At 38.0% G+C, this 288,358-nt stretch overlaps 4 protein-coding genes, 1 long non-coding RNA gene, 1 other non-coding gene and 3 pseudogenes across 31 annotated transcripts in view; 4 read left to right on the top strand and 5 right to left on the bottom strand.

Annotated features, from left to right (window-relative positions):
* The window catches only part of LOC147825813 (peroxisome biogenesis factor 2-like), a 19,903-nt pseudogene extending 10,413 nt beyond the window's left edge, over positions 1 to 9,490 (top strand). Inside the window, exon 1 of the transcript XR_015440152.1 lies at positions 1 to 9,490. This exon is cut by the window's left edge and continues 10,413 nt beyond it. The product of XR_015440152.1 is annotated as a peroxisome biogenesis factor 2-like (transcript).
* Positions 1 to 39,549, top strand: part of Invs (inversin) — a 174,671-nt gene extending 135,122 nt beyond the window's left edge. For 7 of the 13 annotated variants that reach the window (XM_021244616.2, XM_021244615.2, XM_087184238.1 and 4 more), the window contains 6 exons: positions 9,511 to 9,782; positions 18,412 to 19,114; positions 19,857 to 19,904; positions 22,041 to 22,270; positions 23,193 to 23,267; positions 26,150 to 39,549. In XM_021244616.2, the coding sequence (XP_021100275.1) occupies positions 9,511 to 9,782; positions 18,412 to 19,114; positions 19,857 to 19,904; positions 22,041 to 22,270; positions 23,193 to 23,267; positions 26,150 to 26,256 (1,435 nt within the window). In that variant the 3' untranslated portion in view covers positions 26,257 to 39,549. The other 6 variants (XM_021244621.2, XM_004864929.4, XR_002389442.2 and 3 more) reach the window with 6 other exon arrangements.
* Positions 27,557 to 87,736, bottom strand: Tex10 (testis expressed 10). Of its 4 annotated transcripts, XM_021244623.2 has the most exons (16): positions 87,542 to 87,733; positions 83,954 to 84,142; positions 81,652 to 81,891; positions 81,179 to 81,363; positions 80,551 to 80,794; positions 75,158 to 75,270; positions 64,276 to 64,514; positions 61,004 to 61,139; positions 59,485 to 59,660; positions 58,029 to 58,206; positions 52,097 to 52,185; positions 50,154 to 50,287; positions 37,911 to 37,991; positions 35,765 to 35,946; positions 29,052 to 29,262; positions 27,557 to 27,779 (listed from the first exon to the last, which is right to left on the bottom strand). In XM_021244623.2, exons 2-16 carry the CDS (start codon positions 84,131 to 84,133, stop codon positions 27,666 to 27,668), a joined length of 2,502 nt encoding a protein of 833 aa, XP_021100282.1. In that variant the 5' UTR covers positions 84,134 to 84,142; positions 87,542 to 87,733; the 3' UTR covers positions 27,557 to 27,665. The 4 variants fall into 4 exon arrangements, with proteins under 4 accessions (XP_021100282.1, XP_087040369.1, XP_004864988.1 ...); XM_087184243.1 differs by lacking the exon at positions 81,179 to 81,363 and having other exon boundaries at positions 87,542 to 87,736; XM_004864931.4 differs by having other exon boundaries at positions 81,179 to 81,891.
* Positions 46,602 to 46,703, bottom strand: LOC147825812 (U6 spliceosomal RNA). Its single transcript, XR_015440184.1, has one exon. It is a non-coding gene; the product is annotated as a U6 spliceosomal RNA (small nuclear RNA).
* On the bottom strand, positions 50,462 to 50,607 carry LOC147825811 (U2 spliceosomal RNA; annotated as a pseudogene).
* A 25,802-nt stretch (positions 87,737 to 113,538) lies between the features above and the next one.
* Positions 113,539 to 149,312, bottom strand: LOC101707685 (succinate dehydrogenase [ubiquinone] iron-sulfur subunit, mitochondrial-like; annotated as a pseudogene).
* LOC101710773 (myb/SANT-like DNA-binding domain-containing protein 3) lies at positions 149,186 to 276,841 on the top strand. Of its 7 annotated transcripts, none has more exons than XM_004864918.4 (10): positions 193,175 to 193,617; positions 214,899 to 215,008; positions 219,149 to 219,278; positions 226,514 to 226,540; positions 229,290 to 229,386; positions 250,705 to 250,853; positions 252,798 to 252,863; positions 263,090 to 263,213; positions 272,000 to 272,158; positions 275,726 to 276,841. In XM_004864918.4, the coding sequence occupies exons 1-10, from the start codon at positions 193,419 to 193,421 to the stop codon at positions 275,808 to 275,810; spliced, it is 1,146 nt and encodes a 381-aa protein (XP_004864975.1). In that variant the 5' UTR covers positions 193,175 to 193,418; the 3' UTR covers positions 275,811 to 276,841. The 7 variants fall into 7 exon arrangements, with proteins under 7 accessions (XP_087039734.1, XP_012921175.1, XP_021100174.1 ...); XM_021244514.2 differs by lacking the exon at positions 275,726 to 276,841 and adding an exon at positions 274,498 to 275,714; XM_087183610.1 differs by lacking the exons at positions 193,175 to 193,617; positions 214,899 to 215,008; positions 219,149 to 219,278; ... (5 more) ...; positions 272,000 to 272,158; positions 275,726 to 276,841 and adding exons at positions 149,840 to 149,943; positions 152,009 to 152,767; positions 155,583 to 155,662; positions 161,555 to 162,005; positions 169,677 to 170,734.
* On the bottom strand, positions 160,606 to 193,135 carry LOC110345788 (uncharacterized). 4 transcript variants are annotated; one of them, XR_002389391.2, is made up of 5 exons: positions 192,546 to 193,120; positions 192,298 to 192,390; positions 177,484 to 177,544; positions 162,865 to 162,948; positions 160,606 to 161,244 (listed from the first exon to the last, which is right to left on the bottom strand). It is a non-coding gene; the product is annotated as an uncharacterized LOC110345788 (long non-coding RNA). The 4 variants fall into 4 exon arrangements; XR_002389390.2 differs by lacking the exons at positions 160,606 to 161,244; positions 162,865 to 162,948; positions 177,484 to 177,544 and adding exons at positions 186,678 to 188,088; positions 189,723 to 190,113 and having other exon boundaries at positions 192,546 to 193,122; XR_015439975.1 differs by lacking the exons at positions 160,606 to 161,244; positions 162,865 to 162,948 and having other exon boundaries at positions 172,475 to 177,544; positions 192,546 to 193,117.
* Positions 275,983 to 285,891, top strand: Cavin4 (caveolae associated protein 4). Its single transcript, XM_004864917.3, has 3 exons — positions 275,983 to 276,164; positions 277,302 to 277,749; positions 284,613 to 285,891. The coding sequence occupies exons 2-3, from the start codon at positions 277,342 to 277,344 to the stop codon at positions 285,306 to 285,308; spliced, it is 1,104 nt and encodes a 367-aa protein (XP_004864974.2). The 5' UTR covers positions 275,983 to 276,164; positions 277,302 to 277,341; the 3' UTR covers positions 285,309 to 285,891.
* Positions 285,892 to 288,358: the final 2,467 nt, after the last annotated feature.

The raw sequence follows: 288,358 nt of genomic DNA, 5'->3' as shown, positions 1-288,358 counted from the left end.
TGATGATCCTCTGGATTTCTGCTGGATCTGTTGTGACTTCACCTTTTTCATTCCTAATTGCATGGATTTGAGCCTTTTCTTTCCTTTTTTTGATAAGGTTGGCTAAGAATTTATCAGTTTTATTTATTCTTTTGCAAAACCAACTCTTCATTTCGTTGATTTTTTGTATTGTTCTCTTAGTCTCCATTGCATTGATTTCTGCTCTGATCTTTATAATTTCCTCCCTTGTATGAGCTTGGGGTCTGTCTTACTCTTCTTTTTCTAGGAGCTTAAGATTCAGCATTAGGGCCGGGGATTTAGCTCAGTGGTTTTGCCACCTGCTATGCAAGGACAAGGACCCAAGTTCAATCCCCAGTACCAAAAAAAATAAATAAATAAAGATTCAGCATTAGATTGTTTATTTGAGCTCACTTTGTTTTCCTAGTGTGGGCATTCACTGCTATGAATTTCCCTCCCAGAACTGCTTTCACTGTGTCCCATAGATTCCTGTATGTTGTACTGGCATTATCATTTAATTGCAAAAACTGTCTAATTTCTTCTTTAATTTCCTCTGTGACCCATTGGTTGTTCAGGAGAGTGTTATTCAGTTTCCATGTGTTTGTGAAGTTCTTGTGGTTTCTTACACTATTGATCTCCAGTTTAATTGCACTATGGTCTGATAATATACAGGGGATAACTTCAATTCCTTTGCATTTACTTAAACATGTTCATGTTCTATGACTAGTATGTGGTCTGTTTTGGAAAATGACCCGTGTGCAGCTGAAAAGAATGTATATTCTGATTTTGTGGGGTGGAACACTCTGTAGACGTCTATTAAGTCCATTTCTTCAAAAGCTTGGTTCAGTTCTAGTATTTCATTGTTGATTTTTTGTTTAGATGATCTGTTTATTTGTGACAGTGGCATATTGAGGTCCCCCACTACAATTGTATTAGTGCTTACTTGGTTTTTCACATCCCTTAATATTTGTTTTGTATTGTTGAGGGCATTAGTATTTGGTGCATATATGTATTTATTTATTTATTTATGATTGCCATCTCTTCTTCTTGGATTGTTCCCTTTTTTATGTAGTGACCTTCTTTGTCTCTCTAAATTAGTTATGGTTTGAAATTTACTTTGTGTGTAAATAAGATAGCTACCCCTGTTTTTTTCCAGGTTCCTGTCATGGGGAAAACTGTTTTCCATTCTTTTACTTTCAGTCTATGAGTTTCTTTTTAAACTAGGTCCATTTCTTGTATACAGATATTGTTGGATTTTGCTTCTTAATCCATTCTGCCAGTCTGTTTCTTTTGATTGGTGAGTTGAGGCCATTAACATTGATGGTTATAATTGATATGTATTGACTTATCATTGTCATGTTATTTTCCTGTTGTAGGCTGGTTTTTCTTTTTCCCCCTCTCCTTTTAATTTCTTAACTTGCCTGATGGATTTGCTCTGTTGGGCCTCATGGAGTTGTGACCTTCATTGTCTTTTTTTAGGATATTTTTAAAAATTGCTTGGAGTGCTGGTTTGGTATTTATGAAGTTTCTCAGGTATTCTTTGTCATGGAAGTATTTTAATTCCCCATCAATTTTGAAAGATAGTTTTGCAGGATATATCAGTCTAGGTTGGAGTTTGTTTTCTTTTAGGGCTTGAAATACCTCACCTCAGGCCCTCCTTGATTTGAGGGTTTGTTTTGAAAAGTCTCCTGTGAGCAAATAAATATATGAAAAAATGTTCAACATCAGTGGTCAATCGAACAATGCAGATGAAAACAACACTAAGATTCCACCTCACCCCAGAAAGCATGGCTGCTATCAAGAAATCAATAACAAATGGTGGTGGGGGTGTGAGGAGAAAGGAACCCTTCTCCATTGTTGATGGGAGTGCAGACTGGTGCAACCTCTGTGGAAATCAGTATGGAGATACCTCAAAGAACTAGGGCTAGAGGTCCCATTTGACCCAGCTATTCCCCTGGTGGGGATCTTTCCTAAAGAATTAAAAGAATCATACCACAGTGATATATGTGCACACATGTTTATAGCAGCACAGTTTGTAATAGCTAAAGCTTGGAAACAGCCCAAGTACCCATCAACTGGAAACTGGATAAAAAAGATGTAGTTTTTAAAAAAATAAAATGGAGTACTACTCAGCCATAAAGAATGAGAAAGTAGAGACATTTATAGCTAAATGGATGCATATTGCAGCCATACTCATAAGTGAAATAAATAGGACACACATGTGTAAATACCAAATAGTTTCTCTAGTGTGAGAAACTGAAAGTGTAAGTAAGAATTAAAATGAATAATTGATAATTTGAAATAGGAAGAAAAGGTCCAAAGGGGTAGGGGTGGTGGGAGGGGAAGGGGAAAGGAAAAATTATAAGAAAAGGAAAAAAATGGAAACAAAGTCTTTGTAAATAGGGAAGGGTGGAGGGTGTGAAGGGTGCATAGGTAATGGGGAAAAAAATAAGAACCAAGATACATCATGTACAGGTACAAGCACCCAATGATAAATGTAAATGTATTGTTTACCTAAAATGTACCGATAAATAAATTGAAGGAAAAAAAAAAGTCTGCTGTGATTCTGATGTGCTTTCCTTTGTATGTGATTTGTTTCTTTTCTCTAACTGCTTGTAGTATTTTGTTCTTCTGTTGGGTTTCTGGGATCTTGATTATTACATGTCTAGGTGTAGATTTTTTTTTGATCAAGGCTAATTGGAGTCTTATATGCCTCATCTGGCTATATGCCAAATTCTTTTGCTCTATTTGGGAAGTTTTCTCTCCTTGATTCTGTGAACAGTTTTTTTATGTCATTTGTACTTTCTCATGCTTTTTTGTATACTCCTATCAGTCTTATACTTCTTTGCGTCATCTATGAGCTGTTGGATTGATTTCTCAGGTTTCCTTACTAGTTTTAAGAGATCTCTCTTTTCATGGTCACAGACCACCATCCTGTCTTCTATATCTTATATTCTGTCTTCAGATGGGCTCATTCTGCTGTGTATACTTTCAGTAGAGTTTTTAATCTCCTGGTTATATGTTTGAATCTGTTTCATGGATTCCATTTCTTTCCTATGTTGGATGTTCATGATTTCCATTTCTTTCCTATGCTGGGCATTCATGGCTTCCATCATGGTCCTGAACTCATCTATTTTTTTTTATCTGTTTCTGTTCTAGAGCCTCTAATCATGTCTTTTACTCTGCTCACCGTCTCTGTAGTTATCTGGGAAACTATTTCTGTTTTAAATTTTTCTAGAGCCTCATTCATCTGTTTTGTTACTTCCTGTGCTATCAGTTCAGGGTGTCCAGGTGGTTGAATATCAGACTTTTCCACCTTGTTTCCCCTAGAGTTTGCCTTTGGTGAGCTGGAAGTCTGGGATTGAGCCTTGCTTAAATGATGTCTCATTCCTATTTTTGTTGTTGGTACTGTCCTTGGTTTAGCTCCTGGGTTGATATTTCTATATTGGTTATTGTAGTTATCATTGTTGCTTGTATTTAGAACCCTTATGGAATGACTGCTTCTCAGAGGTGTCTTCCAAATATAGCTGGTCTTAAGGTTCTGAGTCTCTAATGACTCTGGGGCAATCTCATTTTCATTATACCAGAAGGATAACTGATTAGATCAATCACAGCACCTTAGCCCAAGTGATACAATCAGCAATAACAATAATATAAAGTACAGCTTAGAAAATAACAATTTGTGGTAGTTATTAATCTATCACCTTTAATGGTGTGAATAAATCAAAATCAAGGACCAGCCCAAAATATGTTTATAGTGAATAGAGTCTTCAAGATAGCAACTTTACCCTTCAGGATAGGGACTGAGAAGGAGTTGGGGAGGGAGGGATGGATAGGTAGAAGGAAAAGGAAAGGTTAGAAGTGAGGCCAGAGGACACAGGAAGATCACGCAAACTCTAGGGAACTGTTGAAGACAAGAGGAAAAGACAAGGACAGAACAACCTGTCAGCAATAGAGAAGCTAGCAACTGTATTCGCTTTCCTTTGAAACTAATGACAATTGAGAGAAGGAAAAAGCAAGAAGAAAAGAAAAAGAAAGAAGAAATCCCAATTAGGACAGGAACAAAAAGGGAGATGAAGAACAATGTGGGAGAGCAAGAGAGTGAGAGAAAGAGAGAAAAGAAAAAAATTTTTTAAAGAGTAGAAAAAAACATAAAAATTAAAAATTAAAAATGAGAGAAAAAAATAATTTTGAAAATAAAAAATGAAAATGAAGGGCCTCCTTCAGGGTATGTCTCTAGTGTCACAATAGACAACATGGGCCGAAGTATGCAAGTCTAAGTCAATTAGTCTCAGCAAGTCAGTACCAGACCCTTGAGATTCAGGCTGATTTCTCTCTGCAAGGCCCAAGTTGAGCTCCCTGACCTCCTGCAGGGTTGAACTCTGCAAGGTTCTATTGCAGGTTCCAGCTGCCCTTCCCCTGAAGATAGTCCAGGTTCCGATGGGAGGTGATTATCCTCCAACTTATCAAGTACAGTGGTCTGGTATGTCTTTATTGCGAAGATTCTCTTCACTTTTCCAGTGGGCTTCAATTTTCATCAAGGAGCCTGGGAGAGGCCCTCTTTCTGTTGTTCACTTCTGGTCTGTCTTCTGGAGCTCAGGACAATGGCCTTTATGACCCCCTGTGCCTCTAGGGTGTGGATCTAGGTACAGGCACAACTAGGAGGCCAGAGGTGGGGGTGGGTGGGGGGGTGATGGTGCTGCAGGTGCCTGTGTGGCTCAGCTCCTCACTGGTCTGCCCCCGGCTGGGAGGCCCGGAACGGGGTGGTGTAGCTTCAAGTATCTATATTTTTTTAAATCTCATTTTCAAAGGGGGTTTGTGAATCACAAAAAGTTAAAAACCACTGGACTACATGACCCCTTTCATCTCTAAGGTTGAATAAGCCAGAGGTCCTAAGGCACACATTTTCTTATTCCCTTGAGAGGAAGTTAAAGGCCAAATATTACTGTGCCTGTTATTCAGCAACAATGAAGAGATAGACTCTGACAGACCCCTAGATACTGTGCAACAGCAGCTAAAAAGGTTATAGCAAAACCTTTTCTGTCTCTTGAGGTAATCAGCCCCCCCTCACTGGAAATGTTCCAACAGGAGATGAATTATCATCTCTACAGGATATTTATAAGGAATTTTTTAAGTTACATGAAGAACTGGTTTTGAGATCTCTTGTGAGTCAAAGTGAGAGCTAAGTTCATGCTCTTCCTTTGCCTGGATAACCTCTCACTTCTCTCCTCTCACTTTGACATTCTTCATCTGGGGCCTTTCTTGCTCTTGGTTTAATTAGTGACTGTCTACCACATCCTTCCATAGCTCTGTGTAGATGTGTCTGTTTTAGCACTCAACACATCTAGAACTCTCTATCTGCAGAAGTGTATGGATCCAGTTTCCCCACGTGATCTTCACCTCCTTAAGACAAGGGATATGTTTCATGTCTTCCTATCTCCAGTACCTTGGAGTATTTGGTATATAGCCAGAATTTAGTAAACATTTAATAACTGCCCCTAAAATGGATCTAAAACCTTACATAAGTCATTAATCACTCTAGGCCTTAGTTTCCCCACCTATCACATGGAAGAGTTGGACTGCATATTCTGGGATCTCCTTCCTTTTTAATACTGTGGATCTCTGTGAGTACCACTTTAGTTTCTTTGCCTGACTCAAGGCAGAAAACACATCTATGTACCACTTATCTTCACAACATACTCTGGCCCTTATTTGCTTTTCCAATTCCCTGCATTTGATCATGAACAAATTAGCATTTGACAGCTTTATGACAGTTCCTGTCATAGACACAAGAGCAGAGAGCCTCACCTCTATAATATACTTGCACATGAAACTGCAATTCTCTTAACCTCTTAGACTCAAGGTGCTTACAAGTCTGACTCCTGACTATTGGTAAGAGCAAGCATTCAATACTGAGCCTTGAGACTTGGTGCCACCTGGAAGATTCTTTAGAGCAAAATACATCCTTTTTTTTTTTTTTTTTTGGTACCGGGGATTGAACTCAGGTCCTTGTGCTTGTGCAGCAGGTGGCGAAACCACTGAGCTAAATCCCCGGCCCCAAAATGCATCCTTTTTAAAAAATGAAATTAATTTCATATACTCAAGGTCTAACTACATATAATGATGATTACATTGTTTCTTCTAATTCTGCTTACTTTTACCAAAATGAAAAATCAGTCTCCTATAAACCTCCCCAAAGAGATCAGGAAGGCTGGGCCCCCATGCTTTCTGGACATCTTTATTACTCTTAAAAGCTGCATCCCCTGTTTGCCATGGGGCTGCCTTTGTTGGAAGCTCAGAAAGGCCTGCCGTGACAAAGTTTGCCCAGGTGCTGTTTGGACAATGGCTTCTTAGAATTAAGGATGGCTGTTTGGTTTTCCAAAAAGAAACAACTACTCAAATAACCAAGTCTAATTTATCACCTTAGAGCCCTTCCAGTGGCATTGAGATCCATGTAGATGCCAACCCAGAGCACCATACAGGGGTGTCTGTCTAAAGAGCTAGTATCATTTTCTTTCTTTTTTTTTTGTATAGGGGATCAAACTCTGGTCCTTGCGCTTGCGAGGCTAGTATCATTTTCTTAAAGCAGCTCTGTTCCTCGGGGCTGTATCCAGAGCAGCATCCCCTTACCCTGCCTAGAGCAAGCTGTTGGGTCAATTAGCAGCACACCAGCCTCCCAGAGCTTCCACCTTCTGAGAAGCAGCCTCTTCCCTGACAGATCACTGAAGAGCACCCGCTGGCATCTGTGTGAATCCCAGACACAGAGCCTGACAGGCCATCCAGCTCATCTACCGACTGCAGTGCAGCAACTCAAGGGTTAGCACTTGGCAAGGATGTAGCAAAACCAGAGGTGAATAAACATCAGAGCTCTACAGGAGTTAGTATAACCCATCTGGCCGTGTTCTCTGTGATGACTCCATAGAAAGCCATGAGATAAGTAAGCTTGGACTCAGGTCAGAGGCTTCTCCAAGTCACCTGGGTCTTCTCTGTCCCTTGAAATCTAAATAAGCTTTGCTTCCAATTCCAGTCTGGGGAAGTCTGAATTCTGCAACTGCTTGGTAGCTGAGAGTCTCTGACTCAGCTCTTGTAGCTGAGTCCTGTGTCTTAATTCTACAGCTTGTCAGTTTGCTCATTTAAAAAGCAAATATATACTAATAAAAATGAAAATTGAAAAAAAAAGTATGAGTGAACATGGTAGACCTTAAAGTTGATAGTGCTCGGACTGGGGATTTAGCTCAGTGGTTCCGCCACCTGTCTCGCAAGCACAAGGTTGGGAGTTCAATTCCCTGGTACCAAAACAAACAAACAAAAAAGACAACTGTCAAAGTTGATAGTGCTCAGGAGAATTGGGTTTCTTATCCCGTATGGTATAGTCAGTCCATATTAGGTGCTCCTGTTCTCTCTCTTTTTTTTTTGGTACCAGAAATTGAACTCAGAACCTTGCGCTTGCAAGGCAGGCGGCGGAACCACTGAGCCAAATCCCCGGCCCACTCTCCTGTTCTTTTTTTTTTGGTACCGGGGATCGAACTTGGGTCCTTGCACTTGCGCAGCAGGCGGTGAAACCACTGAGCTAAATCCCTGGCCCTCTCCTGTTTTCTTAAGGCTTGCTACTCAAGGTGGGCTCAGAGAACCAGCAATACCTATGTTACTGAGTACTTGTGGGAAACAGACTCTTCAGACTATCCCTAGACTTGCTGTATCAAACTTGTAACTAATAAGACCCAGATGATTCAGCCCATCAAGTGTGAGGAGTAAAGAGCCAAAGTCCTTTTCTAACACCTCATCATGGGAGGATTCGATTTCTCTCCCCTGGCCCTTGTTCTGACCAGTCTCTCATCTTCCCTGTCTCCTACCTGCCTTCCCTCTCCCTGTTCTTTCATCTTCTCCCTCATTGTCTGGAGCTACCAACAAATGTGTCTCCTGCAGAGCATCCTTTTGCTCTGGGACCTCATTGCTGGTCACCACATGGACCCTAAACATCTCCCCATCTACCAGCTCTCACTCTTCCCCCAAGCTTGTCAAAGTGTTTGTACCAACAGGGTTTCCCTGTAAGGGGATCCAGTATTACAGTAAAACAACCTCGATGTCTGAAAAATCCCCAAATTCTGCAAAGCAGCTTATTTCTAAACCAGCTGCTTTCTGAGCTATCATACAAGTATTAGACCCAGCAAAACTGGTTTCTGACAGGAAAGTGATTGACTCAGTCACTTGGCAGTTGTTGGCAGAAGCAGAACTAGAAAACTTCTTACACTTCCCACCACACATTCTCTCTAGCACATTCCAAATCAGAACTTTTAACCTCCTTGAGTAATAACTGGATTATCTGGGAAGCAGGTACATATCGGTGCCAGCTGTCTATCAAAAGCACTAATCAAAGATCAAAAGCAGCAAACCAGGATGTTTTCCCATACTTCCTCCCTTTGCCCAAATTCCTCCTTCAGTCTAAAATCCACCTTCCCACCTCTCTGTCTGGCAGACTCCTACATATTTTGGGGGACCAGTGACTGGAACCTTGATTTTCCAGACAAAATTCATTACTACCTCTTCTGTGCAGGCACACTGTCACATTTCTTCCATGACAGGTTAAGTCTCTGTTTTCCTAGCTGTCTCTTTCTCGATCGACATTTCCTCTGTGGGGGACCTGAACTCTATGGTGCCCATTCTGTACCAGTTCTCAGCAGAGACTCAGAAAATAGTAGATTTTTTTCTCCCTACTGTCTCTCCCTTGGCAATCCCTACAATTAGTGACATTGGTCAAACAAATCCTGCCCTTAGCCCCTTCATCCTCAAGCTCCTGACCCCTCCCTAGCCTGGTTACCCTTCTGAGCTGCCTTGTCACCTCTGCTACTCATTTCCAGCCAAGGCTTATTTCATGCTACTGCTTCTCAATGGTTGCAACTTGGCCCCCAGCTAATTGTGATGACTCTTTGAAAATTATCCTACCGGCTGGGCCTCATCTGCAGAGGGAGTGGGCCTGACTCCTTGGCTGGGCTCTCAGTGGCAGTATTACACTTCATAGATGTGTTGTGAGGTGCTTTGTAAGTTTTTCATATAATCATTAAGGTTTGCTGATGGTCTTTTTTTCAATAAGTGGAGCTGATTCAAAGTCATCCCCATGACTGCTGTCAGTTGCAGTCTGCTGTGCTTCCTGTAACAGGAGAAAAGGGGTAGAGTTTCAGGTAGCTCCAGGATCACACGCGTGTGGAGGACACACACCCTTGGCGAGGTGTTGACTCACATAAAGTAGCATGGCGACCTGTAAAGTGTGTCTCAACAGTGTGAAGATTAATCTGGAAGTTTCTTTTTGGCTCCATCACCCTTTGAGCTGTAAGGCTGGTGTAAAATGAGAGGACTTTTATTCTATCTGGAGAAAAGAATACTCCTGGAAAATGTGAATTTCCAAACCCCTTCTGTGGTATGGAAGCTTCTCCTAAAATTCAGTACAACTCAGAGACCCTTGAGCAGGTGGTATGCTTTTAACGTTTTCCTCCTCCTCTTTTGCTTGGCTTCCAGAAAGCGGGAAGAAGAAAACAAGCGGAAAGAGGCAGAGCAGCAGCAAGGACAGTTCAGCCCAAATTCCCACAAACCTCAAGCCCTTCCCTGTCTTCTCAGTCCCCATGATGAGCCCAGCAGGCAGAGCAGGGACCCAAGAGAGCAGCCACCTGCTGGCCACAAAGCCCAAGGCCCTGAGCCAAAAGACAACAGAAGGTCTCCAAGCAGACCCCCCCAGAAGGAGCAGAATGTCTTATCAGACCTGCAGGAAACAGACTCCAGGAAACCAAAGGGTAAGTGTGTGCACTTTGTTATTTGCTGCCAGCCCATGGACTATAGGCTCTTTTATTGGGTGTAGGTAGGCAGTTGCCTTTAAGGCAATTACTGGCACTTAAGTCTACCATTTTATGATTTGTTTTCTGTTTCCTATGGTTCTCAGTCCTCTGTTCCTCTTTTCTTCCCCTCATGTTGGTTATTAGAACATTTTTTAGGATTCCATCTTGATAGGTTTATTGTGTTTTTGAGTGTATCTGTTTCTATAGTTTCCAGAGCGGTGGCTGTGGAGACTACAATGTACATATGTGATTTGTTACAGTCTGCTAACACCAGCATTTTACCACTGAGTGAAATGTGGAAACCTCACTTCCATTTAGGTAGCCTTACTTTCCCTTGGGATCAGATGTTTTTATTATTTTTATTTCAATCAGCAAATATAATTTATAAAACTCATGAGAAAAAGAAGAGTCTATTTTATGTACTCATAAATCTACTCTTCTGTAGTTTCTTCCTCATTCCTGATGCTCCAGGATTCCTTCTTTTACCATTTCCTTTCTGACTGAAGAGCTTTTTTTAGCCAATCTTTAAAGTAGGTTTGCCAGCAAGAAATTCTTTTGAATTTCCTTTTGTCTAAATATGGTCTTTTCCCATTGTTGTTTTGGTGCATATTGGTTATACAAAATAGTGGGTTTAGTTTTGGCATATAACATGCTTTGATCATCCTCTCCCATTTAAGTATTCTTTTATTTCATTTCTAAAGAATTAAGCCAGACATAGAATTTATGGTTGACAGTTCTTTTCTTTTAGCACTTGAAAATTATTGTGCCTCCTCCTCCTGATTTCTGTGGTTTCAGATGAGTAATCCAGGTCATTGCAAATGGTCTTTCAAGGGAACATTCCTGCAAAACATGTTATATTTCTCGGCTTTCAGGATTCTTTTGTTATCTTTAGTTCTCAAAAGTTTAGTACGATATATCCTGGCCTAGGTTTTAGGGGATTATTCCATGGAGTTCATTTAGTGTGTCAGGGTCCCCAGCACCACCCTCAGGTTTGGTTATTTGCTGGGAAGACTCACAGGACTTACTGTATACTTGTACTCATGACTATGATTTATTATAATAAAAGCACACAAAGGAAAATCAGCAAAGGGAAAAGGTTTATGGAGCAAAAGAAAACAGGCACAATCTTTTAAGAGTCCTCTCCCAGTGGAGTCACACACAACATAATTCCTTCAGCAACAGTATTGATCAGTTAAACAACTTTTTGTCTACAAGAAAAGTTCACACAAACCTTGGACTCCAGGATTTTTATCATGAGTCATTCACAGAGGTACCCTCTGCCTAGTGTATGCCAACATTTCAGACTCCCAGAAGGAAAGCAGGTGTTCAGCATGAACCAGTGTTTTGGTAAGGGAATTTAAACACACTGAGCCACTCTTACAAGTTACGGAATGGTGGGAACCCGCCAAAATCTAATGCAAATGCTGATATAGTGAAAAAGGCAAATTATGTCAGTATAACTATGAAAATAGTTTCCACCCTGTAGATCCTCAGAAAGAGTCTCTGCAATCTCATGATTACTTAATTCAGGGTTTGGACATCTCAGTTTGTTTCTCTGGACTTCAGGTCCCTTAGCTGTGAAACAAGCTACTCTATCCTGCAAGGCAGTTATGGACAGAAACATTACTAATCTGGCCAAGAATTTCTCTGTAAAAGTAATGACCATAAAAATTCCTGGAAAATAGTTCCATAGTCTATTCTACTGTGACTGTATATCAGCGAGGCAGTCCTTAAAGACAGTGTGATTGTTTGTTACATGGGCATTCATGTGTCTCTTTAAATATCAGTTTTGCTGTCAATGATCTCTTGTGGCATAACAAACCACCCCCTAAAACAAAGTGGCTATAGGTTAAACATAGTTCTGTGGGTTAGCCAAGCAGTTCCTCTGCTGGTCACCTGGACTCTCTCATGTAGCTGCTGGTGAGCTGGCCGGGCAGCAAAGCCCAACATGGCATGGTGCTGGATGGTGACAGAGGTGACTCCATTCTCTTGCATGTGGCCTGTCTTCTCCAGTAAGTCAGACCATCTTCCTTACGTGCTCTTCTCAGAACAGTGCTCTGAGAGAAGGCAGAGAAGCTGCAAGGCCTAGACTTCAGAACTTTCACATCACTTCTACCACATTCTCTTCATCACAGTAAGTCACAATGCCAGCCCAGATTCAAGGGCGTGAAGAAACATGACCTCTGGATGGAAGATGTGCCAAAATTATATAATAGTGATATATACATATTACATTTGCTAGATGCTAGAGACTCAACAGGTCATTAAACATAGGACAAAAAGTATTTATGTAAGTTATATAACAGAATCCCACGTTGTGGCAAAGATTTGTTTCTTCTTCACTAAATCACTTATACGTGCATTCATTTAATTCATTCATTTTTGAAGCCACATTATGTGCCTGCTATATTGAATTCTCAAGACTAAGGATCACACCATGAAGTTTTTTCCTATAGCAATGGGTATAACATTGGTTACATGGGTTTACTGTCTATCCCCAGAATTACACTTAATCCCTTCAAATAGATAAATGTTAATAGTTCTTTAGTCCAGAGCCCTACAGAGCAGAGAGATCGGGGAGCACAGTAATTTCAGACTTACAACTACACAGGGTAGATGATTCACATTAGCCTTATTATGAAACATCCTGGAGTGGTTAACCTCAAGGCCAGTAAGGTCTACTGTGGACCTAGTCACAGTCTGATGAGGTGGCCTCACATCTGAAAACTCCATGTTGTTTCAGTTTCTAATAACCAATCTTTCTGTCTGTTCATTACAGTGATACTAGTTAGACTTTCTCAAGGTGATCTGGTATAGTTTTTCAATGACTTTTCAAGCCATGGGTGGCTCACAAAATGAATTTAGGGGATTAGACCAGACTCTAGCATTTCTATTCCTTCTACTGGAGCAGACTACAATAGAAAATACCAAAGTACGGTACACATTATAAAGGTAATAATTTCTCTTTCAGTGTTATCTACATATATGTATATATTATGTGAGTGTGTTTGTAGGTATATGCATGCGTATGAGTATATTAGGCCACAATAGAAGACTTAGTTCTTGGTTTATGCCATTGTCAAAAAAAAATTGAAGTTAGTGTTCTAGAACAACTCTGAGGTGGGGGAGATTCTTGCTCATTTGAGACCAGGAAGTGGCACCTACAGTAAGGGACTTTTGTGATGAGCCAGATTCAAATGTGCAGACAGGGTCTCAGAAAAGCCCAGCATCTAGACTTTGGGGAACAGCTAAAGGATAAGAGGCTGTGAGGCTGACTTGGATGTAAGGAAAAGGAACATGGGCAGTCTTTATTCCATTCATCTGCCCAAGAGACCACAGTACAAAGGAAAATAGATCCTTTCAGGAATCAAGAATGACCACTGACTCCAGCCTCTATGGCATAGTGTTTCCAGGAACCCCCCACATCATAGGCAACTCGAATCATGATTGGCCACGTAAAGAGGAGGCACAGCTGCTTCAGCTGACCAGGGTTCAAGCAGTCTACACCTTGACAGGTGAGCATCCCAGTAAGAACCTAGAGATGGGAAACATGTATCACCCCACTCTGTCCTTCACCCCATCTCATAGAGAATGTTACAGCATGTGGGTCTTTGCAGAACATCTAGTTCAGCCTTTTAAGAACCAGGAAGCTGAGGGCCCTGAAAGGGGGCAGATTTAAAGGTGTCTAGCAAGCAACTTCCTTCTCTCTCCAAGTTAATGGTTCCCTTCTGCTTGTTTATGATTTGTGCAAATCAAGCTTTGGAATTACACAGCCTGAGTTTACACTTAGACTCTGCCACTCTCTGGCAGTGTAAACTTGCACAAGTTACCTACCCTCACCAAGCCTCATTCTCTCTTTGGAAAAAAGGAAATAATACCTTCCTTAGAAAATTGAGAGCAGCAGAGATAGGCCATGTAAAGATGTAAAGACCGTGCCTAAAGAGCTCTGTGAATGTGTGCTTTTCTGGTAATTACCCTCATTATTTCAAATGGGGAAATAGAAAGAGGGCTAATCGTTAGAAAGATCGCTGTGGCTAAGTGGAGGGTGGACTGGAGGGACCAGATAGGTCTGTGCTAAACAGCAGCAGCCGGGTGAGGAACAGCAGGTGGCCTTTGGAGTGGAACTGAAACCGAGCATGAGGGCTACATCTGTAATCCAAGCACTGTGGGAGGCTGAGACAGGAGGATTGCAAGTTCAAGCACAGACAAGGCAATTTAATGAGACTCTGTATCAAAATAAGGTATGGGGGTGCTGGGCATGTAGCTCAGTGAGAAGGCCCTGGGTTCAATCCCGAGCACCACCACCACCACCAAAAAAAAAGTAGAATCAAGGGGACTTGGTGACAGATTGCTCACGTGAGGTGGGAAGATAAAGTTATCTTTGTGTCATTGTGGTTTTTCGAGTGTGTGAGGAGAAACTCATTGTTTCAAGGGCCAGCCTATTGTTTTCTTATTCTCACTCTGTACTGTCAGAGCTGGGAGCTGTGATTGGTGTGAGTAAAAGCAAGTCCTTACAGTGGACACATGCACAGTAGCTGGGGCAGCAAATTCACTTAGTTTCTTCATGCCAAAGGCTTCCTGACCTCTCTTCCTTGTTCCACTTACATATATTCAGTTATTTATATCCTCATTTGTATGTCTCAAATGGATCTTCTCCCCTCCTCCTGCTCCTCCTCCTCCTCCTCCTCCTTCTTCTTCTTCTTCTTCGGTACTCGGGATCGAATTCGAGTCCTTGTGCTTGCACAGCAGGCGGCAAGACCACTGAGCTAAATCCACGGCCCTCAAATAGATCTCATACTCAACCTACCCAAGACAGAACAAATTTGTAATTACATGGACTCACAACTATAGTATCATATAGTGTAGTTTCACTACCCAAAAAAATCTACTGTGTTCCACATATTCATCCCTCTCTCTCTCCTAGCCCCTGGCAACAACTTGTCTTTGTCATTGAGTCCCTAATTTTGCCTCTTACAGATTGTCATATAATTGGAATCATATACTGGGTGGCCTTTCTGGAAACTTCTGTCACTTGGTAATAAGCATCTAATGTTCCTCTATGTCTTTTCATGGCTTGATCATTTCCTTTTTAGTGCTATATAATATTCTGTTGCCTGGATGTACCACAGTTTATCAATTCATTTGTTGAAGAACATCTTGATCACCTCAAAGTTTGGCCTGTTATGAATAAAGGTGCTATAAATATCCATGTGCAAATTGTGCAGACTAAAGTTCTCAGCACCACTGGTGGGTAAATACCAAGGAATGTGATTGCTGGATCTTATGGAAAGAGTATATTAGTTTTGTGAGAAAGTACCAAACTATTTTTCAAATGGCTATAACATTTTGCATTCCGACCAGCAATAAATCAAAACACTCCACATCCCTACCAGCATTTGCTATTGTCAGTGTTTTGGGTTTCTGTCATTTTGGTAGGTATCTTCTTTTACTCCTTTCTATTTTCTACTCCTTTCCTACCCCATCCCCCTGAGGGTGCATTTTCTATAGCCCCGCCCTTTTCTTTACATGAAGAGAGCCAGTTTATTCTTTTTTATTGAGGTACTGGGAACTGAACCCAGGGGTACTCTACCACTGACCAAAACTCCTAGCCCTTTTTGTTTTTAGACAGGGTCTCCCTGAGTTGCCCAGGCAGAACTTGAACTTGCAATCTTCCTATTTCAGTCTCCCTTGGTGCTGGAACTACAGGAATGTGTCATCACACCTGGCTTAGATTATTTACACTTAAGGGTGCCAGGGGTTTAGCTCAGTGGTTCCGCCAACTGCCTTGAAAGCACAAGGATCCGAGTTTGATCCTTGGTACCAAAAAGAAAAAAAGGAATACATTTAAGAGTAAAGTCTGTTTCTGAAAACACATTATTTGGATAACCTGTGTATCTGTTTTATTATTCATTCTCTCTGTTGGCACCACCCACCTGCCACCTGCCTGTATATATTTGCTTAAATGCTGGGTATCTTCCCAAAAGAATTAAAAGAATCATACCACAGCGATACATGTGCACCCATGTTTATTGCAGCACAGTGTGAAATTGCTAAAGCTTGGAAACAACCCAAGTGCCCATCAACTGGAGACTGGATAAAGAAGATGTGTTTTTTTTTATAAAATGGAGTACTACTCAGCCATAAAGAATGAGAAACTAGAGTCATTTATAGGTAAATGGATGCATATTGAGGCCATACTCATAAGTGAAATAAATAAGACACACATGTGTAAATACCAAATAGTTTCTCTAGTGTAAGAAACTGAAAGTGTAAATAAGGGTTTAAATGATTAAAATGAATAATTGATAATTTGAAATAGGAAAAAAGGTCCAAAAAGGTAGGGGTGAAGGGAGAGGAAGGGGAAAGGAAAGAAGGGAAAGGAAAAATTATGAGAAAAGAAAAAAAAATGGAAATGATGTCTATGTCAATAGGGAAGGGTGGAGGGGGTGAAGGGCGCACAGGTAATGGGGAAAAAATAAGAACCAAGATATATCATGTACAGGTACAAACACCCAATGATAAATGTAAATGTATACCTAAAATGTACTAATAAAAAGAACTTAAGAATAATAATTAAAAAAACAGCATGGCCTCAATGTCTCTAGTTTCTCATTCTTTATGGCTGAGTGGTACTTCATTTTATTAAAAAATCACATCTTCTTTATCCAGTTTCCAGTTGATGGGCACTTGGGCTGTTTCCAAGCTTTAGCTATTACAAACTGTGCTGCTATAAACATGGGTGCACATGTATTGCTGTGGTATGATTCTTTTAATTCTTTTGGGAAGATACCCAGCAGCTGGGTCAAATGGGACCTCTAGTCCTAGTTCTTTGAGTATCTCTCCATACTGATTTCCACAGTGGTTGCACCAGTCTGCACTCCCATCAACAATGGAGAAGGGTTCCTTTCTGCCCACACCCCCGCCAGCATTTGTTATTGGTTGATTTCTCTTTTTGGGGGGGTACCAGGGATCAAACGTGGGTCCTTGCTCTTGCGAGGCAGACAGCAGAACCACTGAGCTAAATCCCCAGCCCCTGTTAATGGTTGATTTCTTGATAGCAGCCAGTCTTTCTGGGGTGAGGTGGAATCTCAGTGTTGTTTTCATCTGCATCCCTCGAATGACCAGTGATGTTGAATATTTTTTCATACGTTTATTTGCTGCTTTTACTTCTTTGTCTGAGAAATGTCTGTTCATTTCAGATGCCCATTTTTGAATTGGGTCTTTAAATTTGAGAGATCTGATTTTTTTCAGTTCTTCATATATTCTAGATAGTAGTCCTTTGTCTGAGGTACAGCTGCTAAAACTTTTTTTCCACATTGTAGGTTGTTAGCTCTGTTGGTGATTTCTCTTGCAGTGCAGAAGCTTTTTAATAAGACGAGATCCCGGTTGTTGATTCTTTCTGCTAGTTCCCGTGCTGCTGAGGTTTTGTTCATGAAGTCTTTTCCTATCCCATTGTCTTCAAGAGTTCTACCTAACTTATCTTCCAGCAAGTTTCATGTTTCTGTCTTAATATTTATATCTTTAATCCACCTCGATCTTAGTTCAGTGCATGATGATAGGTATGGGTCTAGTTTTAATCTTTGGCAGGTTGAAATCCAGTTTTTCCAACACCATTTATTAAAGAGGCTATCTTTCCTTCAGTGAGGGTGGTTGGCTCCTTTGTCAAAGATGAAGTGGCTGAGTGTGTCTGGCGTTGTTTCTGCATCTTCTAATCTATTCCACTGATCCTCAGGTCTGTTTCTTTGCCAGTACCATGCTGTTTTTATCAAAGTAGCTTTGTAGTATAATTTCAAGTTGGAGATTGTGATACCCACTGCCATGTCTCTGTTGCCTAGAATTGCTCTTGCTATTCTAGGTCTCTTCTGGTTCCAAGTGAATTTTTGGGTTGTTTTCTCTAGCTATGTGAAATATATTGTTGGAATTTCAATCGGCATTCCATTAAATCTATATAGCAGTTTTGGAAGTATGGCCATTTTTACTATATTGGTTATTCCTACCCAGGAGCAAGGGATGTCTTTCCATTTTCTTATATCCTCTTCGATCTCTTTTTTCAGAGTCCTGTAGTTTTCAGAGTAGGAGTCTTTTGCTTCCTTTGTTAGATTGATTCCTAGATTTTCACTTTTTTGGATGCTATTGTAAAAGGAATTGTTTCCCTAATTTCTCTCTGAGTCTGTTATTTGTGTACAAGAAGGCTATTGTTTTTTGAGGCAACCAGATATTTAATAAGACCATCTGTTGCCCACTCCACCACTACCACCTGCCTAGACAGTGGCTGGTTAAGCTTGTGTATTTAGCACTCTGATTTTAAATTTTCTCTTTGTTTTCAGCCTTCAGAGAGGTCCTTATTTTCTTGAAGGTATGATGGTGCTTTTAAAAGGATGTTCATTACATTTTGGTCGCCATTTCTAGGTACTTAGTAAAGGCCTTCAGGTTATCTACCATATTGCTGGAAAAAGAAGTTGAACAGTTCTTTTCCAGTCATAATTGTTATAGGACAAGTTTATTTAAAAAATGTGAACAAACCAGCATAATTGCCCTACTATGTAAGTTTTAAACCATAACTACTCTTCCCTTTTGTCTCCCCAAGAAACAGCCAGGAAACATTCTAAAGGCCACTCTGCCTGTGTCCACATCAGACCCAATGAAGGCAGTGGAGACTGGTGTCTGGGAGTCTCCTCTGTTGATAAGTCCAGAGGTGAGACAGCTGGCGAGCATCGGTGTGAGAAGGGGAAAGACATGTTGAAGCAGCCCTCCTCTGTCAGGGGGCCTGGGCCCAGTGACAAAGGAGAGGACCCTGGCTGTGCGGCTGCAGGCCTTCCACTGCAGGATGGGCACCGGAAGCCCAGCAGGCGGCATGACTCAGCACCCAAGGCCAGAAGTGCCCCCCAGAAAAGGCTCACTCAGGAACTCAGAGGAAGGTGCTCCCCAGCTGGGTCAAGCCGGCCTGGCAGTGCCAGGGCGGAGGTGGTCCACGCTGGGCGGACTCCTCTCCACCACTGCACACCAAGAAACAAAATGATACAAGACAAGCTCGCAGGAGGGGATTTACCAGAGAGCACAAAGGAAATGAGGTCAGGAGCCAGGAAGTTGGGGCCATCGACCCTAACTGAGAACATTCAGCTATCTAAGGAGACTGATCCAGCCCCTGGTCTCCTCTCTGGGCAGAGTGTGAATATTGACCTTCTCCCTGTAGAGCTCCGGCTGCAGATAATCCACAGAGAAAGAAGTAGGAAAGAGCTGTTTCGAAAGAAGAACAAGGCAGCAACAGTCATCCAGCGTGCCTGGCGAAGGTAGGAAGAGGTGCAATGGCATCTTTGGTTCTTTGGTTGTTAGATGCCCTTGTAGGCTTGTATGTCTTCCCAGTGAATTCCATGGCCAAATTTATGGAGCCAGCCCATGAAATCCACACCTGTACATCTTAGTGCTTTACACTATACAGTGAAAGTTATGTGTACAGTGTTTTTGCCCAGAAAGATGGGAACATACCCAGAAGAGTATGCAGTAAAGGAAAGAGCCCTGGTTTGTAACACGAAGCCTGGGATTCCAGTGTAGCTCTACCAGGTTGTCTGAATTGGGGCAAATCATTTGGCCCCCCTCACCCTCAGTTTCCTCATCAGTAAAACAGGATTTAACAATTGGCCACACATGTCCTGTTTAGATGATAGGTTGCTGGGATTAATTTATAATTCATAAACCCTAAGGTAAACACACATAAGACATTTTGTTTTTCTAATTTTTATGTCTTTACTCCCTACAAATTAGTCGTATTACAGTTACCTGAACCCAGCCTAGATATAGTGGATTGAATAGCTGAAATTTATCATGTAAATTGTCTGAGCATCTAATCAAGCTCAAAATATGGGTTAGACACTGGGAATTAAGGTGGTAGCTGTCCTAAAAGATTGGGTCAGTGTCCTAGGATGGTAGAGACAGACACCTCCATGATGGAGACAAACACCTCTTGGGAGGACTGGAAGGTTCTTTGCTCCAAGTTTTCGTGTATCTCATAATCTCCTTCACACTCCAAATCAGGCCTTACAGTGATGACTTCCCAAGGAAGAGTTGGACCCATCACCAAAGGTGGGAGTTCTATGGGTTCCATCTTGGGGAAAGGAAAATAGGGGATAAAGTGAGCAAATCATTACAAGGCCTGTGTCAGTAGAAACAAAAACAGGCCATGAGAACACTACCACTGGCAGAAAGAAGAAAGTAGATCAGTTCTTAGGAGGTCCAGAGTGAGAGCCCTGTGGGAATAGCATGCCAAAAACTGTCTCACTCACAGCCAGTGATCTAGCTTGTGCTTGTACAGCCTTTGAAAACTGTGCCCTCATGTCTGCTTGCACTCCTGTGATCTCCCAGTCACACTGGAAGCCATCATGATGGGGATCTGTGTTTCCATTCTCAGACAAGCAAACCACTCAGAGGAAAAATAACTTCTCTTTGAGGTACAGACCCAGCACTTGAACCTCAGACTCACATCTTGGGGACTTTCTTTTACATTATAAGTGGTTTTTTGCTGTGGTCAAGATAAAGGCAGTGGATGCAGCCTCCTGTGCCTTGTCTGAGAGTAGGATGAAGAAGGGCTGCCTGGAAAGTACACACACAAAGAACAATCTCAGTTTTGGGGATGCTGTTCTTACTACCATCATTCATGCTAGCAGTTGATAATTTATTGGGCACTTGTGCCAGGCACTGTGCAAAGTAGCTTTACAGAAATGAGTTCTTTTATTCCTCACAGTAATCTTTTAGGTTGGTGCTGAACCTATCCCTATTCCACGGAGGAGAAAACTGAAGCACAAAAAGGTGAAATCAGCTTCCTAACACCAGAGCTGGGAGGTGCCAGGTCCTGACTTTGAGCCAAGACAATGGGAATAGCCATTGCTCCCCTTCCCTGGGTCATTATGCAGGACATGCACTGGTTACCATCCAGAGAAACTTTTCAAGTTTTTAAGTTAAGTATTTTAGCTGAAACCTGGGATCTAAACAAGCCAGCAAGGTTACCTCTTGAGGCTCCACAGCTGCTTCCAAACTAAAATGCCTCCCTCTCAGGCTGTTATTTGACTCCTTTGAAGAGTCAGAAGCTGACAGATGCTGTCAGTAAGTGTCCAGAGTAGCAAATGAGCCTTCAGTCATTCCTACCAAGAACACTGGGCTCATAGTCAGGCACATCCATCTGGAAGGCTCCTCTGGCTGCCCCATTGTGCAGTTCTGAAGCCTGGGGACACTGACTCCCCCAAAGTCTTCTGGAATGCCACACATTGTGGTACACTGCACCTGGTGATGGTAAAAACACTTTCATTGATTTCTGTTATGTTTTAACTATATTCCCCATTTTATATTTTTCAGTACTGTCCTGGAAAAGTATGTCTGACATCAAACCTAAGGAACAGTGAGGGATGGGGAAGTGGACAGGGTTTTGGCATTTAAGTGCTCAATAAATACAGGCTATTTTTATAGGGGACACATCCAGGATGGGGAAAGGGAGCTGGAAAATAGGCAAGGATGGAGTGAGTGGTCTGAACCTTGGGCTTCAAGAAAAAGAAACTTAATCTTAAAATTGTGAGTTTTATTACCAATTAAGGTTTAACTTTTAAAACTTGAAACCAGACACTAGACAAACTAACCTGGAAAGCTGCTGCATAAAACACTTTGTTACCCAAACATGCGGAAACTACCTTCCTGTCATTTCTCTCCAGCTTTCTGAGATGAATAAGCAAGGATGAGCTGGGTCTTAAGAGCCCCAAGCCCATGGTTGGAAGGAACTAATGGGCATGTTGGGATTCCCCACAAACCGAGAATGTGTCCTCCTGGAGATGGGAGAATGGGGCCTGTTCCTCTGACCTGAAGACCACTGTGTTCCCTGGATGTACTGTCTCCATCCCACGGCTGGCTGGGTAAAAGCTGTGCCCACTGAACACTGAACCTTCCAGCAGCCTCAGCCAATGCCTTGACCAATGCCTGCTCCCCCACCCCTACCTCAGGTTCTCTACCCACAGAGCAGAGGGTAAGGGAAGACACTTGGCAGGTCAGGAAGTATTTTACAGTGGGAAAATACAAAACATTCCACATCCTGCCTCTGAAATTAGGAATGGGAGCTTGAATGAAGTTCCCAGGAGTTTGGTAAATACTATTCCTACAGTTTGTAGAAACTTGAACCAAATCTGGTGTTGTCAGTCCTGTTACCTGAAAGCCTCTCCTCTCCTCTGACCCCACCAGCTATCAGCTCAGGAAGCACCTGTCCCACCTTCTGCACCGGAAGCAGCTTGGAGCTAGAGACGTGGACAGATGGGAGCGAGAGTGCATGACACTGCTCCTCCAGGTTTGGAGGAAAGAACTGGCACATAAGCTCCCAAAGACCATCGCAGTAAGCAGGATTCCCAGGAGTTCATCCAAGGGCATCTCAAGCACAAAGTCCACCAAACACTCAGTGCTCAAGCAGATCTATGGTAAATGTTCTTCTGGGTACTTTGAGGTTCACAACAAGCACACCCATAAAGTAAGATTTGAAATAGGACCTAATTACATTGGGCAAACCTCCATTCAGATTAAACACAAAACTTTCTTACTGTACTTCTGAGAACCAGAATGATTCTCAGCACCCCGATTAGTACCTCCCAACAATTCTTGGTCACAGTTAGTTTGATGAGGCATTTTAGCATCTCACCCCAGGTAGCCTTCCAGCCAGGATTCTCCTCTGGGATCCATGGCTGAAAGCCTCACCATCTAAATCTCTCAAATCTTTACATGGGTGTCCCCTTCCTTATACCATCCACATGGATGACTAGCTTCAGACCTTCTCTGCCTCACTCTGACCCTTCCTGTGCTGGGAGAGCACAAGGTTGCTCATCTGTGAGAACGCTGCCAGTAAATACTTGTTCAGATCTATTGCTATAAACGGAAACATTTTCAGTTCTGGAAAGAACCAATGCAAATGCCCTCAAGCAAAGAACAAATCTGGCTAGCTCTCCAATAGCAAAATGTTCAGCCAAGACATCTTTAAAAGATCTCCAGTTCAGGTGGTAAACTATCAGGACTCTGTCCTGGATCTTAGAGTAAGCATCTCTAATCCAACCTGTTGGTGTTCAGAATGTTTCAGACTGTAGAGTACTTCAGATTTTTTGGATCAGGGTCAACCAGTAAAGTCTATGCAGCATCCCCAAATCCCCAAACAAAAATCTCCAAAATCTGAAACACTTCTGGTCCTGAGCATTTCAGATATGGGCTACTCAGCCCATTTCCACACCACACCTAATTTATCTTGGCAGACACCTGCAAACTCAAGCCCTTACCTCAATAAGGATTTCAGAACTTGGTCAGGCCACAGCTATCAAGGGTCAAAGACAGGTGACTTTTGTTGGTTGATTTCAGGTTGTTCTCAAGAAGGGAAAGTATATCACCCCACAAGATCCTCAAGATCCCCTGCTGTGCTGCGTCTCAATTCAGGTAAGGCAGCCACCGTTCTGGTAAACAGGTGGGAGTGAGAACAGGGAAAGGATTTTCTGATTTTGATTCACTGCCAGATGTGGAAGACAACAAAGATGGTCAGGGTCTTCAAATCCTCATGTGTGCATGCTTTTATCCCTCTTCCATAGGTTTATTTTTTAAAATTAACTTTATTGGTACACTTTAGGTATACATTATGATCATATTCATCATTGGGAATTTGTACCTGTACAAATATATATCTTTTTTCATATGTTTATTACTGCAAAGCCTGTCTCCGTAAGAGGCAAATTATTTTCCACAAGAACTATTAACATTACCTCTAGTAGAAGTAAATGGTAGCTAACTTTGAACACTTTTACATACTTGTTCACATAAAGAAATGAAAATGTTTCTTCAAAGGAGTACGTTGGGAACCCTTATCCCATTCTGGTGTCACAGAAGATATCCTGTCTCATTGCCAAAGATGGGAAGAGCACCATAAACAGAACATGGGCAGCACATTTCCCTCAGGCTCCGTGATACAGTGACTCACACTGTGATTCACACAGAAGCTCAGGGAACCTTCTTTTCAGCCACAAGACAAGAGTTTTACTTTGGGCCTTCTTCCTTCACACTGGCATTAAAAGTGGGTGATAAGTTCAATGCTGTCATCAGCTAATGCCAGGTCCAGTGTAGCTCACGGGTGGCTATGGCAACATGCTGCCCCAACCCTCCCTGATCCACACACTTATCTTGCAGGGACAGAGAGCAGCTGGCAAGGTGAACAAGGGCTGTCAGCATGAACTTTAACATTCATTTAGTTTTTGATGAGGGGAAAACCTGGATGTGGGAGACAGAGTAATTACTGCCAAATCTTTAATGAGAGTTGGGTAACTCATGTAACAGAGAGGTTAATCAGGGAGTGGTGGCTAAGGAAGTTACAAACTTTCAAAGGAATCCAGGCTGCTATGTAAAGACCTCCTTTGTACCTGAGTGAACTGAAGAGTATTTCAAAAACAGAACTGTCAGACATACCAGAGAAGTGTCACTGAGATAATTAAATATTAGTATAGACAATCAGATCATTCTCCAGTATGTTTTAAGAGAAAGACAAATCCAAGACTACCAGAGATCCTTAAAAATGAAGATGTTTACAAGCATAAAAGATCTTTAGAGAGAGGACAGAGTAAGCAAATTCAGAAATACTTAGTGGTTTCTTATGATTTCATACGAACAAGCAACCTCTTTGTCCTACACATTACTTTTGACTGGTTTGGAATAGGACAGGGATAAAAGATAATCTTCCCCAACCCTGAACTTGGGGGAGCACAGGTGTTGCTAGGACCAATCTCACCCTTATTAAGCATAAAGTTGGTCAGATAGACCTGCTAGCTACAGTTTAAGTCTGTTATGTTTCAGACAAAAATAAGTCTATAAATGAAGTAACTTCCAAGAAATGGGCCTGACTTGGATTTGTTAGGTTTCTGAAATATGGAATCACAGATGACAGTCTGAATGGAAAAGAAAAGAGCATTAACTTTTGTCTTTAACTTGAATTTTAAAAAGTTTTTTACCTTGAGATTCAGTGGGGCCACGGATTTTCTGACTTTGCTTACTGTTCTACTCCATTTTAGAAAATTGTGTGGTACCCTGTAGATGTTCAAATACTAGATGAGTACTGTTGTTCTTACCTTACAAACTGGGAAAGCCTTTAATAGTTTCTCTAACACGAAGGTTAAAATGAGAAAGGGCAACAGTATCCCTGGGCTATTGCTCTACAAACATTCAAAGGACAGATGAGCAATCTCTGCTATACCTACCCTGAAAAATATCCTCAAATAATATAAATATAGTCTTTTATTGACAGATACACACATATATCCTGGGCCTCTCTAAAAAGATAAGAACTCTTTGAAATTCCATTTTACTGAGTGGAATTAACTGTAGCTCAAGTGAGTACTGTTAATGGTCCACTCCCATGAATCCAGAATATTCCTGTCACCTGCACAGAGGTATGTAAACTTCAAGATACAGTGAAGGTACAGTGGAGGCACACAAGTGTAGCCCTAGCTACCCAAGAGGCTGTGGTTCAAAGCCCTCCTGGCATCTTGGCCAAGACATTGTCTCAAATAAAAATTACAAGGAGGTGGGGATGTAGCGCGTTGGTAAAGCACTTGCTTAGCATGGGCACAGTCCCACTTAGCCAAAAAAAATGTCCAAGTTCTAAAAGCAGTAATTATTTTAAGGCACAATTTCCTTACTTTTGAAACCACTCACCTGTCATATTTGTTTTTATGCTCCACGGGTTAGGAGCAAAATATAGCAATATGGCTTCAGCAAGATCTCCCAGCCATTTCAGACCTAAGTACCCTCATTTGTCAAAGTATATCACTAATGTTTTCTGGCTGTGGCATCCGATAAATTTATTTCAGGGTCTTAAAAAGGCCCCCAAATCTATTTTAAGTTTGCCACCAGTCTGTTAGCCTTCAGCACCTGAGTAATTCTCCAATATACCTATTTTCTGGAACAGACTAAATATGTGGCACAAGGGGAATTACAGTATGTGTTGTGTATACATTAAGTGTGTGTTGTTATGTGAGACACATCCAGAGAAGGGTGTATTGGTAATTCCATGTAGACTGAAGACATAGGGTCCACTCCCAGCTCCTCAAACACCTCCCCCTTCCCAATCCAGGTTCTTCTCTGAAGCGACATCCCTATCTTTGAAATGAGGAAAAATATAAAGCTAGTAAGCCATCCTGCCTCTAGAGCAAACTGGCTCATCTCATTTGGATACAGGAATAGCTCAAACCTAAACCTATACCCTTACCACCAAGGAACCTTTCTCTTCATATTAAAAGTAATAACCTGAATATCTATCTGGTATTTGTTTTTAACAGTGAGCAACTTGCAGTATATACATCTCCATGAGAACACTGGAAGATCAAAGAAATTTTCTTATAATCTGCAATCAGCTACTCAATCAAAAAACAAACCAAAGCTTTGACTGCCTGTGGAGAAAGACTGGAATAGCTAGTGCAGAGTTCTGATTCTTGGTGGAATGTCTTTTACATCTTGGGAAAACTAGTTGATCATGGCTAAGGTCTTATTACCCTGAAAATGTGGTAACAACTCAAACAAAATGTTCAGCTGTTTACACTCTGCTCTTACTCAGCACTGTTTTGTAAATTATGTAAGCCTGCACTGAAAGGACCATGATAGACTATGCCTCAGCAGACTGCCTGTGTGCCTTCACCTCAGCATGGCTGGAAATGAGATTTGGTAATTAAAGTAAGTGGAACTAAGAATGTGAGCACTAAAGGGTCTGCTAGGTTCAGATTTCTGACAGGCAGCTGACATGGGCCTGGTTTCTTGGCTCAAATGATAAGCCCAAATGTGTGATGAGGAGTCTGTCCCACAGCAGCCACCTTTATCCTTTTCCTGATTATCTACTGTAACAAACGTCATGACAGATACCACACCCTGACTCCAACATTATCAGTTTTGAATTTCAGATCAGAATCAGGACCCAATGTTTGCATTTAGAAACTGTCAGAAGACCATGGGTATATTCTCCTGATTCCCACATTAGCCTTTGAAGGCCACAGTCAGTGGCCAGGTCCCCTTCTGAATGGTGTTCTCACTGCTGAGCATACCAGGAGCACCACAGCATCAAGGAATTATGCAGGTCTTATAAGCCAAACCACTCACGCAGCAAGGTGCCAGCTCAGCTTCAACAGCCCACTTGTACTTTCTGACCAGACTGCAAGGTGAGCAATCTCAAGATGCCATTCTTACTGACAGGGAAAACTATATATATTCTAGCTAAGAAAACTTGTTTAAATAAAAATCCAGTGAGTATGGGCTCTTTCACATTTTTAAGGGTAAGGCTACGAAAGAAATGTAGACAATGGGATTAGGCTCATAAATACTTTCAGAGTCAGTTCCGTTTTTCTTAAGATTAGTTCCACCTCTGTATTAACAGTAACAGAAAACAATAAAGTGTTTACCTAATTTAATTACCTTGATTTTTAGTTTAATAATTAGTCATTATTTTCAAAATTATGAAAACACAAAGAATAGGTTTACCTAGATGGCATCACAAAGATTCAGCTAACTGGTTGATAAATACACAAGATGCCAAAGTATCACTGTTATTTTGTAAATATCTAGTTCCTATGAAATCCAAAGTGCTTTACTACTCATAACCATGTATCATGTACTAGTTCAGGAAGCCAGCCTGAGCACCAGTGGGGACTCCCAAGCATTATTTTCCTACTTTAGTGCCAAGGAAAGTTCACAAACAATTTCTTTAAAAGTTTAGCTTTAATGACAAACATCTATTACACCAGTTTCTCTTCAAAATAAGATAGATGTGAATAAACAATTTCAAACAGGAGGTACCACAGGGCCTCTTCAATACACTGTACTCAATGCACTAGGCCCCTGGGGATGCCCAGTGATATACACACTGAAGCAGTAATGTAAGTCTGTGAGCCACTGCTCTTGAACACCACCACTCTTCATTGTCTGCAGAGAAAAGAATAATTTCAAAATTATACTGAAATCATTATGCCACCCAGTAGCATTTTTCACACCTAACTGATTTTTCAAAGCCTAGACAAAAGTATCAGTATCTATAAATCACCACAGAAGTCTGTCAAGAAAAAGGGAACTATTAACTGGGCATCACCACAGCAGGGGAAGCCCTCAGAAATCCTAGTTATATTCTAAAGTATTACCAGTTTCTTTGTGAGTCTGTTCCTTCCTGCGCATGTTAGGCACTCATGAAATTTCACCATTAACCATCTCTACACCCCTGCTCCCCTCTCCTGGACATTCTAGTGTCTTATGAATTCTTTGCACTACCATCAACTTTGAATCATTCTACAGGGCCAAGTGACAATTTCTGTTAATCCCTTTACAGAGGTAGGCTGATTCTCCAATCTGGGAATCTAACCTTCTACTATTTCTGAATTATTCCACTGCTTTTCCAGCACTTCTACAAAGACTATTCAAAAAATTAAAATGAACATCTATGTTATAGGCATGTAACAGCTCCATTACTCCAAAGTATTATTATATATCTCAATGAAAACCCCCAAACACCTATACAAAACATTTAACTTTTCAAACCCAAAACACCAAGGAATCCAACAAAGCTTCCCCGCAAAAGACATAGCCGAAGACAGAAAGCCACTTAGTAGCCAAAGCTAGAGGCTGTTGCTCAACCGTGTGCTTCTAATTTTATCTTACTATCCAGTGAACTAATGATTACAAATTAGCCTGAAGTTGACTCCTTAATGATACTTAACAGCAAGCACTCAGTACGTGTCACATGCTTTAAACACTTTACTTGGATAATGCCATTTAATGGCTGCCAAAACCCAAAAGCATGCAAAAAATGGCATTATTCCCATTTGTATAGATAGAAAAACAGGCTTGACTAGGTAAGAAAACAAAGAAAAGAAAGAAACCTGCCAGGCTATCATAATTAATCAATAAAGTCTGATCAAAGTACAGGTAGGAACAACTTTGATGCCTGTACCTTTTCCAACCAAACTGCCTGGTACCACTTTCATTCAATTTAAATATTTTAAGACTTTTTTTTTCTTACAGGCTGTGGAATCATGAGGCAACCCCTTGGTTAAATCGGAGGCAGGACCTAGACAGTAGGGGAAGCTCTAAGAAATCACCACACTGCATGCACAGGAACCCTACTCTCCTAAAAGGAGCCCCACACCCTCCCATGAACCCACTCCTATACTAATAATACAAATGCCTTAGCAACATGCTTCTTACAGTGATATTCTTGATGATCTGCTGCACCAAGATGGCATTGGTCAACATGTGAGTCCTAAGGGGAGCATGCTGAAGCAGCAGGCGAAGCAGCTGGCCAATAACAGGCAACTCTTCAGGCCCAACTCTGTTCACACGCAGGCTCTGTAGCATCAGCCTGAGGACTCGAGGCAGGAGAGCCAGGATAGAGACACAGGCCCCCCACAGCTTGTCCCTACAACAATGGAGACAGACATGAGCCAGAGCCAAAACACATATATGAAAAGTATCCTTTTTACATTCTCCAAAATGGAAATGGCCTTTAAAAAAATACATTTCTTGATAAAACACAACAAACCATAATTAATAGGAATTCGGTTTCATTAGAACTAAGTACACAAATCCAATGAAGAATCAGACACTCTCCCCTGTTCTTTGGATTCCCAGAAGCCTAGCAACCAGCACTGTCCTGGGCTTAACAAAAACATTCTTAAACTCCTTCTGATCATATAAAACACAGAAATAGCAAGAGAACAGAATGATCTATGCATATAATTCCCCATTAACTAACATTGGACACTAAAAGATAACAGAATAAGGATATCCCACTGGTTAAAAAAAAAAAAAAGGAAGAATTCATGAAAAATTTAAATCTATGATGTGGAGAAGCCTATTTAATATCTTAAGAGTACAGGGCAGATCTGCAGAGATAGATACCTGGCTGGGGCCAAAGTTTTAGGAAGTAGCTAGTAAGAGGATCACTACTGCAACACTACTTCATGGGAAGCCAGAAATGGTAATCTAAAAGTCAATAAACATCATTCGCTTGGTATCTTTATAGAGCAGGAGCAAAACAATGTTAATAGTTGAGACAGATTAATTTGTATAGCTAGTCTAACCACATTCTGCAAGAGAAACAATTAAATAGGAGCAGTATACATCTGCAGTATCCCACAGACTGCTTAAAGCTCTGAACTTTGTTGCAGCTTCTGTACCAGAAATGCACAACCTTTCAGTCCTAAAATTTTCCAAAGGGAACATGATTACCTCTATGTCTAGATGGAGCAGCCCTTTCACCATATAACCAAGCTCCCTTATTTCACATAACAATTCCATCTAAGATGTATAATGAATCCAAATCCACTCTAGGCCAACTAGACCCTCTTATTAAAGTGCTTTTATTCAGCGTGTTGACTGATGCAGAACCAGGCTAGGATAGCCATGAGCAAGGAGAAAAGAGAAACTCAAACTTCAGAAATACCTCATAATGAGACAACAGCACAGAAGCAGAAACAATGCAATGTAGGTGAAAAAAAAGAATAGAGCTTCTCTGGTTCTGGCTGGATTTCTAATACCAGCCCTTGTGGGGTTTTGGGGGGGTTTTTTTGGTACCGGGGATCGAACTCGGGTCCTTGCGCAGCAGGCAGCGAAACCACTGAGCTAAATCTCTGGCCCCCCAGCCCTTGTGTTTTTACATGTGACTCCTGTAATAGTCCAATATACAGTCAAGAGTCACTTACTGATGGGGATATACTCTGAGAAATACATCATTATGCATGGCTTCTCGATGCAATGAAGAGATACAGTAAGGAAGCTGCTACTAGCATACTCTTATAGCAGATTTTTTTATGAGTAGGTATACACTATCGATTAATAACTATAGCCCATTAAATGCATAAATCAGCAACAGGGATTTATTACCAAGTATTATGTGCTGTACCTAATTGTATGTGCTGTATTTTTATATAATTAGTAGTAAGGAGGTTTGCTTACACCAACATTATCACAAACATGTGAGTAATGTGTTGCACTATGACTTTATGATAGCTTCAATGTCACTAGCTAACATGAACTTTTCAGCTCCATTAGTCTTTTTTTCCTGTTGCTGGGGATGGAACTCAAGCTTCACTCATGCTAGGCAAGTACTGTACTCTCCGCTACATTCCCAGCCCTCCATTATAATCTTCTGGGACCACCACTGTGGTCCCAGCTTAGGACTGAGGCCTCAAGTTTGAGAGAAAAGGAGCTTGAAACAGGCTCCTGCATAGACTAGGAAGACAGGAAAATGGAAATGTGAAATTGTCCCATAGTGAACATTCTATAAATTTCCAGAACTCCCACAAGAGATGCAATCTTGCTGACTACAACATCATCATGCAAAACACAAATATATTCATTTTCCACCCTTGCTAATTTAAGCAGTAGATGAATAAAACTTGGACATCCCAGAAACACTGGCAGAACTTGGTTTAGAGATACCCACCACAGTAAAGAACTTGATGTGGGATTTTAGGGTTGTAATTTTCAATCATCAATAATGCTGGAAGCTTAGGACTTAGGCCTCAAATTGGAGAGGTAAGGAGCTTGAAACAGGCTCCTGCATATACTGGGAGGCAAGGAAAATGCAATTGTGAAACTGTCCCATAGTGAACATTCCATAAATCTCCAGAACTCCCACAAGAGATACACTTTGAGAAAAGGTGTACAACCCACACACAGGACTTTGTTCAGCCATATGAAAGACAATCCTCGGAGTCCTACTTGCTCTCCAAAATAAGGAAGAATTCCCACACCAGAGGTAAAAAGAACAAACTGACTGGAATTTTAAAGCAATACCAATAAACCATGAACAGGCAAGAATGACAAACTGCCAAGTATATAAAAATCTAAAAAGAAAAGGAAACAATACTTGATGAAATAATCAATAGGTTTAGACAAAAGGATTAGTGAACTGGAAGATGTTAAAAGACAAAGAAGATGAATGAAAAACTCCCTATATTGAAAAAGAGGGGTTAGAAGTGAAAAGAAACAATTGGGGTGAAAGAGAATTGATAACGAAAACTTTCAAGAGGAAGGGGAAAAACTGAATTTTCAGGTTAAAGAAGCACACCAAGTCTCAAGCAGATACATAAGAAACCTATAAAAGGACCTTTGGATAAAGACCCAAGAAAGAAGAAAAAGAACAGTATCTTCAAGGTTCAGAGGACAATGTAAACCGGTTACACTGTTTTGGCTAGCATTTATAAAATCAACAGTTTCCAGAAATTTGGCATTCTCACCATTTATGATCTCAGAAATACCTTCTTCAGTGATGAAGGAGTAGCCCAAAAGAAAATTTAAGTATCTTGGATACTGGCTATCAACACTTCCTTGTGACTAATGCCATCTTGAAAAATATATACAATTCTGGTACTATCAAGTTTGCCATTACCCAGTATAAAACACCTCTAAAACTAGGTAATTTAAATAGTCAAACAAGTATTACACACACAATTTTATTAAATCAAGTTACAAAGTCAGAGCATGCTGTTTTTCTATAAGAAACTACAAACGGTATTTGAAACTTCAGAATAAAATGTTTAATAATGCAGTTGTATTTCAAGTGACAAGAAATGACAAATGGCAATACACATAATTCTTAAGTGGAGATTTATAAAAATTTTTAGAACCTTGAGTTCCTTGCAATTTATAAAGCTTTTTCTTTCCTACCAGAGATAGTTTGATGATACATAAGAAAAACACCATCAAATCTATATTCATTATCTGTCAAATCTATAATGTACTAGAGTAAAACATGTTTGATTTTTTTTGTATACATACACACTCCTGGTTAAAAAAAAAAAGTGAATTGAGCGTAGACATTAAAATGGATGTTATGGGGCTGGGGATTTAGCTCAATGGTTTCATGGCCTGCTGGGCAAGCGCAAGGACCCAGGTTCGATCCCCAGTACCCCCAAAAAAGAAAAAAAACAAAAAAAAACGGATGTTATGGTACATTCAAATAACAGAATCATATAGAGCAGAGTCAGAAAACTATGGCCACAGGCCAAAGCCAGCCCACCACCTGTATTTATAAATAAAAACTGTATTGGAACACTCATTTATGCGGCTATTATCTAGTTTTGTTTTCACACTACCACAGCAGTGTTGAGTAGTGGCAGACTTTTTAGCCCACAAAACCTAAAATACTTCCTTTTTTTTTCTTTCACAATTTTTTAAATTAACTTTATTGGTACATTTTAGGTGTACAATATGACATTCATCATTGGAAATTTGTACCTTTACATAATCTATCTTGGTTCTTATTTTTTTCCCCATTCCCTTGCCTTACTTTCTGACCCTTGTGAGAAAGAACTTTGCTAACCTCCAATATAGAAATAAGTGAATGAAATACAGATAAATGAATTTTTAAAATCTCACAAATGATGTTGAAAGAATCAAATCACAAAAACTATGTATACTTGGGGGGAAAAAAAAAAACTATGTATACTATGTTTATAAAGTCCACATACACTATGCACCAAACTCTGCCACACTCAACTTCATAAAACATACTACTGGACATAAAAAATCAGATACACACCAACACAATAATAATGAAAGACATCAATACCCCACTGTCACAGACAGACACATGAACAAAAAAATTAGACTTGAACCAAACCTTTGAACAAATGGACTTGATAGAAATCTACAAGAATACACATTTTTCTCAGTAGCACATGGAACTTTCTCCAAAACAGATCACCTGCCACATGCAAGCTTAAGTAAATGCTAAAGAACTGAAATTACACCATGCATATTATCATATCATAGTGCAATAAAACTAGAAATCAATGCCAAAAGGAACCACACCAATTATACAAATGCATGGAGACTAAAAACTCTCTTGAATAATCAAAAGGTCACAGAAGAAATCAAGAAATAAGACAGCTTACAGACTCAAATGACAATGCCAGTACAACATATCAGAACCTATAGTACACAATGAAAATGGACCCAAGAATGAAGTTTATAGCTGTGAATGCCCAGATCAGAAAAATAGTGAATCTTAACAAATAACCTAATGACACACCTCAAGGTCCTAGAAAAACAAGAACAATAAAAATCCAAAGCTTGTACAAAGAAGGAAATCATAAACATCAGAGCAGAAATTAATGATACTGAGACTAAAAAAAGAATGCAAAGAATCAACGAATGGTGGAGCTGATTCTTTGAAAACATAAAATAAACAAACTACTAGCCAACATTACCAAAAATGGGAAAGAAAAGACCCAAATAAATGTAATTACAAATGAAAAGGCAGAATCACAACAGATTCTGCTGAAATCCAAAAGATCACTAGTAATTACCTCAAGTATGTACTCTAATGTGTGTGCTAATAAAATAGAGAATTCAGAAGAAATGGATAGATTATCGTACCTACACATGAACTACCAAAACTGAAGAGGATATAAAAATCCTGGAAAATCCAGTATTAGGTAATGAAACTGAAGAAGTAAAAAAAAAAAAACAAAAACCTACCAACTAAAAAAACCCAGATCCCACTGAATTCACTGCCGAGTTCCACAAGAACTTTACAGACAATCTAATGCTAATATTCTTCAAACTCTAATGAAATTGAAAGGGAAGAAGTACTCTCAAAAGTTATTCCTGGAAGCAAGCATTCCCCTGATTTTCTTGTAGGAAAATGGATGCACCTTGAGACCATAATCCTAAGTGAAATAAATCAGACACATAAGCTTAAATATTGCATGGTTCTTCTTGGAACCAGGGATCGAACTCGGGACCTTGCGCTTGGCAAGGCTAAATCCCCGGCCCTGCATGGTTTTTCTTATATGAGAAACTCAAAATATTAATTAAGAGCAAAATAAAAAACAGAATAGGAAAAAAAAGTTCACATATATGTAAAACAAAAATTATATTGTTCATAAATGCCTAAAAAAATACTTTTTTGACAAGAAAGTTTAACAATACAAATGATGGATAGTAGGAAGAGAAGAGAAATAGCTGTGGAGGGTACAGAAACGTATATATGCTGATGATGTTCTATTTCTGAACCTGGGAGTTAGTTAAGTGAACATGCAGTTTATAATTACTCTTCTAAGCTATATAAATCTTTTACACAATCAGTATGTATGGTACATTTTCCTGACATTTAAAAGTTCAAAAGTCCAGAAAGGCATGTATCAAACTATTAGCAGTAGGTGAAGGGTTTTTATTTTTTCTTATTAGTTCACCTTGTTAGATTTTAAAAAGTCTTCTACAATCAATTTTTAATAAGCATACCAATAAGAATATAAACAATGAAAAACTTTTTACAAAATTCAAGTGGAATCTTCCAAAATATCCCAGAAATTCTGGTCCCAACGTTATATAGGAGCAGAGTTCTGACTCATTAAAATCACAAGCATCTTTACACAAGTTTTCTTTTTTTTTTTACACAAGTTTTCTTAAATCCAAGAATTTAAAATTCCTCTCTGGCAAGCTCTAATGAAGCCTAAAACAAAATACAAAGGCCTGTACTAAATAGCCCATCCTCCTACAGATAGAATTCTTTGTCCTGCTAGACCAATAGCAATGTTACTCAGGATAAGCTCCCAAGAAACTTTACAATGCATCTAACTTTTCAAAACTGTAGCTTAACGGGCCGGGGATTTAGCTCAGTTGTTCTGCCGCTTATCTCGCCAAGCGGAAGGTCCCAAGTTCAATCCCCAGTACCAAAAAAAAGAAAGAAAAAAATTGTAGCTTAACAAAAACCTAAAAACTTAGAATTCTCAATACAACACAAAAAGGTTTCATGCAGGAATGAAGGAAAAGCTAGCTAAGCTAACACAAAACTGATAGAGAATTTACAATATTTCAAAAGTAGAACTCTCACTGTTATTTAACTTATTTATCTGGAGAGAAAGGGAACAATAGGAAAAATATTAAGGTGAGAAAATTAAAATTATTACCTCTTTTTCAGATGTTCAGGTTCCCCTTTCTCTAGAGTAAGCAGAAAATAAAGAAGGGTGTAGCAACAAGAAGCCAGAAATGGCAGTAGACTTTCACTAACTACACACGTATGATCCAGGAGCTTACAGATAGCACCAAAAACACAGCCGGCTGTGCTGTCAGGAATTACAGTCAATGCAACCTGAGCGGAGAAAAATGAGATTAATTTCCTCTTCACAAAAGCCAAATTCCCCAAATAAAACCAAAACCTGTTAACTATAGAGTTAGCTTACTTCAATTTAAAGCTAGCATACACATATATTACCTGCCATACCTTAAGGTTTTACTTTCCTTTAAGAATTTAATTCCCAAATTAAAAGACACTGAAAACAAGCAAACTTTATTTTAAAAAAAAATTTTTAGCTGCACTGGGAATTGCACTCAAGGCCTCATGGATGCTAGACAAGTGCTCTGACACTAAGCTATACCCCCAACCCAAGAAATATTATTAACACAATTCACTACCTCCCTTTCATGATGAAACCTTCTAAAACTTTCCAGACATTACAATTCTACCACTGGTTGGAAATATTATTGTTTAAAAGGACTGCTTCATGCATCCAGAAAAAATCTTGACACCAACAATCACAAAAATTCTTGACTATTCAGACTAGAAAACATGTATCTAGTAACTACCTTGTATCACAGGTCATTAAATGTAAAGCTCATTTTACATTTAGCCTTTCTCTGCCCTTTGATTTAGTCATTTAAACTCAAATAAGGAAAACACATCTAGTAGAGCCAGGAAAAGGAATTGTTATATTGAACACTTGACTGCTTCCCTGCCAATAAGGCCTGCGAAGCCAGGTAAGAGTCTTACAGCATGCTCATTCATCTAAACTACACTGTACACACACACCATCATTAAGGTCCAAACTAACTTGTAACTGTGTAAAAACAATCTAAATCTGCTGTAAATTGCTGCTGAATAATCAAAAAGTCTACAAACTTTAAGGTCTGAACCTCTTCTATCAGGCTAAAAATGGTGGCCAAGATTAGCTAGCATGTTTATCTTTTTCTAGAATAATGAATGCAGTCAGAAGAAAGCATAAATCTCTGGGGCGGAGACAGGAAAAAAAAAAGGTAGCCATCTTTAATGACACAAATGATAAGGACTACAAGTTTGGCAAGGAGAAGAGATGACATGGAATGCAAAGAATTCCTTCCAACTCAAAAGACATAATATTTTAAAAAGAAAAAAATGGGTTGTGGATTTCTCTATAAAAATTATCCAAATGAGGGCTGGGGATTTTGCTCAGTGGTTCCGCAGCCTGCTTCAAAAGTGCAAGGTCCAAAGTTCAATCCCCACTACCAAAAAAAAATTATCCGTGGGCCAGGGATTTAGCTCAGTGGTTCCACTGCTTGCATCCAAGTGGAAGGACCTGAGTTTGATCCCCAGTACCAAAAAAAATCCTAATGACGGTGATGGTGAACCTTTTAGAGCTTTCAATGATACAAATAGGCTTCTGTAGCACGTGTACCACAGGTACATCACTGCCCTAGGAAGATAAAATTTGGAGCCCTCCCCTGAACTATATGTAAGACATTTTGAAAAGCCAAACTATAAACTCTAGAGCAAGTTTAAAAGCTACAATGGAGACACACTTAATGTGAATTTAATACCAATGGGAACAAGAGATACCCAATGGTCAGAAGATAAGTTAGTCTAAAGGACTAGCCCACTGCTTCCAGTGACAAAGTATCTGATTTCCCTACTTTGGACTTCCACCATCTATCTAGGTGGAACTGAAGCTCCAATCTGTATGCTGGACTCCCAAAATAATGGCACCAGACACATGTGAGTTATAAGAGCATTACAAGTCAGAAGGGACCTGAAATACAATTGTAAAGACCCTCATCCCACAGTTATAGAAACTAAGGTCCTAGGAAAAGAAAGGATTCTTCCTACCACTACAGAACAGATTGGTGATAATCAGGGAAAATACCAAGATCTCTCTGTTCTCACCACCACATGACACAGAGGCCAGAGTATCATTAAGGTTAGAAGTCTAGGCACATACTTGCATTGTGACTACAGCAAACTGAATCTTAATCAATGAATCTGGTTTTTTATTTTTTAAGAGGAAAAAAATTAAGGATATTTACCAGATGCTTACTGATGGCACTTTGCAGGATGTCAAAGCTTTGACTTCGGGCAGGGATAACCAAAAAACTGTGACAAACTGCCTGTCAGAAAAGGAAAGAACCAATTACCAAATCATGACATTTTAGGTAAGAAATAAGTTCAACGGATTTTTTAAAATTCTACTTGCTCTATATATTTAAAAAATGACTTTAAAGATGCAGATGTCAAAAATCACAGTAAGACCTGAAATACAGGCAAATTTTCCAAATCATCTATTAATTGAACCAGCTATTCCCCTGCTGGGTATGTTCCCAAAAGAATTAAAAGAATCATACCACAGAGATATCTGTGTACCCATGTTTACTGCAGCACAGTTTGTAACTGATGAAACTTGGAAACAGCCCAAGTGCCCATCAACTGGAAACTGGATAAAGAAGATGTGGTTTTTTTATAAAATGGAGTACTACTCAGCCATAAAGAACGAGAAACTAGAGTCATTTATAGCTAAATGGATGCATATTGAGGCCATACTCTTAAGTGAAATAAATAAGACACACATATGTAAATACTGAATAGTTTCTCTAGTGTGACAAACTGAGAGTGTAAATAAGGACTAAAAGGATTAATAACTAATAATCGATACTTTGAAACAGGAAAAGGTCCAAAGGGGTAGGGGTGGTGGGAGGAGATGGGAAAGAATGGAAAGGAAAAATTATGAGAAAAGAAAAAAAAATAGAAACGAAGTATGTAAATAGGGAAGGGTGGAGGGGTGAAGGGCGCACAGGAAATGGGGAAAAAATAAGAACCAAGATACAACATGTACAGGTACAAGCATCCAAAGATAAATGTAAATGTACTGTATAACTAAAATGTACCAATAAAAGAATTTAAGCAAAATAAATAAACAAATCATCTATTAATATGTACTCAGTATTGACCTAGCTTAAGATCATATACAAGAATGAAATGAGAAACTCCTCTCTTTTCTCTCACATCCTTCAAGAAGCTTACCAAGATGAAAACTATATTTCTTTTAAATAAATGAATGATCTGAATGATATGAACAAAGGGGTGACAAAAGCCTTCTTGCTGTTTGCGGAAAAAATGCATCACAGAAAAATGTTTATCATCCAGAAAATGCTAATATGGGCTGTATACTATCAAAATGTTTGGGACTGGAAATGTTTCAGATTTCTGAGTATTTTTGGATCCTGTAATGTTTGCATGGATTTTACCAGTTGGGCATCCGTAATCCAAAAATCTGAAATCCTGAATGTCCCCAAATCCAAAACTTTTGTTTGCATTACTGGGGATTGAATCCAGGGCCTCTGCACTGAGTTACATTCCCAGCCAGTTTTTACTTTTTATTTTGAAAGAAGGTCTCGTTAAGCTGTGCAGTCCATGTTTGAAATTGCAATCCTTTTACCTTTTATTAACGACAGTATTCACTATGGTAGTCAAGGACAGCAATAAGTCCCTTGGAGATGGCAGCCAAAATACAAACTCTTGAATCCAATGGAGTAAGTACCAAAAGTGAAATACGTAGAAAACTTCATGGAGCAACAATGGTTAATGAAAGAAGGAATATCCCTCCGGGAAGAGATTGGTAAAGCTAAGATTAAGAAAACCAAAAAAAAAAAAAAAAGAAAGAAAACTAAATCAACCTTCAAGGCATGTATGTGTATGTATGTTGGTGCTGGGGCTCAAACCTAGGACCTCATACGTGCTAGTTATACATTCTACCACCACTGACTGAACCCTATACCTATATTGTTATTAATTTTTGAGATGGGAGAATCATAATTCATTTCTTACAGAGTTATACTATCCAGAGTTTTTTAATGGCAATTTTTCTTGTCAATGGGAAAGAAAAATCGTATTTCCAATGTCATCTTTCTGCCACAGTGAATACTATCATTAATAAAAGGAAAATTATGTTTGGAAAAATGTCCATTCAATAATAAATGACCACTTTATGTCTTTTCTCTCTCTTTTTTTTTCCCCCATTAAGTTTACTGGTACATGTTCGGTATAAAATACAGTTACATTCATCATTGGGATCTTGTAGCATTACATGAGTATCTTGGTTCTTATTTTTTTCCCCTTCCCCTGCCCTCCCTTCACCTCCTCCAACATTCCCTATTTGCAAACACTTTGTTTCCATTTTTTTCCTTTTCTCATATTTTTTCTTTTCCCTTCTTTCCTTTCCCCTACCCCTCCCATTTCTCCTGTTCCTTCAGACGTTTTCTTCATATTACACAATATCAATTATACATTTTTAAAATTACAATATCAAGTTATAGGATTACCACATTATCAGATTTTACAGAATTTAAAAGGATATAGAAAGCATATTTCAAAAATCTTTTTTGAAGTAAATTTGAAAACTTCTAAGTACCTTGGAGGACAAATTAATGAAACTAACTCTGGAAGAAGTATAAAATTTGAATAGCACCTATTAAAGAAAAGTATATTCCTAGCTTGAAAACCTACCTATATGACAACAGGCTAGTATACATTTTAAATGATGAATTATATCAAACATTTAAAGCAGAAAAAAGAAGGAACACTTCTCCCCTCATTTTAGGAAATCAACATTCTGCTAATACTAAAACTGGACAAAGATAATAGAAGAAAAAAGTATGAACATAGACTGATATTTGTTTAACAAAATAAACTATTAGAAGTCAGATCTGGCAGGATGTAGAAAGTGGTTTTGTTATAGGGATGGCAGTGTTGGTTCAGCATTGGAAGATCCATCCCCAAAAGTCATCATTTAAACAGAGGAAAGGAAAAAGTCATATGATCCTGTCAGTAGTTGGAGAAAAAGTATTGGACTAAATTTTACAGCTGTTCATGGTAAAAGCTATCAGGAGACTAGAAGTAGAAGACAACCTTCTCAACAGATTAAAGACATGTACTCTATACTTCCAGCAAAAATGCCTTATATGAATGGAGAAGATACAATGCTTTCTCCCTAAGGTGGGGAACAAGGGCAGATATGCCTACTCTTCATCTGTCCATTAAACTTTGAAACCTAGGCCCAAACCAAAATAGTCTGGCAATAAAAATAAACAAATAGCATAGGATTGGCAAGGTAGAAGTAAAATCTTTATATGTAGATGAAATGATCACCTACAGAGAAAATACTAAGAAATCTCTAGGAGCCCCCAGAACTTGTATTTGAATTTAGCAGGATCAGAAAACACAAGGTATATATAAAAATTCAGGTCTATGTATACCTGCTACAAATGAAGAATTGGATATTGAAATTTAAAAGTTATGCAGGAGGACAAAGGACCCAGAAAAGTAAAAAGAAAAAAAAAAAGTGTCAGAAGACATTTAGTACCTAATTTTAAGACTTCCTCTAAAGCTATAGTAATCAAGGCAGTGTTGGTGTAAGGAAAGACATATAGATCATTGGAATAAAACAGAGAATCTAGAAATAGAACCACACATATATGGTCCATTGAGTTTTGAAAGATTCTTTAACATTAACATTTTATAGAACATAAACTCAATTTAAGAGCAGAGGAAAAGATAGTGTTTTCAGCAAATGAAACTAGAACACCTGGTATCCGTATATAAAAAATTAACCTCAACCCTTTATTTCCATACATAAAAATAACTTGAAAGGATCCATGAACCTAAATATGAAAGACTAAAACTATAGAACTTTAAGAAGAAATTATAAGGGAAAATGTTTATTTATTTAGGGTAGGCAAGAATCTCCTAGGATATAAAAAAACATGATGTATAAAAGAAAAAAACTGATAAATGAGATTCCATCAAAATTTAGAACTTTAAATGACATCGTTAAGAGAATGAAAAGTTGTCCTTAAACAGACCATATTTATAATGCATATAACCTATGACCAGAATATATAAAGAACTCTTACCGCTCATTAACAGACAACCCAATTAAAAAGTAGACACAAGACGACGGTAAATAGCCAGTACAGCACAAGGAAAGGTGTGCAACACTAGAATCAGAAAAATACTAATCAGTACAATAACAAGATTGAATTATACACTCATTAGGGAGATGAAGTTAAAAGTTTTAAAAGAATAAATGTCAGCTTAGGTGTGAACCATTTAGAACTTTCTAATACTGCTAATGTGAATGTAAAATGATAAAACCATTTTGGAAAACAATATAGAAATTTCTTGTATTACTGTTAAGAACCAACAGTCCTGTTCTTAAATTTTTACTTGAGAGGAATGAAAACACATGTTCACAATAGATTTGTACATACAAGTTCACTATCCCTTCTCTGAAATTCTCGGGACCAGAGTGTTTCAGATTTTGTTTGAAATCCACTTCATCTCCAAAGAGGATAGCTACTCCTGCTTTTTTTTCGGGTTCCTGTCACATGGAGTATTGTTTTCCACCCTTTAACTTTCAGTCTGTGAGTTTCTTTTTGGCTTAAATGTGTTTCTTGTATGCACCAAATTGTTGGTTCTTGCTTCTTGACCCATTCTGCCAATCTATTTGATTGGTGAATTGAGACAATTAACATTGATAGTTATAACTCATACATACTGACTTATCATTGTCATGTCTTTTTCTGTTTGTTGGATTCTCTCCCTTTGCGTTTAATTTGTCGCACCCGATGGATTCATCCTACTGGGTTTCCTGGGGTTGTGATCCTTGTTCTCTTTTCCTAGGATATTGTCTAAAATTTTTTGGACTGCTGGTTTGGTATTCATGAAATTACTAAGGTGCTCTTTGTCATGAACATATGTTATTTCTCTCCAATTTTGAAAGATAATTTTGCAGGGTACATCAATCTGGGTTGGAGGCTGTTTTCCTTTAGGGCTTGAAATACATCACTCCAAGCTCTTCTTGCCTTGAGGGTTTGCATTGAGAAGTCTGCTGTGATTCTGATGGGCTTTCCTTTGTATGTGATTTGTTTCTTTTCTCTAACTGCTTGTAGAACTTTGTTCTTCTGTTGGGTTTATGGAATCTTAACAATTATATGCCTGTGTGTACATTTTTTTTTTTTTTGATCAAAGCTAGTTGGAGTCCTATATGCCTTACTTATCTGTATGTCAAGTTCTTTTCCCCTGCTTGGGAAGTTTTCTGCCATTATTTCTCTGAAGAGTTTTTTATGTCTTCTGCACTCTCTCCTGTTTCTTCACTGTCTCCAATCAGTCTTATGTTATTCTTTTCACTGCCTAGCAGCTGCTGGATTGATTTCTCGTGGTCCCTTACCACTAACTGCAATCTTATCTTCTATATCTGACTTTCTGTCCTCACGATGGCTCATTCTGCTGTGTAGACTTTCAATGGATTTTTTAATCTCCTGGAAATCTGTTTGCATCTGTTTTATGGATTCCATTTGTTTCCTATGCTGGGATTCCATCGTGTTCCTGAGCTCCTCTCTAGATTCATTAATCATGTCTTGCACTATGAGAACAATCTCTGCTGTTATCTGAGAAATTATTTCTGATTTCATTTTTTTCCATATCCTCTTTTGTTGCCATTTTGGGGAGTCCAGGTGGTTGAGTATCAGTGTTCCATTTTGTTTCCCTTTGGGGTTGCAGTAGGTTATCTGGAAGTTTGCTTTTGAGACTTGTTTATGTGTCTTCTCATTTCAATGGGGGGGGGCAGCACCCTACAGGCACCCATGCAGCGTTATCCTGTGTGCTGGTGGGGGCGGTACAGCGGCCCAGAGGCCTCCTCTTGTGCGCTGGGAGCCTATCTTCTCTTCTTGAGCAATTCAGTTCTAAAGTCAGTAGGGGACCCAAGCCAGATAAACACTAAAATGAAGTGAGTGAAAGAACTGATGTAACCCAGAGCAAGCTAACCATGAATAGGCTGTCCCCTAAGAGCCAGAATCCAAATGGAGGTGAGAGGGGTACAGCAAAGAGAAACTGATTACAGACTGAAGAAATGAGGGCCAAGGTTTTTTGGGGTTTTTTTATTGAGACAGTGTCTCACTATATGGTTCAGGCTGGTCTTGAACTCATGGTGATCCTCCTGCCTCAGCCTCCCAAGTGCTAGGATTCCAGGTGTGTACCACCATGTCTGGCTCTGATGGCCAAGTTTTTCACTGTCAGCAAAAGCAGGTAGAAAAAAGGTACAGAAGACAACTAGAATGAACCCTGTGGTGTTGAATTCTTCTGTCCACCAAGTGGGATAGAAATCTAATAGTAATCTGCCTTGCAACCACAAGGTCCAAAGTTCGATCACCGGCACAAAAAAAAAAAAAAAAGAAAACTAATAGTAATGAGCAAAGATTCCACGTGTTGGTTTCTAAATACCATTTTCCATTCATAACGCTAGTTCACCATAAGCTACTCTAATATAATCTCTTTTGTTTGTAAACAGGAAAACATCTGAACTCTCCCAAGTAACTTACCTAAAAAGTTGCATGTGGTACCATAATTACAAGAATTTGAGCTTTCCCTGAGGATTTACAAGTCACCATATGGAACATGAGAGAAAAATAAAAGCAGAAAGCCTAAACTGAACCCATGCTTTCAAGATCCAAGGGTTGAGATTATGGCTAGTTAAGTATGGAGAAGCTAAAATTTTATCTAACAACTAGTAGAGGTTACATATTAAAATAAATAAAATCAAAATAGGCTTTTAAAAGTTTTAGGTCCATAATGCATTATTATTTTTTAAACAGCTTACAATGACATCAAGAGAATTACTGTCACCTTTCCATGCATAGGTCTAAATGGAAAAGGCCATGGTGCTACACACAAAAAAATCACTTATTTTTTTAGTGATCTGGAAGCCAACAGTCTTATCAGGAATGGTAACTTGAATCCATTAGTCACAACTTCATTCAAAGACTTACCTATACTAGAACACATGACAGACCAAGAATAAGTGATTTTGATATACTGACTTTATTAAAATGCAAGACCTACCTGCTCAATACAATCACATAAAAATGATGTTCTAAAGCAGTAGCTCTAGTCTTCAGCTGGTGCTAAACTTTAGCAACAGAAAAATTAACAAGATATGAATGAGTACTGCATCTAGGCTCCACAGAAAATGACACACAAGCTGTCTCTAAAAGTATGAGAGGCAATTTACTAGCTTTGGGAGGAAAACCAATTCTCAGACAAGTTGAAAACTGAAAGGAATGTAAGACAATATATGATTATGGAGAAAGATATGGCAAAATATAAAATCATAACATAAGAGGAAAGTTTCAGAAGTTCAGAATTCCTTCCTTAGTAAGAAGTTTGGATTTGATCTTGTTAGAAAAGTTTTCCCACTGGTGTGCTGACCAAAATGGGTGACATATTACTAAGTTACTGACCTTGGGGGATGAGAAGCCTCTGCTCTTTTGCCAGGAGATACTCACTTCTATTTATCAAATGTAAGATTTGTGAACATAAGATTTTTACTTCCAACCATGAAGGAACAACTTAGAAACAGACTTACAATCCCAGAGTGGACAAGTTGAAAACTGATCAAGTACAGAAAACTGTTTTCAAACATGCAATGGATAACAAAGTCCAAAGTCGCAAGCTCAGAGATTATCTTGGCTTTCTGCTGAAGGCCCTTAATAGATTATGGTGCAAGGAGAGGGAACCCAAGCAAAATACGGGAAGCTTCCTAATCAAAGTGAGACATAAACAGGCCTTTGAGAGCTGTGGCAACTAAAATTTGCACAGATAAGCACTGGAGTAAAGAGAAAAAACTCCATTTCCTCAGGTATGCTCTGAATACAAAGGTTAGATTCCAGGAGGCCAAGCAAAGAACAAGCAAGAGGTATGAAATGAACAATTCTCAAGGCTCAAATGGGCCTGAGAAACAAGAGGGTCTTTCCAGAGCACCTGGGTCATTCAGAAGATAGAAAGAGAACATACAGGGGACTAAATTAACCCTACAACAAAAGCTAGCAAACTTCTATAAAGGGCCAGATAGCAAACTTCTTCTATTAAAGGCCACATGTATAAATATGAGTATTTCCCTTTTTAAAAGTTCAGTAACATGCAACTGGGGAGCTCAGTGGGTCCGCTGGCACAAGGTTCCGAGTTCAATTCCCAGTACCAAAAAAAAAAAGTTCAGTAACATGTAAAACTAAATATAGCAGGGTTACATACATTTAGTATACATCCATAAGAAAGCAAAAATATGATTAAAACTTAAAATAGTATGTTACTCCAAAAGAGGGATAAAGGGATTTCAAAAATCCTGCAAATATTGTACAGTATTTCTTAAGCTGGATGTAAAATAATTACTTTTCAGAGCTTGTCTATGTTAATTTCTTTGGAGATTGAGACTGTAGCTCAGTGGTAGAGCATGTGCTTGGGTTTTGATCCTCAGCAACTCCCCCACACACAAACACTCAAATTCTTTTGCAAATATTGTATATCTTAGATACATGACAAACTGGACCTAGAAAGGGAACCTCTACTTGGAAAAGGTATTACTGTTCAGAAATAATGCATTCTTTCCTTTGAGATCTTTCCTGATTACTGTTTCTAAGAAATAAATCAAACAGCTATTCTCTGGTGGTCAGCGGAAAGATAACAAAGACACTACATGAAAACAGCAAAGTCCAGACCAGTGTTATACAGTGTATTATTTCTGTAAAAGGAGAAAAACCAAAAGAATATATGTAGTCTTTTAGAAAGGCACAGAAAACATCTGCAACTAACAGAAACTGGGTATTAGAAACTAGCAAAAACTTGGGGAGGGAAAATGAGTGGCTAAGACACCAAGGATAAAGAATGTTTTTAAAAATATGGAATGCCTCAAGAATTGTCATGTCTTGTGTAGGGGGCCATGCTAGTCTTCTGTTTATCATTCCAATTGTAGTATATGTGCTACTGAAGATTTCTTTTTAATATGCTCAGTCTGTCCCCAATTATATATATATATATTTTTCCTTTTCTCCTATTTATTCCTTTCCCTTGCCCTACCCCTCCCACTTTCCCCTTCCGCTTTGGGCCTTATCATCCTATTTCACATTATCAATTATACATTTTGATCCTCATTTACACTTTCAGTTTCTCACACCAGAGAAACTATTTAGTATTTACATGTGACCTATTTATTTCACTTAAAAGTATAGCCTCAATGTATAATACCTATTTCAACAAAGTCCGACTTTGGCCTAAGCAGACAATACTACCATAAACAACCAAGTAATCTCACTCTACTAACCTGTCCAAATAAAGTAATTATGTATATTTCAAATATTTTTCACATGAAAACTGAATTAAAAACAACAGTTTATGAGACTTTCCAATTTTTCCTAATTATGTTCTAACATTTCAAAGACAGCAACTTTGAAATTTAATATATAGCCTTGCCAAATGTTTACCTCAGAAATACAGTTGATCATACTTTCATGACAATTTTATCATGGTTTTACAGCAATGATACACTTTTAAACATTTAAACTGTCAGAAACTAGAGAGCTTTAGGAATCACCATTTAGTTCAAGACCTCATGAAAATAAAGCCTAAGTTGTCTAAATCATCAAAGTGTACACTGGTAAATGTATCCATACCTAGAATCTGGACCCACTAATTACCATTCAATGCTCTCTTTACAATATCACAGTATAGTTTACATCAGAATCAGCCTATCCTTTAAAACAACAATTACTACTATACTATTGGCAAACCCAACTCCTGGATCTTATATTTTAGATCTTAATCTCAACTTGTTATGGATGAAGTAAAAATTTCAGGTATTAAATAATTAGGTGGTTACCCAATTCATTTCTTTTCACTTTTTAAAAACTAGTATTTTTGGAGAACCTAATAAATAAACAAGTTCCAGGAATGATGTTAGTGCTATGACCAGAGTTAAAGCCACAACAGAAAGGTTAAATATCTATAAAAGACACAGCCCTGAGAGGAAGGATGTGAGGAGACTCCAGAATTGAATGCAGTGAACAGATCAGCTGAATAAAATCAGTTGGTATAGCAACAAAACAGAACAACTGGGTTATAACTACGACTGTGTTAGTAGTTTTAAGACCACTGTGTTAAGAACACTGACAAAGATGAGGGGAGGGGGCTTAGCAAATGGGTGTTACAGCAAAGAATGCAGTCAATATCCTGGTCAGAGGTTGCCTGAATCATGGTGGGGTAGGGGAGGATCCACCAACAAAGAACATAGCCTCAGATTTTGAGTCAAAGTTTCAAACTAAAACTACATGGAAGACATAATTACATTCTTACTGGATAAGCACCTTTAACTGCAAGTAAAGAAATTTAATTAAATAACTCATGATGGGCTGGTGGTATAGCAGTAGTAGTTAGCATAAACAAGGTCCCTGGGTTTAATCTCCAGTGCCATGCCAGAAAAAAACAGCACACAGAAAGACTGGGACACAGGGACACAGACTTAATCTTCATGTTTGTGATGTCTTTGTGGATTTAGTTTTAATGTTTGTAACATTTAAGAAAATTTTGCTTGTTGGGGTAAAAGATCAGCTTTGTAATGCCAATTTAACATGCTCCCACCATCCTGAACTACCATGGTACATGCACAACTCTCCCATCGGGTGGGTTGTACCATTGGTGGCACAAATAGATCTAATCATTTTTAGTGGTCTTTTTACTAATAAAATTAATAAAAACTCTATAAACACACAAAATATAGTTAGTTGCTTGAATCTGAATATACCCAAATATAAATATTAATACTATTCATACAAATTTAAAAATTATTACAATCAACAAATTTATTTCATTAGATTAAAAGAAATTTATTTATATTCATGAATAGTTTAGCAATAATTCAATGTTAACATTGAAATCTTACAAATGTGCCATTGCTGGTATATATAATATGCATTTACAAGTGCTATACCACAAATTAGCTGTATTATAATTTTATATTATTTTAATGTTTTCTTTAAGGAATTGTAATATGATGACATTTCTTCTGCTAAATCCATGACCATTTTTGCACTACTGTAATCAAAGACCCCCTGAGAAGTGGTACAAGCCACCTGATAGAACAGTTATGTATGTACCACTGGTAGTTCAAACTGGCAGTAACGATCGAATTCAAATCAACACTTCCCAGCAGCAAGATATACAGATTATGGCCCCATTGGGAACATGTTAAAGCATGTCAGAACTAGCTGTGGTGGTGGATGTCTGTAATCCCAGCACTTGCATGTCTGTGAGGCAGGATGATCACAAGTTCACGGGCTACACAGCAAGTTCCAGGTAAGCCTGGACTACATAGAAAGATGCTGTCTCAAAAGCCAAAACAAAACAAAAACACATGTCATAAGTTAATTTGGATGTGTGGTTTTGATTTGAAGATTCACTTAATGGTAATGAAATTAAATATTAAGATCATACTTATAGATTTAATAAATACCTGCAAGATTTGCTTTAATATTTGTGAAGGTTTGTCAGAAAACTAAAGGAGTTAATAAATACTGAACATATTGATGTTATTTCAACAGTTATTTTAACAGTTTAACAGTAACTACCATGGTTTGTAAAAGGAACAACATATAAATCAGTCTCCTTTTTAAAGAATTTTTTAAATTTACTGCTTTTACTTTTACACTTGTATGCTGACTTCAAAACTTACAAAAGAATTTAAACTTTGATAAACTACATATTAATTCTTAAAAGCAAAGATCTGGTGAATTTTTTTTTAATATTTTACTTTTGTGTGGTGCTGGAGATTGAACCCAGTACCTTAAGTGCACTGGGCAAGTTTTCAAATATTGAGCTACACTCCCAGTCTTTCAATATTTGTACATTTTCAGAGCTGGTAATTGTGGCAGATGCCTGAGGCAGGAAGACTGCAATGTTGAGTGCAGCCTGAGCAACTCAGTGACTTACCAAGACCCTGTCTCAAAATAAAAAATACAAAAGGGCTAGGAATGTAGGTCAGTGCAAAGGCCCTAGATTCAATCCCGATGACACGAAAAATAAAAAAAGAAGTCACCTTAAAAGACACCAAACGTTAAATTTTACTCCTTCTATAACAAAGTCAAATTCTTCTTTAAATAGATGGGTCTATATTATGCTAAATAGAAAAAGATAAAGATAAAGCAACTTTATCTCTATGATTCAAACAGCTGATTTGTTCTGCTCTAGTGAAATAACATAAGAAAACCACTCCTCTTTTACAAACGTACATTTCCTATCCAAGACAGTAAGCATTTTCAGAAGAGAAATCATTTCTTGTATTATTCTATCTGTAAAAGCATCTCACAAGAGACAACTCTTAATATACAGTAATTATCTGTGGTTCATGAGAAGACTTTCAGTAATTAACAGGTTGTTTTTAGATGCATTATTACCTCTGTTACATGCCAATGGTGCAAAAATTGATCCAAGTCTGTAAGGTAGAGAAGCACAGGAGAAAGCTGTGTCTGGACAACATGAGGAACTCCTCGAAGACTCTGAAGCCAAGTCAACTCCTCTTTCGAAAACCCTAATGTACATAAGAAAACCAACTAAAAATAAATCACAAAGCAGTAACATTCTTCATAATTTTTTAATACACAAATGATATGTACCTTCAAGCAAATCTTTAAGCTATCTTGTTTTCTCTGAGTTTCTGTATCTTCTGTAATATCTAAAGACTGAGATTCTAGCAATGGAGGCAGTTGAATTCATCTAATTACATACACAAAAAATGTGATCAAACCCAATCTAAAATAAAGCAAGAAATGTGTTTTATCCCCTTTTCCTGGGGCTTTACCATATTTACTTTTACTACACTTGATCTTAGCCAAAAGGCCGAGAAGCGATACCATATTTACTTTTAAAGAAAGTGGAAGGTATAATCTTTCCAATTAATGGACAGTAAAAAAAATCAAATAAACAAAGAGAACAGTACACTCTTTCATATATATGCCAAACATTACATGTTCTTATATAATAACCTTTAAGTTTTTAAAAATTGGTCTACCCTTTAAGTCTTTGTGCGTGCGTGTGTACACATGTGAAGGGACTGAAGTGACTGAAGTCAGGGCTTTGTGCTGGGACAATATATTTGTAGTTCCTTCAGTTGAACCTTACCCAACAAAATTTTGATTCCATTACCACCTATTATATTTAGCCATACTTATATAGACAACTTGTCCATGTCTCTCCTGACAGCTGCTCTCAGAATGAGCAAAATATCACTGATACAGCCAAATCTAACTATCTGCTTTGATGTTCAGATCACTTTAGTTACATGAGCATGGCCTAAAGAAGCATTTTCTATTTGGTAGCCATTTAACAGTACTAATTCCTAATGAGTTTTCTAAAACTACTAAAAACTTTCAGACAGATAACTAATTAAAACATAAATCTCTCCTATTTCAATGTACATCCAAAAATGCCAGATAAACGTATAGGAGTTCACATTTGTTTTTTAAAATATTGATCCTGGGGCTGGGGATTTAGCTCAGTGGTTTCACCGCCTGCTGCGCAAGCAACAAGGACCCGAGTTCAATCCCTGGTACCAAAAAATAAAAAATAAAATATTGATCCTGTTAGATTCAACTTCATGTCAGAATCTGTCAAGTCCACCCCTTTTTGTTTTTTTGGAGACAGGGTCTCAAACTTCTGAGTGCTAAGATTACAGATGTGCACCACCACACCAGGCTTGTCAAGTCTATTTTGAATTCTGGCAATATATTAACTAATTCTCCTATATCAAAGAACCTCATCATCATCTAAGTATAAAACAGAGATGTTGAAATACTATTGTACAATCATTTAAATTAACAGTAATAATACTCATCTAAATATTTCAACTCATTTTAGCAATTTTGTTCTGAGGACAAGCAGAATGTAGAAAACAGCTAATCAAAATCTGGTATTAGTAAATTAAGGTGAACATTTTAAACATGTTTAAAATGGATATTGTTAATCAATTTTTTAAAGCATGCAATAGGATTTTTATTTTCTATGGTTATTTTTTAAAGAGCCCATTAGGTACAACTCACTGCAAACAAGAATAAAGTTAAGAAATAAGATTGGAAAAAATAAAACTATAACACAACTTTCAAATAACCTTCAAGATTTTGGTACTTAAAATTATGAGAGATTTAAAGACAAATCATGTATCACCCTGCCTTAGAAATCAATTTAGGGTATAGATATTCCTTCAAAGATTACCACTTATTAATCACAGTAAAAAAACATTCCAAGATAGATTATTGAACATCTTCACAACTTCTAAGACAGCAGACATGATTCACACTAGGTTTTTTTTTTTCTTTGTAACCCAGTAAGTGAATATGGTTACCTGTAAGAGTAGAAAATAAGAAGCTCAAATAGTCCACATCACTCATCAACCAGTCTTTAACTGCATACTTCCATCCAGAAAATGATGATCTATAATAAACAACGGAAGAATTATTATCCAAAGTACATTTTTTTCTTTTCATTTTTTGAGGGAAAGGGGTACAGCTGGAGACTGAACCCAGGGCCTCCATATACTCTACCACTAAAATATAACCCTAGTCCTATTGTTTTTCTATAGTGAAAACAAGCCAATAGCTTAAAAAACCAGAGTATATACTGTTTAAGTATTATATAAGAGCTCAAGAACTATAATATTAAAATTAGAAATTCTAACATTTATATTTATGTAAAGTTTCATTTAAAACCAGAATTGATCCATATACATGAGATAATGAAAATTTCCACTCCATTTCAAAATTAAGCTTCCAGAGAGCCAAGATGGAAGCCTTACTTTTTGGTAGTAGGGTTTGCCACTATGTGCTTACTATTTGATTTTTATGAAGTCTTACTCTGAGCAAATGAGTTAAGTTTAATCAAATTCCAGCTTCCTACCTAAGCTAAAGAATCTTAATTAGGCAAAGAAAACTTATCTTTAAAGCCACTCTAAGATAACTATGCATTCCTATTCTTAGCAAAGTTATAACTAGGTCTGTTTCATGATAGCACAGCTAAGGTACTGGCAGAGGACCTAAAGGAACAGCTAAATGTAAAGTGACTTATTGAGGATTACATGGTTCCTGCTATAAGATCAGTTTCTAGCAACTCCTTTAAAAAATCCTTTCAAGGTAAAGCTAGAAAAAAAGCAAGCATCAACCATGGATATAAGAGTTGACCTGACTCAAGAAGTTGAAATTACAAATTTTTATCACAGATATCTGAGTAAATGTTGACACAAAATTAGGAGTTTCTAATTCTAACGACTTAAATTTTTTAAATCACTGTAATAGTTGCATTTGTATTGATTAATATTCTTAAGTGGAGATAAAATAATTGAAATATTCTTCAAAGTATCATTCCTAGGCAATAAATTAAGATCTATAGGGGAAATATCATAAACTAAGAGGTTATAAAAAGCCTACAGAAAGGAGTAAAGTGATTAGAAAATATCCTCTGGAACCCAGTAAATACAGGAAGCAATTGTGCCACCCAGTGGTTAAAAGGAACAGTAACTCTATTTAAGAGTCGTATTGGGGAGAAATGACAAGCAATACTACATCATCACACTGTTTTAACAAACTATGGTGACCATATATAATGTCCAAGTCAGAACACTTCTGAGAGAGGGTGCAATTACTATTTATGGAGGGGCAAATGAGGTAAACTGAAACTGTTCCTGGCAAAGTTTTATGTTTATTCTACTTAAAACACAGGCCAAATTTTATTAGTCCAAGCAATTTCTCTCTCTGAGATTTTATTTAATATCGTACATTACTTTCCCATATTTAGGCTTTATATCCCCCAATCCAGCTATAAATAAATCAAGGGCTGAAAGGTTAAGAACCAAGAAAAGGCCAATAGATATGATTATGGAACAACAAAGGTTAGGAATGAGAATTGGTGTTATGTATAGTCACCAAATTTTAAAGATTGTGTGATACAATGCTTCCCATCTGTCCCAAATAGACTCTTACAAAGATTTGTTACCTCTTGGTAGCCACTGGAGGGCACAAAGGATTACTGTTTTTACTGGGTTCAAAAGGATATTAATTTGTTTTCCAAGCTGTTCCCAACACCTTTCTAGTGAACCTGCAATATAGTATGGAAAAAATGTAAATTCTGAGAAGTCATTACTGGGTGGTAAAAAGGCAAGGTCAGCAAATCTAAACAGACTTTTAAAAATCTAAGAGAAAATAAACATGAATAATTTCTGGCTGATAAGATTTTTCACACATGGAATAACCCACTTAGGTAGTATCTTAATCATAAATTCTTCTGATAGAGGCAGCAAGGCACTAAAACTACAAAAATTGAGTTAAACTTGACCTCAGGGTCCAATTAATACAACAAGATAAAAATCAGAGGGGCAACCCATTTGCTGATCCCCTTTCTGTCTTAAACAGAGGTTATCTTTCTCTCAATAAATTTTTCCTACTCTTGGCCTCCATTGTTCCTGGAATTTGTTCTTTGATTTTAGAGAACATGAACTTGAGTTTTGGATATCTAGCAGGTTGGGAGTTATATTTTCCTTGTTTGGATTATTTTTGCTTATTTGGATTACTTGCTGCCCTATATCAAAAATTCTATGTGCTGCTGAGAAGAATGCATATTCTGTTGTTGGGTGGAACACTGTAGATAGCTACAGTATCGATAAAAGGGGAATAGATGTAACTCCCAAACCTTCTAGATACCCAAATGCAAGTTTGTGTTCTCTAGAAACAAAGAGTGAATTCTAGGAACAACACAGGTTGAGAGTGGGAAGAATTTATTGAGAAAGATAGCTTCTGTGTAAGACAGACAGAAAGGGGACCAGAAAGTGGGTTGCCTGCCCACCCTACTTCTCAAAGGTGTTTTATTAAGCAAAGCCACCAGGTGAGGCAGGTACAAGGTGGAACAAAACTACAGTCAACTAATAAGATTACAAGTATTGTCGCTTAGGTAATATTGATCCAATGGGAAATCATGAGGTGGGACAAAACTATGATCAGCCAATAAGATTATAAAAAGTATAATCACTTAGGTAATATTGATTAAATGGCAATCAAATGGGGAAGCTGGTCACTTATATGGAAGGAACCAGTACTTGCCCAGAAGAAATGGGGTAGGGAGGTTTTGATCCCCACCCAAGGTGAGTGATGCCTATATGGAATACCAATCATTGCGGTTCTATTCTAGGGGAAGTATATGATTGTAGTACTTTTTCTCTTTTTATACTCTTTTTACAATGCTGATCTTTGGTCAATGTATCTGGATTGTCTTTCATATTGACTCCTGGAGGGCCAGCCCTGTCTAAATGCCTACAAGATCTCTAAATAACTTAGCTTCCAGGCCAGGAATGTAGCTCAGTGGCACCACGCTGGCCTGGCAAGCGGCCTGGCAAATGCAAGGTCCTGAGTTCCATCCTGGTACTGCAAACAAAACAAACCAAAACAACAAAAAAAAAACAAGATAAAAATCAGAAACATTTCAGGAAAATTAATCCAGCAAGGATGCCCAGGTCAGATAAAAATCAAGAAGCAAAACCATTACAACACTAAGGAATGTAATAGTAGGAGAAATTAAAAGATTGGCTAGTGAATAGTCATGGTCAAAGAAGGGGATAATTCAAAGAGAAAACTGATGATATGAAGTAACTCAAAATACATCTGAAGAAATCAAACATTAGTCTTAAATTCTGACCCCATGAGAAGTCATAAAAAATGTCACTGGTCTACAAAAGTTGAATGGCCCTAATTTTGCATTTTGTTAAAAAAAAAAAAAATAGATTAATCTAAGTGAAAATAATACATCTAGAGAAAAATGTGACTCTATACAAATACTAAAAAGTAAAACTTAGCTTAATGAACCTTTAACTGCAGTAACAATCAAGTGTACGTGTGTGTACGCATGCTAAACATGTGCTTTCCACTGAACTACATCCCAGCCCAATTCCGCTTTTAATGATTATAAGCCCTTGTTTCCAATATCTGTAGATTACTGCTTTTTCCAGCTCTCACTACACATCTCCAATAAAGAAAAAAATTTTGAAAAAGCAAAACTTTTATAATTATCCTTAACTAAGCTACTAGGCACAAGGGAATCATAACTAATGTTGATAAAGATACTAAATACAGCTTCCAAAGAATTTCAAGAAATGTTCAAAAAGAGGTCTTAAATGAATGTTAAAAGTTATCTGTAAGAAACATAGTGCCCTCCACTGGAAGTTAGTAAATACAAAACCACTTCAGTTATAGAAAAAGTCGTAACATTGAATGTTTAAAAAGGCCTAGCACTAAGTAAATGCTTACACTACAGAAGATGCACTTTCTAAGAAGGAAAAAATGGGACATTAATCAGTTTATAAAATACTTAGAAATATGGCCAAATTTCTCTAGTGTACATACACAGAGATGAAGTAAATGTGGAATTTTCATATATATACAACACATTGTAAATAGCTCTCTCTTGCTAGAAGAAAAGGTATAATCAGTTAAGAAGCACACTTCCAGTTACAGTCAAATATTTTTCCTACACCAGTGCTGATGAACCTAGGGCATGCATGCCACATCCAGCTGTCTGTTATCACTGAAAGCTCTAAAAAGTCCACCATCACTGACCTTTACTATATGAAAAGATGAGGAAAGAATGTCTATCAAAAGAGTGAGCTACTTCTACTTACCTGGATAGAAGATCTATACAAGAGAAATAGTCTTCAATAAAATATTTCTTCTACAACCTAGCTTTCAATTTGTGCCTAGAACAACACCTGACCCTTCCCATCAACCACTAATAAACACTGATGAACACTGAAATACTGTGACAAAAGATACAAAGTGTTTGCTGACACTTTAAACGCTGGCAATATGAAACTGTTACAAAACCTTTCAGAGAAAAATGGTGCAGCCACTGTAGAAAACAGTATGACAGTTTCTCAAAAACTTAAACATGTGGGGCTGTGGATGTACTTTAGCAGAACACTTGCCTAGAATGTCCAAGGCCTTAGGTTTGATGCCCAGGCCCACAAAAGTAAATAAATACATATACAAATACAGCACTGTTGTATGATCCAGTAATTCCATTTTTGGGTACATAGCCAAAAAAATTGAAAGTCTTAAAAAGTTCATAAAAGTATTGCTTTTTCTTTTTTGGTACCAGGGATCAAACTCAGGACCTTGCGCTTGCGAGGCAGGTGCGGTGTCACTGAGTTAAATCCTCAGCACCTCATGAAAGTATTATTAAGAGTGGCCAAAAGATGGAAACAACCCCCATGTCTTTCAGCACATGAACAAAAATGTATACACACAATGGAATATTATCCTTAAAAAGGAATGAAATTCTGGTATACACTACATGATGAACCTTAGGGACAAGTTTTTGTTTTTTGAGACAAGTTCTCCCTACGTAGCTCAGGCTGGCCTTGATCTCACTATGTAGCCAAGGCTGGCATTGGATTGTTGTCGATCCTCCTGCCTCAGCCTCCTGAGGGCTGGGATTACAGGCATGCACCACCACGTCCTTAGGGACAAGGTTTTTGTTTTTTAAAGGCTAAGTGAAAAAGAGCGGACATAAAAGAAAACAAAAATAAAAACACACCAGAGCATGACTGCATTAAAATGCAGTATCTAAGATAGTCAAAATTGGGCCGGGGATTTAGCTCAGTGGTTCCGCCACCTGCCTTGCAAGCGCAAGGACCCGAGTTCAATCCCCAGTACCAAAAAAAAAAAAAAAAAAGACAGTCAAAACTTTAAAGACAGAACAGTGGTTACCAGAAACTAGGGAGGAGGAGGAATGGGAAGTAATTGTTTAATGCATACAAATTTCAGTTTGGAATACTGTAATGGAAAACTTCTGGAACATGCCATTAGAATCTTAAAACTGTTAGGATGCTAAATTTTGTTACGTACATTATAAGAACATATATAAACTACCAAAGATTTTAAGTGATTCTTCATCTGAGTCCGTAAGTTTATTTAGTTCTCCAGCTACATTAAATTCTGAGCTGAGTCTCTATAACAATTTCCTGAGATTAAAGTACTCTCAACTACATGCTTTTGATTATTCAATTTCAACTCTTATTCCAACTATCTACTTAAATATCTAAACAAGTAACTTCATATAGTCTTACTGTGGCAAATTTTCTCTAGCTAGTGAAGATATTAACAGAGCTGTAACTGTGGCACTAAGAATAAACAAAAGTAGTAGCACTGATTTTAAAAGCCTCTGTATTTTACAAATTTTCAGTTAGAGAAAGGGGGGAAATATTATACACTTAAATAAAGTTCACTTGAGCATGATACCTCATGTATACTATCCCAATAAGCGTGGTAGCCAAGCTTGAACTGAGTCTTCCCATAATACAGCAACGACTTAATCGAGAAAGCAAATCAACAGGCAGGCTGGGCAGAAAATACACAAGCTGAACCAATCGATGCTGAGACTCTGCAGGGAGAACTACCACAGCACCTTCCTGTGGATCTGTGGGTGATAAACACATTAAATTCAACAGTAAGAGAGGTATACAAACCAGAGAGTAAATACACAAGGGAGATTGATGACTTCCACTGAATTATATAGGCTGACAAATTATACTGAATTTCAATTACATGTAAAAAATTTTATGACAAAGCAAGTATGTATGGCTGGTCATGCTACTTTCTGAAGTAAAACCCTGAACATAATCATTTAAAGATTTAACACTATAATAATTTCATAATATTTAAGTGTCTTGTTAGAAATAAGAATTTTAATAAGGATAAAAAGGGAAGGGGATGGTGCATAAAGAAAAGTGAAAAGCAATTCTGCTAAACAGTGACAATTACAATATCAACCTCATGTAATCCAAAAGACTTGTTTGCGCTTTGCATAGTTATGTGCAATATTTAAAAATATAACCTTCTAAACACAGAAACCACTCATATGTCCATCACTTCATAAATGGATTAATATAAGTAGCATATCAATACAAGGGAACACATCTCAGCAATAAAAAACATTACAGTACTGGTGCTTGCTACACTGATGAACCTTGAAAATATGCTTATGGGAAAGAAGCGAGATGTGAAAGACCTCATATAATTTTATTTGTAAATGTCCAGAATAGGTAAATCCATAGAGACCAAAAGCAGATTAGTGGTTGCCAACGACTGTAGGAAGGAGGAACTTGAGGGGGAAACTAATGAGTACAAGGTTTCTTTATGGGTTGATGAATTAAATAGTGATGATAGCTGCAAAACTTTAGGAATATGTTTAAGAAATCACTGAATCTTACACTGTAAAATAGTGAATTTTTTACGAATTATACCTCAATAAATATAAACTATATATACATGTATCTATGCATTTCAGTATACTTTTATTGATATTTTGCTTAAAATGTAAGTTACTTACAGGGATGAACAAATATACAGACATATAAGATGTTCACTATGATTAAATGACAAAGGCATGATCTTGCCATCAAAGCTTCAAAGAAAAATTTTAAAGTACCTATCAGTTTTGAATTTATGAATAGCAGGTGGCTTCAAAGATAATTTTACAATGCAAAAAGCACCCAGAACCATTAATCTATAATTAGTCTAATAAATAATGCTACTGAAAATAAACTTATTTTTGATGTTTTGTTTGGGCAATGTACCCATGGCATAACTAATTGGGAAGAATGTAGCTTTAGAGACTCTGAAGGGCTTCCTTGTAATCTTCTTTCCTATTTTGGGCCAGATCAACAACTACCTTTACCACTAAACAAACTCTTACCATAAATTCGGAGCGAAGTAGCTTGTAAGCTTTTTAGTAATTCTTTATTTGCTCGTGCTGCAGCAGTATGAATGATATCAATCAGCTGTGTTGAGAGCTCAGGGTTCCGGGAGCCAAGATGAGCAAGTTGCAATGGTAAACCAGCCAGCCAACGGGATAACACTTTACTACGGTATCTTAGGAAGGTCAAGGAAGAACGTTGTGAAGTGTGATTTCAAAGGCCAGGAAAATGAAGTTAGACAGTGAAAAAATTTTCAACTTAAATATTACCAACAAGGTGTACCACTAACACTACATTTATGCCTTTAAACATCTGTCCCTGTAAAATGCCAGCACAATTTATCCAGTAGCAGCACAGCATTTTCCAAGGTCTCCACTAAAGTATGAAGTTATGTAATTTGGGGCCTATCTAAATTGCAGTTTTATATTAAAGGACATACACACTATTTAATGCTTGGTCAACTATTTAACCTAGTTATGTTAATTACCATACTGTACTAACAAACTGATGCATTTATGTTGCCTTTACACAAAGTGGCTTCAAACTTGGGTAATTTTTATCTTTAGCTAAAGCTCTAATGTCTTTCATAATGGTATTTTTGCTGTTCCAAGTAAGCTTAATGATTTATAACCATGGATCTGCACTTAAGTCTACACTGAAGTCTAAGCTCTATTATGTTATAGCATACCTGCCAACTTAACCTCCCATTAAATAAATAAGTTTTTGTTTGCTTCTGTAAAATAAGACTAACATTTCCATATGGTAGTAATATGAGATCACTGAGGCTATGAAAAACACCTGGCTTATACTAAAGATTAGACTATGTTCCAACTACCTACATATGTTGAGGTATCCTAAATCTGTATCTTCCACCTACACATCTTTCTCAATATTTTAAATAAAATCATACTCACCATATTAAAAAGTTAAATCCTTAGTTCCACTCTTGCTGTTATCATCTGGTACCACAAAATGAAGCCAAAATCTTTCTCATCTTCCACTGTCTTCACTCCTACCCACATTACCCTGTATATCATTAACAGCTAATGATTCAACCGCACTTTTTAATGGTACTGGGGATTTAAGCCCAGGGTCTTCACAGTGAACAACTCCAAGCCCCTTATTTTCTGAGACAGAGTCTTACTAAGTAGCCTAAGCTAGGCCCAAATTTATAATCCTATTGCCTCAGTCTTCCAGAGTGCTGAGTACAGGTGTGTACCATAATTTTTATGGGAAGGAAATGAAAAAGTTGTACCTGCTTAGGTTGTTCCAACTATCCTTTAGCTAAAAGTGGGCAAGTGTAAATAAATGCTGGAGAGACTTTCATCTGTTTAGATACACATAAAAAGTTCACTAGCACTACTAAATATACTTATTTATAATACTTTATACTATTTCTTAAATGTACCAAATGGAATAGAGAGTCCTTCTATAAAGATTTGATCACTCTACTGACTTATTTAAGTAGACTACAAAATAATATGACAAGAGAAAAAGAAAGGAAAAACAAAACTTTACCTGAGTCTGTAAGCTCTCAGTTCTTCCTTCTGGTAGATTTTACTGAAAAACTTTAGTAACAAAGTCCGAACTGGAAGGAGAAGGCGCCTCTGCTGATACAACGTATAAACTGCCTTAATGAGAGCCTCTGTAGCCTCTAAACACATAAAACAACTCTGTAAGTGAATTGAAGATATTTCTTCAATAGCCCCCAAATTCCTCTAAATCTACAGTACTTTTTCTTTGTTCTTATGGCAAAGCATAAACTAATGATTACTATAAAAGTCACATAGAAATATGCATAATTAGTAAAAAGTCAAATGAACCAGAAGTTACAGTATAAATTTTCTTAAAGGACAACAAACCTTAGTAAGGGTGACAAAAACTAGGACATCAGAAAATGAAGTAGATGGGAACAAAATGGGAAAGGTTTCATTTTTTTTCCATTAAGTTTATTGGTACATTTTAGGTATAAAATACAGTTACATTCATCATTGGGATCTTGCACCTTTACATGATGTATCTTGGTTCTTATTTTTTCCACATTCCCCTGCCCTCCCTTCATCCCATCCACCCCTCCCTATTTATAAAGACTGTTTCCCCTTTTAGGAAAGCTTTGATTCTGAATGAAAAGAATTAGTAGTAAATTACTTGAAAAACTGACAATGTAACTTGACCTCAATCTAGAAGATACAGACAAGAGTCATTCTATATTGATCAGAGAGGAAAATATTCTCAATTTCTAGTCAGACTAGATCAGAGAATCACAGAAATCTTTCATCAATCTACTTCAGAATGGACCTAGCCCCTGAAAAAGAATCATAAATTACTTCTGTGCTTAAACAGACAGTGCTTAAACAGTCAGTAGTCTAGTCCACTATCACCATTCCTGTTCAATATAGTTCTGGAAACATTAGCCACAGCAATTAGACAAGAGAAAGAAATAAAAGGAATAAAGATAGGAAAGGAAGAAGTTAAAATGTCATTATCTGTTGATGATATGATACTCTACATTGAAGACCCAAAAAACCCCTCCAACACTTCTAGATTTAATTGACAGATTCAGTAGAGTAGCTGGATGCAAGGTCAACACTAAAAAATCAGTAGCCTTCTTGTACACAAATAACAGACTCACTGAGACAGAAATTAGGGAAACAATTCCTTTCACAATAGCATCCAAAAAACTGAAATATCTAGGAATCAATCTAACAAAGGAAACAATAGACCTCTATTCTGGAAAAGTACAGCACTCTGAAAAAAAAGATCAAAGAGGATATAAAAAAAATGGAAAGACATCCCCTGTTCCTGGGTAGGAAGAACCAATATAGTGAAAATGGCCATACTTCCAAAACTGCTATCTAGATTCAATGCAATCCCAAATGAAATCTCAACAGTGTATTTCACAGAACTAGAGAAAACAATCCAAAAATTCATTTGGAACTAGAAGAGACCTAGAATAGCAAAAGCAATTCTAGGCAACAAAGACATGGCAGGAGGTATCACAATCCCCAACTTGATACTATACTACAAAGCCACTGTGATAAAAACAGCATGGTACTGGCAAAGATCAGTGAAATAGATCAGAAGATACAGAAACAACTGCAGACACACTCAGCTACCTCATCTTTGACAAAGAAGCCAGCCATCCTCACTGGAGGAAAGATAGCCTCTTTAATAAATGGTGCTGGAAAAACTGGATTTCCACCTGCCAAAGATTAAAACTAGACCCTTATCTTTCACCATACACTAAACTAAAATCGAAATGGATTAAAGATCTAAATATTAAAACAGAAACACTGAACTTGCTGGAAGGTAAGTTAGGTAGAACTCTCTAAGACATTGGCATAGGAAAAGACTATGAACAAAACTTCAATAGCATGGGAATTAGTACAAAGAAACAACAATTGGGATCTCATCTAAAAGCTTCTGCACTGCAAGAGAAACCACCAACAGAGCTAAGAGACAACCTACAATGTGGGAAAAAATTTTTACCAGCTGTACCTCAGACAAAGGACCACTACCTAGAATATATAAAAAACTCAGACCCCCCCAAATATCAAAACTGGGCATCTGAAATGAACAGACATTTCTCAAAGTAAAAGCAACAAATAAACTTATGAAAAAATGTTCAACATCACTGGTCATTCGAGAGATGCAGATGAAAACAATGCTGAGATTCCACCTCACCCCAGAAAAAATGGCTGCTATCAAGAAATCAACCAATAACAAATGCTGGTGGGGCTGTGGTGAGAAAGGAACCCTTCTCCATTGTTGGTGGGAGTACAGACTGGTGCAACCACTGTGGAAATCAATATGGAGATACCTCAAAGAAACAGGATTAGCTATTCCTCTGCTACCCTCAGGAAAAAAAAAAAGAATGGCTGCTATCATGAAATCAACCAATAACAAATGCTGGCGGGGCTGTGATGAAAGAGGAACCCGCCTCCACTGCTGGTGGGAGTGTAGACTGGTGCAACCACTGTGGAAATCAGTATGGAGATACCTCAAAGAACTAGGATTAGAGGTCCCATTTGACCCATCTATTCCCCTGCTGGGGACTGTTCCCAAAAGAATTAAAAGAATCATACCACAGTGATATATGCTCATCCATGTCTATAGCAGCACAGTATGTAATAGTTAAAGCTTGGAAACAGCCCAACTGCCCATCAACTGGAGACTGGATAAACAAGATGTGGTCTTTTAATAAAATGGAGTACTACTTAGCCATAAAGAACGAGAAACTAGAGTCATTTATAGCTAAATGGATGCACATTGAGGCAGTACTCTTAAGTGAAATAAATAGGACACACGTGTAAATACCAAAGAGTTTCTCTGGTGTGAAAAACTAAAAATGTAAATAAGGATCAAAATGTATAACTGATAATGTGAAAGAGGAACAAAAGATCTAAAGGAGTAGGGGAGGAGGAGGGGAGGAGGAGGGGAAAGGAACGAAGGGAAAAGAAAAAATATAAGAAAAGGAAAAAATGGAAACAAAGTCTTTGTAGGGAGGGGTGGAGGGGGTGAAGGGAGGGCAGGGGAATGAGGAAAAAATAAGAGCCGATATACATCATGTAAAGGTACAAGATCCCAATGATGAATGATTGTATACCTAAAATGTACCAATAAACTTAATGGATAAAAAGTACTCTGTAAGTACTTAGGCTAGTGACCTCGAATAGCTTGAATATAATCAACTACGTAAAATGTCTAGAAATCACCATTTGATAGCTAGATCCTAAATAGTATGCATTAAAAGTTCAACTCTTAGATAAGGGCAAAAGAGCATCATTTACCTCTATTTGGCTGTATCTGCATTAACCTCCACGATACTCCAAGCAATCTGTTCAGCTGCTTACTGTTTAGCCCAGAGCCATCTTCAAGAGTCTCTGTCACAAATTTCCTTATCATATCTATCCAACCGGAATCGTTCTGCAAAGTTGAGGTATTTGCCAAGGAGACCATGATATCAGACAGTGTTAAATTCAGTAAGAGATGATCTATGTTATTGGAGAGAATCGTGCAATTCTTGATGCTAAAAACAAACAAAACATACATACATATCTATAAAGTACTGTCACCCAGGCCTGATTCACTTAAAAGTACTCAAAACAGTCTGTAAGCGGATTTACAAATTTCCTTCTAGAATTAATAAGCTGCCAACATAGTATACAGGCAAAGTTTAGGTCATAATTCTGTAAATTATTCAATATGGAAAACAGGGTTATTAAAAAACCTGAATTATACAACCATGCTTTGATTTAGTATAATTGTCTTATATGTTTTATATTTTTTTGGCCTATTACTCTGGTTGTTAATCTGATTATGTTAATTTTATAAGGACTTAAGATAAATGAATCTGATACTGACAGAATAAAAGGGGATGGAAGTGGGGGAAGAAAAGAATTGAGGTATGTTAGTACACGTACCAATTCCCTATAAGGAATGTAATCATGTAATGCAAATGTACTAATTTTTTTTAAAAGCATGAATGGCTCAGTTCATTACTAAAGCTGCTATTCACACAGAAGGCAAACAGCATTATATTATCTGAGAATCTTAGAAGACTTGAGAGATAACAAGACCTGAAAACTCTTACACACTTGAGGATCTGTAAAAAGCAAGTATTTTTATTTGGACGACATCATAGTAGATAGATAGCTTTGCTTCTAACTAATCATTTGACTTGAAAGAATCAATTTCTCCTGACCATAAATTCCTCATACATGAAATAAGGAGACTGACCCAGGGAAGCATTGGTCTGAAATGACCTAATTTTAAATTCACATATTAAAATTGGTTTATTTATTCAGCCAAAACTACATGTCTTTTAAAGTCTGAAAGAAATTTCAAAATACCTCAAATAAAATATCTTAATGAAAACAAAATCTTCAACTTAGATCATACTCATTTAAGACTATTCAACATTAGAGACTATTTTCATGTAAAAAATGTAAAGCTGACTAAAATCATAAATATCTAAAAGTAATCCATTTTAAAAGAAAAGAGTAACCCTATAATTAGGCTTGAGCAAGAATGTAGTAGTGAAGAACCATATATATATGAGAAAGGAAGGAAAAGAAATTTGGTGCTACTGAACAACAAATCCAAGAAGGCTAGGGACAACAAATGGGAAAGGGAAAACAAGTCCAAATTACAGAGTCAGTAGATAAAGACATCAAAATTAATTCTGTAGGCAAAAGAGTAACATAGCTGCTAGCTTCCTTCAGATGGATGATTATGCAAATGGAAAAGGAAAAACTAAGTCACTGACTATAAACAAATAGTTGTGCAGCTATTCAAGCAATCCAGGCAAGAACCAGGGTCAACACTGGCAAATGAGGGTGGGCGGTGGTTAAAATTAGCTGGTTTTAAAATTTGCTTAAATGGATACATATACTGTATGTAAGTTTGGGGACAATGGAGATGGGAAGAATCAAGGATTCTAACACTGGTGAAAAGTTCATAGAGATGATGACAAAAAAGGAACAGACCCAGAGAAAAATTCTGTTAGATACATTCTACTAGAAGTATTGATTCAACAGACAATTCAATGTGCAATGGTACCTTGGTTCACAAACACTTTTGTTTGCAAACAATTTGGTTAGCAAACAGAAGCATTTGTCAAAATTTGGTTTTTGTTTGCAAACTCTGCATTGAGTGACAAACATGACTGCAGATATCTTTTCCAAAATCGTAAAACAAATTAAATTTGTGAACCAAGGTACCACTGTATAAGTTCTGACTCAAGTAGTAGTAGCTGAGCAACGCTATAGAAATTACCTATACAATCACTCCTTGGAAATTGCAAAGAAAGCCGGTAAATCTAGTATTTATTTTATATATCCATATCTCCAGCTAAAAATTGAGAATTCTATCAAAAGAGACAATGAAAGGGCTGGGAAGGTAGCCCGTGGTACAGCACTTGCCTACCATGCTTGATGTTTTGGGTTCAATCTCCAGCACAGGAGGAAAAAAATAGAAAAATGAAACAGGGAAGATATGTAACATTTCTTCCCCAAAGATAATGCTTTACAAGATCTACCCTACATATCTCATGCAGCATAATCTATTACTATCTGGAAGGTCTCAATGGACATTTGCAAATTTGAGAGTTCATTCTGCTCAGCTAACAATCTATACAGAAATTTTAAAAACTAAATATATCAACCATCAGTTCTACAAGGCAGATAAGTGGCTAGTATCTAGACATCCCTCCAAAGCCTCATGAGCTCATAGGTGGGGCTTTTGGGAAGAGGATGGATCATGGCTGTGTGATACTAGGATTAAGGATGTGTGGTACTGGATTAGTTTACTAATTGGTTTATCATAGTTCTGGGTGTGGATAATGGGAAGGTCCACCCCAGGTTCCAGTGGCACCACCCAAAAGGCTTGTAACATGTATAGGATAAATGAGAAAGGAAGACATGCTGCTGCCTGCTGCCTCCTGCCTGCTGCCTGCTCTGCCATGGACTGTTTCTACTCTGTGATGCCCTTCTGCCATGCCACTCTGCCTTGGAGCCAGCCAACTATGGACTGAACCCTCTACAAACAGTGAGCCAAAATAAAATTTTCCTCCTTTAACTTGTGGGTGTCAGGAATTTTGTCTCAACAATGAAAAAGAAACTAAGACAGGTAGTATAAATAATTAGAGCCAAATTCCTTTGCTGAAAATGCCTTTAAAAGTTGGATGAAATAATTTTTTAAAATCTCAAATGCATTAAAGAGCTAGTAAGATAATAAACATTTACTGGGCTCCAAAATCTAGGAAAAAGCAAAATCTCAACATTCAAGGTTCAATCCTGAGGACAACTTCCAGTTCTAAGGAAAAAGCTACAAAAGTCAACTAACCTAGTGGTCCTGCAGGGAAAAGAATGAAAAATTCAGAGCTGGGGTAGCTCGGCAGCACAGCACTCGCCTGGCAAGCATAAAGTCCTGAGTTCAATCCCCGGTACCAAAAGAAAAAAAAAAAAAGAATGAAAAGTTTAAAGCCACCTGGTAATATTAGCCCTACAGTAAGCCAGACCTGTAAGGATTCTCTCCCAGGGTGAAACAAAAATAAAGATAGCTCTTGCTCCTACCACTGAGCTACATTCCAAGTTTTTTCTTTTAACTTTGAGAGAGTATTGCTAGGTTCCCCCAGGATGGCCTCTAACTTGAAATTCTCCTACCTCAGTCTCCCAAGCAGCTATGATTACAGCCACAGGTCAAAGCCCTGCTCATCCTATTGTTTTAAAGAACAATTTTTCCCATAATCCCAATCAAAATACCAAGCTATTTTGTTATGGATAAAGCTAAATTCTATACAGAAAGGTCCAAACTAGAATACCCAAGAATAAAATAGAACCAAGCTGGAAGACTAACATTAAACCCATTTCAAGACTTTACAGCAATCAAGACAAAGCACTGGTGAAAGAATACACATATCTAAGTTAATTGAACAGAGGTTTCCCAAATAGATCCCCCAAATAGTTACGAGAACTTTGACAAAGAAGAAAAGGCAATTCAATAGATAGAAAATACTTTTTTTTCAATGGAACAACTGGTCAGAAACCCTACAACTAAAAAATAAAAATAGAAAATTAAAATTCAATACATTTGTGCCTGATTAAACTGAAGACAGCTAAACAATTAAAAACAGGAAGACAAGAAATGAAGACAGGAAAAATAACTACAGGATTCAATAAGATCTGACACACATTTGGAAAAGACAGAAAATGAGACAATAGCAATTCTTTTAAAGGTAACGAGAATTTTTCAGAACTGATTATTTTTCAGTCAAGTTTCAAGAGTTCAGGCTCATAAATCCTCTGAACCCAAGAAAAATAAGAAAATGACAGTTGTTGATACATTACTGTGAAACCGCAGAATATGAAGGGAAAAAATTTTAGGAAGAAAAAGAGTAACTCTTACATCAACATCATATAATAGAGTATTATTCATTCATAAAGAAGTATATAAAGTCATGTCACTTACAAGAATACAGATAGATCTGGAAAAAAATCATGTTAAGCAAAATAAGCCAAAGACAAGTATTCCATGTTTTCTCTTATATGTGGAAACTTAAAAAAATAAAAACTTTAATTTTAAAAACATGACCTGAAAGTAGGAGAATTATTAGGAAGGGACAATAGAGGGAGAGGGAGAAGAGAGGGTTGAAGGGAGAGATATGATCAAAGTACAGTATTGTGTATGCATGGAAACACCACACTAAAATCCATTAATTTGCACGCATTCATAGCTAAAATTTTTAAAACTGTAAAAACATAGCAACATTATTGTCAACTTGGGCGAGGGATTTAGCTCAATGGTACAACCACCTGCCTTGCAGCACAAGGTCGCCAGCACCAAATTAGTAATAATAACATTATTGTCAACTCATCAATAACTTTTTCACAAAGCAATGGAAACCAAGAGACAGCAAAATGTTTCTGCCAATATGCTCAAGGAAAATAATCACCAAACCTAGAATACTACACTCTGCTAAAACGTTCTTTAGAAATGAAGGGGGGCCGGAGATTTAGCTCAGTGGCACCACACCTATCGCACAAGCACAAGATCCTGAGTTCGACCCCTGGTACCGCAAAAAAAAAAAGAAAAGAAGGGGAAATGGTATTTTCATGCCCCCTCAAATCCAGAAGAGTCTGAATGATCCCAGAGGTAAAGGCAGAGATGAAAAAAAAAGAGAGAGTAAAAACAGAAAACTTAAGAGTAAAACTCACAGTGATAGATAGCTAGTTCTCCAAAATATCAACTGTAGCTTGAAATCTCAAATTTTCTCATTGGCAATAAATGTCCACTATTCTCCTTGGATTGATAGGTTCACTGTATTTTCATGAAAATGCCTGCCAAATACCTGAGTGTGAACAACCAATTTGCCTTGGATACATTCTAAGATACCCCCATGGATATCTAAAACCATGAGTATAGTTTTTGTATACACACATACCTATGATAAAGTTGAACTTACAAATTAAGCACAGTAACATTAAAAAATAACTAATGAAACAATAATTATAACTACATACTATAATAAAAGATAATGTGAATATGATCTCTCAAAATCTTACTGTACTGTACTCATTCTTCTTGTGATGACATGAAGTGACATAATGCCTACATTATGATGAAAAATGAGAATGATGTCAGCATTATGACATAGTCTAAAGGCTACTAGAACACAAGAACTGAGGTACTGTAACAGTGCATCTGATAACTGAAATAGTGACTAAGTGACAAGAAGGTAGTAGCACATATAAAAGGCAGTATCACATATAATGTGGATATGTTGGACAAAGAAATAATTCTCATTCCAGGCAAGACTGAATAAGATGATGTGAGACAGTACATGCTACTAAGAATATTGTGCAACTTAGAACAAGAATTATTTATTTCTGAAATTCTGTAATATTCTTGACTGCAGGTAACTAAAAGCACAGCAAGCAAGAACACTAAGGGAGAAACTAGTGTACATCCAATAAACTTTTTACCAGCTAACCTTTCATGCTGTTCCAGATGATCATCTCTTTTAAGCATTTACACATATTTCTCTTCAACTTACCAACCAGAAGCCCAGGTTTCTTCTGTAAAGGAAACTGCAAGCCAATTTCTTTTTGATATCTGCTCATGTACTCACTATTGTACTAGCTTTCTCTAAGGCTTATTACATCCCTAGGGTCTCACAAAGAAATCTGTTGAAATATTTGCATAAAATGTAATCATTCACATACTTAATGTTTAATACAGCTCTTACTTTAAAAGATATGTGTTCAGTTAAAAAAAACAGGAAAAAGGAACAAAGTAAATATTAGGATATTTTTATTCATAGAAAAAAGTGCTGGGAGGGCATGTTTAAAAGAAACTTTTCTCTTTTTTTTGGTACCAGGGATTGAACTCAGGACCTTGCGCATGGTGTGGCACCACTGAGCTACTCTCCCTGCCCTTCCATCACCAGCATCATCGGAAAAAATTGGCCCTTTTTAATTTACTTTGTAATAAATTCATGTCTCAAAGTCCGCTTGCTAAATTAATCAAAGTTCCCTATTCCCTCTGAAAAACTAAACCAATTTTCCTAGCACACTGGAAAATCTTTCTAACACATAGATGGCTTTAGCCAAAAAATGAATTACTCTCAAAAGTTGACTAGCAGGTGAAAGGCAAAGCTTACCTGTATCCGTTTCCTAACCTTCTCATGCTCATTGTACTTAACTGAAATTACCTCATTAAAACAATCACCATATAAGTCAATGAATTAAGAATGCAAAAAAGAAAGTGTTCTTAGAGACAACTCAACTACACTGAATTTTTAAATGTCAGTATTTTAATGTCAAAATTACATCCACTGATATACACAAAAGAACTGAAAACAAGGAATTGCCCAGGTATTTGGAGATAATGTTCATAATAGCATTATTCACAATAGCCAAAAGGTGGAAACAACTCAAATGCCTACTGATAAACAAATAAAACATGGTGCTCGTGTATTCTACATATAATGTAATATTATGAGCACTACAAAGAAATGATCTATTAAGCAAGCCATTAAATGATATGGAAGAACCTTAAATGAAAATCACTAAGTGAAAGAAACAAATCTGAAAAGGCTACATACTGAATAACTCCAACTGTATGACATTCTGGAGAAGACAAAGCTATGGAGACATTAAGATAAGTAGTTACCCAGAATTTGAGATGGATGAACAAGCTAGGCAGAGAACAGAGGAATTTTTGGGCACTGAAATGCTTCTGTATATTATAATGATGAACATAGCCATTATACATTTGTCAAAATTCACAGAATTGTGTAAGTAAAGTCCAGAGTAAACTTTAATAAAGTATCACTTTGGGTGATGATGAATCCATTTAACAACTGTGACACCTAGTACAGGGCAATCAGTTGGAAAGCCTATGCATGTGTTGGGGCAGAGAGTGTAAGCAAAATCTTCTGCTCAAATTTGATGTCAATCTAAACAGTAACTTAAAATTAAAAAGGAACGAAATTGTGATATATGCTACAGAAAGATAAGCTTTCAAAATTTCATGTCAGACACAAAAAGACAAACACTGTGTGATTCCACTTACATGAGGTACTTAGAATAAGCAAAATCATACCACAGAAAGCTGAGCTGTGGTTATCAGGGACAGGGGAAAGGAGTATAGGCAGTTACTGTTTATTAAATACTGTATAGAGCTTCAATTTGAGATGATGAAGAATTCTGGAGATGGATGATAATGAGGACTACACAACAACTATATTTACAAAGTATTTACAATGATTAATGCTATGTTATGTTTATGTATATCACTCATAACTGTACTGCAATCTGAATTGGAAAGATTTAGACATTAGGCTAAAAATATACTGGGGGTACACAGATAAGAAATGTAAAGACGAATGGCTTAACTTTGACTCATGTTGCCCTCCAAAGGCTACTCACTAAGTGTTTGATGCACACACACAGAGAAAAACAAGAGTAGCCCATCATCTCAAAAAAAATGAATCACTAAAAAAAAAAAGAATCACTAGAACATCACAAATAAATTGGTTAATATCAGCAACCTTTGGTAAAAATCTCACAATTTCACCACTTCAATCTTCTCATCAACTTAACTCCTTTACCTTTTCTATGTTGGCACAAATATACGTCATCAGGGCAGACTTCCACAGAACCTTCCTGCCCCCCATTAAAGAACAAGGCCAGCTCCTTAGTATGTACTTGGGGGGGGGGCGAGCATAGTGGTGATACTGTCAATAAACCCAGAGCCTTTGCACTGAGCTACATATTCATTCATACATTTATTTATTTAGATAGGTTCTCACTAAATTAAGTTGCCCAGGTGGGGCTTGAACTTGTGATCACCCTGCCTCAGCCTCCCAGAATAGTGGGATTCTATCTATTCACCACCACACTTGGCTTCAGATACATACTTTTATATTGCCCTAACTTCCTTCACAGGGGTAAGTGATTACAGAACAAGGAATCGAGTCTCACTCATTAAATTAAATTCTATGATAACTGGTATTATACCTATTTCCTTCCCACTAAATGCTCAGCATCTAATATATTAAGTGCCTTGTACATATTAAATGTCTAACAAATTTAATGAACGATGAAGCTACATTCATCTGGGGGGAGTTGATACAGGGTCTCACTATGTAGTTCAAGCTGGCCTTAAACTCAATATGTAGCCCTGGCTGGCCTCAAAACTTGTGCTGATCCTCCTGCCTTAGTCTCCCAAGTGCAGGGAGGGATTACAGACATGCACCACCACATCAGGCCTACACCCATACTCTTTTTAAGTTTCCTTTAAAAAAATTTTTTTTATTAGTACATGTTTACAGTACATAACATTTACATTTCTTGTGTGGAGTTTATACATGAACATAGCACATCTTAATCCATTTTTTCATCTTTCCTTCCTCGCCCGCTATCTCTTGATCCCCTTCTCATTTGAGAAAGATCTATTTCCCTAATTTCCATTATCTTTTATTTTGGTCTTTATTTATAATTTGAACTTCTCATATAAGAGATATCATACAATATTTAAGCCCATGTGTCTGATTTCACTTAACATTATGGTCTCAACCATATTTCCTACAAATGATTCAAGTTTATCCTTCTTTATAGCAGAAAGAAAGAAAAGAACTCAAGACAGAAAACACTTTCTGGCATCAATGCCTACAGCAGAAACCAGATCTGGCCAAGATCCCTGCTCTCCATTCTTGGCCTCATCCTATATATTTCTTATATGCTATCTCTTTCTGTTAGTGGTCTCTTTTCCCTTGTACTACTGCTCCTAAAATCATATCCATGTTCAAATCCATTTCATATACTCTCATCAATATAGCTTTGCTTCTTTATCCTGAAATATGGTCTGTCTCTTCCTATGAATTCTTATAGTACTTGTATATTCTAATGATACTTGTATACTGCTTCATGTTACATAAGTAAATTCACTTCTCTCAACAGTTGCTGAGTACTGCTTCTCAATTTCCAACTTACTCTCTATTCACTACTGGGAGTGGGAACTTTGAGTTATTTTTTTTCCTTCACACCTGGCCTCTTGTTGGGCTCAAAAAATAAAGAGGTGGTAGAGACTAGAAAGCTGTAGAAGGAAGACACAATAATGTTTCCTTCTTTGTCCTGTTTTTGCTTCCTAAGTGCTGCCAGTGTCAACCAGTAACTCTTCTGCAGAATATTAACAATTAGTTCCAATTTCGGTTTGCAGTTTTTGACATGGAATCAACATCACCCATGCCCCTAAGAAAACATCAGCACAAGTCAGCCAGAAACCCCTTTGCAGAATTCTGGGTCCAGTTCCAACTTCTCCTGAGGTCAAAATATGAGCACCAGTTGAGCACCACCCTTTTCTAGAGGTCAGAATTTTTACTCCCTTCCTCTAAACTTCTTTCCATCTTAATTTTCCGAGCTCTAAAGACAGTGGTTGCTTCCTGCAGTTGCTACTTCATAATACTGTATACCTTATTGCTCCCTTGTGTCTTTTCTGCTTTTCTTTTTTTTTAGTACCGGCAATCGAACTCAGGACCTTACACATTCGAGGCAGGTGCAGCACCACTGAGCATTTAAATCCCCAGCCCTTCTTTTCTGCTTTTTAATACCTAGTTAATAATTTTTATATTAAATTCTGTTAAATCACTGGTATGATTTTTATATCCTCACTGAACCCCACCACATATGCTTATGACTTAGAATGAAATCACTTAAGGGGGTAAAGAATATACCTAAAAACATCTGATTATCTATCACAGTACTTCACAGTTAGCAACCAAAACACGTAAGGAATGAAAAATTCATATGCCTAACAGTCTTATCAATCCTAAGCATATACCTCTTGAACTCTGTTCAAAAAGCTTCCATGTTTCTCTACCTAATTTCTTCCCTTGATATATTTAAGAACCTTCTGACAGACTTTTAAGTTCCCTTGAAACTTTTAAGTATCTTGTTTAGGCAACTACAGTTACAGAATTCTAGCTTATACATGCTTGTTAAATTTTATTACAAAATTTGATCTCACATTTATCTATTCTCACTTGGGGCATGTATTTTAAATATTTTCTAGGCTTACTTTATTTTTTTCTTAACTCTATTTTCTAATTTATCACATTTTCTTTGTAATTATTCTCCAATCATCCCTCTTCCTTCAAGATATTTGCTATCAGTTTCATTACTAGTTTCCTTGTGAACAAATGAGAGCAGAACAAGATAACCATAAATATATTCTTAATCAGATTCAGTAATTACATAGAGCCTCACCTAATTAAGCCATATACCTCAGCAACATTTATTCAATTTATATTCACGTAATTTGATATATTTATCTAGCACAAAATTCTTACTGTACCTACCTTTTTAAAATATCAAAACCTTGTTAGTCCTAACGCTTTTAGGTTTCTTTCTTTCTTTTTTTTTTTTTTTAAAGACAGTGTCTCACTATGGAGCCCAGGCTGGCCTCGAACTTTCAGTGATCCTCCTGCCTCAACCTCCCAAGTGCTGGGATTATAAGCTCTCAGTCCTGAGGCTTAAAGTGACATATTCAAGATCAACCATACTACTCCTTTGATTTTCACAAAAATCTAGATTATAAACACCTAATAGTATAAACAGTTTCAGATTACATATCTTTTCAAGTATAAACAGCGGGGAATAATCAAAATACCTTTTGTTTGTCTCTTTCCTTCTTTGCTTGGTTATTTCTTTTAAGGCATATGGAAAATGACTCATAAAATGGTGTTTGAAATCAATAAGATAATTCTTTCGAAGCCATGACTCCTATTGAAATAAAGATTAAGATTAGAAGATTTATAAACAAATTAAGTAAAAATCTGACAATTTGTCAGTATTCAACTATAAATGCTCCATTATGATCTACTTTCTGCTAGTGATAAAATGTAAATAAATCTAAAAAATCAGAATGAACTGTAGGGTATCCAATTTTCATACACAGATTTTTCTGGTGCTTAATTTGTCGCATTTACTATTTTTGAGAAAAAAAAGAGTGAGTGAGATTTAGGAAAATGCTGAATTCATACCATTAATGTAATGTTCATAAAATACACAACAAAAGCTTCCACTTCATGTTCTATTTATATCCTAACTCTATTCTTTAGTATTCCATTATTTCCCATTAAAGGTACAGTATTAACACTTTTAAAAAGCAACGTATCGGGCTGGGGATTTAGCTCAGTGGTTTTGCCGTCTGTTGTGCAAACGCAAGAACCCGAGTTCGATCCCCGGTACAAAAAAAAAAAAAAGCAATGTACTTCCCCAAAATGCTTTAGAATTTACATGAAAAACTACCTTTCTAACTCCAGATCAACACTCATCTCTTTTGATCCAGGGTGACCAATCATTCCGTTTTGCCAGAGACTGAGAGATTTTCTAAGATGTAGAATTTAAGGTCACCCTACACCTCAGCAATTCCTGCACAGTATCCAACACTTAACTCTCTTCTTCCTGACTTCTAAATGTTTAGATTTCCCTGGTGTTCAATTTTTTAATTAATTTTTTTGTTAGCACATTTGGAGTACATAATGATTACAATTATTGTGGGGAGTTTGTACTGTACATCACAGATCTTAATTTTTTTGTCCCCTCCCCCTCCCATCCCTCTCTGCTCCCTCCTACTCTTGTTCCTACTCCCATTTGCAAAAGCTCTATTTCCATCTTTTTCTTCAAATCCCATTTCCTTTCCTCTATCTCTCATTCCTCTTCTCATCTGAAAAAGATCTCCCTACTTCCTATTATCTATCCTTATCCTTTGCTCTTTATACTCTGGGGTTTTTTTGGTACCGGGGACCTTGTGCTTGCAAAGCAGATGGCGGAACCACTGAGCTAAATCCCCAGCCCTGCTCTTTATACTCTGGGTTGTCAGTTTTCAGCTCTTGGACTGTTTCTGCCCAAGCTCCAGATGCTATATATAAATATACACATGCCATCCTCTCTTGCACTTTTAACAGGCATCTCTTAACATGAACAAACTCAAACTTTACCTATCAAGTCACCTTGTCATTTGGACCACAATATGGACATTACTCCTTCACTCCTGTCCCCCTCACTTTTTTCTAGATTCAGCTACCTTTTATCACTTATATCACTATCTACATTCTACTCCAAACCACTACCACATCTTATCTGGATCAACTGGTCTCCCTGCTTCTCCTCTTATTCTCCCAAAATCAACTTTCCAAATACACAGCAACAAGGATAATCTTTTAAAGCATGTATCACTGCTTCAAAATTATACTGGAAGGGAGAAAGGAAATGGCTATGTAGGACTGGTTGTCCATTAGTGTGTTGCTAAAATGGATAGTGAACACATAGTTAATTAGGGTTCTATTTTCGTAAATTCCACAAGTTAAATAAACATAATGCAGATTATGCCACTCATCTGCTCAAAACCCTCCAGTCAGCATCTTTTTACCACACCAGTTAAAATCCAAACTTCTCTGTGGGACCCGAGTCCCACAAGATCTGACCACTGTTACTTTTTCTCCCTCAACTTCCCCCTCTCTCCTGTGCAATCACTTGCACAGGCCTTGCTGCCATTCCCCACATGCCAAACTTGTTCTCAACTATATGCCTTTGTACTTGCCGTTTCCTAAGAATTTTCTTGCTACAGATCTCTTCACAAGACTTTGTCATGTCAGTTACATTCAAATGTCTTATTTTCAGTAAGCATTTCTGACAACCTTTCACTCTTTTGTCTCCCATCTGTTTCCAGAACACGCTCTTTTTACACCCTGCTTTACTTTTTTCTTTACTCCCTAGTATTGACGCTATATTCTTGTTTACTATCTTTCAACTGCATCAGAAGGTAAGCACAAAATTAATGGTTATCTTTGTATCCTCAGAGTCTAGAAGAGCACTACAGTATTCCAAACCTTTCTGCATGATGGAACTATTGTGGATCTGTGCTATCCAATTCAAAAGTTACTACCTACATGAAGCTCCTGGGCTCTTGAAATCCAGTTAATATAATTGAGGAATTTAATTTTAAATTTTAATTAACCTAAGTAGCCCCATTTATAGTTGCTACCCAATAAATCTTTGAGCAAATGCTTCAAAAAGCTTGACTGCATCTGACTGGTTACAAATTCTACTTCTCAGGAAAAAAAGGGTAACAGCAACAGAATGTATTAAAAAAAAAGTATCAAGTCAGTCAACAGAATGTATTAAAAAAAAAGTATCAAGTCACTCAAACATTACAATACAAATCTAAGACACAACAAATTTTTGCTAAATAATACTAACCCTGATACTATTAATAAAATACAAGACCCTAAAAAACAAAGTAAATGTAAAAGTTAATGCTAAATTCTATTTTCATTCTTAAAGTATACATTAAGGACACACAGAGTATATCAGAAAAAAACCTCAGGAAGCATCAGAGTACTCAATCACCACAATTACTTAAGGTACCTTAAGATTCCTTTCCAAAGCAAAGATCAAACTTTCAAATTATGAAAAAGGCTAAAAAATTCGCATACAAATGAAAAATTTTTGACTATGTTGCAAACACTAGCAAATTAAATGTATTAAATAGCACCAATACTTAAAACCAAGAAGTCAGTACTCCTAAAGCTATACCTAACCCATAGGCCAATAGAAAAACCTTTCTGAGAAAAGTTACAATTCAGCCTGTGGCCTGTGATTTTCATTTGTGTGTAAAGGGCAAGAAATGTCATTTCATCCTTCCTAAAGATTAAGATATTATATAGATTATCCAATATCTTAAATATTAATCTAAAAATGAAGGTAAATGAGACAGAGGAACAATGGCAATGGTAAGAAATTAAAATGCCCTTTATTGCCATTATGCACAGCTAATATACATTTCTATACTTTGTCTCTAAGATAATAGTTCTTATAAAGTTATTACAGTTCAGCATACCAAATCTGTCAAGGAAATTAGAGAATTCTACCAATAGATGCTTTTATTTTATTTTTTTTATTTTTTATTTTTTGGTACTGGAGATCAAACTCAGATCCTTGTGTTTGCAAGGCAGGTGGCAGAACCACTGAGCTAAATCCTGGCCCACTGGATGCTTTTAAATATTGTCCCTAGGCTGGGGATATAGTTCAATGATAGTTATTTGCCTAGTATGCAGCAAGGGGCACACAGTGATCCCTAGCACTGTAAAATATATGTGCTTGTATAAGTACTTACACATATACTTCCTAAATACATTAACCATCCCCTTCATTCTTCATTTCAGTTTTATACTGTATATCAGCTTAGTATTCTGGTCTTCAATAATTTCTAGTCTTAAACTTCACACTGCGGGTTCATCCAGTACTAATGATCAGCTTTGTTATAATACAATAAAGTCCTGAAGCATTCGATTTTAAACACCCATCAACTTAAAGCACTATTTAGAACCTGTCAATGTGATAGCAGATTTATCAAAACAAGAATAAATCCGCAGATTTTGTATTTTGATCCTACTGTTCTATCTAAATACAATACTAACCAAATTAACAAAGGTTATTGGTATGCATATGTGACTAAACACCAAAGAAGCCTAAATTTTTCTCAGTTCTCTAAAAATGAAGACTAGTTAAGTCCATGTTGGTATCATTACTTTTATTTCTGCTTAGTCTTTCAGATGGATACAGATGCTTCAACTTAATGGAGTCCCATCCTGATAAATCTATTTTAAGTGGCAAACATCATAATTCAAAAATACACTTAATATACCTACCAAACATCATACCTTACCCTAGTCTACCTCAGATGTGCTCAGAATATTTGCACTAGCCTATGTTTGGGCAATGTTCTGCAACAAAGCCTATTTTATAGCAAGAAATACTGTATTGAAAGTGAAAAACAGAATGGTTGTACGGGTAAGCAGTTTTCACACCATTATAAAGTAGAAAAATTTTAAGTAAACATTCTTAAGTCAGGGACTGTTCCTCCATTCAAGACTGCAGATAATATATACATTCCTAAAAAGTTTTATAAATTATTACTGTCATTAGCCTATATAACAAAGTCATGCTTTGTTTTCTCAATAACACCATACCCCAACCATGATTTTTTTTGCCATTGTGTACAATAAATTCGTAACACACCAAAGCTCAAAACTATCATCAATAAAATGCCATCTTTGTTTTGTATTTAATTTTTTAAAAATTTATTAATACATTTGCAGTATCCTGTTCTTTTCTGAAAAAGCAATTCAAACCATCAGATATGTAATAGCTAAGTGATAGAACAAGCTATTAAAACACGTATTAGTATAATTCCTCGATGCTTTTCAAAATTATCAAATATTATATAATTTATTTCTAGACTTATTTTATGTAGCATACTACTTCATCCTAAGCGTTACCCTTAAATAAAAAGACTGAAACTTTCTGTTTTACATGTTCATAGGCAACTTCAAGAATTCACATCTGCCTGATCAAAAGTCCTTGCAAGAATTCCTCTGCAGACCAGATGGTTCAAACTTTAAAGTACTGCTCCTATAGCTGCCCTTTTTAAGTGTGCTACTATATCAATTTAGCACCAGTTTAATCTTACAGCTTGTTCTTCCTTAGCTGCACAGCAAAAGTGGATCATACACCATGTATTACATTCACTATAAGCTCTTCAATTTGGTCTTTATTTTGGCTAAACTTGGCAATGATATAAAATAGACGGGATACTTAATAAGCAGCTTTTGTATGCTGATAAAGAGACTGTTCAGGGGCTGGAGATTTAGCTAGTGGCACCGCACGTGTCTCACAAGGTCATGAGTTCAATCCCCAGTACCAAAAAAAAAAAAAAGACTGTTCAGAAACTAGAATGTTCCTACATATTAACACTACTGTGAATTAGACATAATAAAAATGGAGTTGTGCAAACTGTTAGGCATTTCACTAAAATTCCACTCACAGATAACAACCTCACAAAGCTATTTTCATTTGTGGTTTTGTGCAAAAGAAAGACATTTAGTTAAACCCTGGGTACTTTTTTGGAAAACACAATCAATTTATAGTAATAAGCTAGTTTCTAGTCTTCCCCTCTATGATAAAAAGTATGACTAATAAAAAACCATTAGTGCTCACCAATTTATGGGTTTCATCATGTTGTTTAGAGAGTTTCCACAGAAGAGAAATAATATTAAGGACTTGCTGCATAACCTGTAGTGGTTCTCGCTCTATAACATTTCCAACAGAAGCAGAGAGCTGTGGAGGCACAGCTTCAATCCAGCATTCAATTAGCAATGGAATTATTATCTCAATAAATCCTTTCAGGTTTTCAGGAGATGAGAGGCCTTCATCCACAACACCTAGTCCTCCAACCAAGTACCTATTAAGGAAACGTAAGAATGGAAAAAAAAGTTAATGATTAAAAAAATTATCCCTTATTTAATTTAAATCAATATAAAATACCAGTAAAATAAAGCACCATGAACTGATAATTACATTGATCAAGACTAGTAAGAAAAATGAAATTCTAAGATGACAAAGCCAACAGAGATTATCAAGTTTTATTTCTCATTAGGCTTTGCGAGAGATGAATAAATAAATATAATTTCAAATGACTCCTATCAAGAGTCATCAAATTAAATCATGAGTAAGTATATGAAAACTATGAAAGACAACTGCATGTCTTCCCACCATTAGCTACCAATGGTCAGTAGTTAGAATTCAATATAGGAAAACTGAGTGTGGACATAACTGAAATCCTTACCGTAGCCTGAACTGTGAACTGACATTTGGCTGTGAACCCCCATTTTCATAAACCTGGATGTGTTGCTGGTCGTTGGCATGTTCCTTCCAGTTGATAAAAATGAAGTTGCTAGTGGCATGGGGATTTTCTTTTTGTTCCTGAAGTCCTTCACTTTCTCTCAACCTACTGGATCCATCTGCCAAGGCCTGAAGGAATTTACTGAGTCTCACTAAGACTTTCAGCCTCCATTGCTGAGAAGTGAGTCTCCGATTAGGATTTACAGAAAGTATCCAGGACTGGGATCTGTCTTTATTTACCAGTCCTTTGGACAGCTGCTGATGAGAAATAAGTTCTACAAAATTCTTAAGCAATATACTGCTACGGCCAGTAATTAGAGCTGGGTACTGTTCCAGCAGAATGTCCAAAACTTTTAAAGAGTCCTCCTGAATTCCTTCAGTAATGTGAGTCATGGCACTAGAGAGATGGGCACTTACCAAAGGAAAAAATGGAGAAATTTGTTCAGCTCGTATTTTGGGGGCCAGGAATTGAAGAAGTTGAACTGCTGCTAATCGTACATTAGCATCTTTATCTGTAAACACAGCAGCCACTTCATTTAATATGTTTGAAAGGTGTGCATCAATTATAAATGGGTACTGAGACAAAAGGTCTTTAAGTCCAAGAAGAGCACTTTGTTTAACCCCAGCATTGTAATGATGCATCTGCGACAGCAAATCCTATAAATAAACATACAGATTTTAGGTGAATACATATATATATTATCATTTTCAAATAAATATGCTAAATACAATTACTCTAATAACTGCACTCCTAGTGCAAACTATATCAGTATTTTTAGTTGATATTTAGCTTTTATTAAGCTCAGGAATGTAGTTCTATCTTTGAAATATTTCAGCTTAATAAAAACATTACATAATTTCAGTTAGCTTTTCTTTTATATTAAATTTTGTATAGGCTTAGACACTCTATGATTTAAAGTGACAATAAACACCATTATTCACTGCAGATCTACCATGTACCAAACATTACAGTAGGTGTATTTATATACTCCTACCAAGCCCTTTCTGCCTATTTTAAAATCATCTTTCAAGGGATGTCTTTTATTCAGAAGCTCCTACTTGACAATTTTAAACACATAATACATTTTTGTTATTTGACCTTCAGAGCTGAAAATGCAAACTTCGAAAATGTATATTCTCATAAACACTTGTACACAGGTGTTCATAGAAGTATTATTCATTAAGAGCCAAAAGTGCAAACAAAGCAAATGTCCATGAATGATCACCAAAATGTGACATAACCATGCACTGGAATAATATTCAAACATACAAAGGAATAAAGTACCATGCTGATTAAACTGTAATATGGTTAAACCTGAAAATTATTATGCTATATAAAAAATCAATAACAAAAGACAAGTCTAGGGCTGGGGATTTAGCTCAGTGGTTTCACCACCTGCTGTGCAAGCCAAGGACCAGAGTTCAATTCCCAGTACCAAAAAAAAAAAGACAAGTCTACAGAAAAAAAAAAGCAAATTAGTGGTTGCCTAGAGCGGGTGAAAAGGAAAGGAGTGACTTCCAATGGGTACAGGGTTTTTCTCTGGTGTGATTAAAAGAAGAAGAAGAAAAATGTTCCAGAGCCGAGGATTTAGCTCAGTGGTTCCCCCACCTGCCTTGTAAGCACAAGGTCTCAAGTTCAATCCCCAGTACTAAAAAAAAAGTTCCAGTATTATAGTGATAGTAGCATAATTGTAAACATGTTTAAAACCACCGAATACATTAAATGAGTGAATTTTACTATGTAAACTTATATCTTTAAAAAGCTGTTAAAAATTTAAACAAAACTACTGCTCAAACTCCAATTGACATTAAGCACTTAAAAGACAGCATCCCTAATCTCAAAATCCATAATGCTCCAAAATCTGAAACTTTTCGAGTGCCATGACGCCACAAGCGGAAAATTTCACACCTGATCTAATGCAATGTGTCATGTCAAAATTAAAGACATTAAAAGTATTGTAAAAAATTTTTGACCATGTGTATAAGGTGTACATGACACATAAATACAATTTTCTGTCTAGACTTGAGTCCCATCCCCAAGATATCTCATAATGCATAGCAAATATTCAAAATCTGAAATCCAAAACAGTTCTGGTCCCAACCATTTTGGATAAGGTATAGTCAACCTGTAACATGAACCTACTATAACAACCTATATGCTATATGGGTTCAAAAATGAACAGTGTTAACAGGATCTTATTTATTAATCAGCTATAAAAATAGCTGAAGAACTGTTCATCAAAAACTTGACAGCTCAAACACAACAAAAAATTAAACACACCAGGTAGGATGGTGCACACCTGTAATCTCAGCTACTTTAGAGGGAGATGGGTCACAAATTTGAGGCCAGCCTCAACAACTTGGTGAGCCCTTGTCCTAAAATAAAAATTTAAAAAGCAGTAAGTGCTTGCCTAGCATGGGTTCAAGTCCAGCACCACTCCTCTGAAAAATAAATACAAAAATTATTTCCAGATGATATATATTACATCATGAAATAAGTACACTAGGGAAGAAGTCATGATAGGTTTAGTTTACCAAACCTTTCTGGAGGAGGTGGGAAAGATGCTGTGCAAGATAAGATACTCATAACAGATAAAACACAAATATCACGTAACAATAAACCCTACGAAAATGACTTAAAATCTAACTTTCATAAAAACAACACTCTACATGATTTCAAAGAAAATCTTATCTTATCAAAACAAGGTTTCTGATTTACCTTTATGTTAAGTTTTCTATTGTTTGTTGGAAGTGTTCCATCCTCTTTGAGTTGCTCAGGCACATATATACTCTTTGTTTTAAAGTTTGTAACAGTAGCATTTTCTAACCTGGGTTTCTTTTTACCAACTTTTAGTTTTACTTTTTGAAAATCATCTTGACGTTTCCTTTTTTTGGTCATTCTTGAGTGCTACATAGAAAAGAATAAATTTTAAAACAATACAAAAAGGATAACTGATGAAAGAAAAAAGATATTTTGCAACATTTACATTACATTAACATTTCAAATATAACCAACAATCATGGCCAACAGTGATTACGCCAAAGGATTAAAATATTAAATGAAAAATAGGAAGTGTAAAAAAATCAGTTTAGTTGCTGGCAATAAGGGAACACTTTTGTCACTGGCTCCGCAAGGTTTTTTGAGCCACGGAAGCCATGTGTTAAATGGAGACTTCCAAACTTTCTTTCTGCATAGTAAAGCAGCACATACTTGCTAGAGATGTAACTTGTATTGCTGGGAAGCTCCAAGTCCCTGGAAGGCCCTGAGAAAACTTTACAAAAAGTTTGAAAACAAATGTTATTGTTTAACACAATTAACAGTTTCATGAACCAAAGCTGAATGCTTAAAATAGGTAAGATTCAGATCTATAGCAAACAGAGCAATAATGGACATTTCATGATCAAAGAAAACAAGGAGATGATCACTAAGGGATAGACCTGGTATAAATAAAATGAAGACACTAACATTTTGAACACTATGCAAAATTCAGATCAAATATAAACAGAAAACAGTACAGTATCCTCTTAAAAAAGATTTGAAAAGTAGCACAGAGGGAAATACAATATAACAGAGGGGTAAAGAACAAAGACTACCTACTCTGCTATAATAAACAACTCAGGCAGAACCATGTCACCTTGCACCCTCCCCATCCACCTGATCATTCTTTCATCTTGCATCCAAACATTCCTACTTACACAGAAAATCTCTGATGTTTCTCCCACTCATTCCCAGGCTAATAATTTTTAAAGCTCTTTTTCTCCCTAACCTAGACTATTCTACAGCTTCCCTGTTGGAATTCATGCTTTCCAGCAGCCATTAGACAGCTCTTTTAAACATCAAGTCAGGCCAAGATTCAGGATCTTTCTGTTGTTCTTGCTGTTTACCAACAGTATAAACTCTTTATCATGACATACATACTAGGTCCTTCCTAATGTGATCCCAACCATTCTCTCCAGCTTGTCTTCCCACAAGCAAACTTTACCGTAAAAAATAGCCTCCCCTACCTAGAGCTCAACTCTTCTTGAAGCTTTTTCCATGTGCCTCAAAAATAATGTACCCTGCCCTCTATTTTATACCCAATTGAGTAGATTAAGTACCTCTGAAATAAAAGAACTTCTGATTTATCCTATCCCTAGCTATAAGAAGTCAAAATACACATGGCAGTACAAAAAACTCTGCAGTACTCCAAGATTAATAAAATGGCTGGTGCAAAACTGGGCAGCTCAAGTTCCAGCCTTAAGTTCAAGGAATTCAGAAGCCAAGAGGCCATTATATCCAAATTCATTCAACTGCAGGGTTGTACTATCTTAGATTCCCATGAACTAAGATCTGGCTACAAATATTAAGAGCTAATTCTAAAGCTAGGCACAGTGGCAGGCACTTGAGGTCCAAGCTACTAGGAAGACTGAGACAGAAGGATCACCTGAGCCCAGGATTTCCAAGCCAGCCTGGGAAATACAGCAAAACCCATTTTGGGGAAGAGGATAATTCTAGAGCTACACTGTTTCTTATCCAAACTTGGTCACTTTCTAGCTACATTAACCACAGTGTGTGTTTTTATCTACAGGATAGGAGTAAGGATATCTACCCCTATGGTTAAGACATGGGTTAAATGAGAAATGAGTTCATGTTAGTAAAACGCTCAGAACTATACCTGCCACACTGTTAAATATGTACGTATGTTAAAACCACAAACATACATGCGTTCTTAAAAGTCTCATGACCAGTACATACCAAGCTCAATATTAGATATACTGCATAAATTAGCATCCAATTTTCACAAAACCATGTGAAGGTAACATTAAACCAATTTTAATGATGGGGCTCAGAAAGGTTTGTAAGTCCTTTATTAAGGAATGGAAGAGGGATTACGACTCAGCTCTGCAAAATCAGCACTGTTATACATACTAGAATTAATGTAAGAACTGGGAGCATATGGCAAAACGGCTTGCCTTATTTCATTTACCCCAATTCCACATTTTCATTCCACCCACAACTTTAGTTATACTCATCCAAAGGGAGTAGGGGAAGAGCAATAAAATATGGTCTACAAATAAGTCCTTGATACTCATCTGGCCTCTTTTAATACAAAAATGGCTCTCATCAATTAAGCACATTTGGTGATATTTTCTTATAGCAATTTTATCACTGGCTAGTAGCAAAAATGAAAGCAAATGGTACAGACCATTGAGAAAACCCTGTGGCTTACACCAAATCCGCGGGCTCTCTTTAGCTATTCTGCCCAGTTTCCAACATACACTGTCTAGTTTATGCTATATTTTCCATCATTTTGTATCAGTTCACTCTATTTTCTCTCCATTAAGAAAACTGAGGGCCAACTGCCCTTGACGAACTTTTAGATCAGAAAAAGTTATACTTATGATACACAAAGAATATTTTTATACTAGGAACTTTAGAAGTTCTATGAATAATTGCTATTTTTTTCACTTAAAAATATTCCTAGCATAACAAAGCAGAGTTCTAAACTACTTTCACAGTAGTCCGTTTGGAAATGAGGGTAGCAACGCCAGTCTCAGGGATGAAACTCTCACACCCCCGGTCTTCTTCTGCATACGAGCCTCAAATAGCTTTTAAGTCTAATTTTACATAATCCTACCCAGGTCTTGACTGCAAACCCCAGCTTACTAAAATTTCAACAAAACCGAATTTCAACTTGTTTGCCTGCGGGGCACCTCATCGCCCCTCATTTCCAACTTTTTCTCCACTAAAATATCAAGGAGGGCTCAAACACTGGGCCGGTGATAATTTTCTCTCAGATCCCTTACATTCACGAGTTCCTTTAAACTCCACTGAGAGGCCCGAGAGAAAGCAAAAGCCCCGGGCAGGGGCGAACACGAACTGCAGGTCAGGATCAGCCCGGCGGACTGCTTAACCCTCCTCCCGCTTGGGAGGCGTGGGACGATCTGGGTACTGCTCACCCTTCTCGGTCCCGCATCCCTGAAGCGAAGACCCTGTGGGGCTCAGGAAGCTACTCTGGTTGCAACCGTGGTCAGGGACGTGGGGCCAGACCCACACTACTGGCCTGCAACTCTCCGGGAGCCGAAATCGCGCGAAACCGCGCGAACCCGCCGGGTCACTCGCAGCGCCTGAGACGGCCAGGGGCGCAGCGCCCCGCACAGATCGCTCGGCACCCGCCCGCTCCACAGAGGCGGCGCCGGGGGAACCTCGGGGCGCTCGACGTCACAGCCCACCCTGCCGCCTGGGCCGCGCGCGGACGGAGGCGGTGGTCCCACGCGACGTCCCGCGCTCTGGGAGGGCCTGGCATGACGGGAGGCGGCCGCTCACCTGAGGGCCCGGCCGGACCCTGGGCGCGGAGCTCAAGAGGAAGGGCGTGCGACCAGAAGTCCAAGGGGTGACAACGTGCGCCACCGGCCTGTGCTTCTAGCTCCCGGAGCGTGTTTTCAAACCGCCTGGTCCTCACGCGGCCGCGTCTCCTTCCGCCGCCCGGAAATAAGGGCCCCTCCCGCGTCGCACCACGCTCACGTGACCGCAGGCCGCCGCCGCGCGCAGCCCGCCGCCGCGCGCAGCCCGTAGGCGGGAGCGGCAGGCCACGCCCCCTGGAGGAGGGGGTCGCGCTGGAAGCCCCCTGGGGGCCGAGGTGGGGCTACGGTACACCGGAGGGCTGGTCCAGAGAACAAAGGTTGGCCTGCAGGTCCTCTCCTGGTCTTTCCTGCATCTCGGAGAGTTGCTGCTATTTGGGAACACGCCTTTTCTTTTTACTGGCACCACGGTTGTCCGGACCAGCGTTCTCCAGGTTTGGAGCTGCATTCGAAGAAGAGTATAAACTGAACTACAATGAGGAAGGCAAAAGTTTGGGACAGCAAGGATAGAATTTCGGGGGACTTTAACTTGGGCAAAAGTGAAGCTGATAAAGGAGGGGAAAATGCACCTAGCAACTGGACTTACTGTCGGATTTGTCTCTTATAAAGTACTGTAGTATATCTGAACATACAATTCCTTCTATAATTAAATGGGTCCAGAGACGTTACGGGAGAAATTAAAATTCCTAGAGAGGAGATAAAAAGGGAGGAAGTAAGAACCTTTTAAAGGTTAGATTGCCAAAGATTGGCATGATGGAGTGGAAGAAAGAGCTCCAGGTATGGAGTGTTGACTTGATTCAAATTTGTCTGTACAGCTCACCAGATAAAAGACTTGTATCATAATGAGCCTCAGTGTACTGGGTAGGGATAATGCAATGATATCTGAATCTGGGAGACTCAAGTGCTGGAACTAAGACTGTGTCCACTCTGTGATCAAAGACAAAGAGGCTGTTCCAGAAGCCCACTCCACCTTTTGCTGGCAACATAGCTACACCACCACAACCTGCTTTTGATCTACCATAAGCATAAAGAGCAGGGCATTGGCATTGTATGTCATTTAAGACTGAAATCAAATCTGAAGAGGAAAGCTTTGTCACCACCCAGACATGTCCACTAAACTCCAGAATCACATGTACCAATTTATCCAGCATTTCCTTCAGATAGCCAGTGTGTATATCAAGGCCAACATATCTAAAACCAAACAGTTGTTACCCCCTTGAAATCTACTCACCCTACAGTAGCTACTTATTTCAAATAGAAACCCCATCCTACCAGTTATGCAAAATCTTGTGGGTTTGTTCTCTTTGCTTTGTTCTTTTACACCTCACATGTAATCCACCAGAAGAGTCTGTTGACTCTGCTTCCAAACACATCATGACTTCTGCCACTTATCATTGTTCCCTTGCTATCCTCACCTCCTGATCAGTTCAAAAGGCTTCTGAACAAATCTCTGCTTTGACCCTTGCCCTTCTTCTCCTTATGGACTAGTATTACCAGAGCAGCTGTGTGACTTTCTTACACTCTACATCTTCTGGGATTCCTCATTTTATTAGGAACCTTGGTTACGATGATGACTGTTTTAACTCACTAACACAAGCTCTGTACAGTATGTTGTCTGGTTGAGAGCAGCACTTAGACTGAAGCATCACTCCTCTGTGAGATGGTCAAGACTTGTGTTGGTCATGCTTGTAGAATTTTTTTCAGGTTGGATTTTCAGTTCAACTCTACAGCAAAGTTACAAACACTGAGCAGATTTTTTTTTCAAACTTTGCTGTTCAAATAGTGGAAAGTTTGAGCTTGGAGCTGTTTGACAACCAATGTATCACTATAACTTGAATCAAGTCCTTTGATCCGTGCCAGAAAACAATGAACATATGTTCTGAAATGGTTAGGAAACTCCACTCCCCAAACTGTCCAATTAACCATATAGCCACTGTATTACTTTCCTGAGGCTACTGTAGGAAAGAGCTACAAGTTGAGTGGCTTAAATAGTAGAAATGCACTGGCTTTCAGTTCTGAAGTCCAAAATCAAGCTACTTGCAGGGTTGGTGCCTCTGAGAGTCCTGAAGGAGAATGGGTCCCATGCTTTTCTGTAAGCTTCTAGCTTGGATGTTCCTTGCAGATGCTGTTCCCTCTGTGACACATGATTTTCCCTCTGGCATATCTATGGCTCTTCCCTTTTTCTTCTTTTTATAAGGACACCAATCATATTGGTTTAATTATGCCCTAATGGACTCATTTTAACTTGATTATCTCCATAAAGGCCTTATTTCTGAATAAGACCACCTGAGATACTAGGGGTTAGAACTTCAGCATATCTTTCTGTGGGACACAGTTGAACCCATTATAACCACCAATGTCTATGTCTGTAAATCTCTACTATTTTGTCATCTGAACAGCTTTGTCCTTTTGTCTATGGTCAGAAGCATCACAAAATTCTAGGTTGAGGAACTTACTTCTATACAATTTGCCTAATCTTTGTAGCTTCTCATTAAGATGTTTTCTGTACTAAACTCCCAGTTAACATTTGCTTTGGGAATAAGGTACCACAACAACAAAAAGAAAAACTGAAACCATATTAACCTAATAAAATATCAAGGCATACAATAAAAGCATAAACATATTAAACTGGTTTTTATATTTTAGAGTGGCTGCAAACAGGAAAGATAGAGTCTCTTTGGAGAAAACTGAAAAGGATTATTTCGATTCTGATACTATATCAGGAGCAAAAATTCAAAGCACATCCTCTAGGAATTAATTGGTATGATATAGAGTATGCAGACAATTTGGCACAGTGCATGGCATACAGTAGGCCCTTAGTAGATGACACCAAGTGTCTCTATTGGTGCTGTGTCAGTGAGGGGTATTTGTGCAAAATGAACTATTCAGGCTTCTGAGATAAAGTAATAGGAAACCAGTTTTGACTTTTAAGTGAAAAAGGAACTTACTGAAAAGATACTGGGCATACAGAATAGTCAAAAAGGCTGTCTTTCCAGTCTTAGGAAACAAACACAAAGGAGAGAGACCAGCCAGATCAGAAATACAAACACTGGTACACTACAAAATCAGTTTAAGACACAAGAATTGGAAATGAGAAAGTGAAATAATCCCCTTTTGCAAACACAATTGTATATCAGAAAAAAAGTCACTAAATGTTACTATAAAAGGGCACAGAGGTTTAAATTTAATATTCAGAAATCAATAGTCTTCACATAATACAGACAATAATGAGTTAGGAGGTAAGATGAAAAGGAGGCCCCATTATAATAGCAATCAAAACAAAATTCTTTGGACTGGATTAGAATAATAAAAGATGCAAGTGTTAAATTAATTTGATCATCTATTCAGGGCAACTCTTCATTTCTTCAAGGTAAAGTATCTAGATTACATAAAATATATGTAAAATATGATAATATAGTATAGCCCTCTATATATAAGATATATGTGGAGAGGCAATATATAATGCCTGTACTGGAGATGCTAGGGGCAGAATGTTCCAGTTTGTATCTAGATGTCTCCAAAAGCCTCATGCACTCAGAGGTGGGGATTTTCGAAGGAGGCTGGATCTAGGGTGTGTGAATGTGGATTAAGGGTGTATGGTAATTAAATTAGTCTGCTGATTGGTTTAGCATAATTCTGGGTGTGGATAAAAGGAAGGCTCACCCTGGGTGTGGGTGGTACCAACCGATGGGCTTGTAGCCTGAATGGAATAAAAGGGGAAATGTCATGGCCTGCAACTAGATGTCCCCCCAAAGCCTCATGAAGCCATAGGTGGGACTTTCTTGAGGTGGCTGGATCTAGAGTATGTGATGGTGGGATCAAAGATATGATGTTAGGATTAAGGGTGTCAGTGCTACCCACCCTAAGGGTGAATAGTCTGGATGAAATATAAGGGACAGAAAGAGGATTGTCATTTGTTTGTCACTTGTAACTGGCTGCCTTCTGCCTACCATGAACTGTTTCTCTTCTGCAATGCCCCTCTGCCATGCCAGCCTGCCTTGGAGCTAACCAGCTATGAATTGAAGCCTCTACAAACTGAACTAAATAAACCTTTCCACCTAATTTCACTTTGGGCATCAGGTATTTTGTCTCAGCAACAAGAAAAGTAAGACAGAAAGTGAGTCTTGCTGCTAGCTGTCTCCTGCCTGCCACACCATCAACTCTTTCTCCTCTTTGATGCCCTTCTGCCATGCCACTCTGCCTTGGAGCCAGCCTACTATGTATGGACTGAAACCTCTACAAACTCTGAGCTAAAATAAACCTTTCCTCCTTTAACTTGTGGGTATCAGGTATTTTGTCCCAGCAATGAGAAAAGTAAATAAGACACTAGCAGATAAAATTCTGTGCACCACAATTAAAAGTTGTCTCAAGAAAAATTATTTCATATTTCTGCACTTTAGTTTCCTCATCAATAAAATTGGATTAATATAAGTACCTAGTTTATTGGATCATAAAACTTAAATTCACAAGTTCTGTTCAAGAATATTCATAGCATCTTTACTCATAACGAGAAATAACCCAAATGTCCATCATCATCAAAAACAACAATAAAAATAAACAAATTGTGGTTTGTTCACACAGTGGAATGCTACCCAACAATATAAAGGAACAAATAGTTGAAACATAAAACAACATGGGCAAACCTTACAGATGTTATTTTGGCCAAAAGTAGCCAAATACTAAAGAGTATGATTCCATTTCCATGAATTTCAAGAATAGGCAATCGCTTCTCAGCCTTTTGGCTAAGATCAAGTGAAGAATAGGCAAAACAATTTTTAGACTGAACAGTGGTTATCTACAGGGGTAGGAAGGAGTGACTTGAAAGGGGTGCCACATAACCTTTCTGGGGCTTTAGAAAAGGTCTACACTTTGAGTTACAAAGGAAGATGTTTGTCAAAGCTCATCAAACTATTTTCTTAAGATCTATGTATTTCATTGTTTTAAAGGCTAAAATGAGTTATGTATGGCTTTATGAAACAAGCAGCTGGTTCATCTTTATTTTTAAAAAATATTTACCTATTTACATGTATTGATCACTTACTTTATGTCAACAGTTTTTATACCAACTTGGTACATGTGCTCTTATATATTCTTGTACTGATGATATGATGTAAGTATTATTATTATTATAGAGCAATATATGATATATGGTTAGGAGAGGTTAAGTAACTTACCCAGGGTCACACGGCTAGTAAATAATATTGCTGGGGCTTGAGGTCTATCATTTACAATGCTTTCTAGTTTCTCTTACTTCAGACTGAGTTTATAATTCAATCTCACAACTAAAACAAATTATCTTAATTGGAGTTCACAGTCATGTGTACTTTAAAATTTTTTTTACACAATTCCAGACTTGTGAGCTATAGAATTGTAGGATAACAAATGAGTATTGTTTTAAGTCACTATGTCTGTGGCAACTTGTGTTACCAGCAATAGCAAAATAATCCAGATGTCTTGCTTTTCTTCTAATTGAGCCCCAATCACTGCCAAACCACTTTCCATGAAAAGGATGCTATGATAACTTTTAAATATGTAGTTCTCTCCAATGCCCGTATGGATGTTAAATACATCTTTAAAAAATGAAATCGTTGCTTTATAAAAGGATCTTTTGGAGAGTAGGAGCAGGAAGCTATTCAAACAACTCAAACTAAAAGGGATTTGTTGTAAAAAGACAAAAGGAAGTCCTACATACCACCAAGCATACATAATAAACTCAGTCAATTCACAAAGGAAAAGGGAAAAGCATTTCTGGAAAAAGTTTCCCTCACAGCCTCAAGCAGGAACAGAGTGAGAATAAACATAAAAATAGATAATGTCAACAAATTTGTTAAAATTAAATGCTCCATTTCCCCTTCACTCTGCACATTCACAGCCCATTTGATAAAGCCCCCTTTATATCTGGTTATGTAGAAGCTATGCCATTTTGGATTCTTTTTTTAATATCTCGAGCAGCTACACTGGTAAGAAAAAAGGAGGAAGGACACAGCATAGTTATTTGGATGGAAGGAGAATGCACAGAATGGATTGGTCATCAGAATGGATTGGGTATGAGAGAAAAGGAGGAATCATATAATACCCAGGAATCTAGTTACTCTGTAACATCCAAGAGGACAAATACAGAATCTTCCGTTTCCCTTTATTTCAACTACAGTGTTCACAACATAGTTGGTGTTCAAAAAATGTTTTTTTGTTCCATGATACAAAACCACTGATTTTTTTTTTTTTAAGCAGGGAAATGACATGGTCAGATACAGAATCAGATAGCCTCAATAGTAGCAAGCAAGATGAACAAGGTTGAGAAAATGAAAGCTATCAAAATACACATGTCTTGCTTCTCTCCAAACTGAGCACCAATCATTGCCAAAGCACTTTCCATAACCTCTTTCCAAAAGCTGAAATATGCTTATAATGACTCTGCCTCAATTATGCGAATGAGAAGAATGTTCTGCTGAATGGCAGAGACCAAACACAGAAAGAGATTGGATTCCTGGATCATTTCAAAGAGGAGAGCCCCTCTGGCCTGGAAATCTGCTCTGCAGTGAGATGGGAAATGAACTGAACTATTCTTTAAACTATTGAATTTTGAAGGTTTATTTTTTTCTATCAACATAGTCAACAGGGTGGGAGTTAGAAACTAACACTAAAAACGGCTATTCTAATAACCCCAGGTAAGTGGTAATAAACACCTGTGATGAGTAGACTGTATGAGAATAAAAGATATGGCGATATTTATAAAACAACATTCAACATGATTGTTCTACCTTCAAATGTCTTAAAATGATAACACTGACTTTAGCCCACTGCTTGATTTCTTGCAAGGATACTTTTATTCCCACCAGTTAACTAAAACTTTTCATTTAAAATTTAGTTGAGGATTCAAAACAGCAAATCCAATTGCCTTTTCCGTCTTTCTAGTTTTCTCCTGTTTATAGAGTATGACACTGTTCACCACTCCACAGTGCTTTACATATTGGTTCCAGTAATCTTTCACTCTTTGTCATTTCATTAGCTCATTCTTGTTCCAGTCTTTTAAACATAGGCATTCCTCAAGGTCTTGCCCTTAAATTCTCTTTTTTTTTTGTATAGACATGTGATCTCACCCGGTGTTAAATCTTCAGTTAAGCGGAGTGTGACCAATGGTCACACTTTTTCTTGCGGGGAGGAATGAATACCAATTGGTTTGGCATAAAAATATCCAACCTGGGAAGTGGGTTGGGGAAAGGAGGGCAAATGATCTCTCTCTTCCTAGTCCAGATATGAACAGGTCATTTCCACCAATGAAAACGTTTGTGGAAATTTTAATAAATAACAAGTTGCACTTTGGAGAGCTAAGTGGAATTGTCCAAGAAATGACCAGAGAACACTTTCAGTGCTGCTTGGCTATGAGTGTCTGTTTCCCGCTTTCTCAAGTGAAAGGGGTTGTGGCTAAACCCAACTTTCCATGGGACCTAGTAGTGCTAATGTTTCCCTAAATGTTAATGAACAGGTGGTATCTAACCTCAGATTTTCTAATGCTAAAGCTAGTCAGTCTCTCTCTCTCTCTCTCTCTCTCTCTCTCTCTCTCTCTCTCTCTCTCTCTCTCCTCTCTCTCTATCTTTTTATTTCAGTACTACTGGGGTTGAACCAACAGCCCTTGACATTGAGCTACATCCCCAGACCTTTTATTGTTTTTATTTTGAGACAGCTCTAAGTTGCCCAGGGGGGCTCAAACTCCCAGTCTTTCTGCCTCAGCTTCCCAGAGTGCTCTTGTTTCTTTGAATTAGTCATATGTATGGAGATTCACTGACTAGTAGGGGTATTGTCTCACTGGTAATAGTGCATTCCAGCTGCAGAACAACTATTCATTGCAAATTAAATTTATTGATAGATAGGTTTGTAACCAAAACCTATCCAGTAAATTGATGTCATACTTTGTAATTAAGAGGTGGATTTGGATAGAAGGAATGGCATCAAAGCCCTTGAAGATAATAAAATAATATTTTTTTCTTGTTGAGTTCTACTTAAAAATAAACTGCTATGCTGGTGTTGTAGCCCAGTGGTACAGCACTTGCTTAAGCCCTGGGTTTGAACATAAAAATAAATAAACAGATGTTTAACACTTAAAATATTTCAATGTTGAGCTGAGGATTTAGTTCAGTGGCACCATGCCTGCCTCTCAAGCACAAGATCCTGAGTTCAATCCCCAGTACCAACTAAATTAATTAATTAATTAAAATAAAATAAAAGATTTCTATGTCAAGATAGGCATCTCTATACTCCTGCATTCCAGGAGGCTGAGATGGGAGATCCCAGCCTGAGCACTTCAGCAATTTAGCAATTTATCAGGACCCTCTTTCAAAATAAAAAGGATTGGGATTGGAACTCAGTGCAAAGGCCCTGGGTTCAATCCCTAGTATGAAAAAGAAAGAACCACTGTCAAAGCATTAAGTTTTGGGCCAGGGATTTAGCTCAGTGGCACCATGCCTGCCTCGAAAGCACAAGGTCCGCAGTTCGATCCCCAGTACTGCAAGAAAGAAAGAGAGCCCGCCGCAGACAGGCAGGTCTGCAGACGCCCTACCGAGGTCATGAGTCGCGCAGAACACGCTGAATCAGCCCGCCACAGACAGGCAGCCACCTGGTTCGACACTACAAAGACACAGAGGACACCACTGGACCACCAGACCACAGTACTGGGTCCCACCGCTCTCGGCTATCCCACTGCTCCTGGTCCAGAGGAAGGGGCTTCCTGGCCAGGATCCTTCCCGCTGCTTCCAGCCCAGAGGAAGGGGCTTCCGGGCCACCATCCCTCCCGCTGCTCCCAGCCCAGAGGTAAGGGCTTCTGAGCCGCCGTCCTACTGCTCCCAGCCCAGAGGAAGGGGCTTCTGGGCCACCATCCCTACCGTCGTGATCCTCGCAGGTACCAACAGCACTACCCCTGCCCCCTCAATCGAAATGAGAAAACACGTAAATAAGTCTCAAAACCAGACTTCCAGATCACCTACAGCAACCTCAAAGGGAAATGAGATGGAACACTCTGATACTCAAACACCTGGACCCACTGAACTGGCAACAAAAGGGGATCTGGAAAAAATGAAGTCAGAAATAATTTCTCAGATAACAGGAGAAATTGTGCTCCTAGTGCAAGACCGGATTAATAAATATAGAGAGGAGCTGAGGAACATGATAGAATCCCAACATAGGAAACAAATGGAATCCATAAAACAAATGCAAATAGATTTCCAAGAGATTAAAAACTCCATGGAAAGTCTACACAGCAGAATGAGCCAATGTGAGGACAGAATTTCAGATATAGAAGATAAGATTGTAATTAATGACCAGGAAAAGAAAAATTGCTTCAAAATTATAAGGGAACATGAGAAATCAATCCAGCAGCTGCTAGACGATCCCAAGAAGAATAACATAAGACTGATTGGAGTCAATGAAGAAACAGGAGAGAGTGCACATGATATAAAAAAACTCTTCACAGAAGTAATGGCAGAAAACTTTCCAAGCAGGGGAAAAGAACTTGACATAAAGATAAGTGAGGCATATAGGACTCCAAATAGCCTTGATCAAAAAAAAAAATCTACACATAGGCATATAATTGTTAAGATTCCAGAAACACAACAGAAGAACAAAGTTCTACAAGCAGTTAGAGAAAAGAAACAAATCACATACAAAGGAAAACCCATCAGAATCACAGCAGACTTCTCAATGCAAACCATCAAGGGAAGAAGAGCTTGGAGTGACATATTCCAAGCCCTAAAAGAAAACAGCCTCCAACCCAGATTCATGTACCCTGCAAAACTATCTCTCAAAATTGATGGAGAAATAAGATACTTTCATGACAAAGAGCACCATAGGAACTTCGTGAATACCAAACCAGCACTACAAAAAATTTTACACAATAGCCTAGGAACAAACATTAAGGATCCCAACCCCAGGAAGCAAAGCAGAATGAACCCATCTGGGATGACAAGAAATTAAATGTAAAGGGGGAGAATCCAACAAAAAGAAAAAGTCATGGCAATGACAAGTCAATACGTTTCAGTTATAACCATCAACGTTAATGGTCTCAATTCACCAATCAAAAGAAACAGACTGGCAGAATGGGTCAAAAAGCAAAATTCAACAATATGCTGCATACAAGAAACACACTTGATTCAAAAGGAAATTCATAGACTGAAAGTTAAAGGGCGGAAAACAATACTCCATGAGACAGGAACCTGAAAAAAAGCAGGAGTAGCTATCCTCTTTGCAGATCAAGTAGATTTCAAACCAACACTGATTAAGAGAGATGAAGAAGGACACTACATCCTTGTAAAGGGAAAATCCAAGAGGAAGAGATGACAATCATAAATATATATGCACCAAACACTAGTGCACCCAACTATATAAAACAAATACTAATGGACATGAAAAGTCATATATGCACTAATACAATTGTAGTGGGGGACCTTAACACCCCACTGTCACAAATAGATAGATCAACTAGACTAAAAATAAGTAATGAAATACGAGAACTCAATCAAACTCTTAAACAAATAAACTTAACAGATATTTACAGAGTGTTCCAGTTCACAAAATCAGGATACACATTCTTTTCAGCTGCACATGGTCATTCTCCAAAATAGACCACATGCTCACTCATAGATCATGTTTAAGTAAGTCCAAAGGAATTGAAGTTATCCCCTGTATATTATCAGACCATAGTGGGATGAATTTGGAGATCCATAGCAAAAGAAACTCAAAAAATTGCATAAACATGTGGAAATTGAACAACACACTTCTGAATAACCAATGGGTCACAGAGGAAATTAAAGAAGAAATCAGACAGTTCCTTCAATTAAATGACAATGACAATACAACATATCGGAATCTATGGGACACAATGAAAGCAGTCTTATGAGGGAAATTCATAGCAGTGAATACTCATATTAGGAAAACAAAGCAAGCCCAATTAAACAACCTGGTGCTGAACCTCAAGCTTCTAGAAAAAGAAGAGCAGGACAAACGCAAAGCTCATACAAGGGAGGAAATGATAAAGATCAGAGGAGAAATCAATGCAATGGAGACTAAGAGAACAATACAAAAAAAATCAATGAAGCCAAGAGTTGGTTCTTCAAAAGAATCAAGAAAATTGACAAACTCTTATCCAACTTTATCAGAAAAAGGAAAGAAAAGGCCCAAATCCATGCAATTAGGAATGAAAAGAATGAAATTACAACAGACCTAGCAGAAATCCAGAGGATCATCAATACCGACTTCCAGAACCTATACACCAATAAGATGGACAACACAGAAGAAATGGACAGATTTCTAGATACATATGAATTACCAAAGTTGAACGAAGAAGACCTACAAATTCTAAACAACCCAATATCAGTCAATGAAATTGAAAACTTAATTAAAAATTTATCAACTAAGAAAAGCCTGGGCCCTGATGGCTTCACTGCTGAATTCTACAAGATTTTTAGAGAGGAACTACTGCCACTACTGTTTAAACTCTTCAATGAAATTGAAAGGGAAGCAATACTCCCAGATACATTCCTGGAAGCAAGCATCACCTTGATCCCCAAAGCAGAGAAAGACCCAACTGAAAAGGAGAACTATAGGCCCATCTCACTAATGAACACAGATGCAAAAATCCTTAATAAGATACTGGCAAATAGAATACAGAAGATCATCAAGAAGATCATACATCCTGATCAAGTGGGATTCATCCCAGGAATGCAGGGACGGTTCAACATATGCAAATCAATCAATGTAATACACTATATCAATAGAGCCAAGGACAAAAACCATATGATTATTTCCATAGATGCAGAAAAAGCATTTGACAAAATCCAACATGCATGTATGATAAAAACTCTACAAAATATTGGAATAGATGGTCTCTACCTCAAACTGATAAAAGCCATCTATGAAAAACCAACAGCCAATATCATACTAAATGGTCAAAAACTGAAATCCTTCACACTAAAATCAGGAACAAGACAAGGATGTCCACTATCACCACAATTGTTCAATATAGTTCTGGAAACATTAGCCATGGCAATTAGACAAGAAAAAGAAATAAAAGGAGTAAAGATAGGAAATGAAGAAGTCAAATTGCCATTATTTGCAGATGACATGATACTCTATATAGAAGACCCCAAGAACTCCACCAAAAGTCTTCTAGACTTAATAACCAAATTCAGTCAAGTAGCTGGTTACAAGGTCAACACACAAAAATCAATAGCTTTCCTCTACACCAATGACAGACTCACTGAGAGAGAAATAGGGCAAAGAATTCCTTTCACAATAGCATCCAAAAAACTGAAATACTTAGGAATCAACCTAACGAAAGCAATCAAAGACCTCTTCTCTGAAAACTACAGCACTCTGAAAAGAGAGATTGAAGATGATATAAGAAAATGGACAGATATCCCCTGCTCCTGGGTAGGAAGGATTAATAGAGTGAAAATGGCCATACTTCCAAAACTGCTATATAGATTTAATGCAATTCCAATTGAGATCCCAGCAGCATACTTCATAGACCTCAAGAAAACAATCCAAAAATTCGTTTGGAACAAGAAGAGACTCAGAATAGCAAAAGCAATTCTAGGTAACAGAGACATGGCAGGGGATATCACAATCCCCAACCTGCAACTCTACTACAAACCTACTGTGATAAAAACAGCGTGGTACTGGCAAAGAAACAGACTTGAGGACCAGTGGAACAGATTAGAAGATGCAGAAACAATGCCAGACACACTCAGCCATCTCATCTTCAACAAAGGAGCCAAATACCCTCACTGGAGGAAAGATAACCTCTTTAATAAATGGTGCTGGAAAAATTGGCTTTCAACTTACCAAAGATTAAAACTAGACCTATATCTCTCACCATGCACTAAACTAAAATCAAAATGGATTAAAGATCTAAATATTAAAATAGAAACTCTGAACCAGTTGGAACAGCGGTTAGGTAGAATTCTTGAAGACATTGGTGTAGGAAAAGATTTTATGAACAAAATCTCGGTTGCCTGTGAACTAGCACAAACAATCAACAAGTGGGATCTCTTCTTATTAAAAGGCTTCTGCACAGCAAGAGAAACCACCAGCAGTGTGAAGAGACAACCCACAATGTGGGAAAAAATCTTCACCTGCTTTTCCCCAGACAAAGGTCTACTATCTCGAATCTATAAAGAACTTAAAAAGATCAGACCTCCCAAATTTAAAGACCCAATCCAAAAATGGGCATCTGAAATGAACAGAAATTTCTCAGACAAAGAAGTAGAAATAGCAAATAAATACATGAAAAAATGTTCAACATCACTGGTCATTCGAGAGATGCAAATGAAAACAATGCTGAGATTCCACCTCACTCCAGAAAGAATGGCTGCTATCATGAAATCAACCAATAACAAATGCTGGCGGGGCTGTGGGGAAAGAGGAACCCTGCTCCACTGCTGGTGGGAGTGTAGACTGGTGCAACCACTGTGGAAATCAGTATGGAGATACCTCAAAGAACTAGGACTGGAAGTCCCATTTGACCCCACTATTCCACTGCTGGGGATCTTCCCCAAAGAATTAAAAGAATCATACCACAGTGATATATGTGCACCCATGTTCATAGCAGCGCAGTTTGTGATAGCTAAAACTTGGAAACAGCCCAAATGCCCATCAACTGGAGACTGGATCAAGAAAATGTGGCTTTTTTAATAAAATGGAGTACTACTCAGCCATAAGAAATGAGAAATTAGAGACATTTATAGCTAAGTGGATGCACATTGAGGCAATACTCATAAGTGAAATAAATAGGACACACATGTATAAATACCGAATAGTTTCTCTGGTGTGAGAAACTGAAAGTGTAAATAAGGACTAAATGTATAATAGGTAATGTGAAATAGGAAGAAAAGGGACAAAGGGGAAGGAAGTGGGAGGGCTAGGGGAAAGGATAGAAGGGAATGGGATTAGTATGAGAAAATGGAAAAATAGGAACAAAATCTTTGTAAATAGGGAGGAATGGAGGGGTTGAAGGGAGGGCTGGGCAAGGGTGAAAAATAAGAACCAAGAGAGATTATGTAAAGGTGCAAATTTCCAATGATGAATGTCATTATATTGTATACCTAAAATGTACCAATGATTAGAATGAATAATTGATAATGTAAAATAGGAAGAAAAGGTCCAAAGGGGTGGGGTAGTGGGAGGGGCAGGAGAAAGGAAAGAAGGAAAAGGAAAATTGCTGAGAAATGGAAAAAATGGAAATAAAGTCTTTGTAAATAGGGAAGGGTGGAGGGGGTGAAGGGAGGGCTAGGAATGGGGAAAAAATAAGAACCAAGATGCATTATGTAAAGGTACAATTCCCTATGGAGGGCTGGGGATTTAGCTCAGTGGTTTCACCGCCTGCTGCGCAAGCGCAAGGACCCAAGTTCGATCCCCGGTACCAAAAAAAAGCTTTTGGGCTGGGGATTTAGCTCAGTGGTTCCGTCGCTTGCCTTGCAAGCGCAAGGACCCGAGTTCGATCCCTGGTACCAAAAAAAAAAAAAAAAAAAAAAAGATCAAACAATTCCCAATGGAAATGTAATTGTGTTGTATACCTAAAATGTACCAATAAATGAATTTAACAAGAAGGAAAGAAAGAAAGAAAGAAAGAAAGAAAGAAAGAAAGAAAGAAAGAAAGAAAGAAAGAAAGAAAGAAAGAAAGAAATTTCTGTTCCTCCCTTTCTTCTTATATTGTAGCTCTGAAGTTGTGCTATTACACAATAGCTCTTCTGTTTACTTTTCCTAGACATTAAATTGTGTTGCCTTCATCCTGGGTAATCAAGGAGAGCTGGAAGAGTGGGTGGTAATCATATGTGTATTCATTGCTTGCTAAAATTTTATTTGTTTAGATAAACCAACAAGATACCATTTATCATGGAAAACTACAGTATAATATAGAAGAGTGGAAGAAAATTGACATTTGCTAAAAGCTTACTTTGTGCCAAACCCTATTTGAGAGTCTACTTTTATTTCAACAGTTATTTCTTATTGATTATAATATTTGTTTTTTGTTTAGTTTAGGAAGACCTATCTTTTCTTTTCTTTTTCTTTCTTTCTTTTTTTTTTTGGTACCTGGGATCGAACTCAGGTCCTTGCACTTGCGCAGCAGGTGGCAAAACCACTGAGCTAAATCCCCGGCCCCCGTAGGAAGACCTATCTATTCACTCTTAAGGAAAATAAAATTCACTCATCAATCTTATAATATTTAACTAGCTACTATGACTTTACAGATCTTATGTAATTAATTCAATCAATATACAAGACTATTTTACTCCTTGACTATCTCCAGTTAAGGCAAACAGTAGTTATAATATTGTGTACCTTTCTGAAGCCATTATGGTACATGTGAAAATAAACAGTGATTATAGAAGAAATATTTCTCAAATACATTATAGAGCTAGACTTTTTCCATGATTGTTTCCTGAACCCACAACTCACCCCAACGCAGTAAACATTTTAACTCTTTAAAAATGGCATATATTTAAGGCATAAAAATGTTTTGATATTCATATAAAAGTGAAATAAATAATGTGGTCAAGAAAATTAACACATCTATCACCTTACACAGCTACCTTCTACCATCTATATATGTCTGGTTTTATGAAGTCTTATTTGAAAATTGTTTATTTAATCACAAGATTCTTATAGAAAGTATATTAATGAGTAAAGATAATTCCTTTCTATGAAATTTATGTGCAGTTAGGTTATCTAGAGTATGCTATGCAAATATAACCTTTTGTTGTTGTTGTCATTAAGATTAAATATTCCCCATAATGGAATTTTAAATCTAGCTTGAAAAAAAATTGCTAGATGCAAAATATTCATGGCAATAATTTTTCAGTAGCTCTCTCCTCAGACTGACAGTAGCCACATTAGCACATGTCTAAGACAGTGGCAGTCTGGATTCTTTCTGGTTTCTCTTGGGAATCATACATTTTAGTTTTTCTCTTAGAAGCCCCATTAATCCAACTATTTAAGGGTATTTTACATAGTCATCACTGTTTTAAGTCCCTTGCAAGTTGCACAAACATGTTTACAAAGTAAACAGACTGTATCTATTTTTAACATATATGCTTTTTATCTTCACAAAGCAACTATATCTGGTATATTTACCAACACCTGATATTAAAGCATTTTAAAATATTTTTGATTAATAGTGTTCAAATAGCTGTCAGAATTAGTGAAGAAAATAAATCAACTTTGGAAATGACTTCCAAAGGTGAAAAAAGAACATCTGTTAAAAATTCTTCTAATCAATATTTCTAAGAGCTTCAGCATCTAATTTTAAATCTCTTTCAGTTTGACTTGTTCCTTTGGTGCTTTCCTCAAGGTGATTAGCACTTATAAGTGGCAGAGGGAATTGAGCTCCCTGCCTTAGCCTGATAAATCATAGGTAATAAGGTCAATCACCAGCCTTACTAAATAGTTTATTCACTTAAAGTTTAGGTAGTTGCCGCCTGCCTTGCAAGCGCAAGGATCTGAGTTTGATCCCTGGTACCAAAAAAAGAGAAAAGTTTAGGTAGTTGCATTTCACTTCTAGAAATTATAATTCTAGAATATAAAAGACCTTTTCTTCAATTAACATTAATATGCAGTCATGTGATTAAAAACAAACATTTAAAAATTTTTTATTTTTATAAAGTTTTTATTAGCACATGTTTGCAGTACATAATGATTACATGTGTCATGGGGAATTGGTACATGTACATAACACATCTTAATTATTTTTAGTTCTCCTCTCTCTTCCCTCCCTCTTCCCTCCGTCTCTTAGTACCTGCCCCATTTGTAAAATACCTATCTCCTGATTTAAACATGTTTTAAATAAATAAAAATTACACATTGAAGACTCTACCACTTTGAGATAATTAAAATTATAAAAGCTTATCATCAAGTGGTTAATATACAGTAGGCACTATTCTAAGACCTTTATGTGAATCAATTTATTTAATTCTTTTTTGTTGTTGTTGTTACTGGGGATTGAACTCAGGTCCATGTGCTTGCACAGCAGGTGGCCAAACCACTGAGCTAAATCCCCAGCATTTTATTTAATTCTTATAAAAATTGAGGAAGCTATGACTAAGTTATAGATTTAAAGACTCAGAAACTGAGATTAAGTAACTTGTTACTTACTTAAGTATAGTTTTAAGTGATGGAACTAGAATTCCATCCCAGGCTGCCTGGCTTTGAACTTGTATTCCTAAGCATGACAATAAGATGGTCTTCAATCTAAAATGGTTTAACTTACCATTTTTCAACTGCACAATAATGTGAAAGCAATATGCATTCTGTAGAAACTGTACTTTAAATTGTGATATATCCCAGGCTAGCAATGTGTGGTGTGGTATGATACTCATGTGATGGGTGGTAGGGGCAGCAGACCATAGCTGTCAGCCCTCCGCAGGATCCCAGGCAAAACAGCCGATACTGTACAGGGTACAGTGTTGTTAAGCTGTTTGGTAAGTTAAGCGTATTAAATACATTTTCAACTTATAGTACCTTACATTTAGTTGAGATATAAACATATATAAGTATGTAGGAACACAATCCTACATGAGAGGAATTTACAATCCTTAGAGCTGTATGAGGAAGAGTGGGGACCTCAAAAGGGACCTACACATGTTGGGCAAGCATTCTACCACTAGGGTACATCCTCAGCCCCTTTAAATGAGGTTTTGATAAAGTTGTCCAGTCTGGTCTCAAACTTGTGATCTTCCTCCCTCAACCTCCCAGGTAGCTGGGATTACAGATGTGCACCACTGCACTGGATTTGAATAAGACTTACATTTTTTTTTTTTTGGTACCATGGATCAAACTCAGGACCTTGTTCTTGGCAGGCAGGTAGTGGAACCACTGAGCTAAATCCCCAGCCCAAGAGTTACATTTTGATTTGGTCTGTTGGGCTCAATGCAGGAGCCCAGTCCAAATCAATGGCATCCTATAAATTTTATTTAACAGACTCCACACAGCAAAACAAAATGCCTTCAGTAAACTAGAGCATTTTCCTAAGAAAAAAGCTTAAGTCCTTATCAAATATTTCTTCCAACTATTTATACTATGGTATACTTTCCAAGAGGAGGTTTGATAAATACCATTATTTTAGCCAGGCATGGTGATGCATACCTGTAATCTCAGCACTTAGGGACTGAGGCAAGAGGATTGCTGTGAGTTCAAGGCCAGCCTAGGTTACATAGTGAGTTTAAGACCAGACTGAACTACATAGTGAGACCCTGTTTCAAAAACAACAACAAAAAATAATACATGTTTTTTCTTCAAAACTCTCCAAAGAGTATCCTCTTTGGAGGATTTTAGTATCCTTTATGGAGTTCTGTCCAAGGCATCTGTGCTAGTCCTCCCCTTTATCTGGCTCTGGTTATCAAACATTTCAAAATAGGTAAAAGATTCCCCCCAAAATTAAAACTTACTTTCACACAAAAACCTGTATAAGAATTGGGCATGGTTGTGTATACCTGTAACCCTGGCACTCTGGGAGGCTGAGGCAGGATGATAACAAGTTTGAGCCTAGCCTGAGCAACTAAGTGACTCAATGAATACCAGTCTCAAAATAAAAACTTTAAAAAGGGCTGAGGATGAAAAAGAGTTCAGTCCCAGTACCAGAAAAAAAAACTGTATAAGGATATTCATTACAGTTTTATTCACAATAGCTGCAAACAAACATTTGGAAAATAACCCAAATATCCTTCAGTGGTTGAATGGTTGAACAAGCTGTAGTTCATCCATATCATATGCTGAATTATACTCAGCAATAGACAGAAATGTACTATTGATATATAAAACAACATGAATGAGTCTCAGGAGAATAATGATGGTGGGAGACAATTACAGAAGGATACTATATGATGCCTTTCTTTTTCTTTTTTTTTTTTGGTACTGGAGATCGAACTCGGGTCCTTCCACTTGAGAGGCAGGCGGCGGAACCACTGAGCTAAATCCCCGGCCCTAATTCTTTTCATATAAAGTCTCAAGATGAAAGAAATTACAGTGACAGGGAACTGATTAATGTTTTCAGGAGGAGAATGGTAGGTGGTAGCTTTGGCTATGAAGCTAAGCAGGAGGTATCCTATGATAGGACTTGTGATAGTTAATTTCATGTGTCAATTTGACTGTGATAAGGGATGCCCAGATTGCTGGTAAAACATTATTTCTACATGTGTTATGAGAGTGTTTCTAGAAGAGATTAGCATTTGAATCACTAGACCAAGGAAAGACTTGTTCTTGCCAAAGAAAGTTGGCATCATCCAAGCTTCTGAAGGCAGAAGTGGAACAAAAAGTTGGAAAGGGAGAATTCTCTCTTCCTCTTGGGCTGAGACATCAATCTGGTCTTTTTTTTTTTCCTTGCAGTAGTGGGGATTGAACTCAGGACCTTAGGCATAGTGTCACTGAGCTAAATCCCCAGGCCAATCTGGTCTTGATCATTAGAGCCCCTGATTCCTGGGCCTTTGCAGTCCAGGACTATCACCATCAGATCAAGACCTAAATTACCACTGTCTTCCCTGGTTCTCCATCTTATAGGCAGCATTTTATGGAATTTTGTGGTCTCTGTAATTATGTCATTCAAGTAAATCTCCTGTCTATCCATCCACTCATCCATCCTATGTATTAGTCCATTTTGTGTGACTATGACAAAATACATGAGACTGAATAATTTGTAAAGAAAAGAGGTTTATTTAGCTCACAGTTCTGAAGATCCAAGAGAATGACACCAGCATCTGCTCAGCTCTGGTGAAGCCCTCATGGTGATAACATCACATGGCAGGGATATGCGTCTCTGTGTGTGTTTGGGGGGGGGCAGTGGGGAGATTGGTCATGTGGCAAGATGAGAAGCAGAGACTGGGAAGGACCAGGCCAGGCTCAATCTTTTATAACAATTCATTCTCAGAGGAACTAATCCATTATTCCTCATATCTCCTACAAGACGGTATGATGTCCACAAGATAGGAAAGAGAGAGAATGAACAAAAGACACAGAGACGAGACTTGAGAGAAGCAGGGTCTTGGGCTGATCCAAGCTGCTCTGGGCACCAAGGACATCCAGTGTTTATTCATCACAAGCGTGGGAAGGAGGAGAGCTGGGCAGGCCTGGGGACACCTGCTGATAACAAGTGTCCCAGGCAGGGTCACTAGCACATTTTTACTGAAGAGAACAAATGGTTAATTCAGAGGAGAAGAATTTAGTTGGTGTCAAGTTGACCTTGGCTGGAGATGAACTCAGCAAGGGCTTGTTATTTTTAATGCAATATAGCCAAATTATGGAGGGACAAGAAACTCGTGCACTTACAGCCTGCTAATACTGGGCAGAGATATCTGCTACAGAAGTCATATTGACCATTGTGGTGGTAATACAAGTTTATCCATGCAACAAAATTGCACAGAGCTAAATTCACATGCACACATGCATAAACAAAAGTGCATATTAAAGTGATGAAATCTGAAGCTGTGTGGACTGATTCAATGTCAATTTCTTCGTTTTGATCTTGTTCTCTAGTTAGGCAAGATGTTATTGTAAGAAACTGGATAGGTTGATATTTCTGTATTATTTCTCAAAACTGTACTTGAATCTATAGTTATCTCAAAATAAAAAGTTAAACATGAAACAAAAATGGCCTCAGCCTAAAAGTGTATTCATTAGCTTTGTCCTTGAACCTGAATAATTCTTTTCTAAAGAGGGTAATTATCATAGGTGCTCTATGACTTACAATTAGGTTAGATCCCAAGAAACCTATTGTTAAGTTGAAACATTGGAGGTTGAAAATACATTTAATACACCTAACTTCCTGAATATCAGACCTTAATAACACAATACACTGTAGAGTATTGGTTGCTTATCCTTGTAATCATAGGGCTGACCAGAAGTTTAATTGGCCACCACTTTCCAGCATTGTGTGAGAAACTATCATAATACAGGTCCCTAGCCTGGGAAAATATTAAAACTCAAAGTATAATTTCAAGTAAATGTGCATCATTTTCATACCCTCACAAAGTTTAAAAATTCTAAGCAAATCATCATCATTTAGAGAACATCTGTAGTTTGATTTCTTTTACAAAGTAATAGGAAGTTGAGAATTTAATATTCAGGATCTTCATGTTTTTATATATTCTTTCATCCTACTCATCTCCTTTCTCCAGGCATTGCAATTACATTATTCATCCTATAACATCTATTTACCAAGCATTTCCTACTTGTTGAATCCACCCAAGGAAGATGGAGAAAGGAGCTTTCCTAGGCACTGCCCCAATTATTCCCACACAGAGATAAAGTTATTTTGATTTACTACTGTACCATTACTTGTTATAGTAAAAGACAGAACTGCTTAAATGCATATTGGAAGGGTGTAAGAGCATACCATGTAGTTATTAAAAAGAATGAAGTAGGGGCCTGGGATTTAGCTCAGTAGTTCCGCCACCTGCCTTGGAAGCACAAGGTCCCGAGTTCAATCCCTGGTACCAAAAACAAAACAAAAAAAAACAAGAATGAAGTAGAACTAGAAATATTGACATTGATGTGCTACATGATATATTGTCAAGTGAAAAGAAAAAAGCAAAATACTTATACTATACTACAATCTGGGCCAAGAAGAAGGGATGTTTCCACACACCATATGAGTCTCTTCTTCTGTTACTATAACAAAATACCTGAGGCTGGATACTTTATAAAGAATAGAGGCTTATTTATCTCAGAATTCTAGAAGTTCAAAGACATAGTAACAGCATTGGCTCAGCTCTGGAGAAAAACCTCATGGTGGCATCACAATGACAGCAGCACATATAAAAGGGGAGGTTACATCATGAGACAGAAAGCCAGCAATGGGAGAGGGATCAAGCTAGCTCTTTTTTTGTAATAGCCTTCTTCTGAAAACTAGCTCAGTGTCCCATGAGAACTATCTTAGTTCCTTCTGAGGGTGATGCTCCCTATGACCTAATGACCTTCCATTAGGGCCCACCTCTTAAAGGTCTCATCACCTCTTAACATTGGCACCATGGGACTAAGCTTCCAAAACACAACCTTTTGGGAGACAAACTCAAACCATATCCAAACCATAGCACATACACCATGCACACATACTTATTTTTCACATATCTTCCATACTCTTTGTCATCATAAATATACATTAGGTAAAAGGAAGCTTTTCGTGAAACAACTTTGGTTGGAAAGTAGATGCATGAAAATAGCCCAAAAATTCTGATAAGGAAGACAAACTTTCACAAAGCAGTTTCAATTAATTCTGTTCTATCAGACCTAAAACGGATAAATGAAATTATAAAGACCCATGTTTTACTTATTAAGAAGTAATAAGTTCTGAGAAGCAAAACCAAGAACGGGTGAGATGTCCCATATCTATTGGGAAATGTGTCTATGAGGAAAAATGTGGAATGAGGGGAGGGGACTGGGAAAGCTATCAGACCATGATGCAAGGCTGAATTCCTAGGAAGGAGAGAGGGAGAAAAAGTCTCAGAACTGTAGTTCTTAGAAAGTTTTTTTATTTGTTTGTTTGTCTTTTGGGTTTTTTTTGGTACCGGGGATCGAACTCAGGACCTTGCGCTTGAGAGGCAGGCGCCGGAACCACTGAGCTAAATCCCTGGCCCCATGTCTTAGAAAGTTTTACCAAGACCAACAAGAATCCTTGAGCCAAAGTCACATGTCAGAGGAATTCCTCATCTTCCAGAAAGGGGCTTGTTTTAGTATCTCTTCAGTGCCCTAACCCCTGCTGAGAGCAGCCCATGGGGAGACCAGAGAGCAATAGTGATGATGAACTTCAGACGTCCAGCACTGGAGCCACTGCTAATTACCCTCTTTGCAGTAGGAGATCTGAGATATCTATATATATTTATATCTATACATCTATATCTGTATATATAGAAAGTGCAAAATATATACATACACACTTCAAGAAAAGAAAAATAGGATGATGTTTTTTCAACAGATTGTGTTACCCTCATTTGGGGGATCTTAGAGGATGTCATATACTACAGAAAACCCACTACACTGCTGGCCCTTAGAAAAGAAATTGAAAATGCATGTGCAGCAATCTCAATGACCATGGTTACCCAAGAAGCAGTTTGCCATATTAAATAAATGTCTGGAAGCTAATGGCCATGACTTTGAGCACTTCTTGTAATTGTAGAGGCCAAAGTTATTAATCTCATGATGTTTCAATAAATTTATTGAATTAAAATATTTAAAGTGGCAAAATATTTATACAAGTTTTTCTTTTCCTCAAGTGTGTATACAATTTTGGCAACTATATTACACAGAAAGATAGACAGGAATTGAGTACATCATGAATGTGACATTTCAAGCAAGTGAAAGAAAAGATGATTCAATAGATGGTGTTGGATGATTGGCTATGGATTTGGAAATCAAAATTTTATTTATATTCCAACCTAATTTCTAAATTTTTTTTTTGTACCGGGAATCAAACTTGAGACCTTGTGCTTGTGAGGCAGGTGGTGGAACCACTGAGCTAAATCCCTGGCCCCTAATTTCTAAATGTTAAAAAAACAGAAAAAGTATAAAAGAATATTTTGTTAGGAATGTTAGAAGGCCTTTAGAAGCAAGTGAATAATCCCCAAATCCACTTAGCATTAGATTTCATAAAGAATTTAAGCTTTGGTATGGTATTAAAAATTATGACAGATTAAAAATAAGTACAAGATCATAAAAATACACATACCTGTTGACACAGTGGTACATGCCTGTAATCTCAGCACTCTGGAAGACTGAGGCATAAAGATTTGAGCCCAACCTGGGCAACTTAGCGACTTAGGGAAAACTTGTTTCAAAATTTAAAAAATGGACTGGAGATGAGGTTCAGGGCAAAGGCTGTGAGTTCAGACCCCAGTACTGTCAAAGACACACACACACACACACACACACACCTCATGCACCCAAAACTAACCCCTAAAATGGACTTATAAAAAGAAATTCAGGGCTGGGGATGTAGCTCAACAGCACAGCTCCTTCCTGGCAAGTGCAAGGTCCTAAGTTTTTTCCTGGTACCAAAAAAAAAAAAGAAAGAAAGAAAGAAAGAAAGAAATTCAAATGATTTTGAAATGTCCTTACCAGTAAAACTAGAAATGCATTTTAAAATAATGAGATATCATTTTTAGCTACCCATGCAAGCAAACAGTTTTACAACTGATAACACCCAGAATGGGAGCTAAAAGCACTCAGATACTTTGTTGGAAGAGTGTAAGTTGGTACAGCTTTGGGCAAGGGAAATTGGACAGTGGTCACCAAAATTTGAAGTTACGTTAGTGAGTTAATCCCTTAACTCAGAAATTCCAAATCTAGAAATCTACAAAAATATTCACACTTACGCAGAGATATAAACAAATATATGTCGAATGGTCAATGCTTGTAAAGCAAACCATTCATAACATAAATGCTTGTCATTGGAGGACTATTAAATGAACATTAGAGGATGTCAATGAATGTGGTTATGTAAAACTTCATGCATAGTAAATGGTTGTGCTTATGTACCGTGTATTACACATTATGAAATCTTTTTAATCCATTAAAAAGTAAAGAACAGTATAATTTTTTAGGTACTAAGAAGGAAAGATTTCCAAGATATGTTAGTAAGGAAAAGAATATGTGAAGCAATGTCAGAATGATACTTTTTGTGTTAACTTTCAAAATAAAAGAAAAAATCTATATAAAATTATATGTTAATAAATGTATGAAACTTTTTTCTGGAAGGAGCTACATGCTATCACATTTTAAATTTTGTGTTCTTCTAAACAGTTTTAATTTTCTAGCTATGAATTTTTTTTAAGTCAATAGATGGTACCCAGGCAACAAAATTCTCTGAATTTGAAAAAATTTCAAAATGCTATTTATTTTTTACGATTATTTATTTTTAAATAGAATTTTTAAAGGAATAACCAACAATTAAAAAAACAAAGTCTGAGGGCCAGGGATTTAGCTCAGTGGTTCTGCTTCCTGCCTCACAAGAGCAAGGTCCTGAGTTCGCTCCCTGGTACCAAAAAAAAAAGATAAATAAAATAAAGGAAAAAAAAAACAAAGTCTGATAAAGTTGCATGTAAATATCCCCATGTTTTATTGTTACATGAAAAGAGAGTTGTATAACAATTTTATTATATGATCCCCGTTCTTAATTAAAAACAAAGCAAAAAAAACTACACATACACCAAACAGCATATTTGCATATATACTCTAGATATAAATGTATAAATTCCAAGAAAGTAGGACTGAAGTCTTTTTTATCTTTATATGATAGATATTACACAACCCTTTGCAAAAAGGGCACCAGGTTTTTTTGTGGGTTTTTGGTACAGGAGATCGAACTCGGGTCCTTGTGCTTATGGGGCAGGCGGCAGAACCACTGAGCTAAATCCCCAGCCCCTTTGCAATAAGGATGGAGTCAGTAGTTATATTTTCTTCAAGTTGTGCTAGGAACTGTATTGGAGCTGAGGATTTAATTCCGGGTAAGTCCTAAGTAATGCCCCCTGAGAACATGCAGTCTGGTTGAAATTACTACTCTTACCTTTCCAGCAATTTTGCTCTATTATACTCATTGCAATGCACCTAGAAATGTGGGGACATAGGAATGTAGTCAGCCCTCTTGCCTGGTGGGGGCCTGCACATTGTAGACACTGATGCAAGATTACTGAATCATAAAATGAAAGAAAATATATTGAGAATTGAAGTTTTTTGCCATTCTTTCAACATAGAACCAGTCCCTATCATTTTACAAGCTCAAAGGCCCTCTGCAGTTTCAACAAGAACCTGTGGACTTCCTAACCCTACCCTATAACATCCGGAGTGCTTGGCCCACCGCCAATGAGGATGGAAACATTTTTTCCTCTGAAGGTATTCAAATCAGATAGAAATGATGTTCTTCTCTGAGCTTGGTCATAAGCCATGTCCAGTAGGGACAGTTAAATTAAAATTTTCTTCTCTTTACCAAAAAAAAAAAATTTTTTTTTTCTTCTCTTAGGGCTGGGGATTTAGCTCAGTGGTTTCACTGCCTCCTGCGCAAGCGCAAGGACCTGAGTTCGATCCCCCGTACCAAAAAAAAAAAAATTTTCTTCTCTTTGTAGGTTGCCATCATTTTCTTGGTTTCAGCTATCCATTTCCCTGGCTTCAGACACTTAGGACATGTCCTTGTACCATTCATGACACTGTGGTGATACAGAGAGAATGGGTCCTGTGTCTTGGCCAAGTTCTTCTCTGTAGGTCATTCGTAAGTCAGTGCAGTCCATCATCCAGCAGTTGGCCCACATAAGAACCATAGGCCCAAGGTATTTATCTCTGTCCCACCAGTCACTGGGGCATATTGTGTTGCAGTAGGCAAAGAGGATGCACTCTGTACAGCACATCCAGTTTCTCACAATCATTCATGGACTGCAGATACTGCTGCTTGCCTTCCTGAAATTCATTCTTCTTCAATTAGAGCTCAATGGTGTTGTACTGTGCATAGAAGTTGCTCAAATCAGGAACAAGATCCTTTACTACACACATATGCAGAAGAGTGTAGACTTTTGAGATTTTGTTGCTGGATAAGTAGTCCGATGTCACCTGACATGTAGGCTCGATATCTCTAACAAGGAACTGAGCAAGACACTAGAAGTGGTAAGAAAAGCAGAGGTTTATTAAAGGGAAAGTACACTTCACAAGGTGGAAGCAGGGCAATAGAAAGCTTAAGAGCAACCTTGACTCAGAGCAGCCCCATCTGGTTTTTGGGTTTTTTGGGGGGGGTACCGGGGATCGAACTCAGGACCTTGTGCTTGTGCAGCAGGCGCTGGAACCACTAAGCTAAATCCCTGGCCCTAGCTTTTTGTTTTATTAGAACTTTTCCCAGGTGTTGGCATCTGGAGTAGTACCTAATGGAACTCTATCCAATTAATTGTTGGCTCTACCCTTGAGTAGGGAAGTTTTTGAGCTTCTATGATTGTAGTCAGAACTTGGCTTGCCAAAGCCCACCAGGGGCATCAAAACCACAATGCTAATGATATTATAATGACCATGGAGTTATCTTTCATTACTCTAAAGCAATTAGAGCACATGCTCCTTGAGCTAATGCCAGATGTCAAGGAAGTATAGGGACAGAAACATATCTCCCAGGCTCATGCCAAGATGTCAAGGAAATAATAGATGATTAGGGCAGGGCGTGCTTATGGTCCAAGAGCTGGAAGGCATCCTGTCTGTTGTGAGCCTAAGGCTTGGATGTTTCCCCTATTATCTCCTGCTCAACTTTGTTGAGCATGGTGTCCATCAACTGGGTGCAACCTAGAGTGTTGCCTCCATCAATGTTCACTACACATGAACCACAGATACCTTCTCTGTATGATCTTGGGAAGAGCAGGTGGAATCAGTTTCATTTTTCATCTTGATTAAAACCTCCAATACTATAGGACCACATTTATTCAGATCAACCATGTAAGTCTGCTTATGAGATTATCTACAGTCTTGTTGATCTCAACAGTAGACGGCAAATTTTGGGATTCAGGGAGCTGTAGATGCAGCTTTCTGAGCCCCTCAGCAGATCAATAGGCAGGCTCCACCAAGGACTGTGATAGAACTGGCCCCTCAAGAAGACCCCAACTACCAGTGCCAAATTGGCTCCTTGGAAGCACTTTTAATTTGGATTACAGTGATGATTGCACAGCAGTATAAATTTACTAAAAATGTAGTAAGCTATACACTTATAATGGGTGACTTACATGGTGTACAAATTTTATTTCAAGAAAGCTGTTGGTGGTTAAAAAGATGAGATGATTATGAATGGCTCTGGAGGGGCCATCCACAACATCTCCTACAAAAACAGGGGATTTTTCCCCCTCATAAATGTAATCAAGTTGTATGCATTTTTTATAAATTGATATTTTGTTTAATGTGTACTTGGAGAAGTTTTATTTTAATTGTATTTTATTGGTACATTTAGGGATACAACATAGTGACATTCATCATTGGAAATTTGTGCCTTTACGTAATCTCTCTCGGTTATTATTTTCTCCCATCCCCTGCCCTCCCTTCAAGCCCTCCATCCCTCCCTATTTACAAAGACTTTGTTTCCATTTTTTCATTTTCTCATATTAATTCCATTCCCTTCTTTCTCTTCCCCTACCACACCTACATCCCCTTCTCCTTTGCCCCTTTTCATCCTATTTCACATTATCTATTATACCTTTTAGTACTTATTTACACTTTCAGTTTCTCACACTAGAGAAACTATTCAGTATTTACACATGTGTGTCTTATTTATTTCACTTAAGAGTATCACCTCAATGTGCATCCATTTAGCTATAAATGTCTTTAATTTCTCATTTTTTATGGCTGAATAGTACTCCATTTTATAAAAAAAACCCCACATTTTCTTTATCCAGTCTCCAGTTGATGGGCAATTGGGCTGCTTCCAAGTTTTAGCTATTACAAATTGTGCTGCAATGAACATGGGTGCACATATATCATTGTGGTATGATTCTTTTCATTCTTTGGGGTTGATACCCAGCAGGGGAATAGCTGTGTCAAATGGGATTTCCAGTCTTAGTTCTTTGAGGTATCTCCATTCTGATTTCCACAGTGCTTGCACCAGTCTACACTCCCACCAGCAGTGGAGCAGTGTTCCTCTTTCCCCACAGCCCCAACAGCATTTGTTATTGGTTGATTTCATGACAGCAACCATTCTTTCTGGAGTGAGGTAGAATCCCAGCGTTGTTTTCATTTGCATCTCTCAAATGACCTGTGATATTGAACATTTTTTTCATGTGTTCATTTGCTATTTCTACTTCTTTGTCTGAGAAATGTCTGTTCATTTCCGATGCCCATTTTTGGATTGGGTCTTTAAATTTGGGAGGTCTGATCTTTTAAAGTTCTTTATAGATTCGAGATAGTAGACCTTTGTCTGAGGAAGAGCAGGTGAAGATTTTTTCCCACATTGTGGGTTGTCTCTTCACACTGCTGGTGGTTTCTCTTGCTATGCAGAAGCTTTTTAATAAGAAGAGATCCTACTTGTTGATTGTTTGTGCTAGTTCACGGGCAACAAAGGCTTTGTTCATTAAATCTTTTCCTACACCAATGTCTTCAGAATTCTACCTAACCTTTGTTCCAGCCGGTTCAGTGTTTCTATTTTAATATTCAGATCTTTAATCCATTTTGATTTTAGTTTAGTGGATGGTGAGAGATATAGGTCTAGTTTTAATCTTTGGCAGGTTGAAACCCAATTTTTCCAGCACCATTTATTAAAGAGGCTATCTTTCCTCCAGTGAGGGTGTTTGGCTCCTTTATTGAAGAGGAAATGACTGAGTATGTCTGGAGTTGTTTCTGCATCTTCTAATCTGTTCCACTGATCCTCAGGTCTGTTTCTTTGCCAGTACCATGCTGTTTTTATCAAAGTAGCTTTGTAGTATAGTTTCAAGTTGGGAGTTGTGATACCCCCTGCCATGTCTCTGTTACCTAGAATTGCTTTTGTTATTCTGGGTTTCTTCTTGTTCCAAATGAATTTTTGGATTATTTTCTTAAGGTCGGTGAAGTAAGCTGCTGGGATTTCAATTGGGAATGGATTGACTCTATATGGCAGTTTTGGAAGTATGGCCATTTACACTATATTGATCCTTCCTACCCTGGAGCAAGGGATGTCTTTCCATTTTCTGATATCATCTTCAATCTCTCTCTTTAGAGTGCTATAGTTTTCAGAGAAGAGGTCTTTGATTTCTTTTGTTAGGTTGATTGCTAGGTATTTCGGTATTTTGGATGCTATTGTGAAAGGAATTGTATGCCCTATTTCTGTCTGAGTGAGTCTTGTTCATGTAGAGGAAAGCTATTGATTTTTGTGTGTTGACCTTGTAACCAGCTACTTGACTGGATTTGGTTATTAAGTCTAGAAGACTTTTGGTGGAGTTCTTGGGGTCTTCTATATAGAGTATCATGTCATCTGCAAATAATGACAATTTGACTTCTTCATTTCCTATCTTTATTCCTTTTATTTCTTTCTCTGGTCTAATTGCCGTGGCTAATGTTTCCAAGACTATATTGAACAGGAGTGGTGATAGTGGACATCCTTGTCTTGTTCCTGATTTTATCAGTTTTTGACCATTTAGTATGATACTGGCGGTTGGCTTTTATCAGATTGAGGTAGAGAACATCTATTCTAATTTTTTGTAGGGTTTTTAAAATCATAAATGTGTGTTGGATTTTGTCAAATTCTTTTTCTGCATTTATTGATATGATCATGTGGTTTTTGTCTTTGGCTCTATTAATATAGTGTGTTACATTGATTTGATAGATTGATTGATTGATTGATTTGCATATGTTGAACTATCCTTGCATCCCTGGGATGAATCACACTTGGTCAGGATGTATGATCTTCTTAATGATCTTCTGATTTCTATTTGCCAGTGTCTTAGTAAGGATTTTTGCATTTATGTTCATTAGTGAGATTGGCCTATAGTTCTCTTTTTCATTGGGTCTTTCTCTGCTTTGGGGATCAAGGTGATGTTTGCTTCCAGGAATGAATTTGGGAGTATTGCTTCCTTTCCAATTTCAATGAAGAGTTTAAATAGTAGTGGCAGTAGTTCCTCTCTAAATGTCTTCTAGAATTCAGCAGTGAAGCCATCAGGACCAGGGCTTTTCTTAGTTGATAAGTTTTTAATTATGTTTTCACTTTCATTGATTGATATTGGGTTGTTTAGAATTTGTAGGTCTTCTTCGTTCAACTTTGGTAATTCATATGTATCTAGAAATCTGTCCATTTCTTCTGTGTTGACCATCTTATTGGCGTATAGGTTCTGGAAGTAGGTATTGATGATCCTCTGGATTTCTGCTGGGTCTGTTGTAATTTCACCCTTTTCATTCCTAATTGCATGGATTTGGGCCTTTTCTTTCCTTTTTCTGATAAGGTTGGATAAGGGTTTGTCAATTTTGTTGATTCTTTTGAAGAACCAACTCTTGGCTTCACTGATTTTTTTTGTATTGTTCTCTTAGTCTCCATTGCATTGATTTCTCCTCTGATCTTTATCATTTCCTCCCTTGTATGAGCTTTGCGTTTGTCCTGCTCTTCTTTTTCTAGAAGCTTGAGGTTCAGCACCAGGTTGTTTAATTGGGCTCGCTTTGTTTTCCTAATATGAGTATTCACTGCTATGAATTTCCCTCATAAGACTGCTTTCATTGTGTCCCATAGATTCCAATATGTTGCACTGTCATTGTCATTTAATTGAAGGAACTGTCTGATCTCTTCTTTAATTTCTTCTGTGACCCATTGGTTATTCAGAAATGAGTTGTTCAATTTCCACGTTTATGAAATTTTTGTGATTTCTTTTGCTATTGATCTCCAATTTCATCCCACTATGGTCTGATAATATACAGGGGATAACTTCAATTCCTTTGGACTTACTTAAACATGATCTATGAGTGAGCATGTGGTCTATTTTGGAGAATGACTATGTGCAGCTGAGAAGAATGTGTATCCTGATTTTGTGAACTGGAATACTCTGTAAATATCTGTTAAGTTTATTTGTTTAAGAGTTTGACTGAGTTCTAGTATTTCATTACTTATTTGTTGTCTAGTTGATCTATCTATTTGTGACAGTGGGGTATTGAGGTCTCCCACTACTATTGTATTATTATTAGTGCATATATGATTTTTCATGTCCATTAGTATATGTTTTATATAGTTGGGCACACTAGCACTTGGTGCATATATATTTATGATTGTCATCTCTTCCTCTTGGATTGTTCCCTTTACAAGGATGTAGTGTCCTTCTTTGTCTCTCTTAATCAGTGTTGGTTTGAAATTCACTTGATCTGCGAAGTGGATAGCTACTCCTGCTTTTTTTTAGGTTCCTGTCACATGGAGTATTGTTTTCCACCCTTTAACTTTCAGTCTATGAGTTTCTTTTCGAATTAAGTGTGTTTCTTGTATGCAGCATATTGTTGGATCTTGCTTCTTGACCCATTCTGCCAGTCTGTTTCTTTTGATTGGTGAGTTGAGACCATTAACTTTGATGGTTATGGGCCAGGGATTTAGCTCAGTGGTTCTGTTGCCTGCCTTGCAAGCGTAAGGACCCGAGTTCAATCCCTGGTAACAACAACAACAAAAAATTGATGGTTATAACTGATAAGTATTGATGTATCCTTGTCATGACTTTTTCTTTTTGTTGGATTCTCCCCCTTTGTGTTTAATTTCTTGTCATGCCTGATGGATTCATTCTGCTGTGCTTCTTGGGGTTCCTAGGATATTGTCTAAAATTTTTTGGAGTGCTGGTTTGATATTCATGAAGTTCCTAAGGTGCTCTCTGTCATAAAAGTATCTTATTTCTCCATCAATTTTGAAAGATAGTTTTGCAGGGTACATCAATCTGGGTTGGAGGTAGTTTTCCTTTAGGGCTTGGAATACATCACTCCAAGCTCTTCTTGCCTTGAGGGTTTGCATTGAGAAGTCTGCTGTGATTCTGATGGGTTTTCCTTTGTATGTGATTTGTTTCTTTTCTCTAACTGCTTGTAGAACTTTGTTCTTCTGCTGAGTTTCTGGAATCTTAACAATTATATGCTTATGCATAGACTTTTTCTGATCAAGGCTAGTTGGAGTCCTATATGCCTCACTTATCTGTATGTCAAGTTCTTTTCCCCTGCTTGGGAAGTTTTCTGCCATCACTTCTGTGAACAGTTATTTATGTCATCTGCACTCTCTCCTGTTTCTTCATTGACTCCAATCAGTCTTATGTTATTCTTCTTTCCATTGTCTAGCAGCTGCTGGATTGATTTCTCATGCTCCCTTACTATTTTAAAGAAATTTTTCTTTTCCTGGTCACTAATTGCAATCTTATCTTCTATATCTGAAATTCTGTCCTCACATTGGCTCTTTCTGCTGTGTAGACTTTCCATGGAGTTTTTAATCTCTTGGAAATCTGTTTGCATCTGTTTTATGGATTCTATTTGTTTCCTATGTTGGGATTCCATCATGTTCCTCAGCTCCTCTCTAGATTTATTAATCATATCTTGCACAAAGAGCACAATCTCTGCTGTTATCTGAGAAATTATTTCTGACTTCATTTTTCCCAGATCCTCTTTTGTTGCCAGTTCAGGGAGTCCAGGTAGTTGAGTATCAGTGTTTCATCTTATTTCCCTTTAGGGAAGTGTGGTTTTGAGACTTGTTTAAGTGTCTTCTCATTTCGATGGATGTGTGTGTGTGTCTGTGTCTGTGTCTGTGTGTGTGTGTGTGTCTGTTCGGCTGGCACCTGCACTGCTCACCTCCTCTGTGCTGGGAGTTGTGGTATGGCAGACTGGAAGCCTAGTCCTCTGTGCTGGGAGTTGTGGCACGGTGGCCCGGAAGCCTCTACCTCTGCACTGGGAACAGTGGTATGGCAGCCTGGAAGCCTAGTCCTCTGCACTGGGAGCAGTGGTACAGCCACCCAGAAGCCTCCTCCTCTGCAACTTAGAGAAGTTTTTTGATGCACAACACTTATTTAGTCAATTTTCTTCAGTGTTAGGGACCAAATACGGGGCTTTGCACAGGGTAGGCAAGCCCTCTACCACTGAGCTACAATCCAGCCACTCATCAATTTCAAACAACTAATTTTTCACATCTCAATGTGAAAATCTCTTAACATTTACTTTACATGAGCATCAAAACCTGAGAGTGAGTGTGGGTGGCTTGGTAGCAAATCTTAGAAATTATAGCAAAAAACCACTTTTTAATGACATTTTCTATCACTGATGATTTGGATGCCACACAAGACATCCTGGGGGGGGGGATATACCATTGATGACTCTGAATCAAAAGTGATCAGAAGAGTCAGACTCTCGGTGTGACATTATTTTAAGAGTACCTTCACCTATTTATTTCCTTATTTTTCCTTTTTATGCTTGCAAAGAGTGAAGATTTGCAAATGTAGCATGAAATAGGTACAAAAGAGCTCTTTCACTGAATATAAAATATAAATTTTGTGTAAGAAAGCATTGTGTCATAGTTTGATTGTCAGTATTGTTCTTCGTATTGGCACAACAACTGATGTCATATGGAATTTTTAGATTGAAAAGTTTACACATTTAAAATTCTAACCATTGAATATTTCCTTCCAAAAGATTATATCAAAAAAAGTTTTGAGACAAGGTCTAGCTATATTGCACAGGCCAGCCATGAACTCCTGGGCTTGAAGGATCCTCCTGCCTCAGTCTCCAGAGTATCTGGGACTACTGGCATATGCTTCATCACCAGGATATACCAATTTACATGTGTACCAGCAAAGTACCAAGGAATCTATTTTGGCCTACAATAGGTGTTTTCTTACTATAAATTTTTCTTCTTCTGGCCGGGGTTGGTGGTGCATGCCTGTAATCTCAGCACTTGGGAAGCTGAGGTAGGCAAATCATTGTGAGTTCAAGACCAGCCTGGGCTACATAGTGAGTTCAAGGCCAGTCTGAACTATGTAGTGAGACTCTGTCTCAAAAAAAGATTTTTTTTCCTCATGTGATCCCCCAAAACTGTTATCTCATTGTTTTAATTTGCTTGTCTTTTAACTTTACTTATAAGCTTGTGGAAAGGACAATTTTTACATGGCTAATTTGTCATTTTTTTGCACCTGCATAAGATATATATCAAAATTATAAACAAATTTCCTATAATATTTGGTTTCAATATTTGTATGATTTCTTTTTACTCATTTCTTTCTTTATTTTTGAGGTAGAGTCTTAGTATTGCCCATGTTGGCCTTGAACTCACTATTCTTTTGCTTTAGTTTCTCAGCTAGCTGGGACTACTGGAGTGCCCCACTGTATATGGCTTGCCTGTATGATTACTTTTTTGGTGGGGGAATAGGAGTGGTGATTTTTGAGACAGGTCTCACTCTGTAGCCCAGGCTGATCTTGAGCACATGACCCTTCTGACTCAGCCTCTGAGTGCTGAGATTATGGGCTTGGTGCCACCATATGCAGTCACTTGTATGATTTGTTAATGTTAACGTCCATAATCTATGTGGAATTTACTTTTGTTTTGGTGTACAGTAAATATTTTATTCTATTCCAGATGGATATATAGCTCTTTCAATAACATTTATGGACTTGTACACCTTTTTTATTGTGCTTAGAAGTTCTTATTTGTAAATCTTACTGCTCTCAATAAAGAAACCTTAAAAAGAAAAAACAGCTTCACTGTTCTTAGTAAAGAAGCTTTTTAATCTGGGCATGATGGCAAATGCCTGAAATCCCAGTACTTTAGAAGGCTGAGGTAGGAAAACTATAAGTTTGAGCCCAGCCTAAGCAACTTAGTGAGAACTTATCTCAAAATTTAAAAAATATTTTTAAATAGTTGAGGGTGTAGCTCAGTGTGAAGGGCCTGAGTTCAATCCTTACTACTTAAAAAAAAAAAGTCTTTTCCAAAAAGTTTTTATTTCTCCATAGTAATGTGCATTTTAAATTACATGTCTTTATAGAATGTTTCAGAGTCTATAATGAAAGCCCCATCATTGTTCTTTGCAAAAGACTTTGGGCTATTATTGAGCTACTGTTCTTTCAGATAAGTATTAGAATCTGTTCATCAAGTTTTATTTTAAAATTCTACTAGAAATTTGATGAGCATATATTATTCTTTTTTCTTCAATCTCTTTACACTCTCTCTTTGTGGTCTAATCCACTCCTATGACTTTTTTTTTCTTTTTTTTGGTACCAGGGATTGAATTTGGGTCCCTGTGCTAGCAAGGTAGGTTGTGTAACCACTGAGCTAAATCCCTGGCCCCAAACTCCTATGACTTTAAATACCACCTGAGGATGATTTTGTGTATATCAAAATTATAGGAAAAGCAGTTTCAGTTAGGAGTATGAATATGAAAGGTAAAATTATAAATTTTCCAGAAGCAAACAGGAGAATGCATCATTATGACCTTGAGGTAGACAATTATTTCTTAAAACACAATTTATTATCTGAACAAAAAAAAAATAATGAAGTGGATTTCATAAAGATTAAAATATTCTGCTTCTGAAATAACACTGTAAATAAGTGAAAAAGGAAGCTACAGATTGAAAAAGACAAAAGATAGGTAAGCATAATATCTAAAGAATTCTTACAAATCAAGAAGAAAAGATAAGCTGAACTTCTTAAATGGGCAAAAGATTCGAACAGAGATTTCACTAAAAGAGTTATCTCCTAAATCTATGAAAAGGTGCTCAATAAATTAAAATCATAAGGAGATATTAGTACAGATTCACCAACATGGATAAAAATATAAAGATTGGCAATTATTTTATTTTATTTATTTTATTTTGAGACCAGGTCTCACTATGTAGTTCAGGTTGGCCTTGAACTAACTATGTATCTGAGACTGGCCTCAAACTCTCAGTGATCCTCCTGCCTCAGCCTTCCAAGTGCTAGGATAATGGGTGTGTGGCACCACACCCAGCAAAGATTGGTAATTCAAAATATTGGTAAGGATGTGAAATAATGGAAAAAAATATAAAATACAGCAACAATTCTAGAAACTTGTTTGGTAGTTTCTTATAAAATGAAGCACCTATTAACTGCATAATAGAGAAATTCTACTCTATACCCTAATGAATATATATGTTAGGCCTATGCCCCAATGAATACAGGTGTTGGAAAAAAAAGACTTGTACAGAAACAATCATAGTGTTTTATTTGTAATAGCCCAAACTGGAAACAACCTGTAAATCACCAGAAGAATTAAAAATATGGTATATTCCAATGGTAGAATACTACACGGCAGTATAAAGGAATGAACAGAGGATCCACACAATGAAAAAGTACGCAATTCAACATGGAGGACAGTCAAGACACATTCACTGAAGGCCAGCATTGTAAAAGGAGACAAATTAGCACAGCCATGTAGGATGAATAGTAGTGATTGATATTCTAAACAGGTATCAATCATCTGGGAAGCCTCCCCAGGAAATATCCCTGACCCACCCTTATTGAAAATCCTTGTATGCTTGCTATGTGACTTCCTCCCCCATTTGATCCCCATTTAATCAATACTACCTGGGTGACTGTACTTGTAATCTTATTGGACGGTCGTGGTTTTGTCCCACCTTATGCCCACCTTGGAAATTTCCATTGGGTGTTATAGTTTCGTCCCACTTTGTACCTGCCTCACCACATGGCATGGCTGTATAAAACAGTCTTTGAAAAGTGGGGTGAGCAGGCAACCCATTTTCCAGTTCCCCTTCTGTCTCTCTTAGACAGAAGCTTTCTTTCTCCCAATAAATTTTTCCTACTCTTAAAAAAAAAAAAAGAAGAAAAAGTACACAATTGCATAATTCTGTTTACAAGAAGTATAAGAATGGGCAAAACCAAGATTTAGACTAGTTAGGGCTGCACGTTTTGGTCAGTTTAGATTTTCTGCTTATTATGCACAGCTGGGTTCAATCTGCAACATCAAAAAAATATCAGAACAGTGATGGTGCATAATGTAATGCGGGCTGAGGGTAGGATGACAGGATGGGAGGGCATTTACTGAAGTCATGGAAATGTCTTTATCTTGTAGATGATGGTTGCACAAGTGCATGTGCTTGTCAGTGCTCATCAGGCTTTGCCTTTAAGTTTGTTCATTTTAAATACAGAAATTATACCTCATTAAAGTACTTGGTATAAAGATTTGCAGAAAGGTGACAATGGGTATTTGTGAGATTTCTGAAGAGGAGTACAAGACATGTTAATGGGCTCTAAAAGTTGATGACATTTGTTCTTTATTAAATTTTGAAACTTTAGAACAGGAATGGCGGCATGTGCCTGCAATCCCAGCACCCAGGAGGCTGAGGTAGGAGGCTGGCCATAAATTTGAGGCCAGCCAGGTCTACATATGAGTTCATATGACTGGACTAAATAGAGGGACCCTGTCTCAAAAAAATTTCTTTTTACCATTTTACTTGATAAAGTCCACTTCCAGAAAATAGAATTGAGACAAAGAGAGAAAAAGTTGTACATGACATAGTAAGACAAAAACAGAAATAGGATTAATTACTTAAAGAAAGCCCTGGCAATAGAATTAACTAAGTTATGGGTAATGACAAATACAGGAAAAGAAGTAGTTCTTCAGAGGAAAGGAAGCAGATCTTGGAGGAAGTCTTCAGAGAGAAAAGGTAAGGTGAAAACACTAATTAGATATATATGACCTCAGGGAAGTCACTTAACCTCCCTGGGGATGATTCCATTTTGCAGATTTTCTGAAACGATAGACTAGAACTAAATAATCTCAAGGCGTCATTCTACTAAAGCACAATACAATAATTATTATTCCTGAGTTACCCAGAAAAAAACTAATTTGTGTTCTCTGTATTTGTTTAGCAAGGCAGAGACATATGAAAAATATTAATTTGTAATAAGAAATTATTGATATGAGTGCCTACCCTGTGCCAAGCAATAGCCTAAGCAATATACTTCTATTGTCTTATTTATTTATACTTTAATTACTGAATGAAGTTCTTAATTTGCATGCTTGCATCAGGTAAAAAATATTTTAAAATACTATTTATTAATCTTTAACAATGATAATGTAGCATTATTACAGAAAACCAGGAAAATATGGAAAATCTTAATAGAAAAAATGAATCCTGTCACCCCAAAAGTAACTAGTAACATTTCAGAACATACCCATTTAATCTTTCATATATATATATGTATGTTTTGATTTTTTTTAAAAATAGAGACCAAATTCAACATATTCTTTATATATCCTGTTTCTATTTTTAAAAGCAAGGGTTTTCAATAATCACATAACATTCCATTTTATAATTATAAGGAATTAGATAATCCCTTATTGTTGGCCATTATGAAAAAGTTTGATACCAACGATGTAAATTTTAGTTACATGAACAATTCCCTGCAGCAATGTCTCAGTTAGGGTCCCAAGAGGAAACAGATGGTGTGCTTCAATAGGATAATTTGAGTGTTAAATACAAGAACCATTTACAATGCATTGGGCAGGGAGTAGGGGACCACAAGTAATAATGCAGTCCTATATTTGACAGCACCGCTGATGGTACACTTTGGCCTGAAGGGACAAGAGGGAGGAAGGAGCAGTTCCTGGAACCCAGAAAAATAAAGAAATCTCCATGGATACAGCTTCCCCACAGAGCTGGAGGTGGCCTGTGGTTGAAAAAGAGCAGCCAGCAGACAGCAGCTCTGCGGAGGGAGCAGGGATAAACATCTCGGCACTCTCTTGCTCTGTACCTCTACGTGTGCTTCCAGGTGGTCAAAGGGCCAAGGAGATAGTGAAAAACACACAGGTCAGCCTGTGTGTGCACAAAAATATGGCAGAGAAAAGTGAAGAGTACACTTGGAGGAGTAAATGGAGTTCTGAATATGCACCCCTCCCATTCAGACAGAATTTTTAATAGCTTGGTCCAAATGTCAGAGAAGGGTTCTTACTGAGGCTGAGTGGGATATGGGAGTACACTCCTGTACTCAGCATTCTGGGAGGCTGAGGCAGAAGGATGGCAAGTTCAAGCCTAGTCTGGGCAACTCACTGGTTTTTCAAGACCCTGTCTCAAAAAAGGCCTGGGGATGTACCTTAATGCAAGTATGGGGTTGAGGGTTTGTGTGTGAATTAAAGACCTACAGGATGTTAGAGGATGTGCAGATGTGAGAATGTGAAAAGCAGGAAAAGAGCCCTCTAAACAGAGGGGAAAGCATCTCCAAAGTCCGTGTGGTAGGGAGGAGGAAAGGACTGAAAGACCAGCGGGTGAAACAGAAAGACAAGGCAGAAAACAGAGTAAAAGAGAGCTGGACATGTCGGTAGGGCATGCTTAGCTCTCACTTCGGATTTTTATCTTTATCTTAAAACAAAGGCACTACGCCATTAACAAGGTATTAGCCATTCAGAGACAGATTAGATTTGTGTATTAAGAAAATCACTTTCCTTTCCTTTCTCTTTTGCTTTCTCCTGCGTAATCAGCATGACGATTTGCCTTCTACAGACTCATCCCCAGCTATTCGTCCTTTAATGTCTCCTTCCCTCACTTTGCTGTAGGACTGAGCACATTTATCTTTGCATGTAACGCATCACATAGCCCACTGCAAAGTACGTCCTTGTTTATTATTTATCGCTGTAAATCTGAGTCTTACTTGGGACAGACTCTGTATTAGGAGATCTATGAGCAAGATCCAGCCCCCATCTTCCTAGGTTAGACAGCTTTTCGAGGACACTGACAACAAAAAGGCAATTCCATGACCCCAAGATACAAAATGTGCACGGGGCAGGGACAGGGAATTGCCCCCAAGATACAAAATGTGCACCGGGCAGGGACAGGTTCCCGGGAGAATACAGGAGACTGGAAGAGTAAGCCTGGGCACAACCTGAGTGTCATTCCGCTGCTAGGTGCAGACTTAGGCCTGCTTCTCCCTGCAAGCCCCCCCCCCCCCCCGGCTGTATTAACGATTCTCACTTTTGGGCGTTGGGAGTGGTGGTGGTGGGGGTCAAGGGACATCTCTAACATCCCCCCAACCCCGGCCTCTGCACGAATCTGTGAAGTGCGGGAGCCAGGAGCACAGTCTTCCTCCCCGGTGGCGGCCACACACAGCAGTGCAGTGACCAGCACAGATTTCTGTAATAATAGCGGGTGGGTTAATGAAACACTTGTTCATTTCAAACTTCTGGAGACTTCTTCCACTTGAGAAGTGTGGACTCATCCTTTCCGCAAACCCAAATCCCGCACCCCAGCTGCGATACTCAGAGGCTCCCCGCCCACCCCACCGCCGCGCGGCCCCGCCGGCAAGCTCCCCCAGCGCCCGAGCGCGCTCAGCGACCCGGAATTGGCGAGTTCCGTTTCAGTGCTCCGGCGTCCGAGGAACCAGTGGCTGGAGGAGAGGAGGAGCCCGTGTAGATCACACTGAGGTGACAAGGAAAATACGGACAGGATTGCAACAGGAGTTTGGAGGAGGGTACTCAAAGAGACCCTCATTAGGCTCACACCTGAGTTTACACATAGTGTGCCTTTTACTGCTCACATTATATCTATTGGTTTTCCCTTTGTAAAATTATGGTTAATAGCGAAGAACTGGACCTCAGTAGCAAGACCCAGATCCTATGTGTTTCCTGACCCTCTGTGACTCTGTAGCTTTAGACAAATTATCTGCCCAAGCTTCAATGTCTACCTCTATAAAATGGAGCTGATAATAAGTCATGTACCTCATGGGGCTTACTAGGGGGCTGGGTGTGTAGAAAAAGTCTAAGGAATGGTAAGAACTGTCACTTTATTATAATTACAAATACGATGGTGATCATAACTTGGGATTTTGTGTGTCAAGATTTTTTATATGCCACTATTAAGCTAGCAATACTTGGGGACTAGAAACTATCAGAGGACATGAAAGTAACAGGAAATTCAAGACTGAATGTTATAGCTTGCTATATGATGTTTCTCTTTTAGAGCTTGTGCTTTTGTTTGGTTTTGGTATTTTGTTTAAGAGTGGACAGCTTATCAGATCTCATATGTGAGAACTTGGAGTGAACTCTCCTTTCTCTCAGGAATGTTATGTCAAACATTATCAACACCCCCATACATGAGTTACTGACCTCAATTACAGGAATTCAAAATACATATGTACTCATAAATATCATATCAGAAAAACACCAGCATACTCAAAACATGACCAATCAGGACACTCCAGACAGAATCATAAACCAGGCACATCCAATGATTATATTCCTTGGAAACATTACCAGCACTAACAAATATTACTACTCATAAGATTAGAGCTGATAATCACATATACCTAATGGGGAAAGTCTTAATTAGAAAACATAACACCTTTTCTACAGGTGAGATAATTGCCTCTGGTACTAATAAAATATATTGGATGATGGAAGTAAAGTTATCTCACACCAAATTAAAGACAAAAATCTCATGTGTATAGGTACAAAGAGGAAATCTGCAATCATCTTGAAATTTATTGTAAAATTGCCTAGAATGCGATGATACTTTTTACCTTCTAAAGAAATCAGTGCTGGGCTGGGGATTTAGCTCAGTGGTTCGGCCGCCTGCCTTGCAAGTGCAAGGACCCGAGTTTGATCCTTAGTACCAAAAAAAGAAAAAAAAAAAAAATCAGTGCTAAAAAAAAGAAATTGATGATAGATTTGAAGCAACTACAAATTCCACTAATGTTTTGAACTTGCTTCTAATAACATTAACATAACTAGAGATATTCAGAATTTTAGATACACACTTGACATTGAACAAGTACCAACACTAAGAACTGCTATACCATTTTAAATCCTTTACTCTTTTCTAAAGTGGAACTCAAAACTCTGTGGAGAATATAGTAGCACCATAAGCAGACCTGTTGACCTCAGTTTTTGACCCTATTAACCAGCCTCTCCTCATGCCAATTCTTCCATCCCCTCACCACTGACTGAAATGGGAATCTTTTCACCAGACAGGGTTCAGCAAAAAGCCAAAAAGCTACTCAAACAGCAGCTTCTATCTCAGGTAGAACAGTCCATGACCAGACTGGAAGAAGACTCTGATAGCAATATCTGGCCTAAATAAATCATATCAGGCCCCATCTGTTGTAACCCACCTGCTTTTGTAGCAACTCTTTCACCATAACTGGGCAACCTGCTTTCTCTGAAACTTGACAGTGAATTAGGTGCAGCTTGGGATACTATTCCAAGCTTATGCAAAGTCTGCCCTGATTTTATTTGTTACGTGTTGTGTCACACTATTGTAAAACAGCTATAGAATATATGTGGAATGGGCTCTAGGCTTTCTGTAACCAACTGGCATATGCCACTGTTTGTATCATGCAACAGCTTATTGCTATTGCTCAGCCAGATGCCTAGGAATTAAATTGAATCCTTTAGGAATTCATAAATATTGTCATAAATATTCATCTATAATAATGGCATCTAGAACACTTTTTTATTTATGCTTTGTTTAAAATAGATTTTGGTATTAGCACTCCCACAGTTACTGATACTAATTGGAGCAGCATTGTTTCTACTACTATTCCTGTTACTCTTAACCCCTTTGTTTCATTGCTGACATATAAAGGAAAATATTAAGTTCAGTTAATGACCAGGCAGGGTTAGGCAATATTAGCCAGGTTTCACAGAGACCAGCCTATGAAAACCCTGTTAAAATTGAAGCAGCTTTTGTACTACCATGCAAGGATCTATCTGATTATCATTTTAACCTCCCCTGCCATGAGAGAGTGAAACATATGGTTAGAAGAAATTTTCATATAGTTCACTGATAAAATCACACCAGATATTTTAAGTATGTAAAAATGAGAAATTATATGTGCTTACTCCTAGCTGATCCAGTGGATTTTTTTTGATGCTATTCAAGAATGCTTCATTAATGGAGGATGATCTTTAAATACCTTTTACTTACTAGTTAAAAACAAAATGACAATGCTTCTTACTTCAGCATATAGATTATGTGAATGGTATATTGAGTTTTCTTCTAAAGGCATGTACCACTTACCAATGTGGCAATAGCTTTATTATTGGCTCACATTAAAATAAGACTATATCCATATAAATTATGATTATTATGAGGAAGGAAACATTACAGGCTTCAATATAGATGTCATATTCAAAACACCTCCATTACAACCAGTACACTATTAGTGCCAATAATATTCTATGATGAAACACTCATTAACTACACTAAAAATATACCATTTACTAGCACTGACATTTTACATTTGCCATATATACAAAATCTTTGCTCAGATATTTTCCAGGATTATAATGCTACAAATGATAATAATATTACTTTATTGATATCAGAATGGTCTGATTTATTCTTTTATAGTAACACTTAATCATACATGAAACTGTGTTAGCCATTACTGTGGCTGTCTTCTTTAACCTAGCTACATTCTCCAACATCTGTCCTACTCTAAACTAAATTGTCAACATAGAACTTACCTTCTTATTTTCACCAACATTAACTACCACATTTAAGCATATCTAACAATATATCCATGGCATATCCACAGTTACATCATTTTCAAAAAAATTTTTTAAATGTAATGCTATAAGCCAACTATGTGTATCTATATCTATCAAAAAAGAGGCAATGAAAGTGAGGATAAAATTAAAAGATATTATGTACACTAGAAAGTTCATTTTGGCAACACAGCTGTGAATGTGATACCTCATTATAGATGGCCCTGGAAATATCAATTACAATATACAATTCTTCTGTGTGACAGAATGTTAGTATTCAACATCTCTGGAGGATCTGACGCTTGGGGACCACTTACATCTGTATCTACTTGTTATAAAATTATTTGCTCCATATATGTAGTATAATCATCTAAAAACACCTCTGAATCAGCAGTAAAAACAGCTTTTAATGGTAGCTGCTACCTATTGTGGCTTATACAACTTTAAATTTTACATGTGAAATATTCCTTAACACCGTATATGATAGTCTAAACTATTCTTATTCTAATATCAACACACTCTGGAAACCTGAAACTTCATGTGTTTCACCTTTACTATAATACTCAACAGTATACTTTGCACAGGTATCTATGATTAAAACAACCTCCTGGCATTCCCTTTTGGGATAATACTACCTCAATGATATAGAATTTTGCCACAACTGACCACTCTACCTTGGAAATCTAAAAAGAAATCTGATATATTATCGGATAGCATGTGGAATATATTCTCTGTTTCACTTACTACATATACAGATGAATTTATCTCATGGTCTACAACAAATCTATCAGAGGCTATTCAATATGCCTGTGAGTGGAACATTAATACTGTGACAACACATTCACATGGAAACTTATGGGCTGAATTAACTCTAGTGATCCCTATTTAACATATCCATGATTGACAGTGTACTATATATAAATTACCTATCAAAAAAATGAATGCAAATTCATGGACATTATGTCTAACTTTTTATACAACTGGTCAACCTTGCAAAGTTTATAGAGATAAAACTGATAATAAAAACCTTTTACCCTATATTATACATGGTACTTTTACATTAGGCTATTGTTTGACTCAATCTATTTCCAAACCAACAAACAAATTGTGAGCCAATGACTATGGGTACATTTAGTGTGATTCTGTCACCAATCATTGCAAGGCTTAATGAAGCAGACTGCCAAACTTCTGCAAGAGCATCTAAATGTTTACAATTGCTAATCCAGTTCAATTTCTGAATTACAACTGATTCTCTAAAAGTAGGACAACCCCTCCACTTCGTCCTGACACCTTCATTGGTGTTTAATTGGAGATGCGCTAGGTGAGGCCTCATAGTTCTCTGTGGTCAAACTGCCTCTTCGTCTCAAAATTTTGAGAAAAATCAGAAAAAATTTAGGTCTATTTAGTGACAGTTTTATTAAGTGTTGGAACTCAGCATTATTACAAATTCGATTGACAGCATACAAAGTTCTGAAAAAGAAACTTTGAAAGCCTTGGATATGTTTTATAAAGCTGTTGGAGAAAATGCTGTAAACAGTAAGCAGTTGCAGATACACTGAGAGATTTTTCCATTATGAATGAATGTCAGATGCTCTAAATTAAGTTAAGGGATATGTGGAGCATCACAGAAAATCAATGATCACAGGAGCATATTGGTCCCCAGACCTATCTGATGATCCCAGTACACTGTGTTTCGGTACTGGAGATCGAACTCAGGACTTTGCGCTTGCCAGGCAGGTGCAGCACCACTGAGCTAAATCCCTGACCCCCAGTAGACTTGACTAGATCAAAACTGACTCAGTATATCCTAACGGAGGTGACTCCTTAAATGTCTGTAAAATTAGAATTCTATCATGTAAAGGAGCATGGAACAACTCATGTTCCCTTTGTTGTTGTTTTAGTTTTATTTGGTTTGGTACAGGGGATTAACTCATAGTCTCTGCATTGAGCTGAGCTACATTTCTAGCCTTTTTTTTTGAGACAGGATTTCAATAAGTTGCCCAGGCTGAGCTCAAAATTGCACTCCTGTCCAGGTATGGCAGCACACAACTGTAACCCCAGCACTTGGGAGGATCTCTGTGAGTTCAAGTCCAGCCTGGGCTACATAGTGAGTTCCAGGCCAGCCTGAACTACATATTGAGACCCTGTCTCAGGAAAAAAAAAGTTGCACTCCTGCTTCAGTCTCCCAGAGTGCTGGGATTACAAGTAGGGACCATCATGCTTGACTTTATACTCCTATTTTAATCAATTGATATTGTGTCACAGCACATCAATTTCATGGATCATGACACCTATATAACCCCAAAACTTATTAAAATACTAATGGTCTAGTACCTATTACTATGACACTAATGCCTATTGTACCCATAACCAATAATCTTGGCAACTAGATGATTATTACATGCTCAAGAAGTCCTACTGATATGACATATTGGAATAGAGGAGATAACTAAGATTTTGAGTTATGCAATTGCATTAAATTTAAACAAACCACAGACTTTACCGTAGGAGGTAAAACATACTTTTCTAGGTTGACTGAAGATAATGGAATAATCAAACATGCAAATGAAATATTCCATATTGATATTCCTAATGTCAAATTGATAGATGTCAATAGAACCATAAGCCAGCTAGATAAAGTAAAAGAACACCTTACCCAGAAAACTATTGAATTACAAAAAATGTTATGAATGCTAAAAAAAAGAAAAAGAGCAAATTTCCAAAAATTATGATACCCTAAATTCTGGTATTATGGTAATTGAGCATATTTTGAATCAGGCAGTGAGTGCGTGTACCTGTGGAATGCTATAGAGTTGACATTTACTGGGAAAAAGAATTGTCAAGATAGTCTATTGGGTTAGTTTAAGAAAACTAACTTTTGGTCTTTCACTTATTGGGTATTATATCACTGATAGAAGCTATTATCATACTTATATGCTTAATTCTACATATATTTCCTACTAACTTGGCTTTAAGTCAAATATACAAGAAAGTAAAACATATAGTATAAGTGACTTAAAACCCCAAGGTGGGTTGTTATGTAGGTTTGAAACCATTCCAAATACTTACATAGTTTGCTGCATGATGTGTTTGTTTTGTGTTTTGTTTTGATGTTTTGTATAAGAATGGACATCTTCTCTCATATGTGAGCACTTGGAGTGAACTACCTCTTCCCTCTGGAATGTTACATCATATCTTACACACACACACACACACACAAACACATACACACACATGTTGCTGATTTCAACTACTGGAGTTCAAAATCTGGTAAACTCAAAAGTTTGATTCATATTTTGAGAGCGGAGGCAAGTGATGGCAAACCTGTTAGAGTCTGAGTGCCAAACTGCAACCCAAAACCAACTTATTTATCACAAAGTGGCAACACTGCAATTAAACCTGAATACTGAGGTTTTAGTTTAGAAAAAACAACTCTACATTAACTGTCAGGTAAAAGGGCCGAAGACCAAGACCAGACCAGGCCACAACAAGCCTTTATTAGGGGAATAGATCTGCCGGGCTGTCTCTGAACAAAGGAGAGACAAAAGCAATATGGCTGGGGCAGGGAGAGTCTTTTATAGAGACTGGGGTGGGGCTTGTAGGGGCTGAGGCGGGGTTGAATGAGGTAGTGACTAGGGAATGGAGGAGCCGGTGATGTCACTAGGTGGTAGGAGGTGAGCGAGTATTAGGTTACTGTCTAGGTGGGAACAGGGGCATGCTGGGAAGAAGGGTTTGTTCTTTGGTGGGAGCAACCATCTTGGCATGACGTCACACAGGGGAGGGGGCAAGGCACCATAGGAAGAGGGCAGCTACTATACTTAATAGCTGCTGAAGTGGTGGGAGACCTATCATTAACATCTTTTGTCTTTAAAGAAAAACACAATAACATGCGTGCCATAGGTTCACCACCACTGGCTTCAGCTGTGGCAGGGCTCCACTGTATTGGCTGCTTCTTTAAAAGTCAAGAGGGTATGTCATGCCAGGATGCACTGTCAGTCACTTTTGGGCAGCTCAAGCTGAAACAGGGTGGTACCGTTAGCCTTGGAGCTTTAAATCCTCCTTGTCTCTAGCATTCAGGATGTGTAGTGATAGGGCTCTGTTGTGGTGGTCAAGCCAGTGTCTCTTGAGAAAGATCCTTATAAAGGATCTTTCAATGAGACTTTACTTTCCAGAGAGGACTGCTTCTATCCTACTTGAGCAATTAGACATTAATAATCTAGGAAGTCACTCAGTATACAATTCATGTACCCTGTTTATAGAACAAAAAAAATAAGGACAAAGGAATAAGAATAATTCCTTATTCTTATTCTTCCTTTCTTTAAGCATTGTCAACTTAGGAAACAATCTCTTCATATGGCTATAAACCATGTGATTTATGGAATCATACTTTGATAATTTCCCTCTTTCTACCATATTCAATCTTAGAAAATGTTATGACTTTTAAAAGGGGGAAAAGGTTTCCTCCCTACCCTACCCTCACTTCCAGAGTTAACCTATAGAGTATGTGTTCTCTAGATTTTTTTATTCACATATCTCTACACAATTATGACTTATAGTAGTTAGGAATTTATTTTGCCACAAGGAAGTGAAAACTCAATAAAAGAAAGAAGTTTATTAGTCTCAAAAGAAAAAATCCAAAATGTCTCTATGTATATGATAAACAAAATGTACTATATAGAGGTACAATGGGATTTTATTCAGGCTTTCAAAAGAGTAAAATCCTTATTCATGTTACACCATGGATAAGCACTGAAGACATTATGCTAAGTCAAATAAGAACTCATATTCTACAATTCCATTTATATGAGGTACTTGGAATAGTCAAACACATGGAGACAGACTGTAGAATGGTGATTGCCAGAGCTGGGAGTAGGGCGGAAATGGCTAATTAGAATTTAATGGGTACAGAGCTTGGGGTGATGAAACTGTGCAGGGGGTGGATGGTGATAATGATTGCACAACAGTGTGAATGTACATGATGTCACTGGACTGTATACTTACATACTTTTTACCACAAAATGAAAAAGAAGAAAAGCCCAGGTGCAAGAATCACACAGTAGGCAGTGCAGGCAGCTGTACTGAGTCACCAGGAGCCCAGTCTCTTTCTGTCTTTCATTTCACTATCAGCTGCATTTGGCTTTTGTCCCTGCAGTCATAAAATGATTACTGCTTCTCTAGGAATCAGATCTATGTACTCCAAAAGTCATCTTGTGCAGTTTTATATTTTCATCGAGGAAAGAAGGCCTAGGTAGTGATGGCAAACCGTTTAGAGGCAAGTGCCCAAACTGCAACCCCAAACCCACTCATTTATGGCAAAGTCCCAGTACTGCAATTAAACTTGAATACTGAGGTTTTAGTTTAGAAAAAAACAACTCGTACATTTACGTCGTTTGTCTTAAAGAAAAATAAATAACACGCGTGCCATAGGTTCACCACCACTGGTCTAGGGGAATGTCTGCCTATAGTTCACCTTCCAGGACTTTGCTACATGATCTCTCAACTGGGAAAGCTACCTGACAAGTATCTAAAGTATAGAGTGGTAGAGTAAAGGGTTGTGAGTTTTGGAGTAGCTAAATTCAGTGTCTGCCATAGAAATATACAGATTTGTTTTGCTTTTATCCACAAATAAGCTCATACTGTGTACTATTTTTTTTTTTTACAACTTACTACTTTTTCTTAGCAATAAGAATTAGAACTTTCCATGGTGACACATATGAAAGCCTCTGGTTCCTTTAGTTGCTGCATGCAACCCTTGTTTGATTATTCTAAGGCACATTTTCTCATTCACATTTTGCAACCTCTAAAATTGGTATGCATCTTACAGTTGCTGTCAGTTGAGCAGCAGTAGTGATGTAGTTGTCATTACCTGCTGGATATGCATCGAAACTTGCAGAATGGAGCTTAGCTGGCTAGAATATTGATGATTCTTGAGTCTACACATTATTCAGAAGTGTCTGACTTTGACAAGAGGATTTGTAATATGCCTTAATCAGTTGGGCATGGTGGTGCATGCCTGTGATCCCAGTACTGAGGTGACTGAGGCAGGTGGATCACTGTGAGTTTGAGGCCAGCATGGGCTACATAGAGAGTTAAGGACAGCCTGAACTGCCTAGTGAGACCCTGTCACACACACATACACACACACACACACACACACAAAAGATATGCCTTAATCAATGTATTTCATGAGTACGTTCCTTTTAATGTATGCATAAGAATGATATGGATTAAAAATCTGTGTTTTAAGCCTCAATTAGCTTTTTTTAAAAGTATAAAATGAAAATTACAAATGCTAAGAAAGCTTCATGTCATTGTTTAATTAGGAGCATTTTTCTTTTTTAATGATACATAAAATAATGATGTCTATAATTGATGACATCTTGGAGACAATGAAATATGTTGTTCTACATTATTATTCCATAGCTATTTAATTATTTCTCTTTTGGTAAATGATTTTACTTGTGTGCTTTTTTAAAAATGATGATTCAGTAACTCTCTTATGTGCCTACTTTTTTATATAGTGAAAGCAGAATTTCTCTAAATATCTAGAAATGTACATTTTAAAATTCTAATAGCAACTGCCCTCCAAAAAAGGTCTTATTGATTTCCATACTCTCCAAAATATAACAGAAGCCATTTTTCCAATCAGTTTGAATTTTTGGTAAATCTAATGTCTGAAAATAGTAGCTCATTGTTTTAATTTTCTTATCCTTTAACCTTGTTAAGAATGCCTTTATCACATAAAAGTTAATTTTTAAAACAAATATTTTATTTTTGAATAGTTTTAGATATGCAGAAAAATTGTGAAGATAGTAGAATGTTCCCGTATCCCCCATACCTTGTTTCCCAATTGTTAACATCTTAAATCAGTGTGACACACTTCACACAATTAGAAAACTAATTTCAATGAATTATTATTAACTAAATCCCATATGTTACTCAGATTTCCTTAGTTTTTTTCAAACATCTTTTTTTGTTTGGTAGTTCCACACACAATAACACACAGAACGTAGTCATCATGTTTCCTATGTTCATAATTGTGAATTTTCCAAGAATTTCCTAATTTTTGATGATCCTGATGTTTTGAGGAGTACTCAGTAGGCATTTTATATAAAATAAGCTCTAAATTGGGACTTGTCTGATGTTTTTATCATGATTTAGACTGGTGTCCAGGTTTGGGGGAAAACCCAAAGTATGCCATTCTCATTATATCATCTGAAGGGTGAAGACTATCACATGACTTATCACTAAAGAAATTAACACTGATTACCTGACTGGAGTATTATTTGACAAATACCTGAGGTAGCATTTCTCCTCTGTAAGGGTACTTTTCTTTTTCCCCTTTTCCATACTGTACCCTTTAAGAAAAGTCACTATTGGGCCCTGGGGATTTAGCTCAGTGGTTCTGCCGCCTGCCTCGTAAGCATAAGGAGCCAAGTTTGATCCCCGGTACCAAAAAAAAGAAAGAAAAGTTCCTATTCAGTCCATACTTAAAGAGTGAGGAGTTATGCTCTATCTTTATAAATTATTAGAAATTCTTCTCCATGGACAATTTTACTTTCCCCTATTTATTTATTTAATCATTTATTTATATCATTATTCAGTCATGGTCATTTATTTTACAGTTTAGTCTAGAATTCATTCAATAATACTTTATTTTATTGCTCAAATTATTCTAGCCTTGGGTGTTAGGAATGGTTTAAATTGACTTCTGTGTCCCTTCAAAACTTCTTAGTATCTTTTTTTTTTTTTTGTACTGGGGATCGAACTCAGGACCTTGCGCTTTCGAGGCAGGCAGCGGAACCACTGAGCTAAATCTCTAGCCAAAACATCTTAGATGTAGAGAATTTGCCTAGTAGGCATGAGGCCCTGGGTTCAATCTGCAGTAATGCCAAACAAAATAAAACTACAACAAAAACTTCATAGTGTGGCAATATAAAATGCTCCAGGCTCATTTTGTATGTTTTCTACCCCAGTTCTACAATCCATCATTTCTTCAAGGAATCCTGGTTCCTTTTATTGGAGAATGGGGTCAGAAAACAAGATTAGGTATTATGTATGTATAAGTCAATTTTTATATAAATTTCTCAATCCTATCTTATATGGTTTTGCTTTTTGTATCTTACATAAGAAAGTATTGCCTTTTCTGATGTCAGACAATTTCTGTATTTTACTTTAACACTCATATAATTTCTTTATATTTACCTTAAAATCCATCTGGAATAATTCTTTTATATGATGCAGATGAGGCATTTGTTTCTTTGTAAATAGACAGTTATTCTCAACTCCATTTGTAGACTAATTCTTTCCTCTATGGTTTTAACATATGATAATTTTACTTGTCCAAGAGTTTGTTCTTTTTTATTGTTTGGATTTAATTGTCTATTCTTGTATAGCAACATGCAGATTTAATTTCTATAAATTTATTGAATATTTTATCTGGTAGGGCTAATGTCACATTGAACCTTTTGCAAAAGTATTACCACTATTCTTGAATTTTGCAGATGAATTTTAAAATCAACTTGTCAAATTCAATAAAAAATACTTTTGAGACTTTGATTGACACATACTGGACCACCTCCTTCTTATTCTAATTTAATAGCACTGGTTCTCAATTTAACATGCAAAAGAATTAATATAGAGACTTTATTAAGATGAACTTCCATGGGCCCAGCCTCAAAGATTCTGTTTGTGGCAGGATCCATGACATTAATCTCCATTTCCATCAAGTTCAGGGTGATACTGATGGAACAGAATCATCATTTGAGAAACACTGCTCTATAGGACCCTCTTGCTTGGCAAACTCATCCATTCCCAGTGGCTCTGAGGATTTGAGGGTTAAATGTGGAGTGTATGTAAAGTACCTGAACAGAATCTGGCATATGGAGAATACACAATAAATTCTAGTAATTTTTCTTAACCAGCCAATCAGAAGGATTTTTGTTACCAAGGGGTCTCTCTGAGAGCTAACACTTGTGCAGAACTCTTGAGGAGTGACTGTGGAATAGTAAAAGTGAGCAGCAATTGAAAAGTTAGCTGGCATTCTTAGTCACTTTCCTCAGTACTGGGACAAAGTACCAAACACACCCAATTTAAAGGAGGAGAAGTTAACTGAGACGCCTGCTTTTTAGAGGTTTCAGTCCAAAGTTGGCCAACTCCAAGGCAGAAATCGTGTGACATAAGGGCATAGTGGAGGAAAACTCATGTCATGGTGCCCAGGAAGCAGAGAGCAAAGGGAGGGCCAAGGAGGAAGATAAAACCTTCCAGGTCACACTCACAGTGACTACCTCTTCTAATCAAGCCATCTGCTAACAGCACATTCAGCTATAGATTCATCAGTGGATTAATCCATTGATGAGTATAGTGCCCCCATGATCTAATCACCTTCTGAAAGCCCAACTTCTGAACACATGAGGCTTTTGAGGGATATTCCAGATCTAAGCCATAATCCTCCTGAATATGAAATTGGGAGCTCCACACTTCTGTGTGACAGTCCCCAATGAAGAAACTCTAGCAAAATGTGTTTCCTTTCTAATCAAAGAAGAAATATGAAGCATAAATCCATGAAAAGAAGACATAAATTCTTTTCTATGGAAATTTTCTATTTTAAATTTAATTTATTAATATTTCCTTCATTTTGAGTTTTATTTGTGGTCAATATTTCTAGCAAGTTCTATTTTCCCAGGCCAGAGTTAGGAGATCTGACATTTACCAATGTAGTCCTAGCCACTGTCAATTTTATTTTGTATTATTTTCACCAGAAATATTCATTATGAATTGGATAAAATACTGACATTTATATTTAATTTTTAATTTATGAGAACACTGTAAACAAATCCTTTCAGATTTACAAGAGGAATAACTGTCTTGTCACCTTGCATTGGTGTATTGCTTTCTTACCTTTGTGTGCAGCACTAACTGCTCATATTTGTGGTGGAGTTAAGAGGAATGGATTAGATAAAAAATGTGTTTAGATGAGCATGTGCCCAGGACTAAAGTTTTAGGTTTCAATTTATGGAATCAAAATGACTTGACAAAAATCAAACTAAACCAAAATTAAGCAAACCAAAATCTCACATCAAAGCAATAGAATGCTTTATTACTCCTAAGAAATATTGTAGTTTACTACAGAATTACCCTACTGATTCACCATTGTTCTGCCCCACCTTCCCTTCCCACCTTCCTTTGCTTTTCAATACTAAAGCTTCTGTAAATATGCCTCTTTGTAATCACAGGCAACTATTTTTCTGGAAGAGACACCTATACGTGGAATTACTGAGATAGAAACTTAGTAATGAAAAGATGAGGGTAGTACTGAATAATATTGAAAGAGCCATTAGGTATCTAAGCAAAACTCTTCATTTTTCTGACACTAAACATTTTTCTCAAGGTTTCAGAGCCTTCTAGAGGCAGAGCAGGTCTAGAACTATAGAACAGTTTCAAGTAGCTGTATGAAACATAACAGAGGCTTGTGACAGCATCTTTAGATATTTTAAAGGGATTAGCTCCTGGGCCATTTTGGGAGCTGGTGGAGCAGTCTGTGCAGCCTGCTGTTGCTTTTGAGTCTAGAGTTAAACCTGAAGTCACTATTGGTCAACTAGATTGATAGCTAAGAAGAAAGCCAAAAGGGGTCAAGTTTAAGGACAAACTAGAACTTATGAGGACAAACTAGCCCTCAAGGAACACTGAAACAAGGACACACTGAACTCTCCTGCCTCTCACTAACTCTACCCTTGATGCTGATACTCTCCTCATGACATAGGACTCAGAGAAGCGTAGAGGAGCTGCAGGACTGGATACTGATCCCTGGCAAGCCAGTGGGCCAGAGACAGGATGTGTGAGGTGTCCACTGCCTATTGCCCATGAAAACCTTCAGAGTTTAAAAAACATGTCCCTGCTTCCAACTTTGATACAGAAGGTCTCTTAGGGTCAAGGTTAAGCCAGAACTGCCCAGAAATTGCAATTTTGGGAAACAGTTCTAACTTAGCTAAATTGCAAAGTAGAAAGCTGGCCATTGTGGAGGTTTTTAAATACATCTGTAAATATGTTGCTATGAGGGAAAGACAACCATCATTCATAAGCATTCTTAAGCAGCCGTACGAGGAGAAACTCAGGCCAACATACAGCACCAACTCAACAGCCATGTGTGTGAGCCATCTTAGGAGGTTCTCCAACCCCAGGCAAGACCTCAGGTGATTTTTTCCCCCCAGCTGATATCATTATTGTACCCTTATAAGAGATCTCAAGACAGAGCCATTTAACTAAGCTGCTTCCAACCTATGGATATTGTGAGATATCCATAGTCTCTAAATTTTAGAGTAATTTCCTATATAGCAGTAATTGATATATCTAGGCATCAGTTATTTAAAGTAATCAAGTAATCTAAAAACATATAGTAAAATCTTCAGTTCCCATATATTATCGTATTAGAATATTTTACAGGATTAGAAAATTCCTCAACATCAGATTGAAGGAAAAGTAGAGTGTAGGTATTTGAAATTCATGAGTCCTGGAAATTTTCAGGCAGCCTGTACTTCATACTGGCTCTGTCTCCCACTACTTTCTGACTTGTCAATCTTCTAGGTCACTTTTCATCACTAACCATTGGGCTTTCAGCAGCTCTACCTGTTGCCTCTTTCTCATTCAGTACTCCAAGCTCTTTTCCCCTTATTGCCTCCCTAGACAGCTAGATCCTGTAGGCTGAGATATTTTAGTTCTTTTCAATTCCCATGTATTATAAGAGATATTTGGTTTAGAGGTGGAGGGAGGAGACAGGGAGGGGAAGGGATGGGAAGTAAAATTAATTAAGATGTGTTATGTACATATATCAACTCCCCATGATGAATGTAATCATTATGTACTGCAAACATGGACTAATAAAATTGTTCAATGGGAAAAAAGAAATATTAGGATTCATCTGACATTCTATGAGGATACATCTGCCATTCTGAAGAATGACTACCCTTCTCCAACTTAGGGAAGGGGATGTTGAGATAGAAAATCAACTCTACACATGCACTGGTAAGCTCTTAGGAGACAACATTGTCATTCCCTGAAGATTTCCTAAAAGCTGCCCTTCTGCATGACTGTTGTTTGATGTTGTATTTAAAGAGAAATGTGCGAAGAGACAGATTGCCAATTAGGGATACCTGTATCTTGGTGATGTCAGTACAGATAGAGGACTATCCAGTCCTTCACTGTGTGATGATATCTAGTATTTGTACAGAAACTTCAAATTGATTCACATCTATAAAGTATATTAATCATCACAACAATTCTTGATACAGGTATTCTGCTTTATAAGATCACTCACTATTTTATAGTGACTAAGATTTGTTAGGAAAGTCTCAGTTTCAAAAATGTTGTTGCATTACTTTCATTAGCTGTCAAAATACTTCCAAAGTTCTGTGCTCTCTTCGGCAGCACATATACAAAATATTTCCAAAGTTCTAATATTTTAGCATTTGAATGGGGGTATTTCCCAGGTAGCCTCTACCATCAGAGGGTACATCCCAAATAATTTTTATACTACTTATCCTAGTGTTTGGGTTCCAGAATATCATCATATGAATACAATGATTTCAGTGTGTTCACTCACCCATGCCATCTTCTGATGAAGATCCACTCACAGTCCTTGCTGTGGTGGGTGGTTTTTTTGTATCCTTTCATCCCACAACATTTCTTTGGATCAGAATTGGGTTTCTAATCCAAGGCAATTTGTAGAAACTTATCCAGGCTTGAAATGATGGGCTGGGTCAGAATTTTTTTTGTCTCGGTAAATAGGAACCAGGAGGCAAGAAGGAGTCTTCTGCACTAACCCTGGCCGGAGGTGTCTGCTCTAACCAAGTTCAAGATGACTAAGCAGAATGGGCAAGCTAGAAGATAGAGGAGAATCAAGAAAATATGCAGAGACAGAGGTGTAACATGACAGAAAGGAGAGAAACAAAGAAAACCAAAGAGGTAGAGACAGAAAAATACATTGAACTATAATGAGAGAGATAGAAATTGGTTCCCCATAGCTTTGAGGTCAATCTTGCTCAAGTTGAATTTCTGCCTTCCAATTCACCTGAGGTTCAATAAACATCTTTCTCCTTTAGCAAGTTTGCATGAGCCTCTGTTCCTTGCAAGGGGAGCCAGATGAAAATAGTCTCCACTATCCTTTTTCTCTGTTCTTCTTTTATAGTATTGGGGATTGAACCCAGGGGTGCTCTACTATTGAGCTACATCCTCACCAGACTCCACCCCCTTTTTAAAATTTAGAGGTAGCCAGGCAGGGTTTTGCTAAGTTGCCCCACAGGACTAAAACTTGAGATCCCCCGCCTTGGCCTCCCTAAGTGCTGGGCTTATAGGCATGGACCACCATACATGGCTCCAATATGTTTGTTTGTTTGTTTGTTTGTTTGTTTCTTTGTTTGTTTTTGCAATACAAAGGACTGAACCCGGGGCCTTCACATACTCAGGTGTTTTTTGTTTTGTTGTGTTTTGTTAATTTTGAGACAAGATTTTACTAAGTCACTATTGTGGCTTGTGTCTAGATGTCCCCCCAAAGCCTCATGCAGTCATAGGTGGGGCTTTTCAGAGGTGGCTGGATCTAGTGTGTGAGACTCTGGGATTGATTCATGGTGCAATGCTAGGATTAAGGGCACAAGGATTAAGGGTGTGAGTGCTACACACCCATTGGGACAAAAAGAGGCTTGTCACTAGTCACTTGCTTTCTTCTGCTGTCTTCTGCCTGCCATGCACTGTTTCTCCTCTGTGATGTCCCTCTGCCATGCCACCTGTCTTGGAGCCAGCTGACTATGAACTGAAACCTCTACCAACTGTGAGCTAAATAAACCTTTCCTCCATTAACTTTGGGTGTTTTATCCTAGCAATGAGAAAAGTAACTAAGACAGTTACTAAGTTGCCCAGGCTGCATTTCTCTATTTACTAGTAAGGACAACATTTCATAAGTTTAGTGATCATTTGAATTTCTTTTTCAAGTCAATTTTTTGGGTTAGCTTTTGGGTGCATGAGGGGTGTGTGTGTGTGTGTGTGTGTGTGTGTGTGTGTGTGTGTGTATTTGTTTTGTTGTTGTTGTTGCTTTTTGGGTAGTATTGAGGATTAAACCCAAGGCCCTTGCATTGAGCTACATCCCTAGCCCTTTTAAAATTTTTTATTTTGAGACAGGTTCTTGCTAAATCACTAAGTTGCCCAGGCTGGGCTCAAATTTATGATCCTCCTGGGATTACAGGTGTGCACCACCACTTTTTTTTTTTTTTTTGGTACCAGGATCAAACTTGGGCCCTTAGGCTTGCAAGGGAGGCAGTGGAACCACTGAGCTAAATTCCTGGCCCCACCACCTCTTAATCCGATATCCATTCTTAATTAGACTTGGAGGGGAAGATTAGATTTGGACAAACAAAATGGCAACAGACAGATAAACTAAATGTCAATGTATTGATTTGCAAAGAGAATTACAGTTTCTCAGAACTCTGGAGTATTCAGGTTGGATGCTCAGCACATTTTGTTTCCCTTTAAAAACAACTTCTGGGCTGGGGATTTAGCTCAGTAGTTCCAGTGCCTGCCTCGCAAGCGCAAGGTCCCGAGTTTGATCCCCAGTACCAAAAAAACAAAAACAACTTTTGCTGGGAATATTGCTCAGTGACTCCTTGCCTGCCTTGCAAGTGCAAGGTCCTGAGTTCAAGTCCCCATACCAGACCCCCCCCCAAAAAAAACCAAAACCAACCTTCTGTGGAAATACTTGCTATGTCAAAACTGTTTCATGAGCACTGTGATATATTTTGGATCAAAAATGTCCTCTGAAAGACCCATGTGTTTAGAGGTGGAGCTTTTGGAAGATGATTAGATCATAAGGGTGCTAACCTAATCAATGGATTCATCAATGAGTCCATAGTTATATGCTGTCTGGAAGTGGTCCTGGTTGGAGGAAGTAGATTACTAAGGGCATAATCCGAAAGGGTATATTCTTGCCTTTGGTCTCTTCCCCTTTCTTTGGCTCTTCCTTGTTCTCTCTGCTTCCTGGCTGCCACAGGTTGAGCAGTTTTCCTCCACCATATGCTTCTACCATGATGTTCCTGCATTGCAGCCAGCTGATTATGGAAATCATAAGGCAAAATAAACCTTGGAAACCTTGGAATCATAAGGCAAAATAAATGTTTTTTCCTTTAAGCTGTGTATGTCAGAAATTTTGTCCCAGCAACAAAAATCTCATGACCACAGCCTGGATCCAAGCAAATGGGAGGCCATATGCAGAGCTATTCTCAACAAGCTACAGTATTGGAATGTCATGCACCACTCTTCTCCTTTATGAGAATGTATCTCCTAGGGGATCCTCATGTTCTTAGGGAAGGGACAAGTCACATGGAAAGGTTCTTTCTCCATGGGTTTCTTTTATTAAACTCTGTATACCCTGCCCTTCTGTTAAAACTTTCTTTCCTTAGAGAAGTTTTAATAGCTTGTTTTTGATAAAATGTAATCACTCACTTATTGAATATTTTCTATTAACTAGCACTGTACTAAGCTTTTTATATATAGCATCTCAGTGAATCCTCACATAACTCTATTCTATTAAGTAGGAATCATTACTCTACAGGTAAGATTCAGACAAATTAAAAATTTTGTCCAAGGTAACTTGCCATCCTAAGAGAACAAGGAATGATCTGGAAGGGTAGCAACCATATTGCAGGTACTTATGCTGACCACATTCATTTTGAAGATAGCCTACTCTCCTGATTCGAGGAGGAGAAACATGATTAAACAAGAGTTTTTCATATCTTCTTTTATGCATGTGGATCATGTCAATCATCAGTATTTTAAATCAATGACACTGATCATTTATTGAATTCAAGACTTGGTGCTTTCATCTACCTTGCCATGTAAGCATTGTTATTCCCCTTAGAACGAGAGAAAAAAGTTAAGAAGGTTAACTTAGTTCCTGAAGAAATAAGAAGTACGGAAGAGGATTCAGACCTAGGTCTGTTTGTTAAATCTAGTGCTTTCCTCCCACTGTACCACCTATCAATCAAATTTCCAATCTGAATTGATCTTCCAATTTCACACTCCAACAGTTTTCCCCTGACTATATTTTCATCGAAGAAGGAAATGTTCACCAACTTCTAATGTGGCACTAAGTGGAAACTTAAGTGGATATTGTGTGCAGCCTTGGCTTCCAAGGTGGTGAGTGTCATTAAGTTTGCCAGTGGCAACTCCTTCCACATGGTCTTAGATGGTCTTAGTTATCTGGGGAATTTCAAAGCCTCTTGTACACCAGACAAGTTACTGTTAAAATTATGAACATGGAGCAGTATAGCTCTTAGTTTTGTGTCATTGTTTTTACTGATGCTTCAGCTCCCAGAGAGTGTTTGGGTGATTCTTTGTCTTGTAATCAAAGAACTGGATCAGACTCTGTATAAGGGCTGTGAGTGGTGGGAGCTGGAGGGCAGGCAATACAATTAGGGAGGCTGATGCAGCAAATTCCAAGTCTTTTCTGGGTAATTCAGTGAGGGAACATGTCTCAGAATAAAAAGTGCCTGTGGATATAGCTCAGTGGTAGAGCATCTTTGGGTTCAGTTCCCAGTATGGAGAGTGGGGGAGTCCAAGGGAGCTGGGGTTGGTGGTACACCTGTAATCCCAGGATTTGGGAGGCTGTATACCAAGACACTGTCTTAAAAAACAAAATAAAAGGGCTGGGGATTTAGCTCAGTGGTTTCGCCACCTTCTGCGCAAGCACAAGGACCCGAGTTCGATCCCCAGCACCAAAAAACAAAAAAAACCAAACCCAAAATAAAACAAAAATTTAAATGCAGGAAATAAAAATACTGAAAATAGCAAGTGTTGGCATGGTTGTAGAAAATCTGGAATTTTTATACATTGCTGGTGAATGTAAAATGATTTTTTTCCTTTTTTTTTTTTTTTTTGCGGCACCTGGGATCCAACTCAGGACCTTGCGTGGGAGACAGGCACAGCACCACTGAACTAAATCCCCGGCCCTAAAATGATTAAGTGCTATGGAAAACTTTTTGGTGGTTCCTCAAAAAGCTAAATATATGACTATATTACCATTTAATCAAGCAATTCCACTACTAGGTATGTACCCAAAAGAATTAGAAACAGGTATTTAGTCAAATATATGTACATGTTTGTTTAAATTAGAATTCTACACAATAGCCACAAGGTGGAAATAACGCGAGCATCCATCAACGGATGAAGAGATAAGTATACTGTAGTAAGTACATACAGTGGTATCTTACTCAGCCATGAAAAGCAATGAGGTACTTACCTGTGTTACAACATGGATGAACCTTAAATACATTAGAAGCCAGACACAAAGGGCCACACATTGTATATTCCGTTTACATGAAATATCCAGAAAAGATAAATGTATAGAGACAGGAAATAGATTAGTGTTTGTCAGGGGGTGAGGGAAGGAAATGTAGGGAGAATGATTGCATAAAGTGGGGCAAAGATTTCCTTTTGGGGTAATGGAAACATTACAGAACTAGACAAAAGATGCTGAACATTATTCATGTAATAAATGCCACTGAATTGTTTAAAATAGTTTTCTGTCTTGTGAATTTCATCTTGTTTAAAAAGAAAAAGTTCAACAGCCTGTTCTTGCCCTACTCTAGTCTTAGAATCTCCCCAATGAATCCAGAGCAAAAGAAACACCCAGCCTCTATCCTTGCGGGAGGGGCGAGTGCTTTGGAAGAGGACGCTCAGGCCGATGACCGTTGGGGCTGCAGTGCATTCACGTAAACATGCGTGAGTTACCACTGAGTCTGCACACGGTGCCCAAGCCAGACCCGGGCCCTCGGGGAGCTCACAACCTAGAAAGAGACGCATCCTGTCAATTTAAACAAAACAAAAGTCGGCGATAAACTCGGCGCGGGGGATTTGCTGTTCCCAGCATCACGGCGTCGCAAAAGAAAGGGGCCCTTGTCAGTCCGGAGGCTTGGCCTGAACTAACTCGTGTCCAGGACCGACTGCCACATCCCTTGTGACAAATGCATTCTTTTGTTGTTGTTCTGGGAGATGAAACAGTTTGTCTGGGCCCTTCAGGAGCTCCTCCGCAAAGGTGGGAAAGGGAACCAAAGCAGCCCGAGGGTGCTGGCCGGGGATGCGGGCTCCGGACTCTGTGCGGACCGGCGCGGGGAGACGGACCACCCGCGCCCCGCCCCAGCCCACCGGGTAGCCCGGCAGTCGCGGCCCGGGGAGGTGGGGACTGCGCGGGGCCGCGCTCCCGAGCTCCTCCTCGCCGACCCACCGGCAGGCGGCGGCGGCCCACAAGGGGGCGGCGGCTCGGGGCTTTGTGGCCGCGGCGCGCGCGGCGGGGCCTGGCCGGCCGGGGGCGCGCCGCTGCCGCCCGGCGCTCCGGAGCCCGCGGCCCCGCCGGCCGCCTTGCCTGAGCGAGGAACCGAGGCCGCAGCGCTCGAGCCTCGCCGGCCCCTCCTGGTCTCCGTGGCCGCCGCTGCAGGTAGGAGGCTGGGCCCGGAGGGCCGCAGAGGGCGGAGGGCGCGGGCTTGCGGGCCCGGTGGCCGCGACCCCCGCGCTGCAGGCCGGGCGCCAGGCGGCCGCCTCTGCGCGCCGCGGCGGGACTCGGTGAGTGGGGCCGGCCTGCTGCTTACAAAGCCCCGGGGCGCGGGCCTCAGGAGACTCTGAGCGGCTCCCGGGGCGAGGGCTGTGGACCCTCGGGCCGAGGAGTCGCTTGGAAGAGTCCAGGTGACCCGCAGTGGCGCGGTCTTCCCATCCCAAGGTCTCTACTGTATGCTGGGCACAGCGCTGGGCGCTTTTCAGTACTTGTCTCCATTAAGACCCCCTGTACGTAAGGGGAGGGGTCCCGCATTGGGAGGATGGAGCAGAGCATCACATCCCTCCCCGACTGACCTTGGGAAAGCTCCTTTACTCCAAGCCTGGGCTGCTGTTTCCGTAATGGGGGTGGGGGGCGGCGAGGGGGCGGTGTGTGAATACCTACCCCAAGTACTATTGTGAAAGATAATGTGTGTATATGATAATAGCTAAAGTGTGAGGACTTTCTATGTAGCAGGCTCTGGGTCTTAAACCCGTGGCATGAATTATTAAATTATCGCACTGGTGCCATGAGACAGCTACTGTAAACTGCATGAAAGAAATCTTTATTTAGGAGTAGGCAATTGAAGAATGTAGTCTCCTTATTCAGATTCTAAAGAATGGATTTTTCTTAGGTATGGTAACATTTAAGAGTAAAATGTTCTTGCATTACTTAGGAAAGTGCTTATAGCATACAAGGATATATTTGTCATACATTTAAAAACAGTAGGCAGGGTAATAGGGCCACACGGTGTGCATTTCAGCATGTCAGAAAAGACCGTGTGTTACCCAGGAAAACGTTCGATGTTAATTCAGAAACAGTTCCTGAGTTAGAGTGAGGACTGCTATGGGAGTTTGGGGCCAGAAAGAGACAAACAGTAGAGAGGAAAGATTCCGAAGCCCTGGAGGAAGATGCAGAGGAAAGGAGCAGCGTCCACCCTCCCTCTCTCAGCAGCATTCTGGACCAGGATTCTAGCCTCCCTTAGAGATCAGAGGAGGCTGGGAGGGCTGCCTAGGAAGGGTGATCACAGGTTGTCCCTTCTTCCTTGCAAGCTAAGACAAAAGTATCCACATGTAATGCCAGTCCCATAACTAGGCCTCCTAAAGTGTCACTCTCCCCTCTCATGAGTCTTCGGTTCTTAAAATGTGTTTCCAGGAGATAGGGATGCTTACCAACCCACCCTAAAGGTTGGCAAGACACTTAAAATACCAAGCCCTAGCTGATGTAATGAAAGAGAATATTTGGGACTCCATTCACTTGTTGGAGAAGCGGTGGGGAGGAAGGTGTTCTGGGTTTCAATTTGGATTGGAGAGTACTGGAAGGCTTTGGTCCCTGAGAAAGGAAGAGGAAAGTAGACAAGGCCTAGCAGTGGTGATAAACTGATGGCACACGTGTTACTGTGTTTTTAAGACAAAAGATGTTAATATATGAGGTTTTTTTTACTAATCTAAAACCTCAGAATTCAGGTTTAATTGCAGTATTGGCACTTTGTGATAAATAAATGAATTTTGGGTTGCATTTTGGCACTTGGTCTCCAAAAGATTGGCCAGCACTGGCCTAGGCATTGCACTGGGGGAACAGCACTGAGAAGAGGAGCTGGCAACTTCAGCACACCTGCAGAATATCTGGCTGACTTCAGTTCCCAGCCGCTAAGAAGGAACCTGCCCTCTTCCAATTTTTTTGCTAAATGTTGTAGAAGGGAAGGTCAGGGGCAAGACTGGGACACAGCTACCTAGGGAAGGGTGTGTTTTCTTTTGTTTTGTTTTTAACCAGGTCTTGAAGAAGAAGGTATTTAGGTACACCATGGTGGTGAAGGTATCAAATACCATGCTTAGTGGAAAGAACAATTGCTCTGGAGAGACAGATAGCTTGGGGTTTGACTCTGTTTCTATGCAGTTTCTTAGCTTTGTATTTCTTTTCTTTCTTTTTTTGTGTGTGGATAAAATAATTTTTTTTTTCAAATACCTTGCAGGTGCTCAACAAGAACCCTCACTGTTTTCCCTGTCTATGAGGACATTCATTCAACAAATGCTGAGCACCAGTTGTGTGCTGAGTCATATGCTACATTCTGGGGATACGGAGATGAGTCATAAATTATGTATTCCCTTAGGAATTTCCCACTCCACTGGGGGAGACAGACACAAAGAACAAATTAAAAATATATACATATACAGAGTGTTACTGTGCAGGGATATATGATTGGCAGTGGGCTCATAGAAGAGTGGTCAACTCATTCAGTAGATACAGGGCCAGTGTTCCTCTGACAAGTATGAGACCTACATTAGAGTTTATGAATGCCTCATTATATTTTAGCTTGCATTCATTCATTCATTTATTTTTGAGACAGGGTCTTGCTGTATAGTTCAGGCTGGCCTCAAACTCGATCCTCCTGCCTAAGCCTTCAGAGTGCTGGGATTACAGGCCTGCGCCACCATTCCTGGCTCTAGCTTTCCTTTCTTTTACCCCATCTTACTTTTGCCCTGATACTCTCTCTTTGAAAATATCTGTTTACGGTGTGTGCGTAATTTGTAACTTGCTTCATTTTAAAAAGAAGCTGTTATAAATAAAACAGCTTAGGAATTAGTTGAGGAAGGCTTCCGAAAAATTACATGAAAACTGGGCCTAGGATGAAAAATGGGCCCTGGATGGACCTTGGAGTAAAGATTCCAGCCAGAGGGAGGAAGCCCTGTATACACAGACATGAGAATGTGGCAGATTCAAGGGCGCAAAGGTGAGTTTGGTCTGGTTAGGTTGAAAGCTACATGAGAAGGTGTCGGGTTGGGTGGAGAGGTACTGTGATCAGGCCAGATCCACAAAGGCCCTGAAATACATTAAGAGTTTGGACTTGTTATCACTTAGGCAGTGAGGCAGATGTCAGAGGAGCACAGGTGGCACTGCAGCATGATAACTGTGTGTAGGAAGATCCCTCGCCTGGTGGTGTGGAAGATGTGCTGGACGTTTGGGAGATCGTTTTAGAGATTAGGGTCTGGCCTCGGATATGAAGAGTGAGAATAGAAAGGGAGAGAAGAAATATGGAGGTAAAATTTGCAATATGTCTTTTTTACTAGTTGCGCATGTTGAAGAACGTGCTGAGGATTCTGCTTTGGGGAGTCAAGTTGATTGGCTTAAATCATCAGTCATCAGGAGACTTGGAAGTGAGGGAATCGTTAGTTTTTGGGTGTGGAGATCGGAAGTTTCTGAGGTGCCCATTTTGGACAGCTAGGCAGAGGTCATTGGTGGATAACTGGTAATGTGTTTGATGCTTAGGAGTGAGGATGGGGCCAGGGAGAGAGGTTCTTCCTGACACTTTCATTTTTTTTTTTTAAACAAACACTTACTGAGCATGTATTGTATGCAAAAGATACACAGAAAGTGTAGTTCCAAGCCTCTGTTAGGGAGATCCTTGAGGATGTGGATGGACTGCAGTGATGAGTACTTCTGAGTGCTGCTGTACTGGGTAAATACTCAGGATCCCCGGATGGAGCAGATCTGAGAGCTGATGTTGTAGCTGAAGTGGTGGGAGTGGAGGAGAAAGTCCTTGGTAAGAGAGGCAACTGCAGTGAGAACACCTACTGAAGGGCACTGTCTGCTTTTCAGAAGTGCTTTCTTTGGAGGATGCTTTACTATTCAAAGGCGTTTCAAGGGAGCTATTGGGAGGGGGATGGTTTAAGATGGAGCTGGGGGCAGGGAGAGGAAGGAGGGGTTAGGACTTTAGGAACCCTCATCAGGTTTATAGAGGGCACCATGAAGGTAGGAGGACAGGAGTGGGAGACGGGGCCCTTACCTGAAACACAAGCTGATTCTGTTCACAGTCACACTCAGACACAGATGGTAGAAATAAACACTTGAGTTACATGGCCTGTGGAGTGGGTGGGGAAGTGGAAGGGGAGGGAATACATTAGAGGAAGCAAGTTCAGCCTTAGGTTGAAGACTGGAAAGCTTTCTAGAAGGAAAGAAGGAAGGTGGAGGAGCAGAGAGAACATCAGGCAGTGGCCACTGAGGCAGGCAGGACTGAGCACATGAGGACAAAATGAGACCCTAAAGTCCCCACAGTTGTAGTGAGGCTCTTGAAAAATTGGCATTTTTATTTCCTTTGGATCTTGATGGTATTTACAAGAAACTGGAAAACATTTTTATGACAAATCTCTTATAAAAAGAGAAATTGTAGATCATAGATAACCTGTCTATAATTAGTAAAAAAAAAAAAAAAAAAAAGAAAAAAAAGCAAATGTCAAGTAGGTGGGTTTCAACACACTGCACAAATGTTTGTCAAATGCCTACTACTGGAAAGCAGGTACTCTTCAAGGGACCATGGAGAACAGTTCAGACCACCTGCCTCAGCCATTTCTTCTGGAATTCCTTAACATACTAAACCCATGCATGGGCTTTAAGGCATAAAGTGCTGAGATAATGCCATTCTATTGCAATGTTCTCTTTCATTGGCCAGTAGCTCCACTGGCCTCATAAGTAATAAGAAAGTATCATCTACACATCTTTGGCAGTGAACTGTGAAAACTAGGTTGAAGAAAAACCAGTGCTACCAGTAGAGCTAATATGGATTGCCAGCACCCACTTTAGCTATAATTTAGAGATGAGGAATTGACAGCTGGGAAGAAAGATGTCGAAAAATGACTGACAGAGTGGAAAGCAATTTTCTTCACGTTTTCAGATGGTATGTCAGATTTCTCTTGCTATAACAAACAGCCAATATAATCAACTTATAAAGGGAGATGGTTTATTTTGGCTCACAGTTTTGGTGTTTTTAGTCCAAGATACATTGACCCTAGTGCTGTGGGGCTTTGGCACATCATGACAAGATCACATGGCACAGCAAAACCATTCACCTCATGGCCAGGAAATGAAAGAAGAGAGGAAAAGGAAGGGGCCGGGGTCCCACCATCCCCTTCAAGGACATGCCCCCTAAGGACCTATAGATCTTCCTCTAGGCTCCACCTCTTAAAGCATTCCACCACATCCCAATAGTACCAAGCTGGAGACCGAGCTTCTGACAAACAGGCCTTTGGGAGACACTCAAGATCCAAACCAAGGCCGATGAGATTGTGGGGAAGGCTTGAGGAGACCTAGCAAAAAGGACATCTTAATGGTGAGAGATGTGGGGAAAGGGCTTGAGAGCAAACCACAAAGCTTTGATTTGAGCCGAGGGCCTTCAGAAATCCCTATTTTTCTCTGAGCCTCAGTTTCTTCATCTGTAAAGTAAGAGGGCTAAACTGAGGTCCTTTTTTAAAGTTTTGAAATGTTAGGATCTAGACTGCTTCAAAAAAAAAAAGGTTACTTACAAAACAAAAGAAAACAAAACAAGTGTCAGGTGTGGTGTGGTGGTGCATGCGTAATCCCAGCACTTGGGAGCCTGAGGCAGGAAGATCACCATGAGTTCAAGGCCAGCCTGGGCTACATAGTGAAACCCTGTCTCAAAAAACAGAACAAAACTAAGAACAACAACAACAACAACAAAAGGTTACTTATGATACATTGAGTAAGGAGACAGAGTAGGGACAGAAAATAGGAAACATCCATTATCTTTTTAGAACAAACTGATCACCTATAACTTGTTGGAAGTCTTTGTGATCTCCTTGAGGAATGCCATTCTCTCTGATACCTGCACAGAGTGAGTATACTATTTGTATGTATCTCGCTGCCTCTGCTTTTACTTTATCCCTTACGCTAGAGTGGACACACACGAATTGGTCATTTCTTCCTATTAAATAGCCCTTGGTATATACTTCCTCCTCTCTGTTCATTTTCCATGCAGAGTCCAGGCCCTTTTCGTTTTTGTATCTTCCACAAATTTTAGAGCAGTGCTCAGCCTTTGACAGGAGTTCATTCCACATTTGTTGATTGTGTGTAGATGACATAAAAGGCCAGTTATATATTTGAGCATACATTGTATACAAACCACTATTTACTTTTAGCAGTTTGATACTGGTAGGAGTTGGGGGAAAAGAACTACAATTCATAGAAACTCTTAACTTGTACTCTTTTTCCCTCAAATTGCAGAACTGTGGTGCTTAGTTGATAAGCTAGTTTGGGGGGTATTAACACTGTTTTATAGATGAACCATGGAGGTTAACTGACTCGTGTAAAGTTACACATCCATGTGAGTGCTGAAGTCAGGATTTGAGCCCGGGCTTCCTATATCCGGTGTCTGGGTTCATTTCACTTTGTGAGCTCCAGGTCATTAATGTCCTGACGTCCTGTCTGAGGTCTCTGTGCTACAGTCTCTTCAGCTATGACAGGGATTCTGAGCATTGACTTCAAAGCACTTCTTTTTCCACAAAACGCAGTAAAAGCAAAATCTTTGCCAAGATTTTCTAGTCTATTGAAACTTTAAGACTTAGTTTCACCCTTGGTGGATTTAAAAACCATTAGATAGTATATTAGTCTTCTCAGGCTGCCATAACAAAATACCACAGACTGGGGTATTGTATTTCTCATAGTTTTAGAGGTGGAGAAGTCTAAGATCAAGATGCTGCCAAAGTAGGTTTCATTCTGAGCCTTCCTCTGGCCTAAAAGTGATTGCCATCTCACCGTGTACTCACGTGGCCTCTTTGTGGAGGAGAGAGGTACAACACATGCTCTCTGATGTGTCTTCGTACAGGGGCACAAATCCCATTGGACAATGGTCTCCTAATTATAACCTCATTTAACCTTAATTATCGCCTTCCATGCCCAGTCCCCAGATACAGCCACACCGGGGATTAGGGCTTCAACATTGGAATTTTGGGATCACACAAAAAAATAATAAACAGCTGTATTTTTGTTTTAAGGTGGAATATCAAACATACCTATTATAATCAGTTAGTGTTTTGGAAACTGTCCTAGTCATTTCCTCTCTGTTCTGGATATTAGAATTGTGCTCTTTTATTTAGACCTGTCTGTGGGTCTTTGTCAAACCTAAGGGAGAACTTTCGTTGTATTTGGATCTTGCCATTTTATTGACCGTTTTTACTTTAATGCAGCTTTTGGTGTATTGTTTTGTCACGTATGATCTTCTGCACATACTATACAGTTTTATGCCTAAATAAACATGTTTGTGTTACCAAGAGCCCACTTTGTGAGGGTCACTGGGCTGCTTGTTGGACCACAACCATGCCTAAGAACCGGTAGCACTGTGTCTAGCAGATCTGCAAGTACAAAAGGTGGTCATTGCCGAGCAGATTTGGGAGCAGGGACAGCCAGTCCATCTCTGTTAAAAGCTGATGCAGCAAGGAAGGCCGTTATGTTGTGATTTAAAAACAATTATGGACATTGCTGAATAGTTCTGAGGTAGAATATGCTTTCTAGCTTCAAAGTTTCCATTAATAAGTTTTGCTGGGGGAGAGCTCGTACTTTGGGAAGTGTTTATGTACTAAGGACAGTCAGATGCTCAAGCAAAATGCTAGCATTCCCCTGGGGTATGGAGCATTTTAAAGCTCTATATGGTCTCTGCAGTTACTTTCCAGATGTACATTTCTGTCAGATCACCAGCAGAAATTATTTCAGAACTCTGGTCAGACTATATGAGGTATACCTCGTAAGGGCCTGAGGGTGTTAGGTTTGAAAGAGGTGGGAAATGATAGAGGCTAGGGGTTGAGCCAGTGGGGAGGGGAAGAGAGGGAAGAGCACAGCTCGCCTAAATTGCCTTACCCTTGGATCTCTGCCAACTGACAGCCATATTGCTAATTAATTGACACAATTTGATAAGGGGAGTAGAGGCTGTCACTAGGTCTGAAATAAGAGAACTAAGCAGGACAGAGGAGCATGGGCCTTGTCAGTCTTGGGTTTGAATCCTATTTCTGCCACTTAATATTGGCATGAGCAAGTTATTGAGCCTCAGTTTTCTTTTTTCTTTTCATTCATTTATCTATTTACTTGCAGTGCTGGGGACTGTACCCAGCCCTCACACATACTAAGCAAGTGCTTTACCATTGGGCTCCCCCCTATCCCCTGAGCCTCAGTTTTCTTATCTGGGAAATGGGAATGATAATTGGTTAGTACAGATAAACTACCTACTTCATGAGGTTGTTGGGAATCCACAGGGAACGTCTGGCTTATACTAGAATCCCTTTATAGCACTGTAGAGCACAACCACATGGCCCAGGGAGGCCTGCTGTTCTACAAAATTAAGCAAAGTAAATTAGTAACTGAGGATTTACTTAGCTAGTGATTAAACAACAGTTTAGTTAATAGGCTATTAATGGTCCCCAGGTGTTGGTAATTCTGAGTATTTGCTTTTGAAAGCAGTTGTGTAATTCCTGCTGGTACCTGATTTTTTTTTTAACAGAAAATATTGAAGTGTAACAAATGATGTTCTCAGGGCTATTTTTGAGAGGATTAAATGATATCATGCATATAAGGCATTTGGTATAGTGTCTAACCCACAACAAAAGCTCTACAAAAGTTATCTGCTAAGGCTGGGGATTTAGCTCAGTGGTTCCAGGGCCTGCCTCACAAGCGCAAGGTCCCGAGTTCGATCCCAGTACCAAAAAAAAAAAAAAAAAAAAAAAAAAAAGAAACACACATAAAAAAAGTTATCTGCTATTATGCGCTTACTAGAGGTCAACTGGCTACAGTGGGGCCAAACCTTTGCGAAATTTAGACTCCCCATAAGTCTACCACCACCTTGTGGCTGCTAGTGGTACCGCATAAATTGCAAGGAAGAATTATTAAATTGCTTGGCTTTAATTCCATATATTTACAGTTGCTAAGTATCACAGGGACATGGTTCAGAGTGTAGCTTATTTGCATGAGAGCTGGATCTGTGATCATTAAACAATGAAGTGACATTTTTTCACCTCCATAGTTGCCATAGAACAAAAAAGGTAATGGCAAAAGTAAATGAAGCAGGGAAATAGAAATGCTTATGTGCTGTAAGTGGGACTGTAAGTCAACATAACATTTGTACAAGGACAAGTTGATGATGTCACAGAAGTCTTTGATGTTTTCATGTTTTGTGGCAGCCATTCTGTTTGTAGGCATTTCTCTTGAAGTAATCAAGATTGGAAAAAAGATTTATTTAGAAAGTGTATATATACAAACACACATATGTAATGTATACATAAATAGCATTACATACAATAGAAGAAAATAGGCAGTAATCCCATTTTTATTTGTGGATCAGAGTTCTAATGCTTCTTAGAAGGAGCGGGGGCAGGAGGAAAGTAGACATATTGGCCTCTCCTGGGTAAGAGGAGTTAGGGCGGGGGAATCAGTTCAGAATCTGCTCTGGGAGCTGTGTGATTTAAGAGCATTCGGTGTACCCACTGATTTAGTAATAAAAACTACAAAAAGTAAGTTGGGCACGGACAGATTGGCAGATAGAGATATATAGAACATCCAGAGTGTGCAGAGCATGTGTTAGTAAATTTTATTTTGGGAATCAAGGGTTTATAGGGAATAGAAGTATTGATAAAGGCAAAAATTAATTTTGGACCTTGGGGAAGAGGCTCAGAATGGGTGTCACTGTAGGGATATGAGAGCAACATACTCAAATCAAGGCCTGAAAATTTAGGGGTTCCAGGACACAGCCCCAAAGATAAATGTCCCTTCGTTTAGCTTTGCTTAGAATCTGAGGCCAAACTGCCTTTGACATGTGTTTAACTCTCTTGATCTTTGATTCCTTATATGCCCAGTATGACTGTGGAGAGGGATACCCAGTAGGTGGAAAGCCTGCTCACAATAATACTTCATCCTGACCTTAACTTTTAGGATGAGGTGGTATATTGTGGGAGACCCTGATCAGATTCTGTCACTTATGTAAAGTCTGCACCCCTTCTCTCCCCTCTCCTCCCCTCCCTTCTCTTTCCTTCCTTCCTTCCTTTCTTTTTTGTACTGGAGATTGAACCTAGAGCCTTCACCTTAACTACCTCCCCATCTCTTTTTATTTTGAGACAGGTTCTCACTAACTCACTAAATTGCCAAGGGAGACCTTAAACTTGTGATCCTCCTGCCTCACCCTCCCCGTGTGAAGGTTCTCTGATCTGTCCTGGTCCCCTCCAGCCTGTTCCAGTACAACTATAGTAACCTCTATCCAGGCATTGTGTGAGAATAGTTGACTTGTAACAGTGTGATTTTAAATTATTGTATCAATATATTTAAAAGCCACAGGCTTTTCTCCCTCTAACTTTTTATTATAGAAAATGTCAAACAGGGCCAGGGATTTAGCTCAGTGGTTTTGCCGCCTGCTGTGCAAGCGCAAGGACCTGAGGTTCGATCCCCGGAACCAAAAAAAAAAGAAAAAAAAGAAAGAAAATGTCAAGCATACATAAAAATTAAGAAAATAACTGAAGGAAACCTCATGTACCTATCACCCTTGACAATCAGTTGTCACACTTTTGACTAGCAGGGGTCCTTTCAAGTTGGTTCCTTATTCTTTTGATATGGATTGGCCAATTTTAAACGGCCACCATCTTGATGTTTGCCTGCTACTCTGAAAAAACAGGCTTGGAGAAGAAAAAACAGTCTGCAAATATGTTCACCCTTCCCAGCAAGGGAAGGAACATACAATGGCCACTTTATTGTTCCAATTATTGTTGCTTAGCTACATGTTTGTCATCACATGTTTGAGAGATTAATTTTATAGGAAGCTTCTTGCGACTAGAACATATGGGAAACATACATAGGTTTCATATACTTTAGCAGAATAAGTCTTACTAAGCATCTGGTATGAGAGAGATACTAAATCCCCATTGTAGAGGATGCCAAAGTGACTTAAGGGAGTCACTGATGAATAATTTGTCTCCATCCAAGGGGAGAGCCCTGTAGTTGCTAAGGACACCATATTACTGAGACAAAAAAAAAAATCTGGACTTTCCAAGTCACCATCTTTATGATCTTGGACAATCCATTTCACCTTTCTGACCCTAGTTCCTTCAATCTTGAAGAGGGGAAGTGGACTCATTCTCTAACTGTGCAGGCCCTTTCACTTCAGAAATTACAGAAATTGTTTATACAGGATTGTATGCTTTTAAAAGTGTTCCTCAGACCTGAGGGATCACAGACTCCACTCCTGATTTTAAGATGAATCTGTGGTTGCTCCAGGATATGACCTGGCTAAGACCACAGATACAGTGATGGCAATATCAGATCTTTTGGAGTAATTTCTTTATTTGATTACACAATGACTTTTCTTTCTTCATCTGTGACAAAAACTAGAGAAATCTACTTAGTTCCAAAGCTGCCTGTCATTATGATTTGGAGGAATAATCAGTTCTGTAACAAACAGAAATCAGAATTAAGAAATCAGAGTATCACATAGATGTTCAACTTTTCATTTTTTGCTGTTGTATACCAGGTATTTACAGTATAACAAGTCCAAGGAAAAGTCACTGGAAAATCTAAAACTGCATTCCTAGTAAATTTCTGAATATTTTCCAGTGAATGTTATAATACAATAATAATGAAAAAGAAAGTATTGATCCTCTTTCAAACAAGGGAATCGTATCAGGGATTAAGCTTAAGTGATTTGCTGACATTTTTATTGCTGGAATTGGTAATTCTTTCTTCAAACTTCCTTTTACAGGATAGCTAATCGCCCAAAGAAACACAGTGGAAAATGCAAAACAACGAAATTATAAAACCTGCCAAATACTTCTCAGAATTGGAAAAGAGCATCTTGCTTGCTTTAGTAGAAAAGTATAAATATGTGCTGGAATGTAAGAAAAGTGATGCACGAACTATTGCCCTCAAGCAACGTACCTGGCAAGCACTTGCCCATGAGTACAACTCTCAGCCAAGTGTATCGCTGCGGGATTTCAAACAGCTGAAGAAGTGCTGGGAGAACATCAAGGCTCGGACCAAAAAAATTATGGCCCATGAAAGGAGAGAGAAAGTGAAGCGGAGCGTCAGCCCACTGCTGAGTACCCATGTCCTAGGGAAGGAGAAGATTGCTGGCATGCTGCCTGAGCAGCTCTACTTCCTGCAGAGCCCGCCCGAGGAAGAGCCTGAGTACCACCCTGATGCTGCTGCCCAAGGTACCACTCCTTGTGCCACTTTGCATGTGCTGCTTGGGGACCTGTTTGACATTTTAATTTTAGAATCCTTTATTTTGAGGGAATTCATAAGAAAGAAACTTTCACATCCAACTTGACTTTCCTAATTCAAATTCTGAGGATTAAATAGGACATTGAAGTCATATAGTACACAAAAGTACTTGTTTAGATCCTCAAGCTACCTCTCTTAGAGGCCTTATTGTTACTTAAACATAAGGTAAGAGAAGGAACCACACAGCAGTTATTAATAAGGTACTTCAGTTGCTTGTCTTAACCTATCTCTGAATAGAGAATTTGATGGGGATTTATATGCATTCAATTTTTTGAGAATCTATTATGTGCAAAGCACTAAAATCAGTCACTCAAAAGGCCGTTTAAAAGAATAAACTATTTCAGGCTTAAAAACAAAACCACAGAGATTAATACAGGAAACACCCACTTAGCATTTATCCAGTTTAAAAACAATATTTTGACCTCAAGTTTTGGTCTGTTGCACTCCAAGGACTTTGAGAAATTCTGGGAAAATTTAATTTTAATATACTTTGAAAAGAGCAAAATGTGTCACCCATAATTCTTAGGGAAGGAAAAGACTGTCATAATCAAAGATGTGATAGTTCATCATAGCTTCAAAAGGTTAGTATTAAGGGGCCACTGAAATGTCTCCAGACAAGGGGAGGGTGAAGCTGCATAAATTTCCAATAATTCCTGCCTCTTTTAAGACAGGAAATGTCTGGTTAATATTAACAGTTCATTGCAGTTTGCAGAATGTACATCTGGAAGCAGAGGAAGGTTCGTGGGGAGACCAGAGGATTGGTGCTCCAAGGACCCAGCAATCACTTACCTAGGAAAATCATTCTTGGTTTGCAGGATGGGAAATTCACTTGTTAGTGTCCCCAGAGTAGATTAAGCTCTGAGGGAACGGATCCTGTTAATCAAAAGTCACAAGAAACTGTCTTAAACCAAGAATGTTATCTGTGTAGAGTGAAAAAAGATAATTAGCAAGTGAACCAAATACATGCCCTTGTGATTAGTGCCTTTTTTTTCTCCTATAGGTAAATCATCCTGGGAAGCTAATTTATGATCAGAAGTTTGCATGGTGATCATTTGACCAAAGTTAAGACCAAGGAGTCAGTTGGGTAACCATAGTGGTTAATGTCATAAAGATTTGTCAATATTTTCCTATGCAGGAGCTTCGTGTCTGGTTTCTGATAGGGTTGACCCTTAGCAAACAGTGTTTATGTGGGCAGTGCCTACTCTTATCTCTCCTTGCTGCTTCTGTAGGCCATGAGACCTGCTGCTAAATGACAGTGTCCTTGCTTGGAGAGTTCATAGCTTCAAGTCAGTTATTGGCCATCTTGCTGGTCTCAGAGCAGTTTGGTCTCTGTGAGGCAGTGTAGGGAGTGCTGGGAAAGGTAGAGAGGTGAATTATTAAGGCTGCTTTTCACATTACTTATGTTCCATGCTGCTGAGGAAGATGCTGATGTGAACTGCCATTTCATTTTGTAGACTTGGATTCTGGATTATTGTGGTTTTATTTCTTAGGGTCTTCTTATGGGACATGTTTCTACATTTTCAAAATCTTGGGTAGAATCTAAAAAGTTTATTCCACAATTTTCTTCTTCTTTTTGGAAGAAATTATGTAATTCACTTACATATAAACACAATTTATAAATTTCGAGCAAGAAAGGAATAAATTTGTTTTTTCAGTGCCTTTTCTGTAGCAACATTTGCTAGAGGTTTACTTGTGAAAGAGATTAATTTAAATTGGATGATTGTACATGTGTAATATGGGAGAGATCCCTTTTTACTGATCCTTTCTGAAGGACAGCCAAATGTTGCCTGCTCCTGTTTCCACATCAGATTGGGAGAGCAGTGGAGCTTAGTCAGTTGGGAAGTTCATCCAGGCTATCTGTTAGTACTAGTAGGAAAGGTGTTGGGACTCTTTGTACCCTTTAAAATAGTGTTGAGGTTACATATTTCATTTATTTTGTATTTCAATTTACTTTCAAGAAGGAAAAAACTGGAATTGTCAGTCATCTCTTCTGGGAGTTGGTGAGGAAATGACTGCAAAACCTACTATTGGGTTATGACCTGTGCTCCCTTCGGCAGCACGTATATTATTGGGTTATGACCCTCATTATCTCATGTGTTTTGACATGTGTATCTCTGTTTTACTTTTGTATCTCTCTTTTTTTTTTGGTACTGGGGATTGAACTTGGGTCCTTGCGCTTGCGAGGCAGACAGTGGAACCACTGAGCTAAATCCCCGGCCCTTACTTTTGTATCTCTTAACACTGCACTGTCCAGTACAGTAGCTACAAGTTACATAAGGCTAATAAACATGAAATGTGGGTAGACTAAGCTGACATGTACTCTAATTGTGCTCGCCACGTTTTGAAGATTTGATAACACAAAAAGAAAATAAACCATTAACAATTTTATATTGATTACATGTTTAAATGACAATATTTTAGATATATTGGCTTAAAAATATATTGTGGAAATTAGAGTCACCTATTTCTTTTTTTTTAATGTGACTATAAGAACATATAAAATTATTTATGTAGTTTGTATTCTATTTCTGTTTGGCAGTGATGTTTTAATAACTTACTGGGTGCCTGTTAACAGGATTAGGTGTTTAGAGATTTGTTGGAATTTATTATACAAAGGTTAAAGAGGATGGAGCCTAGTAGTATTCCACTAGAGGCCTCCCTCCAACTATGTTTTGGTGTGAGTTGGTATTGTCTGTGTCATCTGGATCACCATCCCCTGGATATTCCTAGCTTTGTCAGGGATTTTCTTAAAATGCACATCTATATTTGAATTCAGTAGTCTTAAAGTTTAACAAAAATACTTAGGAATGTATTTGCCAGAAACCCATCACATACATATACATATGTACACACACACACACACACACACACACACACACACGCACACAGATGACACCCGGCAGATTTTGTGATCTGGGATAATTTGGCTTTGACAGTTATCTTCTGTTATCTTGGGGAACAGGTGTGGAGAAGAAACTAAGGGTGCCATCAGAATTTCCTAGGGATGGCAGGATGACAGGAAGTGAAATACATTTAAGAAAACGAAGCTTTTAAAGTAGTATTCAAATGTCTTAGAATTTATATTTAATTTCACATACTATTATTTCTCTGCTACAAAGTAATGAATAATGTGAACATTTCTTAATAAATTCCATTATTATCACTGCTTAATCCAATCTCATTATTTTGGGGTGGGAACTTGGCACAGAGTTCTGTTGCAAGTTGTTGCACACCTATAGCTCTACTCTGTGAAAAGCCCCTCTTGTAGTTTCATGTTTATTCCCTTTTTTTCTTCATTCTCCCTGCACTCAAACTAGCCTAATATGCTTGAGTTTCTTCTCACGTGTGTTTTGTGTGCATGTGTTTTTTTATCTACATAGATTAAAAATTATGCTATAGATATCACTTCTTACGCTTTTTTTTTTCATTTAGAATAATGTTTTTAAGATTTATTCATGCTAGGCATGGTAGTAGCATAAGCCTATAATCCCAGCATTCTGGGAGGCTGAGGCAAAGGATTGCAAGTTTAAGCCCAGCTTGGGCACCTTAAATGACTTAACAAGACCCTGTCTCAAAATAAAAAATAAAAACAGGGCTGGAGATATAGCTCATTGCAAAGGTCCTGGATTCAATCCCCAGTACCCACCACTACCACCGCCCTCCCCCAAAAGATTCTCATTGCAATGTATAAATCTATAAATCTAATCTTTTTCTTTTAATTAGTACAATCGTTTCCTATAGTATGCATCCACCATATCCTGTTAATCCACTTTTCCAGTAATCTAGTTTCCTTTATTCTGTTGAGAAGGACTGGAAATTGGCCTGTACAGTTTTCTTCCTTTCCTTTACTGTCATAGTAGGCTTTCCTTGCTGATACTAAACTCACTGAAATTACCCCAGTGAAAGAACACCCCCATGGCTGTGTTCTGAGTCCCAGAAAACCCTTCCTGTCTTTTTCTATAAAATTGAGTTGTTTTATGCTTTGAGTGGCTTTGTTTTACCTGGGAGAGAAACTACATGGTATGTGTTTGCAGCAGGTTGCTATTCCCAGGCTAATCTTTTTCCAATTAAGGGAATATTCTTCCTATCTGAACACTAGCTTCTATTCATTGGAACTAATATTTGCTTGGAAGTTAATTAACTGCTCTTCCTAGTTTTAAGCCTTATCTTCTGCCTATTTTAAGAGACCTATTTTTCTTTAAAATGTGTATGTTATTGCACATTTTAGAAAGAATAGTTTTAAAAGTCATTTCTTTGATCTCAGACATGAAGATACTCTCTGAATGTTCATAAGTCTAGAGTGAAATTTGGAGAACAAAAATTAGAATATACACTGATATCCTTAGTAATAGATGATTCTGTAGTGGATACAACTTGGAGGCTATATTTTATGCTATGTAAGTGGCTGGCTGAGCAAGTGGAGTAGTGGGAGGCTGAACTGAGGTGGTTATGCTTGGATTTTGGAGTCATGTAGATCTGGATTAGAATCCTGGTCATTATTGGGATGTGGTGGCACATGCCTGTAATCCCAACACTCAGGAGGCTAGCACAGGAGAGTCAAAAGTATGAGCCTGGGCTACAAAGCAAGATCAAGGCCAGCCTGCACTATGGAGTGAGACTCTGTCTTAAAAAAAAAAAGAATCCTAGTAATTTCAAGTAGCCAGATGACCTTGGATATTGCATTTGGTTTTCTATAATAATACCTCCCTCAGAGGGTTGTTATTAGGATTAAATAAGGAAATTGTGCAAAGCTCTATCCTAGTGCCTGATTTGCAGCTCATAAAATGGTGGCTGCTACCATCATCATCATCATCATCATCATCAAAATCATCATCATCATCATCATGTTTCTAAAGCCTTAGAATTGTTGAGATAAAAGTGAGCATTTAGAATTTGGGAGATAGCAGCCTTGTGAGGAGATGTACTTTAAAGACTCAGAGGAGTATCCAGAAATATCCCCTGGAATGAAATCAAAGAACAATGAGAGTAGAGGTATCAAAAAATGTCAATGTGTCCAGTCTTCAAAGGAAACATTTTCAGATATAAAACCAGAAAGGAAATGAGTGAGGTAATGTTCTTTGTGGCTGATGCTCACACATCTGAAGGCCCTGTCCTCAGAGTTAACACTTTCTCATCCCTCAGTTACCTTCTCAGAACACTGTTCTTTCTCCATAACTGTGGCAGGTGGGGGAAATGTGACCCCTGCAGCCAGTGCACCCTACACACATTTCTTAAATGCCCAGGGCTATGCCAGGCTCTGTGCTGGTCTCTAAAAGAGGATGAGTAAGAGGCTGTCTCTGTCTTCAGAGAACTCAGGAACATAAAGGGGAGATAGTTAAGCCTCTAGTTTTAAAAAGTGCTCTATGAAAAGAATGACAAACAAATAAACATAAATGCTCTGCCAGAGACAACCCCAGGAGGCAGTAGGAATGTGAAGGAAAGGCACTGAATTAAGGCAAGAATATTGGAATTAAGAAAGAGTCCTAGGGAGACATTTTCATTATCTCTGGATAGCACAGAAGTATTTTTTTAAAACCTTTTCATCCAAAAGTAAGATTTTTACCTTTTAAAAAAATTTAATTAGGGACTAGTTATGGTTGTTACCTTACCCCTTGGAGTGAAATAATCTAAACTATAGTCATTCGCCTTTATTAAAGGAGTATTACAAATTAGGTTCCCCCCAGTAGCCATTAACATTCCCAGCATCCCCTTTTCCAGAATAATGTAGTGGACATAATAATGTAGTCAACTCTGTTAATAAATTGATATTACTCTTCTCTGAGGAGAATATTTTCATTATTGGAAATGTAAAGCTTCTCAAGAAAGCCTTGGAGTCACAATTAGAAGACTTCATGGGTTAGTGGAGTTAGTGGTTTTCTCTTATTGACACTAATGTCACTACCTTATAAAAATACCAGTGCAAACACTGTGCCTACCACACATGGTATCCTTTTGCATCCATATGCTCATGTTCTTTTGCATTCAGAGGTTCACCCAATAAGTACTACTAGGCATCCACCATGTACCAAGGAAAGTAATTAGTACCCAAAGATAAAAGAAATGATAAGGTGTGGTGCCAAAATACTACTAGTGGATATTGAGTGATATAACAGAGGAGAGGGCCGGGGATTTAGCTCAGTGGTTCTGCCACCTGCCTCGCAAGCGCAAGATCTCGAGTTCAATCTCTGGTACCAAAAAAACCAAAACCAAAACAAAGATATAACAGAGGAGAACATATGAAGAAAGAGTTCTGAAGTGTCACAGAGCAATCACCGTTAGTCTTTTTGTTTTTTGCTACAGGGAATCAAACTCAGGGCCTTGTGTTTGCTAGGCAAGCACTGTGCCACTGAGACTACATTCCCAGCCCAAGCAGCATGTCTTTAATGAGTAAGAATTAGGGAGGGGAGGTTGGAAAAGAGAAACTGGATTGGGGGGGGGGCAAATGCTGAGCACAACTTTAGCTGATGAAAGAGTGAGACAGTACTATGAACAGAAGTACAGCTTTTTAAAGAGTGTCAGTAGGTTTTGGTAGGGTTGAAGGGTGCACAGGATATTTTGAAGAGTAAAGCAAAGAAGATGAAAGAAGGTTGGAATCAGATTATGAGGTTATTTAGGGTGGATGATGACCAGAGCCAGAGATGGGCACATCAAGGATAAGAAAAGGTAACGGGTGGGTGGAGCAAGAGTCTCAAGACTTGAGATGATCAGAGAGGAAGGAGGCTATAGATACACATAGGAGAGAGTGATGGGCTCTGAAGCTAATGGAGGAAAGAAATTTTAAGAAGGATTGTGAAGTTTCAGAGAGAGAGAGAGATTACATAAAGGGGACATTGGGCCGGGGATTTAGCTCAGTGGTTTCGATGCCTGCTGTGCAAACACAACGACCCAAGTTCTATCCCCGGTACCAAAAAAAAAAAAAAGGAGACATTGACAAGTGTCTTTGGGATCTGAATACCTGAATACCGGCTCTATGTGGCAGTGCTAACAGTAACAGCCAGGTGCAGGAAATCAAAGAGAAATGCTGTGCGAGGGAGCTAAACCAGGGAGTGTAGACTCATGTCTCAAGGAGCAACATTTATACATACACTTGCTATGAGAGCTAACACCTGGGGCGGGAACCTCCCATGGCTCTTGTGGAGACTGAACAGAATGAGAAACTAGAATGGAGACTAGCAGAATGAGAAACTGGCAAGGGTGATAAGACCAAAGAGAATTTTATCTGAAAACCCCCATGGTTAGCCCTGTACTGTGTGGCCTCATGTGCATCAGATCAGAGTTCTGCACATTTCAGTTTAAAATTGATATCAATGTCACAAGTTCTCCTGTTCCTGATAAGTACATTCTCTGACTACTGTTTCCATTGTTGAGAGTTTTAGAAATGACAGAACCCTTTGTCATTATTTCTTAAGGGAAAGTTGCTTAGGATTTATGGGTTTTTGTAAAAAGTTAGGTGTGGCCAGGGTACCTGTAGACATGAAGGCCAAAGCAGACACTATTTTATTTTAGACCCATCCTGTTATGAGAGACCCTGTCATTTGAAATAGGATTGACATTTTTCTCTGCTTGTAAAATCTTTGAACATGTTTTCTGCTGTTTTTCAGAATCATTTGCTGTTTCAAATAGAGAACTGTGCGATGATGAGAAAGAGTTCATACATTTTCCAGTATGTGAGGGGACCTCTCAACCTGAACCCTCGTGTTCAGCTGTCAGAATAACAGCGAGTAAAAACTACAGGAGCAAAACATCTCAGGAAGGTGCTTTAAAAAAGATGCATGAGGAAGAACACCATCAACAAATGTCCATCTTACAGCTGCAGCTGATACAAATGAATGAGGTGCATGTGGCCAAAATCCAGCAGATAGAGCGAGAATGTGAGATGGCCGAGGAGGAACACAGGATAAAAATGGAAGTACTCAATAAAAAGAAGATGTACTGGGAAAGAAAACTACAAACTTTTACCAAGGAATGGCCTGTTTCCTCATTTAACCGGCCCTTTCCCAATTCACCCTAAGGCTTTGGGGGTGGTTCCCTTGTAATTAATTAATCTTGTGTCGGCAAAGTCTGGAACATGAACTGTGGTCAGTAACCTGTAATGGAGCTACACCTAGGAAAATTAGAGTGGTAGTAGTCACTTATTTAAGAATACATTCAGGTAAACAGCTGCATCCTATGTATCCCTTAAGTGGCAAAGAAGCTGTTATAGTCGTCTGAAAATTATCATTACAAGTGCTATAATTCTGAATGTAATGTCTTAATTAGAATTCATATAAGAACCATGTGTGAGTGTTGTATTTTTAAAGAATCAAATGCAAGTGTGACTATAAAGAAGTATGGTTGATTTTTTTTTAATGCCCTGACTTGAAAGTGGCAGTCCTCGGTGCCACACCCTTCTCCAGAGGTGATGCTGTTGCTCAGAACTTGCTAGAGGTCTGTGGGGAATATCAGTTTTTGAAAAGCTTAGCATTTGGGAGGATATTTTCTAATGTAGCTCGTAAACTGCCTTTTAAGGCTTTTCTTCAAAGAAGAGTTCCAACTAATGTCTACAACAATGGTAGTTTTGTTAGAACTAAGACTGTAACAACTTCAAGGGAGAAATGTTAGTTTAGGTTTCTACATTGTTATATTTCTTTTATTAAAAAAACTTGCAATTTTATAGTCACACTGTGTATGTTTTTAAAAAGGTGCTGGCTTCTCAACTGAGCTCCAGATTTTGCCTCCCCTTTGACCTTCCTCCAGCTGTGTACTACTGAGTTAATGGTTGCCCTTGCTTTTAGTCTTTAGCTTCCTACGGAAAGGCCCTTCCCTCACCCTGCTCATGGTGTTGGCTGATAGTAGTGGTATGTAGCTGGCATTATATGGTCAGCATGGGCTTTTAAAGAATCCATTACCACATATTTGAAAATATGGATTGATAAATGGATATTCTGATTGAGCTGTGATACAGCTTCTCTTGTAGTAGAGTGATAAAAATAGTCCTGAGAGTTGGGGACAGCAGTGGCTGAAGGAAGCAAAGAAGCAAAGTAACAGTTAAGTGCCAAGTCTATGGCCATACTACCTTGAACATGGTTGATCTCAGAAGCTAAGCAGCGTTGGGCCTGGTTAGTATTTGGATGGGAGACAGTTAAGCGCCAAGCCAGATCAGCAGTTTCTGAGAAGGAAATTTCTTTTTTTTTTTGGTACCAGGGATCGAACTTGGGACCTTGCGCTTGCAAGGCAGGCGCCGGAACCACTGAGCTAAATCCCTGGCCCTTGAGAAGGAAATTTCAAGGCTAGGTGGTGAGGGAAAAGATGTGGCAGAGGCTATGTAAGAGAGAGTGACTAGGAGTCAGAGCCTGAGTTCTAAGCTTGGCTCTGCTCAAGTTGCTGTGTCACCTTGGGTAACTCCTTGGTGTGTTACAGAACCAGGGAGCTGGACTAGATAATGTTTAGAGTGCTTCAACTCCTGGCCCTGGTGTAGTTTGTGGGTGGGTACTGCCAACATCATGATTGCCTGGAGAGGATAGGTCAATTGGGAATGATGTTCTCCTGCGATAGCCAAGTTTTCTCCATAATTTTTTTGAAATTTTCGTCCTGGAGACTGTAAGTTCTGTAAGGTACACATAGATTCATGATTTGTGCACTGCATAAAACTTAAATGGATATCTATTTTATACAATGAACCATATTTTAAATAGTTTAGAGCATCTAGTTATTTTAGATACATCCTATAATGAGAGACTAGACCATCCTTTGAAAGATCCTTTTATAAAGATTTCTGTTCTTAATTTTGTTATCAAATAGATCCTTTAGAGAATGAAGCATCCCAAAGGTTCTCACTTAAAATGGGTTGTGGGGCCGGGAATTTAGCTCAGTGGTTTCGTCGCCTGGTGCCAAGCGCAAGGACCCGAGTTCGATCCCGGGTACCAAAAAAAAAAAGAGTTGTGGGATACAGAATTTGACTCTCCATGTCCTTCTACCCCTTGAGGATTAGGACAGGGAACAGCAGACCCTATACACAGATGTGAACTGAAAAAAACTTGCCTTTGCTTCACCTATTGACCCATCTAAAAATCTTGTTAGTACTGTATGTACTTTCTTGAATGAGGCCTGAGATTCTGCATTTTTTTTTCCATTTAGTTTATTGATACATTTTAGGTATACAATACAGTTATATTCATCATTGGGATCTTGTACCTTTACATGATGTATCTTGCTTCTTACTTTTTCCCCATTCCCTTGCCCTCCCTTCACCCCCTCCACCCTTCCCTATTTACAAAGACTTCATTTCCATGTTTTTCCTTTTCTCGTATTTTTTCTTTTCCCTTCTTTCCTTTCCCCTTCCCCTCCCACTTTCCCTATTCCTTTAGGCAATTTTCTGCCTATTTCACAATATCAATTATATATTTTGATTCTTATTTACACTTTTAGTTTTTCACACTAGAGAAACTATTCAGTATTTACACATGTGGATTCTATATTTCTTACAAGCCCGCAAGCAACAGGTTGTGCTTGTCTGGTCAACACACTACTGCACAGCCAGGGTTTCCAGGACCCTATGAAGTTTTTATTATTCTCAAGAAAATGAGATTAAGTACATCTTTGTGCACAACCATGTGCTGGTTATTATTCTCTCTCAGAACTTATGAGTTAAGCATACAAACAACAATGTAGAACAACACACAAAATGCTCACAAACAGTAGTTTATTTTAATTGAACTATAAAAGCATTGAACTAATTCCTAGCCAAACAAATAAAGGATAATTAAGCCAGCAGCCTAAAGCACCTTGCTCTACTGTTAATGGTATTTATGAGTTTATAACAGTAGTCTGCAGCATTGGCTATGCATTAGAAACAATATTTTATAAATAATTAGTCCCACTGGGTATCACTTCCAGAGGATTCTGATTCAGTTGACCTGAGTTGGGACCTGGTACTCTAGTTTCTGGAAGCTTTATAGGTGATTATGATGCATAATTGGGATTGAAAATCACTTGTGTAGAGTTCACAGATGTATCTAGTTTGATTGTTAATCCTATGAAGTCCTACAGAAGTAAGGAAATGATGCTCAGAGAAGAACCCTCTGGAACCAGGCCCATAGCTGATGAAAGGCAAAGCAGAACTTCAATCCCAGGTCTCTTGACTCTAGAACATACAACCCCACCTGCCTTCCCTCACCCGTTCCCTTGAAGCTATGTCATGGATTTGTTTCATCCCGAGAGTCAAATCACACTACAGGATACTTGTAGTGTCTAGTCTTGAACAAGTATAATACATCCCAATTCATGTCACTTTTGAGCCTTTCCTTACCTGAGGTGAAAATGCAAAAGCCATTCTTGGGAGGTGTTGTAGGGAACAGATAAATATTAAGACACAAATCACCATCCTCCACCTTGTCAAATCATGAACACAGCCCAGGAGGGGAGGTAAGGCTTGTATACAGCTGTCATGTAGTTGACCAGTGTATGACTGCAAGTGCACTTGTAATTGACAGCAGAGAACCAAGAAGCTTGAAGGCCTCATGGAGGAGGTGGCATTTGCACCATCCTTAGAATTGGCATTTTGGCAGGTGGGAATTTGGAAAGCAAAGGAATTTTACTAGATGCAAGGTTCTGTTAAAGACTCAAGATAAGACACATAAATGGGAGGCAGCGGAGGCATGGGGAATTTCCAAATTGGGCAGTGCCATGATCAGAACTGCTCCAGGAAGAAGATTAGAAGATGGAACTGAGTGAAGACTGGAGTTGGGGATACCAGGTAGGAGGGTTTGGCCCTGATTATCATGTAAAGATAGGAACCCAGAGGATGCTTTAGTTAAAATGAGAGACCTAACAATGTTAAGAGGATTGTTGAAGTGAAATCAGTATGGGTCGATGTTGGTTCCGTTTGTTGGAAAGGAGGGGTAAGTTAAAGCTAGGTGCCTGAGAGAATGGTGCTGCTGAATAAAATGAAGGAAGGATACATTTCTGGTTCTTACCTGTCTCAGGAGAGGCCTAGATATTAACTAGTGCTCCTGCCTCTCTTTCAGCCTCAAAAGACAGCAGCACTCCCACCTCTTTAGCTCATTGTTGCCCTGCCCTAATGTCTGCCTGCTCAGCTGCCTGTGCTGCCACTTCTACCTGTTCATCTGACACCAGCCCCTCCCTGCTGGGTGGTTGGTTATGGCTCATTTTGTGTTGTCTCTGCCATCAGTACCTCATTTGCAACTGGCATGCCATGTCATTGGCCATCTCTGGTATTCGCATTGCACGAGAATGATAGTAAAGCTTCTTTCTTTCATATGGGCTCCAATTTTTTCTCTAGATAGCCAGCATCCATAGATTTTAGAGTTGTTATTTTTTTATTTTAAATGTTCCATGTGGTGTGAAGGAACATTGGTTGGGAGGGGCCAGTAATCCCCAAGTATACTTATCACAGCCCCTTTATAAAAGTCAAACATGAAATCCAGCCCTATTATGCATCCAAGATTTAGGAAATGTTACAGGATTTTTGCAGGGAGAATTTTAAAATGCATTTTGTTTTGTTTTGTTTTGTTTCAGAAGAGCCTAGAAGGGCAGAGGAAGAGAGGTGACATGGTGGCAGAGTATATTTGAGTTGTCAACAGTCTGCAGTGTCAGGTCAATTACATCAGCACTTGGTGTGGACCAGAGGAAAGGAATGATTCTGCCTCCTGGGAATGTCAGAAGGACCTGATAATTATATTTGGCAAAGCCACAAGGAGTGGCTCTGTAATGTCATTGCTAAGAATTGCCCTTTTAATAGCATTTCTGGATGTCAGAGCTTTCCAGATGAATGGCACTTCATTTGTGCTATGGCTTTCCTTTTTTCTGGGCTGCTTTCCCAGCTGAGCCTCTTGTTCTTCCTTGCTCTTGCTTTGATATTAGTTTATATTTTCTCTTCTGTCTTCTTTCCTGGCCCAGTTTCTCCATCCCCTCCTTCCTGCACTCACAGCAGCTTCCACTCTACCCTGGTTGGAGGTGGAAGCATGTGTGAATGTGAGAGGGGAATGCTTGCCAAAGGACAGTGTCTTCAGCCTCTGGTCTCAACAAGGTAGTGCTTCAGCCTTAACTCACCACACTGTGGATGACTTGCTTCCATGCTATGCCTGCTACTTTTGTGTTAGTGGAACTCAGAAGACATAGGAAAGATTATCAGTATCTGTGACTGCAATAAATTCTTTTCCCAATTGTGCCATATATTATGCCCTTCATCACAATTTACTAATCTCTGCCTCAGTTTTTCCATTTGTGAAAGCTCTATAACACTTATCTACCTCCCTTTAATGTTGTAAAGATTAGTATATGTTGGTTAAGCACTTTTAAAATAAAGAATGATGTAAAGCATTTTAATATTATTGTTGTCATTGGGATATGGATGCCTTTCTTTAGAGAAGTTGCCCTGTAGGGGAAGTATCCTGGTATACTATGATTCAGGAGCACCTGGTAGGTAAAACATGCCCTAATAAATATAGGAGTATGATTATTTTCCTTATGAAAAATTTTAACATGGCATTTTAAAAATAGTTTTTTCGTGCATTTAGAATGATATTCAATTTGTAGAAGTATTATTTAAACAAAAAATTTAAAAGAAAGCATCTATTGAACCTCTATTATGCAATTCAATTGTCAATTTTGCAAGCTGATTAACCTAACAGTTCAGTTTGTCATTATTAGGTGGAAAACTTATCCAGTTGCCCAGAATGTGTGTGAAGGTTCCCTACTCTTGATACTGATTAGAGTGGATAGAATGGTGATTCTGCTACCCATAAATGAGGATCCAAGGATGTAGTTCCTTATAGCACTGCTTGATCAGAGTGACAAAGACTAACCACATATAGGGCTAAGAGTATGAGGAGGTCTCTAGCCATAAACATGGGCTCCTTTTTTTAACTCCTGGTGACTGCTAAAAGACTTAATTAGGCTCTGGTCTGAGTTTTCTCTTCTGTGGGTTTGCTGGAGGAAAAATTTCAACTCTTGTTACTTAAGAAGTTGGTTCTGGGCCAGGGATTTAGCTCAGTGGTTTTGCCGCCTGCTGTGCAAGCTCAAGGACCTGAGTTCAATCCCCGGTACAAAAAAAAAAAAAGAAGTTGGTTCTTTTTAATCAAAGGATACTTGTTATAGTTGAAATACTGTAAGTAGCAGCAGAAAGTAAGCTTCCAGTTCCTTTTCTGTCCCAGCATCCTAGTTCAGCTACCAGTGTAACCAAGAAGGAAACTCAGACATGGTCCTCTGCTGGTAAGATGCATATGGTGTAAGGCATGGAACCCTGGGGCTTGTACATGCTAAGCATGCACTCTACCACTGAGCTGTAACACTAGCCCCTGCATCTAAATTCATATCCAGTCTCCAGAGTTTCTTGGAATGGGCTGATATTAGACTTTCTGCAGGACTGAAGGGTACTCACTCCACTCAGTCACTGAAACATTTGGGGCATAGCTGGGGTAGATCTACTCTCCTGTGGTCACTCTGAGTCTTAGGCTACAGGGGCCACAGTTATCTAGGGGAAGCTCTTCTCAGGGTACAAGAAGTACAGGAAGTACATGAGTACAGCAAGCCCAAATGTAGGACACTGCAACTTTTGTTTGTTTTATTGCCTAAAATCTCCTTGGCTAAAGCAAGTTTCATGGCTGAACTCAAAGTTAAGGGGAGGGAAGCCGACACTTCCTAAGAAGATGAGGGGAGAGGGTGAATATTTTTTAACAATAATGTACCACAGTATTTCAAGGAGGAAGGAAGCTAATTTAATACCAGGGAGTTGAGATACATTATAAATCAAGAAACAGAATTTGGGAATAAATATGTGCATCATCTTCTATTGAGATACTTTCCCTCTCATTGTTTTTGGAGGGAAGAGGTTAAAATTTGTGATAATAGGGCTGGAGATTTAGCTCAGTGGTTTCACTGCCTGCTGCGCAAGCGCAAGGACCCAAGTTCGATCCCCAGTACCAAAACAAAAAAAAATGTGATAATAATAGAATATTGGGTTGTTGGATTAAATGAATAACACAAAGGCTCCTCGACTTACAATGGCACAACATCATGTTAATCCTATAGTAAACCAAAAAATCATAGGTTGAAAATGCATTTAATACACCTAATCTTTGAAACATTACAGCTCAGAATCACAGTGTACTGTAGGGTACAGTTGTTACCCCTTGTTTTTGCATGGCTGGCTTGGGACTATGGCTTGCTGTCCTGCCCAGTACCACAAGAAAATGTCTTCCTGCATATTTCTAGCCCAGGAAAAGATCAAAATTCAAAACGCAAAGTATGGTTTATACTGAATGCCTATCACTTTTACACCATCAGATAGTCACAGCATTGAACCATTATAAGTCAAGGATCATATATTGTATTAGTTACTTTTCTATCGTTGCTGAAACAAAATACCCGACACCCAAAATTAAAGGGGAGAGGGTTTATTTAGCTCACAATTGGTAGAGGTTTCAGTCCAAGCTGGTTCCAAGGCAGAGTGGCACATAGCAGAGGGGCACTGCAGAGGAGAAACAGTTCATGGTGCTCACACAGTAGCAAAAGCAACAAGGGACCATAACAGCACCTTTCTGCCCCTTTTATCCTATCCAGACCACAGGATTAGGGCAGTGCCAAAGCAATTACTCAGGTGATTTAGTAATCACATTCCCTTAACCCCAGCATCACACACTCTAGATTTAGCTACCTCAGAAAAAAGCATGAGGCTTTGAGGGGATGTCTAAACACAAGCCATAACATATTTATTTATTTATTTATTTATTTATTTATTTGTACAGGGGATCCAACTCGGGTCCTTGTGCTTGCACAGCAGGCGGCGAAACCACTGAGCTAAATCCCTGGCCCATAACATATATATTTAGAACAGCAGTGTATAGCACACAATATATTAACACTGGATTTTAGACACTTTTTTTTCTCAAAGTTACATGGCTTCTACATGTGGATGGAAAAGTTTGAACCCAAATGGTCTGAACCCAGATCTCATGCTTCTAAGAATCAGTACACAGACTACAGTATTTGGGGTCTCAGTTCAAGTCCTATTTTTACAAACAACATTGACCTCCTGAGTATTAGACTTGGATTACCCGCAAAAGCCTCCTTATGATTGCTATAATGGTTACATGAGAATATAATACCGAAGAGTCCTGTATACTGTAAAATTAAAAACAAATTAGACCTCTCTTTTGATCTTGTGTTACTAACTCCAAGAATATCTTCTCCCATCACAAAAAACTCATCTTATTTCTCTTTGTAGCCTCCCTACTCTGTGACACCCCTAGAACACAATCCTGAATCTCTCAGTTTCATAACCAGGTGCTGTGAAATCATTTCTGCTGATCTCTCTCCCTAGAATGCTCTCAGCCTTTCTACAATCGCTTCTCATCATCTGTGCTGCTGAAGTGTTACCCCTTCTTCAAGGTCCAGTGGACGCTCACTCCTGGAACCTGGGCTCTGGTCCCAACTTTGCCAGTAATTCATCATGTGATTGTGAGCAAGTTACTAGATCTATCTGGATATTAATTTACTCATTTGTAAAGTAAGACTGTTAGAGAAGAGGATCTCTAACTTCCTCTCCTGTGTTCTAATTAGTCTAATTCTGAAATTAAACTCAACTTACTGCATATAACCAAGTTTTCAATTTAGCATTCTTCTTAAAAGATAATGTGTACATAAATGGAATTCAAATACTACATCCAACTGGATCAGCCCCAAGGTTGAAAGCATCATTTGTGAATATTATTGATATTAGGGTAATGATTGTACTTAAGCAGTTTAACACAATCTAAATACAGTCAATAGAAGAATTTCAATATATGGGAACAAAAAAGATTGTTTCTTCCCCAAATGTAATTTTCCCATTAAAATGTAACTGGTGGCAGACTAACTGCTTCAAAAATCCCAATTCTATAGATTATAGGATACTTCTATTTAACAGATTTCTCTGTTTTATGGCAACAATGTGCCCAGAATGTGTAGATTTTTTTATATTTTAAAAAATTCTTATCAGTTGGCTTCAGTAGACCACATCTAGTGCAAAATCAGGGTTTTCTGAAAACATACTTTAAATGAAAAAAAAGAGAGATGTAAGCCTTTGTTGGAATCTTCTATGGGTTTTAGGCATGTTCATATATTATTTAATTTAATGCTTTAAATATTCTACAAGTGTAGGTAATATTACTCATATTTTATAGATAAGGAAATGAAGCTTGGAGAGGTTAAATGATTTGTTTACAATCATATACCAAAAGTTCTGGAGATGGATAGTGGTGATAATTGCTCAACAAGGTGAATGTACTTCATACCACTATAAATTTAAAAATGGTTAAAATGGTAAATGTTACATATGTTTCACAACAATAAAAAAAGAAAAAAGTACACACCTAATTAGCCCTTAACTAGATTTAGGTCCCACATTAGTGTGCTTTGATTGGAGTGTTCATGGCATAGGAGAAAAGCACTCTGATTGACAGGTTCTGTTTATCAAAGAGCTGCCAGGATACTGAGGAGCCAGAAACAAAGAGAAGCAGAGAGAAGAGCTAAATGAGGTGAAAGGTGTCAGCAATAGCAAAGATGGCAACCCCAATTCTGTCTGACAGCAAGCTGAAAACCAGAGACCAAGCCAAAAAGAGAGGCTGCCAATCAGTCTTGCCATTTAAATTAGTGTTTTCTCAAACACTAATGAATATGGGAAACACCAGGGCATCTTGTAACATGCATGTTTTGGCTCAGGGAACCTGGGGTATGTCCAGATTTTGCTCCTACAAGCTCACCAGTGGTTGCGATGTTGGCCATCCAGGGACCAAACACTGAGCAGCAAGGATTAGATCACAGGAACCTACTCCAAGACAGCTTTCCATGGGTGGGTTTTAGACAACTTGCACTAGACAGTTTGGGGTGCTTGCACAAAGCAAGCTGTGGGCTTCATCCTACGCTTACTGAGTCAGGATCTCATATGGTAGGACTGGAATCAACATGTTTAACAAGCTTCTCAGTTGCTAGTTAGATACGTTTGAGAACCACTACCTACAGGACATTGCCATATCATGCTAACTAAAGTAACTTCATTTGCACACCCACTTTAGTTTAGAAAAGCTCTTCATATCCTTTGCCTTTTGTGCATGTATAGCAGGCTGATAGAGATCTCAGCCTACTTGGCAGATAAGGAAACTGACATCTCCAGTCATTACATGCTGGACTCAAAGGTTTTTGACACCCAGAAAAATATTTTATTATTATTTTGTGGCTTACTCTCCTACTTTACCATTTCCTTACTTATACTCTTATACAAGTTAAAAGTTCTTTTATGTCTAAGAAGCTTTGCAGAACAATTTTCTTGCTGTGATGCTTTTAAAATTTCAATCTAATTTACCACATTAAGCAGTGCAATTTACACTCATGAGCATAAAGCTCTCTAATGTTATGACAAAAAGAAAATGTTTGGTGAAGTAATTAAGAAATAGACTACCAGGAGTTTTAAAAAATCCTTCACCTAGACTTACCAATTATTTTTCTCATTTTCCTTTTCAACCATTTGTAAGAAAGTTTCAGATGTCATGATGATGCTTTACCGGAGTACTTCAGCATATATGTATTAAGCATACAAACATTTTCCTACATCACTACAATCCTATGATCACACCTAAGAAAATCAACGTTAATTTGGTAATATCGTCTAATATGTAATTTACTTTCAAATTTCTCCAATTATTCTAATGTCTTTTATTATTGTTTATTTTCTCAGATCCAATCAAACTTTATTGCATTTGATTGTTTTGTCTGTCTATATAATCTGGAACAAACCTATCTTTTTTACTTTTCAGGATGTTAATTTCTTTGAAAGTCTAGGACTTGTAAAGTGTCCCACATTCTGGATCTATTTGATTATATTACTGTGATTAAGTTTGGGCTAAATTTTTCTGGCAAGGGTATCATGCAGATAAATGTCACTTACCATTCACTGTATCATTTTAGGAGAGCCCTCTAGATCCCCTTTTGTGATGTTAAATTTAATCACCTAGTGAAGGTGGTATCTGCTAGATCTTCCTATTATAAAGTTATGTTCTTTCACTCATAGTTAATAAGTTATCTGTATGGTGTTGATTTAAGACTCTGAATGTTCTATCCTCTTATAACCTTTCACCCAGTGGGTTTAGTATCCACTGATCATTCTTATCTGAATCAGTTATTTCATTGAGGATTACAAAATGGTGACTAAGTCAGCATTGATCATTTGTCAGGATTCATATGGAAAGGTATTTGACAAAAACCTCAAGTCATACTGGTTAATTACAAAGCAAAGAATCCACTTGCCCTTAGAACTCCTTTGCTGGGGAAAGAGGGAATATCAAGGGTCGATTTTTTTTGCCCATTCCAAGGAATGCCCATCTGAGAGAAAAAGCTCCTAACTTCCTTCTCCTAAGCATCCTGGCATCAGATTGCCTCTCTGGTGTCTGTTTGGTGTTGATGATTGCTCCTAATCTCTGCTGGGAAAAATCATATGCTTTCTCTCCCATTATCATCAATGACCACTTCAATTTTTTCCCCACCCTTTTCAAATCTGACCCAGAATTTCTGTGTAGCAACAATCTGGTTGGAAGGGAAAGAGGCCAGAGTATCTGTTATATAAACTGCATATATGAGTTTTTAAAAAAGCAACATTTTATATAATATAGAGAAAACTCAATTGCTCACATCAAAGACAATGATAAAGAGTGGGGTAGAGAGGCTAAAAGAGAGCTGGTGGAGACTATAGTGGGGCTAAAGCTGCCTCACATTACTTTTGATGCAGTCATTGGTCCCCCATCTATTCTGCCCTCTCCCTTTCTCTTCAGAGAACACAGATGTCCCGATCCAAACATGTCCTTAGTAGCTTATCACCATATGCACAAGCCTAGTTACATCACCTCCATTCTACCATCCTTCTCATTACAAAGAAGTCTCTGCTCTTGAAAGACAGTCCTTCCATCTGTGCTTTGAATTCCACTCCTGTCTTCTCAAGAATCTCACATAACTGATTATCTTTTTTCCTGTGTTGTATTTTCAAGTCTTCCCTTCTTCCATTACTGGATTTATCATCATCATTTAAGTATTTTATAGTCTTATCTTTAAAAAAAAAATCCTTCCTCTACCCACAGTCACCTGCTGCTGATTCTCTTCTTCCCTTTCCAGCTGAGCTGTCTAAATGTTCTGTCTCCACTTCCTGCTCCTTATTCATGTCTCATTAAACTCTAATCTGGATTCTGCCCTACCATTCAGCAAATAGTTCTTGCTAACAGTATTAATGACTGCCTGTGATTGTATCTGCTGGACAGTATTCATCTTTCTTGACCTCTCAGAAGCATTTGATCAGTTGGCCACATTCTGCTTCTTAAAACACATTTGATCCTTGGTCACAGTGACACTGTGTTTTCCTGGTATCCCTCCTAATTTTCTGATCAATCCCCATTCCCATGTAGTTTCTTGCATTGGAGTTCCTCAGCTTTAGTATAAACTCTCTTCTCGTCTTTTTTTTTTTTTTTATTAAGGATAAAGTCTGTAGTTTATTTAGAATTTGAAATGCAACAAAATTTTTCCAATATCTAGGTGAAAAGAAATTGTAGTTACTGGAATTAGTAAAAACTTTTGGTTTATAAAATTGTAATGAGCAATGTTCATTAAAGAGTAACTTAAGATAAAATAAGTAATTAAAATGCCCATTTCCTTAGTTTCTCTGGACACTAATTATTCAATCTACCAAGAGTCTAGAAAGAGGATTAAACCAGATTTTACAGTTTCAAAGATACCTCAATTTCTTTTTATTGTCCAAAATTAAAATTGTCAATTATGAGATGATTATGATACAACCATATCAAACCTAAAACTCTAAATTTTTTAACTTTGAGAAATCAAAAATACCACGTAGATTCTAAGTGTTCTATGTTAACTGAAGTGTATATGTAAAAGTAAAATACAATTAAGCTTTAAAATGAGGAATATACATTTTGTGTAAACGTTGTGTTCTTGGGAATGTAATCTATAGAATATTTTTTACTAACACTTCAAAACCTTGTTACTTGCACATGAAAAATCATAAGAAATATCTAGGTACAACTGTACAAAGAAACTGACACCAATATGTAAACTTCCACAGAGACTGTTTTGACAGTTGTGTATTTGGTAAAGGTTTTGAAAGTATGCATATTTTAAAAGTAGGTATCTCATTAAGTTATGCTCACTTCCCTGACCTCAATTAATCTATCCTCCAGTGCTTCCCACATGTATATGCCCAGTGTAAATATCTCTTACAAGCACCAGACGTATGAATTCAGTAGCTACTGGAGGCTTCCGTGCAGATACCTCACTGGCCTCTCAGACTCTGGCTAGAATTGAATTCATCACCATCTCTCCAAACCCATTTTTCTTCCAGAGTTGGCTATGAACCTGGGGATAACCACTGCTTCACACTTTCTTTCCCACACATCTCATATCTAATCAGTCACCCAGTCCTACTGTTCTTATCTGCTAAACCTAGCTATTTCATTTACTTGTCCCCATCTTCCCTAGTCTAAGTGACCATTCTCGTTCACTTGGGGTACTGCAATACTCCCTCATGGTTTTCCTGCACACATTTTGTTTTTCCAATCTATTCTACACACTGCAACCCAAGGAGTTTTTTGTTTAATAACTTCATTGATATTTTATTTTATTTACTTTTTTTCTTTTTTTGCAGTGTTGGGGATCAAACCTAGTCCCTGAATCCCAACTCCGAGCTATATCCCCAGCCCCAGTGAAATATTATTAATATAATTTTGCACATCATCCATTTAACCAAATTATCTTTTTCAAACACAAATATGGACAGGTTATTCTTCCCTTAAACTCAGGTCTGAATCTTTATTCTGGCTTAAAAGGCCATGATCTATCCCTGGTTTCTGAAGTCTCCAACTTCTTTCTATGTCATTCACTTTTCAAGCTTTAGCCACAGCTGCCTTTTCTGTTGTTTGTTTTTAAAAAACAGATACAATTATATGTACTTATCATGTACGACATGTTTTGAAGTATATATATATTCTGCAATGATTAAATTTAGCTAATTAACAAATGTGTTACCTCACACATGGTTATAATTTTTGTGATAAGAACACTTATGTTATAGTTAAAATCTTAACTGTTCCCCTAAAATCTTATCTATACCCTTCAATTCAGCAGTGTTCAGAGGTGAAACCTTTGGGAGGTGACTGGATCCTGGTGTCTCTGACTTCATGAGTGGATTAATCAGTTTACAGATTCATAACTTAATGGGTTATTGGGAGGTGATGGGAACTTTAGGGGTGGAGCCTAGCTGGAGAAAGTAGGTTATGGGGGCATGTGCTTGAGAGGTATAGTCTGTTCCCAACCCCTCCCCCTCTCTTTGCTTCCTAATTGCCACAAGATGAGTAGCTCTGCTCTGCCATGTGCTCTCTGCAATATTCTACTTCAACACAGGCCTACAGTGATGGGGCTAAGCAAACAGACTGAAACCTCTGAAATTGAGTCAAAATAAATACTTCCTCCTTTAAGTTGATTTTCTCAGGTATTTTATCATAGGAATACAAAGTGACTAACACAACTTACCATCTATGCTCTCTGCATTTTTGAAGAATATGATAACTCACTTATTCTGATCTTAGTACAAGCATCACTCTTCAAGGGAAACCTCTAACCTTCCTCCTTCATAGTATTTGTTAACACTGTTTGTTATAGTGGTAGAGCATGCACTTAGCATGTGCAAGGCCCTGAGTTCAATCCCCAACACATATGCATACATACACACAAATATTAACTGTAGTGACCACTATATAATAGGTCTCTTGACCTTATTCCTTCTATCTGTACTTATGCATACTTTGACCAATATCCTTCACTTCCTAAACACTCCAGCCTCTAGTAACTGCCATTCTACTCTCTACTTCTGAATCAGCCTTTTTGGAACTCATATACGAGTGAATCATGGGATTTTGCTTTTTTTCTTGAATTTGCTTTATTATTTCATAATTACATGTTGTTCTTCACAGAATACTGGTCCCCTTTACCCATGCTTTCTCAGTCTTTTGCAAAATCCTTCACATCTGTGACTGTTTAAGTTGACTTCCCTAATGGACCGCAATATACCACAAGGGTTATCTGTCTTGTTTACTTCTGTGTCTTCACTGTCTCACATGGTTGACTGGCACATAATGGGCAATCCCTAAATACTGCTGGATGAATGGGACTATTGTCACCATACTCCCTGCCCTACCATGGCCCCTGCTCTCATTGTTACTGAAGTCATCACTGCCAAAATTGCCTTATGTTTTATCACTATTGTTCTGTGCTTAGAGAAACAGCTTCAGAATGTGGTTTTGCTGTTTTACTTTTACAACGCTCTTAATTGGGAACCCACTTGGTGCTGAATTCAACTGTATTGACCTGATGCTAAGCCCCCGGCCCTCTCTTTTATTTTAGAGAGGGAACTACTATACACATTTATTTTAACTTTAAGTTTTTTTTTCCTGTGGTGCTCAGGATTGAATCTAGGACCTTGTGCATGCTAAATCAGCATTCTACCACTGAGCTATATCCCCCACTCCCATTAGATTTTAGGGAATAATTTTCAACTGAGAGTCAAGGAAGAAGAATTAAAAACTATTAGGTCAATTCATGTTCACATATACATAAACAGATCAGTAGATATATATTGTAATGTATGCACGAATACATACATGAAAATGTACATGTATGAGGGCAGGGGCCCCAGCTGTCATACTCCAATATCCCTGCATACACACTCTCACAGAGGCAACCTGATTTATACACAAAGACTAAAATGACATATGCTTGACACTTATGTATATGTATAGAGGCAAGCTGATATATTCATTACATATGTATACACACAGGCAAATGACATATGCCCAATACATATGTATACATACAGAGGAAAGCTGACATACTTAAACACATTCAGTGGTAAAATATAATTATTTAGTTCCATTTGACTCACTCTAATTCTTCCATGTACCTAGTTCCTTGCTTTATCTCTCATGATTCTTAGCTTAACAGATGTCATTCTCGAGTTCCCAGACTCTTGGCTGTAACCTCCTGCCCTTCCCTTTGACCTACCTGGCTATTTGTCATAATTTTCCTCTCAGCAGCTTGGCTGCCCCTGCCAGGCACCAGGTTGCCCTCCTGCAGGCTTCTGTAGTAGGCAGTCAGCCTAGATGAGCTCTTTTGACTGCTAACTCTTTGGGTTTTGATTCAGAGTATAGGCTGTAAAGTAAGACAGATCTGGTCCCAGACCTGCTGCCCACTAACTGTGTAACCTTGGGAAATTTACTTAACTTTTCCAAATCTGGTTTCTCTTCTATAAAAAGAAGATAATATTAACAATTTCTCCATTAGGTTTTTGGGTACTACAAAACCCAAGTATATTGAGCACTACATGCAAAGATTTTAACCTAGCATGTAAGTACAGTTAATGACAACTCCCACTAACAATAACTAATATTGTTACTATGCCACAGCTATTAATAGCCAATTACTTATTGAGTACTTGTAACACACTAAACAGAGTTCTAAGCACTTTATATATATATATATATATATATATATATATATATATATATATATATTTTATACTTACAACAACCCCATGAAATAGAAAAAAGTGAAACTGAGTAGATCATGGAACTGAGGCATGGAGAAATGAAGTAACTTGCCCAAGATCATAGAATTACCAAGTGGCAGAGCTAAGATGCAAACCCAGATGGCTTGGTTCCAGAGCCTACACCCTTAATTATCATGTTATACCTCCCTATTTCCATTTATGTGTGATTGTCTGTCAGAGAAGCTATTTCTCTGGTGCAATCTTTTATGAGTTAAAGCCTTTGGAGAAATTTTTGAGTTGCAGCTGAGAATTTCCGTTTGCTGAAAGATCAAGAAAAACCTTAATTCTGTATTCTGAGCAGTGCTGAACAATTGAGTGACAAGACAACTGGCAGGAAAACCCCAGAGATGCTTCCTCACTCTCTCTACCCACTCACAGGGACTGTTTGGGTGAGAAAGCTTTCAAACCAACAGAATTATAGTGGGAGGCTATTCTCCACCCAGAGTTAGGTTAGTTCCCTGGATTCCTAGAGCACTTTCTATTCAGGTGCCTGTAAATGCCTCCTTGGCTTCTGCTTACCATCTGCATAGTTTGAGGATCATTAAGGAGGTGTGGGTAAGAATAACCATGCCTTCAACTGGAGTCCTTGCCAGTGTAATCACAAGAATCCCTGAATCACAATGAGAAGAAATCTCAACAAACTCTAACACTCTTTCAGAGTGCTCAGGATACTCATACATACTCTTTGGTGGCTGTGTTTTGTTTTTTCTTGTTATTATTGTTGTTATTGTTCTGGGGATTGAACCAGTGCCTCACACATGCTATACATACACTGTATCACTGAGCTACACTTCCAGCCTGGCTGTAGCCTTTTTTAAAAAAAAAATTAATTCACACTAATTGTACATATTAATGAGAGCCAATGTGATATTTCCATTCTTGCATAGAGCGTATATTTATCACATTTAACTATCTTTTTTTCCACCACTCTGGCCCCTGCTCCCTTCTCAAGCCCTAGTAATCACTATTCTACTTTCAGGTTAACTCTTTTTAGCATTCACATGTGTGAGAGAACATGTGGTACTTGGCTTTTTGTGTCTTTTTTTTCTCATTTAATGTCCTTAAGATTTTGCTGCAAATGACAGGATTCCATTCTTAATGGCTGAATGTGTGTGTGTGTGTGTGTGTGTGATGTTCCATAGCCATTTATTTGTTGATGGGTACCTAGGCTGATTCTATATCAGTGCTTGTGAGTAGTCTGGGTATAGTCTTGATGGTGCCAATCTTGGCTCAATCTTCTATCAGACAATGATGCTCTCGCATCTTCTCATGCTTGTGATACACATGGTAGGGCTTTGGGGTTAGAATGAACTGGGTGACTCCAACTTTCTAACTTTGTAGCCTTGGGTACTTGGTACTTGATGAGGCCTTTGATTCATCTATAAAATGGAAATAATATCTATCAACAAGGTGGGTAGGAAGACTAGTGACAGTAAATATGAAATACCTGACAGTACCCAGGATATAGTAGGCTCTCACTGAGTTTAGTTATTACTGAATGATCCAACACTATTATCTCGTTTTCTCTACTAGAGTATAAGGTCTCTGAAAAGCAGGGACCTTGTTTTGTTCACTGCTGTTCTCTGTACTTAGAAGAGTGCCTAGATTACAGTAGGTATTCAGTAAATGTTGAATCACTGAGTGAAGTTTTAAACAACTCTTAGGGCCTTCTTATCCTGGCCAGCATTCAGACTCTCCTACTCTTACTCATGGGTCCTCTGGTCATGTTGTTGCCTCTGCCTAGGACATTCCCTCTTTAACTTTCACTTATCCTGATCTTAGTATAAGCATCTCTCTTCTAGGGAAACCTCTGATCTTCCTTTTCATAGTAATTGTTAACTATGTTGTAAATTTACTTTTATATATTTATTTACTTAAGATCTGTAAAAGTCAAGAGGACAGGGACCAGGTCTGTTGTATTCACCACTGAATTCTGTGGGATGAGACCAGATCTTCAGTACAAACTGCTAAAGGAATGAATCACTTTATATACTTTCTTTTCCTTTTTTTTTTTAAAGACTCTTCTCTGTGGGAAGTAGGGTCTGGTTTCTCAAATTGGATTAGAGGTCAATGCCAGGCTGTGTTAGGGCTCCACCATAATTCACCCCTTCCCTGTTTCTGGCTCAAGCACTTTGACTCTCTTACCAGGGCCAATTAGTCAGCCCCAAGGTGTCTCATTACTATTTATTGGGTCTTCATTATGCAGCTAGATCATCCAGCAGGAGGCCCAGAAAAGCCAGGATTTTGGCAGGGCTGGGAGTATTGAATGGGATTTGCCACTTACTCCGACCCCACTCTCACTCCGTTTATATTTGGTATTTATCACACTGTGGTGTAACTGTTAATTTTCAGATGTCTCCCCCACACACAGTGAAGATAGGATTCTCTCTTGTCCTCAGAGGCTGCTTTAGTGCGTAGTGTTTGACAAATGTTCATAAAGATTCCTTGAATGCACTGTTTTCCATGAGTGAAGCTTTACTGAGGACAAAAACCAAGTCATAGAGAAGGACTATATTTTTTTATCCTGAGCCATGAAATCCCTTTTTAAGTTAATTTGGGTTGAGTTTTCTGCTACTTGGAACTGAAAATATTTCTGAGTACAACTGATGGTGCTGAAGTACAGGATCTCTCATAAATTGTTTAAAACTTACCTTCATAAGAGTAGACTCGCCTAAAAAAAGAGAAAAAAGAGTAGAATCTCCTAATCTCTTGTCTTTGGGCTCAGCTCTAGGACTACATTTAACAAGTAGGATGAAAATCTGGGTGTGGTGGTGATGCCTGTAATTCTCACCTTCCGGAAGCTGAGGCCGGAAAGTTGCCAGTCAGTTCAAGCCCAGCCTGGGCTATATAGAGTTCATGGCCAGCCTGAACTACACATGGAGACTGTCACCAAAGTGAACCTAACTGAACTGAACTGAACCTAACAGAAACAAACCAAACCATTAATGGTCAATTTGAGTGGAAACACCCAGCTGAACTGAATCAGTGTGGTTTCTGAGCGTGGAGGACCCACCTGAGGATTGTTGTCTGAACGACATAAAAGGAGAACTTGAGGGAAAGCCTGCATGCTGCTGATTTCCGAGGAGGAACTTTGTTGTGGCTTATTTTCCTGATATGAACTTGGCTGTTCTGTCGGCTGGGAATGGCTGCTGCTCTCTTCTGGGGAGCTCTGGTCTTCCCCTTTGTCTTGAGCGTTGTTTCCTGGCTCCAGTGCAGATCTTTCAGCCTTCTGGCACAGATCCTTCACCAAGTTGTCGCAGACTTTCTAGCGTCCACTTCCATTGGTCCTTTCTGGTGGTATGGACTTGCAGGAGACATTGCTGTGGGCTCTAGGCCTTTGGCTGGATTCGTGTGGGACAATGCTGAGGGATCCAGGGCCTTCACTGGATTCTTTGGGTCTGTAGCTAGGGGACAGATCTCTTGCACTGTTCTGCATTTGACTTTTGGGGTGAATATTGTTAAGATAATCCTATAAATTTGTGTCCTGTATTAAATCTATTCCCTTGCAAACCCTGATTACAACACCAATCAAACAAAAACAAAACAAACAAACAAAACAAGTGGGATGTTAGCAGGCAGGTACAAGTAGCAGTGTGAGAAGTGCCTGCATGGTAGGGGCTGTCTCCTTGCACCACTGTCGGCTCCAATAGACTCCTTCTGGCAGCTGCTGTCTCTTTAGCCAGGGTCCCAGAATGAACACTGGTGGGGTGGACCAGAGCTCACCCTGTACAAAGGAGCCAAGCCTACTTAGATCCGCAGCTTAGAGCACAGCCACACAGCTCGGCCTAACCTCCATCTGGCAAACCAGAGTCACCTATGGTAAGACCTTTGAGAATTATTTTTTCATGTTGCCACTGAGATTTTATGACTGTTTGCTGTTAATAGCTGATTAAGGATAGGTCAGGGTTCCAAACTTGGCACAGTGTCTGAGTTATGTAGAGGACTTTAAACAAAGAGATAAATCTCACCCAGACTGTCTGGAGTGGTGGTCAGAAATTTATATTCTTTTTAGACTTTCTGTGGGTTTTTATATAGTGAGTCTCACATCTTTTTGCTCTTGTATGTTGGGATCACCAATATTAAAACAAGTGATGAGGTTTTTCTTAGATAACCTCTAAGACCCTTTTTATCACACTAAGATTGTGTGATCAAAGTCAGGGAACTCTGGGAAGTAGAATCTTTTTCAATTTGAATATTTCTGAGAAATCTGTTGAATTTTTCTTGCCTAATTTGAAGAAACAGAGGTAAATAAAATTGGAATTTATGGCCCCAGGGTTGTTTGCTTTTTATTTAAGAGTTGTTGCCTCTTAGTATTTCTGCCTGGGCTATGGTGAACAGGCAAATGAAAATTTAAGGCAGAATACGGACAGCTGAGACATAGGTCAGCAAAGAAGCACGGAGGAAGTCAAGCTTAGCAGAGAAGCTGGTGAAAGAGTGGTTTGGGAAGAAGCCTTTGGTGGCTTAGCAGTCAGGGACCTGGGATCATACCTGATTTGGGAGAGACTGAAGTTCAATTTTAGTTGTAAAAAATTGCCATGCCCCTGCTAACAATTTACAGGCCCAGGGCAAAATGTTTAAGAGTGCAAATTTATTTATAAAAAGCAGGATGAAAGTATAATTTAAAAGAAAATAATATCTCTTTAAAGTTATAACAAAAACTTTCACTGGAAAAAACACAGGAAACTAAAAAGGGTATTACCTGTTACTCATAAGCCACTTTTAATATATTGCTGTATAGTCTTCATGACTTTTTTTTGTGTATGTACACATGTATATTTTAGAAAGGATTTTCTTATACATATTAGTATCCTGCTATGTTCCATGTCACTAAGCATTAACCTAATCATCATCATTACCTGAATAATACTCCATTGCACAAAGGGGTACCATGTTTTAACTAGTCATTAATGATGAAATTTAGGTTATATTTTACCATTATAAAAAGGCTGTGATGCACATCTTTATACATTTTTGTGATTGTCCAATCATTTCTTTAGGATAAATTCCAGTCAGTGGAATTGCTAGATTAAAGGATAAACACATTTTAAAGGTTTTTTTAATCCATGGTCCGAAAATGTATAAATTAATAGCTCTAGGTTTTGTTAATTCCGTCAATTTTTTTTTTTTACACGGTGCTAGGGATCAAACCCAAGGCCTTGCTCATGCTAGGCAAGCACTCTGTCACTGAGCTATACCTCCAGCCTTCTTTTAACTATCGTTAATTTGCCAAAGGGGAGAAAATCTTGTGGTCTTATCTTGCCTTTTATTACTTGTGGCTTTAAATCTCTTTTCATCTATTTATTGTCCACACTTTTGGTGAATAAAACAAGTTGGCTTTCCATTTTTCTATTGTGTCAACTTTTTCTTATATTTCCTCTTTATGTCAAAACCCTCGGATCCTCATATTATTTTCTCTCATATTTACAGAATATATTTTTCCTAATGCAGATTTTCACACATTTCTTAATTTTATGAGTTAAATTGATCAGTTTTTCAGTGAGGTTTAAAAATTCCCTCTGAGGTGCGAGGTAGCATAATAGATTGAAAAAGGCAGAGGATTTTCAAAGAATTTAGTGCAGGATCTTTACCTATGTCTGGGTAGAGATCACCTCACAAGATGTGGTGTGGAGAGCACTAGATTGGGAGTCAGATCACTTTTTTCCGGGTCCCAACTTTCTCATCTGTAGAATAGAATGAAAATTCCCTTGTAGGGCTATACAAAAGAACCCGAGAGAATGCACACACCCAGGCCCAGTGTACAGAAAATCCTCTTTAAATCTTATCGGGGGAGAGGGCAATACGCACTTCATTTTCAATTCAGTTGGTGTATGAGTACCTGGGATCGCGGGTGGGGAGGAAGTCCTAGAGATTCAGCGATTCACCCAACATCTCTGTGTTCTCCAAGTTCTGGAGTCAGAACTTGGGTTCCAATCCTGCTCATGCCCCTTTCTTGGTATGTGACCTTGGACAAGTCACCTTTACTCTCCGCGGCTCAGTTTCTTCTCTTGGAAAACAGATACATGACAGACCACCTGCCACAGACCACCTGCCCTTCTTCCACGGCGGCGTTCCAAAACGTTCGAAGGAGACGCTTCGAAAACGTTCACAAAGGGCGGCAAATACGCTGATTACGGGCGGCGGGGCGGGTGGGGAGCGCTTGGCGTCGGCCGGAGGAGAGGGGCGACCCCCGGAGCGCTCCCGCCCGGCCGCAGGAACAATAGCTCCCCCGGAGGCGGTGCCGGCCGGCCGCGGGCGGGGCTGGGGTGTACGCGGGGCGGGGTCGTAGCCCCCCCTCCCCCGCGGCTCCGTCACGCGCCCCTCACCCTGCGGGCCGGGGTCTTTGTGACGCGGTGGCGACGGGAGCGGACACAAAGGGAAGGCGAGCTGACGAGCTGAGGGCCGGACCTGCTCCCGCCCCGCGACCCCCGCCCGCCGCGCGTGCGCGCGCGCTCGCCCGCTCGCCCCCCGGCCTCGGTCTCCCCCACGCGGGCTCGCACCCTCGCGCGCTCCCTCCCTCGCGCGCCCGCGACCCTCTCACGCGCCGGGACCCACCGACTCAGTCCCGAGCGAGCGCGGTGGCCGGGGCCTGGCGGGCGCTGCGGGCGGGGCGGGGATGCTGAGGGGCTGCTAGGAGGCGGCGGGGCTGCGCACGGCTGGATGCCCCGGGCCTGCAGCTCCCTTCGCTTCCCGCCGTCCAGGGGCGCCAGCTATGGGCGCCGCAGCCGCTGAGGCGCCGCTCCGGCTGCCGGCCGCGCCCCCGCTCGCCTTCTGCTGTTACACGTCGGTGCTTCTGCTCTTCGCCTTCTCCCTGCCCGGCAGCCGTGCGTCCAACCAGCCCCCGGGTGGCGGCGGCGGCGGCGGCGGCGGGGACTGTCCCGGTGGCAAAGGCAAGAGCATCAACTGCTCAGGTAGGACCGGTCAGCAGCCGCCCCTGGGAGCCCTCCCTCCGCGGAACCCCCACCTTTTCCCCGTTCCCGCGGCTGGGCTGGGAGAGACCCCGGCTTGGGGCTCCTAGGAGCCGGATGCGAGGGTGCAGGGCAGGGTGCGGGAGCGGAGCGGGTTTGGGGACCGGCGTTGGGACAGGGAGTGGCTGTGCGTGCATTCGTGGGTGTCGAGTGGCTGGGCGAGGGCGGCCCCGCGTTCGAGTTACGAGGCGGAGCATCCCGCCGGGGTTCCCGGCGCGATCGTGGGTGTGCTGTAGGGAGCTTGTGTTTGTATTGAAGGCTCAGTGGAGAGGGGGAACGGTTCGGCCCGGGCCGGGAGGGGTGTGTGTGTGTGTGTGTGTGTGTGTGTGTAGAGCTGTGGGTGGGAGGTGGTTAGGGGCTGGGGCGCACAGCTTGAAAGCCAGAGTAATGACCCTGTGCTGAGCAGGGTCTTCCTTAGGGCGCCAAGTCTCAGAGGAGTCCTGAGGACCCCAGTTGGCGATGTAGAGTGTGTCCCCTCTGGGTTCAGAGGTGAGATGGAGGCTTGGAGTATCCCCAGGTCTGTGGATATAGGCAGGGGAACGTACCAGGGCACAGGAAGTGATCCAGTGGTTTTGTGTGTTGTGTATGGATGAAGTCAGGGACTCACTTGGCCATCCTGGGATATGCATTGAGAAGGAAGAATCGAAGTCCTGGACTGAACCCCGTTTGTCAGAGGGAGGGGTCTAGGAAGTTATCTTGTGTGGGTTTTGAGTGTACAACGAGGTAATTAAATCTCCAAGAGTGCCCCTGTGTAGCAAGGTGTAACCCTGGATTATTATAAGGTGGTGTGCAGGGAATCATGTGCGTGTGTGTGTGTGTGTGTGTGTGTGTGTATTTCTCTGGACAGCCTGGAGATTGGCAGCAAGGGGAGCAAGGGAGTGACCTTTCCCCTCCAGCCAAGGCTACTTGCCCTCCCGAAGCTGTTGGAAACAAAGAGCTTGCTGGGCTTTAATAGATGACACTGGGAGGAGGGTACTGTGTAGTTAAGTTCCGTTTTCCTTTCTAAAGGGGTCCCACAGGAGCCCAAGGATTCAGGGCCTGGGGCAAGGAGAGGCATCCGGGTATCTTTTGGGGGTGGGTGGGTTTTCCTGGAGCTAGCCTGGCAGATGCTGGTAATCATAAGCCAGTCATTATTAACTTGGCCTTTGTCAGTTCCTAATTCTCCACTGGGCTGCTGTAAATTCAGGGTGAAGGGGGTGGAAGAGTGGACTTCAGGCCACTAATCTGCTTGGAATCTTTGTACCTTTGAGTTTTTCATGGGCATTATTTTGGGGGAAGTGATGGCGCAAGAGGTTATGCTACCCTAAATAAAGGCTTTGGCCTGCTGTTTAAGTATGACGCCCTAAAACCTTTTAATGATTTTCACATAGTAGCTTACGTGAGGGGGGAGGGGTTTTGAGAACAGTCGACAATGACAAGTACTTATATTAAAATCACTTCCATCCATGAAATAACTTATTTTTCTAATAGTAACTGGGATATGATAATGCTTTGATAAATAATCACAGATTTAAGAATAAAAGCCATTTGTAGAGTGCCTCTTTTGTAACGAATATTGGTTATCAAATTTGCAAGTAATCACACTATGTCAAAATATTTTATAGGCAAATGTGCTTTGGTTATTTGTTCTTGATAAGGTAATTTGTCCTTAGCAAAATAGTGTGTGTTGATGGATGTGTTTGTGTATGCTTTCTAACTCTAGTGCCTAGGACCAGTTTTAAGAAAGGAAATAGAGGACTGGAAACCCGTATGGTGTGGGAAAATGGGGACTGATCTAGGGGTCCTGCAGCTTCTGTGTAATTTGGGGGAAGTTACTTAATTTTTCTTAGCTTCTTCTATTAAAAAAGAGATTTGTATTTAATAATATTTGAACCTTCTTTCAAGGAATATTTGTCACTGATCCAAATGTCAATAAATTAGGCTGATCATATAAAATACTTTCTAGTGCTGAGACATACTTGAATAACTCTAGGTCTAAAGCTAGAGTTTTAAGTAATAGCTGTAGGCTCTTGCAACTATTTCAAGGATGAAGAGTGGGAAAGATTCATATGGGAAATACACATTTTTAAAAATTGATGAATTTGAGAACTATAGTAATCTAGTCCAGACATACACATCTGTTAATACAGTTTGAGATTGTGTGTTGGTCTTTTAGTAACTTTTATTATTTAGGTATTTCCCATGTAAACTGAAGTTTACTTGTTCATATTTTTGAATTTTAAAATCTTAAGTGCTGGCTTTGACTCCCTTTTTTGATTTTCATTTTTGTGTTTGGACCATCATTTTGACCTGTTGTGACCTTCGTGGATCCTGATTTTGTCAGGCTGCTTGTGTTAGGTACTCAGCTTCGTGGCAGGTATGGATGTGAAGAATAGGTCTATAGATTTAATTTTTATTACATTGATAGCAGTTATGTAGATTGTGGGAAAGGATGGAGCCCTGTAATATTTTACTCAAGTCTTCCAACCAAATTGGTTGTTAGGATATTAGTCAAACAGATGTTTGACCACAGCTATGCATCCTCTTAGTTGTGTTTAACAGATTTCTTAGCTTTGACAGTTCAGCGTTTTCCATTTTGTTCACCAGCCTATCATTAAAAGATTCTGTCAGATTGGCTTGTTAGCGTCAATTATGTAAGTGTCCCTATCATATTCCCTTCTTCCATTTTAGTAATCCTGTCAAAAAACAAAACCAAAAAAGAAATATTGTAGAGCCTGTGTTAGTAAGGAGCTTGTGGTGGCTGGTGGCTTTCTCTTTTTACTGTATTTAAAGACTTGTTATATACCCATTCTAGAATTATTTGGCAGATTGTGGCATGGTAATCCATAAATGTTTTTCTGGATCTCTATGTTGCCTTATTTTGAAAATTGAGGATGCATTCTTTCATTTCTGGTCATGTTTCATTTCTTGTCAAGATTGCATAAATAACCAGCAGTTATTAAATTGGATCTGAAAAAAATAATGAAGTTAAATTTGATCAGAAACAATACTTTTGAACTAGTGCTATCCTATTATTGTCCCCTGTCCATGCTACTTGTCTTGAATGTTAGCTCGCTTTTATTTAAATTCTGACCTTCCAAGCTTGAGGATCAGGCTCCATGAAGACATGTTATGAAGCTGAATGGGGCTGCATTGTGCCTTCATGGCTTGGTTATTACCACATCATCCCTTCCCTGTGGGTCCTTTTTTATCTCTTCTTGTCCTAAACAAGCCCTTTTTGTTGTCCTGTTCCCCAGTTCTCTACTCATTCTGGACTTTAAGCTGGTTGCCTGTTATTTTTGATTTTTGTATCTTTTTATTTATATTTTTCAAAAACCTAACTAAAAAATTCTCATATAAGAAAGTTCTCTGTTTATCTAAAGAGAAAAAAGGTTTGCAATACATGATATTTGTGAAGAAAGAAGAACTTTGAGACCAGGTAACCTTAGACATGACATTTTTTTCCATTTGTAACAATGGTCCTTTTTGGTTTTAGGGTGTCTGAGAAAAACAGATGAGGTTAAACAGGTGAGGCATTTCTAGCTAAACATACTGAGACCAGTAAGTAGCATTTGGTGATAGATATAAGATGAAGAATTTGAACAAGGTTTTAAAAGTGTTACAGAAGTTAGAAATGGGTCCTCTGGATTGTTATATGGTTGTAGGAATGTGGGTCCTATAAATTTTAGATTGAGAGAAGTGCCTTGTTAGTGGGAGCTCAGAATTCTGGGGAATAAAAAATGAGTTTTTCAAATTAGTTTGGAGTCTCAATTAGGACGCTTCTAGATCCCTGGTTTGTAAAATGCAAATATTAAGTTATTTAGTGAGCCTTGATTGATTGCTTTGTTGTATAGTCTAATATACCATATGGTAAGGGAAATATATGAGAAGGTATTTCTTCCCTCAAGGGCCTTACAGTCTAACAAAAGTGGTTAGCCCTATACAGATATATTCAGTGGAAATTTCTGCTGGGCCTGCTTTTCCTCCCTGGTCCTCAATAAGCATTTTTGAATACTAAGAGCAGTGGAATTTTAAAAAAATTGTACAGTCAGGTGATTTTCAGAATATTCACAGAGTTGGACATACGTCACTACTGTGTAATTCCAGAACATTTTCTTCACTCCAAGAAGAAACCCTAGAAAAAAATAAAAACAAGGAAACTATACCTATTAATAGTCATTCCACATTCCTCCCTTGTTCTAGCCCCTGGGTACTACTACTAATCCATATTCTTTCTCAATGGATTTACCTATTCTGGATATGCATGTAAATGTATCAGAAAATAAATCTTTTGTGTATAGTTTCTTTCACTTAGTGTAATGTTTTCAGAATTTGTGCCATACCATGTATTAGAACTTCATTCCTTTTTATGATTGAATAATACTCAGTTGTATGGATATACCACATTTTGTGTGTCCATTCTTCCATTGATAGGTATTTCAGTTGTTTTTACTTTTTGGTGATTATTGTTGCTTTCCCCCAGTCTTGTACGACCTACTACTCTGCCTTAATCTTGTTTATCTTTATGTTGTTGTTGTTTATTCTTGCAGTGCTAGGGATTAAACCCAGGCCCTGGTGTATGCTAGGCAAGTGCTGTGCCACTGAGGTGTGTTCCCAGTCATTTTTTTTTAAAGGTTTTTTTTTTGTTGTTGTTGTTGTTTTTGGTTCTTTGAGGCAGGGGCTCACTATGTATAGTATTAGGCTGGCCTTGAACTCACAGTGTCGCTCAGGCTGGCCTCAAACTCAAGGTGATCCTCCTGCCTCAGCCTCCTGAGTGCTGGGAATTACAGGCTTGTGCTACCATGCCCTGCATTTTTTTTTTTTTTTCAGTTTTAACCTTTTGAGACAGGATCTTGCTAAGTTGCCCAGGCTAGGCTCCAACTTGTGATCTTTCTACCTCATAATTTTATCTTTGAGGACAGGATGCTTATAGACAGAGATCCTTCTTCAGGTGGGCTGCTGAAACTGGTTGGATCTCTGATGGTTGCCACAGTGACTGCCAGACAACTTTAACTTCATTGTAATCCCACCTGCATGCTAAACGACACAACCTCAGCAGCATGACAGTTGCCATTTACCATGTTGACGACACTACAATTTCCAGTAAAGATATGATTATTCCTTCCCCTTTATCAGCCTATCTTTGCCCCCCCCCCTTTTTTTTGGTACCGGGGATCGAACTCTGGTCCTTGTGCTTGCAGGGCAGGTGGCGGAACCACTGAGCTAAATTCCTGGTCCTGCCCCTTTTTTCTTTTACCCTCTGTTATAACCGCTCAACTCCCAGTGTGTTTGGGAAGAAGTTGATTTGTGAGCTTGTCTCCCAGTTCTCTCCTACTCTTGGCCAGGAATTAAAAGTCTCCCTCCCCCACTCAGTTGGTCTTGTTATCTTGTTATTAGTTCCACAATTCAAAGAGGAACAAAAAACCCAGTTTGGGGTCAGAAATTGGTAACATGATGAGTAATGGTGCTGTAACATTCACGTACAACTTTTATTTTCAGTTTTTTTGAGTATACCTAGGAGTGGAGTTGCTAGGTCACATGGTAACTGTTTTACATTTTGAGGAACTTCCAAATTCTTTTCCAAAGTGGCTGTACCATTGGACATTGCCACCAGCAATGTATAAGGGGTCCAGTTTGCATCCTCTTCAGCTCTTGTGTCTTTTTGGTTATTGCCGTCCTAGTTGGTGTGACGTTTATCAGTACAGTGTGATTTTGATTTGCATTTTCCCAGTGACTAGATTTTAAGTGTCATTTCATGTGTTTATTAGCCATTTGTATATCGTGTTTGCAGAAATATCTATTCAAATCCTTTGCTGTAATTTGTACTTGATTTTGACATCTTGGATTAATCATTGTTTTAGTAAACCATACTGACCAATTCCTTCACAGCAAACATACAGATGTTTAAACTGGTAGGTTAAATCTAGGCTGCCTGGGTATCATTTCTCGGCTCACCAAGAGACAGTTTTGTTTTTTCCATCTTATTTATAATACAAAATAGTACTTGTGAGTATAATTTAACAAGTATTACTCAAATCAAGAAACATGGATACCAAACTTTTTATGAAATGCTTTGGAAAGACTTGATAAATACAAGAAGCTAAAAGAATTGCCTTTGAAGGAATTGAATTTATGATTAAGACAACCAAAATAGAGTGGAAGAGAGCCCTGTTAATTTTCAGAAGATTTCCCAGAAAACACTAAAAGTATTTTTAGGTCCATGTTTTACTTAAAAGCAAGGAACATCATAGACAACGAATTATCATTATAGTTTGATCTAAGAAAATGGGGAACTGTATTTAGCAGACTCATACTCAAAGACATGGTCATGATGCTGCTACATTGGGATATAAATGTACATTTATACGTTTGAAGTTAAAATATGTCTGTATCATTTACAAATAATCTTTTGCTTTAACTTACTTTCTTGATTGATCAGCAATCACTCTTGTATATGTTCAAAAAGAGGGTTCCCCTGTACAAGGTGCCAGAAAGGAAGTACAGGTAACAGTATTGAGGGAATGAAAATTCTGATTTGTAGGAATCAAAAACGTTTCCCAGAGAGGTACTTAGGCTGGGCTTTAAAGGGTGGTTGAATGTCATCTTGAAACACTAGGTTTGCTTTTGCCTGAGGCCTTTGCTGTCGGTACGCTCTTTGCCTGAAACTTTCCCAGTTACTTATCCCCTTAGCTCCCTGAGGTCTTTGCTCTTCTGTCTCCTTCAAAATGATGCCTTAAAATTGCAGCCTTCTGCACCTTCATCCCCTTATCCTCTCTCTTCCTAACCCTCCTTCATGCTTTTTTCTTGTGCCAAAGCACCTTTTCCTGTGTGACCTACTGTTACTGGCTAGTTACAGTGGGTCCTTGCTTTTAGTAATAGTGGAAAGTAAAACTGAAGCACAAATTTACAGGAAAATGCTTTAATTAGAAAGTAAGGGAAAATGGTGAAAGACTTTAGCTTGAGGAGCTGACAAAGATCAGGTCAGCAGCTCTTAACAAAGGAGAGTAAGAAAGATAGGAAAGGATTCCAACTTGAGCAGTTGGAGGGGCACACTGATGAAAGGAATCAGACTGGCCCACCCACAAAAGTAGGAGGCCAGCCTTTAAGGAATAGCTGGTGGGCTGGAGATCTGGTTGATCATTATCTCAATCCTGGTTTGTATCCCTGGAATCCTTGTGGCTAGAGGGGTGGCTCTGGTGCCATAAAATGACTAATTGTGGGTTTCAGTTATGTGGAGGTCTGCTTTTCCTGGAATCCAGGTGATCAGGTAATCTTGGTGTCCTCAGTCTTGAAAGGAGGTGAAATTATGTACATTCAGGGCTAATCAGTCTTGTTTTGCCTTCGTTTAGACTCTCCCTAAAATATTAACATACAGTACCTGTATGAAGAGCTGAGAAGGGATTTGACCCATAGATTTAAGGTAATAAAGGGCACATAACGAAAGTCAAGCTTCTTATTAGGCATCTGTAGGCCCAAGTGAAGGGACATAGTTTGTAGCAAAATCTACTTTTAAACTCCTGACTGCCTGAGAAAAAAACAAAAATCATACTTCTGATGAGCAGCAAGCTTAAGGGCCCAGGTGTCTGCCTGTCCCTTGTCCCTATTGTGGGAAATGACTGTGTCACTACTACATATTTATCATCTGTCTCTTTTATGCAGCTCTATGAAGGTAGGGATTTTTGTCTGTTTTATTCTCTGTTGTATGGATAGTGCCCAGTACATACTCTTCTGTGGAATGGATTAATAATTGAATGAACATAGCAACTGAGGAGAGTTGGGAAGGGTTTTCTAGGCTAAGGGAATGGCATCAGAAAAGGCTCAAAGGTAGGAAAGTGAAGCATTTTGGGACTACTGCCCTAGGTTGTGGGGATGAAAGCAGGAGATGTCATACAAATTGCCACACACTACTGGAAGGCCCTTGACGATGTTCTGAAAGCTTAGCATTTGCTCTAAAGACGGGGAGGCTTTTAAAGGGCTTGAGTGACCTTGTGGTTTTGAAAAACAAAGACTGGAGTTGGTGACGATGAAAGAAACAAGGGAAGAGATAGCATCGTGGTGAAATGTTAACAGTGGAGATAGAATTGAGAGGTTGTTTGGCCCAAACGATGTTTAAAAAAGCTGTGTTGGTTGTTAACCACTAAAAATCTGGAGGTTTCAAGCCAGGTGTGGTGCATGCCTGTAATCCCATTACTCTGGAAGGCTGAGGCAGGCCGATCCCAAGTTTTAATTCTGCCTAGAGAGGCCCTGTATAAAAGAAAAAAAAAAAAAGAGGCTGTGGATATAGCTCAGTGCCAAGGCGCTGGGTTCAATCTCCAGTTAATGTTTCCACCTCCCCCCCGAAATCTACAGGTTTCACATTAAAGTCTGGATTTCTGCCTTCTCTAAACTCAGAGATACTGATATCTTTGGGTGCTCATTTCCACATAGCCAGAGCTGTCTAGTGAGGCATGAGCTCTTTGTTTTGTTGGCACTCACCCAGCCAGCCTATTTCCTTCATTGTTTTTTTGCCTTATCCCCTGGGTCTCCTGCTAGAGTTTGGGTGCTTTGTGATTCACTTCATTTGGGATGGAGTGCCTGTTTGGAGGAGAGTCAGGTTGGTATAATTCCTGAATCTCTTTGTATTAAAACTAGGTGCATCCTAGTATGAGAACAGATTTTGTGAAAGATTCTTGTATTCCAGGAAAGGAAGTGTGATTTCCTTAACTTCTCAATTACCATATTATTAGTTTTATTAATATTTAAAAAGATTTTTAGATAATTTCAAACAAAAGTTGCAAGAGTATGTCCACATTCTCCAGTTGTTAAAGCTTTGCCACTTTTCCCTTATCGGCTTTCTCACTTTGTGTTACCTGTTCTTTTTCTTACCTATCATCTGTCCATCTACATCTATATTTCTTTGAACCTATCTCTGCCAGATTGGCCCCTCATGTTATCAGGGTTTTGGAGTGCTGTGGATTCCTAGAGATGCTTTCTAGGTTCTTGTCATCCTGAACAAAGAACTAGTCAAGACAAGCGTAAAAAGTAGTGAGGTTTTACATTTATTAATGGTAGTAAAAGTAAGAAAAGAAATATGCTCTGCAGAGTGAGTGTGGACTAATTAAAGGTAAGAAAAGAAGGATTTTTTACAGAGTGAGAGCAGGCCACTGAGGAAGCTTACAGTGGCCACCGGCTTAGTGGTGGCTGGCTTTTGTATTTCCCACTCCTCAGGCTGACGGTCAGATCTATGGGATACACCCAGGTGCCCAGCCGCTTTGCCACACCCTGATCTCCTGCCTCATTAACAAAGGGTGGGGTTTAATTTACTCTTCATATCAGTTCTGTATTTCTAACTTTTTTTTGGTACTAGGGATGGAACTTGGGACCTTGCATTTGTGAGGCAGGTGCCGGAACCACTGAGCTAAATCCCTGGCTACTTTTAACATTTTGTGATATCTTGTTAATGAAATATTGAAGCTTGAAATATGATATAGGTTTATTTTTCAGTGTTCTTTAAAAATTTTTTATTCTATTTAGGTCATATTCATTGGATATCATTTTGTCTCTCATAATTTGTTGTACTTTTAAACTTTTTATTCTTGTAAAGGTAAATTTAAAGCATCTCTTGAAGTTATAATTGCCTATCCTTTTCTCCTTTTCTCAGTTTGTCTTTGTTTCAATTTTGAGTGTACATATTTGTGTCCTACTAGAAATAGAAAGGATTCTATTTTCATAGGCATTCTACCCATTCATGTTTGTTTTCTTGCTTTCTTTTTTTTTTTTTTTGACTTTTGAGAAAGGGTCTTGCTGTGTAGTTCAGGCTGGGCTCATACTCTGGGCGATCCTCCTGCTTCAGCCTCTGGTGTGCTGGGACTGCAGGTGTGTGCCATGCCCTCCCCATGAGGAATTATTATACCTATTTTTTTTTTTTAAATTCCAAGGAATGGGAATTTCTCAGATTTAGTGCTTGGCAGGTACGTGGCCAAGATTATGTAGATACTTAAGTAATTGAAACCTTAACTCTGGAGCTCTTTCAAATGCACAGAATTTGTGAAGTCTGTTAGAAATTTTCCTATAAGTTAGTTAATACCGGTGCCAATGCATAGGTTGTTTCATAGATTTTTGTTTTTGTGGGTGAGTTCCTAGATTCTGGCTATCTCCTATTCTACTTAGTGTTGCAGACCCTAAGGAATAGACATTACAAGTGAACCAGAAGGCATTATTTTTCTGCTTAGATTTATTAATTAAAAAAAGTTTTTGGTGGAGGAAGTATGTTGGATATACTTGGAATGTCCTAAAGAATATATGTAAGCATGTATTTGTTGCAGAACAAATGGGATTATAATTATGTATGTATAGTTTTATATCCTGCTGTTTTTTCACTTCACAGTGGGTCTTAGTCTTCATTCTATATTCATATGTGTTTCTGCTACAAATTTCAACACATGAGAAATTTGCCAATATGTACTCCCACAGTTGGTTCAAGTGCTCATTTTTCCATACCTTTTTCTACATTGATGCCAATAAAAAAATAGTACCCAACATTTAACATACACTCATGTGTCACACATTGCAGTAATGGCCTCCATTATTGTTATTTAATTCTTTCAGCATTATGAGAGTGGTATTGTTATTGCCCACATTTATAGGCACAAATGTGGTAAATTATTAAGGTCACACAGCTGATAGGTGAGAGCTCTAGGATACTAATTGAGGTGTTCTAGTGTCAGGGTATGTCCCTTAAACATGAAATTATTATGCCTGTTCATTTGTTATTTGTTTCAGTTTTTTTAAAGGTGTAAGTGGTGGTTTTATCTGCTTTTTAAAATTATTTTCTCTTGATAATTCATATAGCATAAAATTTATCATTTTAAAGTATGCAGTTCAGAGGTATTTGTACATTCACCTATTGTGCAGCCATCTGCTGTCTAATTAGAGAACATTTCTATCACTCCAAAAAGGATCTCAGTAAGTAGTTCCACTAACTCACCACCCATTCCTTTACATCTCTATGGCTTTACTTATTCTGGACATTTTATGTAAATAGAATCATACAATATGTGGCCTTTTTGTGCCTGATTTCATTTTCTTGGCATAGTATTTTTAAGGTTCTCATATACTATAGCATATAATTGTTTCATCTAATTTTTTTCTTTTCTGTGTGTAGTGCTAGGGATTGAACATAGGGCCTTTGTCTGAGCGACACCCCCACCTCTTTTAATTGTTTTTTTTATTTTTTGTACTGGGGATTGAACTCAGGACCTTGCTCTTGCCAGGCAGGCGCGGGGCCACTGAGATAAATCCCTGGCCCTTAATTTATTTTTATTTTTTTGAGACCAGGTCTCATTAAATTGTTTAAGTTGACCAGGTGAAACTAGAACTTGTGATTCTTCTGCCTCAGCCTCCCATAGCACTAGGATTAGGGCACATGCCACCATACTGGGCTGTTTTATTTGATTTTAAAGCAATACAAGATAATTGTTAAACAATTCAGAAAAATGCAAAATAATGAAGAAAGTTCAAATGTAACCAAGAGATAATTATGGTTCATTTGCTGTGTATACTTTTCAGGTTTTTTGTAGTCATTAAAAAAGTTTTGTTACACACTTAAAAAAAAGTGTGCCTTTAAAATGACCTTGATGTATGGTATTAAGAAATGTAGACGTGTTTCATCATTTTTAATAACTAGCATAGCAGATTCAGTTTATGGATCTGTAGGAGGGAAACATAGGTTTGCTCAGTGAAGTCAGAATAGGAGGGAGGGAGAGAGCATCAGCACCTAAGATCTTCAGCTAGGACTGGATGGGTCTGGAAGCATCCTGGCTACCTTTAATACACACAGCTTGGGATCCAGGTCTTTCTTTTTGATCTGCAGTAGTTGTCCTCCCTGTTACCTTGCCTGAAGCATCCTGACAAGGCATTTAGAAGTGAAGTAGGCAGCGGGAAAGATCGCAGGTGTGGGGGTGGAGGATTGACAGGACCAAAGTGTTGTTTAACAGAGGGTGGTTTGGCAGTAGCAAGCAGGATGGAATGAAAAATATCAGATAATTGTGTAGCATATGTCAATCTCTTTTGTTAAATATAGCTTAGAGAAGTTTTAGTCATTTCTGCTGTTAATACCTTTACCCCCCCCCCCCCTTTCTTTGCAATGCTGGGGATGGACCAGGGCTTCAAGTGTGCTAAGCAAATAATCCACCACTGAGCTATATATTCCTAGTCCCTTAATGCTTTTTAATATTAATGTAAACTGCTTTTGGTTTTGATTCATAAAATATTGTTTATTTTCTCCCTTACATCTTTATAGTAGAAGATAAATATTGTGATATAGTTAATTTAGTAGACAAGTAGACAAGTTGAAGAAAATTTAGTTCCTTTTCCTTTTTCTCCTCTTCCTCCTCCCCTTCCCTATCTCCTTCCCTTTTTTGGGGTGTGTGTGCTGGGGATCAAACCCAGGGTCTCACAGGTGATAGGCAAGTGCTCTATTACTGAGCTACATCCAGCTCAAGAAAATTTTCTGATTCTTGATTTACTGGGACTTGAAATCCACATTTACTAACCCTGAGTTATGTTTTCAGTGATTTATGTCATTAAATGTGCCTCTCAGATTCACTGGGAGTTGAAGTCCTGTCTGAAGAAAGAAAGTAGATATTTGTCTTTTACTGATCCTACTTGTTCTGAGCATTGTTGCATTTGAATATCTTATCTAATTATTATAATATTAAGGGAAAATATTCTAAGAGGTGAAGACTTTGCATGTGAACGTGGTCCTCACTGATCCCCAAACAGATGGTTTGCCCACTACGTAGCGAAATGTTTCTGGAGTTTGAAATCATACCGTGTATTTTCCCTCTGTGAAATTAGAATCAACGCAGAAACTTGTAAAGAAAAAAAGTCACTCATTGTTCACCTGGTTTAACACAGTTGCTATTGCCATTTTTGTTTATTCATGGTTGGATTTTCTTGTATGTTTTTCATATATAGTCGTGTATGTGTATAATTTTGTGTTCTGTGTTTTCATTTTAACATTCACAGTAATAATATTATACAACATGAGTATATTATATAATACACATCTTTAAATCACTGTATAATATTCCATGGCTCTGCCATACCATTTCCTGGTGGGGAATATTGTATGTCTTTAAATGTTGTAAATATTTACAATATGTTTTCAGTGTACAATCATGCAGTTGGTTAGCAGTTACATATATTTAGATGTGGGTTCAAGCAGATTACATGGTTTAGTAAGATTGAGAAAACCAGATTTGAGTACTTTAAGTGATGAGTGTGAGAGAATCCTGTGAGAGGATGAACAAGATAAGATGACATGATGGATGGCTGAAGGCAGAATGTTTTCATATGTAGTAGGATAAGATTCTGGTAGTTGGTTAATTGAGAAAGCTATTTTAAGTGGGGAGTTGCAAAAATGATTCATAAATGCATGTAGCTTTTATCTTAACTTAAAACATAAATATATATTTATTAAATGATAATTTGGAAGAGGGCCCAGAATTTTTCTTTGAGAATAGTTTTTTTTTCTAGAATTAAATGCATTTATAATGCATTGATTACACATTCCAGTTTTAATCTTTTAAAAAAGGAACTTGAAGACTTGTGGATGCGGAATTCTAAATGTAGGGTTTTTTTTGTTTTTTTTTTTTTAAAGCAGCTCACCTTTTCCAAATCTTTTAGTTTAGTTTTCATAGAAGAAATTTGTTTTCGTTTAAATGGGTTGTTGAAATTACCTTAGTAACAAATATGTTGGGCATAACTAGGCTGGGTAGCACGTTTTGAACCATAAGAACAATCTCCTGGTTGGAGCTAAAGTGCTCTTGGGTGTTCTGCAAAGAGTCCCTGATATCCTTGAGGTTCCCTGTGCCATAGACATGAGTCTGTAGGTTTTACAAAGAATAGCACACTTTGGTTAATCTTGAGAGTTGAGTAAGCTAGAGGTAAATTCTAGGAGTGCTGTAGTTATGGACTAGACAGTAGGACAAGGAGAAAGGAGTAAGTGAAAAGTGATCAGACTTGGGACTAGATTATTGAGTTAGAAGGGGAAGCCAGCAATGTCAGCTGCTGTAGAAAATCAAGAAAAAAGTGGGAAGATGCAAGAAAACAAGCTATTGGATCTTTGGAATAGGGGATCTCATTCACCTTGAAGAAAAGGTCTTGAAAAAAGAGGAAGGCAGACTTGCTGAAGGTTAAGGATTTATTATAGTTGAGATCTCTCCTTTGAACCCTCGCTTGACATAAACTTGGAGTCAGAATATTTAGGCTTCCTCATTGAAATGGGAAATAGCTGTGGTAATATGCTGAAATCCCGGAAGTTGCTGCTTATTTGACTCTTTCTTTGTAGTGATTGTGTTAGACAAACAAATGTAGAGCCTTTGATCTCATTTTTCACAGTGGTTCTCAACTGGGAGTGACCCCCTGCCCCCATGTTTGGTGATGTCTGGAAACTTTGTTAGTTGTCACCTATTGGCACTGTGGGTTGGGCAGCCGGAATGTTGCCCATCCTGCAGTGTACAGCATAGCTTCTGCAACAAAGAAATATCTGGCCTCAATATTTATAGTACCCAAATTGAGAAGCCCTGGATTCTATTGTTAACATTTTACAAAGTTTATTCCCTTTTAGCTTTCTGTAAGTGTTAGCTAAACAAAACCTCCTGGTTATTAGAAGGGTGATAAACAAGTCATGGCAATCTAAGGGGCTGCTGGGTCTTATTTTGAATCATAGCCTGAACCTGGTGAGTAGCACCAAAAGTAAGGAATTTTGGCAGCTCAGGTTCCTAATAATCAGGGTTACTTCCTCTAGTATGCATTGTTTCCCAGCTTTGAAATGTTAATGAAATTTGAGACAAGGTTTGCATTTTCAGAATTGCCTGAGGGGCAGATTTGTAACCAGAGCAAGATATTTTTTGTTGTGAGCCACTCTTTTGAGTGCTTCCTTGTATAAAATATTTCTGTGTGAAGATTTAATTTTTGAGGACTTGAGTAATGGCTCATCCATTTTGCTACATTTCCATTTTGGGCTCCAGAAGCCAGGTGTGTAGTCATCATCACCACTGACAGGTAGCAGAGTGCCCTCTTGACACCTGGTACTGTACAGAACACTTGAAAATATTCAGAAGATGATCCCAGAATAGACTTCCTTCTGTAGCAAGTTTGAGCTGAGGCAGTGGTTGTCACTCTTGTTATGAGGCAGAGCACCAGAAAGTCATGGTGCTCTTGAAAAATTCATCAGTGTGGACCGTTATATAGCACTGTAAGACCGAGGGCCTTACCAAACGCTCCGATGAGCTGACTGCAGCAAAGAACACCCAGGAAGGAACACACCGGACAAGTTGGAAAGTAAAACAGACCTTTATTAGTCTGGCCAGACGGCACTCCCAAAGCAAAATAGCTTAGGGAGGCAACTGGCTCAGAGTCCAAGGCTGTTCTTATAGGGGGTTGAGGGGGAAGTTAACATATAGAATTAAAGAAAAGGGACAAAGGTTAGTGGTCGACTGTCACATATTGATGGTCAGCAGACATTTGCAGCTTGTTCTATAGATTGTGGTGTCTGGAACATCAGTTCTGGGCAAACAAGGAGTTGAGTAGTTTACTTTGGGACTTTAGGTCTGTTACACATTTTATCTAGTGTCCCAAAATTAACAAGCATCTTTATCCATTAACTCACATTTAGTCACAGTGGGGCTGGAGAAAAGGAACAAAGGTTATGCAGTCCCACAGCACAAAATTTGGTAAGACTTTTGCCTAGAAATATTTATCTCAGTTAAATTGACATGCAATTATTATATCAGGATTGTGTTTCACTGGATCTGTCAGTGACTTGACCAATATTGGCTTATATTTGCTTTACTATTTGCTTTCACTCATTTGTTTCCTACAACAGAAAGTCTGGAGGGATGAATCCACAGTAGGTATGATGATTCCATGATTATTCCTTTCTAGTCTCTTACAGTCTTTCAGTTCTACCATTTGAGCCTGTAGCTTTCATCGTTATACAAGTAAGTTGCTAACTTTAGGTAATAGGTATGCTCTCCAGTTAGGAAAAAGTATGGAAGAGAGAGGAAAGGACACTGTTTATGTATGAGCAGTGGCACAGAGCAAGGGAGACAGCTAAGGTTCCTTAGCTGGGTAATTTGTTTCTCTGAACCCAGTTGGGGTTCCCTTACTAAGAAAGAAGGGAAGAACAGATCCAAGGAAGGTAATTAGCAGTGAATACCATAACTATAAAACAATTTAAAATATATATTCATGAACTTGTGATATTCCTGACCTTTTCTACAATAATTTTTACTTATTTGTTGAATGTTTTCTTATAGCTAGCAAGGAAGTAATCTCAGATATTGAAATTTTAAGAAATTAGCAAAAAAAGCTTTAAATTGAGAACATTTGTCATTGCTTTTTTTCCCTTTTGTAAATGAGAAAATACAAATCTTAGTTGATTTTAATAATGATACACTCTAGGGCACTGGTTTTGCTAAAGAGTGTGGTTTAGAAACCACTGATGTTATAGTAAGCACTATTTGTTCTTACTATTAAATTAATTTGTCTCTACTCTCACTCATATTGTTTTCTTTGATAAAAATATTGCCTTTTAATATCACCTGTTATGGTTTATGTCTGGATGCCCCCCCAAAGCCTCATGCGCTCATAGGTTTTGGGAGGTTATTGGATCATGAGAGTGTGATACTCATCAGTGGTCCACTGATGAGTTTATAGCTAAATGTGATGTTAGAATATGGAGCCTGGTGGAGGAATTGGGTCACTGAGGGAGTGGCCTGGAACGGTCTCTCTTCCTCCCTCCTCTTCCCTTCATGGTTTCTGCTTACCTTCTATAGTGCTATGAGCAGCTTCTCCTCTGCTTTGCTCTGTGCCATGCTGCCCATCCTTGGAGCGAGCCAACTGTAGACTAAAACCTCGACAAACTGTGAGCTAAAATAAACCTCTCCTCTAAGTTGTGGGTGTCAGATACTCTGCCTCAGCAAAGAGAAACTGACTAAGACATTATGGCTGAGGATAGTTAAAATATTCTCTATTTTAAAATGTCTGTTCTAAGTTCTCCATAATGATATATCACAATTTAGTATCAGAGGGCTGGGGATTTAGCTCATTGGTTCGGCTGCCTGCCTCATAAGTGCAAGGTCCCAAGTTCATTCCCCGGTACCAAAAAACAAAAACAAAACACAATTTAGTATCAGAAGAAAGCTTTATTAATTTTTCAAGGTTAATCAAACTGTGTCTTTTCAGGTATTGCACCTTGTGCTTCAAATCCTTTTTTTTTTTTGGTACTGGGAGTTGAACTCAGGACCTTGCGGTTGCAAAGCAGGCACAGTGCCACTGAGCTAAATCCCAGGCCCTTCAGATACATTTTTATCCTTGACCTCTTGAAAGTCCTAAAGCAGTTGTAGACTGTGGTGCATATTTATCTCCTTTATTATTGACTATATTGAATGCATCACTAATTGTTCCATAAGCTAGCAAGAGTATAAGCTCCTTGTTATATATTTTTCTGTCTTAGTATAGTATTAAGTACAGAGTAGAGCTTAATAAGAGCTTCCTGACAACTAAATAATCACATTCAACACCATAACATGTAGCATAGATTTGATTACAAGATAGGCATAATATAAAACATGACTAATAACCAGAATAATTAGAATTCCATGATTTTACCTTAATGTAGGGCATTGTAACATTCTGTTGTCTGTTGCTGTAACAGAATGCCTGAAGTTGGATAACTTATAAAGAAAAGAGGTTTATTTTGGCTTAAGAGGCTGGGAAGTCCAGGGGATAATGACTACATTTGGTGAGGGTCTTTGTGGTGCTTCAATTCATGGTGGAGAGCAGAACACCACATAGGCACATGCAGAAGAAAGAAAAGGGCTGAACTCCTGAGCTAGCTAACTAACTAGTTCCTTAGAGGAAGGCATTAATCCATTCATGAAGGCTCTGCCTCAGTGACCCAAATACCCCTCATTATGCTCCACTCCCAGTGCTGTTACATTGAGGAATTAGGGCTCAGCACATGAACTTTTGGAGGACACACTCAAACCATAGCAGGCCTCCAGCTCCCTCATAGGTGCCTCCCTCCCATATTTACTCTTGGAGTTACCAGAAGGTGTTTTCATGTGGGCTCACTAATGTGTTCTGCTGCTGGACATGGCAACTTTTTCTTCCTGGGATGTTTGCTGTGCCTGCAGGTGTACATTGGTTTCTCCTGCCAGTGATTGGAGGTGAACCTCCTTGCCTGACACCACTTTTCCTTGGTCTGTGCCAGTGATGGCGAACCTTTTAGAGCTTTCAGCGATACAAACAGCCTGCTACGGCATGTGTGCCATAGGTTCACCACCACTGGTCTATTCTGTTCTGCCAGGTGTGTTACTGATAGGCCTGGCTATTGAGGCATTCTTCTTCTGAGGCTTTCCTTTCTATTGTAATTTAATCTGTGAGCATCAAAGCAGAGCTATTTTTATCTTGTCATTTCAGATAGGGAAATGGGAAAGCCATTCTTAGTGTCTTATTCTAGCCCTTGTCTCTGTCCTGATGAGCTTTTGGGGTTGGGCAAGGAAAGCAGTTTGAGTGATAGACCTCACACTTTGGTTGGGCTTCTTTTTCTTGCTGCAGGCTTTGTTGGACCAACTTTTTCTGCCTTGCTTTAGTAAAGATGATTATTTCCCTAAAATATTTCTTGGTCCCTTATGCAAACTGATTCCCCACCAACTTGAGGTCAGTAAGTATGTGAATCTTAGTGGATGGGTTAGATTCTAGCATGTAATCCACTGTACTGTGAAATACAACAGGTAAAACATTACAGCTCAAAAGAATCTCAAGCCAAGGTAGCAAGTTGTAACTTAGAGCATGCTCAGTCTGGGGTCAAAATTATGATCCTCCTGCCTCAGTTTCACAAGAGCAGTAGGATTACAAGCATGTGTCACCAAACTCTACTTCAGCGTATGATTTTGACTCACAGACAAAATAAAAACTTTATTCTTTTTTATATCTAGTTGTATTATAGATTCTAATTGATCCCAGTGTGAGCTTTAAGTCTCCAAAGAAGAGGAGATATGCACTACATTTTTATTTCTCAGATTGTGCAGTTCTTATTTCTAACCTTAAACTTGGTTAAGCCAGTAGCTGAGCAAAGATACTATCCATTTTTACCTTTCTTTCCAGAGCAATTCATTATTAATATAATATTTAGTTATCTTCTGTGAGTCTGAAGCTACAAATTATTATTATTTGGAACTGGACCTTGTATTAAGTTCCTAGTAGGGGTGTAGAAACATATAGTCAAGGGAGAAAGGGAAGATTGAACAAAAATTGAGAGAGCCAAGAACTTAAAACCTTCATGTCTCACTCAGGAAAGAATTAAAAGACCATCTTCTATAGCTGGAATAGTTTGTGAAACAAAATAACAAAACAGCTTTATGAGTTACCTCTTATTTTGAGTGTGAATACTTGAACTTTAGAGTAATCCAGTTCTGTGCACTTGAGAGCCATTTAAGAAAAAGGAAAATGTAATCCACAGATTATACATAGACTATTTTTTCAGAGTGCAGCGCTTGTTTCAAAGTGGCTACTCATGTAAATACCATTGACTGTTAGTTCCGTGTGTATTCTGATATGTGCTAGTCAGTTTTTCATCGTTATAACAAAATACTGAGAGTAACAACTTAAAGGAGGAAAGATTTATTTTTGGCTCAAAATTTAAGGTTTCAGTCCATGGTTGCTGGCCCCATTGCTGTGGACCCATGGTGAGGGAGAACATCATGGCAGAAGGGCAGGATGAACCAAGGCTGCTCACTTCATAGTGGCAAGGAAGCAGAGAGAGCAAGGGAATGGGAGGGACCAAATATGTCCTTTGAAGCCATGCCCTGAGTGACTTCTTCCTCTAGCTAGGCTCCACTTCTAGTTTCCATCATCTCCCAATAGCACGATCGGCTGGGGACCAAGCTCTCAACACATGAGCTTTTTGAGGAGCATTTAAGACCTAGAACATGATACTTGATTGCTAGCACCTAGAAATAGCAGATCCAAGACACCATTGTAGAGCAGTGAGAACAAATGAGATGAAGAGGTCAGTGAAATGTCACTAGAGTAGATGGCATTAGACAATGAATTTCCTTCTCAGTGTACAAATACTACTTTGCAATCTCGAAATAGAAAAGAATCAGTGGTAACAGATTGTTGGGGAAACATCCTCAGAGATCTCTTTGCTAAGGACATCATGATCTATAATACAGGAGACCTTGTGTTTTCCCCAGAATCACTCAGCTACTAAATGACAATCAGAGGTTCAACTTAGGCCTCTCTGCTCCTAGATTCACACGATCATGACTATACTGGGATGTTTAAAAAATAATCACTTATTATTTGCATAAGTGCATTTGTTGTTATAGTTCCTATTTCTAATGGGGGAGAATATGAAAATTGCATTGCAATGATTTTTATCCAGTTCCATGTGAATGACAGCTTTACTTAGCACTAACCATGAAGCAGTTTATTTGGTTTTTGAGAAAGCTTAATAGGATGCTCCCAGCACAGGACTAACAAACAGCCTTGGAGCAGGAACAAAATCATCGTAGAATGATGCTCTGTGATATCAATTGACTCTTTGTTTTCATGTGGTAAAGTAAAATGAGTCATGTATAAGTTTCAAGTCTAATGATTTTGAATCTCTTTCATTCTTTGTATACAAATGTTCTATATCTATTGCATGAAATTAACATTCAATTTATACTTCTTTTATAATTAAAATTGTTTATCTAGAATGAATAATGAGTACTCATAAAATTCATTGTAAGTATACTGGGGATCAAACTCAGGACCTAGTGCTTGCAAGGCAGACGTGTGCCACTGAGCTAAATCCCTGGCCCACCTTTTAATTTTTTTTATAATTACAAGTAAGTTACTCAGTGGAAAAATAATCTGTAAAGTTAAAACAATGTATAAGAAGATTATCTTAAGGACTTGCCAGACCAAAAGAGAAAAATTCCATAGATTTATCTTGGGGAATTATTAAATCTTGAAATTTTGAGTTTCATTTGGGAATAGATTTCACAAATGAAAAAGGCATATTATGTAGGATTCTATTTTGGGTATACTTTATATTCTGTAGAACTTGCTTTGTGTATATTGTCTTACATCTGTAAATGAGATGTGCAAAACATTTGAAGGATTGGCTCTTATTTATCTGTGCACATCTGTAGTAAAAAGAAAGCCACATATATATATGAAACAGTTTTTTTCTTCTCTTGCAGAATTAAATGTAAGGGAATCTGATGTAAGAGTTTGTGATGAATCATCATGTAAATATGGAGGAGTTTGTAAAGAAGATGGAGATGGTTTGAAATGTGCATGTCAATTTCAGGTGAGGAAACCAAATATATTTTGAAATTTTTCACATTTTAAAATTCTACATTTTTGAAATTGAAAAACTTAGAACATGTTGAACACCATAAGAAAATTGTCTTCAATTTCTTCACTGTCAGATGAAAGGTTTGTCTTAGTCTCTTTTTTTTTTTAATCACTGAGACACCCACAATTTAAAGGAGGAAAGGTTTATTTTGACTCATGTTTCACAAGTTTTAGTCCTTACATGGTCAGCAGCATGTTGGAAGAACCCAGGTGGAGGAAAGCTGCTCTTGTCCTGGAAGCCAGGAAGCAGAGCGCTGAGGAAGGAGCCAGGAAGTAGGGAGGGAGGTACACCTTACCACCTCTTCTGACCAGTTCCTGTCTCCTAACAGCAAGCCAGCCATACCACTCCCATAATTCAGTCACCTTTCAAAAGCCTCATCTACGAGAGCATGAGGCTTTTGGGGGACATCTAGATGTAGACCATAACTGCCCTGTTACTTGTACTTCCTATGCTTCTTCCCTGGAATTAAAGGGGAAAGACTGGCAATAATAGATGTGAGAATTCTTTGGAAAAATTAAGTTTTATCCAATTGTAGGATATAATTGCCACCAAAAGCAAATGAGGTACAAGTTGCAGTAGGGCCTCTTCTTGAACATGTTGGATCTTTTTTTCCTTTTCTTCTCTTCTTAGCCTGGCTGTTTCCTTTTCATTCCCATTTGTTGCTGTCTTATCTCTAGGCTAAAGAACTCAACTGACTTGGATCTTCAGGGTAAGTCAGAGTTAGAAATGGACTGAAAAGTGGAACCTCAAACTGATATATCTTTGCTTCCTGGGAGCTGATTTTATTTGTGATTCTGTTGTCTGAAAAAGTAAAAGAAGGGAAGTGGAGTATGTTACATCCAATTCTTTTTTTTATTTTCTGTGATTAAATTATTATCTGGCTTCCACATGTTTCTCACAAGATGGCCCTTGATTTGAGATGAGATGGGGAGCTAGACTATTTTTCATTTACCATCTTGTTCTAAATGTACCTTCTAAATCCTAAATTTTGGATTTTGAGAAGAGGAAAAGGTTCAGAAATCAGGAATAAATGATATAGTACAGTTATTATTTCCAGTAACCCCATGTCTTCAGGAGACTTTTCTAGATGACCTCAGGTAGTTTCTTCCGTGTCAGTATTCCATCTGAAAAGAGAAGGCACATTTCATAGATTTTCTTTTAATATTGTAATGAGAATCAAAATTGGAAAGAGAGCTTGCATATGAAACCTCTTTGAAAACAATAAACCACCATGTTGCTTATTTTCACGAAAAGAAGTGGAGAGTTTGAGGAGAAAGGGTAGGTGTATATACTGCTGTCCAGACGGCCAGGTTCTTCATGGCCAAAAGGGACTATATATTAAGTTACATAGAGCGATAAGAGGATTTCTCTTGGGCATTTTCACAATTTTTTTCTAGAAGTATTCTATGTGCATACAAACCTATTTGTGATTTAATTCCCCTTTTATGTACATAAATCACTTAATAGGATTTAACTTAGAGATTATTTCTTGTTTGTTTATATTAACTGCAAAAAAAAAGAATTGTGTATTTTGTTTTGTTTTGTTTTTTAGTACTGGGCATTGAACTCAGGACCTTGTGCTTGCCAGGCAGGCATAGCACCACTGAGCTACATCCCCGGCAAGAATTGTGTGTTTTAAAGAACTTATCCTAGTTTCATTTTCTGCTTTTTTTCGTTTTAAAAACTTTTTAATTGCTAAATAATTTATATCCTATTTTTTATTACCCTTAAATGAAATTCATAATGTAACCTATATAACACATAATTAAAGAAATGAATATAATGCATAACTGTAATATAAAAGAAAAATAAATATAATTTATAATACATAAATATTTCAGAATGTAAATGCTTGGGCATGATTACACCAGAAGACAGCACAGTAGTCAGATACTTATATATACTCTGGATCAAAAACTGCAATAAAATTGTAATGAATGTTTGGATTTAAAAAAATCTTAAGCAGTTTCATTGCAGAAGCCCATGAAAACAAAGAAGTAGAGGTATGGTGGATGCTAGAATAAAAACCAGTATTAGGATAAGGCATACTAGGCCCGAGAGACATTCAGAGATTTTGTGGTAATTGTAAGTCTTTGTTACATGTAACTGCCCTTTCCTTTGGAGTACATCTGGTATCTTTGGAATTCATCTGGTAAATAACAGTGAAGTCCCTTTATCATTATGACAACCAAACATTCAGGAGCACTGTCCCCTAGGGGGCAGTATTGGCACCTTTGAGAGCTCTGTGTTAGAAAATCATTAAACATCTATTGAGGGAAGAGTGGTGTTGAGAAGTTCATAGAATTCGCACTTGGCACCTTGAAGTTTATAGTATCCTTTGCTAGTTATGTATCGTATAATTGCAAAGTATTGTTTGACTCATGGAAACATAGTAGTTATGAAGTGCAAATTTTAGGAATAAAGAATTAGAATGAAGTATGAGAAATTGGAGGATGGTAAGGCTTACTAAGTAAAATTTAAACTTTAATAAAAGTTGATGTAGGTTTTGCTGATACTAAATGTTTAGCAAACTCAACTTGGGAATAAAAGATTTTATTAGTTACAGGTTGTTTTTACTAGTGCTTGATCTGTGGTAGCATGAAATATTCGTGTTTCATAAAGTAAATCTGATCACTTTTTAAAAGTAGATAAATAGTTCATTGCAGAAAAATTGAGAAACAGAAAAATCATAACAACACAGTGAAAAAGTCATCAATGTTTTCTAGGATTTATCTTATAAATTTTTTCTAGAATGGAATATAAATGTAACTTATTTTCTTGATTTTTTTAATTATCATATTCTTTAAAAAATTTGCATTCATTTTCATGGAGTAGGTAATACTTTTTAAAATGGCACAACATTCCCAGAAGTTACATATCTGTTTTTCACTTAATATTTACATTAGCTTTTCCTGTCACACAATAAATACCCTTTTAGAAATTAATTCTTGTTGACTACAATATTAATTGCTTGAGAAAATATAAAATGTTTTAATTAAACATTGCCTTATTGGATATTTAGATTTTATATTACAAATTTTTGTTTGAAATCCCTGTAGTAAACATGTGTCTACAAGTTTTCTTTAGAGAGATTTGTAAATGTATAATTCTGGATCAAAACCTACAGTCATTTTTCAGGACTTTTGCTATCTTGTTAAATGATGTTCTCCAAAAATTGAACCAAGTTAGATGACCAGAACTAGTATATTGGGATACTTACCTAATTGAAATTTTTTTAAATTGCCAATTTTGTAAGTTAAAAATAATGTCTTATTTTTAGTATATAGTTCTACTGCTAGTGAAAGTTAGCCACTTTTAAATATATTAACTGGCCATTTACAATTTTTCTAATAAATAGTTTCAGTCTATTTAAAAAATTAATTTGTGTTCTTTTTTTTTTAGTAAGGGTAATAACTTGAATCATATTTTCCCCAGATTTTCAAACTTTAATAATTTATGATATTTTGATATGTAAATGTTTTAAACTTTTTAAGGATGCAGGTTTAGTGTCATTTCTCAAATCTGAATCACCTTTTCCTTCATCTATTAATCCTTCAAGGGTCAGTTTCACAATTCCACTTTCTCTGAGATGTTCCTAGAATATGCAACAATACCAGGTTGTAGACACATGTACTTATTGTTTATTCATTTGGAACATGATCTATCTTCGCAGTATGTATTTTTTTTTATTAGGGCTCTCACAAGATTATAAGGTCTCTGAGAACAATGATCAGCTTATATTTTTTGTGTACTATAGCATTTTTTGACTTTTCTATAGAATTTTAAACCAAATGAATTACTCAAGTAGTGCTCTTTACAAAGGTCAAGAATTTTCTTTTATTATCTCAAATGCATTTTCATAGCATAGAAATGAAATAGCATGGGATTTTCATTCTCATTTTTGTGAAATAGTTGGTAACTTTTCATTATGAATGTGAAAAGGGTATGAAGAAGTAGCATAAAGTTTTCTTTTTTAAAACCAAGTAAAAGAATAACCTATTTAGAAGAATACTATAGTACTGCATTCGTGAATATGAAATAAAATAATACTATTCATGCCTAGTTCTGAGTTTATTTTTGTTTCTTTTGCAGTGTCATACAAATTACATTCCCGTCTGTGGATCAAATGGGGACACTTATCAAAATGAGTGCTTTCTTAGAAGGGCTGCTTGTAAGCACCAGAAAGAGATAACAGTAGTAGCACGAGGACCATGCTACTCTGGTATGTATAATATTCTTCTGAGTAAATGTTAGGAATGGTTCTATCATATTTTCCAAGGAAGTTTTCAGCTAGGGGTATATTTTCAGAATTGCTTCATGGATTGGTAGTGATTGTGTAAGGAAGCCAGAGAACTGTTTTTCACTCCTATTTCATGTCAAGTGGTCTTGTAATCATTGTGTGACTTCTTACTACATTTTTAAGCCTTTATGCCTTTTTTTGTGGAGACTTTGCTTATCCTTTGTCCTATGGGTTTGAACATTAAACAGAATAAGATTGGGGGATGGCATCGGAGAGGTGAGAAATATCTGTAGAAAGCCATTAGTGTTATTTCAGGTTGTGTTTCTTTTCAGGCTATTCTCTTTTCACCCATTACCCTCAAGCTGTTTATATTTACAGTGCTACCGTGTGTTTTGTGTTCCTGCGTGAAAGAGGGCCATAGTTGTGTTTGTCATCTGATGGAGAGTTTGTAAACAAAAATAAAATTTTGCCAAATGCTTCTGTTTGTGAACCAAATTGTTCACAAATGAAAGCGTTAGTGAACCGAAGTACCACTATATTGGGCTTCTCATGAGAAACCATGTGATATTGAAGCCCATATTGTTTTCGTTTCTTTGTTTTTTGTTTTTTTGGTACTGGGGATCAAACTCAGGACGTTGTGCTTACACAGTGCCACTGAGCTAAATCCCTGGCCCCAGAAGCCCATGTGTTGGATTTCTTTCACTTAACAATATGGTCTCAAGATATCTTTCATACAAATGACTCGTTTTATTATCCTTCTTTATGGCAGAGTAGTACTCCATAATGTATACCTTTCTTTTGGTACCAGAGATCGAACTCAGGACCTTGTGCTTGCAAGGCAGGCACGGTGCCACTGAGCTAAATCCCCGGCACACCATAGTGTATAAATACCACATTTTCTTTATTCATTCATCTCTTGATGGACATACAGGTTTCTTCCAAGATTTAGGTATTTTGAATTGACCTACTATAAACACAGGTATGCATTCATCACTGTGATATATCTTTAACTCTTTTAGGAAAATACCTAAAAAACAATAAGGTCAAATGGAATTTCTACATTTAGTTTCTTGAGGAATCTCCATACTGATGTCCATAGTGGTTGTACCAATTTCCACTTCCACGAACAATGCAGAACGGTTCCTTTTTCCCTGGACCATCTCCAGAATTTATTATTGGTTGATTTCTTTAGAGTGACAATTTTTTAAAAAATTCTTTTATTTGTACATTTTAGGTATACAATACATTTACATTTCTTATTGGGAACTTGTGCCTTTACATGATGTATCTTGGTTCTTATTTTTCCCCTATTCCCTGCACTCCCTACACCCCTCCACCCTTCCTTATTTACAAAGACTTTGTTTCAATTTCTCATAATTTTTTCTTTCCCTTCTTTCCTTTCCCCTACCCCTCCCACTTCCCCTACCCCTTTGGACCTTTTCTTCCTATTTCACATTATCAATTACTCATTCTAATCATTGGTACATTTTAGGTGTACAGTATAATGACATTCATCATTGGAAATTTGCACCTTTTACAGAATCTCTCTTGGTTCTTATTTTTTCCCCATTCCCCTGCCCTCCCTTCAACTCCTCCATCCCTCCCTATTTACAAAGATTTTGTATCCATTTTTCCATTTTCTCGTATTAATTCCATTCCCTTCTTTCCTTTCCCCTACCCCTCCCCCTCCCATTTCCCCTTCCCCTTTGCCCCTTTTCTTCCTATTTCAAATTATCTATTATACCTTTTAGTCCTTATTTACACTTTCAGTTTCTCACACGAAAGAAACCATTCGGTATCTACATGTGTGTCCTATTTATTTCACTTAAGAGTATTGCCTCAATGTGCATCTATTTAGCTATAAATGTCTCTAATTTCAAATTTTTTATGACTGAGTAGTACTCCATTTTATAAAAAAAACAGTTTCTTTTTTTTCTTTTTGGTACTGGGGATCGAACTCAGGTCCTTGCACTTGCACAGCAGGCAGCGAAACCACTGAGCTAAATCCCCAGCCCCCAAAACCACATTTTCTTTCTCCAGTCTCCAGTTGATGGGTAATTGGGCTGTTTCCAAGCTTTAGCTATTACAAACTGTGCTGCTATGAACATGGGTACACATATATCACTGTGGTATGATTCTTTTAATTCTTTGGGAAAGATCCCCAGCAGTAGAATAGCGGGGTCAAATGGGACTTCCAGTCCTAGTTCTTTGAGGTATCTCCATACTGATTTCCACAGTGGTTGCACCAGTCTACACTCCCACCAGCAGTGGAGCAGGGTTCCTCTTTCCCCACAGCCCCACCAGCATTTGTTATTGGTTGATTTCATGATAGCAGCCATTCTTTCTGGAGTGAAGTGGAATCTCAGTGTTGTTCTCATTTGCATCTCTCGAATGACCAGTGATGTTGAACATTTTTTCATATGTTTATTTGTTATTTCTACTTCCTTGTCTGAGAAATGTCTGTTCATTTCAGATGCCCATTTTCGGATTGGGTCTTTAGATTTGGGAGGTCTGATCTTTTTAAGTTTTTTATAGATTCGAGATAGTAGACCTTTGTCTGAGGAAGAGCAGGTAAAGATTTTTTCCCACATTGTGGGTTGTCTCTTCACACTGCTGGTGGTTTCTCTTGCTGTGCAGAAGCTTTTTAATAAGAAGAGATCCCACTTGTTGATTGTTTGTGCTAGTTCATGGGCAACTGAGGTTTTGTTCATAAAATCTTTTCCTACACCAATGTCTTCAAGGGTTCTACCTAACCTGTGTTCCAACTGGTTCAGAGTTTCTATTTCAATATTTAGATCTTTAATCCATTTTGATTTTAGTTTAATGCATGGTGAGAGATATAGGTCTAGTTTTAATCTTTGGCAAGTTGAAGCCCAGTTTTTCCAGCACCATTTATTAAAGAGGCTATCTTTCCTCCAGTGAGGGTGTTTGGCTCCTTTATCGAAGATGAGATCACTGAGTGTGTCTGGCGTTGTTTCTGCATCTTCTTATCTGTTCCACTGATCCTCAGGTCTGTTTCTTTGCCAGTACCATGCTGTTTTTATCACAGTAGGTTTGTAGTATAGTTGCAGGTTGGGGATTGTGATACCCCCTGCCATGTCTCTTACCTAGAATTGCTTTTGCTATTCTGGGTCTCTTCTTGTTCCAAATGAATTTTTGGATTGTTTTCTCAAGGTCCATGAAGTATGCTGCTGGGATCTCAATTGGAATTGCATTAAATCTATATAGCAGCTTTGGAAGTATGGCCATTTTCACTATATTAGTCCTTCGTACCCAGGAGCAGGGGATGTCTGTCCATTTTCTGATACCATCTTCAATCTCTCTTTTCAGAGTGCCATAGTTTTCAGAGAAGAGGTCTTTGATTTCTTTCGTTAGGATGATTCCTAGGTATTTCAGTTTTTTGGATGCTATTGTGAAAGGAATTATTTGCCCTGTTTCTCTCTCAGTGAGTCTGTCATTGGTGGAGAGGAAAGCTATTGATTTTTGTGTGTTGACCTTGTAACCAGCTACTTGACTGAATTTGGTTATTAAGTCTAGAAGACTTTTGGTGGAGTTCTTGGGGTCTTCTATATAGAGTATCATGTCATCTGCAAATAATGACAATTTGACTTCTTCATTTCCTATCTTTATTCCTTTTATTTCTTTCTCTTGTCTAATTGCCATGGCTAATGTTTCCAGAACTATATTGAACAAGAGTGGTGATAGTGGACATCCTTGTCTTGTTCCTGATTTTAGTGTGAAGGATTTCAGTTTTTGACCATTTAGTATGATATTGGCTGTTGGTTTTTCATAGATGGCTTTTATCCGTTTGAGGTAGAGACCGTCTATTCCAATTTTTTTGTAGGGTTTTTATCATAAATGCATGTTGGCTTTTGTCAAATGCTTTTTCTGCATCTATGGAAATAATCATATGGTTTTTGTCCTTGACTCTATTGATATAGTGTATTACATTGATTGATTTGCATATGTTGAACCATCCCTGCATTCCTGGGATGAATCCCACTTGATCAGGGTGTATGATCTTCTTGATGATCTTCTGTATTCTATTTGCCAGTATCTTATTAAGGATTTTTGCATCTGTGTTCATTAGTGAGATGGGCCTATAGTTCTCCTTTTCAGTTGGATCTTTCTCTGCTTTGGGGATCAAGGTGATGCTTGCTTCCAGGAATGAATTTGGGAGTATTGCTTCCCTTTCAATTTCATTGAAGAGTTTAAACAGTAGTGGCAGCAGTTCCTCTCTAAATGTCTTGTAGAATTCAGCAGTGAAGCCATCAGGGCCTGGGCTTTTCTTAGTGGATAAGTTTTTAATTACATTTTCAATTTCATTGGTTGATGTTGGGTTGTTCAGAATTTTTAGGTCTTCTTTGTTCCACTTTGGTAATTCATATGTATCTAGGAATCTGTCCATTTCTTCTGTGTTGTCCATCTTATTGGCGTATAGGTTCTGGAAGTAGGTATTGATGATCCTCTGGATTTCTGCTGGGTCTGTTGTCATTTCACCCTTTTCATTCCTAATTGCGTGGATTTGGGCCTTTTCTTTCCTTTTTCTGACAAGGTTGGCTAAGGGTTTGTCAATTTTGTTGATTCTTTAGAAGAACCAACTCTTGCCTTCATTGATTTTTTTGTATTGTTCTCTTAGTCTCCATTGCATTGATTTCTCCTCTGATCTTTATAATTTCCTCCCTTGTATGAGCTCTGGGGTTGTCCTGCTCTTCTTTTTCTAGAAGCTTGAGGTTCAGCATCAGGTTGTTAAATTGGGCTCGTTCTGTTTTCCTAATATGTGTATTCACTGCTATGAATTTCCCTCGTAAGACTGCTTTCATTGTGTCCCATAGATTCTGATATAGTGTATTGTCATTGTCATTTAATTGAAGGAACTGTCTGATTTCTTCTTTAATTTCCTCTGTGACCCATTGGTTATTCAGAAGTGTGTTGTTCAATTTCCACATGTTCATGAAATTGTTTGAGTTTCCTTTGCTATGGATCTCCAGTTTCATTGTGCTATGGTCTGATAATATACAGGGGATAACTTCAATTCCTTTGCACTTACTTAAACATGTTCTATGTGTGAGTATGTGGTCTGTTTTGGAGAATGACTCATGTGCAGCTGAGAAGAATGTGTATTCTGATTTTGTGGGGTGGAAGACTCTGTAAACATCTGTTAAGTTAATTTGTTGAAGAGTTTGATTGAGTTCTAGTATTTCATTACTTATTTTTAGTCTAGTTGATCTATCTATTTGTGACAGTGGGGTGTTGAGGTCCCCCACTACAATTGTATTAGTGCATATATGACTTTTCATGTCCCTTCATATTTGTTTTATATAGTTGGATTCACTAGTGTTTGGTGCATAAATATTTATGATTGTCATCTCTTCCTCTTGGATTGTTCCCTTTACAAGGATGTAGTGTCCATCTTTATCTCTCTTAATCAGTGTTGGTTTGAAATCTTCTTGATCTGCAAAGAGGATAGCTACTCCTGCTTTTCTTTGGGTTCTCGTCACATGGAGTATTGTTTTCCACCCATTAACTTTCAGTCTATAAGTTTCCTTTTGAATTAAGTGTGTTTCTTGTATGCAGCATATTGTTGAATTTTGCTTTTTGACCCATTCTGCCAGTCTGTTTCTTTTGATTGGTGAATTGAGACCATTAACGTTGATGGTTATAACTGAAACGTATTGACTTGTCATTGCCATGACTTTTTCTTTTTGTTGGATTCTCCCCTTTTACATTTAATTTCTTGTTATGCCAGATGGGTTCATTCTGCTTTGCCTCCTGGGGTTGGGATCCTCAATGTCTGTTCCTAGGCTATTGTGTAAAATTCTTTGCAGTGCTGGTTTGGTATTCACAAAGTTCTTACGGTGCTCTTTGTCATGAAAGTATCTTATTTCTTCATCAATTTTGAGAGATAGTTTTGCAGGGTACATCAATCTGGGTTGGAGGCTGTTTTCTTTTAGGGCTTGGAATATGTCACTCCAAGCTCTTCTTGCCTTGATGGTTTGTGTTGAGAAGTCTGCTGTGATTCTGATGGGCTTTCCTTTGTATGTGATTTGTTTCTTTTCTCTAACTGCTTGTAGAACTTTGTTCTTCTGTTGAGTTTCTGGAATCTTAACAATTATACGTCTATGTGTAGATTTTTTTTGATCAAGGCTATTTGCAGTCCTATATGCCTCACTTATCTTTATGTCAAGCTCTTTCCCCTGCTTAGGAAGTTTTCTGCCATTATTTCTGTGAAGAGATTTTTTGTGTCATCTCCACTGTCTCCTCTTTCTTCATTGAGTCCGATCAGTCTTATGTTATTCTTCTTTGCATCATCTAGCAGCTGCTGGATTGATTTCTCATGTTCCCTTAGAATTTTGAAGCAATTTTTCTTTTCCTGGTCATTAATTGCAATCTTATCTTCTATATCTGAAATTTTGTCCTCACATTGGCTCATTCTGCTGTGTAGACTTTCAGTGGAGTTTTTCATGTCCTGGAAATCTATTGCAAGGTGTTTTTTTTAACATAAGATAAAGTTTGTTTTTTTTTTTTTGCTTAAATTCTTTTATTTTTACATTTTAGGTATACAGTACATTTGCATTTATCATTGGGTGCTTGTACCTGTACATGATGTATCCATAAGATAAACTTTTTACATTAGTTAAGTTTAAGGCTGGCTTCTTACTGAGATTCTTTTGGATCAGATTTCCAAAAATTAATTTCACCAGTAATATGATAACCTCAACCCTGAGTTTCTCCTTCAAGAAGAAACCTTGTGCCTTTTTAAAAAATACCCATTGGCTTCTGGTCTTTACTCACAAATTTCATTAAGATTTTTATAGTAAGACTCAAAAGTTTTTTTCCTCCTTCGTAATAAAAGTATCTTATTTATTATTCCTTTCAAGCTTTACAAAATTAAATTTTTCTTGTACTTAGTGAATTAAAATTATTTATATGTAGCTATTTACAATATTTATTAGTGTTTACTCTGTGCAAGGTACCTAGATATTTTCTGAGTGTACTACAAAGAAATACAAGATATAGGTGATTACTTAATTCATTTATGTTTTGTGACAAAATAGATGAATAAGAATAAACTTAGATGTCACAAATGTGAGAAAAGTATATGATACTAGGTTTCAAGATTTTATTGTTGATGAGAAATTTTACTGTCTGAAAAAAACATTTTACTGTTTGAAATTTCCAGGAAATATGTTTATGTTCATTGTTTTTCTTCTCAGATAATGGCTCTGGATCTGGAGAAGGAGGTAAGTTTCAAATATTTCTTAAGGGGCATTTATTTTCTTTCACTTTTCTTTTTAATGGCTTTGAAATGTAATACATATACCATGTGATTCACCCATTTAAAATGTACAACTCATAACTTTTAGTATATCAGAGTTGTACATTTATTGTCACAGTAAATTTTAGAATGTTTCATTTCCCTAGAAAGAAACTGCTTGCCCCTTGGCCTTTATCTCTAAGCCTTCAGTCCCCCTTTACTTTAGACATTCTCTATTTCATGCATTTTTTTTCACTGATGGTTTCTTGTGAGGTTAAGGGGAAAATGCTGTGGGTTCTGTTGTATTTTTAAGTCACAGTGATAAAAATAACTTGAGTTGTGCATAGAAAAGGGAAAATTTTTGGAGCAACTCTGGTGCAATTTAAAGTTTAAAGTTTTAAAAAATCCCATTTAAAAACTATTTTACAAATACAAGAATTAGTTATTTTTGGTGTTTAAAAAATTAATATTTATCATAGCATGTAATAGAGGTTAAATGATCAGAACTGAGAATGACTAATCTATTCTTCATAATCTAAGCAGGCTATAATTCTTACTGTCTTCTTTGTGTAAAGTAATGTTTGTGTAATGTGAGGATACACTAAGAACATTCTTGCTAGGAGAATTCACTCCATATGTAAACTATAGTTGTGATCCTTTGAACCACATATAAAACCTTTATTGTAGGTTATTCCTCATTCTACATTTCATAGATTCCTAAAATTATAGATTGGAGGGACTCTGAAGGTTATCTAGAAAATAGAACAATAGTGAGCAAGAAGTTCACGGAATGCAGTTTCAGTTTAAAATGATTAAAGCTCTTGAACAATAGAATTTGATTTAAATGGACTCTTACAAGCAGAAGCTTCATAACATGTAAAGGATCAGATTGTGAATTCTAGATTTTAGAGGTAGAAAGAATTTAAAGAGTTCATGTGTCTAGCGCCTGTGGCTTGATACTCAGTGAGGAAACTGTCATTGTTTCTATAACAAAGAGGTGAGAATTGATACTAAGATTTGCTAATATAGCACAGTCCTGGATGTCTTCCCTTGTGTTTGTAGTTTGGCCATTGTTTTAGAGAGTACGAGTTAGAAAGGCTCGGTGGTTTGATTGGATTAATAAACAAACCTTAGTGAGCATATGGTGGTGCTAGTAATTCTAGATCCCATGATGTTTCTGAAGCCTCAGAATTACTTAGTATTAGGATCTCTTGAATCTGGGATTATTCTTGAAAGTTTAGGGGAGGATTTCTACTTTAAGTGCAGGTCAACACCAGGCATCAGAAGATTGGAGGCATTATCAAAATGGTGTTGTAGATCTATGTATTTTCTTTTCTTTTTTTTAATCAATATATGCTTGCAGTATATTATGATTACAATTATGGGGAGTTGGTACATGTACATAATACATCTGAATTCTTCTCTCTCATATCCTCTACCCTTCTCCTCCCTCCATGCTCTTTTCTTTGGTCCCTTTCCCATTTGCAAAAGCTCTATGTTTGTCATTCCCCCCTTCAATTCTTTTTTTCCATCCCCATTTTCTTCTCCTCCTGCCTCCCCCTCTCCATCTCTTGTTCTACCATTGGGAACTTTGAAACCAAACAGGGAAATCTCTTGAGGAAACTGAAATCCTTAAATTGGCATTTGAACTGATCTCCATGTCCAGTTTGAGATGATCAGGATAGGGTGCACTCTAGTTGAGACCCACATATGTAGGATGCCCCTAAGTGTATGATGTGAACCAAGTCAGGGGATAGTCGTATTTGCTGGCTTTTGTTGCCAGGTCATAAGAGACGCATGCACTTCTGCTAAGGGTATTTTGGGCTTAAAAAGGGGAAAGTCTATAAAGAATCTCTTGTTAAAATTTGGAGTTTTTTAATACTGTGGAACTATGAGTTTTTATATAGTTAGAAAGCCAAAAGTATGAAACTGATGTGAGGAAAAGATGAAAATTATATTGTACTTTGTTCCACCACTTATTTGTTAACCAGCATTGTACAGATTTATTTCAGTAAGAGGGTAATCAAGACTGAATTTATTGCTTTTTTGTGTATGGTTTTGGAGATCAAACTCTTAAGTATTGTTCATTTCTTCTTTTTTTTCGGGGTTGGGAGGATGCTTTACTGGGGATCGAACATGCGACCTTGTGCTTGTGAGGCAGGCGCTGGAACCACTGAACTAAATCCCCGGCCCCCCATTTCTCCTTCTTAATCAGTGTTCCATGGTAATTCTTTTTTTGTTGTTGTTGGTTTTTTTTTTTTGGTACCGGGCATCGAACTGGGGTCCTTGAGCTTGCGCAGCAGGCAGCGAAACCACTGAGCTAAATCCCTGGCCCATGGTAATTCTTTTAAGAGCAGTTTATCATCAAACTTACTATATTGCTTGTCCATGCATAGTTTAAGGAATTATTTTGTTAGCAGCAGTACTTGTACCACAGATTATGTTGATTTCAGAGTTGGCAACATTTTTGGACTCAGTGTTGACATATTTTGGAAGTGACTGTTTTCAAGAACTTGGGGTCATTTTCCCGAGAAAGGTGATACTAATGACTACTGAAAACATGAAGTATGTTTTTTTGTTTGTTTATTTTTTTGGTACCGGGGATCGAACTCGGGTCTTTGTGCTTGTAAGGCAGGTGATGGAACCACTGAGCTAAATCCCCAGCCCTCCATGAAGTATGTTTGCAAAGGAGATCCCTGCATCTGGTTGAAAGTTTAATTTTTCTTTTTAAACAGAAGAGGAAGGTTCAGGGGCAGAAGCTCACAGAAAACACTCCAAGTGTGGACCTTGCAAATATAAAGCTGAATGTGATGAAGATGCAGAAAATGTTGGGTGAGTTGGTTGAGGGAGTGGGATACAATTTTTTAATTTATCTATTTATTGATTGATTGATTTATAGCCAAGGTCTTGCTAGGTAGTTCAGGCTGGCTTTGAATTCACTATGTAGCCCAGGCTGTCCTCAAACTTGGCAGAAATCCTCCTGCCTCAGCCTCCCAAGTGCTGGGATTACAGCTTTTATTTTATTTTGATACATGTTTTTAGAGGTTAATTCTCAGCATGACTATGTTGTAGAAAGGTATCATTTGCCTGGTCCTGTATATTTTGTGTGCGTTTTCTATATTTTTCTCTTTAACGCTAGTCTGACTTTTAAGTTGTTTTAATACTGGCTATTTAAATGAGTTTGTTAAGTTTTAGAATGAAAATTTACTTCTACTCATTGCTTTCTCTTTAACTTGATAGTATTATGTTTTACACTAAGCGCTAATTTTATTAATCAAAACTGCTATTATTTTGAATTATCTTGTTACACCTTCAATTGGTATCTGTAATAAATAGGTTCTTTTTTTTTTTTTTTTTTTGGGTACTGGGGATCGAACTCAGGACCTTGTGCTTGCGAGCAGGTAGCGGAACCACTGAGCGGACTCCCCGGCTCAGTAGGTTCTTTTTTTACTTTGCAGTTTTATTTAAAACTTTTCATGTAATTCAATGCAATAAGAAAAATCCAAAACTGTTGCAAAATTTTAGATATGTTAAGTATTTTATATAATTACAAATTTTTCCTGGGCCGGGGATTTAGCTCAGTGGTTCTGTAACTTGCCTCGAAAGTACAAGGTGTCCTGTGTTAGATTCCTGGTACCAAAAGAAAATTTTTTTCCCCTAAAATTCCAGTTGTGTAGGCTGATGTGTTTTTCTCATTCATGGTCAGGCTTCACTAAGGTGGGTTTTGTGGCTATCAGCATTGTCCAGTTTCCCATTCACTCCTTGTAAGAAATGTTCTTTGATAGCATAGCAATAATGTAGACATTTATCAACACAGTCATGTTAGAGTTTTCCTTATATCAGTATCCTGTTTATTTATTCCCAGTCTCATCCTTCTTTCATCTGGGATTACTTTTTTTTGCATACAGGATCTCACTATGTAGTTCACGCTGGCCTTGAACTCAGTACTATCCTAGATTGGCCTTCAATTTGTGCTGCTCCTCCTGCCTTAGCCTCCCAAGTCCTGGGACTATTGGCTTGTGCTGTCATGTCTGGCAGGACTTATTTTTTTGTGATTTGATTTTTAAATAATGACTTCAGTACCTGATAGCACAAATGGATCTTCTTCATTTCCTCAGTTTTCTTGTAAATATTTCAAAACACTTTTTTTACAGAAATTAGTACTTTCTTCCTTACTTGTACATATTTTTGGTGTATTTGTATTTCCTAGCCCCATGTTTTATTTAGCCCTTAAGTGCTAAAAAGTAGTAATATGATCTCATTAGCATGAATGCCCAAAGTGAGTTTTATAAATAAAAATAATCCATTTTCAGTGTTTATGATATAACATCAACTGTTTGGATGGCATTTGGTAAAATTAAGTATCTGATAATTTAGTTGTTGTGTATTTCAAAGCAGCTGAGAATTGTCAAAAAAAAAGCAAGTTAAGTAAACAGCAGAATGTGAATTTATTCTGTCTGATATAATGGTCAGTTGGACTGGCCTGTGTATGCCCATTTCAATCAGGGTGGTTTGATTTTGGAGATAATGTTTTCTAAAGCACATATTGGCCTGTGGAATAAGAGAAATATGCTGGGCAATATGGACTTGGAGAACATGTAATAGATATTAATGCTGATTCTTCCTCTTGATCTGTACTTTTGATGTGATGTCATAAAACACCAGTTGTGTGTGTGTGTGTGTTTGTGTGTGTGTATGTGTGTATGTGTAGATATTTAATAATTTTCAGTATTTTTCCTTAGGACTTTTATAATGGGGATCAGGCTACATAGATTTCAGGGATCAAACACTGGAGTCTTATTGGTTTGTTTTTATTTCTTTGTCGGTATCTCTGTTCAGCCCTATTTTGTACATTTTCCTTATCATTTTTCAGGCCTCAATAGAAAGAGGCTTAAAGTGAGACAGAGTTCATCTAGTTGCAGAGGTCCTTAAATACAACATTATATGTAAAATACACTTTTTATGTGAAAAAACTCTCCCTAAGATGTAAATCAGAGTAACTCTACTAATTTTTTGTGTATTTGTTTATGAGAGCTTGCAGCTGCTATTCTTTTTTCTTTTTTGGTACTGGGTATTGATCTCATAGCTACATCCCCAGACCATTTTTTATTTTTTATTTTTTATTTTGAGACAAAGTCTTGATAAATTCCTAAATTGCCCAAGCTAGAGTCAAACTTTCCATCCTCCTACCTCACCATCCCAGAATGCTGGAATTACAGGCATGAACCACCACACCTAGTATGGTTATTATTCTTGCAGATAAAGCTCTAAGCATAAGGAAATGGGTATAGACCTAGGAAGGGTTTATCAATTGTAAGATTATACAGGCTGGTATACAGGCTCTTACCAGCAGAGTAAGTATATGAATAAGCAGCCAAGAGCATGAAATAATAGGAAAATCATGTGGAAGTAATTGAATCTTTATGTAAAAATTAAGTGACAACGCCAAAATGGAAAGAGACAAAGGGAAATTTTAGGAACATTAAATCTTTTATGCTATAAAACATTTACTGCTGCTTACAGTTGTTTTAAACAAAGTAAATATATTTCAATTGCTATTTAATTTTTTAAAGTTTTACTTTTAAATGGGGTATGGTACCATAAAAGCTGTATGATGGTTATGTAACTTCTTTCATGTGCTTCTGTAGTTGCCATCAGGTACATAATAACATGTTTGCCTGAGGATAATTTTTACTTGGCCAGCTAGACCTTTTGGGTTTGGAAAACTGAGGTATGCAGAAAATTAAGCTATTAAACCTCAATTTTTATAGAAAAATCTATTATATGTTAAAATGTATTAGTTTTCTGATGCTGGGACAAAATACCTGACATACACAACTTAAAAGAGGAAATGTTTATTTCAGCTAGTAGTTTCCAAGGTTTCACTCTGTGGTTGACTTCCTCTGAGGGGGAAACATAAAAGCATGATGGAGGAAGGCTCTTATGTCATCCAGAAAGCAGAGAGCAGGGCAAGAGCCAGAAGGAAGGAGCCAGGGTCCAGAAATAGATCCCAAGGTCTTGCCCCAGTGTCCTATTCAGACACACCCAGAAATGTCTCTCAAGCCAATCAAGTTGGTAAACAAGAATAACCATCACAGTTGTTAATTTGTAATTTTGTTAAAAGATAAGCTTTTAGTTATTACAAATAGAGGCTTTTAATTATAAACTTAGTACTCATGTCGTGACTTAATTTTTATAAACTGGATTAGAATCAGGGAGTATTATGGTTGGAGAGGATCTTAATAGTTTTATCAAATGAGATTGAGGACTAAAATCAGAGGTTTGATGAGGTGGATTCTGCTAAGTTAGTTCAGTGTTTTTCTTTCAGTTGCCTCCCTATAAATTGCCTTTTGTATTACTAGGAGAAAATGCTGTTCTTACCCTTTTTACCTTCCTCAAGGATGACTGCCTAATGACTTTTTTTTTTTTGGAGGGGTTTATGTTTTGATTTCATTTTGGCTTCAAACAACATAAACCATTGCTTTATAGTTTTGTAGGATAAGAAGTCTGACATGGATCTCTCTGAGTCAGGATCCAAGGTATCAGCAGGACTGTGTTCTTTCTTTGGGCTCTTGGGGAGAATCTGTTCCCTTGTCTTTCTTGCTTCCAGAAACAGATCTCATGCTTCACCTTGTGGCCTCTGCCATCTTCAAAGCCAGCAACCATGGACTGAATCATATTCGCACTGAATCACTCTTTTTCTGCCTCTTCCTTCCATTTTTCCCCTAAGATTAATTGCTTTAAAATTTATTTTTCTGATATTGGGAATTAAATTCAGGACCTTGTGGTTGCCAGGTAGGCGTGGTGCCACTGAGCTAAATCCCCAGCCCCCTAATCTCTTTAAAAATTTTAAACATATAATAGTTGTGTGATATTTCAGTACACATATATGTATATTGTGTATTGACAAGACATGACAACATTTCCATTTCCTTATTATTTTTTATGTTTATAACCTTGAACTCCTCTCTTCCAGTTCTTCATAAATATATGATGGGTTATTATGACCTTTAGTATCTTACTGTGTTGTAAGACACACATATAGAGGGTAGGGGATAGAGGAAGGATGGTTAGTGGGTACTAGAATGACTGATGGCTTTTTGAAAACAACACTACCCTTTATTCTGTCAGCCTGGTCCCAGGTGTGTTATCTTAACTTCCTTGTCTCCTGGTCACTGTGAGTACTAGCTGCTTTTTAGCATTGTTAGCTCTTAGCTACCATCTAGAAATCAAATGATTGTTTATTAGTGACTCTGTAACTTTTTGGAATGATACCTATCTTCCTTAAGTATAGTGCAGTCTGATCTTTTCCATCTTGTTTTCTTAAAAAAATGTTGATAATGATCCACTAAATTGTCTTCATAATCTACTACTGATTGTGAGCTATAGTTTGAAAAAAAATAATGCTCTAAAATATAACTACAATAGGTAATTGTTTCATGTTATACTTTTAGATGTGAATATTATGGCAAATATTTTATCTTTTCTCATTTTGAAATCTTTCCCTTCAAAAGAGATGCTCTATAATATATCTGGATTTCAAAGAGCAGCTAAAATCTTTCTCTTGGTTTAAAGTTTTGTCTTGCTAATAGTTAAAAAAAAATCCAGTATTTTGGGGAAAAGAATGACTGTGATACCATGTAAGTTAATTTTCTATTGAAGAGATGTGCTATTTTTTCATTTAAGTGGCTATTTTTAGCCATTTAAATGAAAATTGATTAAATACATTGCATATTTCCTTGTGTTAAACAGAACATACAGCTCATATTTAATTTTTTTGGTGGTACTTGGACTGAAGCAGGGCCTTCACACTGGGCTACATCCCCAGCCTTTTCTTTATTGTATTTTATTTTTTATTTTGAGATAGGGTCTTGCTAAGTTGCCCAGCCTGGGCTCAAACTTGTGATCCTCTTGGCCCAAGCACTGGATTATAGGCATTTATCACCACACCCAGCAACATATTCCTAATATCAAATTTCTCAAAATGTGGTGATTATGTATTAACAGTTTTCATAGTCTTTTTACATACATTTTCTCCCTAACTCTTCTTGGCAGTTCTGTTCGGCAGGTGTGCAGGATTGATTTCCCAGGTGAAGGTGAGCTAACGGAAGCCTGAATGGCTTGCTGTCATGCAGCAGAGTCAGCACCGACCTTATGATAGGACTTTACCCACTGTCACAATACACGTGTGTATTGCTCTGATGTTCTTAGAGCTGCTGGTGTGGTGGTTATTTCACTGCTACACTTAAACACTCCATTCTGCTTTGTGTTTTGGTTCCTTATGTCTGTTTTTTTTTAAAATACAGTTTTTCTTTTCCTTTTCCAGGCTGTTGGTTACTGCTTCTGGGTGCTGTCTTGTTAATGACCCTGACTTTTAAATGCCCCTAACTTTACATTTGCTTTTCTACTTCCTGGAATAGGAAACAATACACTTTCAGTACCTACATCTAACCTAGGAAGAAGTTCTGAATGTGAGATAAGAATATATAGTGTCTTCTGAATGCTGAACTTTATTGAATATACTTTATTTCTCTTTTCTGCTCATTTGCTATTTTCTTTTCTTTTTTTTCCGGTACTGGGGATCAAACTTAGGACATTGCGCTTGTGAGGCAGGCGTGGTGCCATTGAGCTAAATCCCTGGCCCCAGTTGCTATTTTCATTCACGTATGATTTATTAATTATAATTTAAATTATAATTATTTTTGCTTCTGAAATGCTTTTTCCTTCCTTCCCAAGGGACCCTGTGTTTCTCCAGTGATATTACGGCTTCGCATAGGTTTGTGACAGTTATATTCATTACTGTTTACCTTTCAGATTTATACCTAGAGGTGCATAGTTGAGTATCCAAGAAATGTGACTCTCATAAGTGAGGTTTCAGTAGCCTGTGACCATTGTGTACAATGAATAGATTTTCTACTTAGTCTTAAAACTTGAAAAGAGCACTTCCTTTATAGAAAATTATATTTCTTAAACCCTGTGTTCTTAGATCCATGTTCCCCTTTTTTCTAAACAATATTTCTAATCTACCCAAGGCTGAAGTTATTGCTACACAATAGCTATCAGTTGTTTCTCTGGACAGGGCGGGTTGCACAGTCATAAGACTCCTTTGTATCAGTACCTTTTATTCATAGTGTATCTGATCGAAGTCTCTGCCCAGGATGGTTTGAAGAGTCTGTAAAATCATCAGGCATACTGCCAATTCAGGTGAGTTATAAAAATTCTCAAATTATGCCTTTTGAACTTTGTGATGTGCTTCATGGAAATGGTCTTTACTCTTCTCTCTTTGATGTCATCCTCCCTTTGAGCTGCTGTTCCTCTTTATCCCCTAAGTAATATAAATATCTCAGAGTTTATCAGAGAATAGTATAGATGTGCAGTATGACAGACTACATTGATAAGCAGTTTATTCCACCTGTAGGACATCTGTGTCATTTGTGATGCCATTTTCTGTTTTGATAGATTTCTGGAAGTATTACAGTCTGATGAATCTCTCCTTCAAAGGTGCAATAAAATCTTTTCCTCTGTGAAAACAGAGTAGTACTATACATCTGTGTCCTCCTTTCTGGAAGCTTCATATACTGTATAAAAAAGAACCAAAGAAGTACCTTCTCTTATCATTTTCTACTCTCTGCTTTTTGCCATCCTAATTAGAGATGACAGTAATTATTGTCATTTAGCATTGACTTATTCTAGGAGTATAGAATAGTAAACTTTTACAACTATTTAGGTTTAGTAAATTCTGACTGTGGCTCCTTAGATCATAATGGAAAAACAATTTTATGGTTTCCTTCTTCTGATAACAGGAAATAAATACTATTAAGCATTGTTTTATCCAAAATATTATATGGATATTAGTCATGACAGGCTCCTTTATTCAGAAATAACTTCTTACAGTTCTGTGATAGTTACCAATGAAGATTTCTTTTGAGAGATTTGTTTTCAAAGCGCAAAACTCCATATTCTCACAACCTCTTGGAGTTTTTTTGAATGCACTGTTATTATTTGATACTTTCTTACCTGTTTTGTCCTTGACACTCTTTTGTCATCCATTCCTGTTGATTTGCTTGTTCAATTTTACTCCTTCTAAACTTAGATGAAGCCTGACCTAGATCAGAAGTCACCACCTCCTGCTTTCTTCACAGTCCCTATGAAGTTAGGTGACCATATATCTTCTTTGGACATGAAAAACTTCTGCATGGCCCTTGTTTCACTTTTGGGATCACTAGCAGACAGGGATCCCCGAGGACAGGCACTTTGTCTTACAGTTTTCTGTATTGGCTGAATGTACCATAAGGTTGGGTAGCTTAGGATGGATCCCTTTATAGGTCTTTGTTAAATTAGTGGCAATCAACAGTCAGGCTTTATTATTCACTTAGAGTTGCTTGGGAGGATTTAATTGTGTGAAAAATTCTAGTATTGAACTTGGTACAGGCTTCATTAGGTGTTTGTTAAATCTAAATAACTTCACATGAATTAGTTTAAGTCATTTTCCCAACTGCTAAATAAACTATTGAGAAGAAATGGCGCTTTCTGTGTAGAGTGAGAAGAAGGAAGGGAAAGAATGATGTATTTCTGTAATAGTAATAATACCTTTCGGATGTACACAATGTTTGATATAGTTCAAATGGTCTTTTTCAAATGATACTTGATTCTATCAGCATTAGAAGGTATTATTCCTATTTTAAAGAGTTGGAGTTGTGATTTACCAAAATCATAAAGCAAAATCATACAAGTCATTTTATTTATTCATTTATTTACTTATCTATGCATGCATTCATGCCTTTGAAATTCACAGTATTAGAAATTCAGAAGCTTTAAAAAGTTGCACAATGAAAGATTCTTTCCCACCCCTGTTCCCATCCAGTCAGTTGTTTTCACTAGAGGCAGCCACTGTGATGTCTTTCTTGTTTAATCTCCTAGGGTTATTTTGTGCATGTGCAAGCAACTGTGCACATGTATTCTTTTCATTTATTTATTTTTGCTTTTGGTACCGGGGATCGAACTTGGGTCCTTGTGCTTCTGAGGCAGGCGGCGGAACCACTGAGCTAAATCCCTGGCCCCTTTTCATTTACTTTTAAAAAATAGTAGTAGCACACTGTATGCACAGTTCTTTATTTAAAAATTTTATGTACATAGGTATTTAAAACATGCACATGAAATTTAAGGAATATCTGAGTATCTAACATATAGGGTACACAATAGGGTACATATAGAGTATTGCTATATTTCCAGTACCAGGCATTAACCTTGCCATGAAATAAGAGAAATAGTGTCACTACTAGGTAAAACTCAGAATAAGAAGCATAAGCAGCCTCTCTGGTTCAGAGTTTGGCTTTTGGGTTCCTGAAGAATTTACAAGGTTCTGTTCTGGGGAAGTCAGAGTCATGGAGTTGAGAACATGGGCTGTCTTCAATTGAGGCATCTGACAGGATTCTAATGTGTGGGTGAATGGTAGAAATGGGGTCAGTGTGGACTGCTTCAGTAACATAAAAATGAAAGTGTTTTTCTGTTTATTGAGAAGGACTCAGGAATTCTTTTATTCAGTATTATAATTTGTTACTTTTATTTTTTAGAGTTATATGACATTTTAAAATGAGTTAAGAGTATTCTTTCTAGTTCCTGGATGACTTTGTGTAAGAATGTGAGTCTATACTTATCAGATTTTTGGAATGAATGTGTTCATGAATTATCTTTTAAAATACTACCTGGATCTGATGCTATCTTTAAGGGATTTTTTTTTTTGGTACTGGGGATCGAACTCAGGAACTTGCACTTGTGAGGCAGGTGATGGAACCATTGAGCTAAATCCCCAGCCCAAGGGACTTTTTTTTAAACAACTGATTTAGTTTCTTTAGTGATTGTAGTGCCATTCAACTTCTATTTTTTCTTTTGGCCAAATTTGATAATTAACATATTTTTTTAAAGTTGCTCATTTCACCCAGGTTTTCAAACTTATTAGCATGAAATTAATCTCTGATAACCTTTTATTATCTTTTAAATCATAGTCCCCTATTGGGCATGGTATGGCATGCATGTTCTCAGCTGATATGGCTTATATCTAGTTGTTACCCCCAAAGTCTCATGTGCTCATAGATGGGGGTTTTCAGAATTAGCTGGATCTCGGGCAATGGTGGTGAACCTACAGCATGCGTGCCTCCAAGGGCTGTTTATATCATTGAAAGCACTAAAAGGTTCACCATTACTGACCTAGGGTGAGTGATACTGGGATTAAGGGTGGGTGGTACTAAATTATTCCACTAATTGGTTTAGCATAGTTCTGGGTGTGGATAATAGGAAGGCTCACCCTGGGTGTGGGTGGCACCACCCTGAAGGCTTATAGCCTGGATGGGATAAAAGAGAAAGGGAGGCTGCTGCTGCTTGCTGCCTTCTACCTTAATGGGCCAAGAACAGTTTTTCCTCTGTGATGCCCCCCTGCCATGCTGTCTTGCCTTATAACTAGCTGACGATGGACTGAAACTTCTATTAATAGAAATAAACCTTTCCTCCATATCTTGTGGGTGTCAGGTATTTTTGTCCCAGCAATAAGTAACTAAGACACCAGCATTCTGGGTGGCTGGGGCAGGAGCATCACAAGTTTGAGCCTAGCCTGGACAACTTAATGAGACCTCTTCTCAAAGCTAAAAAATAAACAAAAAGGGTCTGGGAGTGTAGCTTAGTTGGGAGGCCCAGCTTTCAATCTCAGGACCCCCTCCTCCACCTCCAGTCACAGCCTTTGTTAGATTTTTGGCTTTTTCATTCCTGATACTGTTTTTTTTTTCTGTTCTTTTTCTTTCTTTCCCTGTTGAGCCTTCTTTGTTGATTTGAGTGTTTTCAACGAACCAACTTTTGGCGTTATTGGTCTTTTTTGTTGTAATTTCTGGTAATACAGTTTTTCCTTCTTTTTCTTGTCATTGGATTTTCCCCATTTTTTTTTTTTCTAGCAGTGATTTATTTTTTGGCCATTTTTTTAGGATTTGACAAAAAGACATGGAGGTGAGGAATTAAACCACATGGATGTCTGGGGAAGAAGGAAAGCCCTGAGGCAAGAGTGTCCATGGTGAATTAGAGGGAAAAAGAGAACTCAGTTTATTTTTATTTTTTAATGTTTTGCATTAAATTGTTTTCTTAAATTTTAATGTGGTACAAGTAGTTACTAATAAAGAAAATATAAAAAACATTCTTCCATAAAAAACAATTTCATAACAAAATAGAGAATAACAATAGTTGATGCAGTGTGTATCTTGATTTTAAAAGAATGGCCAAAATACTACTCGGAGTAACAATTCATATACAAAAAAACTTACAAAGGAAAAACAAAAGGACAAAACTTTTTTTCAGCGAATAAAGAGAAACTAAGAAGTGTAGGTGAAACAAATTGGGCTGGGGATTTAGCTCAGTGGCACTGCGCCTACCTCACAAGCGCAAGGTCCTGAGTTTGATTCCTGTTAATGCAAAAACAAACAAACCAAACCCAAAACAACAACAATAACAGAATGAAACAAAGTAGCATATATCTTAAAATATTTTGAGAGCTCAGTTTAGTGGAAAGATTATTCATGATATAACCCTTTTGCAATGTCCATGCTCAGAAACTCACTTTAACAACTGAAATGAATAAACACTGTCTTAGTCACTCATACTTTTTTGATCTTGGGCTTTTAAGCTTCTTTCATTTCCAGTTTCCCTGTTGATAATTTGCAGTTGTGTTAGGATTAAGGGAGGCAAATGTGACTATACCTGCACAGCAGGTGCAGTGTAAATGGTTGTTAAATGCTTTGAATTCAGAGTATTTACTAAGGACTGATTTCTTTTCTCATGAGTGCACCCTCTGTGCTTTGGGCATTCTGCCGTCTGGTGCTGTTTCCAGTCTGCAAACACTTGTAATCAGTAGTACTCGTGGCCTCTGCAGTTTTAATATTTTCGCCCCCTGTTCATTGTTTCACTGAGGTGGACTTTACTGAAGATACTAATTTAATTTTCCTTCCTTGAGTGCTATATAGAAAACAGTAGTGATGGTTTGTTCACATAGTTCTTAGAATTAGTAGGTGCTGTGGTACATCTGACTGAGGAACACTGTCTTTTTGGGACATTTGTTTGAGGCATTTCCCGGTTTAGCTCTATGCCCACTGTGAACAATGCCATTTAACAAACAGTGATTATTGTTTATTCTTACCAGATTGGTACAGCATCTTGCCTTTGTTGCTGAGCCTTTCCGTGGTCCTGAAATAGTTTTGTAATTCTCTTTTCCATTAGCCACCATTTCTATTTTATTACTATCCCAGTTTTGCCCACCTTCATCTCTTAAACCAGGGGTGGCATATTTTTCTGTAAAGGGACAGATGGTAAATCTTTAGGTTTTTTCAGGCCACATGTGGTCTCTGTTACATCCACCTCTTTGAAAATGTAACCATTCTTAGTTGTCATTGTACAAAAACAGGTCTCAGTCTGGATTGAACCACTGTTGTAGTTTGCGGCCCCTTTAGTAATTTAAAAATACATGATAAAGTAACAGCAAACAGTACCTTTATTTCAGGCTGAGCTATATTCTTTCCATGTTACTTCTTATAAGTTCCTTTTATTTTCGTTTTTTTTTTTTTAACCTTTTTGTCTAGTATCCATGCTTTTCATTGATCTTTTCTACAAACAAGAAATTTGTTTGGCCTTTGCCACTTCCCTCAGTTATTTCCTATAATGTATAAATTTCTCCATTCCTCGGCTTATTGAAAGGAAAGAAGAGCTTCTATGTTTTGGATGATCCCTTTTATTAAACTCATTTTCCGAAAATCTATTAACTCTGCCAGATTGCCTCTTGAAATTAAGTTTTTTGCTTTATTTAATTTGGCCTTAAGTCTTGTGTTAATCTTCCTTTTTCACATTATTTCATAGGAGCCTACCCAAAACATCAAAATAATCATTCTCAAATGTTGTTTTTATGATTACTCCTTAAGGACAAACACCTATTTAGATTTGGTATTCAGGGCAGTAATTTGGAATCTGGGAGGTATTTTATAAAACTTGTCTTAGTTTGATATATGAAGAACAGTATTTTCTACGGAAATAAACATGGGCTCTGTTAAATACAGTAGTCTGGATACAGATCAGGCTCTGATCTAGAAATACCTGAGCTAGATACCACTAGAAATGTGGTATTTCATTTTAGAGGTGAAACCATTAGTATATTATCAAGATTCTATATAGAGACTCTGAAAGTACTTTTTTTTTTTTTAGTAGAAAAAGTAGATTCAGGCTTAGAAAGCTCATTTCTAGGGATAATGTCATGGGAGTTTATGTTTACATAGAACTTGCAGTGTGTCATAGAGCCCTAAAAAGTTTGTAAAAAAAAGAAAACAAAAAAGTTTGTAAAATTGTCTGATGCTCCTACTCACCTTATGTTAAGCCTTGAGGAAAAGAAACTGGGAAAGCAGAAAAAAAAAGACAAGTCCTTTCCTTTGATAAATTGTGAGCAGGCAGAGTTCACCATTCAGTACCTCAAGTTTTGTTCCAGTAATGGGAAAGGTCTTTTGGCATTTGTTTAATAAGTATTAAACATGTTATTAATGTTAAACATGTTATTAATAAGAATTAAACCATGTTATTAAACATGGGTAATGAACAAATCATGATCTTTGAACCTCAGTGACCTTTTAGCATTGAATTTCTTTTAAATCTTGTTTTATTTATTTCTGAGCATATGCTGAGATTTCTAGTTAGCAGCATGAGCTTACCAAGAACAAGTCATGCTTCAAGCTAACCTCATTTTAAAAAAATAACGAATTAGACTCCTGCATCAGAACTGAGTTTTAATTGTAGGAGCTATAAATCTGAGTAAGATATTCACCAGTCTGATTTGGTATGCATGATACAGAAAGGCAGATCAGGTGATAGGTATACTTCTAGCTGGTTAGCGGGTTTTCTTGAAAGGTATTTGTTTTACTTTCTTTACTGTGACACCCACAATTTAAAGGAGAGGGTTATTTTGGCTCACAATTCATAAGTTTCAGTCCTTGCATGTTTGGCTGGCTGACAAACAGAAGAGCATGGCAGAGGGGCATGACAGAAGAAAGGCTGCTCATGGCATGGGGACTGGGAAGCAGAGAGCCCAGGGAGGAACCAGGAAGGGAGAGACACCTTTCTGGGTCACACCCACATTGACTTGCCTCTTCCCACCAACCCTACCTGCTAACAGCAAGTAAACTATAATGCCTCTATAATCCAGTTAACTTCCAATAGCCCCACCAATGAGATCACGAGGCTTTGGGGATACATCTAGATACAAATCATAACACTCTACCCTTGGCCCCTAGAGACTCATGCCAATCTCTTTATGCAAAATCTATTTAGTCCATCTATAAGAGTCACCAAAGTTTAACAGTTCCAATATTGTGTAAAGTCGAAGTCGCGTGTCTCTTCTAAGACTTAAGGCAAACTCATCTACGTGGTGCTGGTTTCACAGGGCAGTCCTGGAAGATATTTTAGGCTTATTACGGGTAGTGACCATAATTAGAATGAGGGAGTGGAAGTTACTGGGGTGCAGTTTTGGGGTTCAGTCTAGGACAGAACTTAGTGAACCATGATATGTATGGCCTTAGTGAGATATGAAGCTATCAGTCATTGCAAATGTTCTGGCGGGGGCTATGTGACAGTGTAGTCCCAAATATCATTCAGTGGAATCCTTCATTGGATGCAAAACTGGGAATAAATTAGATGGCTTTCTGAAGTCCTTTTCAGTGCTGGCATTTTTTCAGAGTTTGTTTGCATACAAGGGTAGGGCTAAGTGTATGTGCACATGTTTTTTTATCCACACAGAATAGTTGTATTCTCTCAGTTTGTCTGTGCCCCTTTCTCTTACTTGAACTTACTTTTTCGTTTTTGTTTTTGGCAACCAGAGAAGTGTTATATTTCTTTAGATATATTCAAATTCTGAGCAGAAAACAGCAGTGTAATATATAAATAAGCAAAAATACTGATACATGTGCCCCATTGCCTCTTTATATCACAGTGCTGATTCATATTTTCTTTACAAAGTATACAACCTGAGTTGGCACATGGTAACAATTTAGCAAGATACGTTTTAGGCTAATATCACTGGGTATTATTATTTATTTTCAACATGAAAAGAATCTGAAGTAGCTACTGGATCAGTCTCTTTAAACATTTTTTTTATTGTGCATTTTTGCTGTATATAATGATTACATTCATCATGGGGAGCTTGTACATATACATAACACATCTTAATTCTTTGGCTGCCATCCATTTTTTTTCCAGTACCAAGGATCATACTCATGACCTTCCACTTGTGAGGCAGGCGTGGTGCCACTGAGCTACATCCCCAGCCCTCCCATCCCATTTTTAAAAGTTCTATCTCCTTGTTTCATATTATTTGTCTTTTATATTGCTCTTTATTTATACTTTGGGTTTCTCATATAAGAGAAATCATGCAGGCCAAGGTTGTAGCTCAGTGGCACTGCACCTGCTTGACGAACGCAAGGTCTTGAGTTCAGTCCCCACTGTGGGGCGGGGATGGGGTGGGATGGGGAAAACCATGCAACATTTAAACTTATCTGATCTATTTAACTGAACATTATGGTTTCAAGGTACATGCATTTTCCTACAAATGACTAAAATTTATCTTCATAGAAGAGTAGTATTTATTGTATATAAATACCACATTTTCTTTATCCATTCTCATGTTGATGGACATACAGATTTCTTTCAAGATTTAGTTATTATGAGTTGTGCTGCTATAATCATGGCTATGCATGTGTGTATCACTGTAATATGATGTCTTCAACTCTTTTTTTTTTGTACCAGGGACCAAACTTGGGACCTTGTGCTTGCGAGGCGGGCAGCAGAACTGCTGAGCTAAATCCCTGGACCTTGTCTTTAACTCTTTTGGAATGATACCTTGAATAGAATAAACTGGGTTGGATGGAGTTTCTATTTTCAGTTTTTGTGAGGAGTCTTCATACTGATTTTCATAGTGGTTGTACTTTTTACATTCCCACCAGCAATGTAGGTTTCTTTTTCCCTGCAGACTCTCCAGCATTTGTTATTATTTGATTTCTTGATGATAGGCATTTTTTTCCCTAGAGTTTTTAATTTGCATTTCTCCAGTGTCAGAGATACTGAACATTTTGTCATGTACTTAGTGGCCATTTGTACTTCTGAAAAATGTTCGTTTGTTTCAATTGTCCATTTTTTTGATTGGGTCTTTTATATTGGGGGGCCATTTTTTGAGTTCTTTATATATTTTAGATATTAGTCCTTTGAGGTGTAGCTGGCAAAATTTTTTCCGTTTTGTATGTTGTCTCTTCACTGTTTTCTTTGCTATATAGAAGCTTTTAAATTTGGTGTAATCCCATTTATTCATTCTTGATGTTATTTCTTGTGAAGTTATGATTCTGCTGCCTATGCATATGATTTTTAAGAGTTTTATCTTATTTTATCTTCCAGCAGATTGTTTCTGCTTTAATATTTAGATCTCTGAACCATTTTGATTTTATCTTAGTACATGGTGAGAGAGAGACAGGGGTCTAGATTTAATCTTCTACCTGTTTCTAGCCAATTTTCCTAGCACCATTTACCTAAGAGGCTGTCTTTCTTCCAGTGTACATTTTTGGCCCCTTTATGAAAGATCAGGTCGATGAATGTGTCTGATTTGTTTCTGTGGCCTCTATTCTGTTCCACTGATCCACACGTCGGTTTTTAATAACTGTAGGTTTGTAATATAGCTTGAAATTTGGGACTGCAGTCTCTCCTGCTTTGCTCTTGTTGGTCATGATTCTGAGTCTCTTCCAGTTCTATATGAATTTTAGTATTGTTTTCTCTAGTTCTGTGAGGAATGCTGTTAGTATTCTGATTGGAATTACATTAAATTTGTATGTCAATTTTTGAATTATGGCCATTTTGATAGTTTGAGTTCTGCCTATCCAAGATTAGGGGATATTTTTCCATTTTTGTCACGTCCTTGTTGATCTGCTTTTTTGAGGGGGTACTATTGTTTTATTTTTTGGTACTGGGGAGCGAATTTGGGTCTTTGCGCTTGGGAGGCAGGCAGCAGAACCATGGAGGTAAATCCCCAGCCCCTCTATTGTTTTTATTATACAGGTCTTTCATTTCATTTGCTAGGTTAATTCCTACATATTTAATTTTTCTTGAAGCTATTATGAATACTATTGTTTCCCTAATTTCTTTTTCGGTGGATTTATTATTGGTATACAGGAGCACTGTTGATTTTTGTGTGTTGATTTTGGTACCACGGATCGAACTCGGGTCCTTGTGCTTGCGAGGCAGGTGGCGGAACCACTGACTAAATCTCCGGATGTGTGTTGATTTTGTATCCTGCAACCTTGCTGAATTTATTATTTCTAGGAGTCTTTCCATGGAACTTTTTAGGTCTTCTATGTAAAAGATCATGTCATCTCCGAATAAGGATAATTTAACTTTTTCTTTTACATATGTATGTATCCCTTTTATTTCTTTCTCTTGCCTGATTACTCTGCCTAAAGTTTTGAGTACTATATTGAACAAAAGTGGTGATAGTGGACATTCTTGTCTTGTTCCTGATTTCAGAAGAAAGGCTTTCAGTTTTTTTTCATTCAGTAAAAGAGATGTTGGAAGTATGTTTGTCATAAATGATTTTTATCAGATTGAGATAAAATCCTTTTGTCTGTTTTATTCAGGATTTTTAAAAAAATCACAAATGGATGTTGGATTTTAATTGTCTAACTTTCTGATTCACTCTGGTTCTTCTTTGGTATAATAGTTTTTACTTAAGTTAGTGAATATTTGTATAAATTTAAAGTTTCTTCTGTTTTAAAATTTTAATTGTGGTATATAGCAGATATTCAAAAGTATATGAAAACTTACATGTTTGACCATGCACAAAAATGGAAAAATCTTTTGTGAATTCTACCTCTCAAGCCAAGCTATAGAAATTTACCAATACTTCAGGATTGTGATTGTCCTCTCCCACCTACCTAATAAACTGGATTTTGTATAAAACATTTCCGTTCTTTACTGTTTTACCCTATGGGGTCCCTTATTAGGCTTTTGGTTGATTTTGAATTTTGTACAAATGGAATCACACTGTTTATTCCTCTTGACCTTTTCTTGCTCCTCATTATGTTTTTAAAATTCATTTATGTCAGTGCATATAACTGTAGTTCATTCAGTTTTCCTGGTGTTTCAGCTGTTTGACTATTCAACATCCTTTTACAGTTTATAGACATTTCGATTATTTCCAGTCTTTTCTTCTCATAAATAATACTGCTGTGAATATTCTTACATGTCTTCTGTTGTACACATGAAGGAGATTTTCAAGGACCTTACCTAATAGAGAAATTGTTGGGCATGTAGAATTGTAGCTTTTTATGATACAGTGGACCCTCAAGTTAGACTGGCTTGACATACAAACAACTTGGGTTAATTAGGTTAATGGAAGATTTGTCTGCTTCTTGTTATCTATAGAATGTATCCAGGTAAACATCCAGATCGCAGCTGTATTGACTTACAGCCAACTTGAGTTACAACCAGCCCTTGGGAACTAGTCAAGTTTGTAAGTCACGGGTCCACTGTATTGCCTGTTTTCCAAAGTGTTTTTACCAGTAGGCTCTCCCATCAGCATTTACTCTTCATCTTTGTCAATACTTGGTATTGTCCTTCTTAATTTCTGCCAGTTTAGTAAGTGTGGGGTCATCTCTTTGTGGTAAGTTTCATCTTCTTGATTATCAATGAGGTTGCACAGTCTTTTCATATATTTTTGAAAAAAAATTTATTTGGTGCTAGGGCTTGAACCAGGGCCTTCACACTGAGCTACATCTCCAGCCCTTTTTTGTTTTCTTAGTCTTATTTTTTATTTTGAGACAGAGTCTTGCTAAGTTGCTAAGGTTCCCAGACTGGGCTCAAACTTGTGATCCTTCTGCCTCAGCCTCCCAGAGTGCTGACATTACAGACATGTGCCACCATATCCAGCTATATGTATTATTCTTATATACTTCTTTTATTTCTATTTTATCCTTCTCTCTTTCATGTTTATACTGTATATTGTGGATGCTAATTCATTTTTGGTTCTATAGGCTCTATTTTTTTTGTGGCTTGTTGGTCTTTATGAGGCATTTCTTTATTTGAAAGTCAAATGTATCATTCTCTTATGTTTGATCTTCTAAGTCTTTATAGTTTTTCCTTTGACATTAATGTCTTTAGTTCATCAGGAATTAAGGGAATCTTCAAACATATAGTAAAGGAGGAAATAATAAAGTGAACCCCTTCTCATATACCAGTCACTCATCTTCAAAAAGTACAATTTTGTTTATCTTTTCTACCTTTCTTACCTTTTATTTGGGGGTAGGGGAAAGTTTTTTAAGCAGATACCAGCATCAAGTTATTTTTGCTTATGAAAACTTCAGTTTTACTGACATTTTATGTGCTTGATATATGAGTTATCCAAGAGCTATTTCATTGTAGTTTTATCAGTATTTGCTTTATAAATTATGAGGCCATAATATTAATATTAAATATATTAAAATGTTTAATATTGTTATATCTTCCCAGTGAAGAAAATATTATGAAGGGGCCAACTTTATTTGTTGTAAGCCCTCTTTCCCTGAAGTCTCTCATATCTGATATTAAATATAGTATAAACATAACCAGTTTTCTTCCATACCAGTAAGGTATTGCTCTCATTGTCCTTTTATTTTCAAGTTTTTATATCATTATGTCCTAACATGTATCTTATAACCATATAGCTGGCTTTTATAATTTTACCTAGTCTATTATTTAACTGGAAAATTTAGTCTACTTAAATATATTTTAAGTACTGGTATATTTTGATTTTTTTGTTATCTTACTTTGTACCTTTGCCTTGTCTTTCTTTTGTTTTTCCTTTTTTTAAACTTTTTTTATCGCTATTCATTTCAAAGTTACGGATTCTCCTTTTAGTGGTAACCTGAGCAGTTTTAGTATGCATATTCAGCTTATCACATTCTGAAGTTCATTAATATCTCTGTTCTATTTAAATACTTTAATTTCAACCTCTCTAAACTTGTGTGCTATCATAATAATACAGTAAATGCATTTTAATTTACCGTTTCTAAAAATCTGATCAGAGTATTATTGTGTTATATAGTCAGTGCTTTATTAATACATCCCACATATTTATACTTTTTCCATTTATTTTCATATCTCAGATTTCAAGCACAGATAATTTTTATAATGCCTTTAGAATTTCCTTGTAAACAATCAGTAGGTGAAAATTTCTTGTTTTTATTTCTTCCCAATTTTATTTTTCTCTCATTCATAAAAAATATTTCTGTTTATATGCAATTCTATTTTATCTAGCACATTGCAGTTACTGTTTCACTCTTTTGGCTATAAATAATTTAGCTTCAGTATTTCTTTTGAATTCAGTTGTCTTTCTTATTCTTGGTCTTTTGAAGATGATTTTTCTTTCTGGTCCCTTTTGAAATATTCTCTTTTTTTTGGCTATAAAATTTCATGATGATTAGAGTGTGGAATCATTTGTGAAAATTATGTTTGGGATTTGTTAGCCTTCTTGGAAATTTATATTAGTGTCTTTTTTCTTGAAAATTTGAAGAGAAATTGCTGAGAATATTGCTCTGCTTCATTCTCTAAAGTCTTATGCAACTTGGATTCTTACTAACTCTTGACTGTGCTCCATATCTCTTAACATTTTTCTTGTATGTTCCTTTTCTTTGACTACTGTGGCTTGAGCAAGAATTTTCCCTACAGTTTACTAGTTCTCTTTTAGTTTATTTAATCTGCTTTTAAATCTGTCTGTTGCATTTGTTGTTCTTGTTTCTAGTAATACATTGCGTATTTTGCTTTGTGGTGTTTCATTTCCTTGTTATGGATTTGTGATTGAGTCAGAGTGTGTGGGGGGTGGTGGTGTGTGTGTGTGTGTGTGTGTCTGTGTTGGTTATTTTTCTTAGGACTGTATCTTGGAGAATCACTGAAATCTGGAATGAAGTTGTGTTTCTCCAGGGAAGGTTATATTTGGTTCTATTGTTTGCCCATGGTTCCTTTCAGCCCTTGACCTCTTAAAATAAATTCTGGCATGAGGATTTTCGGAACCACCAAGTAGAATTCTAAATTGTAATTACCTGCGTGAAGGTTCAGGGTAGCCACCCCTCCACCCCCCTTAACGGTAGTCCTTTGGAACATGGCAACTCAACCTTCATGTAGCTTTTTGAAGTTCCAGCTTTTTTAGGGTTTCCAGACCTCACTGTAGTAGGTGGGTCATTGTTATTTGTCTCCTGTCCCTAGAGGCCCACAAAACCAAAAAGTTGATAATTGACTTTTTGTCCAGGTTGACAATCCTTCAAGGTGAAAAGCAGCTTTAGACAGTTCAATCGACTTTTCTCAGTTCATGTCTTCATTTGACTTTTGTCCTGAACATTTCTCGCTTTTTATAACTGGCTTATGTTTGCATTTCAGAGGATGATATATCCAGTGTTAATGAAGGTTTCTAGTGTAACATGTGTTGAAAATAGGAGAATCTCTGTGTTTTTTTTGTTTTTGTTTTTTTCTATTTTCAACTAGACTCTGTCCTCGAGAGGAGTGCTCATTCTTGGACATCCCTGCCCTTCTCTGGCATGGTATCTAGAATTTAGTGGACTGTTGGTTACACAGGTGGATGTATAGCTACAGAATGCTTTAAGGGTTTCCATTTTACATATTTTCTGTCTATTATATTTTAAAACTTGTCAGTTATTTGGTGAGGTAGTATGTAATTATTGCTTCTGTTTTTCAGATTGATAAAATAAGACTTGAGGAAGGGCTGGGACACAAATCTGGTGATAAGTAGGGCTAGGATTTAGATTCGTGACTTTTGCCACCTTGCTTTTTAATTAATGTTGTTGCCATTGGCCATCTTCTGATTATTTGATCTAGATATGAAAATTCTCCAGAAACCACTGGAATAATATCTAGATGAAATTCTTTTCAGATTCTCACCTGAAAAAAATTTTTAGCTGAGCGCTCCATTTTTTAAGCTTTCATCAGTAACATAACAAGATATATTGACTTCTGTTACAGAAAGCAGAGCAAAAGATAAGAATTGCTGTCTTGCCGTTGCAGCATTGTGAGATACTGTGGTTGTCAAATAAAGGTGATTGTTGCTTTTTCCACCAGGTGTGTATGTAATATAGACTGCAGCGGATACAGCTTTAATCCCGTGTGTGCTTCTGACGGGAGCTCCTATAACAACCCCTGTTTTGTTCGAGAGGCATCTTGTTTAAAGCAAGAACAAATTGATATAAGGCACCTTGGCCATTGCACAGGTAAAACCCATCCTGCTCACCTAGAGACATGTCTTTAACATTACGTGTCTTTAATCTTACTTGGCAGAATCAGATTTGTAAAAGAAGAAATCCTTGAAATCTTGTTTTTTTAATTATTACATGTTTCAGAATTTCTTGTTACTTAGATATTTTTTCATTTATTTTCATCTTCTCAAGATAGAAACCATGCTTCTTGGTTGTTTATTTAGTTACTGAGGTGATCTTAACATGACGTTTTAGGTGTATTTATAGTTCTAAGGTGATCCCAAATTTGATTATAGCTAAGAGTTCAGCAGTTTACTTTAATTCTTTAATTTCAGCAAAAACTATGTTGCCATATGTTTCTTAACCTTTTTTTTAGTAGAGCATAATAGTTTATTTTGTTTTCACATTATCTCTTTGTAGTTTCTGCCCCATAAATGTTAAGTATAGTTACAGATTTTGGTGTGAAGTCACATAATATAAAGTAAAATCATTACTTTCAGTTTAACATTCTATTTGTCTTTCTTGCTTTCTGTTATAGAAACCATATAGAAACTCATAGGAGTGAGTGTTTGTTTCTTGCCCTTACAGCAACATCTATAGTCACTGAAGCCAGAGATTCTTCATTTTCTTTCCTCAGTAGTGCCCACATGGGCTGGGATAATAGATCATTTACTTGATAACACATGTGGACTGTGGACAGGCACTTTTTTTTTTGAGACAAGGTCTTGCTGTGTAGTTCAGGTTGGCCTTTAATTCACTGTGTATCTCATGGCACTCCTGTCTCAGCCTCCCAAGTGGTAGGATTACAGGCATGCATCACCACACCTCGCCAGGAAGATCTCATGTACTAGGATTATACATCTTTTTTTGCTTACTAGTTCTACTTACCTCCCACCGTATCTGTGTTCCTTTTTTGGATTTACTAAATTGGAAGAGGTTGTAAGCCAAAGTTTGGTATTTTATCTTGGCCACAAATCATTTGTGTCAGCTGCCCAACTGATTGCAAAAACCTGGTTTGAGCTATCTGAGAATGTACTAGAAGCTTATCTGAGGATTTCCAGATCAGCTTGGTATGGGTATGATAGAGGAAGTCATTTCCTGACAGAGATCCTCTGCAGGTCGGTATTTTTCTTGCCTTTGATTTTTAGGTGGGAAGAATAGCTTAATATCTCCTCTGAAGAATTAGTACATGTTTGAGTGGTACTCCCTGTCCTATCAAGTTCAGAACAGTTGACCAAGCTTGAGAATTTTAGATTCATGTAGATTTAGACCGTTTTGTAGTGGTAGGACCTAAAGTTATATTTTGATTCCCTTAGTAGTTTTCTATCCACAGCTAACTGAACCTTCACATTACCTACCACACTGTGATTGGGAGGCTGAAGCTTGTGTCTCCCAGTAGGTGTTTATAGTTTTACAGTTCTTCTAAATGTACAAGCAGTTCACAAATCAAAGGTCTTTTCTTCCTTTTTTTACAGTAAATTTTGTTTGATAACATTTGAGATTCTGATGTTTCCCAGAAAACAGGTAGATAAATCTTGAGGTCCTTATTTCTTGGAGAGAAGGTTAACCCTTTCTCAATGTATTATTTTAGCTTGCACAGGACTTTAAAAGTAGTTGACATTTGAATTGAAGTCCAAATAAAACCAGACTGTTCATCAATATACCTGGGATAGCTTGAGGCCTGAGACAGAAAAGAGTTGGTGAAAACAGTGATAGAAACCACTCCACAATGTTGTATATGTCAAAACATTATTATATATATGACATCATTTTATATATGACAAATAAATACCACATCTGTCCAGGGAGAGAGAGGAAGGGAGAGAGACTATGGTAGCAAATGTGAGAGCAGGATATGTGGATAGAGAGTTCAGAAGTACCTGGAATATTTGAAATAATTGAGAGTTTCATGATGTGACTTCAACATCATACTAATTTAAAAACGATTTTCTCTTACAGACACAGATGATACTAGTTTGTTGGGAAAGAAAGATGACGGACTACAATACCTACCAGATGTGAAAGGTACTGAATTGTGATTTTCTAAATTCTGACCAACTACTGAAATACAGTTATCACTGTCCTAGGTAGTTCCATTTCCATCATAACAATTCCTCTAGCATTCTCTCTGTAGTAATAACCTATATACAGTTGATTATTAGTATTAAGTGACAGCTAAGGTGCATCTCAGTTTATAGAGTGCTCCCATATATATGTTAGGTTAAAATGATTGAGATAATTATAGGTTTACATGGAGTTGTAAGAAATTAGATGGGAATGTATTAGATTGCCTATCACTGAGACACAATACCTAATACTCATAACTTAAAGGAGAGGTTTAATTTGCCTCACAGTTTCAGGGAATTCAGTCCATGATCAGCTGCCTTCAAGGCAAAAATATCATGGGTGTGGTGGAGCAAAGCTGCTCAGTTCATGGCTGTCAGGAAGCAGAGTAAGAGAATAGCACCAGAGAGTAAGCAGGGAGGGGATCAGATATAACACCCAAGGTCACACCTCCATGACATAAGCAGGAGTGTGCTTTACTTATCTCCTGGGTGTCTTCCAAGCCAATGGAGTTGACACAATCAAGCTTAACCACGACATGGAACAGTCCTTATAAATGTTTTTTTAAAATCCTCTTTTCTAGAATCTGCTATTAGCGCTTCTATGCCTAGTTCTTTGAATCTTTTTCCCCTCTGCCTGGAAGTCTTCACTTCTTTGTTTTATTAATTCCTTTTAGTTTCAGTTTGGAAACTATTTCCTTTTGAGAAGTATTTCTTCGCCCTTAAATCTGGATTAGGTGTCTCTTATGTTCTCCCTTATTTTGCACTTAACCTACTGTATTGTAATGTCTTTTTTACTCATCTGTATCTCTCCCATAGGCTATGAATTCTGTGAGGATGGAAAACCATATCTGTCATTTCCACTTTGTATTCCTGAGCAGCATGTTTGGTATTAAGTAGTTGCTTCAGACTTATTGACAGGATGGATGTAGGTCAAAGAAGGTATACAATCTATTTGCACAAAGTCTCACATCTAGTATAGGTTAGAGCAGAAATTGGAATCCTTGACCTCAAGTTCATTGCTCTTTCCTGATTTGGGTTTACATGCATTATTTGTTTGATTCTTACCACTACCTAGTAAAAGCACTAAACCAGAGGGAACACTGAGACTCAGTGAATGTTAGTTATAGTTAACTGAAGCACATCTAGATCTTTTGGCTTCTAAATCAGAACTTGTATATAATTGCCCTCTCACAAGTGTATCTTCCACTCATTTGTTTGATTATTCTAATGGACATTAAAAATGTGTGATCTACCTCATATGCCTAATTTCTAAAAAAAAAAAAAAAAAAAAAAGTATATCTTGGGAATGGTAATAGTATCTATCTCAGAGCCTTATAAAAATTAAATGAGACAATACATGCTAAGTGCTTAGAATATTGTCTGACATAAGTGCTCAATAAATGGTAACTTAATGTCAATGAATAATTTGTTACTTCTTTTACTTGAATGTTATCAAACCTGAATTTGTTATAAGCCAGGAGCCCCTGAAATACAAGTTTCTTATGCTAATACAAAGTACTGTATTTGATTTTCTTTTTTGGGGGGGTTACCGGGAATTGAACTCAGAACCTTGCGCTTGCCAGGCAGGCAGCCGAACCACTGAGCTAAATCCCTGGCCCCAAAGTACTGTATTTGAAATAGGAAATCTCCTGTATTATGTCCCCTAAAGGGACATAATAGATCATTTCCAGTTTTATTCTCTTCACTGAGAGTGCATTACCAAAACAGGAAGGCCAACTTTCAGTATTTAGATGCTCTTACAACAATTTGGAGAACTGTTTATGCCAAATCACATAATAGTATGACTATTGATAAATTAGTGCCCATGCCATTTTGAGATGCTTAAAATTCTTTGATAAATTAGTGCCTATGTCATTTTGAGATGCTTAAAATTCTTTACACATAAGAATTTAACTTCAATGAAATTATCATAATTGGTAGATAAAATTTGCTATGTTACCTAACTTATACTTTGTTTTAGTAGAAACTACTTATGGATAGAAAGATATTTAGTACCTAAATATGCATCTGTAGAGTTTATCCTACAGTAAGAAGTACATACAACTTCTAACAAAATGGAAACTGATTATTGTCATAAAATGTAGTGTAGTTAAAATGTGTAATAGGCATTGAGAAAGGGTAAGATTACTCTTCGGTGGGCAACAGTGAGAATCTGAGAAATGTCATGAAAATGGTGTTTGAGTGAACCTTGAAGGATGATGAAGATTTGAAGGATATTTAAGAAAGGTTGAAAAATGAGCAGAGATGTGACCCAAACATGATGATAAGCTATGTGGAGAGAGTGGCAAGGAATCCTTGTTGTCTGGAAAATAAAGGGCTTTAAAGATAGAATTGAAAGTCCAGGCTATAGAGAGCTGGGGGCCAGAATGTGCTACCCAGGAAATTTAGACTTTATTTGTGGACAACAGGGATTTCTTAATATAGTTGAAAACAGTAACGCTACAAAGTTAACTACTTGTGTGAATGATGTGTGGCAGGAACATTGTGCTTATTATTGCAATTTCTTTCTTTTTTTTTTTGGTACCAGGGATCGAACTCAGGTCCTTGCGCTTGTGAAGCAGTTGGCGGAACCACTGAGCTAAATCCCCGGCCCTGTGCTTATTATTTATATTGGAATAGAGTAGACTCAAAAGGAACAGACATTTGCTTAGATATGAAGCATAGAGTTCAAAGTGAATAAGAACTTAGCTTAGAAGACAGAGTGATAGAGTCTTTTAAAATAGAACTTAGGGTGCTGGGAGGAGAAAGACGTTTGGGGTAAGGTGAGGGAAGAGTTGATAATGGAGATAATTAATTACATTTTGGAGTTTGAAGTACTTTTGGAATTCATCCAGGTAACTGTTCAGCATGTTCACTGTTCTCAATGCCTTGAGAGGCAGTCCTTGGCTATAAGGATGATAATGGATAATTCTCACTTCATTCCTAAGTTTTACCTCATCCCAGTCCTTACCCATCTTTGGCCTCATATTTGAGCCTCAGTGGTCTGTCTGTTTCTGCTGGCCAAGGATGCCAGAGATAGTGAGATAGTGAGTCAATATGGTGACTGTTACTTGAATATTTCAGTCTCGCTCTTTTGATTATCCTTTTAAAAATGATGAGGTTGTGATCCAGGTGCTAGACTCATTGAAGGAAGTCTGAGAGTGTGTGTCATGAAGCATCACAATGAGGGTGATTGGAGGACTTCTGAATGAAGTTTGTTAATAAATGAGAGCAGAAAGGAAGTGACCGTAGTAAGCATGTCAGGAGAAGGTGGCACGGGGACCGAATGGGGATCTGGGAAATAGTATGTTCTTGGTATATCAGGGGGATGGATGGAGTCTTTTCTAAGGGAATAATTGAGAAGGCAGATGGTTTATTCACACGAAAAAAGGCGTTTCACTGGTAGAGTAGGGTACGGGAGAGTCAGAGTTAGGATGGAGAACGGTAGGTTTATAAATGAGTGTGGGAGGTGTTAGAAAGTAGGTAGAGTGGGTATTTGGTAGAGGATTTCTTAATGGGGTTCGAGGAGACAGGATTAAGAAAGGATATATGGAGGGACATGTTAGTGATAAAGGTTGGGATGTAGGGTAGTATGGGGAAAGCAAGCCAAAATATTTTGAATTTTTTAACTGTAGGTATTTGTAGAAATAATGAGCCCTGGAGTTCCTGATGTAATGTTGATGTTGAAGTCTCGACAGTTTACCTTCCAGATACACATTTCAGTTGCTAACGGTGACTCCTCAAGCTTTAACTGGGTCATTCACAGATGGACTTGGACACATAGCCAGTGGAACAAGCCTTTGCAGATACTGGTATTGTATTTCTTTCCTAGACTGAGTAATGAAATGCAGGGCCTCACACATGCTGGGGTAGCAGCCTACCACTGGGCTACCCCCAGCCCCTGGGTTTTCTTATGACATCATTACTTGGAACCATACTATCCTTGTATTTAAAAACACTGCTGCTGGTGGCAGATTTGTTTGTGAAAGCTTCTGTGGATGGAATGAGCCACTGGCTGACCAAGTGTACTTGTTATATTGCACACACACAAACATTGTTCATTCACCAGCAATTGCAGCTGTTGCTCATGGAGCCTGTCACTAGTTGCCTAAGGACATTGTTCTGTGACTAATTCTTACTATGTGGAGGCTACATCTCTGCCATAGTTTCTGAAATCATGCTTTGTTGCATTTTAAAAGCCTTTTTTAGGTTTTCTTTTTGAAGTTGTCTTAATTTACTTGGCGTAGAGAGCAGGTGCTTGGACATTCTGTTTTTTGTCCATTCCCTATACATCACCAGGGTTGCTTGGTAAAATAATAGTGCAATGGGTAAGAGCTTGTATTTTGGAGTCAGATTTGGTCTTTGTTTAAACCTGTGTGACCTGATTTTTCTGAGCCTCAATGATTACATCTGTGAAGTGGGGCTGGAGTATGTACTCCTGAGGTTCACTGAATATAAACACCAGATTACTGACTTCTTTAGTGATGTTGTTGTGGCTGATAATTTTGCTTTCGGTTCCACTGTGGGTAACTGGCTGTGCTCACAGTTCTCACCTTTGGTGAGTTTAGGTATCATGATATTTTATATGTGGCTCACAAATGACATCAGCAGGTATCCAGGCCAGGAATTATATTAGCTCAGTGGTACTGCACCTGCCTGGCAAGTGCAAGGTCCTGAGTTCAATTCTCAGTGCCAAAAAAAGGGTACAAAACAGAGTATTCATCCTTTATAACAGTTACTGATGAAGTGCCTTATTGTGTGCTATATGTTTTCATATATAACCATGCTGTTCTCATTTTGTAAATGAAGAAGCTAAGACTGTGGAGGTTTATTGCTCATGTAGAATGGGAGAACAAGGAGTAGAATCCAGACTTTCTGACCCTAAGTGCTGGTGTTCTTTTCTTTGTATCATTACTATTCCAGAATGCTGTTCTGTCCCTTTGCTGTCATTCTGAATCCCTTTCTGAATATTTAATCTGTTCATATTATTACCTTGGTGAACTTTCACATTTGTTCTCTAGGCTTATTTTTTTCTCTCTGGACTAGTTTCACATGCCCAAAGGCCTAGTGGGTTTTTGTACTTACTGTTGTTCTGCCATTGCCTGAAACTCTAGAACGTGTCTAAAACATAATAGGTGCTTAACAAATACTTTTTAGGTGACTGAAGTTCAACTTTTTTTTTGGTACTGGGGATTGAACTCAGGACCTTCTGCTTGCGAGGCAGACGGTGGCACCACTGAGCTAAATTCCTGGCCCTGAGGTTCAAAGTTTGAACTTGGTGTATTACTACATTCTCTCTACTGACACCCCCTCCCACCGATTATACTCACATTTAGAGCCATTTTACATAATTCTGGATTAACATCATCTTTAGTAAAGAGAGTGGTTCTGTTCTATTAAATATATTGAGGTAGTGCTGGGCACTCCTCTTAAAGATAATTGCAAACTACATTTGTACAAATAAGGATGGAATAAAAGACTGGTAAGCAGTGGATTGGGGTTGAACAGGCACTAGAAAATCTGCAGAGTTACAAATTTTATTCAACATGAGGAAAATCTAACAGTATTGAAATACACTGTATTGTGATGTGTTCATTAACCCTGGAAGTGTTCAAGTAGAAATGAGCTTTCAGGGTTTAATTAAAGGGATTTCATGGGCTCTTCTAAATCTAAGTTTCTGAGCTCATTCATTTTCTAAAGTACCTTCCAGCTGTATTTATTTTTTCCATGTATTCCTAGTATTTATTCCTACTGCTGAACTCTAGCTTAGCTTTTCATTGCCACAAGTTTGTAGTAGGTACTATAAACCTGCTAATGGTCACCTGTTTTTCTTTGCCCCTCAATTATTTTAACAGCTTTGTTGAGATATAATTTACATACTGTCATGTTCACTTGTTTAAATTATGTGATTCAGTGGTTTTGGTATACTTGCAGAGTTGTAAAAGCATACCATAATTAATTTTAGAATGTTTTCTTCACCCTTAAAAAAAAAATCTCACACCTATGGGTTCTTATTTGGCATAACCACCAATCACTCTCAATTAACTTTCATATAGAATACAGCTTTCATTGTACCCCATTTAGAAGGCCTCTAGTGTCTTCCTTATCTGCATGGGTAAGAAAATATGTCTCATTTGAAATTCGAATTTTCCCATAATCTGGCTTTAGCCTGCTTTTCCACCTTTGACTTACACCCTTCCTCATTCTCCACTTACTGCATTTGGAAGGCTGATCTACAGTTTGTTCCCAAGAATGCGTCATACATTATGCTTTCTACTATTTCTCTATCTATGCCTATTTATGCTTTGATGCCTAACTTGAATCCTATCCTGTCTATAAATCCTTTTCTGCATATTTTATCTTACAGTGACTTCTCTGAATGTGAACTTCCATAGCATCTGGTGGTATTCACTTGTAAACTGCCATGTAAGCTCTGCTTCTCTTATGTTCAGCTTTTCATGTATATTTGTTCAGTCTCTAATTGAATATAACATTCCTGAAGACAGGAACCAAGATGCTTTTTTCTTTATATACTCAGCTTAATATAGAGCCTTTGGCTATGCACAGAATAGTATGTAAGTCTAATAGAATGAATGATGTTGGCATTGAGTGAAATGCTGAATTTGAACTCAATGTCAGCCACAGACTTTAAAGCCTTATTAGTTTTTCTTTAAAGCCGTATCACTGTTTCTACAACTTGATCTCACATTCTTTCATTAGTTCATTCAGTAAATGTTTGTTGGAGCCATACTTTATTTCTTAAACTCTGTTATTTAGTTAACTTTTTCTTTCTGCTTTCATGTAGCTGGCTTCTTGGGCTGCTTCCCTTTCTGCATTCTCACTGAAATTTCTTGATGTTTATAGGACTTTCTTAGGTTAGTGTATTACTCCCTGGCTATAGAAATATATGGTCCTATTGTTGTACATGTTACAGGATTTCAATTATACATAACCTCACTTTCTGTAGTCCCATAGTTATATACTTATCTTGTGTTCCACTATGGAAGTACCATGCTTTGAGATGTGCTATGATATAGGATGATGAGTACTTTCTTCTGATCACTTATGACTTGACTGTTATTGGAGGATGGCATTTTTTGTTTAAACCTTAACAAGTATTTCTCATCAGTGCTGATTGTTTGAGGAAGGCCTTCTGCTTTGATTACAAGTATTTATAAATGAAACATCTGATAAATCTCAGCCTCTGTTGTAAACCTCAGAATAGGACTTTTAAAAGCAGTACAGTTCACTAAGAGGAGATTCAAGATGGAAATCTTTATTTGAATAATAATTTTGTCAATGAAAAACAAGATATAACTCTTAAATAATTTCTTCCCCAGTAAAGGATTTTAAGACTGAAGACTTTACTTTCTTCTGTGGTGCTGGGATCTAAGTCAGGGCCTTCTGCATGCTGGGCAGTTGGCCATAAATCTGGAGATTTTTATAGTATAACATATCAGCAAGTGAAAATTAGAATTCATTCATGTAACATTTGTTGAACATGGAATAATACTTGGTAATACTTCTTATAAGTTTACTTTTTGCTAGCCACTCTTTTAAGTTCTGTACAAACTTAACATACTAGTACATTAAATATATTATCTCATTTCATCAAAACAGCCTTATGAGAAGTGGATGTTGTTATCTCTTTTTCTCAGATGAGGAAACAGTGCCTTGAGTGATGAAGTAACTGCCTTTAGGTTGTACAGCTAGGGAATGTTGTAACTGGGATTCAGACCCAAGCAGTCTGACTCCAGGGCTGTCCTTGTCCTCTTGTATTGTACATAGTGTTTAGGAGTTACACAAAAACAGTAACAGAAACAGATAATCCTCATTCTCAGGGAGCTCTGAGACTGTTTTAAAACCCAGATAGCTCTACCACAGTGGAGGGTGTTCAGGGTTATAGCAGCCCATTAGTAGCCTTTTTTTGCCACAGCAAAATTACAGTCTGGGAGCTGGAAGAGACCATGTAAGCCCATCGAGGTCAGGATAAACCCTATTTTTATATCTTCAGTGTCTAGAAGAATATTTGGCATATGGAATATGATTAATAGATGATTAGTAAATTAGTCATTTATTCTATGCTGTCCAATATGGTAATTGCTCATTAGAATTAAGATGTGTTGTGAGTATAAAATACCAGACTTTGGAGACTTATTTTTAAAAAGAATGTAAAGTACCTCAATTTTTATATTGATATTTTGGTGAAATGATATTTGTTGGCTATAAGTGTAAAATTAATTTACCTTTTTTGGCTGCTAGGAAATAAAAAATGACATATGTGTCTCATGTCTTATAGATCTGTTGGACAGTGCTGATCTCATTCTACTCCCTCAGTGAGAGGAAGCGATTTGACCAAAGTCACATACAGTAGCAAAGACATTCTTTAAATTGAGAATTTATATCTTGGATTCCCCATCTTGTAGTTCATTCTCTTTGTTGGCATAAGTTAAATTAGTAAAATGTAAATATGTAAATTTTGAGGCAAAATGGCATCACTTTGTTAGCCATGACATAATCTCTGCTTTATTATTGTGTTTAATACTCATTAATGATTTTTTATTCATCTGTAAATTTTGATTTCCAGAAAAATCTGCATCTTGAGTTCTCAATTTTTTCACACCTTGCCACCTACATTCTCATGTCTCCATTGATCTTCCTCTTTCCTGTATGTGAAGCTCCTATTTCATTCCCTTTTAATTTGTTTCTATTAGCTGTCTTCAGATTTTGCTAACATCTTTATTGGTATTTTGGACAGATAAGGCCTTTGCTGTTATATGATTTGTCATATAGACAGGTGGTTATTTTAGCAGTATTGTACATAAATTAGATATCTCATGTAATCCTTTCAAAACAGCATGAAATAGAGGTCCTATTATCCTGATTTTGTAGTTATAGAATCTCAGGTTTGAGGGTAGAATGGTCAGTCACACAGCTGATAGACACAGAATCTGTAAGTTGGAACTGTAAGATAGAAATGGCAGGAAACCTGAGGATTTTCCTACATGTGAACAGACCGTTGGAGAACTCTGGGTCCATGGAGTACAGGATTAGTATATAGGTGTATATGTGAGAAAAAGAGGTACAAAAATCCATTTCTAAATTTGTGTGTGTGTGTGTGTGTGTGTGTGTGTGTATGTGTTGGGGTGATGGATATAATTGATTTTGAATACTGGGGCCTCATTTCTGTCTTTCCTGCCCCATTCTGTTTCCTTCCTGAGTTTCTGTCCCTTTTCCAACAATGATAGTACTCACCACACTTCTATTTTCTTCACTTCAGCTAAGTTTGGTCTAAATCATTATACCTAGGTCTTAACAGGTGATCACCAACATGTTTATAGTGGTTCTGTGTGGATAGAAGGAGGGCTCTCAGATGATTTTAAATTTCTTTATTCTCTTATGTTTGCAGTTTTTTAAACCAGTGAACATCTGAGGAAAAATTATATATAAAAAAAGCAAACCTATTTTCATTTGAAAAAAAAGTCAATGTACTTAATTGTTTTCGTTTCAAGAATAAACCTTTACCCTAAATGTTTAAAATCCCATAACTTGCTCTCTGTCATTTTAGTGTGTTTTTGATCTCAGTTTTGTAGGCCCTGGGTTTGAGTAAATTCACTCTTCTAAAGCTAGTGCTACATTCAATATATCTTTGTCACAGAGGAGAATTTTCTTTTAGACCTAGCATTATTATTATTATTATTTTATTTTATTTATTTATTTTTTTTGGTTTTTTGAGACAGGGTCTCCTCATATGGTTCAGGATGGCCTCGAACTCACTGTCTATTCCAGGCCAGCCTTGAACTCACGGTGATCCTTCTGCTTCAGCCTCCCCAGTGCTAGGATACAGGCATGTGGCACCATGCCCAACTCTAGCATTATTTCTTTAGCAAAGATAATTTTGGTAATTTTCTTTGGCACATTGTATTTATGTAAAGCTAGCTCATAGTAATCACATAATGCAAATATTTTTAAATGCTTTGAATCCAAATAGTCTTCTGCTGTGTATATGGTATAATAGGAATTTGAAGGGGACCTTGGATTTTATTCATTCCCCATCTGATAAATTTCCTTTCCGAATTGCCCACCAGGTGGTTGACAAGGCGTCAGTTTATTCGCTGTTTCAGAACCTTTGTATTCTTCAGTTTGTTTTTCACTTTTCAGTGACCTGGTTTTTGTTCTTTTAAGATGCTAGTGATCAAAGAGAAGATGTTTATATTGGAAACCACATGCCTTGCCCTGAAAACCTCAATGGTTTCTGCATCCATGGTAAATGTGAATTCATCTATTCTACTCAGAAGGCTTCTTGTAGGTAAGTCAGTGCCTCCAGATCAGTGGTGAGAATTTCTTTTCCATCAGTGATCACTGCTTTATAGAAGGTAGTGAAAAAATGTGGATTAATATTACCAAATATAGTGTTTATCTGTGACAGGCAAGTGAAAAATAAATTAGCATCATTTAAAAAAAAAACCCTTCCTCCAAACCTGGCAAGAAATATGCAAAAACATGTTTTATTGGGGTTTTGAGATTATGGGCTTAACATTTTAATGATAATGTTACATATTTTTAATATAAAAAATAAATATGCCATATTTCAGTACTATTTTTGTCTTTAGGCAATCTATCACAATGTGGTTGAGCAACTCGAAAAATGTATTAAGAATAGAAAATATGTAGTTCAAAATATATGCTAAAATAGATTTCTAAAAATAAGGGAGGATGAAGAACCAGGTGTGAGTTGAGCGATGGAAAGGATATAAATTCTCAGCTCCTTGATTTTGGAAACGTTATATAACTTCTTCAAGGTCAACAGGAAATATATGTAGAGCTGCGAAAAAAGTCGATCTCACATTTCCTGATACCTAAGCTAATGATCGTAGTGCTTTTTGCTGCTCTTTCTTCTTGCTGCTGGTGCCAGGAGCTCATCCTCTACCACAGGTGGTCTGGTTAGCCAGGTTATGTTTCCATAGCCAAGGGAAAATTGCTGTCATTCTTCTGGCTCCTGCTTCTGGGAGCTGAGCCAGAATGCTTTTTCCTCTCTTAGTCAAAACATGGAAACATGGAGCGATATTATACTTTCTTTTTGTTCTGTCAACCCAGAAGGTGGTAAATCTTTCCAAAAGAAAAAGGAAATTGTTAGACATCAGTCTTTTGGGTTCCTCTGCTTCTTTAGTTCCATCCTCCTGATTTTCATTTTCCCCTTTACTCTTGCTTCAAAAATGGGTCTGTGTGTTGGCACATGCCTATAAGGCCAGCACTCTGGGAGGCTGAGGCAGGAGAATTGCAAGCTCACTCCCAGCCTAGGCAATTTAGTGACTTAGCAAGACTATGTTTCAAAATAAAAAATAAAAAATGGGTTGGGATATAGTTTAGTGTGAAGACCCTGTATTCATTCCCCAGTAGTGCAAACAAAAAGCAAAGCAAAAGCCCAAACAAAAGACTATACTGTTTATGGTTGAATAGATGTTTGTTAAGCCTTTGGGTTTTTCCTGATGAAGAGTTATTATCTTTGAAGGAGCTAGTCTACCCCCACCCTTTTTGCTTAAACATTTAAAAAAATACCTTTATAAGACAACAGACCAGGTTTAAAACCATGTCATACAGTGGATTCCTCTTAATTGTCTTACTGTGGCATAGATCCTGTATGTTGATAGAAGCTCAAATCCTGTTAGCCTCTTAGGATGTGGCATTTTTCAAGATATCTGCATTTAACTCAGTGGCACTACACCTGCCTAGCCAAGTGCAAGGTCCTGAGTTTGATCCCTGGTACGACAAAACAAATAAACAAACAACAAAGAGAGAGAGGATGATGTTCTGATAATGATATGAGGCCACTATGCGCCATTTTACTAATTGACAATAAGAAGATTGAATGGTATACTGGTTAAAGCTTTTGGAATCAGGTTTACTGAGTTGGCCAATTATTGGCTATATATGTCCTTTGGAAGATACTTAAATTGCCTAATTCTCATTTTCCTCATTTCTAAAATGATAATGGTAATAGCAACTATCTCAGTGTTGTTTAAATGAGACTGTACATTTAAAATGCTTAGTAAACATTATCTGGTATTTAATAAATAACAATTGTTATTGTTAGACTGTAAGCCCATTACATCAGTTTCTTTGTTCTGCTAACCAGTCTTCCAGACCACTTAAGTTTACCCTAAGCTTCACTCCGTACTGACTATCCCGAGTGTCTCAGGGAGTTGTCATTTCAACCAGTCAATTCTTGTATTGAATAAATTTGATAAAATTGTTGTTTTTATATTTCCTGTTATCTTATAAAAATTAATGAAAAATGCAATGTTTGATCATTCTGTTTTTAAGTAATGAACTAGTAAGTGGATAATAGGATCTAGCCCAGTAGGTACTTAGCAGTTATTTATTTGAGTGATACATGATGATTGTCAACTTCCTTCTTCACACCAGAGGAGTTTCTTAAATACTAAAGAATCTTTTTTTTTTTTATAACCTGCTTATAACTCTTAAAAATCAGCTGGTTGGGCCAGGGATTTAGCTCAGTGGTTCCGCTGCCTGCCTTGCAAGCACAAGGACCTGAGTTCGATCCCTGGTACCCCCCACCCCCATAAAAGCAACTGGTCCTTTTCTTTTTTGAGTATTTATAGTATCTGTAAGAATCAGGCTGAAATATCACATGCCTTCAGTAAACAACCAGTGATAAACAACCTTTAGCTACAGTCCTATTATTTGATTAAAATCTTCTAGCATTATCCCACCACTGTTTTGTTTATTTATTGCAAACTTTACCAAATTCTACCTGGCACTGGCAGATAAATATGACCGGGATCCAGAGAGCTTGCCTTTGAAACATAGCCTGATGAAAGGGACTGACAAATAATAAATAAAATACATGAAAAATGTTTCTATACATAGGTATATACAAGATGATTTGGGACTTCAGAAAAGGTACTTCAACCTGAAAGGGAACATTGTTACAGGAGGGGTCAGATTTTACAGAAATATTTGTGCTATCCCAGGAATGCGGTCTTTGTTTTTAAAGTCAATGAGAAGCCACTACAGAACTTCACATAGCAGTGACGTGAGGTGATCAGATCTGAAAGACAGTCTGATAGAATTGTGGAAAATGTGTTAGAAGACTGAGAGACTTAGTAAAAAGTGAGAACATAAATTAAGTAATAGAGTTGTCCTAGGGCTGAGATAAGTAGACGAGTTACAGAAATATAATAAACAGTTGAATTTGCAGATATTGGTAACCAGTTGGGGATTAGTAGAAGGGAGTGGGATGAAGAGTCATGAGAGTCTCAGGTTTCTGGCTATGGCCAAATTGAATAAGAAATACATTGGGAAGAGTGAAGAGGTTTGGGGGAAAATGATATATTAACATGCTTGGTCTGAGGTGCTAGTGGGATATCCACTACGAATGACAGCTAGTGGGCTGTTGAGTTTATTTTTGTTTACCAGCTGATGGGAAGGCTAGGAGTGTAGCTCAGTGGTAGAGTGCTTGCCTAGAGTGCATGTGCCCCTGGATTCTATCCCCATCACCACAAAACAAAACAGAAACAAAAATCCAGGGGAGATACAAGTTGAAGATGTATACTTGTAAATAATTTCATCTCTAGCAATCCCCTCTACTTTCCTCCTAGCAATCCTTCCATTCCAGTAGACCTTTACTTTATTGATCCTGTCACCTTTTCATTGATCTTCATCCCCTGGATGTTGTTGTGGTCATTCACTATAGTTGATTGCTTACACAGGCTTCTGTCCCTTTCTTAGATCATTATACTCACTTGACAAAACTACCATCCTGGTTCATCTCAGCTTCTCTCTCCCTGCCTGCTGATGCCCACACAGCTGAATGAAACTGCTGTCATGGGCCCTTCATGCTTCCAGGCATTCTCATGTTTTCCTGGCCTGCTGCTGTGTACCTTCACCTCTCTCCACAGATTGTCAGTACTTCCTCTCTTGTCCTCACTCAGGATGGATGATTTTACTCCCAAGTTCTCTGAGGAAACTGTAGTATGAAGAGAACTTCCACAGACTGTCACTATCACCAGCCATCGGTTCTCTCCCTGTTCTTCCATGTCATGTCTTGATATAAACTTATTTTACGTATATAACTATTATTTCTTCCATCTTGAAAGAACTGCTTATTGTCATTCCCATCAGCTACTGTCATTTCTTTCTCTTGTACAGCTTCTTTGATTTTTTTTTTTTTTTTTTGATACCGGGGATCAAACTCAGGTCCTTGCACTTTGCAGGGCAGGCGTCAGAGCCACTGAGCTAAATCCCTGGCCCTGTACAGCTTCTTGAAAGAGTTGTCTGTAGTCTACCTCTAGTTTTCACTTCACTTCCCATCTCTCTTGAAAACCCATTCAGTAAGCTTTTGTTGAAAACATTCCATGGAGACTTTTCTCATTGCTAAAGTCATTGGTCAATTCTTAGTCCTCAGTTACATTTGAACAGTCAGTGGCAGTTGGCACAATTCATCACTTAATTAATTAGTTAATATGGTACTAGGGATTGAACTCAGGGCGCTGGCACTGAGCTGCATCCCCCAACATTTTATTTTTTTATTTTGAGACAGGGTCTTGCTAAATTTCTCAGTATTCTCCTGTCTCAGCCTCCCAGAGTGCTGGAATTACAGACATGCATCAACACGTTAATTTATCCCTCCCTTTTGTGCAATGCACATGCTTTGCTTGACTTCTGGGATTGCTCTCTTGGGTTCTCCTACCTTGCTGACATTCTAGTCTTCTCAGCTGGCTCCTCCTGGGTTTCCTGGCCCCTCTATGTTGCAGTGCATCAGGGTTCAGTCCTACTACTCTTCCTTAGTAATTCTATCTAGTCATATATAGGGCTTTACATGACACTTGCCGATGGCTCCTGGTATAAATCTCAGCTGTCTCTCCTGAATTTGAGACTCAGATCCCTCTGCCTCCTTTACATTTCCAGTGGATATTGGACACTTAAGTCTCAACAGGACTGAAGCTGATCTCTTGAATGATTCCCTTCCCTAAATCTGCTCCACCTACAACCTTTCCCTCTCAATTGATGCCGGCTCCAGCTTTTTAGGTGCTCAGACAAAACACCAAGATATTGCTGTCTTCTCTCATATACCCCATATCCAATTAGCTGGGAAATCTGTTAGCTCTTTTTTCAGAATGTGTCCAGAATTTGCGTACTCCTCATCATTCCTTCCTAGTCCATGCCAGCATTTTCTTTTTGGGATTATTGCAGCAACCTCCTTGATGGTCTCCAGTAAGCATATTGAACACAGTAGCCAGAGTGAACCTTGGAAAATAAAAACCAGCTCATGTCAATCTCTTTTAGAGCTGTTCAGTGGCTCCTTTGTATCACCAAGTACAGAAGGCCCTATACAGTTTGGCTCCTTCACCTGTCTTGCTCCCCTCTGTCTTGCCCACTCCACTTTAGCCGTGCTTGCTGTTCTCGGACACACCATGCTCCCATCTTTGGAAGCTTTTCTCTTACTTTGCTTGGTATGCCCTCCTCTCAGTTTTCCGCATGGCAGACCTCCTCTGCTCCTTCATATCTTCACTTACATGCCACTTTCTTTTTAAAAAATATATATTTGTGGTGGTGAGGAGAAAACCCAAGACCTCATATACATGCTAAGCAAGCACTATGCCATGTTCTACATGCCACCTTCTTTTTTTTTTGGTACCAGGGATCGAACTCGGGTCCTTACACTTGTGTAGCAGGCAGCAAAACCACTGAGCTAAATCACTGGCCTACATGTCACCTTCTTAATGAAGCCTATGCTGACCACTTATTTAAAAATTGCGGTCCTGTTTTTCTGGCCAATATATGGTACTCATAGTGTACCTTAACACACATATCCCCCCCCTTCCCCTCATAGACACACACCCCTCTTTTACACACACACAAGCACATACCACCCTTTATCATAAGTAGTTATTATGTTCATTGACCCCCTTCCTCCTCTTAGAGGGTCAGTAGGACAGGAATCTTTAGCTGATATATCCCAAATGCTTACCACAGTAGTACCTGACATATAACAGGTACTCAGTAAATGTGTGAAATGGATGAGTAAATGAATCAGCACACAAGGGCAGGTAGTAAAGGAGATGACCTATGGAGAATATTGAGGTGAGAGTAGAGGGTAGTGTACTGAACACCCCTTCCCACCTTTAATAAGAGAAGAAGGTGTAGCAACTTAATACTCTACATATTTGGAGAGTATGACCACAAGTCAGTTGTAGAAAATCCAGGAAGGATTATTTGAATAATATATGGCCTAAAGATTCTTTTTTATATTCTCATTCTAATCTTTAGATTAAGCCAAACTGTCCGAGAACTGCAGATCTAAGACATTGACATTACTCTCTGTGGAACTGTTTTGATTTTACTGAGCTTTGACTTTTGGCCATTAACCTACCATGAAGGACATTATTTTAAATGTCCTATGAGACTTCGTTATGTTATTAAATTTATTATTGCTGTATTATTGAGGATGTTACTCTATGTTAGAAGGTACCCTCTTTAAATAAGGACCAATGAGGGGAAATTCCCTTGAGTCTAATAATAGTAGTAACTGCTCCTTGGAAATGCCTTGTTTGGTTTTATTTTATGGAGATTGCTGTTTTGGTTCTTTTATTGTGTAGTGGTAGTACTAAAGATTGAATCCAGAGCCTCCTGCATGCTAGGCAAACACTCTGCATCTCCTGAGCTACTGTAGGATGATTGTTTTCTTGGCCATTGATAGACCTTTCGTCTTTTCTCCATTTTACTCTCTGTCCTTCCCTCCTTTCCTCCTCCCCTCCTTTCCTCTTTTTCTTCTTTTCTGCCCCCCTCCCCCAGCTAGCTATTTTTAGTATATTCAGAGTTATGCAACTGCCAATACAGTCAATTTTAAAACATTTTCATTACCTCAAGAAGAAATTCCATACCCTTTAGCTGTTTTTCCCATGTCTTCCTATTAACTCTAGCCCTCCGCAGCCACTAACCTATTTTCTGTCTTTAAATAGATGTACTTATTCTGGACATTTCACATGAATGAAATGTATGTGGTCTTCTGTGACTGACTTCTTTCAGTTTGCGCAGTGTTTTTAAGGTTTATGCATAGTGTAGCATGTACTTTGTAAGGCACTTTGTTCCTTTTTATGGCTGAATAATATTCCATAGTGTGGACAATACACAACACTCATCAGTTGATGAACATTTGAATTGTTTTCCTTTTTGGGCCATTATTAATCATGGCAAACCTTTGTGTGGATGTAGGTTTTTACACTTGGGTAAATTCCTAGGAGAACTGCTGGGCCAAATGGTAACTCTATGCATAACTTTCTGAGAATGCCAGACTTCTCTAAAGTAGCTATACCATTTTACATTCCCTATAGTGCCATCACTCATATTTGTAATCATCTGACTGTCATACTGTAACTGTGAAATGGTATCTTATTGTGGTTTTGATTTTCAACTCCATAGTGACTAATGACTTTGTATTAGTTATTTGTGTATCTTTTTAGTGCTTATTGGGAAAAACGTCTATATAGATTCTTTGCTCATTTCTTAATTGGTGATATTTTTGGTCTTTTTTTTTTTTTGGTACCAGGGATAGAACTCGGGTCCTTGCGCTAAGTCCCCCGCCCATGGTCTTTTTATTATTGGTTCTTTACATGTTCTTGGTACAGGTCCCTTATTAGATACATAATTTGCATAAGTTTTTCTTTATTTTGTGGGTTTTCACTTTCTCAATAAGCACAAAAGATCTTAATTTTGATTTAGTCCAGTTTATCTCTTTTGTTTCAGTTATTGTTGCTTATGGTGTCATACCTAAGAAATTATTGCCCAGTCTAAGGTCACGAAGATTTATATCTGTGTTTTTTCTAAGAGTTTGAGAGCTGTAGTTCTTGTATTTAGATCTACGATCCATTTTGAGTCAAATTTTATGTATATTGTGAGGAGGTTCAGCTTCACTGTTTTATAGTGGTATCGTTTACCCAACATCATTTGTTAAAGAGATTATTCTTTCCTCATTGAACTGTCTTAGCACCTTTGTCCAAAATCAGTTGACCATGGAAGTATGGGTTTATTCCTAGACTCTCAGTTCCATTCCTTGACCTCTGTATCTGCCTCACTACTTGTCTGTTGGGAAGCTTTAAAGCCCAAAGTGAAACCTCCTGGCAGATGTCCAGGCACTGTAAGGGATTGGAAGGTAAATTTATATCACCATGGGTTTCCTGATCTCCCTTTGTCCAGGTTTCCTGTCTGTTGTTATGGGTGCTTTATGATAAGCTGCCTCAAATCCTTTTGTAATGAGGTGTGATACATTGATAAATGCACACATTGTCCTTAACGTGTTTTATTAATCAGTTCCAATGGAAGACTGGCTAATTTATACATTTCACTTCAGTTAGCTAAAAATATAAATTTTCTGTTAAATATCTTACATGTTTCCTTCTGTCAAATTATTATCCTCAGCTGATGATGTTGCCTGTATATTTACTTTTAATTGAGATTCAGATAATTTCTAAGGTTAGCACCTACTTGACTACTTTGCTGTTTGTTATTTATAACTTATTTTCATCTCCTCCCTGCATCGTAAATGTTTGTGCTTTGTACACCGAAAGTGTCATGAATATAATTTGATGGTGTGTTTATAGAACAGTAAGTGTTTACACTTATTTTTTATTCAGTAGTCCCATTTCCAGGTATCTAAGCCTACAAAATAACACTATGGAAAAGTGCACATTTAAAGATGTTTATTATCATACCTAGTTTATATTGTGAAAATAGAAAACTACTGATAAGAACCTAGAATGGGGAACAGATAAGCTAGCCATATTATAGTTACTGGATAGAATGTTATGGTTCTATTTTTAAATGATGGTGATAAAGATTTATTTAGCAACTTTAAAATTTATGTGTTTTAACATAGTTAAAAGAAGCACTATGTAAAATATGCATCAAAAAGGCTAGGGAAATACCCAGAAGGCATTTTTTTTCAGGTGCTAGAAAAGTGATTTGTTTTTGTTCCTGTTTAAATTTTTTCATTCTTTCGTATCTTACACCTTAGAAACCTGACATGTAAAAATTTGTAATCCTCATAGAAATTCCTTTGTTTTTCTTTTTCAGATGTGAATCTGGTTACACTGGACAGCACTGTGAAAAGACAGACTTTAGTATTCTCTACGTAGTGCCAAGTAGGCAGAAACTCACTCATGTTCTTATTGCAGCCATTATTGGAGCTGTGCAGATTGCCATTATAGTAGCAATTGTCATGTGCATAACGAGGTAAGCAATGATATAAGACATGTGAACTTAAACTAGGGGTGAGTAGCAGTTAAATTAGAAACAAACTTTGGAGCACACTCAAAATGGTAGAGGTTTTAAATTCACCAGCCTATTAGGAAAAATCCTAGAGTCACTTCCTTGCGATTTCTATTTAGATCTGATCTCTCTTTGTCTGACCTTGTTAGAATATGGGTAGCACTCATTCCCAGGGCTAAGGATATCTGAGTTACAGGCAAAGGGTGCAAGACAACAGTCAAGGAACTAAAGGAATTTATGGATCTTAGTATTGTGTATCACAAGCACTGTGTTCAGGAACAATAATGGTAGTAGCAGAGATTTTAGATGATCTACACATGTACAGAAAAGCCATATAAGAATGTTTTCAGCCCTCTAGCTTCAGTTTGATCCCTGCATTATGCCCTAAGAATATATTTTTCTGTGGTAAATATAATAAAGGAAGAAATCCAGAGGTGAAAGATAACTATTTTTCATATTACATCATTGTCTTAACTTTACTTCATAGTCTAGATTACAGTGACAAATAATAGATTTTAAAATTATATATCATAAATAAAAATCATTTATCATAAAAGACTCATTTGGAGCACATAAAGGGACTTATTTGGCTGTTTTCCAAACTGAGTCAGACTAAATTGGACTTGAGAAATGTCAGAACAAATGTCCTTGTGCTTCTCAGCCAGTCCTATCTTTTCTTCTTGCTCACCTCTTTCTGTATCTTTTTTTTGTACTGGGGATCAAACTCTGGACCTTGCACTTGCCAGGCAGGCGCTGTGCTACTGAGCAAAACCCATGACCCTTCCTTCTGTATCTATTAAGCTTTTGTTCACATAGTCCATAAACATTATCTGTACTTTCCTGCATTTTCCTGTGCAGAAGATTGGAGCAAGATACTGACAAGCCACATTGAATTTATGGCCCTTCTATCCAAGGTCTGGATAGAAGCCAGACCTTCAGTAGACTCAGCTATCTGGAGCTGAATTGATAAATGTAGAATGATAAAAGATACTCTTTGAGTAAAAAATATTTTTTGTTAATTTCAGGCACAAAAGTCAGTGTGCTTTATACCAGAGAGCAGATGATGTGGCCTTAGGCAAGACTACTGGTATAGGATTGGTCAATAGATCAAACAAGGGACATAATGACAACAGAAAGAGAAAATAGAAAAAACTCCGTTCAATAGCAAAGGTGGCTGTGGCCATTTCATATAGGCTTGGAGATTAAGTAGTTTGCCTGTGATCGTACAATAACTAGTAAGATATCCCTGAATTAGGATTGAGTGCTATCTGATTCCTGAATCATTCCTCTTCTGAATGAACCGTCAAGAGAGGAAGGTCCATGTTTGGTAATGATGGGAAACAGGTTTACCACACATGACTGTTACATGGGAGGAGGTTCAAAATTGATTTTAAGGTAGGAGTTTGAGGCTTTTGAGCAGGGGAGGGATTGGTACAAACCATTTTTTCTAGAGCATTATTCAAAGGGTTGTGTGCAAAATTTACTGGAGTAGTGAAAACATGTGATAGGGAAAGACTATTTGGAACATTATTAGAATAATACAAGAGTAATGAATGATTTGGAAGGTGAAACTAAAGAAATATATAAATGAAAGGAAAAATTTTTGAGGCCAAGGGTATTATCATCTTAGAATCAAAGGCTGTTAGAGGCACTGAGAAGCACCTTTGAGTTCACCCTCTTCCTTTAGGGAATTGAGAAAACTGAAACCTTGCCTCAGTCCTAGTTAAACCTTTTTAAAACCCCCAACCCAGCCTTTTACCCTACTCACTGCTTTTGTTCTCACTGGGGTGTATTATCCATTTTAAATTAAAATTACATGGCAGATATTAAGTCAGTACCCTTGAGTTTATTCTCCACCTCCATTGGTGCCTTCACAGACACTTGGACAACACAGTGACATAGTATTTTCATTGCCCACTCTCTTCCACAACCAAAGGGTTTCCCTTATTGTATTTATCAAGGATTTCTCCTTAAGCCCTGCTTTTTTCTTTGGTATCTCTCCCACCTCTTGCTCTATTGAATTTGGAATATTATAATTAGGTACTTGGACTTATCTCCACTGAATATTTAAGGAATGCCTCTCCCACACAGTCCATTATGGGACAGCTGTTCATGTATCCCGTGGTGGCTGTTGCTTATGAGGAATCTTCCTTTAAAAGGATCTTTTCACTGACCTGCTTATCAAGACTGCATGAGTCACATTTTTTCTTTCATGTGTGAAATCTTCTCGTATTTTAGACTTAAGAATGACAGATTGGTAAGGACTTTGAATAGCATCTTAGCCAAACCCTCTTACTTTATAGGTGAAAGAACAATGGTCTGAGGAAGCTGGAACTTTTCCAAGCTCATCGTGAGTTAGTGATGGTTAAACAGAGTGCTTGACCTTGCAACCAGTCTCATGAATGGAGATGATTCCAGCTCTGTCTACCTCAAAGTATTTTTATGCAGATTAGTGAGCGTCTTCAGAAAACTATACACAAAATAGAAGTATTATCATCAAGTTTTATTCTTTTTTTTTTTTTGGTACCGGGGATTGAACTTGGGTCCTTGCACTTGCACAGCAGGTGGCAAAACCACTGAGCTAAATCCCCGGCCCTATCATCAAGTTTTAAGTCAAAGCAAAGCAATATTCTTTGATACCAAATAAAAACAAGGGCCATCAGAGTAGGAACACTCACTATTATACAACTTTCTATCCATTAGGTTATAAATTCCTTAATAATAAGATTAGTTCATCTCATAATATTTCACATATAGGAAAATTGAGGTTGCACACATCAGCAGAGCCCAAACTCAGAATTACCGGAATTTGCCTTAGCCCCTTTATAGTACTTTGCCTAACACAGCATCTCGTGCACAGCAAGGACTGTTTGCATTCTAGGCAACAGGCAGAAGAGTGCTCACATCACGATGAGATTCTTTCCATGGAGAAACATTTATGGTAAATTGAGAGCAGAATCAAGAATTATCTCTTGTCCTCAGGGTCCCAGTTCTTTGTAGTTTTCAGTGGTGTATTCTGGTAGGGTATGAAACAGCTCTTTGAGTGATTGTTTAAAATCAGTAGACATTCCTACCTGTTCATATCTGAGGCTAACATGTATTTTCCTACCTGAGTTTTTCCTTCATTTAAGATTTTCTCGTCAGTTGGGGAGTGTCATACTGCCCAGGGAAAGTAAGTAGGTCAAGGATCTTTCTATTGTCACCTGTTTGATATGTTAGTAGTCACTGTGGCTAGGGTGTGGCCAAGTCAGAGGAGGGGCAGGTGTCCCTATCAGGGATGCAGATGCAGTAGGTACAGACTGAGAATGAGCTTTGCTCTGGTGGGTCTTTATTTAATTGTATGTGTGTCTGATCTTCCCAACACCCAGCTTTGTGGGGAAGGTATTTTGTGTTTGCCTTCACCTTGTTTTGCACCAAATAGCTTCATATAATTGCATTCCATATGACTTTATGTGTGAAATGTGCATTCATTTGAAATATTCATAACAAAATCTTTTTCTTTTCTTTTTTTTTTTTTTTTTAACACAACAGAAAATGCCCCAAAAACAATAGAGGACGTCGACAGAAGCAAAACCTAGGTCATTTTACTTCAGATACATCATCTAGAATGGTTTAAGCTGATGACTTTTATATGTACACTGACCACGTGATGTACATTTATTATGTCTTTTTTTAAAGAATGAAAATATTTATTTCAGAGGCCTTATTTTTGGACATTTTTAGTGTAGTACTGTTGGCTCGTATTTAGAATATTCAACTACAACAGTTTTGGACTGTTCAGTAGTCTTTGTTTTGTTTTTAAATACAGAAATTAATTTGACAAATTTGTACCACATGGTAATTCTAAGATTTGTTCTTTACCCATGGAATGTAATATTTTTGCAAAGATGGACCCACTTCACAAATGGTTATAAAGTCATACTCACTTCTTCCACAATGACCACAGCAAATGACCAAGCATGAACTAAAGGTAAAGATGTTTACAGATTACTTTTCTTACAAAAAAATCTAGAAGACACTGTGTTTAAATAGATATTTAAATGTTTTTGAGATTTAGTATCTGATTTTTTTAGACACTGCCTACCGCATGAACTATAAAGCTATGTGTGTTAGATGTAAAATATTTATAAGATGTGTGGACTGGAATTTCATTATTCTTCTCTTTGAAAAAATAATTCTGATAATTTGAAAAAGAATCTGGTAGTAATGATGGAACAGATCACTGAGAAGTAGATTAGATATTGTCAAAATAGGCTTTTTAACAAATGGATTGGAATAAAGCCTTCTGTCAGTTAAACTACTTTAATACACATTCATTTTTAAACAAAATATTTGTTTTAACATAAATAAACAAATTGTATCAGTGTTTGTGAATACAATGCAAAAATTGTTACTGGTTGGTGCTCTTAAAGTGAGCTTAAAAATGACCTATGACCTCTATCCAAATTTGTCTTGTAGTAATAGCTATATTAATAGATTGTTGGTGTTTAAAGGTCTGAAGTACGAGTAGAATGTATCGAGCTGTTTAATGTGTAGTTTAGATAGTCAAAAATATGCATGTAGAATTTACAAAATATGTTCAAAATTAAATATTAATTTTAATATTCGGTTTGGAAAAGCATGTTATAATATAATGTTTTCACTATATGGCCTGTTTTGGTGTGATTATTTACTCTGTTCTTTAATATTGTTGTATCAGTATTTATAATAGATGAATTCAACTGAAAAAGCAGAAGCAGATTTCAGTTCAAAATTCCCCTTTGCTTTTACAAATACTGCTTGAAATTATTAAAGACAAAAGCTTCACCCAGTATTTGGGTTTTGCCTTTTTGTCACCTGGCTCCTAGGCTTAATATTAGTAACACAGCAGCTTCAGTGAACTTTTTTACAAAGCTTTCATCTGCTACCCACACAGTCTTACTTGAGTCCCTTAGTCAGTCAGCAAGTATGTTTGGAACCGTCCCCAGTGCTTTGCAAGGGCTCGTATTGCAGAACAGTCACGTATGGGTATTTGTAGTTATAAATATTTGACTGTTCTCCAGGGGTGGGGTTTCCAACCCTTTAAGCAGTTCTGTTGCCTGTTATCAAGCTGGTTTTTTGCTTCAAGTACCAGAATTGATTGCAGTAGGATATCTTCCACTGAGAAAATGGAACATAACGGGTCTGCTTCAAATGCTGATAAAATCCACCAAAATCGTCTGTCAAGTGTTTCTGAAGATGAAGACCAAGATGCTGCTCTTACCATTGTGACTGTGCTGGACAAAGTCGCCACCATCATGGACAGTGTGCAAGCAAGCCAGAAGAGAATAGAAGAGAGACATAGGGAAATGGAAAACACCGTAAAATCTTTCCAGATTGACCTGTTGAAGCTTTCACAATCACACAGCAATACAAGCTATGTCATTAACAAATTGTTTGAGAAAACCCGAAAAGTCAGTGCTCACATCAGAGATGTGAAGGCCCGAGTGGAGAAACAACAAGCTCATGTGACAAAAGTTGAAACCAAGCAAGAGGAAATTATGAAGAAAAACAAATTCCGTGTTGTAATATTCCAGGTAAGCTTGCACTAATGTTCAGCTTGGTTACTATAATCTTTTGGATCCTTTAACTGCCAGCATGTCATAGCAGAGGTTTACTGTGTTGCATCTTAGCCATTGTATATGTTAATGTAGTGGAGTACTGGGTTAGCAGAGACCTAACAATAAAACCATTTGTATGTTAACTAATGTGCTATCTACCATATCAGTATTTTCAACTTCTCAACCATTTCATGTAATATGAACTATGGCTAGTAGCTAAGGCTATTTCTTGCCTTTGAAATTTAATATTGGTAAGGCTCTTTTTTTTTTTTTTTTTTTGCTAAGGCTCTTTTACCATATTAGCCTTAGTAGTAAGCATGATGTCTTCTTGTAGACTTTGAGAATGTTAGCACTAGAAGAGACCTAAGAAATCTCTAGTTTAAAACACCCCTTGTTTCCATAAAAGGAGAAATTAGAAGGGGTGCTTCCCTAGTATGTCTTGAGGCCCTGGATTCAGTCCCCAGAACTGCAAAAAAGAAGAAACTGGCAACTAGTACACTTATAAGAATGTTTACACTTACTGTGGAAAGCCTGAAAAGTCCAACCAGTAAAATATAAACTTTTAAGAATATTATTTGTTTATTGTAGTTTTTACTTTTCAGTCACAATAATAACAGCTATTTCTTTAAAGAGCAATCAGGAAATTTTAAAAATATTGTTGTAATATTATAGTAATGCAGATACAGAAGTTGCATAAATAGTTCTTTATTTGATTGCCGATTCTTTTTACTTAGCTGATTTAATAAAGTAATTTTTATGTAGCATTGTGTATTGAGCTAATTTCCTATAACACTGTGCTCATATTTTTTTTTTTTTTGGTACTGGGGATCAAACTTGGGTCCTTGCGCTTGTGCAGCAGGCAGTGAAACCACTGAGCTAAATCCCCGGCCCTCTACAGTATATTTTTTAAATGCTTACAAATTAGAAGGAAAAAATTGAACTCTTCTCCCATCACAAAAAACCCAAAGCAAAACAAAATGTGAAGTCACATGTATACTTAAAGGTAGGAGAAAGCAAGCATTTCCATGTTTTGCTGGAAGAAATATTAATGCGTTTTGAAGAGTAGTTTTGGTGGGTTATAAAACTTAAAAGTTCACAAATCTTACCCTAAAATTTTGTATCAAAGAATTTGTTCTAAAAATAAGATCAGGAATATATACAAGGATGTTCACTGGTGCAAATCTAAAGTATTAACCACAACTATATTTTAAAAATAGATGCCTGTGTGCATAGGGGAAAACCCTAGAAAAATAAAAATGACATAGGAACACAATTGGATTATGTAGGCAAATATTTATAAACACTCCTAAGAATGTGACTCATAAACCCCACAGTGTTCCTTACTCATTAGTCAATTCTCCATAGTCTTTGTTGACTGACAGAGTTATATTGGGATGGTAAAGTGGTATTTTGGATCTGTTTTAAAGAAATTGCAGTTGTTTAGGAGAGAGTAGAGGTGCTTATTTCAAAGGTAGACAGAGTGGACTATGCCATTAGAAGTCCTTTACCATTTCCCTTTCCTTCCAGGTCTCTGGCTTAAAAATGTCACCATACTTTCAGAGACCAGTTCCAGTGTTAGTGTCTGTAGTGGGGATCTAATTTGGTATTGGAGAATATAGTATTGATTCTTTGATTCATTTTGAAGGCCACTAGCAATAGCGAGTGTTTCTCACCCTCCGTTTACATACTGTGTGCCAGGAACATGGTAGTATCCAACACAGCTCTTGAGGATCTTTGTGTAAGGCAATGGACCAGGTGCCAGTCAAGATTTACAAAAGCTATCACAAAAATACTTTTTTTAACTTTTAAAATTAAATGTATAACTTTATTATCATTCACTAAACACACAAATATACAAAAATTAAAATTATTCAAAGAAAAGCAATGCAAGGGGAAAAAAAGCTATAATAATATTCAAATATAATAGGACTCAACCAAAGTAAAACTGAAAAGTACTTAAACATTTTTCCGTATAATTTTAAAAAAATCTCATGCATTAATAAGACATCAAAGGATGTGATTTGTTTTAGAAAGATTTTCAAAACTAATATTGAACAAATAGTGGTCTGAAAAAAACCTCTAATTAGCTAGTAGACTCCACATAGGTCAAATTTTTTTAAATTTCAATTTTAATACAGTCATATGACACGTGATGGAAATATAATGTGAGAAATATTTTATTAGGCAATTTCATCCATGTGTATTGCAAAGAACCACACAGATTGCCAACTTCTAAGTGCAAACTGAGAAGGTATACATCAATCATCTGTGATGGCCCCTTGATATTATCCAAATACGCACTTAAACACAAGATACATGAGGCTACCATTGGCATAGCAGCACACTGTTTTACAGTAAATTCTTTTGTATAAGTAGGACTGTGCTCTAAAGGATGAAAAGCACAGCATATTATGATAAGTACCTAAAACAGTAACAGTCATTTATCACACTGTTGAGTACTATGTACTATACATAGTTGTATGTGCTTCTTCTGGAAGCACACCCTTCTCTCCTTTGATCTCAGTGACTCTTCCTTTGCAACCCACTGATGAGCTCCAGCCTAGTCTCTACCTACATCTCTTCCTATAGTTTTAAACACAGTCTATATACAGATTCTTTCCAGATTCCAGCCTGTAACTTTGATCTCTCCCCTTCCCCTCCTGCTACCCCTACCCCTTTGAACCACAAAAATACTTCTGAAAGTCCTGTTTGTCTATTGATACAATTTTTTTGAAATTAAAATGCTTCTTTCTTTCTTTATTTCTTTCTTCCCTGTTTTTCCTTTCTTCAAGCCCTGGTAGTTAAAGAAACTGAGCAGTACTAGTTTAGGACAGATTTCTTTTCTTTTAAGATGTAAAGCCATGATGATTCTGTGAAATTATATTGTGAAGAGTAAGCAGCAATTTGTCAAAAAGCAGTTGTTACATTTTGTAAGCATGTGGAGAAAGATAAAGGCACATGACAATGGACAGAGAACTAGAACACTCCCTGCAATATTCACTGGTTATTCTTAGCCCCTAAAATCAGTTGTAATTAATTATCACAGTTCATTTGTATACATGGTTATGTGGAGATTTTCTCTTCTAAAGTTATCTTGAAACTGAGCTATTTATCTGTAGTATATTTTCATTTCCATTTGTGTTTTTCGTGAAAGGTTTCCCTGAGTATATCATTTGGCTGTAATCTTTATTGGTATTAGTATATCTCCTATAGTTGTATATGGCAAAACTTTTACCAAATCCTGGATGCTGCCATTTAAAAATAATCTAATATTTCATGCCCAATTATGTTTCTTTTTGAACAGACATTCACCTTGATGAGCCTTCCCTGTCATCATGTGAGCCACAAGTTGTCTGTGTCTTCTGATAATTTTGGTCATTAACCATAAGTGTTTGGTTAATAAATGGACTCTTTGGCAAGGCCCTAACGATAAGTCCCAGACTTCTGTGTATCCAAAATCCCCTAGCTACATTACTTTGATATTCAGTCAAGTACTCTTCCCCATAGTTTTAATTCTGTTACAAAAATGACATTTTTAACCTGAACTTTTACAAATATAATTGTATTTAGGAAACAACTCTAATTCAATCCTGTAATCTTCAGTTATTATTAGAGTGTATTCACCATTCATTTATTGCTGACTCATAGGAGTTGTAACAAATGGATCTCTATAGCAAGTACTTTTTCTGACTGCTTTGTTTTACTGTTTTTAAGTCTGATTTTATACTATTTGTTGTGCAGTGGAAGAGAAGGGTGTGTGTTCCCAAGTTAAGCTATATCTGATGTCTTCACAGAAAGCTCGTGAGAGTTTTTTCCCTACCAAGCAGTAATTGCTCTTGGGCTTCTTCCTTTTCTAATTATACCTTCTCAAGCCAGACCAACCCACACTGTGTTACTGAAGCTGTTCCCTACAGCAGGTGTCAGGAAAGGAGAGGAATACTTTTACTGCCTCTTAACTGATTCATCAGAGAGTTATGAGACGCCCACCTCTGCCCTTTTTTTTTTAGCTTCCAGACACTCCAGTCCTGTAGCCAAAGAATTTAATTTTAAATAGGTGTCCAAAGAAATAAGATTCAAGGATGCCTTTTTGGCTCATTAAATTTTAGAATGTGTGTAAGTGTATTTTTTATACATTATCGAATAGACTTAATCTGGATCTCAAATAGGAACACAATTTCCTTTAGAAATTATAACTCATAGTTCAGTAAAAAACTTCATGATCTTTACAGTTTTACCTGTTTGGTTTTAGAAATAATTCTCTGAATAGTAAGCTGGCTTTCTTTATACCTGTGGTCTGGCCTGGCTTCAAGGACACTGGTGCCCTTCATTTTCTCCCATCCAGCTCTCATCCTTAATCTTTTTTTTGGTACCAGGGATCGAACTCGGGTCCTTGCGCTTGCACAGCAGGCAGCGAAACCACTGAGCTAAATCCCCGGCCCTCATCCTTAATCTTTTGACACTTGGCATAGTTGTTGGGCCTTTCCTCTCTTCTTAATTTTTTTTTGCGGTACCTGGGATTGACCTCAGGACCTTGGGCTTGAAAGGCAGGCGGCGGCACCACTGAGCTAAATCCCTGGCCCTCCTCTCTTCTTGAAACCGCTTTCTGCCCTGCTGCACTCTCTGGGGTTTCTTCCTGCTTTTTGGTAGATGTTTCTCTTTCCTTACCCTTTTTAAAATCTCTTCCTTCTTCTTTCTTATCTACTGGGCCCAAATCCATGATCTGTAACACTTACATCCAACATATTTTAAAAAGCAAAACCTTTAAGATAACTTGGTAAAAAGTCTTAGCTTGACCTGAAGTCATTTGGTGGTAGAACCTGACCTGAAATAGCATGAGGCTATGTATAGTCTTTATCCCACCTCAGTATAAATATTCATTTTTTTTTTTTTTAACCGCAGAAACATTTGTTCCCAAGATCTCACTGGGATCACATGTATGTATTGTGTATAGTGCATCACATTAGTTTTACAAAATCTAAAATACTTTCAATATTGAAACATGCCTTATCTTCAAGGAATGTTGAATCTCTTGGTGATTTTTTACTGGCCTCATGACTTTTAATCCCATTTCTACATTAATGACTTTGAAATTGTCTGCATATCCAGTGGGCATTTCAAAGACATGTTGGGATCTTATCTTTCCCTACCAGTCTCTTCCTCCTGCTCTCATCCTCATTTTAGGTATCTGCTTCTTTGCAGCAGATCCTGTTGGCTCTTATCTTACCTTGCCTCTGTAGCTTGTTTTAAACAGAGTCATTCTTATACAGCATGTGTCAGATCATCTCAAAATCTTTAAAAGTCTTTCTGTCATACTCAGAATAGAAGCCACTGTTCTTTTTATTGGACACAGAGTCCTTTGTAACATGGCCCATGTGCTATCTTTCTCACACTTCTTTTTCCTCTTGGCGCTTGGTTACTCTGTTTTAGCCACACTGCCCTATTCAGTGTCTCTTCTTCCTGTACAACCTTCAGGTCTGGGCTTAGATGTCACCTTATTAGGCCTCTCTGACCACTGTATTTCCAAACAGCAATGAGTATCCCCCATCACTGAATATCCCCTTCCCTCTTTTGCCACCTTAGCATTCATTGCTGTGAAACCTACTGTATATTTTACGCATTTATTTGTCTCTCTCTGTCCAAGAAACAAATGATTTCTTTCACTGTTTTTAAAATAAGGGTTCTCAGTTCCTGCAGTATTGAGTAATATATGGTGATAGTTTCATAACTCTTTGTTGAAGGCACAAGTTTTTTGTTTAATCCAGTAGTAATTTATTATTAGTGACTATACATGCTAGGAGTAAATCATAATTAAGACATACTATCTCTGCTTTGAGGAACCTGATACCACAGTAGGGCCCAGGAATATGTATATAAGTGAGTAGAATTCCAATTCATTTCAAACTGTAATAACTTATAGTGGTGTGTACGTGTTCTTTTGGTATAAATTGGAAATAACATTAGCTAACTTGGGAAGTTGGGGCATATGAATTGATTCTTGAAGAAAGATACCATTCATAAAGTAGAAAAGAGGTGAGTCATTGAAGATACCAGAAACTATATACAGGGGAATGGAAACATTTTATATTTGAGGAATTGAGAGTGGTATGTGTTACTGGGCTAGTGAAGACAGAAAATGAGTCAGGTTGACTAAAGAGACTCTGAGCATACTTAAGAATTTGAATTCTTTCCTGTAAGTATGGAGGAATCTCTGAAAAGTTCTAAAGAGAATAATCGGGGGTGTGCCTCAGTAAAGTTTCTCAGGTAATACGTGTGATGTTCTGTAGTAGAGGGACCAGGAAATAAGTTATTACACAGTTCAGGAATGAGATGACAAGAACCTGAATTAAGACATTGGTAGAAGGAGAGGAGGGAACATGTGAGTTATTAAGCAGTTATTATCAACAGGGCTTGGTGACCAGTTGAATGTACGATGAGAGGGAGAAAAAATACTGGGGATGATGGTTTTGAGGTTTCTATCGTGTAGCACCTGGATGGTTATTAGTGCTGAGAGGTACAGGAGAAGAAGTAAAAGTGGAGAGGGTGATGGATGGGCCATGGTGTTTGGACTTCGTAAGTTTGAGGTGTGTTACATCCAGGTGGAGAAATCTGCCCATCATTTGTATGTATCTTCATGTTAGGAGAAGTAGAGAGGTGTACTAAAGTGTTCTTGAGGGTCAACGAGAATTCTTTCTCATTGGCCCTGGGAAATGCCAACATTTAAGGAGCAGGTAGAGGATAAACAGCTTGTGGAGGAAGTTTGCAGGATGTGGCCAGCAGGTCAAAGAGCTGTTCTACACTGCAAAGAAAGCACTCACCTACTATGCTTTTCTTTTCTTTAGGAGGAGATTCAGTGTCCAACATCCCTGTCTATTGTCAAAGACAGAAACCTCACCCAGAATCAGGAGGAAGAAGATGAAGCCTTTGATGAAGCCTTTGATCCTCCAATAGAGCTCTCTTCAGACGAGGAATATTATGTCGAAGAAAGCAGATCTGCCAGGTTTAGAAAGTCAGGCAAAGAGCGCATTGATCACATCAAAAAGGCATTTTCCAAAGAAAACATGCAGAAGACAAGGCAGAACTTAGACAAGAAAGTAAACAGAATTAGAACGAGAATAGTGACACCTGAGAGGAGAGAGAGGTTGAGACAGTCAGGAGAGAGACTTCGGCAGTCAGGGGAGAGGCTGCGGCAGTCAGGGGAAAGATTTAAGAAATCTATTTCTAATGCTGCTCCCTCAAGGGAAGCTTTTAAGATGCCCAGCCTTAGGAAGGCCAAGGACCCAACTGTGGCCGAAGGTCAGGATGCAGGCAGAGAGATGGGCATGGATATCATTGCCCGGAGTCCATCTCTGGTCCCCATCCCCGAGCTTCACTCTGATGAGCTCAGTGAAACAGAACAGGAGGAAGCCAAGGCGGCGTGTGCTTCCCAAGAAGGAGGGGAGATCTCAACCCCTGAGCCTTTAAAAGTAACTTTTAAACCTCAGGTGAAAGTAGAGGATGATGAATCACTCTTACTAGATTTAAAGCAGTCTTCATAAGGAGGAATTAAGTAAAAAGCCTCACTCATGGAGTTTTAGTTTGAATAGTGTAATTATTTACATTTATTTATATGCCATGTAGGAAAACTAGTGATGTGTTTCATTTCTAACATTTAACATCTTGAATATCACATAAATATTACATACATTTTCCCTGGGAAAATGTATTATTTTATTTTTCCTGAGCATATATGATAGTAGGTAGCATCCTTTTCCTCTTATGTCATCCTCTCTCATGACAGCATTTAGTTCTAGTATCATAGCTTTACTAATAGTGAGACACTTCCTGAGTCACGGGCTTTTTCTCCTCACCCATAGAAATGGGGAGGGTTTGCTTGTCCTGCCCTTCTCAAAGGACTGTTGTGAAGACCAGAGGAAATGTCACATGTTCTGGGAAAGCAAAAAGTACATCCAGAGAGAAACAAATCACGATGGGTTCTCAACCACAGAACTGAAATAATTACACCTTCTGAAGAGGCCCTCAGCACCAGGCAGTGAGGGCCTAGGTTGGACAGAAACTATAATCAGTCTTCTTAAATCTTTCCATAGAAGCAAGAATATAAAATAAATGTTTGAGTGACAATCTTTTCATCAAAGATTACAATCAAACTTTAGGTTTTAGATGTGTCTTAAAATGTTTCTTGGAAAATCCTTTTCTAATTTTCTTTTGCTTTTAGATTTGTGGTGGACAACAGCAACTTTTACAGCATGAGGCATACGACTGGCTCTGTTATCAAGTAGCTTTATTTCTTGCTTTGCTTTTCTTTCCCCCCCCCTTTTCTTTCTTTCCTTCTTTTTTTTTAAACTGGAGATTGGACACAAGTCCTTCACATTGAGCTTCATATATCCTCAGCCTGTTTTGAGATAGGCTGTCTCTTGCTAAGTTGCCCAGGCTAGCCTTGAATTCCTTCTGCATTAGCCTCCCGTGTAGCTGGGATTGTAAGAGTGTGCCACCATGCTTGGCTGTCAAGTGGCCTTTCTAAAGTCTTCTCTGTTGCAGTGAGTTTGGAAATGACCTCCAGAATTTCTCCTCTCCAGGGTGAAGCATTCACGGTCCAGCTGTATAATACAGTGTGTGTAGGTGTTCATCATAGCTCCTTGAGGTAGCCAGATTTTACTTAGCTTTTGGCTTTTAGATAGGAAGTAGATTTATTCCAAAGAAAGGAAGATGGTCACACTGGCTGTATGGTTCTAGTACATTTAAATTCTGGGTTCTTTTTTTTTACTATGAAAGAAATGATGGAATTGTTGAATTTGATCATAATCAGCTACTCCAGTTTTTAGACTTTCAGATCAGTTTTGAATCATCATGTAGTAACTAAAAATAATATATACGTATGTACACAGGCACACATAAAATATTTTACTTGATTATCCAGATATTTTAGTTTAGGAGTTTGATTCAATGTTACTTTCTATTCACTCTACCCAAATACATAAAATTGTAAATGGTCATCTTATTATCTTTCTGTATTGAAAACTAAAGTGTATACACTGGAATAAAATTTTAAAATAACAATTCTAAAAACATTTTTAACACAGCTTAGAAGAAGCTTGGCTGCCTAATCACGTATTTCCTTAAGAGTCATAATAAATTTGAATTTAAAAAGACATTGCAAATGTCAGTGTCCTAGTTGTAAATATTTTTACTAAAAATGCAAACACTAATATGTAAATGAAGTCTGATATTGTAGCCCTTCTTATAATAGATATGTTCCTAGATTTGGAAGAGTATAAAGAATGTCATGGGGTAAATTTTTTTGCAAATATTACTGTCAAGAATTTTTGCTTACTGACTGATTATATGAGCAAACTTGACATTTTATGGAACGTTTCCCATATAGGTATATTTGAATTTTTATGAGGAAAGAGTTACAACTTGGTCAGCTCTTCTTCATGGTAGATTTTGTGCAAACCCAGAAACACTACAGTGGTTTCATGTCCCTAGAGTTTCATTGTAATCCTGTACTGCTTTTTTGCTGCTAAGATTTTCCATCTGTGTCACTTCTATCTCTTAACACTTCTTCCCATATAAGGCATTTCTAAATTCCACATTTATAATTTCTTCTCTTTTGCCTTCTTTTCTAGGTGTAAAGATAATGGGCTGCAAAATCACACATCCCACTTAATGTAAAGAAAATTCTAGTCAGCATCCTTTATTTTAAAAGTTTCAAACAACACTGAACAGATTACTTGCTCATCTGTGTTTTAGAAATTATGCACACCAGACTTTAGATAATTTATTTAAATGAAACTAGTTAGAGGATGTATTCCCTTCCCTACTATGAGTGGAGCAGCACAACACCCTCAGAAACCAAGTACATGATGCCCACTCTAAAGCCTTCCACAGAGTAGACAGCAGGGGAGGAAAGTGCAAGTCTGTCCCCTGCATGTGATGACCAGGTTCCTTTCCTCTGAGTCCGTAATGGTCCAGTCCTGGCTTACAGGTTATAGAAATAGGGCAAATGTATAACAATGATAAAGGGCATGAGTGGTCAGCTTGCCGTGTGTATGTGTGTGTGTGTACCTCCCCATGAGCAAATTTTTGTAAATGAAAAATACAAACCAAAATAAAAATACAAACCATTTCCACTTGATTCTTTGTCATCTAGGCACATTAATGGATTTAGTTTAGAAGAAAGCCTGAAGTTGTGATTCTGCTAGCTCAAAAGCATGGGTCATGTTATGTAAAGCATTCCATTGTTAACTATGCAGTTCTGTTACTAAATCATTGGCCTTTTTTTTTTCTGTCTGAGACATGTTTTCTAAAACTTCTTTTATTGAACTCTACTAAGAAAATTTACAGATTACACTCCCCAGATAAGGGGAAACCATTGTTTTCATCCTTAGTTGTACTTGAATTTGAGCCATCCTGGTCTGTAGTGAGTGAAAACTGAAAAAGCTTCGTGCTGTTTTGTGTCATTCTTTTGACCATCTCTGAGTTATGCCATATCTAAGAATTTATAGCTGCCCTTGCCAGGTCAGAACCTGTCAGCATATTTCATAAGTAGTGAATCTCGGATAACTACTGCTTCTCAGTGAGTCTCCTA

The sequence above is a fragment of the Heterocephalus glaber genome, unplaced genomic scaffold (assembly GCF_053883595.1).
Source record: "Heterocephalus glaber isolate CG9 unplaced genomic scaffold, H.glaber_assembly_v1.0 deba00001481, whole genome shotgun sequence".
NCBI classification, from domain to species: Eukaryota; Metazoa; Chordata; class Mammalia; order Rodentia; family Bathyergidae; genus Heterocephalus; species Heterocephalus glaber.
The sequence above is the reverse complement of the archived record's forward strand: the minus strand, read 5'-3'. Positions and strand labels throughout refer to the sequence as shown.

Excerpts from the sequence above, each read along its gene's own strand:
- Tex10 (XM_004864931.4), bottom strand. The coding sequence starts at position 84,133 with ATGACCAAAAAAAGGAAACGTCAAGATGATTTTCAAAAAGTAAAACTA. Across the intron at positions 75,271-80,550 it reads ATGATGAAACCCATAAATTG|GAGTCATGGCTTCGAAAGAA; the intron begins GTGAGCACTAAT and ends TTATTTCAATAG. Across the intron at positions 50,288-52,096 it reads CTTATTTTCTACTCTTACAG|GGTTTTCGAAAGAGGAGTTG; the intron begins GTAACCATATTC and ends TATGTACATTAG.
- LOC101710773 (XM_004864918.4), top strand. The coding sequence starts at position 193,419 with ATGGGCGCCGCAGCCGCTGAGGCGCCGCTCCGGCTGCCGGCCGCGCCC. Across the intron at positions 215,009-219,148 it reads AATGTGCATGTCAATTTCAG|TGTCATACAAATTACATTCC; the intron begins GTGAGGAAACCA and ends TTTCTTTTGCAG. Across the intron at positions 272,159-275,725 it reads ATTGTCATGTGCATAACGAG|AAAATGCCCCAAAAACAATA; the intron begins GTAAGCAATGAT and ends TTAACACAACAG.
- Cavin4 (XM_004864917.3), top strand. The coding sequence starts at position 277,342 with ATGGAACATAACGGGTCTGCTTCAAATGCTGATAAAATCCACCAAAAT. Across the intron at positions 277,750-284,612 it reads TCCGTGTTGTAATATTCCAG|GAGGAGATTCAGTGTCCAAC; the intron begins GTAAGCTTGCAC and ends TCTTTTCTTTAG.